At 47.0% G+C, this 288,358-nt stretch overlaps 2 protein-coding genes and 1 long non-coding RNA gene across 3 annotated transcripts; 1 reads left to right on the top strand and 2 right to left on the bottom strand.

Annotated features, from left to right (window-relative positions):
• Positions 1–65,270: 65,270 nt before the first annotated feature.
• Positions 65,271–68,419, bottom strand: LOC115469710. The gene is made up of 2 exons (XM_030202496.1): positions 66,367–68,419; positions 65,271–65,587 (listed from the first exon to the last, which is right to left on the bottom strand). The coding sequence occupies exons 1-2, from the start codon at positions 68,417–68,419 to the stop codon at positions 65,271–65,273; spliced, it is 2,370 nt and encodes a 789-aa protein (XP_030058356.1).
• A 4,315-nt stretch (positions 68,420–72,734) lies between these two features.
• Positions 72,735–260,932, bottom strand: LOC115469709 (disintegrin and metalloproteinase domain-containing protein 9-like). Its single transcript, XM_030202495.1, has 5 exons — positions 260,907–260,932; positions 260,426–260,591; positions 202,001–202,090; positions 171,219–171,414; positions 72,735–72,844 (listed from the first exon to the last, which is right to left on the bottom strand). Exons 1-5 carry the CDS (start codon positions 260,930–260,932, stop codon positions 72,735–72,737), a joined length of 588 nt encoding a protein of 195 aa, XP_030058355.1.
• A 1,540-nt stretch (positions 260,933–262,472) lies between these two features.
• On the top strand, positions 262,473–285,425 carry LOC115469300. The gene is made up of 3 exons (XR_003941986.1): positions 262,473–262,485; positions 268,767–268,774; positions 285,338–285,425. It is a non-coding gene; the product is annotated as an uncharacterized LOC115469300 (long non-coding RNA).
• The last annotated feature ends 2,933 nt before the right edge of the window (positions 285,426–288,358 follow it).

Below are 288,358 nucleotides of genomic sequence, written 5' to 3'. Positions count from 1 at the left end.
GAAGGAGTTCAGTGGCTCAAAAGGAGGTTTCATCAGCTGGGTGAGAATGACATTGAGATCCCATGACACTGTAGGAGGTTTGACAGGGGGCTTTGACAAAAGCAAACCTCTCATGAAGCGAACAACTAAAGGCTGTCCTGAGATTGGCTTACCTTCCACACGGTAATGGTATGCACTGATTGCACTAAGGTGAACCCTTACAGAGTTGGTCTTGAGACCAGACTCAGACAAGTGCAGAAGGTATTCAAGCAGGGTCTGTGTAGGACAAGAGCAAGGATCTAGGGCCTTGCTGTCACACCAGATGGCAAACCTCCTCCATAGAAAGAAGTAACTCCTCTTAGTGGAATCTTTCCTGGAAGCAAGCAAGATACGGGAGACACCCTCTGACAGACCCAAAGAGGCAAAGTCTACGCTCTCAACATCCAGGCCGTGAGAGCCAGAGACTGGAGGTTGGGATGCAGAAGCGCCCCTTCGTCCTGTGTGATGAGGGTCGGAAAACACTCCAATCTCCACGGTTCTTCGGAGGACAACTCCAGAAGAAGAGGGAACCAGATCTGACGCGGCCAAAAAGGAGCAATCAGAATCATGGTGCCTCGGTCTTGCTTGAGTTTCAACAAAGTCTTCCCCACTAGAGGTATGGAAGGATAAGCATACAGCAGACCCTCCCCCCAGTCCAGGAGGAAGGCATCCGATGCCAGTGTGCCGTGGGCCTGAAGCCTGGAACAGAACTGAGGGACTTTGTGGTTGGCTCGAGATGCAAAGAGATCTACCAAGGGGATGCCCCACACCTGGAAGATCTGGCGCACTACTCGGGAATTGAGCGACCACTCGTGAGGTTGCATAATCCTGCTCAACCTGTCGGCCAGACTGTTGTTTACACCTGCCAGATATGTGGCTTGGAGCACCATGCCGTGACGGCGAGCCCAGAGCCACATGCTGACGGCTTCCTGACACAGGGGGCGAGATCCGGTGCCCCCCTGCTTGTTGATGTAATACATGGCAACCTGGTTGTCTGTCTGAATTTGGATAATTTGGTGGGACAGCCGATCTCTGAAAGCCTTCAGAGCGTTCCAAACCGCTCGCAACTCCAGAAGATTGATCTGCAGATCGCGTTCCTGGACCAGCTTCCCTGGGTGTGAAGCCCATCGACATGAGCTCCCCACCCCAGGTGAGATGCATCCATAGTCAGCACTTTTTGTGGCTGAGGAATTTGGAAAGAACGTCCCAGAGTCAAATTGGACCAAATCGTCCACCAATACAGGGATTTGAGAAAACTCGTGGACAGGTCGATCACGTCTTCTAGATCCCCAGCAGCCTGAAACCACTGGGAAGCTAGGGTCCATTGAGCAGATCTCATGTGAAGGCGGGCCATGGGAGTCACATGAACTGTGGAGGCCATGTGGCCCAGCAATCTCAACATCTGCCGAGCTGTGATCTGCTGGGACGCTCGCACCCGCGAGACGAGGGACAACAAGTTGTTGGCTCTCGCCTCTGGGAGATAGGCACGAGCCGTCCGAGAATCCAGCAGAGCTCCTATGAATTCGAGTCTCTGCACTGGGAGAAGATGGGACTTTGGATAATTTATCACAAACCCCAGTAGCTCCAGGAGGCGAATAGTCATCTGCATGGACTGTAGAGCTCCTGCCTCGGATGTGTTCTTCACCAGCCAATCGTTGAGATATGGGAACACGTGTACCCCCAGCCTGCGAAGTGCCGCTGCTACTACAGCCAAGCACTTCGTGAACACTCTGGGTGCAGAGGTGAGCCCAAAGGGTAGCACACAGTACTGGAAGTGACGTGTGCCCAGCTGAAATTGCAGATACTGTCTGTGAGCTGGCAGTATCGGGATGTGCGTGTAGGCGTCCTTCAAGTCCAGAGAGCATAGCCAATCGTTTTCCTGAATCATGGGGAGAAGGGTGCCCAGGGAAAGCATCCTGAACTTTTCCTTGACCAGATATTTGTTCAGGGCCCTTAGGTCTAGGATGGGACGCATCCCCCCTGTTTTCTTTTCCACAAGGAAGTACCTGGAATAGAATCCCAGCCCTTCCTGCCCGGATGGCACGGGCTCGACCGCATTGGCGCAGAGAAGGGCGGAGAGTTCCTCTGCAAGTACCTGCTTGTGCTGGAAGCTGTAAGACTGAGCTCCCGGTGGACAATTTGGAGGTTTTGAGGCCAAATTGAGGGTGTATCCTTGCCGGACTATTTGAAGAACCCACTGATCGGAGGTTATGAGAGGCCACCTTTGGTGAAAAACTTTCAACCTCCCTCCGACCGGCAGATCGCCCGGCACTGACACTTGGATGTCGGCTATGCTCTGCTGGAGCCAGTCAAAAGCTCGTCCCTTGCTTTTGCTGGGGAGCCGAGGGGCCTTGCTGAGGCACACGCTGCTGACGAGAGCGCGCGCGCTGGGGCTTAGCCTGGGCCGCAGGCTGTCGAGAAGGAGGACTGTACCTACGCTTACCAGAAGAGTAGGGAACAGTCTTCCTTCCCCCATAAAACGTCTACCTGTGGAGGTAGAAGCTGAAGGCTGCCGGAGGGAGAACTTGTCGAAAGCGGTATCCCGCTGGTGGAGCTGCTCTACCACCTGTTCGACCTTCTCTCCAAAAATATTATCCGCACGGCAAGGCGAGTCCGCAATCCGCTGCTGGATCCTATTCTCCAGGTCGGAGGCACGCAGCCATGAGAGTCTGCGCATCACCACACCTTGAGCAGCGGCCCTGGACGCAACATCAAAGGTATCATATACCCCTCTGGCCAGGAATTTTCTGCACGCCTTCAGCTGCCTGACCATCTCCTGAAATGGCTTGGCTTGCTCAGGAGGGAGCTTGTCCACCAAGCCCGCCAACTGCCGCACATTGTTCCGCATGTGTATGCTCGTGTAGAGCTGGTAAGACTGAATTTTGGCCACGAGCATAGAGGAATGGTAGGCCTTCCTCCGAAAGGAGTCTAAGGTTCTAGAGTCTTTGCCCGGGGGTGCCGAAGCATGCTCCCTAGAACTCTTAGCCTTCTTTAGGGCCAAATCCACAACTCCAGAGTCGTGAGGCAAATGAGTGCGCATCAGCTCTGGGTCCCCATGGATCCGGTACTGGGACTTGATCTTCTTGGGAATGTGGGGATTACTTAGTGGCTTGGTCCAGTTCGCCAGCAATGTCTTTTTTAGGACATGATGCATGGGTCCTGTGGACGCTTCCTTAGGTGGAGAAGGATAGTCCAGGAGCTCAAACATTTCAGCCCTGGGCTCGTCCTCCACAACCACCGGGAAGGGGATGGCCGTAGACATCTCCCGGACAAAGGCCGCAAAAGACAGACTCTCGGGAGGAGAAAGCTGCCTTTCAGGGGAGGGAGTGGGATCAGAAGGAAGGCCATCAGACTCCTCGTCAGAGAAATATCTGATGTCCTCCTCCTCCTCCCACGAGGCCTCACCATCGGTATCAGACACAAGTTCACGAACCTGTGTCTGAAGCCGTGCCTGGCTCGACTTCGTGCAACCACGGCCACGGTGGGAGCATCGAGAGGTAGATTCCCTCGCCCGCACCGGCGAAGCTCCCTCCACCGACGTCATCGGGGAGCCTTCCTGGGAGGCGACCGCAGTCAGTACCGCAAGCGGCACCGATGTCGGAGACCTCACCCCGGGCAAGGGGCCAGCCGGCGCCTCACTCGACGGTACCGGAGGCGCAAGCACCCCCGGTACCGGAGGGGAAGGGCGCAACAGTTCTCCCAGGATCTCTGGGAGAACGGCCTGGAGACTCTCGTGCAGGGCGGCTGTGGAGAAAGACGTGGAAGCCGATGCAGGAGTCAAAGTCAGAGTCTGTTCCGGGCGTGGAGGCTGTTCCGGGCTGTCCAAGGTGGAGCGCATCGACACCTCCTGAACAGAGGGTGAGCGGTCCTCCCGGTGCCGATGCCTCCTGGGTGCCGACTCCCTCGGCGACCCAGAGCTCTCGGTACCGACGCGGGAAGGAGACCGTTGTCGATGCTTCTTTTACTTTTTCAAATGAAGCATGTCACCGGAGCTTCCCGGTACCGACGAGGAGGATGTAGAATCCCGCCGTCGCTTCCTCGGGGCCGAGGCCGAAGAAGGTCGGTCTCGGGGGGGCTGTACCGCAGGAGCCCTCAGGGTAGGGGGAGACCCACCCGAAGGCTCACCGCCACCAGCAGGGGAATGGACAGCCCTCACCTGCACTCCAGACGAAGCACCACCGTCCGATGACATCAGCACTAGTGGAGGTCCCGGTACCACTGACGCCGACGTAGCCTTCCGATGTCTCGGCCCCGACGATGCAGAGGGTTGATGCCTCGATGCAATCGAAACAGTCGCGGCCGAGGGCGGAGGTCTTGACGCTGTCGACGTCGACGCACTCGATACTCCCGGTGCCGATGCCGACGAAGAGCCCGAGAACAAAACGTTCCACTGGGCCAATCTCGCTACCTGAGTCCTTTTCTGTAAAAGGGCGCAAAGACTACAGGCCTGCGGGCGGTGCCCAGCCCCCAGACACTGAAGACACGATGCGTGCCTATCAGTGAGCGAGATTACGCGGGTGCACTGGGTGCACTTCTTGAAGCCGCTGGGAGACTTCGATGACATGGGCGGAAAAATCACGCCGGCGAAATCAAAACTCGTAATTGCGGTAAGGCACCAAAAAGAGGGGGAGAAAAAAACTCGACCCGAGGCCTCAAAGGGGCCTACCCCGAAAACGAAAGAAGACTTATCGGGGCCAAAAACTAGAAATACGGGGAAGGGAAAAAGACCGTAAGGTCCTTCTCTGAAATCCCTTTTTTTTTTTTTAGAGCGAAAAAGTCAAAAGACGCGCGAGGGTCAACTTAAGGGGCGCAAACGGCGCAAACACGACCGTACCGAGCGCGGACAAAAGAAGACTGACGAACACGAGCCAGTTCGGGCGGAAAGACGACCGCGCATGCGCGGTGCGCATGGGCGCGCGAGGACTAGCAAAGGCCTTTGCTAGTGAAGTTTCCGATTGGAGGGGCTGCTGTGGACGTCACCCATCAGTGAGAACAAGCAGCCTGCTTGTCCTCGGAGAATCAATGGTACTCAGTCATTTAGACTACTGCAACGCATTCTACGCTGGCTGCATAGAGAAAATAATCAAGAAACTTCAGACAGCACAGAACACTGCAGCTAGACTCATATTCGGTAAAACAAAATATGAAAATGCTAACCCCCTACGTGAAAAGCTACACTGGCTCCCTCTTAAAGAACGCATCACGTTCAAAATATATACTCTAGTTCATAAAATCATTCACGGAGACGCCCCAGCCTACATGTCAGAACTAATAGATTTGCCATCCAGGAATGCTAAAAAATCATCCCGCACATTCCTTAATCTTCACTTCCCCAACTGCAAAGGTCTAAAGTACAAACTAACGCATGCGTCAACCTTCTCCTACATGAGCACACAATTCTGGAACGCACTACCGTGCAACTTAAAAACGATCTATGACCTAACCAACTTCCGCAAACTACTGAAGACCCATCTCTTCAACAAGGCATACCAAAAAGATCAACAAATGTGACCTCCTCCTCATATATCCAGAATTGTCCTATAATATTTGCTTGTAATACTACTATCATGCTTTATCATTATCATGTTACCCAAGATTCTTCTGTAATACTAAATGTCTGTTTTTTTTATATATATATTTCCACTATCCATGATGTATTGTAAGCCACATTGAGCCTGCAAAGAAGTGGGAAATGTGGGATGCAAATGCAATAAATAAATAAATAAAAAATAATCAATTCATGAATAGCTCATATGGGGTGGTACAAAAAGGTGAAATAAAGCATGGTGGGGTTAAACAGCATGTTTGAAGGCATCAGGAACAGTCACAGTGGAAAGTGAAAGATTGAGGATATGACAAATAAAAGGGATGACAGTAGGAGAGATAGTGTTAAGTAGATGGGTGGGAATAGGATCAGAGGAATAGGTAGTTAGTTTTGAGGAGGAAAGACGATGTGTAGTTTCCTCTTCAGTGATTTCAGAAAAGGAAGAAAAGGGGGCAGGGGTTGGAGGGTTGAGAGAATGGACTAAGGGAAGGAGAGGTGGAGGTGACCTGGTTGAGAATTCAAGTTTAATCTTGTGAACCTTATCATGAAAGTACTCAGCCAGAGTCTGGGGGGAAAGTGAAGGGGGAGTTGGAGGTGAAGGCACTTTGAGAAGAGAGTTCAGTGTGGCAAACAGACATCGAGGGTTTGAGCCAAGAGAATTTGTCAACTGGATGTAATAATCCTGTTTGGCAAGTAAAAGAGCAGACTGGAAGGAGGTCAGCAAGAATTTGAAATGTATGAAGTCAGCATGGGCACGGGATTTCAGCCAAAGATGTTTGGCAGAGCGAGCACAGGAATGTAGGTAGCAGATTCTAGAGGTCAGCCAAGCTGGGGTTTGGTACGTTTTACAGAACGGGGAATAAGAGGAGCGAGAGTATCCAGAGCAGAGGACAGAATAGTATTATAGGAAGAGACAGCCTCATTGACAGACTTGGATAACGTGGAGGGGCATAATCGAATGCCCATCTCCATGGGCGTCTATGTCCGAAAACGGGTATGTGAAGAGGCGGGACAGACCGTATTATCGAAAAAGATTGGCGTCCATCTTTTTCGAAAATATGGTTTGGACGGACCAAATGCCATGGATTTGGTCCCTTCTGAGATGGGCGGGTTTTTTTTTTTTTTGCGATAATGGAAACTAAAAACGCCCCGCTCAGAAAAGTCCCAATCCAAGCCATTTGGTCGTGGGAGGGACAAATGTACAACATTACCATAGCTCTTAGGGGTGAAGGGGGCAACTACATGTGGGGACAGTGGGTTTTAGAGGCCTCCCATTTACCACTACAAGTGTTATGGGTGGGGGGGGGATGGGCCTGGGTCTGCCTGCCTGAAGTGCACTGCAGTACCCACTAAAAGTGCTCCAGGGACAGGACTTGTTGCTGCTGTATAACCTTGGCACACCAGTTGACACCTGAAGACTAATCTCACTGAAAACGTCCTTTATTTGAATAAGCACCTTTACTCACAGTTAACTGCAGATCAGAGGTTGTGCCCCACTGGCAACGAGTCTCGCTGGTACTGAGATTAGCAGTAGGTCCGAGCTGGCAAAATGGTGTACAATGCCCTCTTTCAGCAACATTCAAGGTAAGAACTAAGTGCTGTAACGTGGTTAACACATGAAAGGGATTTAAAAGTGTCTTACACAAATGGCCACTACCTCATGGACTACCGGAAACAAAACACGGCACACTGTGACCCAGTAAGCAGAGGGAAAAGCACCATGGGAGTAGAGCCTACCAACTACCAACATCGTGAGCATTTAACACAAGCTAGTGGAATCACAGAGCCCAATACCCTACACCCACCACAATGCATTGCTGATGTGACTCTGCAGTGCCCTTAACAGAAAAGGTGTCACACTCACCCGAGACCCATATCAGAACCAGGGAAAGGCTGTCAGAGGATAGAACACATTCTGCTGTCATGGAGGTGGGTACGGCATTTGAGGATGGCATACAGGCTGGGAAAAAAAAGTTTGTAAAGTGGGTTTTTGTTGGTGGGAGGGGGTTAGTGACCACTGGGGGAGTCAGGGGAGGTGATCCCCAATTCCCTCCGGTGGTCATCTGGTCAGTTGGGGCACTTTTTTGGGACTTGGACCTGAAAAAAAAGGGTCCAAATAAAGCAGACCAAATTCTCGTCAAAAATGCCCTTCTTGTTTCGATTATCAGCTAAAGACGCCTATCTCTCCTCGGCCGATAACCACGCCGATAACCACGCCCCAGTCCCGCCTTCACCACGCCTCCGACACGCAGCTTTACAGTCTTACAGACAACTGTCACGAGCCAAGCGAGAGTTACCCCATGGCTCCTTTGATCACCAAGTTTACCTTGATGCTATTGGTGTTCCTAGGGCGGTCCCTAATGAATTTAAAGCTAGAAATCAAATTGCTGCTGGTTTTGAATCACTGTTTCCTCAAGTTGGTATTAATAAAAATGTTGATTGGATCAACTACATTTACTATAACCAACAAAGATTTATCAATTACACAAGAGATGCAGTCAAAGGAATTGCAGAGCAACTGGACGCCACCAGCCGGATGGCTTGGGAAAATCGTTTAGCCTTGGATATGATTTTGGCTAAGGAAGGTGGTGTTTGCGTTATGATTGGATGAGGAGACTGTTGCACGTATATTCTAACAATACTGCCCCTGATGGAAGCATCACTAAAGCATTGAAGGGACTTACTTCTTTAGCTGATGAATTAGCTACAAATTCTGGTATTGATACTACATGGACTGGTTGGTTTGAATCTATCTTTGGTAAATGGAAAATGTAATACTGTCCATTTTAACTGCAATCATTGTTGTGATCTGTATTTTCATACTTTGTGGGTGTTGTATTATACCCTGTGCTAGAAGATTAGTTGAACGTGTTGTTGAATCAGCCATAAACAAAAGAGACCCTGTGGGACAATATGTAATGTATGAAATAATGGTTGCCTATAAGGCTCCACCATCTGCTGATGAACCAGATGATAAGGTGATCAAAACTTTCTCCACTAATCCGGTCACCAATCGCACTAAACAAATTGAGGGTAATGCTCTCTTAGATCCCAATGAAGAAACTCAGGAGACTACGGTGTAGTGTCTGTACCCTACATCTTGATGGTCATAATCATTACATTTTAAATAATTGTACTAACCTAATAAGCATAATGGGAAATTAATAACAGTACTAGTCTTGCTACATTTATATTAATCATGCGTTGCTTTTAAATTGTTCCTTCGGCCTTGTAAGTTACCCTAGCTACTTCAGCAATATGCACCCCTGTGTTCAGGAACACGACACAATGCACCTCATTGTAGTCTCACCTGAATCTACACATGTGAAGGCCCGGCTTCGCCTGCCTTCAAGGGGGGACTGTTAATATGGGGGGTTAGGTCTTATGCTGGACAAGGCCTGAGTCCCTATATGAAGCTGACATCGCTTGCCTGTCTGTGTGACAAGGCCTCAGGGTTAAAAGGCTTTTTGGAACAAGTTTGCACAAGCTTTGCATTTGCCAACACTGAAAGCAGAAGTTATGAAATGAACTCTGCTTAACACCTAAAAATGGTAAGTGCCTCTTTGAAATAATAGCATGATTAATAGGTACTGAGCATGACTGTTGAGAGCTGATAGATGTTGCTAGGGAAAACCAAAATGTTGCTTGCAGAATTAATGGACATTTTATCAGATAACAGTAAGAAGAATATGGAAGTGTAAACGTAAACGAAACTTGCGGTTAGGCTAAGCAAGCATAAATAACCTTGAATACATAAAAAAATGTGATGATTTATAACTAATTGTAATTAAGAATACAAAATACTAAGAACTCAGCAATAATAAATGGAAGGCCAGATGGTAAAAGAGAGAACTTGAAAGTGCCTCAAAACTATCAATTAGGGAAGTTTAAAGAGGTGGACCTAATGATGCGAATTGACGCGGCCTCCATAGACTTCAATGTAATAGAAAAGGTATATAAGATGGAGATAAATTGATTAGATTCAGAGATGTTCTACTGTGTATTCACTGTTAGAGACCTGTGTCATCTCTCTGAGAAAAAGGCCTGAAGCCTGTACTGAATGAATTTGCCTTGACTTGCTGTACCGTTCATATTGGTAAGCTAATAAAAGATACTTTTTCTCAGATAATTAGAAAAACAGCCTTCTGTCTCTGACTCTCTTTCTTTATAGAATATGATGTGAATTCTATGCACTACTGTGGTGGACACTGTTAGATAAAATAGAAAATATGTATTTATAACAGAGGGAGAGCAGAGATTATGGAGTCTGGGGTTTAAGCTCCCCAACAACAGATTCCAGAGAGGGTTTTCTTCACCATGCAGGAGACATGAAAAAAAGATTTATACAGCTCAACGGCCCAGCTGTCCTCTGAAGTTCTGTTTTTGTTTACTTGAAATTTCCTCTCTGCATTTGCAGTTACCTTAACTGAGAGGAAGGGGACAATGGGGGGGTCAGCCACCGATGACCAGCGTTTTGTCCCCTGTGCAGGAAGTGTGGGACCGCTGCACTACGAGCTGCCCACAGATGACTGGGTTGATGAGTCCTTTGATTAGCGCCGGCGAAGGAGCGTCGATGCTCTTGGACCTGGAAACAACTTCATCGCTCCCGAGTCATTTAACCACCATGTCCAAATGAGTGGAGGAGTGAGTTAGGAGTGTATGCTGAAACGGAAGTCGTTTACAGCTGAATCCGTGTCGGCGGTGCCACTCCTAAACCCGTAAGAACTATCAGCTTGGAGTTTTTGGCTCCCGTGGCGGTTACATTGAATATCATCTGGAAGGCGCTCCAGGACCTAACAGTGGTAGTAAATAATTTTGCTTCAGATATAATCTTATTAGTGAGCCACATGGATAATCGAATCAAATCCTTTGAGAATGAAAAATTGATACGGCAAATGAAGTTCTACAGGAGTAGGAAACGGTTAAGATTTTGAAAATGATAATAGACCAGAAAAATTTGAACAAAATGAATATTATTACAGATGATTAATATCAAGATTTTTGTTTTCCCAGAGTTCCGGGTATGACTCCTAAAGTTTTTTCCTCTGAAATGATTCTTCTTAGTGTGTTAGTTCTAGGGGAGTGAGGCCTGTAAAACTGGGATTACCTTAATCAGTGGGAATTGGATTAGAGATTCAAGTGTTTGTATTGTTAAATAATTTCTGGTTTTAAAAGAGAAAAAAAAATGAAATCAGGTGTATTATTTCTACTAATATTGGACAATAAGTATGTTTGCAACGAAATTAATTGACTAAACACCATCTTGGGTTTGAAGAAGCCAACCAGACAATCAATGTGGAATAATGATTCAGATAAATAATAACTGGGGATAATCAGGTTAATACCACGTTTTATTTGTTTACTGTTGTTTAATTGATCTCCTTGTCTTGTTTCACTCTCCCTATTTATTTTGTGGTCTAAGAAAGAGAAAGATTGTATATAATCCATTTATCTAGTTGAGATTGTTTTCCTCTAATATTGTATTAATATACAGTCATCTCTGTATTACTGTTTGCAAGTGACCCTTGTAAAATGAAAAATTATAAATAAATGATTTAAAAAAATTTATACAGAGGGGATATCCAAGTAGGACTATCAATAAAGCACATAAAAGAGCTGCTAACACTCATAGACAATGGCTTTTAGAACCCAAAGATAATAGGGCCACCACGACTGATACGGTTACTTGAGTACTGCCATGCTCTACAACAGTATCTCAAATTAAGAATATCATAAGGAAACATTTGCCGATGATGCAACTGCACGGTATTCCCACTGTACCTCGATTTGCAATCTAGGTGAGATGTTGAGATATAGAGGGCAATTGTGTGCTCCTGAAGAAGACAGAGGCCACAATAGATGCAATGCCTGCCTGTATTGCCGTTATGCATGGGTGACTAAATCCATTTTACATCCTGTCTCTAAACGTAAATTTGAATTGCTATATAAGACTGATTGTGAATCTGCACAAGTGGTCTTTGGCATCAAATGTCCATGTGAGAAATGGTACATTGGACAAACTAAAAGGAAGATTAAACAACGTATAGGTGAACATCTAAGTAACCTGCATACCCATAAGAAAGAAGCACCATTAGTAGGGCATTGGGATCAGATGGGACACCGTGAGGAAGATCTTTTATTTGTGGTATTATTCCAGTTCAAGTTACCACAACGAGGTAATGTCATCTCAAATCTTTTGAGAAAAGAAGCACAATACATCTACAGATGGCAAACCACACACCCCAAAGGTTTAAACAAGGCAATTGATTGGTGGGCGGTCACTCACATATGAGAGTGGATAATCAAGGTGGGAATATAAATAGCGAGTGCGCATGTACCAGCATTTTGCCGATTCGAGATGGGACTGCTGACTGATCATCACTCTGGAGTCTCCATGAATTGCAAGTAAAGAGTAGATTTAATGTAATACTAGTAGTCATAATAACTTATGATCGTACTATACAGTAGTGAACGATGGTTGTTATCATATTTTTATACTTAGATTTCGTTCTCCTGATGACGCCGTAGGGCGAAACATGCAAGCATGTTGAGAACGTTGAGAAGAGAACATTGAGTGAATGCACTGGTTAAGGGATACACCACAACAATATACTATAGCACCAGCAAGGAAAAAAGAAGAAAAAAATAAAGGAATAGATGGGCAGCCATTTTACCCGCTAGTACGCCTAGCACCTTGAAGTTAACACAGCAGATACAGAGGAGCTAAGTATTATATTCTATATTGTGGAATTGATCGCATTAGAGTTAAGGAAGAGTAACAGGACACTCACTATATACAGCAGTTTAAGTCCTTGCCGATAGGATAGCTCACTCTGTTAGGAAGGAAGGGAGGGACTGATAGTGCGATGATGGTGTTTATTAGTGTGATGGTATGAACTGTTGAATGGCTTAAAATTATGCACTAGATACTGAGCACTATAATGCATTATAGCACACTATTGTATAGGACACAAGGATTAGTGGGAGTATATATGATAGAAAGGTAACATATTGAGGTTTCTAACTTCCATATATAGTTAAAATTTAATGCCAAGAAGTGCAGAGTGATGCATTTGTGGTGTAGAAACCCAAAAGAGAGAAACCAGATAGGAGGGGAGAGATTAGTAAGCTTGACTCAGGAAAGAGACCTTGGTGTGTTGGTGTCAGAGCATATGAAGGTGAAGAAACAATGTAACAAGGCGACTGCTGTGGCCAGAAGGATGCTAGGCTGCGTAGAGAGGGGTATAACCAGCAGAAGAAAGGAGGTGATGATGCCCCTCTACAAGTCATTGGTGACGCCCCACTTGGAGTATTGTGTTCAGTTTTGGAGGCCGTATCTTGCTAAAGATGTAAATACGCTGGAAGTGGTGCAAAGAAAAGCGAAAATGGTATGGGATTTGCGTTGCAAACCGTACGAGGAGAGCCTTGCCAACCTGAACATGTATATCTTGGAGGAAAAGAGAAACAAGGGTGACATGATACAGATGTTCAAATATTTGAAAGGTATTAATCCGCAAACAAACCTTTTCCGGAGACGGGAAGGTGGTAGAACTAGAGGACATGAGTGGAGGTTGAAGGAGAGCAGGAGCAATGTCAGGAAATATTTTTTCACAGAAAGGGTGGTAGATACATGGAATGCCCTCCCACGGGAGGTGGTGGAGATGAAAACAGTAATGGAATTCAAACATGCATGGGATAAACGCAAAGGAATCCTGTTTAGAAGGAATGGATCTATGGAATCTTAGCGGAGACTGGGTGGTGACGCCAGTATTTGGAGAGTAAAACCGGTGTAGGGCAGACTTCTATGGTCTGTGCCCTGATCATGACTGAATAGATATGGATGGGCTGGATTATAAATTTTAAGGGGCTTCGACGTTAGCTTCTGAACTTTTAGTACAGGAACAGTGCTGGGCAGACTTTTACGGTCTGTGCCCTGAGAAAGGCAGGGACACAGGGACAAATCAAACTCAGGTATACATATAAAGTATTACATACCATGTAAAATGAGTTTATCTTGTTGGGCAGACTGGATGGACCGTTCAGGTCTTTATCTGCTGTCATTTACTATGTTAGTATGCTACTATGTCCCACATCGCTCCCTCCATTCCCGGCCCTGCCCGCGGCTCTCTCTTACATCCCCGGTGTATAATACCTTTTTAGAAGTATTCCGTGCTGCAGCAGCCTTACGGACACTGACTCCAGCCTGCACCAGGCCTTTTCCTCTTAATCATCCCACGCCTTCTGATTCAACTTTCTATTTTTGTAAGGGGGGGATGGGTCAGAGGGAAAGGCCAGAGGTAGCCTGTGAGTAAAGCTGCTGTTGGTGCTGCAGCAGCAGCACGGAAGACTTCTGAAAAGGTATTTATATCAAGGGAGTAAGAGAGAGCCAAAGGCAGGGCCAGGAGGGGAGGGATAGATGCTAGATGCTGGACTTTGCGGGGGGGGGGGGGGTAGCTACAGGGTGCCTCTCTTTTGGGCTCAGGCCCCTTTGACCCTTCCTTTGGGGAAGAGAGACACAAAAAGACGCTGGAAATGAGTGAATAAATAATGTACACTGTACCCATTTTTTAAATTTGAGTTTTTACAGTATGTTTTTCCTTTCTGTATTTGTTAATGAACAAATCAACAAAAATTTTTTTTTAATTTTTTAATTTATAAGAATCTTTATTGAGCATTGAATAACAATACAACTGTTCAGAAGTGCAAATATGACAGCACCAAGTAAGCAAAAGTACATCCACGCAAACATCATGATTCACATCTCAATAAGCTGCCTAAATACTTTTTCAATGCAGCTATAAGATCCAATCAGTATTCTTAATTTTTCCATTTACATATTCACCTCTCCCATTAAACTATCTTATCCAAATCAAATCTACCTAATTCACAAACTACCCCTCCCCCCAATCCCCCCCCCCTTCATCCATCGTTAGGCAACAGTAAGTAAGATAATGAAAGAAAGCAAAAAGAACAATGAAGTACATTGGTTACACCGTCCAATCATACAGGATAATGGTGAGTAAATGGTTCCCATATCTGTTCCCATATGGGCAGTTGTTTCTTTTTCACCGCTGTCAAGCGTTCCATCTCACATAAATACCTCACCTTAGCCACCCACCCACTCAGCGATGGAACTCCAGGCGTCTTCCAGCACCTCGCCATGTGTATGCGAGCCGCCTGTAAGACCGCCCTCACCAATTGGAATTGCATCTCATTACACCCCCCCCCCCCGGCTTCATTCCCAGGAGGAAGACCGCTGGATGCCACTGCACCAGGACTCCCAGCCAAACCTGCAATCTTGATTGTATAGCCCTCCAATATGCCTTTGCTTTAGAACATTTCCACCAAATATGTCCCATAGTACCTAGGTCACCACAACCCCTCCAACAGTTAGCGGAGACCTCAGGGAACATATGCTTTAGTCGTACTGGAGTCAAATACCAGCGATAAAAAACTTCAATCGCATTCTCTTTCACTGCCACTGATAGAGCTGACTTCATAAGCCCCTTCTCCAACCTCACCCATGTATTCTCTAATAAGGTAAACTCTAGTTCTTTCTCCCAATTCTGCCTATGCAACAAGTAAGGCTTGTGTCTTTGGCTCACGTAGCCATATAAAGAAGTGATCAACCCTTTAGTACTTCCCAATTTAACACACATCTCCTCCAAAGGATCAACCTCCCGTAGCAGGCATTGTTTATATTTCGGAGTATGCAAAAAATGTTGCAGTTGCAAATAGGCATACTTGTCCTTTACCCGTAACCTAAAATCGTCAACGAGCTTCTCATAGGGAACTAGCTCGTTATCTTCATACAACTGTCCCCACATCTCCAATCCCAACTCCGCCCAATTCTGAAAGGGCGTCACTCCTACCCCCGGCTCAAATAGTGGATTATCTGCTATTAGTGCAAGTCGTGAAAAATAGGGCTGACTTGCCGGGAAACAAAGATCCCAGTAGTAAAATGTGTTCTGAACGACAGGTGGAAAACACTCCACCCGTCCCCTGTGCTTACTAGGAAGCCACATTAGCTGTCCCAACCTACGTGAACCCACCAGAGATTGCTCAATATGAACCCACATCTTGTGACTCTCCCTTCGAAACCATTCTATGGCCGAGCGGGCCTGGGCAGCACAGTGATACCAATATAGATTAGGGACCCCCAACCCACCGTCTCGCCGACTTTTGTACAAGAAGTTTCTCGGCAGACACAGATGCTTCTGGTGCCATATAAAGCTGACTAGTTTGGCTTGTAGGTTAGATAGAAAAGATCTGGAAAGACGCAAAGGAAGTACTTGGAACAAGTACATTAACCTAGGGAGAACATTCATTTTTATGACCGCTATCCTCCCAAACCAAGATAGGCCAATAGAGTTCCAACAATCCAAATCACTCTGAATCACCTTCTGAATAGCCGGGTAATTAAGATCAAATAACTCAGACAAATTCCAGGGAATCTGAACCCCTAAATATCTAAGATCCCTTAATGCCCATTTAAATACGAAGGATGACCGCAGCGTTTCCAATAATCCTGAAGGCACACGCACTGCCATTCCTATAGATTTGCTGGCATTGAGCTTATACCCCGACACCCCCGAGTATACATCAATTTCCTTCATTAAGTTAGGAAGAGACACCAGCGGACGCGTCAACGAAAGGAGAACATCGTCGGCGAAGAGCGCAATTTTAAAGTCCTCACCCCCAACACTCACTCCAGTGATATCCACGTTCTCTCTAATTGCCGATGCCAAGGGTTCCATAGCCAGAGCAAAGAGAAGGGGTGATAACGGACACCCCTGTCTAGTGCCCCTTTCCAGGGAGAAACTCCTCGAGTAGCCCCCATTTATTTTAACGCAAGCTTTAGGAGAAGTATAGAATGATTTAATCCACAGTCGAAATACCGGTCCCATTCCAAATCTTTCCAAAACCTTATCGAGAAACCTCCAATGGACCCTGTCAAAGGCCTTTTCAGCATCTAGCCCCAACAGGACCATGGGGAGCCCTCTCTTTTGCAAAACATACAGTAAGTCCAGAGTTCGTCTTATATTATCCATAGCCTGTCTGCCCGCCACAAACCTCACCTGATCCGGATGAATCAGGCTAGGGAGCAATTTAGCTAGTCGATTGGCCATCACTTTCGCCAAAATTTTTACGTCCGTGTTTAAAATGGAGATCGGGCGGTACGACGCACATTCAGTGACATCTTTATCAGGCTTCGGGATAACTGCCAACCAGGCCTCCATCATGGACTGGGGCAAAGGTGCTCCTTCTCTCACCGAGTTAATAAGCTGCACCAAATATGGTGCCAGCTCTCCCGCAAAAGCCTTACAAAATTCGGAGGTGAATCAGTCTAATCCCGGGGCCTTGTTGTTCGGTAGCTCTTTAATGACCCCCAATACTTCATCTACTGTGACTGCGTCATCTAACTCCCTCCTCTGTTGTTCTGACAGGGCCGCCAGATCACGGGCTTTCAAATAGCTATCTATATTTGCGACCTGTACATTAGTGTCTCGCTTGTATAGCTTCTCGTAAAACTGAGCAAACCTATCTCGGATACTCGTGGATTTCCGTAATTGGTCTCCCCCTTCATCTCGAATCCGCAATATTTGCCTATCCACTCTAACCTTTCTGAGCTTAAATGCCAGCAAATGCCCAGGCTTATTGGTACTTTCATAATGTACTTGACGTAAACGATCGTGAACAAATTTCAAACTCTCTTCATGGAGCGCTGCTATCTCTAGACGAACCGCCTGTAGCTTCTGATAATCAGACGCCAAGCCAAATGCCTTATATTTACCCTCTAATTCTCCCAATCGCTCTGTACAGTTAGCCATACATGCCCTCTGAACCCGTGCTCGATGACTCGCACATTTCATAAAATATCCTCTGGAGACTGCCTTAAACGCATCCCACACTACAGCCAAAGGCGGGCCCGAGTCCACATTAATATCAAAATACTCTCTCAAGATGGGGACAAAGTCCCGAACAATCTCTGGTTCCTGCAGCAGGCAATTATTAAACGTCCATCTTCGATCTCGAGTCTCCTCCCTTAAATCCGGAAGAGTAGCCCAGACCGGAGTGTGGTCCGAGATTGTGATATGCCCTATGAGTGAATCCCCTCCACCCCCTGATAGCGCTTTATCCATAAAAATATAATCCAACCGTGAATGGGTCAGATGAGCCGGGGAGTAGAAAGTATAGTCCCTCTCTTTTGGGTGCCCTAGTCTCCACACATCACAAAGCCCCAGAGAGTCCACAAAGCCTCCCAAAGCTCGATATAGTCTGTGGTCTGCTGGGACAGGAGTAGCAGAGCGATCAAGTTTAGGTTGCATAGTAGCATTGAAGTCCCCAGCCACTATTAGCTTACCCTGCACAAAAGATTGCAGAGCTCGCTGAATACGATAAAAAAAAACTTCTTGATGCTCATTTGGTGCATAAATGCACACCAAAGTGTATTCCTCCTGTTCCAACAGTACATGTAAAAAGAGAAACCGACCTTCAGGATCTCTCTTAACATGCAAGAGCTGCACCTGAAGGTCCTTGTGAAACATAATAGCTACTCCCCGTTTTTTTGCACCCCGCGCATCAGAGGCAAAGTACACAATCGGGTATTGAGTGGAGGATAGCAAACCCTCATTTTTTCTCACAAAATGTGTTTCCTGCAAGAAAACAACCTGTGGGCCCACCATATTCAATTCCTTGAGTAGGGAATGTCTCTTGTATGGAGAGTTTAAACCTTTAATATTGTATGTTAAGAACTTACAGTCACCCATAATTATAATATTGTACACACCCATTGCAATGATGAAAGGCGGACCCTTCCCCTACCCCCCCTCCCATAACAAACCCCCCCTCGCCCTCCCCCTAAACACACCTCCAAACAGAAGAGCAATGCCCCCTGAGTGGGAATCCAGGAAGTTAGTCCCCACACCTATGACTGACTCAACTCTCCCCCCCCCCAAGACCCCTTGCCCCTTATAACTAGTAAACAATACATCCTTAATCAACCCCTTAAGGAAAATTAACAGTTCCCAACTTTGTACTAATCTACCATAGTCCTCAGGCTCATATCCAATTAACTCCCAATGCTAAAAGAAAGAAAAACAAAACAAAAAAAACACAGAACTCTGCATAAGGCTATAGAGCCCACGACAAATCCCTGCCAACCCGAACCCCTTTTACCCATATTATAGCATAACACTCAACCTGCCTTCTTCATATTTTCTCAAAGCACAGATCAATTACCAGAATAAACCCACTCAAGAGTCCAGTTCAAACTCCACTTTCCGAGTCTAGCGACTGTTGTGTCTTGGACGACTTCGTAGTGCGCTGCCATTTCTGGAGTCTCGCCTTTGTCGCTGGGGCCAACTCAGCACGCGGACTTGCCCCTTGCACCAGTCCCGCCGCTTGCAAAGGCTTCCATGCATCTGCTACCGATTGGACTTGATGTCTTTTCCCTTGAAGCGCAAAAATCAAAGAAAAGGAAAATCCCCAGCGGTATTGAATCTTCTCCTTTGACAGGACCTCAAGCACTGGTTTCACTAACTGACGTTGTTGCAAAGTAAATTGTGATATATCCTGATAGATGGTAACTCGAGAGCCATTGTAATCCAGGTCCTTAGATTGTCTTGCTTTGTTAAGAACTAATTCTTTATCTGCAAATCTTTGAAAACAAGCAATTATATCTCGTGGCTTGCCATCCTTCCGCTGACCCAGCGCACGGTGCACCCTTACCAGCTCCAATGGCGTATCACCAGGTGCCAGATCCAATAGGGAGGCACAAAGGGTACCAACGATCACTTTCACATCCTCGCTTGCCCCCCCCTCAGGCACTCCTCGAAAACGTTATTTCTTCTTCCTCTATTTTCCAAATCGTCGATTTTAAATTGCAGTTCAGTGCATTTTGAATCCAAGGTCTGCACATTTTTCCCCTGAACCTCCAACATTTCAGAGTGCTCATCCATTTTAAGTTCAATGTCCTCGACTCTCCCGCCTAACTTGCGGAGGTCCAAACTCAGCGTCGCAATGGTCTCCAAAATCTCATCTTTTGAGGACTGTATCGCTGCTTGGATGCCATTCAACATCTTGCGCATTTCAGTAGAGATTCCTTTTTTTGTAGGAGAGCGTCGCGCCTCGTCCATGGAGAGCGCGGAATCTGACTGCCGATCTCCCGGAGCTTCGCGTTGCTTCCTTCCGCCCTGCCATCTCGGTTTCGCTCAGAATTTGGAAGCAACAAAGCTGGGCGGCTCCCACACGTTTTCGCTAGGGTTTCAGCCCCGTTCACCAACTGCAACAAAAGATATCGCCACTTTCCAGGAGTCGTGGGGAGGAGAGCTCAAACTAAGCAGCCATAGCCTGCAGTGACGTCACTTCCTCCTAAATCAACAAAATTTGCCTGTTCATCTGTTTAGCTTTTCTGAATTTATATATTTTCAGATTTTTGTGTTTGGATTTATTCATAGTAGAGTATTACTAGTTTGGGCTGCAGCGTCCACACTCAATGTAAACTCTAAGTTTTGCAGTGACTCCTTTTTATTTTTTTTTCAGTCATTTTCCTCGTTTTATCATAATGTCCCCTTAGAAAGTTAAATGCTGGTGTAGCAGTTTTCTTTTGTGTCAAATTTGATCATATTAAGATCATTATTGCCAAGTGGCTCCAACACTGTTACCTCTTGCACAAAATCCTACATTCCACTAAGGCTTAAATCTAAAATATCAAATCAAATCAAAACAACACTTATATACCACTAAAATCCCCTCTTCTGGGTTCAGTGCGATTTATATAAATTAGATTACATTAGTTAATGGCATAAGACAAAACAGTTTCCAAAACAGAGGATCTCAAATCTCAAAAAGAACAGTCCTATATGTCAGAGAATACAGTACAGTAATGGTTGATCATATTGCTTCCTTTGGGAATAGATAGGACTTTAACTTTTTCCTAAAGCTATGATAACTCCTATCTGTTTTTATAATAATAGGAACGGAGTTCCATAGAGATGTTCCTGATATAGGGAAAAGAGAGCTAAATATCCTCTGAAACTGAATGCCCTTGTAAAACGGAGATGATAAGAACAGTTGTTCTTTTAGTCTATCAGAGCGAATCATACAAAATGATGATCAACAGCTCAGATGTGATGCCATATAGAATTTGAAAGATTATACAGGCAGCTCTAAACTTTATTCTATCAGCTATAAGAAGCCAGTGCAGTTTAACAAGACATGGAGGGGTATTTTCAATATGACAACTAAGTCCATCTTTGGACGTTTTGCTAAAAATGCCCAAACTTCAAGTGGGGAATATAGTAATTTTCAAAACAGAAAAGCATCTTTTTTTTTTTAATGACTATTTGCTAGATGTTTTTGTGCTCTGTGGAATTTATCTTTTTGGTCCATTTTTGAAAACAAAAAAAAACAAAAAACAAAACGTCCAAGTGAAAAATGCACAAAATCAAGCCATTGGGATGTAGGAAGAGCCAGTATTTTTAGTAGACTGGCCACACAGACATCCCAGGAGAGCAATGGGGCACCTTAGGGCGCACTGCAGTGGACTTCAAATAAAGGAACAAATCTCACCATTGCTCCCTTATCTTGTCTGCTGAGCCCCAAAAAACAACTACCCCTAACTGTACACCACTACAATAGCCCTTATGAGTAAAGGGGGACACCTATATGTGCTTACAGTGGGTTTCTGGTAAGTTATGGTGGACTCACAATTTCCACCACAAGTGTAACAGGTAGGGATAGGTATGGGCCTGAGTCCACCTGTTTTCAGTGAACTGCACCTACCACTAGCCTACTCCAAGGACCTGCATGATACTCTAATAGACCTTATAACATCTGAGGCTGGCATAGAGACTGGTAAGTAATATATTTTTTAAACTTTATTTATGCAAGTGAATAAGGATACAAGAACAGCAAAGAGTCAACCATCTTATCATTTATCATTTTGTCATTAACACCCATATTACACTTACTTAACCCCAAAGACTAGGATAAACCTACCCTCATCAAACCCTGCCCCCCCCCCAAATTTCTTCTCCTACCCCCCCCCCCCCCCATTCCACCCACTCCCTCCCTTGGAGGACATCAACCATTCAAAATTCTGCTATGGGCAGTCAGTGTTAAGGTGTCCCAGAAGGGGGACCAACATTGGAAAGGTTGTCCCCTCACTGTGAGGCCAAATCTCGAACATCTTTGCGCTCCATTGCGCTCAGGGAGATCATAAGGGACCGCCACTGTTGGATCAAAGTGCGGTCGGTGAGCAACCAGACCTTTAATATATTTTTTTTCCCCATCATTACTGCCCGCCTTAAGAAGGCTATCATCCCCGCCCTATGGTGTCCCCCTATGTGATAAACATCGAACAGCAATGCAGGGGAGGGTCGCCATTTAATTCTCCAGATCCTAGACACGTAGGCGCACAAGAATGTCCAAAATGCCAGGACCGGAGGGCAGAGCCAGAACATATGGCCTAGATGGGCCCCAGATCCCACACACCTCGGACAGTCATTACGGGGGCGCAGGGTAGCCCTGAAAGCTCTATGTGGTGAGACATACAGACGCATAATAAATTTATATTGTAGCTCCCTGATGTTAGCACTCCCAAAAGCCCCATAGCAAGTACGTAAACAAGTTTGCAGTATTTTATCCTGGATCCGGCAACCCAATTCCCCAGACCAGTTCTGCACTAGGACACCATAGCACATCTCAGGCAGTGCCTCTCTTAGTTGATTATGAAAGTATTTTAAGGAGACCGATAACTGAGCTTCCAGGTCATATAGCTCTACTAGTTGTTCCCATATTTTCAGTGACAAGGAGGCCCGTGGTAGTGAAGCATTGTAGTGGCATAGCTGTAAATAGGGAAGGAAGGCCTGAGGGGTCAGATGCTTGCTTACGCACAAATCCTGAAAGGTTTTACAGGTACCATCCTTATTTAATACTTGGAAGAGATAAATGGTCCCCTCCTCCCTCCACCCGCAGAAGACCGCTGAGGTCCTACTCACAGGGAAATCTGCGTTTCCCCCAATTGGCAGTAAAGGGGATACATGAGGGTCAAAGCTATAAAGTTTACAAATTCATCGCCATGCCCTCCGCAAAGGAAGGAAAAGAGGAGCAAAGTACAGCCTTGTGGGGGCACGACCAGCGGTTGCATGCAGCCAGTTACTAAAGTGGTATGGACTCAGCACCATATTCTCAGTAACCAGGAAAGAGAAAAAGGACGTGCCCCTAAACCAATCACTTAGATGTCTCATGCAGCCAGCCACTGAAAACACTTTAATACTTAAAGCACCGAGGCCACACTTACACACAGGGAGGTATGTCTGCAAGAAGGGGACCCGAGATCTCCATCCATTCCCAAAAAATTTCACCAATATCCGATGTAGCAGACGTTCATCTCGTCTCAGGAAAAAAAGTGACAGCACCTGAATAACATATAACCATTTGGAACTAATATCATATTGTATAAGGCCATCCTGCCCCACAGAGATACAGGAAAATGCTGCCACATCCCCAAAGAGAGTTGGGTGGAAGCCCACAGCGGAGCCAAATTAATATCATAGAGTTGTTTCAAATCTGCTGGGACCCTAATGCCTAGATATTTAAGATGACCGGCTGCTCACTTTAACGGAAAAGGTCCCCCCCCAGTCACTGAGGAGGGGATCGGTAAAGCCTCCGATTTTTGTAAGTTTAGTTTGAAGCCTGAATAGTATCCATATTCCATAATAGCATCCAGCACTGAGGCTAATGAACTCTGAGGGTTTGTGATTGTAAGCAATATATCATCTGCATATGCCAACACTTTAATGGAGAGCTGGGGTAACATGACTCCCGTGATCGCTGGGACTTTCATGATGATGCGGAGAAGGGGTTCTAAATATAATAAGAATAAGAGAGGGGACAGCAGGCATCCCTGTCAGGTTCCCCTACTCACCCGAAAGCTGGGGGAACATAAACCATTCACCAGCACCCTAGCCACTGGCCCTGTATATAAGGTGCCCACTGCTTGCAAAAACCACCCCTTCATCCCTTCATAGTGCAACACTTCGAAAAGATATTCCCAACATACACGATCAAAGGCTTTCTCAGGATCCACCCTAACCACTAGGAGTGGCCTAGTGGTTAGGGTGGTGGACTCTGGTCCTGGGGAACTGAGTTCGATTCCCACTTCAGGCACAGGCAGCTCCTTGTGACTCTGGGCAAGTCACTTAACTCTCCATTGCCCCAGGTACAAATAAGTACCTGCATATGTAAGCCGCATTGAGCCTGCCATGAGTGGGAAAGTGCAGGGTACAAATGTAACAAGAATAACAAGCAGTATCGGCTGTTGTGAGGCCTCACCCTGGGCCACTGCCAACAAAGCTCTGCAAACATTCGATCCCAGTTGACGCCCTCTAACAAATCCCACTTGATGTTCTCCCACTAAGTCTGGAATATGTGTAGCTAGCCTGTCTGCCAATATTCTTGCTAAGATTTTCACATCCACATTAAGCAGCGAGATTGGACGGTAAGCCCCAGGAGAGTCGGGGGATTTACCTGGCTTAGAAATAAGCACTATAAGCGCTTCATTAGCTTGAGCGGGAAACGTTCCCCCCGAAATTGCTTCCTCAAAACATAATGTAAGCGGAACACTCACGTGCTGTACCAGCATCTTGTAATATTCCGAAGAGAACCCGTCAATCCCTGGGGCAGTTCCCAATGTCAAAGATTTGATTATCTGTTGGACTTCTCGCGCGCGCAGTGGGGCACTTGAGTGCTAGCTTCTGGCGAGAGGGTTGGAAGGCCCGAATCTTCGAGGTAGTCTAACAGCGATGGGACACCCCGCTCCGCATCCGCAAGATATATCTGTGAAAAATAATCACAGAAATGTTTATTTATTTATTTATTTGTTGCATTTATACCCCGCTCTTTCCCACTCGGTAGCAGGCTCAGTGCGGCTTACATAGTATCACAGAAAGAACACAGCTGTAGCAATAGTAGAGGTATGATGTGGTTGTTAGAAAATAGGTTGAGATAGTTGAAATGGGCAGGGGATGTAGGGGTAGGAGAGGTCGGAGTGGTGTAGAGTGGGTTCATAGGTTAAGTCTGGTCATTTGGGTAGGCTTGCTTGAAGAGGTAAGTTTTCAGCAACTTCCGGAAGGGTAGATGGTCACTAACTGTTTGAATGGATCTAGGTAAGGCATTCCAGAGTTGGCTGCCTATAACGGAGAAGTTGGATGTGTAGTATGTTTTGTGCTTGAGACCTTTGCAGTTGAGAAGGTGTAGATTGAGATATGTTCGAGAGGATTGATCCGTTTCTAGCTGGTAGGTCAATCAGGTTGGTCATGTAGCTTGGATATTCTCTGTAGATAATCTTGTGAATCAGTGATTGGACTTTGAAGTTTATTCGTTCGTTGACAGGGAGCCAATGGAGTTTTTCACGAAGAGGTGTTGCACTTTCAAATCGTGATTTACCAAAAATGAGTCTGGCTGCCGTGTTTTGGGCGGTCTGGAGTTTTTTCAGGATTTGGGCCAATGAAAATGCTGTTGCAGTAGTCAATGTGGGTAAGTACAGTGGATTGTACCAAGTTGCAAAAAGTTTTTAGGGGGAGATATGGTTTTACTCATTTCAGCACCCACGTCATGTTGAACATCTTCTTCGTCATGGCTTTTGCGTGAGTTTCCAGACTTAGGTGATTGTCTAATGTTACTCCTAGGATTTTTAGGCTGTCGGATATGGGGATTGAGACATCACAAGTATCAGAATGTGACATCAATTGTCCACATATTGTTCCACAATTGGCATAATGATGTATTGTCCAGCCACAAATCCACCTCTGCATGAACTGAATGGATCAATCAAACATATCAAAATACTTCCAAGGTTCCAGGTGCGATCCAAAGTCACACTGTTGATCTTACAACTGAAATGCAAATCACAAAATTACTAGAGCCTGTTTTACACGAGTACCAAACCCAATACAGTCACTATAACATACCCCCCATGAATATATACCCACACAACATTATAATATTGTATAAATAAATATCAACAAATATCTTACAACTCTGTTTTAGCAAATGGGCAGAAACAAACTCACTCCAAGCCAGCATGCTGCATGGCAGGTCCACCAGAAGACGCCCACACATGTGCATGAGCTCATTAAGAAACTCCAAACTTCACCCCTCCTACAAACTCAACCAATCCACTTCTTTGTTTAGCCCATATGGTGTCACTGTATTCCATGAAAAAAATCAATCGCTGTTCCTTTCTAATAAGTATCAATGGAACATTGCCGCCTCGAGTCCCACTCAACTCATGAATATGTATGAGACAAATGTGCATCTACCACCTCCACTGTATGCAGACTTATCTCATGTATATTAATAGTGGATATCCTGAAAACCTGACAGACTGGGTGTATCATGAGGTCTGGTTTAGAACCTCTGCTCTATAATCTCTCTCTACTACTGAACTCTCCAATTTGTTGAACTAGTCTAAACTATCTGCTGGATGATCTAACCCAATAGCTCCAGATCTATCTTCACTATTAAATCCACAAGAAGGCCTTATTATCAGGAAAGAAGATAACTTCAGGCATCTTCAGTACCCCCCATACAAACTTTTGAAAAAGACTCATGATAAAGAAAAGATAACTGAGGAAATTTCAACAACTGCAAAATCAGAAATCATTCTATGCTTTCTCAATTTTCCCAACCATCAGATGGTAACACTTTTTTCCAATAAAAACAGAGCATTTGTACCAAGGATATATTGGCAGTCTACAGTTCAAGCACTTTAACCTTGTAAGAGTCTCTACATAAGAACATAAGAATAGTCATGCTGGGTCAGACCAATGGTCCATTTAGCCCAGTATCCTGTTTCCAACAGTAGCCAATCCAGGTCACATAGTAGCAAGATTCCATGCTACCAATCCACAGGGACAGCCAAATTTTAAGGGAGAGGAGTGGCCTAGTGGTTAGAGCAGTGCTCTTGCAATCCAGAGGTGGCCAGTTCAAATCCCACTGCTGCTACTTGTGATCCAAAATCCAAACAAATAAAGGGGGTGTCAGAGACATAGCAGGCATGGATATCCTTCTCACAGAAACATCACATTTTGGATGCCCTCACTACCATTGCAGGGACGGAGGCATAGCAAAGGACATCCTTCACCCATACGCTAAAAAAAAAAAAACTTTTTAAAGTTGTTTTTTTCGGGGTGGGAGGTGACCACTGGGGGAGTTAGAGGAAGTCATCCCCGATTTCCTCCGGCGGTCATCTGGTCAGTTTGAGCACCTTTTGAGGCTTGGTCGTGAAAAAAAATGGACCAAGTAAAGTCGGATCAAATGCTCGTCATGGACTCCTTTCTTTTTTCCATTATCGGCCGAGGACGGCCATCTCTTAAAGCACGCCTAGTCCCGCCTTCGATGCGCTGCCGATACGCTGCTGACACGCCCCCGGAAACTTTGGTCATCCCCGTGACGGAAAGCAGTTGATTGCACCCAAAATTGGCTTTCCATTATGCCGATTCGGGCGACCCTGAGAGGATGCCCATCTCCGATTTGTGTCGGAAGATGGGCGCCCTTCTCTTTCGAAATGCCCCTGATAGTGATGCGAAGGAGGTATCGGCAAGAGCAGCAAAATGTCATCCTTTTGTTGGTTTACTTTTATAAAGCAGGGAAGGGTTATTACAAATATTTTAATGCTTTCAGCTAGCAATTTCAACTATCAGAAACATTAAGAAATACAATTTATATGGACTGTTGAAGTCGAGATAAGATTTTGAAAGACCAGGAAAAATTGTCTGATACAAATAGCAGGAAACTGGTCAGATCTGCAAAACAGAATTCACAGATCACCACAAACGACCTATTGAAAAGTTTAGTTGATGCTGGAGTAGTTGCTATAGGTCACACAGTACAGCATTGCTTACACATCAAAGCTCTGTATGGGAGAGTTGTCAAAAAAAACTTTTCTATTATCTCTAAAGAAATCTTGATAAGCCTAAAAGTTTTAAATCAAAGTGCTTTAGACTGATGACATGGTGGTCGATATTCAGTGTGGTTTAATTGGGCAGGGAAAACTCCTGTCTGCTTAAAGACAAGCTCAGAATCCTGCTTCCAATATTACGTGGTACTTACCCAGGCAGTGCTGCTAAGTACTGGCTCTGACTGCTGCAGCACTGCCTGGTTAGTGCTAGAGAAATGCATGGGCAGAGTCAGGGAGGAGTTGGCAGTTATGCAGGCACCGACCAAATTCAGCAGAGGTGCCCACAGGGCTAAGTGGACAGATTGAAGAGCCCAAAAGGCACTCCTGTCTTTGCTATCTTAGCTATGCAGGTGCTGGCACTGAATATCGGCTGGCACTTTCAGAACTACCAAATTGACGACTGATCCAGGATATTCAATGCATGTGCCCAATTTGTTCTGAAATCTGCCCATGGCTATCAGGAGCTTAAAATCCACTGACCATTGTGGGTTCAATATTGAACTATGAAAACTGAACTATTCAGTCAAAACTATAAAAGACACGTTTGGAAAAAAAAAAAGAAAAGGGGAAAGTGTATGAAGAAAAGAAAACCTTGCCAACTGTTAAACACTAGCATGAATCTCTTATGCATGGTAGTTAGTAGTACAGGAAATTCTGTGCTTATAGAAGAAAGAATGTATTCAACATATCTTAGAAGCTAATGGTGTATAGTTAGTGAAGAAATTGAAGCTGAAATTAGAATTCTCCGAGGACAAGCAGGCTCTAATATTTTTACGTGTGGGTTGTCGTCCGCGACGGCCCAGACCGGAACTTTTCTTCAGAAAAACCTAGAAGTTTGTAGAATGCTCGGTCGCGCGGGCCCAAGCGCACCGTGCATGCGCGAGCTGCTTCCCGCCCGCAACACGAGCCTGACTAAAATCAGTTCTTTTTTATCCGCTTCGTGAAGGAGTTATGTCTGTACGCTGCTCCTCGTGTGTTCGGCCCAGGAGAATGTTTTTTGCGTTTATCGTGCCCTTTTTCCTCCCTTTTATAGATTTTTTTTTATTATTATTGAAGAAAACTAAGAGTTTTTCCTTTTATTTTCTTAGTTTTTTCTAATTTATTTTAAGGTTCCTTTCTTTTTGTCATGGCCACCTTCAGGCCACTCGGCCGCGTTCTTTTTTCCCTTTTTGTGCCTTTTTCTTTCGCACAATCGATTCGTTTGATTTCGCGGACTTTATTTTCCTGCCCATGTCATCGAAGACTCCCAGCGGCTTCAAACGCTGTATTCGCTGTAACCAGACCATCTCGAGTACCGACCCCCATGCATGGTGCCTCCAGTGTCTTGGGCCTGATCATCTTCCAGCTGCTTGTAAGCTGTGTAGATTGATGAAGAAAAGGACCCAGGTGGCTCAAGAGGCTCAGCGTGAGAAGCTTTTTCCAGATCGGTCTAGTCCTTCGACGTTGGCATTGACATCAGTACCGAGGTCGGCGGCATTGGCGTCGACGTCGAGGGAAGCAGCACCGAGAGTCCAGGTAATGGCTGCCGAGAGACCACTTTGAGCTGGCAGCAGCGAGGCATCAAGTGGGTCTCCACCCATCTCGAAGCCTACTGTTATGCAGGCCCTCCGGGACAGACCTTTGTCGGACCTGGCCCCGATGAGGCGTGAGGATTCTACGTCCTCCTCATCGATACCAAGGAGCGTCGATGACGGGCATCGAGCGAAGGCGAAGAAGCATCATCATTGATCTCCTTCTAGACATGGTACCGAAAGCTCCGGGGAGCTGAGGGAGTCGGCACCTGAGAAGCGTCGACGCCGGGAGGACCGCTCACCCTCCATTCAGGAGGTGCCGATGCATCGGTCGTCCGGCAGCCTGGTACCAGCTCTCGAACCCCCTCAGATTCTGGCACCGACTCCTGTACTGGCCCCCCCCGGTCTCTTCCGATGGCAGCTCTTGATGAGTGTCTTCGGGTCCCTCTTCCAGAGATTCAGGAAGGACTGCTTCATCCATCTGCCTTGGTGTCGGGGGTGCTTGCACCTCCCGTATCGACTGTGGAGACGGCATCTGAGCCATCACCTGTGTAGAGGTCCCCGCCCTCGGTACCGCTTGCGGTACCGGAACCGGCTACCACCCGGGTTGACTCCCCCTCGACGTCGGTGGAGGAAGCTTCGCCGGAGTCCAGGCAGGGGTTGACTTCTTGGCATCCCCCACGAGGACGTCGATCCTCGACGTCGAGACAGGTGCGGGTTTGGGCTGCTCTTAAGGAGATTCTGTCCGATACCGAAGAGGAGCACTCATGGGGAGAGGAGGAAGATCCCAGGTACTTTTCAGAGGAAGATTCCTGTGGGCTTCCTTCTGATCCTACTCTGCCTATTGAAGTCAGACTGTCTCCAAGAGAGAGTCTTACTTTTTCATCTTTTGTGAGGGAAATGTCTAAGGACATTCCATTCCCTATGGAGGCTGTGGATGAGCCCAGGGCTGAGATGCTCAAGGTCCTGGATTATCCTTCTCCACCTGCAGAGGTTGCAACAGCCCCCCTGCACAATACACTTAGGGAAGTGATGTTGCGGAATTGGTCTTGTCCTCTTTCTAATTTAGTTGTCAACAAGAAGTCCGAGTCCCAGTACAGAGTCCATGGAGAGCCTGTGATGGTGAAGGCCCAACTTCCTCACGATTCCATGGTGGTGGACTCTGCTCTCAGAAGAGCCAAGAGCACAGGCAGAGAGTCTAGGACCTTGGATTCTTTTGGGAGGCGTACGTATCAGGCCGGAATGCTTGCCGCCAAGATCCAAACATACCAGCTCTACACCAGCATTCACTTACGGAACTCGGTGAGGCAACTATCCAGTTTAGTTGAAGCTCTCCCTCCAGAGCTTGCTGAACCTTTTCACCAGGTGGTCAGACAGCAGAAGGTGTGTCGCAAATTCCTGGCCAGGGGAGCTTATGACACTTTTGATGCCGCATCCCGAGTAGCTGCTCAAGGTATAGTGATGCGCAGACTCTCATGGCTGCATGCCTCTGACCTGGATCAGAAGACCCAGCAGCTAATGGCGGATGTTCCTTGCCGGGGGATAATCTTTTTGGAGAGAAGGTTGAGGATATGGTCGATACCCTCAAGAAGCACCATGATGCAATGGATTCTCTTTCCTGCCAGACGCCTTCTGCTACTACTTCCTCCTCTAGGAGATTTTTTGGAGGGAGGAGGAGTGCTCCCTATTCCTATAATAGGTGTTTGTACACTCCTACCTCTCAACAGCCTGTTCAAGCTCGCTCTCAGCAGGCTCGCTCTCGTCAGCGGCATGCGCCTAAGGCCCCTCCGGCTCCCCAGCAAAAGCAAGGGACGGGCTTTAGACTGGCTCTAGTTGAGCACAGCTGCTATAAAAGTGTCTGTGCCAGACGATCTGCCAGTCGGAAGGAGGTAAAAATATTTTCACCAAAGGTGGACTCTCATAACCTCCAATCGGTGGGTTCTTCAAATAGTCCAGCTAGGATACTCCCTCAATTTGATCTCCACACCTCCAAATTGCCCACTGGGAGCTCAGTCCTTCAGCTCTCAGCACAGGCAGGTACTTGCAGAGGAACTCTCTCCGCCCCTCTCAGCGCCAATGCGGTCGAGCCCGTGCCTCCCAAGCAAGAAGGGCTGGGATTCTATTCCAGGTACTTCCTTATGCAAAAGAAAACAGGGGGGATGCGTCCCATCCTAGACCTAAGGGGCCTGAACAAGTAACTGGTCCGAGAAAAGTTCAGGATGCTTTCCCTGGGCACCCTTCTTCCTATGATTCAGGAAAACGATTGGCTATGCTCTCTGGACTTAAAGGATGCCTATACTCACATCTCGGTACTTCCAGCTCACAGGCAGTACCTTCGATTTCGCTTGGGAACTCAGCACTTTCAGTACTGCATACTACCCTTTGGTCTAGCATCTGCGCCCAGGGTCTTTAAAAAGTGCTGGGCAGTTGTCGCAGCATCACTACGCAGACTGGGAGTACATGTGTTCCCTTAGCTCGACGATTGGCTGGTGAAGAACACCTCAGAGGCGGGAGCTCTACGATCAATGCACTTGACTATTCAACTGCTGGAACTGTTGGGGTTTGACATAAATTATCCCGTCCCATCTTGTCCCGGTGCAAAAGTTGGAGTTCATCTTAGTGCGATTAGTACCTATCATCAACGTGTAGAAGGTCAGCCTATCTCTGGACAGCCTTTAGTTGTTCGCTTCATGAGAGGTTTGCTTATGTCAAAGCCCCCTGTCAAACCTTAACCAGTGTCATGGGATCTCAGCGTCGTTCTCACCCAGCTGATTAAAGCTCCTTTTGAGCCACTGAATTCCTGCCATCTGAAGTACTTGACCTGGAAAGTCATCTTCTTGGTGGCTGTTAATTCAGCTCGTAGAGTCAGTGATCTCCAAGCCCTGATAGTGCATGCACCTTATATCAAGTTTCATCATAACAGAGTAGTCCTCCGCACACACCCTAAGTTCTTGCCGAAGGTGGTATCGGAGTTCCATCTGAACCAGTCAATTGTCTTGCCAACATTTTTTTCCCCGTCCACACACCTGCCCTGGTGAGGACAAGTTGCACACCTTGAACTGTAAGCGAGCATTGGCCTTTTACGTTGAGCGAACAAAGCCCTATCGTAAGTCCACCCAGCTGTTTGTTTCTTTTAATCCCAACAGGATGGGAGTTGCCATTGGAAAACGCACCATCTCCAATTGGCTGGCAGATTGCATTTCCTTCACTTATGCCCAAGCTGGGCTGACTTTAGAGGGCCATGTCACGGCTCACAATGTTAGAGCCATGGCTGCGTCTGTGGCTCACTTCTATTGAAGAGATTTGCAAGGCTGCAACGTGGTCATCAGTCCACACATTCACATCTCACTACTGCCTCCAGCAGGATTCCTGATGCGACAGTCGGTTTGGGCAGTCAGTGCTGCAGAATCTGTTCGGGATTTAGAATCCAACTCCACCCTCCTAGGCCCATTTCTGTTCTGTTCCAGGCTATACTGTCACCTAGTTGATTTTGATTTCAGGTCAATCTATGTTCCGTCCTCGCCGTTGTGAGGCCCAATTGACCAATGTTCATTGTTTTGAGTGAGCCTGGGGGCTAGGGATACCCTACACGTAAGAATATTAAAGCCTGCTTGTCCTCAGAGAAAATGAAGATAATACCTGTAGCAGGTATTCTCCGAGGACAGCAGGCTCAATAACTGATTTTAGTCAGGCTCGTGTCGCGGGCGGGAAGCAGCTCACGCATGCGTGGTGTGCTTGGGCCCACGCGACCGAGCATTCTACAAACTTCTAGGTTTTTCTTAAGAAATGTTCCGGTCTCCTGGGCTGTCGCGGACGACGACGACGACCCACACATAAGAATATTGAGCCTGCTGTCCTCGGAGAATACCTGCTACAGGTATGTATCTTCATGTTATGCAACAACACAATTTATGTAGGTCTACCTGAGAGTCAGTTTAAGTGACTGCAATTAGTCTAGTATTCTGTAGCACATATTATATGAAGGGCTGAAAGCAAGAGATCATAGCCTTGCTTAAGGTCCTTGCATTGAATCCCAGCGAAGGTTCATATTAGATTTAAGATGTTAATGTTATATTATAAGGTGCTTTAAGGATTGGGTCCAGAGTACCTACAGGAGAGGCTTCAGAGGTATGTTCCCACACATGAACTACATTGACTCTGAAAGAAAAGCTGGTTCTGCACATGTGTGTGCAAATTCAGTTGTGTCAAATTCATAAGAGTTGGGACTTATTTATTTATTTTCGATATGATGTTATGGAATGAGTTACCAGAAACAGTGAGAGAGAGAATGGATTATTACAGTTCATATCTTGGGGGGGGGGGGGGGGGGGGGGAAGGGGGTGAAAACTTGGCTTTTTCAACACATTTTTGGAGGTTGTTCAGCTAAGCAGGATGGGTTGATGTTCTTCGCATAGTTGAGTTGAGAGGAGAGGGGTTTTTAAGATGGAGGGTTGTGAGAGTACTTGTTTTAGGTTGGGTAGGTCTTGGGATAAGTTTTATTGATTTTATGGTAGGGGTTAGTTGAGTGTGTATTAGCTTTAAGTATTTTTGCTTTATAATAAATTGCCTTGGATTGTTGTAGATAAAGAGATCCATAAATTGTTTAAATATATAGATTACTAGCCTTTGAGCCCGTAAAAACGGGCTATTATAGGAAGGGGGGGGGGTTGAAAGGCCCGCCCCCGCCGCCGAGTTCGCCGCTGCCCCTCCCCCTCCGAATTCGCCCCCACCCCCACCCCCACCGATCCGTCACCACCCACCTTCCACCCGGCCGGGCCCTCGCTCCGCTATTGAAACAGCGAGGGTCCGGGAACGCAGCACTGAGCTCTGCTGAGCTGCCGACGTTGGCCTTCGTTCTTCTTCTCTGCCTGTCCCGCCCTTGTGTGATGTAACGTCGTCGAGGGCGGGACAGAGGCAGAGAAGAAGAACGAAGGGCGATGTCGGCAGCTCAGCAGAGCTCAGTGCTGCGTTCCCGGACCCTCGCTGTTTCAATAGTGGAGCGAGGGCCTGACCGGGTAGAAGGTGGGTGGCGGGGGCGGCGGCGACTCGGGTGGGGGGAGCGTTAGACGGCGGTGTCCCTCCCTCAGAAATGCGCAGTACAGACCCTCTGTGTTCCGCCCCCCGTCATCACGTATTGACGCGGGGGCGGGGCAGAGAAGGTCTCTACTGCGCATTTGCGAGTGAGTACGGTCACTCGCCGTTTATATGTTTGATTGTTTCAGCATGACAACAATCTGAAATATATCTCAAATCGATCATAGAGAACCTAAATAAAAGAAGATTTTGGAATAGTCTTTTCAGTCCCTTAGAAATATATTATTGAAAATCTGTGGGAACATCTCAAATATACTGTGCATGCAAGGAGACCTAAGAATAGTTGTGAGCTTGAAGTGTTCTGGAAAGAACAATAGGAGAAAATTCCAAAAAAAGACTAGAAAGATTTTCAGTTGTCTACAGGTAGATGTAAATGAGGTGTTAATTATTATTATTATTATTATTACATTTGTATCCCACATTATCCCACCTTTTTGCAGGCTCAATATGGCTTACAATTCATCGTGGATACTGGAAATAGAAAAGAATGTGCATTTGGTTTTACAGCAAGTTTTGGGTACATGATGGTAAAATACATGATAGTGTTAAAGCCATAGACATTAGGTGCATAATAGTGTGAAAGAAGAAGACATTAAAGAACATTCCTGGATATCTTAAAGAAGGTAGAGTTACGCGTGTTGTTCTTTATGATATATTTTGTCGAAGAGATAAGTTTTCAGGAGTTTGCGGAAATTGGTCATTTCGTATGCCGATTTCAGGTTACGTGGCAGTGAGTTCCAGAGCTGTGTGCTTGTATAGGAAAAGGTTGATGCATGCATTGACTTGTATTTGAAGCCTTTACATTTGGGAGGATGAAGATTGAGGAATGTGCGGGAGGATTTTTTTGCATTTCTGGGTGGTAGTTCTATTAGGTCCGACTGTAGGCTGGGCGTCATCATGGATGATTTTATGGACCAAGGTACAGAGTTTTGAACGTGATGCGTTCTTTGAGTGGGAGCCAGTGTAGTTTTTCGCGAAGGGGTGTTGCGCTTTCGTATTTTGGTTTGCTGAATATAGTCTGGCTGCCGTGTTCTGGGCTGTTTGGAGTTTTTTGAGTATTTGCTCTTTGCAGCCGGCGTAGAGTGAATTACAATAGTCCAGATGACTAAGTACCAGTGATTGCACCAGGTATCGGAAGACATTCTTGGGGAAAATGGTTGACTCGTTTTAGTTTCCACATTGAATGGAACATCTTTTTAGTTATGTTTTTTGCATAGTTCTCAAGTGTTAGGTGTCGGTCAATGGTGACTCCAAGGATTTTTAGGGTGTCTGAGACTGGTAAACTTAGACTGAGGGGCTTATTCAGAAAGCTACCACAGACAGAAGCAAGTAGTTAATGAGCAGTTTATGTGCTCATTGCCTCCTGCCTAGCCACAGAATTTTTTATTGTTAATTTCATGGTAGAAGTCGCACACTGAGCCAGCTCTACCGTGTGGTTTTCTGCATCAGCCCCTAAAAGAATGTACAAACGTTTGCACCTGATACATTCACCTTTTTTTGTTATTTTTAATCCATTAAAATTGGTGTATAAATGGTAATTATTCATTAAAATTTGCATAAAGATAAGTTTAACTTTGTACTATGTGACAGATATATATCAGCTTCTGCTCACTTAAGGCCCTGTTTACTAAGCCGCCTACACGGTTAGCACATGCATCAATTGTAGGCACATTAAAAATGCTAACGTGCCTTAGTAAACAGGGCCCTTAGGGATTCAATGAAACATCAAATTTAACTAGAGGCATCTAAACTTTGTATACGCCTGTCAGGCCAATATTTAAATAGAATTATATATTCACTGGCAACTGATGAATGCATAAGTCTACTATCCATGCACTTTCAATGGCTATATGAATAGTACTGAGCCACAATCTCTCTATTCAGCCATAAACTATCCAAACATAAGAACATAAGAAGAGTCATTCTGGGTCAGACCGATGGTACATCTAGCCCAGTATCCTCAGGGCCGGTCTTAGCAAGTGCGGGGCCCTATGCAGACCAATTTGGTGGGGCCCCATCCTAGCCCCGCCCCACCCTAGCTCCACCCCAATGATAAGATTATTCCATTTTTAGAAAATTTTTTTATTTATGAAATTTCAAATAAAGACAAATGAAGCTAAACTTGTACAAAAAAACTGATTGAAATAATAAGCACAATGCTATCATGAAACCTCCCCTCCGCAGAAATTATTCAGTTCAAGTCCACTACAATTAGTAGATCCAATTCTCATAACAAAGGAGAATAAAGGAAAAATATTAAGAAAAGATCCAGTACTTTCAAATTCCCCTATTACTCTGTAACCCATCAAACCAGAGAGGCAAGTAGCCACATCAGTTACTAAAATAGTTTGAACTGATTGTACCTACTTTATATCAGATTTTGCTACTTCATGATTTCCATTCTCAGATTTTAGCTTAGTAATCTTTTCTTCCTGTGATTGCAGTCTAGCTTCCAAATGATTAATTCGAGTTGTCATATCATTAATTACTGGAAGCAGTGTTTTAGCTAAATCTGTTATTGTCATCCAATTTTTATCAGGAGAAATATCTGCAGATCTATATGAAAATAACCCAGATATGTTAGAAACAGCCTTTTCCAAGCCAGAAGATCTTACTTGCTCAGCTTCTCCAGCAACTAATGTTGTTGGGCCAAATTCCTCTCAGGGAGGCAGACATTTCCAACCCTTGCACCGTCCGCAAGCGTCGTTAGATGAGAGAGACACTTCTCTTGATCTCCTGCCTGCATGGAATCTGATTTCGATTTGGCATAAGTGCACAACTGTTGGCGTCAGCAATGATGGCTCAACTCACGTCCTCACCACCTCCGACCAGGCTCCAGCTTTTCCCCGCTCAGTGACTCTCGCCCTCGCGTCCGGAAACACGAAATACATCAGAAGGCGGGACATTGAGCGGGAAGCTGGAGCCTGGAGGTGAGCCGTCACGCTGCAACTGTCTGTCATCGCCGTCGGGGCCGTCGTTGCCTGGGCTGGCTCGCTGGCATCGCTCAGTTAGTCGCCGGGGTCCGGGAACTCGGGAGCTGACGGTGGGCTCCAGCGGGCCCAAGCAGGGGGTGGGCGCCGCGCCGGTGGTGGCGGAAGCAGAGCGGCTGAGCTGCGGGAATGGGGATCATCTGCGGCAACTAAGGCGAGCAGAGGCGGAGGTCGGAACGGAGGCATGAGCAAGGCAGAGTTGAGGCGTGCCGTGCGGGGCCCTATGCGGCCGCCCTTGGTCGCCTCTGCCTAAGACCGGCCCTGAGTATCCTGTAATTCAATTGAGTGTTCCCTAGTCTTTGTACTTTTTGAAAGAGTAAAAAATTGATTCATTTCTACCTATTCTACACCACTCAGGATTTTTTAGACCCCTATCATATCTCCCCTCAGATATCTCTTTTCCAAGTTGAAGAGCTCTAACCTCTTAAGTCTTTCCTCATATGAGAGGAGTTCCATCCCCCTTCATCATTCTGGCCACCCTTCTTTGAACCTTTCTAATTCTGCTATATCTTTTTTGAGATACGGCGACCAGCATTGCATGCAATACTCAAGGTGAGCTCGCACATAGAGACATAATATATTTATTTTATTTTCCTTCACTTTCCAAATAATTCTGCTTTTTCGGCCACCACTACACACTGGGCAGAAGATTTCAGTGTACTGTCTACAATATCATCTAGATCCTTTTATTGCGGGCTTACTCTTAAGGTGGATCATTGCATCAAGTAACTATAAAGCAAAGAAACTTACCTTGTAGCAGCGGGCTTTGACAAAGCAAACTCTCATGAAGCGAACAACTAAAGGGTGTCCAGAGATAGGCTTACCCTCTACCCGCCAATGATAAGAACTAATTGCACTGAGGTGAACCCTTATGGAGTTGGTCTTAAGACCAGACTCTGACAAGTGTAGAAGGTATTCAAGCAGAATCTGTATAGGACAAGAAAGAGGATCTAAGGCCTTGCTATCACACCAGACGGCAAACCTCCTCCATTTGAAAGAGTAACATCTCTTCATGGAATCTTTCCTGGAAGCAAGCAAGACTCGAGAGACATCCTCCAAAAGACCTAAAGAGGCGAATTCTAAGCTCTCAACATCCAGGCCGTGAGAGCCAGAGACTGGAGGTTGGGATGTAGAAGCAACCCCTCGTTCTGCGTGATGAGGGTTAGAAAACACTCCAATCTCCACAGTTCCTTGGAGGACAACTCCAGAAGAAGAGGGAACCAAATCTGGCGTGGCCAGAAGGGAGCAATCAGAATCATGGTTCAGCAAAGTCTTCCCTACAAGAGGTATGGGAGGATACGCATACAAAAGGCCTGTTCCCCAATGTCGTGGGCCTGAAGTGTGGAACAGAACTGAGGGACCTTGTGATTGATCTGAGTGGCAAAAAGATCCACCGAGGGGGTGCCCCACGCTTGGAAGACCTTGTGGGCTATGCATGTTCAGTGACCACTCGTGAGGTGGAAATTTCCCTGTTCAATCTGTTGGCTAGACTGTTGTTTACACCTGCCAGATAAGTAGCTTGGAGAACATGCAGTGACGGTTGTGCCCAAAGCCACATCTGAACACCTTCTTGACACAGAGGGTGAGATCTGGTGCCCCCCTGCTTGTTGGTGTAATACATTGCAACCTGATTGTCTGTTTGAATCAAGATGATTTGGTTGGACAGCGATCTCTGAAAGCCTTTAGAGTATTCAAGATTGCTCGCAATTCCAGGAGATTGCTCTGAAGACCTGCTTTCCGGAAGGACCAGGCTCCGTGAGTGTGAAGCCCGTCTACATGAGCTCCCCACCCTAGGAGGGATGCATCCCTCATCAGCACGTAGTGTGGCTGAAGAATTTGGATATGGTCGTCCATGGTCAAATTGGACCTGATCGTTCACCCACTGAAGAGAATTTTGAAAATCAGTGGAGAGTTGGATCACATCTTCCAGATCCCCCCGCAGCTTGATACCACTGGGAAGCTAGGGTCCATTGAGCTGATCTCATATGTAGACATGCCATGGGAGTTACAATGAACTGTGGAGGCCATGTGGCCCAAAAGTCTCAACACCTGCCGAGCTGTGATCCACTGAGATGTTCAAACCATGGACACCAGGGACAGAAGGTTGTCTGCCCTTGTTTTCAGGAAGATAAGCTTGAGCTGTCTTGTGTCCAGCAGTGCTCCATGAATTCCAATTTTTGGACAGGAGTGAGATGGGACTTTGAGTAATTTATTATGAACCCCAGGAGCTCCAGCACCTGAATTATCATTCGCATGGACTCCAGAGCACCCTCCTTCGAGGTACTCTTCACCAGCAATCGTCGAGATAAGGAAAACACATGCACTCCCAGTCTGCGTAGCGATGCTGCGACTACAATGCGACACTTTGTAAACACTCTGGGCGCAGAGGCCAGGCCCAAAGGGCAGTACACGGTACTGAAAGTTCTGTGTTCCCAGCTGAAATCGAAGATACTTCCTGTGAGCTGGAAGTATCAGGATGTGTGTGGTAAGCATCCTTTAAGTCCAGAGAGCATAGCCAATCGTTCTTCTGAATTATGGGAAGAAGAGTTCCAGGGAAACTATCCTGAACTTTGCTCAAACTAGAAATTTGTTCAGGGCCCTTAGGTCTAGATGAGGGACACCCCCCCCCCCCCCTGTTTTCTTCTGCACAAGGAAGTACCTGGAATAGAATCCCAGCCCTTCTTCCCATGGTGGAACGGGTTCGACCGCATGGGCCTTTAGAAGGGCGGAGAGTTCCTCTGCAAGTACCTGACTGTGCTGGGAGCTGTAAAAAATAGCTCCTGGTGGGCAATTTGGAGGTTTGGATTCCAGATTGAGGGTGTATCCTAACTGGACTATTTGAAGAACCCACCAGTTGGAGGTTATTTGGTGAAAAAAACATTAACCTCCCCCCAACCGGTAAGTTGTCCGGAACGGACACTTTTACCGCGGCTATGCTGAACAGGAGCCAGTCAAAAGCTCGTCCCTTGCTTTTGCTGGGAAGCAGCAGGGGCCTTAGGTGCAAGCTGTTGACAAGAACGAGTGTGCTGGGGCTGAGCCTGGGCAAGCTGTCGGGAAGCCGGAGTGTACCTACGCCTAGCATAGGTATAGGGAGCACTCCATCTTCCCCCAAAAATACCTCCTGGTTGAGGAGGTTGTATCAGAAGATGCCCAGCAGGAGAGAGAATCCAGTCTTCAAATCAGTCACCTTACTTTCTAATTCTTCCTGCTTTCTTACTCATCTATATGTTACAACTTTACCTTACCCTTCACTACCAATTATAAAGTTCTATTACGTATTGTGTAGTCATTGCAAGTAGTATACCATGGCATACTTTGTATTGTTACTTGAATACTTTTACTGCTGTAATTGCCTATTGCTCATGTTTGATCTATTCTTACTGTACACTGCCTAGAGTGAATTCCTTCAAAGAGGCGGTAAATAAATCCTAATAAGTAAATAAATAATAAATAAATAAATAAATAGCATCATTATGCTTCTTGATCTGGTCAACAAGATCCTCTACTTTTTCACCAAAAAGGTTATCCCCCTGGCAAGGTACATCCGCCATCCGCTGCTGGAACAAATGATCCAGGTCAGAGACACACAGCCATGAGAGTCTGCGCATCACTATACCTTGAGCAGAGATTCTGGATGCCACATCAAAAGAGTCGTAAGAGCCCCTGGCTAGGAATTTATGACATGCCTTCTGCTGCCTGACCACCTGGCAAAAAGGCTTGGCCTGCTCCGGAGGGAGGGCATCAACCAAGCTAAACAGTTGCCTCACCAAGTTCTGCAAATGGACGCTCGTGAAGAGCTGGTAAGATTGGATTCAGGCGGCGAGCATAGCGGCTTGATACGTCTTCCGCCCAAAAGAGTCCAATGTCCTAGCTTCTCTGCCTGGGGGGCCAAGGCATAGTCTCTAGTACTCTTGGCTCTCTTGAGGGCGGAGTCCACCACCATGGAATTGTGGGGTAACTGAGACCTCATCAACCCAGGTTCACCGTGGATCCGATACTGGGAATCAGCCTTTTTGGGCTCACGGGGCCAGACAGAGAGTACGACCAGTTCCACATAAGGACTTCCTTCAGTACCTTATGGAGCGGAGCCGTCACAGCCTCCCTAGGTGAGAAGGATAGTTCAGGACCTCGCGCATCTCAGCCCTGGGCTCATCCTCAACCTCCATTGTTAAAGGAATAGCCGTAGCCATTTCCTGGACAAAGATGTAAAGGACAGACTTTTGGGTGGAGATAGTCTCCTTTTCTGTGGAGGGAAAGGTTCAGAGGGAATCCCACAGGACTCGTCAGGAAGAAAAGTACCTGGGATCTTCCTCTGACTCCCACGAACGCTCCTCTTTAGTATCGGATAAGACCTCTCTCAGAGCACTCCGAGACTGAGCATGCCTCGATGCCGAGGATTGACCTCCTTGATGGCGATGTCGAGAGGCTGACGCCCGCCTCGACTGTGCCAAAGCTTCCTCCACTGATGTCAAAGGGAGTTGACCTGGGTGGCAGCCGACCCGATGCCGCAAGTGGCATCGAGGACGGGGACCTGAAGGGCCAGATGCCGCTTCAGCAGATGGTACGGAAGGCGCAAGCACCCCTGACACCGAAGCAGACTGGCGCAGCAGTCCTTCCGGAAGCTCGTCAAGAGCCACCATCAGAGATGGCTGCGGGGTTGGTGGAGCAACCGGTGGCAGAATCTGCCGAGGTTCAGGAGCAGGTATCGGGTTGCCAGGAGACCGATGCATCGGCACCTCTTATTTAGAGGGGGAGCGGTCCTCTCAGCGACGACCAAGCTTCTCGGGTGCCGAGTGCCTTGATGCCCTGCAGCTTCTGGCACGTGTGTAGAAGGAGATCGATGACGGTGCTTCTTCACCTTCGCTCGACGCCTGTCATCGAGAAGTTTTTGACCCTCGCAGCCGCTCCTCTAAGTTTTTTTTTCACCGTTCTTCTCATTTTATCATGGTCTCCTTTTTGAAAGTTAAACGCTAAAATATTGGATTTCCTGCGTATACTTACTCCAAAGCTAATATCAAATCTGATCATATTATGATCACTGTTATCAAGCGGCCCCATCACCATTACCTCCCGCACCAGATGATGCGATCCACTAAGGACAAGGTATAGAATTTTTCCTTCTCTTGTCGGCTCCTGTACCAGCTGCTCCATAAAGCAATCCTTGATTTTGTCAAGGAATTTTACCTCCCTAGCTTGCCCTGATGTTACATTTACTCAGTCAATATCGGGGTAATTGAAATCACCCAATATTATCGTGTTGCCCAGTTTGTTAGCCTCCCTAATTTCCGATAACATTGCTACATCCGTCTGTTCAACCTGGCCAGGTGGACGGTAGTACACTCCTATCACTATCCTTTTCGCCTTTACACATGGAATCCACTGGGATTCCAAGATGTGTTTTGTTTCCTGCAGAATTTTCAATCTATTTGATTCAAGGCCCTCCTTAACATACAATGCTACCCCTCCACCAATTCGATCCACCCTATCACTACGATATAATTAGTGCAATATATTCTAACTCTCCCATCTTATTTCTTAGGCTTCTGGCATTCGCAAATAGACATTTCAAACTATGTTTGTTGTTCCTATTTACATCATGCTCAGTACTTGACTGTATTAAATTGCAATTTTTTGTCTGATTTTTATTTTTATTTAAGACACCTTATCTACTATGGTCTCTTTTGCAGCCTCACTATTGAGGTACCCTCTCTCTCCCCTGTTTTGGTGATATCTTTAAAAGATACTTATTCCGAACCATGCGCTTTGAGCGACTGTCGGCCTTCCCCCAGTCTCTAGTTAATAGCTGCTTTCTCTCCTTTTTAAATGCCGATGCCAGCAGCCTGGTCCCACCCTGGTTAAAGTGGAGCCATCCTTTCGGAATAGGCTCCCGCTTCCCCAGAATTTGCCAGTTCCTAACAAACCTAAAACCCTCCTCCCTGCACCATCGTCTAATCCACACATTGAGACTCTGGAGCTCTGCCTGTCTCTTGGGCCCTGCGCGTGGAATGGGTAGCATTTCAGAAAATGCTATCCTAGAGGTTCTGGATTTGAGCTTTCTACCTAAGAGTCTAAATTTGGCTTCCAGAACCTCTCTTTCACATTTTCCTATGTCACTGGTACCCACATGTGTGCCTGGTGTGAAGGTGGCGGACCTTACGCGGCACCTAGACAAGATTATAGATAGTGCTGGGGAGGAACCGGCCGTCTTGGTACACGTGGGTACCAACAACGTAGGAAAATGTGGGAGAGACGTTCTGGAAGCTAAATTTAGGCTTTTAGGAAGAAAGCTCAAAGCCAGATCCTCTAGGGTAGCATTTTCTGAAATACTACCTGTTCCACGCACAAGGCCCAAGCGACAGGCAGAGATCCGGAGTCCCAACGCGTGGATGACACGATGGTGTGGGGAGGAGGGTTTTGGATTTGTTAGGAACTGGTCAGCATTCTGGGAAGGGAGAGCCTATTCCGATCTGATGGGCTTCACCTTAACCAGGGCGGGGACCAGGCTGCTGGTGTCAACTTTTAAAAAGGAAATAGAGCAGCTTTTAAACTAGAAACGGGGGAAGGCCAACAGTCGCTCAAAAGCGCATGGTTCGGAAGAAGATATCTTTTGAGGATATCACCCAGATAGGGAAAAAAGGGTTACTTGTGAGTAAGGACGACAAAGAAATCATAGAGGATCAGATAGACTTAAATAAAATTAATAATGACCAGACGGAAGACAACATATTAATAATGCCACATATTAAACGTAATAATAATCAGAACAACAAGCATACATTGAAATGTCTATACGCAAATGCCAGGAGCCTGAGGCATAAGATGGGAGAGCTGGAGTACATTGCGCACAATGAAAAACTGGATATCAAAGGCATCTCTGAGACCTGGTGGAAGGAAGATAACCAATGAGACACAGTCATACAGGGCTACAAATGATATCGCAGCGATAGGGTGGATAGGATTGGAGGAGGGGTAGCGCTGTATGTAAATGAGAACCTTGACTCAGATAGGCTGCAAATATTACAGGAGACAAAACCCCGACTGGAATCCTTGTGGATTAAAATTCCACGTGAAAAGTGAAAAGGGATGGTGATAGGAGTGTACTACTGTCCGCCTGGCCAAGACGAGCAGACGGACGCGGCAATGACAAGGGAAATTAGGGAAGCGAATAAAAAGGGCAATGTAATATTAATGGGTGACTTCAATTATCCGGATATAGACTGGGTGAATGAAACGTCGGTACACGCAAGGGAGGTGAAATTTCTTGATGAAATCAAGGACGGCTTCATGGAACAGCTGGTTCAGGAGCCGACGAGAGAAGGGAAAATACTAGACTTAATCATTAGTGGGGTTCATGATCTGGATCGGGGGGTAATGGTGCGAGGGCCGCTTGATAACAGTGGTCATAATATGATCGGTTTTGATATTGGCTACGAAGTAAGTGAACTCAGGAAATCAAATACACTAGCGTTTAACTTTAAAAAAGGAGACTACGATAAAATGAGGAGAATGGTGAAAAAAAGACTGAGGGGAGCGGCTGAAAGGGTAAAAAACTTGAATCAGGCGTGGATGCTGTTCAAAAACACCATCCTAGAAGTACAGGACAAATATATTCCGCGTATTAGAAAAAGAGGAAAAAAGACCAAACGTCAGCCGGCGTGGCTAAACGATAAGGTAAAGGAAGCTATTAGAGCCAAAAAACAATCCTTCAGAAAATGGAGAAGGGAACCGATGGAAGACAATAAGATAAAGCATAAGGAATGTCAAGCCAAATGCAAAAAGGAGATAAGGAGGGCTAAGGAGGACTTTGAAAAAAAGTTAGCGATAGAAGCGAAAACACATAGCAAAAAGTTTTTTAGGTATATTAAAAGCAGAAAGCCAGCTAAAGAATAGGTAGGGCCGCTGGACGACGGTGGTGTTAAAGGGGCGATCAGGAAAGACAAAGCTGTAGCGGAGAAATTAAATGAATTCTTTGCTTTGGTCTTCACCGAGGAGGATTTGGGAGGGATATCGGTGCCGGAAAAGGTATTTGAAGCGGATGAGTCGGAAAGACTAAATGATTTCTCTGTAAACTTGGAGGATGTAATGGGGCAGTTCTGCAAACTAAAAGTAGTAAATCGCCGGGTCTGGATGGTATTCATCCCAGAGTATTAATAGAGCTGAAAAATGAACTTGTGGAGCTGCTGTTAGTAAAGCGAATGCTACATACCTGTAGAAGGTATTCTCCGAGGACAGCAGGCTGATTGTTCTCACTGATGGGGTTGACGTCCTCGGCAGCCCCCTCCATCGGAAAGTTTACTAGCAAAGGCCTTTGCTAGTCCTCGCCGCCCATGCGCACCGCGCATGCGCGGCCGTCTTCCCGCCCGAAACCGGCTCGAGCCGGCCAGTCCAGTATGTAGCAAGACAATACACTCAAGGGAAGACTCAACTCCAAAGGGGAGGCGGGCGGGTTTGTGAGAACAATCAGCCTGCTGTCCTCGGAGAATACCTTCTACAGGTATGTAGCATTCGCTTTCTCCGAGGACAAGCAGGCTGCTTGTTCTCACTGATGGGGTATCCCTAGCCCCCAGGCTCACTCAAACAACAAACCAAGGTCAATTGGACCTCGCAACGGCGAGGACATAACTGAGATTGACCTAAAAAATTTACCAACTAACTGAGAGTGCAGCCTGGAACAGAACAAACAGGGCCCTCGGGGGGTGGAGTTGGATCCTAAAGCCCAAACAGGTTCTGAAGAACTGACTGCCCAAACCGACTGTCACGTCGGGTATCCTGCTGCAGGCAGTAATGAGATGTGAATGTGTGGACAGATGACCACGTCGCAGCTTTGCAAATTTCTTCAATAGAGGCTGACTTCAAGTGGGCTACCGACGCAGCCATGGCTCTAACATTATGAGCCGTGACATGACCCTCAAGAGCCAGCCCCGCCTGGGCGTAAGTGAAGGAAATGCAATCTGCTAGCCAATTGGATATGGTGCGTTTCCCTACAGCCACTCCCCTCCTATTGGGATCAAAAGAAACAAACAATTGGGCGGACTGTCTGTTGGGCTGTGTCCGCTCCAGGTAGAAGGCCAATGCTCTCTTGCAGTCCAATGTGTGCAGCTGACGTTCAGCAGGGCAGGAATGAGGACGGGGAAAGAATGTTGGCAAGACAATTGACTGGTTCAGATGGAACTCCGACACAACCTTTGGCAGGAACTTAGGGTGAGTGCGGAGGACTACTCTGTTGTGATGAAATTTGGTGTAAGGGGCCTGGGCTACCAGGGCCTGAAGCTCACTGACTCTACGAGCTGAAGTAACTGCCACCAAGAAAATGACCTTCCAGGTCAAGTACTTCAGATGGCAGGAATTCAGTGGCTCAAAAGGAGGTTTCATCAGCTGGGTGAGAACGACATTGAGATCCCATGACACTGTAGGAGGCTTGACAGGGGGCTTTGACAAAAGCAAACCTCTCATGAAGCGAACAACTAAAGGCTGTCCTGAGATCGGCTTACCTTCCACACGGTAATGGTATGCACTAATTGCACTAAGGTGAACCCTTACAGAGTTGGTCTTGAGACCAGACTCAGACAAGTGCAGAAGGTATTCAAGCAGGGTCTGTGTAGGACAAGAGCGAGGATCTAGGGCCTTGCTGTCACACCAGACGGCAAACCTCCTCCAATGGAAGAAGTAACTTCTCTTAGTGGAGTCTTTCCTGGAAGCAAGCAAGATGCGGGAGACACCCTCTGACAGACCCAAAGAGGCAAAGTCTACGCCTTCAACATCCAGGCCGTGAGAGCCAGAGACTGGAGGTTGGGATGCAGAAGCGCCCCCTCGTCCTGTGTGATGAGGGTCGGAAAACACTCCAATCTCCACGGTTCTTCGGAGGATAACTCCAGAAGAAGGGGGAACCAGATCTGACGCGGCCAAAAGGAGCAATCAGAATCATGGTGCCTCGGTCTTGCTTGAGTTTCAACAAAGTCTTCCCCACCAGAGGGATGGGAGGATAAGCATACAGCAGGCCCTCCCCCCAATCCAGGAGGAAGGCATCTGATGCTAGTCTGCCGGAGGTCTGAAGCCTGGAACAGAACTGAGGGACTTTGTGGTTGGCTCGAGATGCGAAGAGATCTACCAAGGGGGTGCCCCACACCTGGAAGATCTGCCGCACTACACGGGAATTGAGCGACCACTCGTGAGGTTGCATAATCCTGCTCAGCCTGTCGGCCAGACTGTTGTTTACGCCTGCCAGATATGTGGCTTGGAGCACCATGCCTTGACGGCGAGCCCAGAGCCACATGCTGACGGCTTCCTGACACAGGGGGCGAGATCCGGTGCCCCCCTGCTTGTTGACATAGTACATGGCAACCTGGTTGTCTGTCTGAATTTGGATAATTTGGTGGGACAGCCGATCTCTGAAAGCCTTCAGAGCGTTCCAAACCGCTCGCAACTCCAGAAGATTGATCTGTAGATCGCGTTCTTGGAGGGACCAACTTCCTTGGGTGTGAAGCCCATCGACATGAGCTCCCCATCCCAGGAGAGACGCATCCGTGGTCAGCACTTTTTGTGGCTGAGGAATTTGGAAGGGACGTCCCAGAGTCAAATTGGAGCAAATCGTCCACCAATACAGGGATTTGAGAAAACTCGTGGACAGGTGGATCACGTCCTCTAGACCCCCAGCGGCCTGATACCACTGGGAGGCTAGGGTCCATTGAGCAGATCTCATGTGAAGGCGAGCCATGGGAGTCACATGAACTGTGGAGGCCATGTGGCCCAGCAATCTCAACATCTGCCGAGCTGTGATCTGCTGGGACGCACGCACCCGCGAGACGAGGGACAACAAGTTGTTGGCTCTCGCCTCTGGAAGATAGGCGCGAGCCGTCCGAGAATCCAGCAGGGCTCCTATGAATTCGAGTTTCTGCACTGGGAGAAGATGGGACTTTGGGTAATTTATCACAAACCCAGTAGCTCCAGGAGGCGAATAGTCATCTGCATGGACTGCAGGGCTCCTGCCTCGGATGTGTTCTTCACCAGCCAATCGTCGAGATATGGGAACACGTGCACCCCCAGCCTGCGAAGTGCCGCTTCTACCACAGCTAGGCACTTTGTGAACACCCTGGGCGCAGAGGCGAGCCCAAAGGGTAGCACACAGTACTGGAAGTGGCGTGTGCCCAACTGAAATCGCAGATACTGTCTGTGAGCTGGCAGTATCGGGATGTGTGTGTAGGCATCCTTCAAGTCCAGAGAGCATAGCCAATCGTTTTGCTGAATCATGGGGAGAAGGGTGCCCAGGGAAAGCATCCTGAACTTTTCTTTTACGAGAAACTTGTTCAGGGCCCTTAGGTCTAGGATGGGACGCATCCCCCGTTTTCTTTTCCACAAGGAAGTACCTGGAATAGAATCCCAGCCCTTCTTGCCCGGATGGCACGGGCTCGACCGCATTGGCGCTGAGAAGGGCGGAGAGTTCCTCTACAAGTACCTGCTTGTGTTGGAAGCTGTAAGACTGAGCCCCCGGTGGACAATTTGGAGGTTTTGATGCCAAATTGAGGGTGTATCCCTGCCGGACTATTTGGAGAACCCACTGATCGGAGGTTATGAGAGGCCACCTTTGGTGAAAAGCTTTCAACCTCCCCCCGACCGGCAGGTCGCCCGGCACTGACACTTGGATGTCGGCTATGCTCTGCTGGAGCCAGTCAAAAGCTCGCCCCTTGCTTTTGCTGGGGAGCCGCGGGGCCTTGCTGAGGCGCACGCTGCTGACGAGAGCGAGCGCGCTGGGGCTTAGCCTGGGCCGCAGGCTGTCGGGAAGGAGGATTGTACCTACGCTTACAAGAAGCATAGGGGCCAGTCTTCCTTCCCCCGAAAATCTTCTACCTGTAGAGGTAGAGGCTGAAGGCTGCCGGCGGGAGAACTTGTCGAATGCGGTGTCCCGCTGGTGGAGAGACTCTACCACCTGCTCGACTTTTTCTCCAAAAATGTTGTCCGCACGGCAAGGCGATGTCCGCAATCCGCTGCTGGAGTCTATTCTCCAGGTCGGCGGCACGCAGCCATGAGAGCCTGCGCATCACCACACCTTGAGCAGCGGCCCTGGACGCAACATCAAAAGTGTCATAAACTCCTCTGGCCAGGAATTTTCTGCACGCCTTCAGCTGCCTGACCACCTCCTGAAAAGGCTTGGCTTGCTCAGGGGGAAGAGCATCAACCAAGCCCGCCAACTGCCGCACATTGTTCCGCATGTGTATGCTCGTGTAGAGCTGGTAAGACTGGATCTTGGCCACGAGCATAGAAGAATGGTAGGCCTTCCTCCCAAAGGAGTCTAAGGTTCTAGGGTCTTTGCCCGGGGGCGCCGAAGCATGCTCCCTAGAACTCTTAGCCTTCTTTAGGGCCAGATCCACAACTCCAGAGTCATGAGGCAACTGAGTGCGCATCAGCTCTGGGTTCCCATGGATCCGGTACTGGGACTCAATCTTCTTGGGAATGTGGGGATTACTTAGTGGCTTGGTCCAGTTCGCAAGCAATGTCTTTTTCAGGACATGGTGCAAGGGAACAGTGGACGCTTCCTTAGGTGGAGAAGGATAGTCCAGGAGCTCAAACATTTCAGCCCTGGGCTCGTCCTCCACAACCACCGGGAAGGGATGGCCGTAGACATCTCCCGGACAAAGGAAGCAAAAGACAGACTCTCGGGAGGAGAAAGCTGTCTCTCAGGAGAGGGAGTGGGATCAGAAGGAAGACCCTCAGACTCCTCGTCAGAGAAATATCTGGGGTCTTCCTCTTCCTCCCACGAGGCCTCACCCTCGGTGTCAGACACAAGTTCCCGAACCTGTGTCTGCAACCTCGCCCTGCTCGACTCGGTGGAACCCCGTCCACGGTGGGGGCGTCGAGAGGTAGACTCCCTCGCCCGCATCGGCGAAGCTCCCTCCGCCGACGTAGTCGGGGAGCCTTCCTGGGAGGTGGCCGCGGTCGGCACCGCACGCGGTACCGACGTCGGGGACCTCAACCTGGGCGATGGGCCAGCCGGCGCCACGCTCGACAGTACCGGAGGCGCAAGCACCGCCGGTACCGGAGGGGTAGGGCGCAACAGCTCTCCCAGAATCTCTGGGAGAACGGCCCGGAGGCTCTCGTTTAGAGCGGCTGCAGAGAAAGGCTGAGAGGCCGATGCAGGCGTCGACGTCAGAACCTGTTCCGGGCGAGGAGGCTGTTCCGGGCTGTCCAGAGTGGAGCGCATCGACACCTCCTGAACAGAGGGTGAGCGGTCCTCTCGGTGCCGATGCCTGCTGGGTGCCGAATCCCTCGGCGACCCAGAGCTCTCAGTGCCGACATGGGGAGGAGACCGGTGTCGATGCTTCTTCGACTTCTTCCGAAGCATGTCACCGGAGCTCCCCGGCACCGACGAGGAGGACGTAGAATCCATCCGTCGCTTCCTCGGGGCCGAGACCGAAGAGGGTCGATCCCGGGGGGGCTGTACCGCAGGAGCCCTCAGGGTAGGAGGAGACCCACCCGAAGGCTCACCGCCACCAGCAGGGGAATGGACAGCCCTCACCTGCGCTCCTGACGATGCACCTCCGTCCGACGACATCAGCAGACGAAGTCTCGGTACCACCGACGTCGATACAGTCGCCCGATGCCTCGGCGCCGATGCAGAGGTCCGATGCCTCGATGCAGTCGATGGAGCGGCAGCCAAGGAAGATGGTCCGGACGCTGACGACGTCGATGCACTCGATGCCTCCGGTGCTGATGCCGACGAAGAGCCCGAGAACAAAACGTTCCACTGGGCTAATCTCGCTACCTGAGTCCGCCTTTGTAACAGGGAACACAGACTGCAGTTCTGAGGGCGGTGCTGGGCCCCTAGACACTGAAGACACGCAGAGTGCCTATCAGTGAGCGAGATTACCCGGGCGCACTGGGTGCACTTCTTGAAGCCGCTGGAAGGCTTCGATGTCATGGGCGGAAAAATCACGCCGGCGAAATCAAAAGCCGAAATGGCGAAAATTGAAGCACCAAAATTTAGAGGGAGAAAAATCTCGACCGAGGCCAAAAGAGGCCTACCCCGACAACGAAAGAAAACTTACGAGGCAAAAACTAAGAAATACGGGAAGGGCAGAAAACCCGAAAGGGTCTTCCGGAACACTACCGGAGCGCTTCCCGAACTTTTTCCAAGGAAAAAAGGACAAAAACACGTCGAAAAGGACGCGCGAGATCGACTCTCTAGGGCACGAACGGCGTAACACTACCGTACCGAGTGCGGACGAAAGAAGACTGGCCGGCTCGAGCCGGTTTCGGGCGGGAAGACGGCCGCGCATGCGCGGTGCGCATGGGCGCGCGAGGACTAGCAAAGGCCTTTGCTAGTAAACTTTCCGATGGAGGGGGCTGCCGAGGACGTCAACCCATCAGTGAGAACAAGCAGCCTGCTTGTCCTCGGAGAATATGCAATTTATCCCTAAAATCAGGTGTGGTACCGGAAGATTGGAAGGTGGCCAATGTAACGCCGATTTTTAAAAAGGGTTCCAGAGGAGATCCGGGAAATTATAGACCGGTGAGTCTGACGTCGGTGCCAGGAAAAATGGTGGAGGCTATTATTAAGAATAAAATTACAGAGCACGTACAAAAGCATGGGCTGCTGAGACAAAGTCAGCACGGATTTAGTGAAGGGAAGTCTTGCCTCACAAATCTACTGCATTTTTTCGAGGGGGTGAACAAGCATGTGGACAAAGGGGAGCCGGTGGATATTGTATATCTAGATTTTCAGAAGGCGTTTGACAAAGTGCCTCATGAAAGACTCCAAAGGAAACTGGAGAGTCATGGGATCGGAGGCAGTGTATTATTATGGATTAAGAGCTGGTTAAAAGACAGGAAGCAGAGAGTAGGGTTGAATGGTCAGTATTCTCGATGGAGAAGGGTAGTTAGTGGGGTCCCTCAGGGGTCTGTGCTGGGACCGCTGCTTTTTAACATATTTATAAATGACCTTGAGATGGGAGTAAGTAGTGAGGTAATTAAATTCGCAGATGACACAAAGTTATCCAGGGTCGTCTCGTCGCGGGAGGAGTGTGAAAGATTACAAGAGGACCTCGTGAGACTGGGGGATTGGGCGTCCAAATGGCAGATGAAGTTCAACGTTGACAAGTGCAAAGTGATGCATGTGGGAAGGAGGAACCTGAATTATGGCTATGTCATGCAAGGTTCCGCTTTAGGAGTTACGGACCGAGAAAGGGATCTGGGAGTCATCGTGGATAGAACGTTGAAATCTTCCGCTCAATGTGCTGCGGCGGCTAAGAAGGTGAACAGAATGTTGAGTATTATTAGAAAAGGGATGGAAAACAAGCATGAGGATGTTATAATGCCGTTATATCGCTCCATGGTGCGACCGCACCTGGAGTATTGTGTTCAGTTCTGGTCGCCTCATGTCAAAAAAGATATAAAGGAATTGGAGAAGGTGCAGAGAAGGGCGACGAAAATGATAAAAGGGATGGGACGACTACCTTATGAGGAGAGGTTAAGACGGCTAGGACTCTTTAGCCTGGAGAAAGGCGGCTGAGGGGTGATATGATAGAGGTCTACAAAATAATGAGTGGGGTAGAGCGAACAGATGTGAAGCGTTTGTTTACGCTTTCTAACAATAATAGAACTAGGGGACACAAGATGAAATTAGAATGTGGTAGGTTTAAAACAAATTGGAGAAAGTTTTTCTTTACTCAGCGTGTGGTTAGACTCTGGAACTCATTGCCGGAGAAGATAGTGACGGCAGCTGGCCTTGCTGAGTTTAAAGGGGGTCTGGACAGATTCCTGAAGGAAAAGTCCATTGATCGTTATTACATTTTGGGTTTTTGCCAGGCTCTTGGGGCCTGGATTGGCCGCTGTCGGAGACAGAGTGCTGGGCTTGATGGACCTTTGGTCTTTTCCCAGCGTGGCAGTGCTTATGTACTTATGTACTTAAGACAGCCGGCTCCTCCCCAGCACTATCTAAAATCCTTTCTAAGTTGAGCAAGATATTTAGAAAATGGATCCTTGAAGAGTTATGGTAGAAAAATATCAATGTTGAATTAAGCACTGTATTTACCTCCTAATGATCCAACTAATATAAAATAAGTTTTGGGTAAAATGTTCATTATTGGATTTTGGTTGATACTTTCACAGCTATTGAATGTTTTTTTTAACCACTATATAGTTTGCTGTCTTTGGACTCTGTTTACTAAAATGTGCTAGTGTTTTTAGCAGACGTCTAAAATTAGCATTTTCTAAACGCTAGAGACAATTCCTATGGGTGTCTTCAGAACGTAGTGTGTGCTAAAAACACTAGGGTGCCCATAGCGCAGCTTAGTAAGCAGGGCCTTTTCTAAAATATCGACAGATGCAGTTAAAAAGCAAACATGAGATGAAAAAGATTTTAAATACGTCAAACATCTCAAAAAATATATAATAACTGAAATAAAATTATTTAGATGGTGGGATCATCATAACAGAGGTGTACAGTTCCATGAATCTGCTCCAAAACAAAACTACATTCTGTAAATATAATGAGCAGTCACAATCTTTAGAAAAACATAACTTCAAGTGCAAATTCTTTAAACGGAGTGGAGGAGTAGCCTAGTGGTTAGTGCAGTGGACTTTGATCTTGGGGAACTGAGTTCAATTGCCACTACAGCTACTTGTGACTCTGAGCAAGTCACTTAAACTTCCATTGCCCCTGGTACAAAATAAGTACCTGAATATATGAAAACCACTTTGAATGTAGTTGCAAAAACCTCAGAAAGGCAGTATATCAATTCCCTTTCCCTAAATTCTTATTCTTCCATCAAAAAAAATATTTTTAAGCAAAAGAAAGGCCAGATTTACTTAACTGAGCTGAAGCTGTTAGAAAACACCAACACATTCACTTTTTGAGTACTACTGTGTCAGGGGGAGTGTAGCTCTTTTACCAGTTTCACTTCCAATAATGCCACCCCCTGTACCACCTCTGACTTGCCTGCTTTTTGGGGGGCTGGCCAGAGCCAATATTCAGCAGCAGTGCTCGGTTAAGTGCCGCTGAATATTGGCGGTTGAGCGGCTCCAGGCATTTAAATGGGCAGGAGCCTCTCCTGCCTATTGAAATAGCTTTGAACATCAGCCAGATTGTATTTAAATGATAAAATGCACATTATTTCTGGAAAGTTGTCACATTTTGGTAATAGAGGGGGTCTTTTACTAACGGTTAGCTCGAGTTATCTGCAGCAGGCCCCATTTTATTCCAATGAGCCCTGCTGCAGATAACTCAGCTAATCTTTAGTAAAAGACCCCCCCGAGTGAAATATTTAAACCATGCAATAAAGGGTAAAAATTAGCCACCCACTAATTACCTTTTTTTCTCCACATTTTGCACCATTTGGCCTCAATCCAGCATCAGGCTTTACCATGTGACCATGATAATCCAGACCAAAACACCAAGCATTTTTAGCAGCATACTGAATTATAGAGGTATGACTGTCTGGGGAGCGTAATTTAGTTACATTTTCACACTTTGTTTGCCCACACATGACATCACTGAAAAATAAAAAAGAGAGAGAAAGGGCAGATACAATTTAAATTTCTTATTACAAATTCTTACTGTAGGTTAAACATTTTCAAAAACCCATTCTGTACTTGATATATACAGTCAATGACCTATGATCTAACCCTACTGGAACCTAAGCAAGCAATTTATTTAAAACATTTATAGCACGCCTATCACAGCCTTCCTAGGTGGTTAACAATAAAACATTCACAATAAAGAGAAAACACATAAACAATACAAAATCAAGGGGTCCTTCTACTAAAATGCATTAAGTTATGGGCTTAATGTGCTATAACACTGAATTTTAATGAGAGGCAAGCCCAAAACATTAACAAGGGGCAATCCCACATTTTTTTAATTGCAGGTCATGCGTCAGCATTTGGTTAGGAGACGCTGTGCTCTCACATTAACAGTACGTTAGCCAGTTAGCATACGGTAAGTATAATGCACTAGCTGGCTAATGCGTCCACACTCAATATGCAGTTTAACTTGTGGAAACTACAGCAAAACACCTTTAGCCTGTTTTCATGCATTAACAATGCGTTAAGGGGTCCTTTTATCAAATGGCGGTAAAAGGTGGCCCGCGGTAGCACTGAGGCCACTTTTTACCGCCATGGGTAAAAAGTAATTTTCTTTATAGGACCAGTACATGACCATGCACTAAAGAAACACATTGGCATGCAGCCATTTTCTGGGGGAGCCCTTACTGCTGGGTACCTGAGTGAGCCTGGTGGCAGGGCTGATTTCCTGTCTGCAAACCCAGTGGTAGCCCTACCACTGGGTTGTAAAAAGGCCCCTAAACTAAGACATCCAAAACTACTTATCAGTTGCAGATATTCTAGATGGATAGCAGGATATAAGTCCCTAAGGGGTCCTTTTACAAAGGTGCGCTGAAAAATGGCTTGCGGTAGTGTAGGCACGGGTTTTGGCCACACGCCAATCTATTTTTTAGTGCGCCTGTAAAAAAGACCCTTTTTTGCTGAAAATATATATGTGGCAAAATCAAAATTGCCATGCGTCCATTTTGGGTCTGAGACCTTACTGCCAGCCATTGACCTAGTGGTAAAGTTTCAAGCGGTAACCGGGCAGTAATGACCTATGTGCATCAAATGCCACTTGGCGCACGTCCAATATGCGCGGCCAAAAATAAAAATATTTTTCAGACACACATATCAGGCGCACGCTAAAAATGAGTTTCATCAGCATTGCCACATGGGAATCGCAAGTGTGGTTTGTCAAAAGAGGCCTTATGAGCATTTTCTATTAGGGACAGTAACTAGGTGTGGCACAGGTGGAGAGTGGGCCTGAAGAGCAAACTATAAGTAGTACGCAGTATATACCACGCACTAACTGGCTAAATAGGAGACACCAATTGCACTAATTGTGACCAGAGTACCATGAGGTAATGGACATTTTAATATGCAAACTGCAAAGGGCATTCTAGGCTTGCCCCAGTAGTTGATGTTAGATTTTGCACTTACAGCACATTCATTTTTTGTGCTAAAGACATGGTAACTACACAATCTAATGCTCTTTAGGTAAAAGGCCCCATAGATACTTTAGTGCAGTCAATCTTACTAGATAGAACCACTAATGTAATGTAGAAAAAGGGTATGTGTTTATAGATTACAAGCTTTTTGTGATATCAAAGATATATAGATACATGAATCAGGAAGGGGAGGATGCATCGAAAAATGCTTATTTAAATTGGAACAAAAATATATATATGAGCTTAATACTGTGACTCAATTTAAATGAAATCATGAACTGGTTCTCAGGGTTTTTTTGATAAGATAAATGGGTCGATATTCAGCTGAGGGGGGAGGGAAACAGCTCGCATAAGTGCTGCGGTTAGCACTGACTCCGGATTTTCTTTTTTTTCCCATTTGAAATATTTATTAAATATTTATTAAACCACAGCATCACCCCCCCCCCCCCCTCCAGTGAAGCATTAACCACTACAGTCCACATCTAATGCAATTACATTCCTGGATGGTGGAACCCCTCTCAAAGTCCATCAAGTCAGCAGTCACCAACATTATTACAAAGCATCACTAATACGGTATATACTTCCAACAAGAGAACCTATGTACATTACATCACCAGGTTATATGAATAAGTTCAGGTTAAAGGAATAAACAGGGCTGTTAATACAGCTGTATCTATGCCTTAGCAGAGATTGTTGGTCCAGATAACTGTTCAGAGGCATACCAGAGAAGTAAGGACTTCCAAGCTCTAACAAAGTTGCATTGCTGTCCACTTCTTCATCTTTTAATAGTTAAGATAATACGCCTACCATAGGCTAGGCTGCAGATATGCCACTGATGGAACCTTTTCTGTATTCCACATTCTTGCCACCTCTATCCCTCTTCTCAGTATTCCACATTCTTGCTACACAGGGAAAGAAAACACGTGTAATATCCAGAGATATTTGGCCTGGGTGGCACTGCAGAAGAAAAAATTGGGGGTGGAGGGGAATCTGAGCCTGAAAATTTTTGAAAAAAATTCTACACCACTGACCCCAAAAGATCAGAAGTTCACCAGATATGAAAAAAATATCTTATGCCTCTGCAGGATCTCAAACAAAATTCAGAGTGGCTGGCAGAAATACAGTGGAGTTTAATGGGAAAGAAATACCAGCGATATAGCAATTTAAGATCATTTTCAACAAAGTGAGCCGAGATAGAGAGTTTAAATGTATCATGATAAATGGCTTCCCACACCTTCGCAATGAGTCTCCCAAATCTCTCTCCCACTGAGTAATATGAGCTGCATTAAGTGATACAGACTCCATGAGCAAAGTATAAAGCTGCAAAATTAGCTTACATTGCTTAATTCCCAATTCCATCAATACTTCAAAAGTAGTCAAGGGGAGTCCAGCACCCCCCCCCCCCCTTGGTTGAGAGAGTAGAGCGTAAATGACATAATTGCAGCTAAAAATAAAAATAAAAATCTGTAGCTAGTATGTGATACTGCTGCCTTAAATTTTGGAAAGAGAGAAGAACCCCCACCCTCCCAAAATACAAATGCCTCACCATTAGTATGCCCCTCTGTTCCCAAGATTTCAGAAGCCTAATATCTCAAGAAGGAACATATAGGCATAAGGCAACAAGAGGTATCAATGCAGAAAATAATTTACCATTCAATAATTTTTGAAATCTTATGCCAAAACTTCAAATCTAATTGCAGAGAAGGGGGCAAATTCAGCTTGTGGAATATATAGCCCTCTGGTCACCAAATTAAGGGCCTCTTTTACTAAGTGTCAGTAAGCCCAATGTGGGCTTACTGTTCGCTAAATAGCCTGGCGGTACTTCCCACTTCTAGCATGCTGTCATATCCGGCAATACAAAATAAATTAATTTTTGTAACACCGGAGTGTACCCAGAGGTATCACTGCCCGGTCATCACTGGGTTAGAGTGGGAGCCCCTACTGCCACCTCAATGGGTGGCAGTAAGGGCTCCTCCAGTTGCACAGCAAGTGTTTTACTTGCTGCATAGCCATTTCCTACAGGAAAGAGAGACTTCTCTTTTACCGCTGAGGTAAAAGGGGGCCTTGCGCACGAAAAACATGTGCCGATGCTAGCGTAGGCCTCCTTTTTCCACAGCTTGGTAAAAGGGGCCCACAATTAGACCAATGAGTGTCTCACAGCAAGCATCTCTCTATACGAACCCATGCTTTTGGGGTGTGATTATACTACTCAGAGACCTCTCAGCTAGGATGCATAAAAATAGTTCTCAAAAGATGGAATCCCAATCCCACAACTTGGGATTTCACATGTATAACTCGATAACTCGATTAGTATATGTTCATAGCTTTCATCAAATTTGACAGATGCCACGCCCACTTCATTTTCAGCCAATCAGAAGTGAGGACATGCAGAAGCCATGCCCGCTCCCCGCCCCTTTTGATGTCACTGCCCAAACCACTCCTAAGCCATGCCCACGCCCTGCCCCTGGGGATGATGCTATCCGATATTATATATTGACCCTGCCCTAAACCCCCACCCCTTTTATATAACTGCACCCCTTGCCACACATTTGCGTAGCCCACCCAAACCCCAGCCCGTATTGGCATAGTCCCGCCCCCAAACCCCACACCTTTGGTGATGTCACAAGAAGTGCTGTCAAAGCCACGCCCCTTTTTCAAGATGGTGGCTTTGGCTGGATGGCTAAAGAGGGATGGGGTGTGTGTGTGTGTGTGTGTGTGTAAGGCTAGAGAGGAGGGGAGGAGAGGAGGGGGCTTGTGGGGGATGGCTAGCGACAAGGAGGGGGTATAAGGAGCATGAGCTACCAAGTCTTGAAGCTCACTGACTCTGCGAGCTGAAGTAACTGCCACCAAGAAAATGACCTTCCAGGTCAAGTACTTCAGATGGCAGGAATCCAGTGGCTCAAAAGGAGGTTTCATCAGCTGGGTGAGAATGACATTGAGATCCCATGACACTGTAGGAGGTGTATAATTATGGTACAGCCAGAGACCCCCCCCCCCCCCCCCCCCACTGGAATGGTGGCGGGCCCAGTCATAGAGCTCAGGCCATTACAGACCTTGGCTGAGTCAGAAATCTGATGGCTGACATAACTGGGAGCTTACTGGAAAAGTATGGCCTAGTTGTTAGCACAGATAGAGGTCTGATGGTAAAGCCAAGTGTAGTTGTCTGGCTTAGGAAAAGGCCTGAATGACTTAAATTGGAAAGTTAGGTCAAGGAAAAAATGAAACAAAATGGAAGATTAGAGACTTAAAATGGAAACTATCAGTTACAAAGTGGACTTTTCTCTAATCTAAGTTAGAAAAACAAGTTGAGAAATGAATGCGTCATGCCAGGTGCAAGGAAATGATTAAGAAAAAGGGGTGTCAACTTTGCAATTGGGCAAGATTGTGGTCAGCTAGCTTGGGATAAACAACTTAACATGGTAGCTTATGGGCCCCATTACTTAGAATGGAGCTATGAGAATATATAAGGTGGGTAGATTTTGGGCGTGCCAGAAGACCTTCTGACTTGCTACACGAAGTGCTGTCCGGCCGTCCACCTATCTGCTTGTATTCCTGATCCTACTGTGTTATTGTGGTAAGCTATAATAAAGGTAATTACCCTTGCTATCTGTCTTCTCTCCTTCTTAACTAATGACTAGCAGGATGCTTAACCTCCTGAGCCTAAATTAGTTATGGGTAGGACCCTTACACATCTACTGATATTCACGGATATCAGGAGTCAGATGAAAGAGGTCATGTTAGAGGAATATATTTTAAGCCTTCTGGGAGACTCCCCTCGTCCATTTGGACACAAGTCCATTGTGGGAGAGGAGCAATTCTTCCCGGGATAGAAAGGAAGAATGAAAACAGAGGTTTGATGGGGGGCTTTGACAAAAGCAAACCTCTCATGAAGCGAACAACTAAAGGCTGTCCTGAGATCACACTAAGATGAATCCTTACAGAGTTGGTCATGAGACCAGACTCAGACAAGTGTAAAAGGTACTCAAGCAGGGTCTGTGTAGGACAAGAACGAGGATCTAGGGCCTTGCTGTCACACCAAATGGTAAACCACCTCCATAAAAAGAAGTAACTCTTTTTAGTGGAATCTTTTCTGGAAGCAAGTAAGATTCGGGAGACACCCTCTGAAAGACCCAAGGAGGCAAAGTCTACGCTCTCAACATCCAGGCCGTGAGAGCCAGGGACTGGAGGTTGGGATGTAGAAGCGTCCCCTCGTTCTGAGTGATGAGGGTTGGAAAACACGCCAATCTCCATGGTTCTTCGGAGGACAGCTCCAGAAGAAGAGGGAACCAAATTTGACGGGGCCAGAAAGGCGCAATCAAAATCACGGTTCCGCAATCTCGCTTGAGTTTCAGTAAAGTCTTCCCCAGCAAAGGTATGGGACGATAAGCATACAGGTGGTCATCCCCCCAATGAAGGAGGAAGGCATCCAACGCTAGTCTGCTGTGGGCCTGAAGCCTGGAACAGAATTGAGGGACCTTGTGATTGATGTGAGTGGCAAAAAGATCTACCGAGGGGGTGCCCCACGCTTGGAAGATCTTGCGTACTACTCCCGAGTTGAGAGACCACTCGTGAGGTTGCATTATCCTGCTCAACCTGTCAGCCAGACTGTTGTTTACACCTGCCAGATACATGGCTTGGAGAAACATGCCATTCCGGCGAGCCCAAAGCCACATTCTGACAGCTTCCTGACACAGAGGGCGAGATCCTGTGTTCCCCTGCTTGTTTATGTAATACATGGCAACCTGGTTGTCTGTCTGAATTTGGATAATTTGATAGGACAGCCGATCCCGGAAAGCCTTTAGAGCGTTCCAGACCGCTTGTAACTCCAGAAGATTGATCTGAAATCATCTTTCCTGAAGGGACCAATATCCTTGGGTATGAAGTCCATCGACATAAGCTCCCCACCCCAGGAGAGATGCATCCGTAGTCAGCACTTTTTGCGGCTGAGGAATTTGAAAAGGACGTCCCAGGGTCAAATTGGATCGAACTGTCCACCAATGTAGGGATTCGAGAAAACTCATGGACAGGTGGATGACGTCCTCTAGATTCCCGGCAGATTGGTACCACTGGGAAGCTAGGGTCCATTGAGCTGATCTCATGTGGAGATGGGCCATGGGAGTCACATGAACTGTGGAGGCCATGTGGCCTAGCAATCTCAACATCTGCTGAGCTGTGATCTGCTGAGACGCCCACACCTGAGAGACAAGAGCCAGGAGATTGTCGGCTCTCATCTCTGGAAGGTAGGCACAAGCCGTCTGAGAATCCAGCAGAGCTCCTATGAATTCTAGTTTCTGTACTGGAAGAAGGTGGGAGTTTGGTTAATTTATCACAAACCCTAGTAGCTGCAGGAGTTGAATAGTCATCCACATTGACTGTAGGGCTCCTGCTTCTGAGGTGTTCTTCACCAGCCAATCGTCTAGATAGGGGAACACGTGTACTCCCAGCCTGCGGAGAGCCGCCGCTGCGACAGCCAGACATTTTGTGAATACTCTGGGCGCAGAGGCGAGGCCAAAGGGTAGCACACAGTACTGAGAGTGCCGCATTCCCAGACGGAATCGAAGATACTGTCTGTGAGCTGGCAGTATCGGAATGTGAGTATAAGCATCCTTTAAGTCCAGAGAGCATAGCCAATCGTTTTCCTGAATCATGGGAAGAAGGGTGCCCAGGGAAAGCATCCTGAACTTTTCTCGGACCAGACATTTGTTCAGGGCCCTTAGGTCTAGGATGGGACGCATTCCCCCTGTTTTCTTTTCCACAACGAAGTACCTGGAATAGAATCTCAGCCCTTCTTGCCCTGGTGGAACGGGCTCGACTGCATTGGCGCTGAGAAGGGCGGAGAGTTCCTCTGCAAGTACCTGCTTGTGTTGGAACCTGAAGGACTGAGCTCCCGGTGGGCAATTTGGAGGTTCTGAGATCAAATTGAGGGTGTATCCTAGCCAGACTATTTGAAGAACCCACTGGTCGGAGGTTATGAGAGGTCACCTTTGGTGAAAATATTTCAACCTCCCTCCGACCGGCAGATCGTCCGGTACGGACACTTTGATGTTGGCTATGCTCAACTGGAGCCATTAAAAAGCCCGTCCCTTGCTTTTGCTGGGGAGCTGCAGGGGCCTGCTGAGGCGCACGCTGTTGACAAGAACGAGCGCGCTGGGCTTAGCCTAAGCCAGCTGTGGGGAAGGTGGATTGTACCTGCGCTTATTAAAAGCGTAAGAAACATTCCTCTTTCCCCCAAAAAATCGTCTACCAGTTGAGGTAGATGCTGAAGGCACCCGGTGGGAGAGCTTGTCGAATGCGGTGTCCCGCTGGTGGAGCTGTTCTACCACCTGTTCGACCCGCTCACCAAAAATATTATCCCCCCGGCAAGGCGCATCCGCCACTCGCTTCTGGACTCTACTGTCTAGGTCAGTGGCATGCAGCCATGAGAGCCTGCGCATCACTATACCTTGAGCAGCGGCCCTGGATGCAACATCAAAAGTATCGCAAGCACCCCTGGACAGGAATTTACGACACGCCTTCAGCTGCCTGACCACCTCCTGAAAAGGCTTGGCTTGCTCAGAAGGGAGCTTGTCCACCAAGTCCGCCAACTGCCGCACATTATTCCGCATGTGAATGCTCGTGTAGAGCTGGTAAGACTGAATTTTGGACACGAGCATAGCAGAATGGTAGGCCTTCCGCCCAAAAGAATCCATAGTTCTAGACTCATGCCCAGGGGGCGCCAAGGCGTAATCCCTAGAACTCTTGGCCTTCTTAAGGGCCAAATCCACCACCCCAGAGTCATGAGGCAATTGGGTCTTCATTAACTCTGGGTCCCTGTGGATTCGGTACTGGGACTCAATTTTTGGGGGAATGTGGGGAGTAGTTAATGGCTTCACCCAGTTCGTCAATGTCTGCCTAAGGACATTATGAAGAGGAACTGTGGTGGATTCCATAGGTGGAGATGGATAGTCCAGGACCTCGAACATCTCAGCCCTGGGCTCATCCACAATCTCCACAGGGAAGGGAATGGCCGTAGACATTTCCCGGACAAATGGAGAGAATGAAAGACTCTCCGGGGGAGAAAGCTTTCTCTCAGGTGAGGGAGTAGGATCGGAAGGCAGACCACAGGACTCCTCATCCGAGAAATACCTGGTGTCCTGTTCCGCTGCCCATGAGTCCTCTCCATCGGTATCGGACATGAGTTGGTGAACCTCGGTCCGAAGCCGGGCCTGTCTCGACGCCGAGGAACGATGTCCTTTGTGGCGGTGTTGAGAGGAAGACCCCCGAGCCGCAGGTGACGAAGCTTCCTCCGGCGACGTTGGCGGGGAGTCAACCTGGGTGGTGGCTGATACCGGTGCCGCAAGTGGTACCGGGGTCGGAAACCTCACCACGGGCGACAAGCCAACCGCTGCCTCCCTCAACGGTACTGACGGCGCAAGCACCTGCGGTACTGGAACAGACGGTACCGATGGCGCAAGCACCGAAGGTACTGGAGATGGTCGCAGCAGCTCTCCCAGAATCTCTGCAGAGAAAGGCAAAGGAGCCAGTACAGGCGACGACGACAGAACCTGTCTGGGGCTCAGAGTCGGTACCGGGCTGTCCTGGGTAGAGCGCACAGACACCTCCTCGATGGAGGGTGAGCGATCCTCCCGGCGTTGGCGCTTTTCGGGTGCCGAAGTCCTTGGCGTCCTGGAGCTCTCGGTACTGTGGCGGGAAGGTGACCGATGGCCATGCACAAATGTGTCTGTCTGTGAGCGAGATTGTCCGGTTGCACGACGTGCACTTTTTAAAGCCGCTAGTAGGCTTCGCGGACATGGGCAGATAAATCACGCCGGCGAGGTCGAACGTGATGGTGTCGAATGAAAAGGACACCAAAAAAAAAGGAAAAAGGAAAAAAGGAGTCCCGCACGGGCGGCCCAAAATGGCCGCTGAAGAAAAAGAAAGAAAACTTACGGGAGCAAAGCTCTACGAAAATAAAGGAGAAATTCAACTTTAAAAAAAAAAAAAAAAAAGATCGCGGAAAGCGAAAAAAGCCGAAAAACCGGCGAAAAACTCACGGAAAGTTCGTAAAACCGCAGCGAGGGGTCTCTGGGGCAGAGAACAGCAGCGAAGCAGTGTCCCGAGCTGCGGAAAAAACAAGACTGAGGAGCACGCTCGCGTTCGGGCGGGACGACGGTCACGCATGTGCGATGCACACGGGAGCGCGAGGCTAGCAAACTCTTTGTTGCTAGAGAGAATTCCAGTTCTGGGGCTGCCGTCGACGTCACCCATCAGTGAGAACAAGCAGCCTGCTTGTCCTCGGAGAAATAATGTAATTTGTTATACAAAGTGTCAGTGTCTACAGTATTTAACAATCCCAACCCAGTACCAACAGTTCCTAAAATGGTATCATACCAAGCCCTCCGATACCATGTACAATGTGGCATCTTAGGGAAAGTGATGTTATACGTTAAGATCATGCGCTGATGCTTCATTGACTTATTTTTACAATTTTGTGGTAGACGCATTATGCGGAAAGATAACATACTCGGTTCCTGTTTCCAGAAAACATGCAAGAAGTCCATCCAGGTACTTCAGTTAGTAATTGGGGTGGCATTTGTGAACACCCATTCCCCAGTCTGATTTATCACTATTAAATCTTTCTTGCACATATTACAACCCTTTAAAAATAATAGCTTTTGTGTCCTGTTCCAATGAATCCATTGTTGATCTCGGAAGCCAGCTCGCTGTACACACCCCGTCCGGTGTGTATTATTCGAGATAGTCAAATTGAGGGTGACATTAGTTACCAACAACACATGACCCTGCACCTTCCACAGTGAACTATTGTCAACAGTAACATTTATAATAAGGCAGCTGGTAGTACAAGTGTCGTTATCTTGAGTCAGTGTCTTGTTCTCCGAATTCTTCCACCAATAGCGGACCACGTTCATTTGGTTGAGGATTTCCGTCGCCGGTGTCCGGGTATATACTAGTGGGTAACCACCCAAAAGGAGTATGACGGCGTACTACAAAGGATAAACAACAAGCATGTTATTCCCGCAAATAACAACAATCCATGGGAACATTATGCAACTGTGAATCACCAGGCTTAACAATGGCCATTGTGCCATCTTGTCCTCTGGCCACCACCTCAGCTGGCATAGAAGGCTGAGCTCCAGTAGGGTCCTTAACCCAAACCTTCTGTCAAAGTTGCAAATCAGTGGATCCAAAACCAGCCACTCCACGAGTAGTGGATCGTGCAAGTGGCAAAAGTTTTTGTGGTGTGGTGGTATTGATACTAATTATCACTACTTGAGCAATACGACCTCCTGGATTGATATTAAATACTTCTTCAGAACCATTATACAGTAGAACCTGTATCTCCCCTTGATAATCTGCATCAATGACACCACCAAGGACAGTTAAATCAAGCATAGCAAGACTAGAGCGGGAAGAAAGCTGACCATAACAATCATCAGGAATCTGCAATCCTAACCCAGTGTAAATGCGGGTAATAGAACCTGGAGAACAAGTATAGGAATACGGAGTACTAAGATCACAACCCGCCGCACCGCTGGAGTGACGGAGGAGGGGCGGGGTCTGTTCATGCAAAGGCCAATAGGCATATTGAGACACTGAGGCCATAGTGATGGTCAAATGTGGTGTGAGCATGCGCATCAAGGGGGTTTCATCAGGACCCACTGGACGGTTATTAAGGAGCTGTAGGGCATCATGGAGGTATGACATCCAGCCTTGTAAAGTACGAGTAGGTGTCAATTTGCGTATACTCTGCTTGAGAAAACCATTCATCCAGCTGACTGAGGATAATAAGGAATGTGATAAATCCATTCAATGTTATACTCAGTACAAAAACTGGTGAGCAATTTATTTTTAAAGCGAGTACCATTGTCTGACTGAACTTGCAATGGCACTCCATAGTAGCAAATGATGAGGTTCAATAAAACAACAGTATTCTGTGCAGTTGCCCTGCGACTGGGATGTACAACCAGGAAACCTGAAAAGGTATCAACAGCGACACAGACATATTGGCATCCTTTAGACAAAGGTAAAGGGCCAATGTAATCAATCTGCCAGATTTGACCAGGCAACTTTCCGCGGGCCAAATGATCTCGCACTGGATGGGGTACCGGACGTTTAGTCAAATGTTGGCAGATTGGACAATGTGCAATAATATCTTTAATGAGGGAAGTGGTGAGTGCTAACCCACGCTGTCATGCCCAATGCAGTGTGGCTTGTTCGCCCATATGTCCACTTTTTTGGTGTGCCCATTGCGCCAAACCTCTCTCTTGCGAATCCCCAGGAATAGGCGCAGAATCTGTTCCAGTGACGACATCGACAGGTGAAATCTTAGACAATTTGTCTGTCTGTTGGTTATAAAGATGATCAGAGGTTAAAGGAGAAACATGTGCATCAACATGAAAAACAGTAACCTTCGTATTGGAAAGCATATGTACAATCTCCTTCCAGAGTTCTGCACCCCATACTTGTTTTGAATAAATATTCCAATTATTTTGTTTCCAAATGGGCCACCAGGTAGTTAAGCCATTGGCTACTGCCCAGGAATCTGTACAAATATGGGCGTGAGATAGTTGCTGCTTAAGAACTAAATAAATAGCATAAAGTTCTGCATATTGGCTACTCTGTCCCTGCCCTGTAGCTTCTAGTATTTTACCCGAAAGTGGATGAAAGGCAACACTCCGCCAATGACGGACTGATCCGATATACTTGGCGGAGCCGTCAGTAAACCAGGCATGCCGCTTATTCTCATCTGAAAGCTCATCATATGGGCATCCCCATGGAATTCCGGAACCTGAAATAGGTAGAGGTACATAAGTTCCCTCTTCCGCTAAAGGGGCAGCCATGACTTTTTCATGCAACTGTGAGAGACCTGAAATACCAGTAGTGGCTCGGTCTTGTATGTACCATTTCCATTTTATAATGGAACTTTCCTGTGCATGACCAATACGATGTGTTTTTGGTGAACTACGTACCCACGTCATAATCGGTATTTCTGGCCGCATTTGAACTTCATGCCCTATGGTCAGTTGTTCTGTTTCCACTAATGCCCAATAACAAGCTAGTAATTGGCATTCAAAGGGAGTATATCGAGCAGCAGTATCGGGTAATTTCTTATTCCAAAAACCCAAAGGCACCCTTTGCCCATCCTGCTTCTGCCATAGACTCCAGTTGGCATATTCCCTGGTGACTGATACTTGCAGTTCCACCTCTACATTCCCCTTAATAGGCCAAAGACTCAGACTTTGCTGAACAACAGACCTGGCCTGTTCAAATACTTTCTGTTGCATCTCGCCCCATTCAAAATTATGTTTCTTCCTTGTTACTTGATATAGTGGGCTTAAGATCCGACCCAGATGGGGAATATGCTTACGCCAAAACCCAAGCAATCCAATAAACTGCTGAGTCTGTTGTTTAGTAGTGGGAACTTGAAATTCAACAATCTTTTGCCTTGCTTTCTCTGTTATTTCCTGTTTCCCCTGATTCCAATGAATCCCCAAAAATTTCACAGACTGGGAGGGACCCTGAATCTTATGAGGATTAATTTCCCATCCACAGTCTCGCATATGCTGCACCACCTGCTGCAGTGCGGTGGCCACTTCAGACTCAGAATCCCCCTGAACTAGAATATCATCAATATAATATGATGTCTGGATATTAACAGATAGTTTACAAGAGTCCAAATGTTGGGCTACTACACAATGACAGATAGTAGGACTATGTACCCACCCTTGTGGCAAACGAGTAAACGTGTATTGTCGCCCTTTCCATGTAACTGCAAATTGATCCCAATATTTCTTTTTCAAAGGAATAGTGAAAAACGCATTGGCAAGATCTATTACCGCGTACCAAGTACCCTTCCTTACCTGAATTGTTTCTATCAAGGTCACGATATCTGGGACCGCGGCATGCAAAGGTGGAGTCACTTTGTTCAACTCTCGATAGTCCACTGTCATGCGCCATGTCCCATCTGCTTTGCGGACTGGCCACATCGGGTTATTCCACTGTGTGGTAGTAGGAACCAAAACCCCTACTTCCAATAAATCTCCAATTGTGGCCTCTATCTCCTCCAACCCCCCTGGAATGCGATACTGCTTCATGGCTACACCCCGCGTGGCTGGGGGAATATCAATGGGCTCATCCACTACTTTCCCTACTAATACAGGTAGCATCTGTAAATTGTAAACTGAGAAGTAGCGTAAACGTTTGGGAACAAACCATGAACCCCCAAACTGATATACCCCGGTATCTAGTGTCATTTTGAGACCATACAAAATATCCATGCCAATGATAAATTCATTTACGGGGGTAATCATCACTTTCTACTTTTCAAGTCCCAAATCCCCTATTCGCATGCACAAGGTTGTTTCTACAGCCTCTAATATTTCCCCCCAATCCTACATTGGTACATCTTTTCCCCTTAAATTTGGAAGGATTACCCGAGATTATGGTTGCTTCAGCGCCAGTATCTACCAAAGCGCGTACCTGCTGAAAATTCCCAGGGCCCCATTGTATAGTAACTGACACATAGGGACGGGGGTCTTGACGCACCTTGGCAATTTCTAGTCAATCGCTATCATCATGTACCCGTTTTCTAAACGGGTTTGTCTCAATCTTAGGTGAAAATTCTTTTTTATGTAAAGTAAGTTCTTCACCTCTCGGTATAAATCCGAATAATCGGGAGGAGCAGATGGTATTAGGGGAGGGGCGATGGCCTGCTTTTCCTGTCCCTGACTTGTTTTAACTGCTCTCGCATTGTGGGGTTTGTGCCCCTTATCCAACCCTTTCTTCTGATACCGCTTCCAGAGTTGGGCTGTACTAATTCCATCAATTTCTTCCCGTGGAACCCCCACCTTGAGCAAGGCAGCAAACATATCTTTACGCGATACTCTTTCTATGTTTAGCTAACGGTTTATTTTTATTTAATCGTTGCTCAAACCGCTGCTCAGTGCTCTTTTGGGGACCCCAGTCTCCTAGATCTCCTAACTGTTCTATCTTTTGAATCACCTCTTCCACCGGGTTTCCTGTTTCATTTATCAGAAGAGTCAGGATAACATGTTTATAAGCGGGGGGGGGGGGGGGGGGGCTGTCTTGATCAATTTGGTGCGCATATTTACAGTTACAGGACTTGCATTCAGCGCATCCACTTGTCCTACAAATATACAAGTCTTCATAGCCTCCTCTTTTAACCTCTGCACACAATCTCGCAGGGTATACCAGAAACGGTCGTTTGGGGGCCACTCAGCTTCAGTTATATATTTACGGTTACACCCAACAGCTACCAATTCTAACAATGTAACCCCCTGTCCATCCTGTCTTTCGCTGTGTTCCCTAAACGCCTGTTGGACAGCAGAATCGTGACTAATGGTAATAAATCGACCACAGTCCATAGGGTCCAATTTTATCCCCTGTGCCCCTTGCTCATATAACCGCACACACCAAGTTAATAAATTTTCTTGTGGTTTTTGTTGGAATCTATCCTGAATATCAGCGATCTCGTGTTGTGTAAAATCTTCAATGGTATCTTTTCAGTGCTGTCCCTGAGCATCCAACTCTTGATGTACTCTGCTTGAATGTTGGGGTGAAAGATGGCAACTTCTCCCCTTGGATACTATCAGGAGCCCCCGTTGGGATCTGGACTGATTTATGCCCTGCAGCTAAGTACCCAAATACCTAAGCTGTTAAAATTTGTTTTCCTTGGGGGGTCTAAGAGATTCAGAAGTTGGAGGTTTGTGGACTAGGGTGTAGATTTTGAAGGTAATACGTTCTTTGATTGGAAGCCAGTGCAGTTTTTCTCGGAGGGGTTTGGCAATTTCGAATCGCGATTTACCAAATATCAGCCTAGCTGCTGTGTTTTGAGCAGTCTGGAGTTTCTTAGTGAGTTGTTCTTTGCATCCCGCAGAGATTCCGTTGCAGTAGTCTGCATGGCTTAGTACCATTGATTGTATTAGGTTATGAAATATTTCCCTCGGGAAGAAAGGTTTTACGCGTTTAAGTGTCCACATTGCGTGGAACATTTTCTTAGTTGTGGAGTTCACTTGGTTCTTGAGAGTGAGGTTGCGGTTGATTATAACACCAAGTATTTTCAGGCTGTCTGAGATAGGGAGGGTGTGTTCTGGGGTGATTAAGGTTGTGGGTTTGTACGTATTGTGTTGAGATGAGAGGATGAGGCAGTGTGTTTTTTCAGTGTTCAATTTCAATTGAAAAGAGTTTGCCCATGAGTCCATGGTGTTCTAGCCGAGTTTGATTTCGTTGTTGATTTCTGTTAGCTAAGGACTTGGCCAGTGGGATCATCATTATGTTGAAAAGTGTAGGTGATAGTGGTGATCCTTGAGGTACTCCACAATCTGCTTTTCAGGGTGGTGATATATTTAAGTTTGATTTCACTTGGTATGTTCTGGTGGTTAGAAAACCTTTGATCCAGCTAAGTATATTTCCACCAATTCCGAAGTAGTCTCTAAAGTCTTAGTAGTATATTGTGGTTTACCATGTTGAATGTGCTCGACATATCAAATTGGAGAAGTATGATTTTTACCTTTAAGCTATTTCCTGCTTGAATTTGGCCATGAGAGTAACTAGCATTGTTTCGGTACTGTGGAGAGGCGTGAATCCCGATTGTGATTCATGTAATATTGAGAACTTGTCCATGTAGTCGGTAATCTGTTTGGTCACCATGCTCTCCATCAGTTTAACTGCTAGTGGGATAGACGCAACTGGGTGGTAGTTGGAAAGTTCGGATGTTTTTTTTCTTGGTATCTTTTGGGATTGGGGTAAGCAGGATGTTGCCATATTCCTCAGGGAAAAGACCTTGTTGGAACATGTAGTTCAGGTGGGATATGAGGTCTGTTAGGAAGCGGTCAGGGGCGGATATTAGTAAGTAGCTGGGGCAGGTATCCAGTTTGCAGTGGGTGTTGGAGAACCTTTGATTGCCTGGGGGACTGTTTGATGGTGAGGGGCGTCGTGAAGTTGACCAAGTTCGGTCGGCTGGGTATTATCCAGGGTTTGGATCAGACTGGTGATGACATTTTCAGTATCAGTATTGTTATGATTACTGTTATCAAGAGGCCCCAGCACATTACCTCCTGCACCTAGATAATGCAGTCCATTAAGGATTAGGGCTAAAATAATCTTCTTCCTCTGTTGGTTCCTGAACCAGCTGCTCCACAAAGCAGTCCTTGATTTCATCAAGGAATTTACTCTCTAGGAGCCTGATGTTACATTTACCCAGTTGCTATCGGGGTAATTGAATTTTACTCATTTTTATTGTGTTTGCCCAGTTTGTTAGCCTCCCTAATTTCTGATAACATTCTACATTTGTCTGTTCATCCTGGCCAGGTGGACGGTAATACACTCCTATCACTATCCTGTTCCCCTGTACATATTGAATTTCAATCCATAGGGTTCCAAGATGTGTTTTCATGTCCTGTAGAATGTTTAGTCTATGCAATCTCAAGCCCTCCTTAACATATAATGTTCCCCTCCACCAATTCGATCTACTCTATCACTGCAATAGAATTTGTATCCTGGTATGGCAGTGTACCACTGGTTATCCTCCTTCCACCAGGTCAGAGATGCTATTATATCTATTTTTTTTCATTAGTGCAATATATTCTACTCTCTAACCACTACTTCATTAGGCTTCTGGCATTTGCTTATAAGACATTTAAACTATGTTTGTCTGTCCTGTTTACATCTTGCTCAGCAGTGACAGTTATAATGTGCAATCTTGAAAATCTGTCTGCTTTTTATTTAAAGGACAGTCTACCTATGGTCTGTATTGCAACCTCACTATCGAGATGCCTATCTTCACTGCTTTGGTGATATTTTTGAAATATATCTTATTCTGCAACTATGTGCTTTTGGAGCACACTGTCGGCCTTCCCCCAGTTTCTAGTTTAAAAGCTGCTCTATCTTCCTTTTTAAATGATGATGCCAGCAGCCTGGTCCCATCCTGGTTAAAGTGAAGCCCATTCTTTTGGAATAGGCTCCCCCTTCCCCAGACTGTTGCCCAGTTCCTAACAAATCTAAAATCATCCTCCTTGTACTATTGCCTCATCCATGCATTAAGACTCTAGAGCTGTGCCTGTCTCTTAGGCCCTGCGCATGGAATGAGGAACATTTCTGAAAATGCTACCTTGGAAGATCTGGATTTCAGTTTTCTACCTAGGAGCCTAAATAAGGCTTCCAGGACCTCCCTCCCATTCTTGTTATATTCCCAATCACTTATTTGCCTCTGGTCTTCATAGTAAGCAAGCCATGTGCCATTTTCTAATTCTCTCATTTGTAAATGCCCCTTCAGATGTCAAGATACTTCTTCCTTTTCTTCCTAGTCTAAGCTGTCACCTAGCCTAAGCCAACTTGAAGCTGCTTTATTTTGTTTTCTACCTACTCATTTAATACATTATTAAAGCATTTTTAAGGAACCCATATTGAAATAATGATGATAACAAATGTATTTGTACAAATGTATTAATATAGAAGATGTTCAATACTCTAATCAATGTATTTGCTCAGAACAGCTAATTTGCATGTAAGGCATTACCCTGATAGCTGCCAATTAGTATGTTTTTGTAGTATACTCAAAAGTCGCACACTAATAAGTACATTTCACATTTTTCAATTTATTTCAACTTACCTCTCATTACATTTCCTGAATTTTCTATTTTCATAACCACAGTTGCCAAACCTGTCACCAATGGTATTGCCTTGACTGAAACATGTTGGTGATGCACCTTTGGCTGCTGTAAAATAGAAAATGTGAAATTAGTAAACAGCAAAACAGAAAAAATACATAATTCTTTCTCCTGTCAAGGCCTTGGGGGGCTAAGGTTTCAGTTAAAAAATGAATACATAAACATTCTATATAATGAAATGAGGAGAAGTTTTGAAAGTTATAGCTCTAACAGAGACAGTGAGGAACAGAGTATAGATACTGGGTAAGAATGAATAAGGAGAGAGACTTGGCAGAGAAAAATATAAATAAGGAAGATAATTCAGTTTCTGGTTTTGTTTCAGAAACTTTTATGTGCATAAAAAACACACACTAAGGGGCTCATTTTCAAAACAGAAAAACATCCCAAAAATAGTATAGCAGACAGATGGACGTTTTTCTACCAGAAAAACGTCCAAAGCGTATAATCGAACAAAGGAAAAAAACCTGGACAAGACCAGTAATCTTTTATGAAAAAAGGTTCCCAGAGTGGGGTTTCGTGGGTGTCACATGGGTGGCCTTACGTGATCAACATCTCCAGCCCATAATGGATAGCAAAATGGTTTCCTAGAGGTGGGAAGAAAAATGTCCAGCATAGACCTGCTTTAAAAGCATCTATGGTGAGGACAAACTTGTGTTTAGCTCCATTTGTGATTTTGCTGAGTGGAGAGGTGGAAGTGGCCATTTGTGAGAAAGAATGTAGAGTTGCATTGTTACCTTTGTCTGTGTGCCCCAGTCTGAACCTTTTCACCTTTACATTTTCTGACTTAGCCTACACTTGTTAGCCCCCCTAGCCACACCCATCCCTTCCTCTGTATCTCATCCCATTTCTTCAACAAACCCTCACTGTCCTCAAACCCCCACACCACCCATTACACATCTTTACCTGTTTGTCCTCTGTTTCTCAGTATTCGTCTGTTTGTCCAATCTAAGTGTGTGACCTTGCTCTGTGCTGCTGCAGTGTGTGAGGACTGTTTGCTGGTACTGGGAGAGTGCTTTGTGCTGCAGCTGTGCGTGTCTGGATTGTTTTGTCGATGGTGGTAGAGTGAGTGTTTTAGGCAGCTAGTGTGTCTTTCACAACTGTGTGCTGGTGTGGGGGCTGCTGCTGGGTTTCAAGAGGTGCAGTAGGTGGAGGTGTGCACAGTGGTGTTTCTGGGGTCAGCGGGTTGCACCTGTGGTGGTGGGACAGTTATGGATTTGCTGAATGCTTTAGTGGCTCACACCTTGCTGGAGGTGGATGAGAGTTTGGAGTGGAGGACCTGGAGGAGATATCCCTATCAGAGAGTCTTCAGGCCCAACACCCACTTCCTGGACCTCACTGACCAGGAATGCCTGACTAGTTTCCATTTTGACAGGGCCACCATACAGCACCTCGGTCACCAGCTACAACCCCCCTCCTCCAGCCCAAGACATGCAGGAATAATTCCATACCTGTCCACCTGTAGGTCACTGCCTCCCTCGCCTTTCTAGCAACTGGCAGCTTCAAGTCAGTGCTAGCAGTCAATGCAGGCCTCACCCAGCCCACATCTCCAACTGCCTTGCACAGTTCCTCGATGTCTTCTTCACCCACACCTCTGATTATATTCCCTTCCCCACTACCGCCCCAGGCACTCCAGAATAAACATGGCTCAATTCTGTGCCATAGACTGCTTCCCCTTAGTCATAGGCATCATTGACTGGACACATGTGGCACTCAGACTCCCCCAGGCACGCAAGGAGACCTATAGAAAAAAATAAAAAATTATTTCATTCTATGAATATGCAGGTTGTGTGTGATGCCCAGGGAGAGATTGTGGATGTGTGTGCTCGTTACCTAGGGTCCACCCACGATGCCTATATTATCCAGCATTCAGGAATCAACTGCAGGTTTGACTGAGGGGAGATCACCAGTGGCTGGCTCCTAGGTAATCAGGACAGGGATTCTCAAACCCCATACTCCCCTCCCCCTCCTAACCTTAATCACACTCCCTCCATCTAGATGCCACAACCATTACTGCTTCTCCACAAGATCACCATACCAGTCAATAGACACCCATGTCTGTGATTCTGCTCCCCCCCCCCCCACAGGTAACAGATGCTACCCCCATAGTCCACCCCAAAATGAGACATAGGAAGAGTACAACAAGAGGCTTGAGAGCACCCACACTACTACTACTACTACTATTTAGCATTTCTATAGCGCTACAAAGCGTAAGCAGCCATCACCGAATGCACCTTTGGGCAGCTCAAGAACAGATTCAGATGTCTGGACAATTCCGGAAGGGAGCTCCTCTACAGCTCTAAAAAGGTGGCCGAAATATTCATGGCCTGCTGCATGCTGCATAACCTGGCTCTCTGAAGAAGACAGGCCCTGTCAGGGGAGGGACAGCAAACCATAGCAGCAGCTGCCAGACCCAGAGGATGAGGAGCACCCCCTCCCCCCTGAACAAAGAGCTGACCAGGGTGCACACCACCTGGGGGTCCACTCTAGACAAAGACTCATTCTCACCATTTTTCAGTAAACTTAAGTGTACAATTGATTTGTGTGCAACACCTCTAACATCACCCTCCACCACCCTCCCCCTACACATATTCCCTCCTCCAGCACACCCCATATCCTCCCTCCACACACACATCCCCCACCCCCTATAACCCACACCTACCCCTTCCCCCTACACATATACCCCCAACATCTACAGACACACACACTCACCCTCTTCCTCTGTACAGAACTCCTTCCCCCAGCACACCCCCACCCCTTCCCCCTGCACACATACCACCACCCCCTTCCTCTGCATACATCACCACAGCATGGCAATGAGGTGGCCTACAGCCTTCTCTCTCCCCCTCCCCTTCCTCCTCCCTTTCCCCATCCCCTCTGGGATCCACCTCTCCTCCCATCCATGAACTGCTAGTGATGGCCTGGGCCTAGCAGGAGCATAAAGGATATCTTAGACCTCCTTTGTGGAGCTCCCACGCTCCTCAGTGTCATCTTCTCTCAATCCTGCTGCCTCTGCTGTCCCTGAAAATCAGGCCACTTGGTTGGCCGGGTGTCTGCTCTGGCACAGGGGACAGCACCCAGCAAGGGAGCATGTGCTGCCTGTGAGGCACCTGGTCTCTAGTTTGTCCCACTGGCTTGGGTGCTATGCATCCCATCCTGGGACATTTCACAGGTGGTTGTGTTTCGGCAGCTGAGGCGGGACTGGTGACACTCACAGCTAGTATAGAGGGTAATGAGGCATGACTGGTGGCCTCACTGGTTGCAGATGGATGCTCTGATGCTTATGGTGTGGGCAGAGTGTATGACAAGGCAGCCATGTAATCCTGGAGATCCTGCTGGATCCCAGAAGCTGCTGCCAGTTATTCAGGGCTGCCTCTCAGATCTCCTCCTGCATGCTCTACAGCAGCTGTGCACATTCCCTCTGCACATCCACCCTGTCATGGCACTGCCGTGACCACCTCCATGAGTCCCGCTCCAGCCCTGACTCACCTCTTGACCCTTGCTGGAGGCAATGGGATTGGTTCTGCGACTCCCCTTGCAGCTTCTGCCTGATTGCAGGACAGTAGGACTGCCAGGAGGGTTCTCCAGCACACCAGGACATCAGCTGATGTTCTCCCTTCTTTAGGCATAAGCGCATGCTGTGGCCTGCTATTTAAAGGGCCAGTAGCGTGAGACCAACCCAGAAGCCACAGTGATATCATCAGCCGGGGCCCTATTTAGCGCATTACAGGATTCCCCACTACTGCCTTCACAGTGGGTTGTCCTGCTTGCCAGCCTTGTCTCAGTGTCCTGTCTCCAGTCAGCCTTGTCTCAGCATCCTGTCTTTAGTCCGATCTCAGCATCTTGTCTTCAATCCATCTTGTCTTTTCAGAGCCACTCCAGGTCCTGGCTCGGCCGGGGCTGCCTCCAAGGTCCCTTTTCAGGGCCACCCACTGAAATCTTCAACTTTAGAGTGACTCATTTGCTGTCTGTTGGGACCCTCCTGACCTTTGGGTTAGGAACTCGGTGACGGCCCAAGGGCTCACTATCCAGATCTGTGACAGATTGCAAAGGCCATGAGCTTAACTGTCACCAGCCATGCAACTCCTCCAGCTCTCCGGAGCAGTCTAGGATTTGACCCTAGTATGGACCACCTCCAGAGTCCTGTGGCTGATCAGGCCGCAGGTCCTTCACCCATGATAGCCAGCTCTGGACCAGCTCCAGTCATTACATAGTGATCCCATTGGCACCTCCTCCCTGCTCCCCCCCCCCCCCCCCCCACCCAGTACAATGGGAAACTGAAGACCTGCAGGGGTTTCCTCAACCATTGCCAAATAATCTTTGAGTTTCAGGTATGGGATTTCATCTCTGGCAGGGCCCGGGTGGTGTAACATACATAGTAACATAGTAAATGACGGCAGATAAAGACCTGTACTGTCCATCCAGTCTGCCCAATAAGATAAACTCATTTTATATGGTATGTGATACTTTATATGTATACCCGAGTTTGATTTGTCCTTGCCTTTCTCAGGTCACAGACCATAGAAGTCTGCCCAGTACTGTTCTTATACTAAGTTCTGAAGCTAACATCGAAGCCCCTTAAAATTTACACTCCAGCCCATCCTTATCTATTCAGTCACGATCAGGGCATAGACCATAGAAGTCTGCTCAGTTCCTGTTTTGTTTCCAATTACCGGCGTTGCCACCCAATCTCTGCTAAGATTCCACGGAACCATTCCTTCTAAACAGGATTCCTTTGTGTTTATCCCACGCTTGTTTGAATTCCATTACCGTTTTCATCTCCACCACCTCCCACGGGAGGGCATTCCACATATTCACCACCCTTTCCGTGAAAAAATACTTCCTGACATTAGTCCTGAGTCTGCCCCCCTTCAACCTCAATTCATGTCCTCTAGTTCTACCGCCTTCCCATCTCTGGAAAAGGTTTGTTTGTGGATTAATACCTTTCAAATATTTCAACGTCTGTATCATGTCTGTATCATGTCTGTATCATCTCACTTCTCTCAGGTCCAGCCCTTGCTTGGGCTTCTATCTGGCACCAAAACGACCTGGTACTAAACAACCTGAATGAGTTCCTGGGACATTTCTGAAGAATCTTTGAGGAACCAGGAAAGACGTCTTCTGCAACATCTGAACTGTTTAACCTGCGACAATGGTACCAAACATTGGTACCTTGTGAACATCCGATTTCAGGAACGGGATCAGGAGAGGCAGTCCTTTTGCAAAATGTTCCACCTAGAACCCAGTTTTCTATGTGTCCCCCATGCGCCTACTAAGACTTCTGCATCTGCCAACATTGGGGAACCAATGCAGGTGGACCGATCTTCCCTTTCAGACCAAGAAAAATAGAGATAGTGGTCCCAGTTCTGTGTCATTATTGTGGGGAGAAGGGTCACTGCGCTCTCAGATGCCCCCCAAAACTGGGAAACTATTGGGCCTAGCTCTGGCCAGAGAAACAGAGCTAGGCCTCTGTGTACAGATTTCTAACATGTAACTCCTGTTCCCCTAGAACTGGACCAGGCATCACCCACCACTGAGGCCTTAACTGATTTAGGAGCCAGAGGGAGTTTCATCGATGAAGTGCTTGTCTGACATGACAATATTCCAACTCAGGAACTCCCCAAGCCTATACCAGTCTCCTCATTATATGGGAACATACAGGGGCATATCAAGGCCAGAATGGTGCTTCTATGCCTGAGAATCAGAGTCCTTCACAGAGAAGCCATTTCCTTCTATGTGCTTCAGACAGTGGCTAATCCTCTTATTCTAGTAACATAGTAGATGATGGCAGATAAAGACCTGTACGGTCCATCCAGTCTGCCCAACAAGATAAACTCATATGTGGTACTTTATATGTATACCTGACCTTGATTTATCCTTGACATTTTCAAGGTATAAACCGTAGAAATCTGCCCAGTACTTGCCCCGCCTCTCAACCACCAGTGCTGCCACCCAATCTCCACTAAGCTTCTGAGGATCCATTCCTTCTGAATAGGATTCCTTTATGTTTCTCCCACACATTTTTGAATTCCATTACCGTTTTCATCTCCACCACCTCCCGTGGGAGGGCATTCCAAGTATCCACCACTCTCTCCATGAAAAAATATTTCCTGACATTTTTCTTGAGTCTGCCCCCCTTCAACCTCATTTCATGACCTCTAGTTCTACCACCTTCCCATCTCCAAAAAAGATTTGTTTGCGGATTAATACCTTTCAAATATTTGAACGTCTGTATCATATCACCCCTGTTTCTCCTTACTTCCAGGGTATACATTCTTTTACATCCTTAGCAAGATACGGCCTCCAAAACTGAACGCAATACTCCAAGTGGGGCCTCACCAATGACTTATACAGGGGCATCAACACCTCCTTTCTTCTGCTGGTCACACCTCTCTCTATATAGCCTAACATCCTTCTGGCTACGGCCACCACCTTGTCACACTGTTTCTTTGCCTTCAGATCCTCAGATACTATCACCCCAAGATCTCGCTCCCTGCCTGTACATATTTATTTATTTATTTGTTACATTTAGTACATAAGTACATAAGCACTGCCACACTGGGAAAAGACCAAAGGTCCATCAAGCCCAGCACTCTGTCTCCGACAGCGGCCAATCCAGGCCCCAAGAACTTGGTAAAAACCCCAAATGTAATAATGATCAATGGACTTTTCCTTCAGGAATCTGTCCAGACCCCCTTTAAACTCAGCAAGGCCAGCTGCCATCACTACCTTCACTACATTTGTATCCCACATTTTCCCACCTTTTGCAGGCTCAATGTGGCTTACATAATACCGTTAGGCGGTCGCCAATTCAGGTATGAACAAAATACAGAGTGAAGTTGTAGTAGGGTAGAGTTCATGTGTGACAAAAACATTTGGGGATCATAAAGAGGAGGTAGAGTTTAGTTACATCCAGTATGGTTTTGGCTTCATTGTGTTGCAGGGTTCAGGTATTTAGACTGGATCTTTAGGGTATGCCTTTTTGAACAGGTTGGTTTTTAGTGCTTTCCTGAAGTTTAAGTGGTCATAAGTTGTTTTCACGGCGCTTGGTAGTGCGTTCCATAGTTGCGTAGTTCCATAGGAGAAGCTGGATGCATAGGTTGTTTTATATTTGAGACCTTTGCAACTTGGGTAGTGGAGATTTAGGTAAGTTTGTGATGATCTTGTTGTGTTTCTGGTTGGTAGGTCTATGAGGTCTGTCATGTATCCCGGCGCTTCACCGTAGATTATTTTGTGTACCAAGGTGCAGATTTTGAACGCAATACGTTCTTTGATTGGGAGCCAATGCAATTTTTCTCGTAGGAGTTTGACGCTGTCGAATCTCGTTTTGCCAAATATGAGCCTGGCTGCTGAGTTTTGAGCAGTTTAGAGTTTCTTTATGATTTGTTCTTTGCATCCCGCATAGATTCCATTGCAATAGTCTAGATGGCTTAGTACCATGGATTGTACCAAGTTACAGAATATTTCCCTTGGGAAAAAAGGTTTCACACGTTTGAGTTTCCACATTGAGTGGAACATTTTCTTTGTTGTAGATTTTGCTTGGTTCCCTAACGTGAGGTTGCGGTCGATTGTAACTCCAAGAATTTTCAGGCTTTCTGAGATGGGGAGGGTGTAGTCAGGGGTGTTTATGTTGGTGGGCTTGTTCGTGCTGTATTGGGATGAGAGAATGAGACAGTGTGTTTTTTTCTGAATTAAGTTTGAGTTGAAATGCATTCGCCCATGAATTCATGATGTTCAAACTAAGTTTGATTTCATTGGTGATTTCTGTTATGTCGTGTTTGTAAGGGATGTATAGTGTGACATCGTCTGCGTAGAAAGGGTTGAGGCCTAGATTGGATAGGGACTTGGCTAGTGGGGTCATCATTAGGTTGAAAAGAGTACGTGATAGTGGTGATCCTTATGGTACTCCGCATTCTGCTTTCCATGGTGATGATATGTTTGAATTTGATTTTTCCTGGTATGTTCTGGTGGTTAGGAAGCCCTTGATCTAGTTAAGTACACTTCCACCAATCCCAAAGTATTCAAGGATGTTTAATAGTATTTTATGGTTAACCATGTCAAACGCACTTGACATGTCGAATTGTAGGAGAAGTACGCTTTTGCCTCTTGCAAGTTCTTGTTTAAATTTGGCTAGTAGGGTAATTAGTACTGTTTCTGTGCTGTGGATGGAGTGGAATCCCGATTGTGATTCATGTAGGATTGAGAATTTGTTTATGTAGTCCGTGGGTTGTTTGGTTACCAAGCTTTTCATCAGTTTGACTACCAGTGGGATAGAGGCTACTGGGCGGTAGTTGGTGATGTCGTTTGTTTTTTTCTTGTTGTCTTTTGGTATAGGGGTGAGTAGGATATTGCCATTATCCTTAGGGAAAAGACCATATCGAAGCATGTAGTTTAGGTGGGAAGTGAGGTCTGCTATGAAGCGGTGGGGAGCGGATTTTATTAGGTAGCTGGGGCAGGTATCCAGTTTACAGTGGGTCTTGGAGAACCTATTAATCGCTTGGGTGACTGTTTCTTCAGCGAGGGGAGCGAAGCTTGTCCAGCTTCTGTCCGCTGGGTATTCTCCTGGGATTGGGTCCATACCTTCAATGAAGCTTTCAAAGCCGGTGTTGTTCTGAGGTAGCATGTTGCATAGGTTTACAATTTTTTCATTGAAGTATTTGACAAGTTTGTCTGCAGATGGAGTGTCCGTATTGGTTGCGGTGACTGGGGTGGTGTCTATTAGTTTGTTCATGAGTTGGTACAGTTTTTTGTGTCTTTGTAGTCTGGTCTAATTTTGGTTTTGTAATACAACCTTTTGGCTTGTCTTATAGTGTATTTGTATTTTCTGTGAGTTTGTTTCCATGTGTTCAGTGCCTGTGCCTCATTTGTTTTTTTCCATGCTCGTTCAAGTTTCCTAGATTGTGTCTTTAGTTTTTTCAGTTCTTCGTTGTACCAAGGTATCGAGTTTTGCCTACGTGAGGTTCTTGTTTGTAAGGGTGCTATTTCGTCCAATATACTTTTGCATCTTTTATCCCAGTTGGAGAAATAGTATGTGGAGTCTGTTTGTGCTGTCCATTCATTATTGTATATTTGTTGCCAGAATCTTTCAGGGTCTATTTGGCCTCTTGTACTGTAGGTTGTGTGTTCTAATATACGGTATGATCCTTTTTTTCGCCATTGCAGGGATAGATTTAGTTTGTAGTGGTCTGACCATGGTGTGTTTGTCCATTTGATGTCTGACATTAGTAGTCTCTGGTCTGTAGACAGTTTGTGTGAGATAAGGTCGAGTGTGTGCCCTTTGACATGGGTTGCTTGAATGTGTGGCCATCTGAGGCCCCATAAGTGGAGGAATTCCTTGCACTCGCGTTGGTAGAGTTTGGGTCATCTAGGTAGAGGTTGATGTCTCCCAATACTATTATATTGGAGGTCATTACACAGGTGTCTGATATGAAGTCTATGAAGTGTGGTTGGCATTCGTCCCAATTTCCTGGTGGTCTATAGAACAGGATACAATTTAGGTGGTCAAGCAGGGCTGTGTGGTGGATTTTGATTGAGGCGATTTCAAGTTGGGGTGTAATGGACTCGGCAGTGGTTACAGTAGTGAATTGGGATCGATGGATTAGTGCTATGCCTCTGCCTCTCTTTTCCTTTCTGGTCCAGTGAGTGATTTTCTATCCTGGGGGGCATAAGTCTAGGATTATGGGGTCATTTTGATCATGGATCCAGGTTTCATTGATGAAAAGCAGATCGAGGTTGTCTGACATGATCCAGTCTGTTATTATCATATCAGAATCTCACCGCCTAATGCATACATCTCCCGTGGATTTCTACTCCCTAAGTGCATCACTTTGCATTTCTTCGCATTGAATTTTAATTGCCAAACCTTAGACCATTCTTCTAGCTTCTGCAGATCCTTTTTCATGTTTTTTAGTCCCTCCGGGGTGTCCAGTCTGTTACAAATCTTGGTATCATCCACAAAAAGGCAAACTTTATCTTCTAACCCTTCGGCAATGTCGCTCACAAATATATTGAACAGAATCGGCCCCGGCACTGATCCCTGAGGCACTCCACTACTTACCTTTCCCTCATCCTAGCAAATTCCATTAACCACCATCCTCTGGAGTCCTAATCCAGTTCACCACGTTGGGTCCTATCTTCAGCCTGTCAAGTTTATTCAAGAGCCTCCTGTGAGGAACCATGTCAAAGGCTTTGCTGAAATCCAAGTAGATTACATCTTTCGCTTGTCCTTGATTCAATTCCCTGATCACCCAGTCAAAGAATTCAATGAGATTCGTTTGGCACGATTTATCTTTGGTAAAACCATTTTGTCTTGGATCTTGCAACTTATTGGATTCCAGGAAATTCACTATCCTTTCCTTCAGCATCACTTCTATTACTTTTCCAATAACCGAAGTGAGGCTTACCGGCCTGTAGTTTCCAGCTTCTTCCCTATCACCACTTTTGTGAAGAGGGACCACATTCACTGTTCTCCAATCCCACGGAACCTTCCCCGTCTCCAAGGATTTATTAAATAAGTCTTTAAGAGGACCCACCAGAACCTGTCTGAGCTCCCTCAATATTCTGGGATGGATCCCGTCCAGTCCCATGGCTTTGTCCACCTTTAGATTTTCAAGTTGTTCATAAACACTCTCTTAAGTGAACGGTGCTGTCAGTTGCCCCATCGAGCTGCTACCTGGGAAGATGCCCCCAGAGGGAGGGTTAATCCACTGTCCATCCCTGAGACTCAAGCTATGTCGGACTACGTTGCAGACAACCTTCAGAGGAGTTTCATCCATCCCCCCACGTCCCCTGTCAGGGCTGGTTTCTTCTTTGTGGGGATAAAGGATGGCTCCCTGAGTCCTTGTATTGACTACCATGGATTGAATGCTATCATGGTCAAGAACAAGTACCTACTTCCCCTGATCACCGAGTTGTTCAACCACTTGCAAGGGGCACATATCTTTACCAAATTGGACCTCTGAGATGCCTACAACCTGATTCGTATCCATGAGGGTGACGAATGGAAGACCGCGTTCAACACCTGGGATGGCCACTAAGAATATTTTGTGATGCCGTTTGGTCTCTCTAATGCTCCAGTGGTCTTCTAAAACTTTGTAAATGACATCTTTGAACTGCTACAAAAGTGCATCCTCGTGTACTTAGACTCATATTTTCTAAGATGCTGACCCAGTACCAGAAGCAAGTTCAACAGGAGATCCAACTTTATGCCAAGCTGGAGAAGTGTGTCTTTGAGTGCAGTGGATTACTTTTCTTGGGATATATCATATCTAACCAGAAAATGGACCTGGCAAAGCTCTCTGCCATCTTGGATTGGCCTCCTCCCCAGGGTAGCACATGGTACCACAGTTCTTGGGGTTCATAAACTACTACCATCAGTTTAGCCAGAACTCTTCCTCCATCGCTGTCCTGACTGCCCTTACATCCTGGATTGGCCAAAGATGCTATAGTGGCTTTTGACCACTTAAAACGAGCCTTCACTACAGCTCCGATCCTCCATCATTCTGACCCAGAGAAACCCTTCTTCATGGAAGTCATTGTGTCTTCCATCAGAGTGGGTGCCATCCTTTCCCAACCTTGCATTAACAGCAAATTGCTACCTTGCACCTTCTTCTCTAAGTTCTTGCCCACTGAAAAGAATTATACCATTGGTGACCACAAATGTTTGGCCATCGTTAGCACTCAAGGAATGGTGTCATCTTCTGGAGGGGGCTAAACATCCATTTACAATGGATATGGACCACAAAACCTTATACCTACAGAAGGCTCATAGGCTCAACCCTTGCCAGACTCAATGGTCCTTATTCTTCTCCTGGTTTGACTTCTGTGTAGTCTTCCACCCTGCCAAGAAGAATATATGGGCAGATGCCCTCTCTCATTCACTGGAGGTGGACGAGGAGAGTCTGGATCATATTGGATCCTGCCAAGATCCAGGTTGCTGCTTCCATGCCCATTCCTCTAGGTAAGATGGTGGTACCCAAGCATCTCTGATACAAGGTACTGAAGTAGGGACAGGAGTCCAAGCTCGCAGGTCACCCAGGAGTTCAGAGAATGCTGGAACTTATATCTCGGGCCTACTGGTGGCCACAGTTGAAAAATGATGAATACAACTATGAGACTTCCTGCCCCCTCTATGCCCAGCACAAACCATCTTGTTTCCACCCATAGGGCTTTATGCAATGCAACCACTCCCAACACCCAAGACACTTTGGATGAACATAGCCATGGATTTCATTACAGATCTTCCCAAATCAAATGGCTTCACTACCTTATAGGTTGTTGTGGACCGGTTCTCTAAAATGGCCTGCTTCATTCCACTAGCTAGCTTGCCTTCCATGCCCATGCTGGTCTATCACTTCTGCCTGCACTGCCTGATAGAGTCTATTGTGTCTGATGGGGGAGTGCAGTTCATATCCAAATTCTGGTGGAACCTGTGTGGTGCTCTGCAAATCAAATAAAGCTTTTCTTTGGACTATCATCCTCAACTGAATGGCCAGACGGTCAACCAAAATTCTGAAGCCCTTCTTAAGGAGCTACGTATTGCCTCAACAGAATGACTGGTCACAACCACTGCCCTGTGCAGTGTTCTGCCACAACAACCATGTGAGTGAATCTTCGAGAGCTTCCTTTTCAAGGTAGCCTTTGGGTGGCAAGCAAATAAGAAGAGATGCCCTTTTCCCCAATTCCACCTGGAAGACCTCATCTGATAATCCACATAGAACCTAAGCCTGAAGACTCCATCAGCCAAGTTCTCCCCTTGATTTGTTGGGCTGTACCCATTATTTATTTATTTATTGCATTTGTATCCCACATTTTTCCACCTCTTTGCAGGCTCAATGTGGCTTACATCTTGAATAGTGGAAGGATATAAGAAAATAGACATTTAGTGTTACAAAGGGATATAAGAAAATAGACATTTGGTGTCACAAAGGGATCTTAGGCAATATGATAATGAAAAAACAATATAGTAACATGAAGCAAATATTGTAATACAGTTCTGAATATATGTGGAGGCGTTATATGTGTTCACACTGGTTAATCTTTGTGGTAAGCTTTGTTAAAGAGATGAGTCTTCAGCAATTTGCGGAAGTCCGTTAGTTCATAGATCGTTTTTAAGTTGCGCGGCAGTGCATTCCATATCTGTGTGCTCAAGTAGGTAAAGTTAGACGCGTACATTGTTTTATATTTTAGACCTTTGCAATTAGGGTAGTGCAGATTGAGGAATGTGCGGGATGATCCTTTGGCATTCCTGGGTGGTAGGTCTGACATGTAGGCTGGTGCATCTCCGTGAATGATTTTGTGGACTAAGGAGCATATTTTGAACGTGATGCGTTCCTTAAGTGGAAGCCAGTGTAGTTTAGGGTTTAGCCGAATATGTTTTGCCGAATATGAGTCTAGCTGCAGTGTTTTGTGCTGTCTGAAGTTTCTTGATTATTTGCTCTTTGCAGCCGGCGTAAAGTGCGTTGCAGTAGTCTAGGTGACTGAGCACCATTGATTGTACCAGGTTACGGAAGACGTTCCTTGGGAAGAAAGGTCTTACTCCTTTTAGTTTCCACATTGAGTAGAACATTTTTTTGGTTGTGTTTTTCGCGTGGCATTCGAGTGTTAGGTGTTGATCGATGGTAACTCCAAGAATTTTTAGGCTGTCCGAAATTGGAAGGTTCAGATTTGGTGTGTTAATGGCGGTGAATTTGTTCTTATCATGTTGAGAGGTGAGTATTAGACATTGGGTTTTTTCTGCATTGAGTTTCAGCCGAAATGCATCCGCCCATGAATGCATGATCTGGAGACTTTGGTTGATGTCACTGGAAATTTCCTTTAAATCTTGTTTAAATGGGATGTAGATCGTTACGTCGTCTGCGAATATGTATGGGTTGAGGTTTTGGTTTGGTAATAGTTTGGCTAAGGGTATCATCATTAGGTTGAATAGAGTTGGTGAGAGGGGGGATCCCTGTGGGACTCCACATTCTGGTATCCATGTGGCTGAGGTGATCGAATTAGATGTCACTTGATATGAACGTGTGGTTAGGAATCCCTTGAACCAATTGAGAACGTTACCTCCTATTCTGAAGTATTCAAGGAAGTGTAGTAGTATTCCATGATCAACCATGTCGAAGGCGCTTGACATATCAAATTGTAAAAGTAGTATGTTCTTTTCATTTGCGATCAGTTGTTTAAATTTATTCATAAGTGTAACTAGTACTGTTTCAGTGCTGTGGTTAGATCGAAATCCTGACTGGGAGTCTTGGAGTATTGAGAATCTATTTAGATAGTTTGTGAGTTGATTGGTCACTAGCCCTTCCATTAGTTTGGTTATTAAGGGAATGGATGCTACTGGCCAGTAGTTAGTTAGTTCACTGGCACTTTTCTTTACGTCTTTACGTCAACTGGGGCCGGTTACCTATCAGCTGAGATTATCCGCCACCTTGGGAGTCCATGGCACATTCCATGTGTCCCTTGTAAAACCTTTGATCCTAAGTCAGAAGGGCTGAGCATTGCCTACATTGATCCCCTTGGCCGTGGACCTGGACACCAAGTACAAAGTTCAGGGAGTCATAGATTCTTAGAGGGTGCGAGACAGGCTCTAGTATCTGATTTCCTGGAAAGGGCACAGTCCTGAAGAGAACTCCTGTGACCCAGTGAACCAGATCCATAGTCCTTTGCTCATACAAAGGTTTCATCACCTGTTTCCCCAAAATCCCAAACCCAGACCCTTTGAAGAAGGGGTGTTGTCATGGTGCTGCTGTGACCACCACCAGGACTCCCATTCTAGCCCCAACTCACCTCTTGAACCCTGGTGGGCACTAGGATTACTCCCCATGGACCTTCTGCCTTATCACGGGGTAGTGGGACTAATGGGAGGGTTCTCCGGCATGTCAGGATGTTGGCCAACTGCTGCTGTTCTCTCCCTCCTTATGTGTGAGCGTGCGCCGCGGCTGTCATTTAAAGGTCCAGCTGAGTGAGACCAAACCGGAAGCTAGATAGTGACATCATCAACCAGGGCCTCATTTAGCACAGCACAGGACTCCACAACGCTGCCTTCACAACAGATCATCCTGCTTGCTAGCCTTGTCCCAGAATCCTGTCTTCAGTCCAGCCTCACAGACACAAAAGAGAGGGTAAAACAGCATACAGCGAATGCTACATACCTGTAGAAGGTATTCTCCGAGGACAGCAGGCTGATTGTTCTCACTGATGGGTGACGTCCACAGCAGCCCCTCCAATCGGAACACTTTTCTAGCAAAGTCCTTTGCTAGTCCTCGCGCGCCGATGCGCACCGCGCATGCGCGGCCGTCTTCCCGCCCGAACCGGCTCGTGTTCGTCAGTCCCATATGTAGCAAAACAAAGCAAGGGAAGACACAACTCCAAAGGGGAGGCGGGCGGGTTTGTGAGAACAATCAGCCTGCTGTCCTCGGAGAATACCTTCTACAGGTATGTAGCATTCGCTTTCTCCGAGGACAAGCAGGCTGCTTGTTCTCACTGATGAGGTATCCCTAGCCCCCAGGCTCACTCAAAACAACAACCATGGTCAATTGGGCCTCGCAACGGTGAAGACATAACTGAGATTGACCTAACAACTTATCCAACTAACTGAGAGTGCAGCCTGGAACAGAATAAACATGGGCCTAGGGGGGTGGAGTTGGATTCTAAACCCCGAACAGATTCTGAAGCACTGACTGCCCGAACCGACTGTCGCGTCGGGTATCCTGCTGCAGGCAGTAATGAGATGTGAATGTGTGGACAGATGACCACGTCGCAGCTTTGCAAATCTCTTCAATAGTGGCTGACTTCAAGTGGGCTACCGACGCTGCCATGGCTCTAACATTATGAGCCGTGACATGACCCTCAAGAGCCAGCCCCGCCTGGGCGTAAATGAAGGAAATGCAATCTGCTAGCCAATTGGATATGGTGCGTTTCCCTACAGCCACTCCCCTCCTGTTGGGATCAAAAGAAACAAACAATTGGGCGGACTGTCTGTTGGGCTATGTCCGCTCCAGATAGAAGGCCAATGCTCTTTTGCAGTCCAATGTGTGCAGCTGACGTTCAGCAGGGCAGGAATGAGGACGGGGAAAGAATGTTGGCAAGACAATTGACTGGTTCAGATGGAACTCCGACACAACCTTTGGCAAGAACTTAGGGTGAGTGCGGAGGACTACTCTGTTATGATGAAATTTGGTGTAAGGGGCCTGGGCTACCAGGGCCTGAAGCTCACTGACTCTACGAGCTGAAGTAACTGCCAGCAAGAAAATGACCTTCCAGGTCAAGTACTTCAGATGGCAGGAATTCAGTGGCTCAAAAAGAGCTTTCATCAGCTGGGTGAGAACGACATTGAGATCCCATGACACTGTAGGAGGCTTGACAGGGGGCTTTGACAAAAGCAAACCTCTCATGAAGTGAACAACTAAAGGCTGTCCTGAGATCGGCTTACCTTCCACACGGTAATGGTATGCACTGATTGCACTAAGGTGAACCCTTACAGAGTTGGTCTTGAGACCAGACTCAGACAAGTGCAGAAGGTATTCAAGCAGGGTCTGTGTAGGACAAGAGCGAGGATCTAGGGCCTTGCTGTCACACCAGACGGCAAACCTCCTCCATAGAAAGAAGTAACTCCTCTTAGTGGAATCTTTCCTGGAAGCAAGCAAGATACGGGAGACACCCTCTGACAGACCCAAAGAGGCAAAGTCTACGCTCTCAACATCCAGGCCGTGAGAGCCAGATACCGGAGGTTGGGATGCAGAAGCGCCCCTTCGTCCTGTGTGATGAGGGTCGGAAAACACTCCAATCTCCACGGTTCTTCGGAGGACAACTCCAGAAGAAGAGGGAACCAGATCTGACGCGGCCAAAACGGAGCAATCAGAATCATGGTGCCTCGGTCTTGCTTGAGTTTCAACAAAGTCTTCCCCACCAGAGGTATGGGAGGATAAGCATACAGCAGACCTTCCCCCCAGTCCAGGAGGAAGGCATCCGATGCCAGTCTGCCGTGGGCCTGAAGCCTGGAACAGAACTGAGGGACTTTGTGGTTGGCTCGAGATGCGAAGAGATCCACCAAGGGGGTGCCCCACACCTGGAAGATCGGTCGCACTACCCTGGAATTGAGCGACCACTCGTGAGGTTGCATAATCCTGCTCAACCTGTTGGCCAGACTGTTGTTTACGCCTGCCAGATATGTGGCTTGGAGCACCATGCCGTGACGGCGAGCCCAGAGCCACATGCTGACGGCTTCCTGACACAGGGGGCGAGATCCGGTGCCCCCCTGCTTGTTGATGTAATACATGGCAACCTGGTTGTCTGTCTGAATTTGGATAATTTGGTGGGACAGCCGATCTCTGAAAGCCTTCAGAGCGTTCCAGACCGCTCGTTACTCCAGGAGATTGATCTGTAGATCGCGTTCCTGGAGGGACCAGCTTCCCTGAGTGTGAAGCCCATCGACATGAGCTCCCCACCCCAGGAGAGATGCATCCGTAGTCAGCACTTTTTGTGGCTGAGGAATTTGGAAAGGACGTCCCAGAGTCAAATTGGACCAAATCGTCCACCAATACAGGGATTTGAGAAAACTCGTGGACAAGTGGATCACGTCTTCTAGATCCCCAGAGGCCTGAAACCACTGGGAAGCTAGGGTCCATTGAGCAGATCTCATGTGAAGGCGGGCCATGGGAGTCACATGAACTGTGGAGGCCATGTGGCCCAGCAATCTCAACATCTGCCGAGCTGTGATCTGCTGGGACACTCGCACCCGTGAGACGAGGGACAACAAGTTGTTGGCTCTTGCCTCTGGGAGATAGGCACGAGCCGTCCGAGAATCCAGCAGAGCTCCTATGAATTCGAGTCTCTGTACTGGGAGAAGATGGGACTTTGGATAATTTATCACAAACCCCAGTAGCTCCAGGAGGCGAATAGTCATCTGCATGGACTGTAGAGCTCCTGCCTCGGATGTGTTCTTCACCAGTCAATCGTCGAGATATGGGAACACGTGTACCCCCAGCCTGCGAAGTGCCGCTGCTACTACAGCCAAGCACTTCGTGAACACTCTGAGCGCAGAGGCGAGCCCAAAGGGTAGCACACAGTAATGGAAGTGACGTGTGCCCAGCTGAAATCGCAGATACTGTCTGTGAGCTGGCAGTATCGGGATGTGAGTGTAGGCGTCCTTCAAGTCCAGAGAGCATAGCCAATCGTTTTCCTGAATCATGGGAAGAAGGGTGCCCAGGGAAAGCATCCTGAACTTTTCCTTGACCAGATATTTCTTCAGGGCCCTTAGGTCTAGGATGGGACGCATCCCCCCTGTTTTCTTTTCCACAAGGAAGTACCTGGAATAGAATCCCAGCCCTTCCTGCCCGGATGGCACGGGCTCGACCGCATTGGCACTGAGAAGGGCGGAGAGTTCCTCTGCAAGTACCTGCTTGTGTTGGAAGCTGTAAGACTGAGCTCCCGGTGGACAATTTACTGGATTTTGGCCACGAGCATAGAAGAATGGTAGGCCTTCCTCCCAAAGGAGTCTAAGGTTCTAGAGTTCTTGCCCGGGGGCGCCGAAGCATGCTCCCTAGAACTCTTAGCCTTCTTTAGGGCCAAATCCACAATTCCAGAGTCGTGAGGCAACTGAGTGCGCATCAGCTCTGGGTCCCCATGGATCTGGTACTGGGACTCGATCTTCTTGGGAATGTGGGGATTACTTAATGGCTTGGTCCAGTTCGCCAGCAATGTCTTTTTCAGGACATGATGCATGGGTACTGTGGACGCTTCCTTAGGTGGAGAAGGATAGTCCAAGAGCTCAAACATTTCAGCCCTGGGCTCGTCCTCCACAACCACAGGGAAGGGGATGGCCATAGACATCTCCCGGACAAAGGCCGCAAAAGACAGACTCTCGGGAGGAGAAAGCTGCCTTTCAGGGGAGGGAGTGGGATCAGAAGGCAGGCCATCAGACTCCTCGTCAGAGAAACATCTGATGTCCTCCTCCTCCTCCCACGAGGCCTCACCATCGGTATCAGAAACAAGTTCACGGACCTGTGTCTGAAGCCGTGCCCGGCTTGACTCTGTGGAACCACGGCCACGGTGTGAACGTCGAGAGGTAGACTCCCTCGCCCGCACCGGCGAAGCTCCCTCCGCCGACGTCGTCGGGGAGCCTTCCTGGGAGGCGACCGCAGTCGGTACCGCAAGCGGCACCGATGTCGGAGACCTCACCCCGGGCAAGGGGCCAGCCGGCGCCTCACTCGACGGTACCGGTGGCGCAAGCACCCCCAGTACCGGAGGGGAAGGGCGCAACAGCTCTCCCAGGATCTCTGGGAGGACGGCCCGGAGACTCTCGTGCAGAGCGGTTGTAGAGAAAGGCATGGAAGCCGATGCAGGTGTCGATGTCAGAGTCTGTTCCGGGCGTGGAGGCTGTTCCGGGCTGTCCAAAGTGGAGCGCATCGACACCTCCTGAACAGAGGGTGAGCGGTCCTCTCGGTGCCGATGCCTACTGGGTGCCGACTCCCTCGGCGACCCAGAGCTCTTGGTACCGACACGTGAAGGAGACCGGTGTCGATGCTTCTTTGACTTCTTCAAACGAAGCATGTCACCGGAGCTTCCCGGTACCGACGAGAAGGACGTAGAATCCAGCCGTCGCTTCCTCGGGGCCGAGGCCGAAGAAGGTCGGTCTCGGGGGGGGGGGGGGGGCTGTACGCAGGAGCCCTCAGGGTAGGGGGAGACCTACCCGAAGGCTCACCGCCACCAGCAGGGGAATGGACAGCCCTCACTTGCACTCCAGTCGAAGCACCACCGTCCGACCACATCAGCAGAAGTGGAGGTCCCGGTACCACCGACGCCGACGCAACCTTCCGATGTCTCAGTCCCGATGCAGAGGGTCGATGCCTCGATGCACCCGATGCAGTCGCGGCCTAGAGCGGAGGTCTTGACGCCGCCGACGTCGATGCACTCGATACTCCCGGTGCCGATGCCGACGAAGAGCCCGAGAACAAAACGTTCCACTGGGCCAATCTCGCTACCTGAGTCCTTTTCTGTAAAAGGGCGCAAAGACTACAGGCCTGTGGGCAGTGCCCAGCCCCCAGACACTGAAGACACGACGCGTGCCTGTCTGTGAGCGAGATTACCCGGGCGCACTGGGTGCACTTCTTGAAGCCGCTGGGAGACTTCAATGACATGGGCGGAAAAATCACGCCGGCGAAATCAAAACTCGTAATTGCGGTAAGGCACCAAAAAAGAGGGGAAGAAAAAAATTCGACCCGAGGCCTCAAAAGGGCCTACCCCGAAAACGAAAAGAAACGTAACGGGGCAAAAACTGGAAATACCGGAAGGGGAAAAAGACCGAAAAGGCCTTCTTCCGAAATACTTTTCCCTTTTTTTTTTAAAGCGAAAAAGCCAAAAAGACGTGCGAGGTCAACTTAAGGGGCGCGAACGGTGTAACACGACCGTACCGAGCGCGGACAAAAGAAGACTGACGAACACGAGCCGGTTCGGGCGGGAAGACGGCCGCGCATGCGCGGTGCGCATCGGCGCGCAAGGACTAGCAAAGGACTTTGCTAGAAAAGTGTTCCGATTGGAGGGGCTGCCGTGGACGTCACCCATCAGTTAGAACAAGCAGCCTGCTTGTCCTCGGAGAAAAAATAATACAGAAACAAAAAAGCAACACTGGGCCTTCATGATTGAGATGATCAAAGTCTCTTGTTTATTAATTGACGGATAGACCCGACACGGGCCGTGTTTCGGTGCACTGGCGCCTGCCTCAGGGGTCTAGACATAAAATAACGAAAAACAAACCAATATATATCATCATACAAATCATACATTCATATGTAGTGCACATATAAAATGAACTTATTACATATAGATACTTCACTTTAGACTTGCATGTGACATATGTATAACAAATAAATTAAAATTATACACCTAATAAGAAACATATGCATCCTAAAACATGTATATCTAAAAATATTGATAAGAATGTCTATTTGGTTTGAAACCACATAGCAAAGTAATAATAAATCAATTAGTTTAAACAATGAACACAATATATTTCAAAGACCGGTCAATATCCTAAAAAGTATATATAATTAAAAATCCATATCATTAAAAAATTCACATTATTAAAAAAATTGCATATTATTAAAATAGCCCTCTGTATTTCAACAGGAAACAAAATTGGCATTTCATAATTCAGTATATCACTATAATATACTACTGAATAAGGCACAGCTGAAATATTTACGAAAATTGATTAATTAGAAAAAGACTATATTTTATATTCTTCGAATTCCAAAGTTCTTACCAGCTAATCCTGATCAAAAATTTTTGTAGGTGGTACTGTCACAGTGTAGCACCTAACACGTGAAACACACATTGTAAGTATATATTTGGATGTCAAAAAATTATATTTAAAAAAAAAAAAAAAAAAAAAAAATATATATATATATATATATATATATATATATATATATATATCAACTAAAAACTTCCATCGTGGAGAGCAAACATACACCAGTATAGCAATTTCCATATGTCTTTCATACTTCAGCTACCAAACACATGAAAGATAGTAACCTTAAAATCATCAAAAAACAGAGCACATGGCGTGTGAACAGAATAATCTAAAGTGCTCCTGCTGGTAGGGCAAATATATTATCACAACTGCTTACTCAATGAACATCCCATCCCCAGCTTAACGTACTGATCCCATAATTCATCTAATTTTGCATAAAATCAACTGCTAAACTCGTGTCAGCCAACTTATCCAGGGTAAGAACCTTTTCAGAGAGGAGCATATGAAACATCAAAGCATTGTGCTGTACTTCCAGACCGCCCTTAAACGATCAATTAGTCATTCACCCATTATCATATACTTCACAAAGCATCTTTCCCTTTCAAAGCACAGGGCAGTGCACTGATGCTCTAAACCCAAAATAAATAAAAACTCACCTTTGATGTGGAATGGAGTCTCAATTACTCCAGAGCCTAATCAGCATGGACAATGTTGTCAGTCTAAAAGAACCGCCAAATAGTGGTGCATGTGCAATAGTACTTGCTTAAATCATGTAACTCAAGATGATCATTTACTGATGTCACAATGTGGCTAGGTCCTGGCTGCTGGATATAAATCCAAACATAGTGCATGCACAGTGTTGCCTATTTAAATCATTTATCTCACAGTGAGCATTAAAAATGCTAGATCGTAGTATATATGCAGTGTTGTCTGCTTAAATCACATACCAGAACACAAAGTGGCCAGATTCTAATTGTTAAGTAAATCAAATGAAGATATCTCACACTCAGAGATACATAAGGCATCTAAATGATAATCTTCTAGGAGGATATTAATACACATGCTGATTGATGACAAAGGAGTCCTTGTATTATGGGATACAACAAATTTCTTAATTGAGTACTTCTCGAGTTCAACATAAAAAGACATTGTAGATATAGAGTACCTATCCTGAATTGCTCTTATTGAGCATAGATACATCTTACATGCATGGTATAATACAGGAATAAATGTGTTACTGTACCTGTAATATAGATAAAACACCAATATCTAATTCCAAATTCTCATACCATTATGTACGCCAATCAAATTTACAGCATATATGTTTCCTTTTTTTTTAAAAATGCTCTTTGGATAATGATGTGACGTAACACAGAAGAGAAAGTCAATAGAAAAATAACATTAGAAAATAAAAAATAAAGAATAAAAAATATATATGATATAAAATATCAGAGAAACACTGATAAGTCCATCTCTGCATTCAGTCCAGCAGGGGATATTGTGTTAAGATCAAAAATTGTTCTTTGTTCCAACTGCAGCAAAGTCCTCTCTACATCACTTCCCCGCCAGGATGTCTTAATCAATTTAAATAAAAGAAAGCAAAGATCGCTAAAGGTGTGGGAACAATCAATGCAGTGTTGCATTAGTGGTGCCGTGATATTACGTCTTCTAATATTGTTCCTATGCTCAATCATCCTGACTTTGATCTTCCTAATGGTTTTACCCACATATATCAGTCCACAGGGGCATAGAATGAGATAGACCACACTTTCTGTGTTGCAGTCAGAGGCATGCTTTAGGGGATATGCTTTGCCTGTCTGAGGATGAATGAGCACTTGAATTCTTAGAGATGAGCTGCACACTGAGCATGCACCACAGGGTCCATGTCCAGTATAAGATGGTATTCTTAGTGGTGCAACAGGGAGCGCTGAGGGTGCTAGGATTTCCTTGATGTTTCAATCCCGTGTATGCGCCACAGTAAGCCACTTATTTTCAAAACATTGATGCCCCTCCAGAATATGCCAATGTCTGTGTAGAATCGTTTTAATATCCTTTGAAAGATTAGAAAATCTCATACTACATACAATATCCGGACTCCATCTTTCTTCGTTTCTTGTTAGCAGGTCATCCCTATTGGTGACCATTGCTCTTCTGACTCCTTTGTGGATACATTTCTCAGAGTACCCTCTCTCACAAACTCTTTGGGCCATGGGTGTCACTTGATTTTCAAAATCAGTGTAATCACTGCATAATTTTCTTAGTCTCAAAAATTGGGATACTGGGAGTTTTTCCATGAGATGTCTATTGTGATGACTCTGAAAATGAAGATAGTGATTCTTATCAGTTGTTTTTTTGTAAATGGTGGTGTTAAACCTGTAGGTATCTTACTTGATAAGGATATCCAAAAACGAGATCTCATTAGGGTTATGATGCATGGTAAATTTGAGATTTGGATCTAATCTATTGATCCAATCATGGAATTCCTCCAATCTCTCGATGGTACCTTTCCATAACACCAGAACATCGTCAATATATCTTTTCCAAAGATGCACTTCATCTTGGTATGGATGCGTTTCCAGATGTAGGTACTCAAAAAAGGCCACATATAGTATAGCAATATCGGGGGCCATACTTGCCCCCATCACAGTGCCTTTAATTTGTTTGAAGAATTTTCCTTGAAAGCTGAAGTAGTTCTCCTGTAATGCTATAGATGCCATCTGGACTATAAAAGCGGTGGGAACTCTGGTGTACTGGTCTCTATCATTAAGGACATCAGTAATGATTTGAAGAGCTTGTGGTTGAGGAATGTTAGTGTATAACGATTCAAGGTCAAAGGTGACAAGAATATCAGTCAAATCTCTATCAAATTCCTGCAGCAAGTTAATTGCATGTGCTGAGTCCCTAATGTATGATTTGATTGGTCTCAAGAAGGAGTCCACAAACATAGAGAGTGGTTCGAGAATAGAACCTATTCCCGATACTATAGATCTTCCTGGAGGATTCATTAACGTCTTGTAAATTTTGGGTAGAATATAGATGACTGGAATGCTTAACTGTGAGGAAGTCCTTCTCTTTCGGTGTAAGAAATCCTGCATCGAAGCCAAACTTGACCCAAAAGTTAATCTCCTTCCTCAATTCCTCCGTGGGGTCATCCTCCAATAGTTGGTAAAATTCCTCATTGGACAGCTGTCTATTAATCTCCGCAATGTAATCGATGGTGTTCATAATTACAATTCCTCCACCCTTGTCCGCAGGTTTGATGGTAATCTCGCAGTTGTTTCTTAGATTCTTGAGTGCCTTGTTTTCCTCCTTGGAGAGGTTATAAAACCTCCTGGTCTTCTTCTTTTCCAACTTGGCTATATCTCGTAGAACACATTGTTGAAAAGTCGAAATTAAAGGATCAGCGTCCTGTGTTCAGTCTAGCCTCTGTGCCTTGTCTCAGTCAGCCTTGTCTCAGCATTCTGTCTTCAGTCCAGCCTCAGCATCCTATCTCCAGTCAGCCTTGACTCAGTGTCCTGTCTCCAGTCAGCTTTGTCTCAGCATCCTGTCTTCAGTCCATCCTCAGCGTTCTGTCTCCAGTCAGCCTTGTCTCAGTGTCCTGTCTTCAGTCCAGTCTCAGCATCCTATCTTCAATCCAGCCTCAGCCAAGGGCTCTTTTCAGAGCCAATCCAGGTCCTGATTCTGCTGGGCCTGTCCGCAAGGGCTCTGTTCAGAGCCATTCCAGGTCACAGATTGGCTGGGCATGCTCCTGAGGGCAGGGCATGGGGGGGGGGGGGGGGAGATGCATCATGATCTCCACAGGCCTGAGGTTCACAGGGTCCACATCTGGTGCCTTTTCTCCAGCTTTGAGCTTCACATCACTCTTCAGCTGGTTGCTATTGTTTAGTGGCAGTCCTCCACATCTGCATTTGTGTGGTAAACCCCATTCAGCTTTGCTCATGTGCCCACCCATTCCCAGGTTTGAGGGGGGACCATTTGATATACTGATTGTTATTTCCCAAAAGGTGAACTCACCCTCACAATCCTCTGAATTCCAGCATCTTTTAAAGTTATCTCTGTCCTACCCCTCATATTCAGTAGGCCCAGAGGTGGGGCCCCTCACCCTCTACAGGGCCATCTGTATATTCCACAGAGAAACTTAATGAATTCTCTGTAAACCTGGAGGATGTAATGGGGCAGTCCTACAAACTGAAGAGTAGCAAATCTCCTGGATTGGATGGTATTCATCCCAGAGTACTGATAGAACTGAAAAATGAGCTTGCAGAGCTATTGTTAGAAATATGTAATTTATCCTTAAAATCGAGTGTGGTATCGGAAGAAATGGAGGGTGGCCAATGTAACGCCGATTTTTTAAAAAGGTTCCAGAGGAGATCCGGGAAATTATAGACCGGTAAGCCTGATGTCGGTGCCGGGCAAAATGGTAGAGACTACTATTAAGAACAAAATTACAGAGCATATTCAAAAGCATGGATTAATGAGACAAAGTCAACATGGATTTAGTGAAGGGAAATCTTGCCTCACCAATCTACTACATTTCTTTGAAGGGGTGAACAATCATGTGGATAAAGGTGAGCTGGTTGATATTGTGTATCTGGATTTTCAGAAGGCGTTTGACAAAGTACCTCATGAAAGACTCCAGAGGAAATTGGAGAGTCATGGGATAGGAGGTAGTGTTCTATTGTGGATTAAAACTGGTTAAAAGATAGAAAACAGAGAGTAAGGTTAAATGGTCAGTATTCTCAATGGAGAAGGGTAGTTAGTGGGGTTCCCCAGGGGTCTGTGCTGGGGCCACTGCTTTTTAACATATTTATAAATGACCTAGAGATGGGAGTAACTAGTGAGGTAATTAAATTTGCTGATGATACAAAGTTGTTAAATTGCGGGAGGATTGTAAAAAATTACAGAAGGACCTTACGAGACTGGGCGTCTAAATGGCTGATGACGTTTAATATGATCAAGTGCAAAGTGATGCATGTGGGAAAGAGGAACCCGAATTATAGCTACGTCATGCAAGGTTCCACATTAGGAGTCAGGGACCAAGAAAGGGATCTAGGTGTCGTCGTTGATGATACGTTGAACCTTCTGCTCAGTGTGCTGCCTGTGGCTAAGAAAGCAAATAGAATGTTAGGTATTATTAGGAAAGGATGGAAAACAAAAATGAGGAGTATAATGCCTTTGTATCGCTCCATGGTGCGACCGCACCTCGAATATTTGTTCAATTCTGGTCGCCGCTCTCAAAGAAGATATAGTGGAATTAGAAAGGTGCAGAGAAGGGCGATGAAATGATATAAGGCGGATGGACAACTTCCCTATGATGGAAAGGCTAAAGCAGCTAGGCTCTTCAGCTTGGAGAAAGGCAGCTGAGGGGAGATATGATAGAGGTGTCTATAAAATAATGAGTGGAGTTGAATGGGTAGATGTGAAGCGTCTGTTCACGCTTTCCAAAAATACAAGGACTAGGGGGCATGCGATGAAGCTACAATGTAGTAAAATTTAAAACGAATCAGAGAAAATTTTTCTTCACTCAACGTGTAATTAAACTCTGGAATTCGTTGCCAGAGAATGTGGTAAAGGCAGTTAGCTTAGCGGAGTTGAAAAAAAGGTTTGGATGGCTTCCTAAAGGAAAAGTCCATAGACCATTATTAAATGGACTAGGGGATAATCTACTATTCCTGGGATAAGCAGTATAAAATGTTTTGTACTTTTTTGGGATCTTGCCAGGTATTTGTGATCTGGATTGGCCACTGTTGGAAACAGGATGCTGGGCTTGATGGACCTTTGGTCTTTCCCAGTATGGCAATACTTATGTACTTATGAAGGAGATGTGGGCTCCTCCAGTAACAGTTCCTGCTCTTCTTCTCCTGCAGGCATCTCTTGCCTGGTGGCTACATTATTTCCCTGCCCTCTGGCCTGCTGAACACAGATAAAAGTCTAGTATCTCCTATGGGCAAGCTCATCTGCTGCTTACTACCTGACTAGTTGCTATTGTGAGAAAACAGACGTGTGTAACGTTCCTTTCCCTTCCTCAGGTATATATCCCCCATAGTGATATATAGTTGATTTCCCTTTCCTCCCCTCCAATGTCCACTGTTGCTATAAATATGTTAATGTGTGTATAGGATACAGCTGTTTGCACTTCTTCCAAAGCCCTCAGTTATGTTGGTTGTGGGTAGGAAAGCACGCAGAACAGAGAGTAAACTAGAATCTAGGACCTGCTTATGCACATTCTGTGGTTGGTACCAGATGGGTGGCTAGTGCAAGACAACATACATTTATTTTGAGCAGCTTTATGCAGGGTGTCAAAATTTATTTATTTATGCATTCTTGTATCTCACTATTATCCAAAAACAGTTTTGGTTTCAAAGTGGACTTACAATTTACTTTTTAGGTGAGAAATACAGTAGTTTTTTTTCTGCTTCCATAGAGAGGACTATGATAGTCTGTGTGTTTTGCTGCAGGGTGAAGGGGGGTTATGGCCATAGGCAGTTGGTGGCCCAACTGTTGGGGAGGCTAAAGGGGGTGGGGGTCAGGGGGTGGTGCCATTGGTGGGGTTTACATCCATAAAAGTCTGACAACACACAGAAAAAAAAGTAATAGTACAATAGTCACAAGTAATAGCTTTTTATTAAATGTAGATATTCGATATGTATCATATGGCAAGAATAAAGCGGCTGCTCAAACGTGTTCAAAACAGAATAATCCATTTGTTGTACATAAAACTGTATGCTTGCTACAAAACAGATTGAAGATGTGATTCCATATGCTCCAATGAAAGGAGGTTTAATTTACTTCATTTAATTTCAATATATTCCATCTTTTTAACACCAGCTTCCCAAGGCAAATTACAAAAGTTAAGATGAACCATAAGGAAAAGAGTATCCATTTGGCAATCTGCATTGTATACAGTGTATTTCTTTTTTTAGATTTTAGTGTAGAAAAATGAGCACAAAATACAGAGTTTATAATTGCTCTTTCTACCAGCTATAATAATGTTTAAAGCAGTTTTAGTGATTCAATTGTATTTCATGATATTAATATCCATACTGGGAAGCTTTCAAATAAATTAAAAAGCTGTCACAAGTACATAAGTACATAAATATTGCCATACTGGGACAGACTGAAGGTCCATCAAGCCCAGTATCATGTTTTAACAATGGCCAACTCCAGGTCACAAAGTACGTGGCAAGATCCCAAAACAATTACAATACATTTTATGCTGCTTACTAGAAATAAGCAGTGGATTTCCACAAGTCTATTTTAGTAATGGCTTATGGACTTTTCTTTTAGGAACTATCCAAACCTTTTTTAACCACACTAAATTAACTTTTTTTATCACATTCTCTGGCATCAAATTCCAAAGTTTAATTACACATTGAGTGAAGAATATTTTTCTCTGATTCGTTTTAAATGTACTACTTTGTAGCTTCATTGCGTGCCCCCTAGTCCTAGTTTTTTTGGACCAGTAAATAAGCGATTCACGTCTACTCATTCCACTCCACTCATTATTTTATATACTTTATTATATCTCCTCTCAGCCATCTTTTCTTCAAGCTGAAGATCCCTAGCCATTTCAGTCTTTTCTTCAATGGAAGTCATCCCATTTCGTCACCCTTCTCTGTGGTGATCAGAATTTGCACCACAGTATTCAAGGTGTGGTCACACCATGGAATGATACAAAGGCATTATAACATCCTTGTTTTTATTTTCCATCTCCTTTCCTCCATACTACCTAACATTCTATTGCTTTTTTTTGCTGCCCCTGTCCACTACCACTGAGCTAGAGGGTTTCAAAAGTATCGTCAACAAGGAATCCTAGATCCTTTTTCTGGTTGGTGACTCCTAACGTGAACCTTGCATCACGTAGCTGTAGTTCGGGTTCCTCTTTCCCACATGCATCACTTTGCACTTGCTCACATTAACATCTATCTGCCTTTTGGATGCCCAGTCTCCCAGTCTTGTAAGGTTGCCTTACAATTTTCACAATCCTCTTGCGATTTTAACAGCATCGAATAACTTTATGTCATCAGCAAATTAATTACCTCACTAGTTATTCTATATCTAGATTATTTATGTTTTCAAACAATTTTATTGATGGAACCACAGAATAACAGTAGTTTCCAGATGCAACCAAGATAATCAATAAGTTTGAATAATGACCAGAAAAGAAGTATACCACCAAAATTTTTTCCTTTTCCCCCCTCCCCCCCCCCCCCCCCACCCCCCCGACTAGGTTAATGATCACAACCAACTGTGAGCTCATGCCTTGTGAATGTGACAAGATGAGATTTCCCAACTGTATTACAACAAATTGATGTCGGAACTTCATTGCACACAATTTAAGTAAACAGTATTCCAAGAACTCTCTGAAATAAACCTGACTTGTGCAAAGGCAGAATCATCTATCTCTACTTATTATAATATCTGATTCACCCACCCACTCCACCCCCTACTCCCCGCCCCACCCTGATACACACCGTGGATCAGCAGTTCAAAATATAACTTCTCCTTTATGGGGTAGAGTAACCCAAAGTGGCTCCCATCTAGCCCAAAACCGAGTCCCTGGAACACTATCCCATTGCTTGACTCCACATCTGTCCACCCTCATCTGATGGAGCAATTGAGCCCTCCAAACTTGCAAGGAGGGGCCCAAAGGGGAAAGCCAGAACTTCAAAATAGAGTTAATCCCCCAAAATATGGCCACCCCAATAAATCCTTTAAGGCCCACAGGAGGGTCTGAGGTAAATGAGAAGCACTGAAAAAGGAGTAGTGGGTCCCAAACCAGCAAACAATTCCACATAGATTGTACCGCCCTTAATATTCCCCTCCAAAAATGGCTCACAGAAGGACAGGACCAGAACATATGTCAAAAGGTAGCCATCCCACTACCACATTTCAAACAAGCCCCGCACCCCCCAAGGTTTGCCCGCAATGCTCGTCTTGGGGATATATACAATCGCAACAAAAACCGATATAGCTTTTCTCTTTGAAAAATCGAGAGCCGTTGCGAATATAGGTTTTTTTTATATATGCTTGACACAGTTCCGAAGAAACCACACAACCAAGACGTTCGAACCAGCTCAAGGCTAGCCGAGCATAATCCAAACTCGGGCCGCCGTGTCTTTCAGCTGTTGATGGTGAAATTTTAACGGCACCGCCTGTTGCAAGCCCAATGAATATCCCTCAGTTAAGATATCTAAAACATCTTCTGTTAGGTCCGTCCACAGCAGAGAAAAGATGTAGTGCTGTAGTTGGAGGTAAGCAAAATATTGCCCAGAAGGGATCCCATATTGTTCTTGTAGGTCTGCTAGCGATCTAATGTGACCCTCTTCATTAACAACTTGAGCTAGATAGATAATACCCTTTTTTGCCCATGAGCCGAACACACTAGTACCCCAACCTGGAGGAAAGGCAGGATTGCGGCAGATAGAAAGCAAAGGGGTAGTCGTAGCTGAGATGTGATGTCTCCTGCATAAACAGCGCCAAGTGGCTCTCATTGAGGCTAGTAGTGGGTGGCGTCGAAAAGCGTCCTGTGAAGCCTCCCGTCCGGAATGAAGTAGCTGACTAAAGTGAACCCCAGGAAAAAGGGAGGTCTCTAATGATGTTAAGGAAAAATTCAGACGTCCCTCTGAAACCAATCGTTTACATGATGCATCGAACATGCGATCGTGAGGCACCGAATACTTAACAATCCCATCCCACCACTCTCTCTCCGGCGTAGTTACACGGCCAAGGGAAGTCTGGGCCGCCTACCTCTCCAAAGGTAAGATGGTATTAGCTGCCCTAAAATCTTCTCGTCACTCCTTGACAGAAATAGTGGGCAGTTGCTGGAACACATAGAGCCACTTGGGCACCAGAATCATATTAAAACAGCGCAATCCGCCCTAAAGTGATAAAGGCAAGTCCTGCCACAACATGAAGCTTACGTTGTCAGTTCAAGTAGGGGTCCCATGTTAGATGCGTACAAGGAAGATAAGTTCTAGTAATAAAGACACGCCAAATATTTTAAAGCTCCCTCTTCCCACCTGAGAGGAAACTGGCCTCTCCAAGAATGCTCCAAGTCGTCGTCCAAAGCAAGGCAACATGATTTTTGCAAGTTAAAGGAAAAACCTGATACAGTCCCATACTCATCTATGACCTCTAAAGCCTTACGTAGAGACTCCTGCGGTCGGAAAGGAGAAGCATAATATCATCCGCGTATGCCAAGGCTGCCACCATCTTCAGAATCCACCGAAACCTCCCGTACCCCAGGGGAAATATTCAGTAAGCGAATCAGAGGCTCCAAGGAAATATCAAAAAGGAAAGGGGATAGAGGACACCCTTGCCGAGTTCCCCTCCATACCTCGAATCTACCTGACCGGCACCCACTGACCGTTATTGTGCTTCCATCCCCGAATATAGCACCCGTATCACATCAAAACCCATTCTGGCAAGCCCACCCAATCAAGCACCTGAAATATACAACTCCAGTTCACCTGGTCAAAGGCTTTAGCCGTATCTAAGCTTACTAACTGCTCTGGCCATTGAGAGGAGAATTCTCCTGACATGCCAAACAGAATGTCGTTTGGGAATGAAACCCATCTGAGAGGGGCTGATCAAGTCCGCCATATACGGTAATAGCCTGTTATTCAGTAATCTTCGCTAGAAGTTTCATGTCTACATTGATCAGAGAAATAGGGCGGTACGACTCGGGGTCTTCCATCGATTTACCAGGTTTGAGTAGGAGAGATAGCAACGCAGTGTTCTTGTGAAACGGAAACTGACCCCCTGAATGACCGATTTGTGATATTCAAACAGATCCCCTCTCAGGGAAAATTGCATGATCTTATAGAACTCTCCCGAAAATCCATCCATTCCAGGTGCAGAATGAGAGTTCAACCTCTTCATCACTTGCAGTAGCTCTTTAAACTGCAACAGAGACCCAAGCTCCTCAATCACCAACTCCGTCAGCTTTCGCATCCCCGCCCAGACCAAAAAAATAATCTACGGCTGCACAAGTCGGTGCCCCCCTGATGCTATACAAATTATGCTGCAAAATTTGTATCACAGCATCAGGACGATTTGTGACCTTCCCATGACTATCTCGCAACACTGTGACAGCGCGGTTCCCTTCCCGTGATGTCCCCATCCTAGCAAAGAGACCCCCTGACCTATTCTTGAAACGATGAAACCGATATTTCTGATACATCAGCTGGCATTGCGTCTGCTCGTGTAGTAGGGATTTAACAGACACATGCAGTGAGGTATACACCTCCCTATTAGACTTTGAGGGAGAGCTCAGATAAACGCGCTTAGCCCTGCGCAAGCTCCGTTGCAAGTTCAGGATGCTACCGTTTACGCCTTTCTGTTACGTAAGAGATAATCTCCCCACGCAACACCGCCTTCGCGGTGCACCAAAAGAGTTGAGGATTTGGACGGTGCAGAGCGTTATGAAGCCATATAAGCCTCCCATTTATCTCGCAAAAAACGCCTGGAAGCCAGGGTCCTTGTCCAAATAACTCGGGAACCTCCAGTGCTATGTCGCGTTAAACCCACTCGGAGCCTCTACTTCTATCCATACCGGGGCATGGTCCAACACCAACACCTGCTCCACCTGAGCGCCCGTGGACCCAGGGGAAAAGGGAAGTAGACACCAGGATATAGTCTAACCGAGCCCAAGACTCATGAGCATGGGATCTATGGGAAAAGTCCCTCTCCCCCAGCTGCAGGAGCATCCAGGCATCACTAACGCCAAGGAAGCAGAAAAAAGCACTCAATTTTCCCTTGTCTGGTCCACCGGGGATCCCACTGCTCCTAGCCCCCGTACAGTCCACCTCAGGATCCATAAGGGTATTCATGTCTCTTGCAATGATTAGGTTGGCCCCTTGATATGGTAGTAGGGACTTCAATTGTAATGGTATCAGTTTATTACTGAAATATGTAGCATATTTGCTGGATTATATATACACCAATATATTTGTGTATCTTTTGAAGATATATGTTTGTGCAGCTTTTGGAGAATAGTTTCATTTCAAGCCCCTCTCTCTCCATTCCTTTTTCTGGGAACTTCTCAGAGCAGGAATCACAAACACTTAACAAACACAAAAGAGCTTCCTCTGCCCTCCCACCTAACAAAAGATGGACTAAGGTGAGCACCTGAATACCCCATTGAAAACAAAGAACTCAGAGGAAAAGCATAAACAGAACATTTGCCTGTCATCAGAGGTATACCTGCCCCTCCCATCATCTATCAGACAAATGGACGCCAGGACATCTGCAGAAAGAAGGACTTATAATGTGGTCATGTGAACAGACTACATTAACCATAATGCCTTGCAAAATATCCAGGACATGCACACACCATGCTTCTCTGCTAACATTATAAAAGGCCTGGAAACAGCCCAGCTCGCCCTCTTGGGACCTGCCTCCTCTTGGGACCTGCCTCTCTTGGGACCTGCCTCCTCTCGGGACCTGCCTCCTCTTGGGACCTGCTGCTCTCTTTGGGGTCTGCTGATGCCTTTCTCCTGAAACATGTACTCATCAATCAGCTGGACCACAGCATGCTTGTAACAAGGACTTGTAAGTTAACCTACCTGCTACTTTGTTCTATTTTATGCACAGATTACCTGTAAAGATTCCTCTTAAAACCTACCTCTCGTGTGCAATTGTATATTAAATCAACCTTTTTGAAGCTAAAAATACGGTCTCTTTGTGTTCTGAGTATACTTAATTTATTTAATTTATTGCAATTATCACCTTTGGTGATTGGTGGAGAAATCAATATAAATACAGCACCTGCTCTTAAATTATAAGCAGTGGCGAGTTGCTCTCGAGCTATTTTCCCCAAAATAAATAATTTCTTCCAACACAATAAATCGGGAAAAAGGTTTTTATCAAAAGGTGTTGGGGCATATACAGTTAGTAGGTACACTTTGCGCCCCAATAGCCACACCATGAGCAGTAAAAAAACGGTCCATCGGATCTCATAAAAGGACCTCCGAAGAATGGGCCAGCTTTTTATGAAACAATATTGCCACGCCACCCCTTCGAGCCCCAGAGGATGCAAAATAAACCTGGCCCACCCAAGTCTGCTTCAATTTACTATGCTCTATATCAGATAATCTTGTTTCTTGTAAACACACAATATCTGCTTGCAAACGCCCCAAATAAGACAAAATCTTTTGTCGCTTGATCAGGGAGATAATCCCTCCCACGTTCCAAGAAATTAATTTACAGGTGGACAGTCCCCCAGAGCCCCTGAGAAACCAAGCGACCCTTACAATTCCAGCCCCAGGGACCCAGCCCAATCCCCGGGACTTCAACAGTTTTCTCTACACATCAAACGCTCTGAAATCCCAAAATGCTGATCCACACAAAACCCACATACCACACAATTTTACAACCCCTCCCCTCTTCCCCACTCCACCGCCCCGCCCCCTCCACCAACCTTCCCCTAACCCTTCTCCCCAATCCAGCCCCAGTAACCCGGGCTATCCTCGACAGGACAACCCCCATCAAGGCAGAATCACTACGTGCAGAGATCCCCACTCATCCCCGCACCCCCCCCCCGCCTCCCAACTCAATATACCGTGTATAGATCACATGACCTCCATAGTTCAGAGTCCACAAGGCAAAGTTAGGCCCAAACAGCAATATTCCTTGGAAACCTCCATCCCTATCAAATAGGAAATTATGTGGGAAAATGTCAAGTAGGAGCCCCGGACCCCTTCAGTTCTAGGTTGATAAACTGCAGAGCCAGCTGATCAGATGTGAAGGGAACCCATTTTCCCTTGTGCTGCACCTTCAATGTGGCCGGGTATAACAACATGAACCTTATGTTCTTTTCCACCAGCGTTGCACAAATTGGATGAAATTTCCGCCTCCTCTCCTGAACGCTGGCCGAATAATCTTGGAATATTCAGACCTGGGCCCCCGCATATGCCAGGAACTCTCTTTTCAGCCGATACCCCTGCAAGATCTCTTCCTTGTGGATGTAATTGTGCACTTTGATGATGACTACTCTGGGTCGCTGACTGTTCTGCTGCAGCCTCCCGATCCTATGTGCTCTTTCGATGCAAAAGGGACCTCTGCTATCTGACAATGCAAATTCTTTTGGGAGCCATTCCTCAAGTACCCTTCTCCACCACCGCTAACTCCAGGCTCCGCTCATTCTGCCTCGCCTCACCCTATGCTTGGAATAAACTTCCTGAGCCCTTACGCCAAGCCCCCTCCCTACCCATCTTCCAATCTTTGCTCAAAGCCCACCTCTTCAATGTTGCTTTCGGCACCTAACCTTTATACCTTTCAGGAAATCTAGACTGCCCCAATTTGACTGCCCCTATTTGACTGACTGTACATTTATCCTTTAGATTGTAAGCTCCTTGAGCAGGGACTGTCCTTCTTTGTTAAATTATACAGCACTGCGTAACCCTAGTAGCGCTTTAGAAATGTCAAGTAGTAGTAGTAGTAGTAGTAGTAAGTATAGAACCCAGATTCTTATGTGGAATGTTTTTGGGAAGGCCCACCAATCTGAGGTTGCTGCGCCTGGCCCTGTTTTCTAGCTCATCCAACTTCTCTGCTTGGTTAGCTAACTTTTCTTTTAAACAGAGCAACTTTGGTTCCCAGCGCTGCCATGCGTCTTCTAAGTCTGAAACCCTTTTCTCCGCCTCCACGATGCGGCTCACGATATCAGCCAGCAGCCCATCTAGTTTCCCAAGCTGCCCCTTCAGCGAGGCAAATTGTGGCTCCAATGCCGCTCCTACAGCAGCTGTGAGCTGTGCCAATTGTCAGGCTGAAAACTCTGCCTCGCCGCACAGCGACGCGACTGCCATTTTGGAATCGCCGCCGATCACAGCCGTTTTTCCTTTCTCGAATTTAACACCCTTCCTTGTGGTTCTGGATGGCATGGATACAAGAAATTGTTCCATGCACTCTTCCCGATTCGTCAGCAGGTCAGGTGCCACGCTATGGAGGGTTTAATGAGTCCCGGAGGGCAGGAAAATGAGCGGGGACCTCGGAGCAGCACTGAAATGCATCTACCGCTCCTACCACATCACGTGATCTTTCATATCTATCTAGATTATTTATAAATAAGTTACAAAGCAGCAATCCCAACACAGACAACCTGCGGAACCCCCCTATCTACCCTTCTCCATTCAGAATACTGACCATTTAACCCTACTCTGTTTTCTATCCTTTAACCAGTTTTTAATCCATAATAGAATGCTACTTCCTATCCCTTGACTTTCCAATTTCCTCAGGAGTCTTACATGAGGTACATTGTCAAATGCCTTTTGAAAATCCAGATACACAATATTGACCAGCTATCTTTATCCATATGTTTGTTCACCCCTTCAAAGAAACGTATAGATTGGTGAGACAAGGTTTCCCTTGACTAAATTCATGTTGGCTTTGTATCATTAATCCATGCTTTTGAATAGCTCTGTAATTTTGTTCTTTATAATAGTCTCTACCATTTTGCCCAGCACCGACATCAGGCTCACTGGTCTGTAATTTCCCAGATCACCTCTGGAACCCTTTTTAGAAATCGGCATTACATCAGCCACCCTCCAATCTTCTTGTGCCATGCTTGATTTTAAAGATAAATTACATATTACTAACAACAGTTCTGCAAGTTCATTTTTCAATTCTATCAATACTCTGGGATGTATACCATCTGGTCCTGGTGATTTGCTACTCTTCATTTTGACAAATTGCCCCATTACATCTTCTAGGTTTACAGAGATTTGATTCTGACTCGTCAGCATTGAATACCATTTCTGGCATTGGTATCTCTCCCACATCTTTTATTTATTTATTTACTAGTAAAAAAGGCCTGTTTCTGAAAGAAATGAAATGGGCGCTAGCAAGGTTTTCCTCGGAGTGTGTATGTTTGAGAGAGTGTGTGTGAGAGTGTCTGTGTGAGAGAGAGAGTGAATGTGTGAGTGTGTGTGTGACAGAGAGAGAGTGAGACTGGGTGCAAGTGTGTCTGTGAGAGAGAGAGTGTGTGTGTGAGATTGAGAGTGTGTGCCAGGGGCATCCCCCCAGTTCCAGGGTCCCCCCTCCCTCCCTCCGAGTTCCAGGGTCGTCATCTCCTCCCTCCCTCCAAGTTCCAGGGTCATCCCCTCCCTCCGTTCCAGGGTCGTCCCCTCCCTCCGAGTTCCAGGGACCCCCTCCTTCCCTCCCTCCGAGTTTCAGGGTCCCTCCCTCCGAGTTTCAGGGTCCACCCCTCCCTCCCTCCAAGTTTCAGGGTCCCCCCTCCGTCCGAGTTTCAGGCTCCCTCCCAGTTCCAGGGTCCCCCCTCCCTCCCAGTTCCAGGGTCATCGTCCCTGCCTTCCAATTCCAGGCCCCCTCCTTACGAATTTTAAAAGTCATCTTCACTTACCTCGTTGGGGTTACGTCGGCCACCAGCAGCGGTAAAAGGCGTGCAGGCTCAGCCCTTCTCTCTTTCTCAGCTGTGGTCCCGCCCTCATTTCCTGTTTCCACAAGGGCGGGACCACAGCTGAGAGAGAGAAAAGGGCCGAGCCTTCACACGTTTTACCGCTGCTGCCGTCCGCCGTAACCCTGACTTGGTAAGTGAAGATGACTTTAAAAATCAGAGGGAGGGGGCCTGGAACTGGAAGGGAGGGAGGGACGAAAACACCCTCATGCGTGTGACGTCACGTGTGACGAACCAGGAAGTTTGCTAACATCAGGACAGGAGATGGATACAGCATGGTAAATCCCTTCATCTACGCTGATGATGTCACAATATTCCTCCCCTTCCAATCCAACCTTATAGAAATTTCGGAGAAAATAATCACTGCCATGAACATCCTAGCTTCCTGGGCCAACGCCTTCAAGATGAAATTGAACAAAGAAAAAACTCAGTGCCTAATCCTTTCATCACAACATTCTACTCTGCTCCCAACCACCCTGAACACCCCCAATGTTACAATCCCAATATCTGACAATCTAAAAATCCTAGGAGTAACATTAGACAAACACCTAACTTTAGAAACTCATGCAAAAGCCATGACGAAGAAGATGTTCAACATGATGTGGATTCTGAAAAGAGTTAAACCATTCCTCCCACAGAAAACGTTCCGCAATCTAGTACAATCCACAGTACTTAGCCATGCCGATTACTGCATCAGCATCTTCATCGGTTGCAAAGCCCAAATCATGAAAAAACTACAAAACGCCCAAAACACAGCAGCCAGACTCATTTTTGGCAAATCACGATTCGAAAGCGCAACACCACTTCGTGAAAAACTTCACTGGCTCCCTATCAAGGAAAGAATAAACTTCAAAACCCACACAACGATCCACAAGATCCTCAATGGTGAATCTCCAAGCTACATGTCCAATTTGATCGATCTTCCAGCCAGGAACTGGTCCAAATCTTCTCAAATAGATTGTAAGCTCTTTTGAGCAGGGACTGTCTTTCTTCATGGTCAATTGTAAAGTGCTGCGTATGACTGGTAGCGCTATATAAGTGATTTATAGTAGTAGTAATCTTCTCAACTGCAAAGGCCTCAAATACAAAACCTACTACGCATCCAACTTCTCTGTCATAGGCAGCCAACTCTGAAACGCCTTACCTAGACATATCTGAAAAACCAATGAACACCTACCCTTCCGAAAGCTGCTGAAGACTTACCTCTTCAAACAAGCCTACCCAAACGACCCAATTTAATCCTCGAGTGTAGTACCGGAAGACTGGAGGGTAGCCAATGTTACTCCGATTTTTAAGAAGGGTTCCAGAGGAGATCCAGGAAATTATAGACCGGTGAGTCTGATGTCGGTGCCGGGCAAGATGGTGGAGGCTATTATTAAGAATAAAATTGCAGAGCATATACAAAAACATGGACTGATGAGACAAAGTCAGCACAGATTTAGTGAAGGGAAGTCTTGCCTCACCAATCTAATGCATTTTTTTGAGGGGGTAAGCAAACATGTGGACAATGGGGAGCCGGTTGATATTGTATATCTGGATTTTCAGAAGGCGTTTGACAAAGTGCCGCACGAAAGACTCCTGAAGAAATTGCAGAGTCATGGATTAAGAACTGGTTGAAAGATAGGAAGCAGAGAGTAGGATTGCGTGGCCAGTATTCTCAGTGGAGGAGGGTAGTTAGTGGGGTCCCGCAGGGGTCTGTGCTGGGTCCGTTGCTTTTTAATGTATTTATAAATGACCTAGAGATGGGAATAACTAGTGAGGTAATTAAATTCGCCGATGACACAAAATTATTCAGGGTCGTCAAGTCGCAGGAGGAATGTGAACGATTACAGGAGGACCTTGCGAGACTGGGAGAATGGGCGTGCAAGTGGCAGATGAAGTTCAATGTTGACAAGTGCAAAGTGATGCATGTGGGTAAGAGGAACCCGAATTATAGCTACGTCTTGCAAGGTTCCGCGTTAGGAGTTACGGATCAAGAAAGGGATCTGGGTGTCGTCGTCGATGATACGCTGAAACCTTCTGCTCAGTGTGCTGCTGCGGCTAGGAAAGCGAATAGAATGTTGGGTGTTATTAGGAAGGGTATGGAGTCCAGGTGTGCGGATGTTATAATGCCGTTGTATCGCTCCATGGTGCGACCGCACCTGGAGTATTGTGTTCAGTACTGGTCTCCGTATCTCAAAAAAGATATAGTAGAATTGGAAAAGGTACAGCGAAGGGCGACAAAAATGATAGTGGGGATGGGACGACTTTCCTACGAAGAGAGGCTGAGAAGGCTAGGGCTTTTCAGCTTGGAGAAGAGACGGCTGAGGGGAGATATGATAGAAGTGTATAAAATAATGAGTGGAATGGATCGGGTGGATGTGAAGCGACTGTTCACGCTATCCAAAAATACTAGGACTAGAGGGCATGAGTTGAAGCTACAGTGTGGTAAATTTAAAACGAATCGGAGAAAATTTTTCTTCACCCAACGTGTAATTAGACTCTGGAATTCGTTGCCGGAGAACGTGGTACGGGCGGTTAGCTTGACGGAGTTTAAAAAGGGGTTAGATAGATTCCTAAAGGACAAGTCCATAGACCGCTATTAAATGGACTTGGAAAAATTCCGCATTTTTAGGTATAACTTGTCTGGAATGTTTTTACGTTTGGGGAGCGTGCTAGGTGCCCTTGACCTGGATTGGCCACTGTCGGTGACAGGATGCTGGGCTAGATGGACCTTTGGTCTTTCCCAGTATGGCACTACTTATGTACTTATGTACTTATGTACTTAACCTAGACCACACCACCAGTACTACCCACACTCCAATCCTTTCCCCACATCTTTTACTATTGTCCCACTCTATATAGCTATGCTATCTCTGTGATACATTGCACCATACTTTGTATTACCTCTGTGATACATTGTAACATACTTTGCACTGTCTTTGTGATACTTTGTAACATACTTTGTATTGTATCTGTGATACTTTGTACCATACTCTGTAGGCGAAAGAGCGGGGTATAAATGCTACAAATAAATAAATAAAAATTATCAAGAGGCCCCAGCACCATTACCTCCTGCACCAGATCATTCACTCCACTAAGGACTAGGTCTAGAATTGTTGGCTCCATAAAGCAGTCCTTGATTCTATCAGGGAATTTCACCTCTCTAGCATGCACTGATGTTACATTTATCCAATTTCAGAGTAATTGAAATCACCCATTATTATCGTCAGGGGCGGATTGACCATTCGGGCAACTGGGCAGTGCCTGAGGGCCAAGAGGCCCTGCCTGGATGGCCGCCGCTCTTCCCACTCCCACCCGATACCCCCCTGCTTCGGCCACCACTGCATAACTATTCATAGATACAGTATATCCGCTATAAACACCCCAGACTACACCCTTCCTGTTTCAGATAGCCTGAAAATTCTCGGAGTTACAATTGACCGAAATCTCACACTAGAAAGCCATGGAAAAAATACAACAAAGAAAATGTTCCACTCAATGTGGAAACTCAAAAGAGGTAAAACCTTTCTTCCCAAGGGAAATATTCCACAGCCTAGTACAATCAATGGTGCTAAGGCACCTAGATTACCGCAATGCAATCTATGCCGGATGCAAAGAACAAATCATTAAGAAACTCCAAACTGCCTAAAACATAGCAGCCAGATTCATATTTGGAAAAACGAAATTCGAAAGCGCCAAACCCCTAAGAGAAAAACTATACTGGCTCCCACTTAAAGAACATATTGCATTCAAAATCTGCACCCTGGTCCATAAAATCATTCACGGCGAGGCCCCGGTCTACATGTCAGACCTCATAGGCCAACCAGGAACACAAAAAGGTCAGCACACACATTCTTGTATCTCCACTACCCCAGCTGCAAAGGACTAAAATATAAATCAACATATGCACCCAGCTTCTCCTACATAAGCATGCAACTATGGAATGCACTACCATGCGTCATAAAAACAATGCACGACCTAACAAACTTCCAAAAATCACTAAAAACCAACCTGTTCAATAAGGCATACCATAATGATCCATCCAAAATACTAGACAACGAAACTTACACCACAACTGCACAAAACCGAACTCTCTATACCTGACTGCTTCATTTACTTTGTCACTAATGAACTTTAACGCAATACCACTTTATTTCTCATTCCAGAAATGAATTCTCTATACTTGACTCCTTATTTAATCTGTCACTTATGAACTTTAATGCAATACCACTTTGTATTTCTCATCCTGGAAATGGCGATCGCCATTACGGAATAATATAAGCCACATTGAACCTGCAAATAGGTGGGAAAATGTGGGATACAAATGCAACAAATAATAATTAAAAAAATAATAATTTGTTTATAAATCATACTCAGTGTATCATTTGGAGGGGCTGGTTATAGGGATACCCTAGCATACGTTATATTCATGCAGAGATTTGTTTTCTCCTGGTAAAGGGCCACTAAAACAGATATGATGTTATAAAAATCAGGTGCTCAACATTCAGAGTTTCTATTTATTTATTTAGTTACTTATTTATGACATTTATATCCCACATTAAACATGAATTAGGTCTGGGGTGGTCTTCCAGTTACGATTTCCGTGTAAATGCATGTTGATATTCAAGGAGAAAAAATAAATATTCTTCGAACCTGAACAACTGCGGTCCTTCCTTGATACGACGAGGAACCAGGCTTTAACCCAAACGCTGAGTCCTGAAAAAATTTAGGAACCGCTGCTTGTATACCTTTAACCTACTTATCGTTATGCTAACTTCCTTTGGCTTATATACCATCTTGAATCTACCATTTCTATTAGTGGACTATAATTCCATTTTCAAGGCAAATTTCTTTGTAATAATATTCTTCATATGTTTTTTTTTGATGCTTGAAATGGATGTATCTATTCAAAGAGGTGTATCTTTGTTTAATTTGAAATTAATAAAGACATTTAAACACAATAAAAAAAAACATGAATTAGGTTGACACCTGGGAGCATTTAAACACTTTTTTTTCCTGTGCCTAGATCAAAAGAGAAAGATGGTTTGTGGGAACTTGCTTCTTTTGTTTTGTTGGAATGCAGTGGTATATTATTCTAGAAAAGCACTTAATGTTGTTTATTACTACTATTTAAAAGAGAGAGATTGAATAATGAATGCAGAGTTACCTTCATTCAGAAGTCCAATCAGTCTAAATGTGCCAACATTTTCCAGGTCTGTGGTATATATTTATTTCTTTTTCAAGTCTGTTCGGTTGTAACAGATATGTTTTTTTTTGTGGGGTGGGGTTAATCTTTGTCTCTCACATGTGTGTTTGTATATAGATGAGTCTCAGGAATAATTATGGCTATGGGAAAGCAGCAGAAGAACAGTTGGAGCTGAATGACATTTATGTTCATACAAAGTTAATTATTTTCAGTGGAAATTAAATCTGTTCGCTGCTTGCTATGTGAATATTCCATCACTCTTTGATTATTGTTACCAAGTATTACTGTTATGACCTGGTGTTATGGCTGAGTATGTGTGAGCCCTTGTGCCCCGACTGAGCACAGCGAAGATGGAGTGACACCGCACTCGGTCAGGCAGCCAAACAACCCCTAGCTTCACCTGGGGAGTGACCGCCGTTCTCTGAGAGTTGAGCCCCCAGATGCAGGCAGCCACCAGGACTTCTGGAACCGGTGGGGTTGCACGACCACTGACCAGACAGGTGGGCAAACAAACACAGTCCAGGAGCCCGTAAACAGCAGAGTAGTGAGCCCGTAAACAGCAGAGTAGTCAGGGGACAGTCCAAGGTCTGGGCAGGCAGCAACACAGTAGAGTAGTCAGAAAACAATCCAAGGTCTGGGCAGGCAGCAACACAGCGGAGTAGTCAGGAACAAGCCAAGGTCAGGAACACTGGAACACAGGAAACGAAAACAAGGAGCACTGGCGTGGATCTCAAACACAATTGAGGCCGAAGCAACGAAGGACTGGAGGCAGGGCTTAGTGTAGGAATCAATCTCAAACATGTGCAGCTGATCCAAGATGGCTGCCCCCATCAGCAGAGAAGCCCAACGCCCAAACATGGGCTTCCTTCCTGCAGCCGGCCAACCCCAAGATGGCTGCCATACGCTGAGATGTCCATCCCAAGATGGCTGACCTATCCTGGAGAAACACCAACAAGATAGCCGGCTATCTCTGCCGGACCACGCCTCACCAGCGAATCGGCCGCGCAGGTCTGGAACTAGGTGAGGAACGTAACAATTACATATTTAGGGTATATGCCTTAAATCATAGATTATTTAAGATTTTACTTGTTTTGTACTGCTTTTGGACCTACTGCCTGTACATCTGTTCTGTTGTTTTATTGAGTGGAAACAGTCGAGTGGGCTTATAGGAAGGGAGGGGAGTACGGGAGGGGAAGGGTTCCTGAGGTTGTATGGCTATATGGAATTTACAGTAAAGAATACTGTCTATTTTAATATTATTTGTAAATTGGTTAGTACACTGTACTTTTGTACCAATAAAATGTATAATAAAATTATGTGTGTGTGTATATATATATATATATATATATATATATATATATATATATGTATATATATATATATATATATATATACACACAGTGTACAGTGGTGTGCTGGTATGGCCCCAGTCCACCTCTGTGCCCCCCCCCCCCCCAAATTGCAGGGCTGGCTATACCCGGGAGAGAGCCTGGGGAGGGGGGCAATGAATTACTCTCTCCAGGAAAAAAATGTAAATGCTCCCAGGTTCCAATCTAATTCATGTTTAATGTGGGATAAAATGCTATTAATAAGTAAATAGATAGATAGATAGAAAGATAGATAGATAGATAGATAGATAGAAACTCTGAATGTTGAGCACCTGATTCTCATAACATGATATCTGTTTTAGTGGCCCTTTACCAGGAGAAAAAAGAAATCTCTGCACTAATATAACACGTGCTAGGGTGTCCCTATAACCAGCTCCTCCAAATGACACACTGATTACAATTTATAACAAATTACTACTCTATTTATGAAACGTTATTCCGTTATTATACTTCCTTTGTGTACATCCGTATTCACAAGTCAGCATGTTAGAAAATGTAAGTGAGATTAAATACAAATTCACAATTTTTGTAATAGTATCCTCTCCACCCTAACCACCTACCTAACTATTCCAGACTTCCTCCCCACTCCCCCAGTCCCCTGAGTCGCAGGGTCCTGGCACATACCTGAACTGAAGCCACCCTGGTGGTATAGTGGATCCATCGGGGTAGGAAAGATCCCCAGTCTTTCCTGCCCACTGCCAGCACTGACTTTCTTGCTGCCATATCTTCTTTAAAATGGTTGCCGAGACTTTCAACGTTGGCCTTGCAAGACTTCACAGCGGAAGTCTCACGAGGCTGCCGCTGGAAGTATCGGCAGCCATTTTTAAAGAGCGATGCAGCTGCAGGAAGGGCAGTGCCGGCAGCAGGCAGGAAAGACTGGGATCTTTCCTGCCCAGAAGAATCCACTAGACCACCAGGGTGGCTGCCTTCAGGTATGTGCCAGGACCCTGCGGCTTGGACGAGGGAGAGCCCAACAGGGAGCAGGAGGGAGAGTGAGCCCTGCCTGAACAACCGGCTCACAAAATGTTAAAAAATTTAATAACCCTCTTTTGCGAGCCGATGCGAGCCAACTCCAGCACACCACTGTCTCTCTCTCTCTCTCTCTATATATATATATAAATTTTTTTTGAAGGGGAGAGAAAGAGCCTGTTGTTAAACTTTTACCAGCACACTACTGCATCTAACCCTCCTCCTGGACAACAAAAGAAAAAGCCTACAGCACTATGCCTCAACTGGACCATCCAAGGATATCAGAACCATAAATTACAATGTGCAAAACTACAATCTGTAAGTTGAAATTTTATTTTAATTACATAAGTACATAAGTACATAAGTAGTGCCATACTGGGAAAGACCAAAGGTCCATCTAGCCCAGCATCCTGTCACCGACAGTGGCCAATCCAGGTCAAGGGCACCTGGCACGCTCCCCAAACGTAAAAACATTCCAGACAAGTTATACCTAAAAATGAGGAATTTTTCCAGTCCATTTAATAGCGGTCTATGGACTTGTCCTTTAGGAATCTATCTAACCCCTTTTTAAACTCCGTCAAGCTAACCGCCCGTACCACGTTCTCCGGCAATGAATTCCAGAGTCTAATTACACGTTGGGTGAAGAAAAATTTTCTCCGATTCGTTTTAAATTTACCACACTGTAGCTTCAACTCATGCCCTCTAGTCCTAGTATTTTTGGATAGCGTGAACAGTCGCTTCACATCCACCCGATCCATTCCACTCATTATTTTATACACTTCTATCATATCTCCCCTCAGCCGTCTCTTCTCCAAGCTGAAAAGCCCTAGCCTTCTCAGCCTCTCTTCATAGGAAAGTCGTCCCATCCCCACTATCATTTTCGTCGCCCTTCGCTGTACCTTTTCCAATTCTACTATTTTAAGATTCTGATTCTGTGAAAACTAAAGTCCACCATCAACCCCCTCTGCATTAAATCTCCAAATAAATTCACAGAGAAGTGCAAAATACAGTCATTTGGTTCTCTATTACTGGAAACCTTTGATCTCCCAGGCCTGCTCTGAATTTCCAACTTTAAAAGGACTGTTCTCTCAGATCTATTGACTTAAAGCCTTTAATCCTATACTGTCAACTTTATAAGATTGGTGTTTCAGAGTCTTTTAGGACTGTAGTGCAACCCAGTGAAAGTTGACTAAGAAGAAAGAATTTGCTTTGGCCCAGAAAACCGAGACCTCTGGGATCCCAGTGGTGTGTGGAAGAGGAAACTATAATCTACACCAACCAAATAGTAAACAAAAATGCAAGAGTACCAACACCTAAATAGTATTTAGAAGATCACCTTACTGCCACACCAAAGCTACCCCCATCACCCCCAGACCACCCTTTGGAACTACAGGACTGGTGAATGCCAGATCAGCTGCTAAGAAATCCTCAGTGATCCAAGATGCCATCCATGAATAGCATCCTGACATTTTAGGAATAACTGAAACCTGGCTAGATGAAAGGGGGGAGGGGGAGTTTACCGCTGGATGAACTATGCCCAAGAGGTTTCAACATCCAACATCACCCAAGACCAGGAAGACAGGGTGGAAGAGTAGCAGTCCTGATTTGAGATACAATCAAACTGTGCAGAATCGCTATTCCCCAACTAAATGAATCAGAATCTCTTTAATCCAACTAGAAGAGAAACCAACCTGGTATGCCAAGCATCTTGTAACAAAACATCATCTGTGCAAGAACCCCATGATCTGATTACACAAGTGACCCTGAATTTCCCTAGGATGGTGATCATGGGAGATTTCAATTTACACATCGAAACCCCAGATACCACCATAACTATCATACTGGACATGATGACACCACTAGGATTCACACAGTTGATCAATTATCCAATCCATGAAAAGGGTCACATACTAGACTTGCCTGCTTATAATCAAAAGAGAAAAACGCCTATATTGCGACCCAAATCGGGAGATGGGCGTTTTTCTCCTGTGGGTGCCCAAATCGGTATAATCGAAAGCTGATTTTGGGCATTTCCAACTGCAATCCGTCGCGGAAATGGGTAAAGTTGATGGGGGGCATGTCAGAGGCGTGGTGAAGGCGGAACTAGGGCGTGGTTATCGGCCGAGGAGAGATGGGCGTCTTTAGCTGATAATCGGAAAAAAATGGCGTTTTTACCGTGATTTTGGGTCACTTTTTTTGGACCCTTTGTTTTCACGAACAAGTCCCAAAAAAGTGCCCCAACTGCCCAGATGACCACTGGAGGGAATCGGGGATGACCTCCCCGGACTCCCCCAGTGGTCACTAATCCCCTCCCACCAAAAAAAACCCACTTTAAAAACTTTTTTTCCAGCTTCTATGCCAGCCTCAAATGCCGTACCCACCTCCATGACAGCAGAATGTGTTCTATCCTGTGACAGCCTTTCCCTGGTTCTGATGTGGCTCTCGGGTGAGTGTGACACCTTTTCTGTTATGTGGGTGTAGGGTATTGGGCTCTGTGATTCCATTAGCTTGTGGCAAATGCTCACGATGTTGGTAGTTGGTAGGCTTACTCCCATGGTGCTTTTCCCCCTGCTTACTGGGTCAGAGTGTGCCCTGTTGTGTTTCCGGTAGTCCATGAGGTAGTGGCCATTTTTGTAAGCCAGTTTTAGATCCCTTTCATGTGTTCGCCACATTACAGAACTTAGTTCTTACCTTGAATGTGGCTGAAAGAGGGCATTGTACAGCATTCTGCCAGCTCGGACCTACTGCTCATCTCAGTACCAGGGAGACTCGTTGCCAGTGGGGCACAACCTCTGATCTGCAGTTAACTGTGAGTAAGCGTGCTTATTCCAATAAAGGACGTTTTTGGAGAGATTAGTCTTCAGGTGTCAACTGGTGTGCCAATGTTATAGAGCAGCAACAAGTCCTAGAGGCCTGCCTGTATGCAGGTCCCTGGAGCACTTTTAGTGGGTACCGCAGTGCACTTCAGCCAGGTGGACCCAGGCCCATCCCCCCCTACCTGTAACACTTGTGCTGGTAAATGGGAGCCCTCCAAAACCCACTGTACCCACATGTAGGTGCCCCCTTCACCCCTAAGAGCTATGGTAGTGTTGTACATTTGTGGGTAGTGGGTTTTGGGGGAGGGGGGTTGGGTGCTCAGCACCCGTGGTAAGGGAGCTATGCATGTGGGAGCTTTTTCTGAAGTCTACCGCACTGACCTCTAGGGTGCCCAGTTGGTGTCCTGGCATATCAGGGGGGCCAGTGTACTACGAATCCTGGCCCCTCCCATGACCAAATGGCTCGGATTAGGACATTTTTGAGCTGGGCGTTTTTAGTTTCCATTATCGTTAAAAAAAACAAACGCCCAGCTGAAAAACGTCCATTTTTTCAAAAATACGATCTGTCCCGCCTCTTCACGTACCCGTTTTCGGACATAGACGCCCATGGAGATAGGCGTTCGCGTTCGATTATGCCCCTCTTGGTATTCTAGAAAGGGGTTGATATCCCAGAATACCAGGATAGTTCTATTGAAATAAAACCATTTTAAAATTAAGCTTTCTCTAAGTGACCACCTGAAACAAATGACACCTCCCAGAGTTTGGGAGGAGATCAGAGACAAGAAAATGTTGACTGCTGATAATTACCTAGAGGCCTCGAACTATCCACATTTCAACAGGTTCATATTTGGAATACTCACTTAGCTAAGATCTTAGAGAAAACATGACCACTAAAAACAGGTGTTATGCCCCACTCACAAACGCTCACCTTGGTTTTCTCCAGAACTTCGGATGCTTAAGCATGAAGGATGGAAACTGGAAAGGAGATGGCATAAATCTCAACTGGATGAGGACAGGCTAAACTGTAGGGAACAGATGACAATGTGCTTAACAGCATCCAAAAAAACAATATTTCTCTCAATGCATTGAACAGACTGCCAATTTAACCAAGCACCCATTCAGCATAGTAAACAGCCTACTGCAACCCCCACAACAGAACCAGCCTAACTAGTCAAAATTGAACTGCATTGATTTAGCTGCATACTTTGTCAACAAACTTCAGTCTCCACCAGGATCTACAGGCAGTCCCACCCAATCTCCATCTGCTAACCAGGGGCATACAAACTCACCCCCTCCTGACACAGACATATGGGACTCTTTTAACCCAATAACAGAGGAGGGCCTTGACAAAATCCTGAGAGATCTTTGACCAACTACCTGCTCCCTCGACCCCTGCCAATAAAAGATAGTGCAGCAGGCAAGCAGAGGGCCTCATAGAAGGTGCCACAAAAATTGTGAACTCCTCTCTTTCTAATGGGCAACTAATAACAGCATTAAAGGGGGCAGTGGTACATCCTTTGCTACAGAAGAACAACCTTGACCAGGACAAAGTTGAACATTATCGGTCAGTATCTAACATACCATTTCTAGGAAATCTTAAAGAACAAACATTCTATGTTCAACTCATTGGATTAGCTAGAAGAGACAAACTGGCTAGATCCATGTCAATATGGATTCAGATCAAGTTATTAAAACAGGTCAAGCTCAAAACTTCTAGGTTTCAGCCCTGGCCATTTTAGCTTTGTTCCATTATGGAAGAAAAACATCCAATGTTAGGAATGCCCATATCCCACCTCCAACACACTCCTGACATGCCACTTGTGATTTGGATGCACTTCAGATGCATAGAAAAACGTCTTAAAATGGGTTTTGAAAATAGCAATCTGAACATTTTTGCTGCTTTTTAAAAAAATGTTTTATTTTTCAATTTTCAAAATATTATAATCACATTATAACAATGCAACTAAGGAAAAGCGAGGTTACTAACCTGTAGCAGGTATTCTCCGAGGACAGCAGGCTGATTGTTCTCACGATTGGGTGACGTCCAATGGCAGCCCCAGGATCGGAAGATCTTCCTAGCAACAAAGTTTGCTAGCTCTCGCGTGCACATACGCGAACCCCGCATGTGCGACCGTCTTCCCGCCTGTAGCGCGAGCGTGCTCCCCAGTCTAGTGAAAAGCCAAAAAACAAGGGAAGACACAATTCCAAAGGGGAAGTGGGCGGGTTTGTGAGAACAATCAGCCTGCTGTCCTCGGAGAATACCTGCTACAGGTTAGTAACCTCGCTTTCTCCGAGGACAAGCAGAAGGCTGCTTGTTCTCACAATTGGGGTATCCCTAGCCCTCAGGCTCACTCAAAACAACAAACATTGGTCAATTGGGCCTCGCAACGGCGAGGACATAACTGAGATTGACCTAAACAACAACAACAACTAATTGAGAGTGCAGCCTGGAACAGAATAAAAATGGGCCTAGGGGCATGGAGTTGGATTCTAAACCCCAAACAGATTCTGCAGCACCGAATGCCCGAACTGACTGTCGCGTTGGGTATCCTGCTGTAAGCAGTAATGAGATGTGAATGTGTGGACTGATGAACATGTCGCAGCCTTGCAAATCTCTTCAATAGTGGCTGACTTCAAGTGGGCCACTGACGCTGCCATGGCTCGAACACTATGAGCCATGACATGGCCCTCAAGAGTGAGCCCAGCTTGGGCATAAGTGAAGGAAATGCAATCTGCTAGCTAATTTGAGATGGTGCGTTTCCCGACAGCCACTCCCTTTCTACTGGGGTCAAAAGAAACAAACAATTGGGCAGACTGTCTGTGAGGGCTTGTCCGCTCCAGATAGAAGGCCAATGCTGTCTTGCAGTCCAATGTGTACAACCGACGTTCAGCAGAGCGGGTATGAGGGCGGGGAAAGAATGTTGGCAAGACAATTGACTGGTTAAGATGGAACTCCGACACCACCTTGGGCAAGAACTTAGGGTGAATGCGGAGGTCTACTCTGTTATGATTAAATTTGGTATAAGGAGCATGAGCTACCAAGGCTTGAAGCTCACTGACTCTATGAGCTGAAGTGACTGCCACCAAGAAAATGACCTTCCAGGTCAAGTACTTCAGATGGCAAGAATTCAGTGGCTCAAAAGGAGGTTTCATCAGCTGGGTGAGAACAACATTGAGATCCCATGACACTGTAGGAGGCTTGATAGGGGGCTTTGACAAAAGCAAACCTCTCATGAAGCGAACAACTAAAGGCTGTCCCGAGATAGGCTTACCCTCTACACGATAATGAAAAGCACTAATCGCACTAAGATGAACTCTTACAGAGTTGGTCTTAAGACCAGCCTCAGACAAGTGCAGAAGGTATTTAAGCAGGGCCTGTGTAGGACAAGAACGAGGATCTAGGGCCTGGCTGTCATACCAGACGGCAAACCTCTTCCATTTGAAAGCATAACACCTCTTCGTGGAATCTTTCCTGGAAGCAAGCAAGACTCAGGAGACACCCTCAGAAAGACCCAAGGAGGCAAAGTCTATGCCCTCAACATCCAGGCCATGAGAGCCAGAGACTGGAGGTTGGGATGCAGAAGCGCCCCCTCGTTCTGCGTAATGAGGGTTGGGAAACACTCCAATCTCCACGGTTCTTCGGAGGACAACTCCAGAAGAAGAGGGAACCAGAATGGAGCGATAGGAATCATGGTTCCACGATCCTACTTGAGTTTCAGCAAAGTCTTCCCTACCAAGGGTATGGGAGGATACGCATACAGGAGGCCCATCCCCCAATGAAGGAGAAAGGCATCCGACACTAGTCTGCCATGGGCCTGAAGTCTGAAACAAAACTGATGGACCTTGTGATTGGTCTGAGTGGCAAAAAGATCTACCAAGGGGGTGCTGCACGCTTGGAAGATCTTGCGGACAACTCTCGAGTTGAGGGACCACTCGTGCAGTTGCATTAACCTGCTCAACCTGTTGGCCAGACTGTTGTTTACGCCTGCCAGATACGTGGCTTGAAGAAACATGCCATGACGGCGAGCCCAAAGCCACATCTCGCTGGCTTCCTGACAGAAGGGGCGAGATCCGGTGCCCCCCTGCTTGTTGATGTAATACATGGCAACCTGATTGTCTGAATTTGGATAATTTGGTTGGATAGCCGATCTCTGAAAGCCTTTAGTGCGTTCCAGACCGCTCGTAACTCCAGGAGGTTGATCTGAAAACCCGTCTCCTGGAGGGACCAACATCCTTGGGTGTGGAGACCATCGACATGAGCCCCCCACCCCAGGAGAGATGCATCCGTAGTCAGCACATTTTGTGGCTGAGGAATTTGAAAGGGATGTCCCAAGGTCAAATTGGAGCAAATTGTCCACCAATGCAGGGATTTGAGAAAAACTGTGGACAACCGGATCACGACTTCTAGATCCCCCGCAGCTTGGTACCACTGGGAAGCTAGGGTCCATTGAGCAGATCTCATGTGGAGATGGCCATGGGAGTTACGTGAACTGTGGAGGCCATGAGGCTGAGCAATCTCAACATCTGCCGAGCTGTGATCTGCTGAGACTCTCGTACCCAGGAGACAAGGGACAGAAGATTGTCTGTCCTCGCTTTGGGGAGGTAGGCATGAGCAGTCTGGGAGTCTAGCAGAGCTCCTATGAATTCTAGTTTTTGCACTGGAAGAAGGTGGGACTTTGGATAATTTATCACAAACCCTAATAGCTCCAGAGTTGAATGTCATCTGCATGGACTGTAGAGCTCCTGCCTTCGAGGTGTTCTTCACCAGCCAATCATTGAGATAAGGGAACACATGCACTCCCAGTCTGCGCAAAGAGGCCGCCACTACTGCCAGGCATTTTGTGAACACTCTGGGCGCAGAGGCAAGACCAAAGGGTAGCACACAGTACTGAAAATGCTGTGCTCCCAGACGGAATTGAAGATACTGCCTGTGAGCTGGTAGTATCAGAATGTGAGTATAAGCATCCTTTAAGTCCAGAGAGCATAACCAATTGTTTTTCAGAATCATGGGAAGAAGGGTGCCCAGGGAAACCATCCTGAACTTTTCTCGGACCAGATATTTGCTCAGGGCCCTTAGGTCTAGGATGGGACGCATCCCCCCTGTTTTCTTTTCCACAAGAAAGTACCTGGAATAGAATTCTAGCCCTTCCTGCCCCGGTGGCACGGGCTCGACCGCATTGGCGCTGAGAAGGGCAGACAGTTCCTCTGCAAGTACCTGTTTGTGCTGGAAGCTGAAGGACTGAGCTCCCGGAGGACAATTTGGAGGATTTGAGATCAAATTGAGGGAGTATCCTAGCCGTACTATTTGGAGAACCCACCAGTCGGAGGTTACAAGAGGCCACCTTTGGTGAAAAAACTTTAACCTCCCTCCTACCGGCAGATCATCCGGCATGGACACTTTTATCTCGGCTATGCTCGCCTGGAGCCAGTCTAAAGCCCGTCCCTTGCTTTTGCTGGGGAGCTGCAGGGGCCTGTGGAAGCGCACGCTGTTGATGGGAACGAGCGCGCTGGTGCTTAGCCTGAGCAGGCTGGCAGGCAGGTGGATTGTACCTACGCTTATTATAAGCGTAGGGAGCATTCCTCCTTCCCTCATAAAAACGTCTACCTGTTGAGGTAGATGCTGAAGGCGTCCAGTGGGAGAGGTTGTCGAATGCGGTGTCCCGCTGGTAGAGCTGTTTTACCACCTGTTTGACCCGCTCACCAAAAACATTATCCCCCCGGCAAGGCGCATCCGCAATCCGCTGCTGGACTCTATTCTCCAGGTCAGAGGCACGCAGCCATGAGAGTCTGCGCATCACTATACCTTGAGCAGCGGCCTTGGACGCAACATCAAAAGTGTCATAAACACCCCTGGACAGGAATTTGCGACATGCCTTCAGCTGCCTGACCACCTCCTGAAAAGGCTTGGCCTGCTCCGACGGGAGCTTATCGACCAAGTCCGTGAGCTGCCTCACATTGTTCCGCTTGTGGATGCTCATGTAGAGCTGGTAGGATTGAATCTTGGACATGAGCATAGCAGAATGGTAGGCCTTCTTCCCAAAAGAGTCCAGAGTCCTAGACTCCCGCCCCGGGGGCGCCCGAGGCGTAATCCCTAGTACTCTTGAGAGCCAGATCCACAACTCCAGAGTCATGAGGCAACTGGGTCTTCATCAACTCTGGGTCCCAATGGATCCAATACTAGGACTCAATCTTTTTGGGAATAGTGGGATTACTTAAGGGTTTCATCCAGTTCACCATAAATGTCTGCTTCAGGACATTATGAAGGGGAACAGTGGACGACTCCTTAGATGGCGAAGGATAGTCCAGGATCTAGAACATCTCAGCCCTGGGCTCATCCCCAGTTACCACTGGGAAGGGAATGGCCGTAGACATTTCCTGGACAAATGACGAGAAAGACAGACTCTCAGGGGGAGACAGCTTTCTCTCTGGCGAAGGAGTGGGATCAGAAGGAGAAATATCTGGGGTCTTCCTCTGCCTCCCACGAGGCCTCACCTTCAGTATTGGACACAAGTTCACAAACTTCAGTCCGAAGCCAAGCCCGTTTCAACGCCGAGGAACTAGGTCCCCTATGGCAGTGCCGAGAAGAAGACTCCCGCGCCACCAGCGACGAAGCTCCCTCCAGCGACGTCGATGGGGAGTCAACCTGGGTGGCAGCAGTAGCCGATGCCGCAAGCGGTACTGGCGTCGCCATCCTCACCATGGGCGGGGAGCCAACTGCCGTATCTCTCGACGGTACCGGAGCAGATGGTCCCAGCAACCTTTCCAGGATCTCCGGAAGTATGGCTCTGAGGCGCTCGTCCAGAGCGGCTGTCAAGCAAAGCAGTGGGGCCGGTACCGGCGACGAAGTCAGAAGCTGCCTGGGGCACGGAGGCGGTACCGGGCTGTCCGGAGCAGAGCGCATTGACATCTCCTGTATGGAGGGTGAACGGTCCTCCCAACGTCGATGCTTCACGGGTACCGAATCCCTCGGTGTCCCGGAGCTCTCGGTACCATGATGGGAAGGTGACTGATGACGGTGCTTCTTCGCCTTCGCGCGAAGCACGTCAGCGATACCTCCCGGTACCGACGAGGAAGATGTGGAATCCAGACATCTTCTCGGGGCCGGGTCCGCGTGCACTTCTTGAAGCCGCTGGCTTGCTTCGAGGACATGGGCGGAAAAATCACGCCGGCGAGGTCAAATGCGATGATGCCGGGAAAAAAAGACACCAAAAGAAGGAAAAAACCCATACAGGCGGCGAAAAAAACCGCTCACGCCAAAGAAAGGAAACTTACAGGGAAACTCTAGAAAAGTTAAGGAAAACAAACAAACTACTTTTTTTTTTTTAAGAACACGAGAGTACTGAAGAACAAGCCGAATTCGGCGACAAAAACGAGGCGAAGAACGCAGCACGGGCCTCTCTGGGGCAGAGAACGACCGATACACAGCCGTTCCGAACTGTGGAAAAAGAGAGACTGGGGAGCATGCTCACACTACGGGTGGGAAGACGGTCGCGCATGTGCACGTGAGAGCTAGTAAACTTTGTTGCTAGGAAGATCTTCCGATCCTGGGGCTGCCGTCGGACGTCACCCAATCGTGAGAACAAGCAGCCTGCTTGTCCTCGGAGAATAAAGGAAAACTACAAAAAAAGAAAAATATATACCATAATATATCAGGAAAGCGTCATAATCATTAGTCCACAACTATTAAGTGACAGAGTGAAGACATTAAGAAATTAAAATAAAGGAAAAAAATAATTAATAGAATAAATGCCAATATCAGGAGCAATCCTCAGCTGGGATAACAATGCATCTAAAACTGGGGGATTTATGTCTGAACCTTCATTTCCTCTTTAGAAACCACAAATTCTAATAATTGCTTATGGTCAGTAAAGACGTGAATTATTTTGAAAGGTGAAACAGCAAGCACAAGGAAACCGAAGCAAAAAAACTTAAACCCAGAGTTTGCGCCCTAGAGCGCATTACAGTGGCGTAGCCAGAAGGCAATTTTTTGGGTGGGCCAACAGGTTGGATGGGTGGGCACTACAACTTTTTTGAAAGAGAAAATACATCACCCTGATGCACCCAAGCTCTGTCACTACTCCATTCCATGCTCGACCTCTACCTCACTCCCCATAACTTCAATGAGGGTTGCAGTGCAGGCTTCAGTGGTTGCTCAATTGAGAGCTAAGGGAAGTACAATAGATTGCACTTCAGCCCCATTAAGCCATGGTCCTCCAACACACATATGGTTTTGAAGCCAAACACATCCTGCATCCAGAGAACCTCCTGGCCCTCCACCAACAATGGATATAGAGCACAGCAAGGACATTTCCCCATAAAACTCATCATACAAAGAAATTTTGGTTTCTAATCTCAATAACAGACATATTATAAATTATTTTTTTTAAATCTATAAAACAAAAGTCACTCAGAACCCACAGCAAATTTACCATGCCAACACTAACTTCCAAAAACAAGGATGCTACCTATGAAAAGGAAGTGCCTTAAATATTATAGTGGAGCTCTAAAATACAAATACATTTATCAGGAAAGCTGAACAAGCCAAATTACTACAGAATGCTACATAGAAACTTCATGCTAACAGAATACCTCAGTCACACACAGAGAACACAAATGCCAAATACAGAATAAGTGACCACAAACTCTAGAAATAAAAATTAAACAGAAACCCCAAGCAACCAGACCTTGCATGTAGTACAAAATCAGAGAAGCAAGAAAGAAAGACATTGCCTCCTACGCAAAATATAAAGATGGCACATGCCAGGGATGGTTTTAGGGGTTGCAACTAGGGCAATTGTGCTTGGTTCCCTGGCCAGAGAAAGCCCGCCTGCTGGAAGCTGGGGTCCTTTCCTAGATTTCTGTCCTGGACCCCAGCCATGTTTAAAATCAACTCTGGCAAGATGTACATTCCAAATCCAACATATTATATTCACAACATTGAAAATAAAATAAGTTTTTGTACCATTTTGTTGTCTGGTCATTTTATTTTTCAAATCATTTTGGTCCCAGTCTCTGTCTGCTTCCCACTGTCTTCTCTTAACTCACTTGCCAGAGTCTCCTGTCTAGTTGACATTTCTTCTTTCACCATGTCCATCATCCATCTCTGTTTTCCTATATTTCCTTGTCCAGTATCTCCATTTTTCCTCATCCATCATTATTCCTCTGTGCACCTATGTACCCCATGCCCAGTATATCCCTTCTGTGTTCATATTCTCCCCCTTGTCTGGTATCTCTCCCCCCGTGTCCATATACCCCCCTCTCCAGTGTCCAGCATTGTATCTCTATTCCATATCCCCCTTCACTCCCCCCTTGTCAGGCATTGCCCTTCTGTGCCCATATGCCATCCCTATACAGCATCTCACATTTGTGTCCCTGTCCCCATGCTCCCACCTAATGCCCATCATCTCCCTTCTGTATCTGTACACCTCCCTATGTCCCCTTTCTCCCTCTCCTCTCTGATCCCACCCCAACCAGGTTCTCTTCCTCTCTCTTTCCTTCCCCTTATGCATCTGGCTCTTTCTCCCACTGTGGGTTCAGCATTTGACTCCCCCTTCCTTTATCCCCTTATCCTGCATCTGTCTCCCTTCCCTCTAACCCCTACCATAGGTCCAGCACCTTTCTCTCTTTGCTCCAGCCCTCCTTGCAGGTCCACATCTCTTTCCTTTCCCTTCAGCCATCCCTTGCATATCCAGCACCTCTCCTCCAGCCCCCCCCCCTACATGTCCAGCACTTCTCTCCCTTTCACCCAGCCCCCTACACATCCAGCACCTCTCCCCTTCACTTCAACCCTCTGAATATCCAGCATATCTCCCCTTTCCCTCCAACCCCCACTGCATATCCAGCTCCTCTCCCCTTCCCTTCAACCCCCCCTGCAAATCCAGCACCTCCAGTGGCGTAGGAAGGGGGCGGGGGGGGGGCGGTCCGCCCCGGGTGCACGCCGCTGGGGGGTGTCGGCTCCGCGCTGGTGCACTGCCCTCTCTGCCCCAGAACAGGTTACTTCCTGTTCCGGGACAGAGAGAGCAGTGAACCAGCGCGGAGCCGACACACCCCAGCAACGTGCAGTCGGGGCGGATCGGCCCTCCCGCCCGTCCCTCGCCGCAGGTATGTGCTCCGGGGGGGGGGGGAGGTATGCGCTCCAGCGGGAGGAGGGTGCACCGTGCTGCACCCGGGGGGGGGGGGGGGGTGCGCAGCGGCGACCCGCCCCGGGTGTCAGCTCCCCTCGCTACGGTTCTGAGCACCTCTCCCCTTCCCTCCAACCTCCACCCCTGCAAGTCCAGTACCTCTCTCCCTTCCACTCTCTCCAATCCCCTACCACTCGCAAGGCTAGCACCTTTCTCTTCCCTTCAGACGCTTCTCCTTGCAAGGCCAGCACCTCCACATCTTCCTTAACTCCCCCCCAAAAGTCCAGCACCTCTCCCTTCCCTTCAGCCCACTCCACTTGCAGCGCCAGCACCCCACTGTCTTCCTCACCCTCTCCCACCCCCACCACAGAGCTTGCATTTAACAATATCGGCGCTGCCTCCTCCTGCATCTAACAGTCTCTGTCTCCCACCCCAGCGGCAGCGCTTGCAATTTGCTGTGGCGCTGCCTAACAGCAACTCATAGACGTGGCGCCGACATCCTGCTCCGGGACCTTCCCTCTGCCACGTGCGTCCCACCCTGCATAAACAGGAAGCTGCATCAGCACGGCAGAGGGAAAGGCCCAGAGCAGGACATCGTGCCGCATCTGTGAGTTGCTGTCAGGCAGCGCCACAGCAAATTGCAAGCGCTGCCGCTGGGGTGGGAGACGGAGACTGTTAGGTGCAGGAGGAGGCAGCACCGATATTGTTAAATGCAAGCGCTGTGGCGGGGGTGGGAGAGGGTGAGGAGACACAGAGGTGTTGGGACTCTGGATGGGCCTGAGACCAAACTGGGCAGGCCTGGGCCCATCCAGGCCCGCCCGTAGCTACGCCCCTAGAGCGCAAGGCCAAGAATTCCTGGCACGTCCTCTGGGTATTCCTAGATAAATCAGAAAAAATTCTTATCTTTCACCCTATGAAATCACAATTCATGTATCGAAAATATAACTTCAGAGCAATATCTCTGTCCAGTTCCAAGGCAAAAGTCACCAGTAAAGTGGTACATTGAGTAACAAATTCCAAAGATGATGACTCCAGGAAATCTGTTAAATTAGCATTTTGATTATCTTCTCTTTGTTTGGCTTCAGGTATCATCAAGTTGTTAGCACTCACTAAAGGTGGCAATGTCTCAGAAGTTTTAAAACTTCTCTAAAGTATTTTCTAACCATTTCAACAGGAGCTATCAAAGGTGAGCGTTGAAAATTCAAAAATCTTAGTGTTCCAGATACTCCATCTTCCTACTGGTTAAATTATTATCTTTTATAGGGTCCCACATAATCCTTGTAATTCCAACATCTTATTTTCCAGTATAGTCACTTTATCTAGCTGCTGATCTAAAGCCTAAGAATGGGCAGCTCCTGTTCCTGTTACTACTCCAAACTCAGAAGAGAATATAGTAACCACTTGTGTTAAAGACGAATTTAGGACATTCACAGGGTCCCACAGACCGACTATAATCGGTCTAACCAGGAATGTCCACCTTTAATCCTGAAGTTCCTTCCCCTACATTAGGTTCTGTACTCACAGCTTGTTGTTGTAATCACTGCTGCAATGAGAAAGAGCCTGAAGTTACAACAGGGGAGGAGGTGAAAGCTGGCAAGCCCTCCTGTGGAATCCCAGATAAAGAAGCTCCTTCCTCAAGGTCCACCTTAATACCAGCTAACAGAGAGTTTCTGGGTTGCGGCGGGGCCGGCCTAGGAGCAGGGCAGGGCCAGTGTTGCCAGGTGGGCGGTTTTACCGCCCAATTGGGCGGTTTTCCGCGACCCGCCGCGGGAAATTTTTGCCCGCGGCGGGTTGCGGTTTTTTGGGCTGTTTTTGGCCTTCAGGGCGGTTTTTTCGGCCACGGGGGGGCGGGGTTAGTGACGTTTTTGGGTGGGGTTAATGACGTTTTGGGCGGGGTTAGTGACGTGGGAGGCGGGGCCGATGACGTGGGAGGCGGGGCCGATGACGGGGAGGCGGGGCCGATGACGTGGAGGCGGGGCCGATGACGTGGGAGGCGGGGCCGGTGACGTGGGAGGCGGGGCCGGTGACGGCGGGGGCGGGGTTGATGACAGCGGGGGCGGGGTTGATGACGCGGGGGTGGGGGTGTCAGGGGCGGGGTTTGTGTTTGGGCGGGTTTTGGGCTGTTTTTTGGGCTCCATTGGGCTGGAAAAAAATTTTCCACCTGGCAACCCTGGGCAGGGCTAAGAGAAACCCCACTTGCATCACTGCCGGCATTCACCAGCGCTGCTGAAGAAGAAAGTGATTGCGTGCATGCAGGAACGCTGAAAGATTCCAACGTTGCTTGCCTGAAAGGCTGGGGTCCACCTGGCAGTGGGAGCAACTGCTTAGTCTTCCCTCTCCTTTTCCCCATCATAAAATAGGTAAGGTGCCTGCTCAGAAAAGCTAAACGCGATCCCAGATGGAGCTCCTGCTTGAGCGTTCGTTCATGACACCATCTTGGCTCCTCCCTTTGTGCTGCTTTTTGGATGTTTTTCTGTTTCAAAAATGAGCCCGCTTCTCTAGGCCACAATGGTCAGATTCTGATAATCTTATCCACCAAGTCCCAACAGATGAAAAAGATATTTCTACTGCCCTGACAACAATAAACTCTGGAAAGCACCAGGCTCAAATGGATCCCATTGAATTTTATAAACTCTTCAAAAAATATATCACTCCTCACATTTCAAAATTGTTTAACTATTTAGAAATGGACATTTCATAGGATAATCATTTTGCTGACACCATTATTACTGTTATTCCAAATCCCAACAAAGACCCTCAATTAATATAAAGCTATAAACCCATCTCACTTTTAAATACAGACTATAAAATTTATGCCCAAATCTTGTTTAATAGATTATTTAAAATTATTGACAAAATAATCCACCCAAATAGGTAGGCTTTATGCCTGATCACCGTATTACTGACAACTCACACTTGTTCTTTCAGGTCTCTGAAATTGCTAAATACCTGCCCCACCCTGTCTTGACCTTATCCCCCAACATAAAGAAGAACTTTGATAGGGTGGAGTGGGCATATTTATTTCATACTAGTAAAAAAGGCCCGTTTCTGGCACAAATGAAACAGGCGCTAGCAAGGTTTTCCGCGGAGTGTGTATGTTTGAGAGAGTGTCTGTGAGAGTGACTGTGTGAGAGAGAGAGAGTGAATGTGCAAGTGTGTGTGTGTGACAGAGTGAGAGTGGGTGCGAGTGTGTCTGTGAAAGAGTGTGTGTATGTGAGAATGAGTGTGTGCGAGTGCGTATGTGAGACAGTGAGTGTCCTCCCCTCTCCCCCCTCTCAGGTCTCAGGACCCCCTCCCCTGTGGTCTGAGGACCCCCTTTCCCACCTCTCTTTGTGGTCTTATGGACCCCCCTTCCCCCCTCTCTGGTCTTAGGGACCCCCTTCCCCCACTCTCTGGTCTTAGGGACCCCCCTCTCCCCTCTGGTCTCAGGCCCCCCTTCCAGGTCTCTGGACCCCCAAGACACATGTTGTGTGTGTGTGTGAGATACACAGTATGTGTGTGTGTGTGTGTGTGTGAGTGTCACAGTGTGTGGGCACTCCCTGGCACATCAATTTCCCCTTTTCCCATCATGTTCCTCAACCTCATTGCATTATTATCCTTTTCCTTGTAGCTCCCCATCCTGTCTTCCATTATCTCATTACCTGCTCACCCTTTTCACTCAATGTCCAAGTCTCCATCTCCATCCTCCCAATCAATCACTGCTGTTCCCCCAATCCTCAATCTGCTTTCCCATTCTTTCCTTTCTCTGTCCCCATCCCAGGCTCCAGAGACAGTGTGTGTGAGTTTTCTTTTTGTGGGTTACCTTTTTTTGGCGCTACCGTTCAGAAGCGGCACCCGGTCTTCTTTTTTTCCACTGCCGTGTCTCCGCTACTGTTCAGCTGTCCAAGAGCAACGTTGATTGGTCCGTCGTGCGTCTTACATTTTGTTCCGTCACCTAGCAATGTTTCGGCAATGGTAGTCCTTCCTTATTTCTTGCAGGTCGTTCTCATGGGTCCGCGATGCGTATGACGTCACGTTTCGTCGAGCGTTGCGATTTGCTGAGTGTCAGTACTCCACCCTCGATGTCATCACGTTGTGACGCGAGGGCGGGGCAGACACTCATGGAGAAAAAGCGATCTACATAACTACACATTTAGAACGTTTGGAGACTTGACTTGCGGCTTCATTAGAACGTTGGAGGTGCGTTTTATATAGAGAGGTACTGCAATGGTTTGGGGCCTACTCTTCTTTTTTCAATAAAGTTAAGGTCTTGTATTCTAATCCCTCTGCCTGGATTTTAACAAAATATATGTTTTCTGAACCCATTTCTCTCAAAAGAGGAATGCATCAAGGTTGCCCATTATTTCCTTTCTTGTTTAACCTTACTCTTGAACCCCTCTTAATAGCCATCAGATTCAACTCACAAATTTCAGGAATTAAATATAAAGAACTAGAATTCAAAATTACAGTTTAACAGATTATCCTGCTTATTTTCGAAAGAGAAAAACGCCTATAGTGCAACCTAAATCGGGAGATAGACGTTTATCTCACAAAAACGATTAAATCAGTATAATGGAAACAAAACTTTAAGTGCGTCCGTTTCGCTCGTACGCTCAGATACAAATGCCCAAATAAGGGGCGTGTCGGGGGCGTGTTAAGGGCGGTGTTACGAGGTGGGCGTCTACAACGTATAACGGATAGCGAAATGACTTAGGGTGGGCGCGAACATGGGCGTCATTGCTTAGACCCAAAATAAAAGCGACCAGAGCAAGGGGGAAATCGTCTTTAGACCCAATAGCGATTGTGTGCAGTTGGAGAGTGGCGCGATCGGTGTTGAGAGAGCTGAATTGGTGGTTGCAGAGAAAGCTGAGTGTGTGGAGTACCTGTAACGTTCGTCTGTCTGCCCTAGTCGGAACGTTGTCACCCTCACCTGCCTCTTTTGTGTCTTACCTTTTGACCTTTCCCTACTCCTCCTCCTTGCTCTATTGGTCCCTTCCCCCTATCCCTCTCCATTCACTGTTCCCACGTGTATATTGTGTTGCCTGACTTCCCTTTGTCTCTGTGTTCCCTGTACTGTTTGGGGAGTGACTGGCCAGAGGGTGTGTTCAGAGTGAGATTCTGTGTGCTGCTGTTGTTTCAGTACTACTACTACTACTACTACTACTACTTAACATTTCTAGAGCGCTACTAGGGTTACGCAGCGCTGTACAAATTAACGAATAAGGACGGTCCCTGCTCAGAAGAGCTTACAATCTAAAGGACAAAATGTCAAGTTGGGGTAGATGAGATTTCCTGAGAAGAGATGTAGTGATTAGGTGCCGAATACTAATACTTGCACTGGTGGGGAAATGGATGCACTAAATTCACTGGTGGCTTCCATGTTAGAGGAACAGGCCACACACCGCAGGAGCTATTCACGGCCCCGAGTGTTCAGGCCCCGCACCACCTTCCTACAACTCACTGACCAGCAGTGTCTGACAAGGTTAAGGTTTGATAAGGCGACCATTGTGCAGCTTTGTGAGCAGCTGAAACCCCTCCTTCAGCCCCAGACCCATAGGAATAACCCCATCCCTGTCCACCTCAAAGTCACTGCCTCTCTCTCTGTCCTGGCTGGGCGTTTCCAATCCGTATTAGCTGCTAACACAGGGCTCACCCAGGCTTCTATTTCACACTGTCTCACCCAGTTCCTGGATGCCTTTCTAACTCACACCTCTCACTACATCACTCCCCCCCCCCCCCCCCAGGCCCTGCACAACAACATGGCCGCCTTGTATGCTGTTGCTAGATTCTCCTCGGTCATAGGTGTGATTCACTGCACACACGTCCCACTCAGGCCCCCCCGGCCACACGAAGCCACCTACAGAAACAGGAAGGCATTTCATTCGATGAACATGCAAGTTGTGTGTGATGCCCAGGGGGAGATATTAGACGTGTGTGCCAGGTACCCCGGTTCCACCCACGATGCCTACATCCTACAGCACTCGGGGATCTTCCGCAGGTTTGAGCGAGGGGAGTTCACCGGTGGATGGCTACTAGGTAAGTGCAACATGGATGTACACATACTATATCTCCTCCACTGGCCAACCCTCCGCCCTGCCTTCCTCCACCTCACTCCACAACCCACTATCCTAATCCCCTCCCCCCCCCTGTACCTGCTCCAAGCAATACACACTCATCTATTTCATTCTGCTTCTCTCCAAAGGTGACCGAGGCTACCCGCAGAGGACATGGCTCATGACCCCCGTGGTGCATCCACAACCAGGGGCAGAAGAAACCTACAACAGGAGGCATTGCAGCACCCGGGGGATCATTGAGCGAACCTTTGGCTTCTTGAAAAACCGGTTCCGCTGTCTGGACCGGTCTGGAGGAGAGTTGCTCTACAGTCCAGAAAAGGTGGCCAAGATCTTTGTGGCGTGCTGCATGCTGCACAATTTGGCCCAGCGCAGAGGACAGGCCCTCCCAGAGGAGCCACAGCTACCAGAGGAGGCCCCAGATGAGCAGGAAGAGGAGCCCCCTCCACCCCCAGCCCACAGAGCAGAGCTCACTGCTTACCAGCTTGGCGTCAGAGCCAGACAAAGACTCATAGAAACAAGTTTTGTGTGAAAGTAAGTGCACATTTATTTGTAATACTGACATAAGTGTTACCATCACATCACACCCACCACCACCACCACCCACCAATCCTCACCCTCCAGCATGTGCCATCACTTTCCCCGGCCCTTCCCCCGTCCCCTCTTACCCCTCCCACGGACTTCCTTTGCAGCTGGTGTTCCAGGGGAAGTCTGTTCAGACTCCTCCGATGGGCTACTCCCACTGTCCTCCTCCGTATCCACACAGCAGCCTGCGGCTTCGGCTGCGCTGTGGAAATCCGGCCACCTTGTTGGCTGTAGCCTGGCCACAGGACCCAGAATGGGAGCTGGTTTGGTGTGTGCTGCACTAGTGGCTGCGGAGGCGCCCGATCTCAAGGCCCACCTCTTAGCTGGTGGTGGTTGCTGCCCACTGGAGGAGGAAGTGGATGGCAGGTCTTGCTGCACCACTACCGGTAGAGTAGGTGCTGTGACCTGAGGGCGCAGGCCTTCAATGCTGTGCTGCAGCTGTTCCAGTTGCTGGAGCGACTCATGGTGGGCTTGGCGCTGCGCCTGGAGCAGTTCCTGGTGGGCTTGGCGCTGCGCCTGCAGTGCTTCCCGCTGCAGCTCTAATTTTTATTGCCGGTACTCCTCCAAGCCCACATTGTGCCGCAGCAAATCAGTGGCCAGCCGCAGGAGTTGCCTCCTTTGATTGGAGGGCCTCTGGCGAGGAGCTGGCCCCCTATATGCATCCTCCGCATCAGAAAACTCAACCGGTGGTGGAGGTGCCGCCTCTGCCGGTGGTGCTGGTGGATGTTGGGCCTCTAGTGCTGGTTCTGCTGCTGCAGGTGGTGGAGGTAGAGGCTGCACTGGTGCAGGTGGTGGTGTTAGAGGCTGGACTGCTGCTGCAGGTGGTGGCAGTAGAGGGTGCTCTGGTGCAGGTGGTAGAGGTAGAGGCTGCAATGGTGCAGGTGGTGGTGGTGGTGGTAGAGGCTGGACTGCTTCTGCAGGCGGTGGAGGTTGAGGCTGTCCTGCTGGTGTAGGCTTTTGTTGTGATTGGAGGCCACTAGGGCCAGCCTCATCAGAGTCATCACCTGTATAGCACAAGGGTGAGGAAGTGTGTTGAAGAAAATAACCCACTTTTGTCTTTCAGCATTCATCTACATAGCCCCACACTTGATGATACTGCAAAGAGATGGTGAGGAGGATTGGGTTTGAGACCCATGTGAACGACAGCCCCACAGGCAGCTGGGTACAGCTGGTGGACGGACAGCCAAGACAAGGACACCGCTCACAACTTTGTGGACCCGGACAAGCTGTTTGTTGTATATTAGTTAAAGTGAAGGACATTTGAGCGTGTCTTGTGTTACTACTGACTTGGTACACTGCCTAGAACTGTTTTATGACCCCGATTACAGGCTCCTTAAGTTGCATGCATGTGGCCCACACTAACTAGAGCACAAAGGTGACAGAAGGAAATAGGCACAGTTTGGTGATGATGGGAAAATAGGAGGGAGTAGGGAAGGAAGAGGCCCAAAGTTGTGCCACAGAGTAGAGTAGTAACCTACACACACCCATAGGATAGGAGCCAAGTGTAAAGTATTATTGGGGGGGGGGGGGGGGGCTAAGCCTAGTGCAAATAAGCCCTCCCTGGACACCTACATGATATTTCCTCAATATTGGGGGTGCTCAAACACCCACTGAGTCTGCTCCTATGACACACATTAATACTACCACTACTCAGACACCTTACACTGTAATTAAGCTGCACACACAGGACAAGTAAGAGGGAAGCCAATGACTACGGTAGGAATAGAGAGTAAGGGTACAGAGCAAGTGAGTAGGGGGTAGGAGGTGAGACACCATCATAAAGGTGGGCGTTTATTCCACATACTCCTCCCCCACCTCCCTCATCCCCCTGGCCCCAACTTGTATAACACAGTGTAGTGCAGCACAACAGATATCCCAACATCATAATGGACAACCTACCTGAGGCCTCAGGCTGGGCCGAGGTGTCAAGGGACCCGATCCCGTGGATGCCCTCCTGGGGTAGCAGGGCGTGGACCATCAGCTCCATGGGGGTGAGGTTGGCTGTGTCATGTGCTGCGGGATTGGCCCCAGCCTTCCTCCTCACATCCCTCCTCAGCTTGCGCCACTTGCGCTTACAGTCCTCCATGTCCTTGCACAGTGGAAGACCGCATTCACCCTGTCACGGACAGCCTCCCATTCCTGCTGCTTGGTGGTCGCAGCCAGTCTCTGCCCTGTGGGAGCAAACAGGTTGGTGTGCCGTTGCTGTATCTCCTGCACCAGGAGCTCCACCTCGGCATCTGAGAAATTACCCTTCCGGGTTGGGGGCTGGCGTGGCGGCATTGTACCAATGGGGTTTCGAAAATACAGAGTGGGCATTTATATCGTCGCCAGGAATGCCCATTTTGGATGGGGGATAGGCGTGTCTGATATGGACGCTGTAATTTCGATTATACACATAATTCCTAAACGTGCCCAGCTGAGATAGCGATTTGGAGCTCCTGATTTCGATAATGGGTAGATAACTATGGGGGCCTCCACCTGCCTTCCCCTTCTTGATTGCCATTTAAACCACCATTTTATGCGCTGGCAGTTCTGATTCACGTGAGTTCTCACGTGTTACCCACATTTATATTAAGGTTTGTGTTTGGCAAGGTATGCTTCGGGACACCTGTGTATTTTGGGGGGTTGTTATTTGTGGTTGCCCTCAGCCCACAACGCTTCCGTATCCATCCTTTGGCCCTCTTCCTGTCTCCCATTCTCTGTGCCTGGTTGTAGCAGGCAGTCTGTGGGAGCTAAGAAATTGCTACAATCGCTCCAAATCAGGCACCCCTCCCTCGGTAAGGGTCATTTCACTGAGGCAGATGTCCAGCTAATGTTCCAGAAGATAGAAACAGACGTTCATGGTAAGCTCTTATTTCTCTGCCACCTCTTCTCTTTCTGCTCATTATCAAGGAGAGTGCATTCACTGTATGTAGTCTGCAGTCATGTCTTAGCTTTCTTTTCTGCAGGTTCCTGTGCACTGGTTGGAGGCCATCAGCCCCGTACTGTGTGGTTCTGCCAGGTCCTCAATGCTGTGGGCCAGCTGTTGCAGCTGCTGTATTGGTTCCCGGTAGGTTCAATCCTTTGTTTGTGTGCTGAACCCCAGTCCCCATTTATGAAATGGCCACCCATCCTCACTTTTGATAGGAGAGGGAGGGGGAACTATATAGGCTAATCATGTTTTTAGCACAGTATTGAACACAGTCCTACAAACCTCCATAGTTCTAGAACAACAACATTTCTAACATGTAGGCTGTAAACTAGTTTCAAGGTGGCCACAGGTACTGCCTACTGAGCCCTTAAGACATGGTGAGGGAGAGAGTTTGTGGTTACAGGTCCAAACCCAAATTACCTGCAGGTAGCCACAACCTGATGGCTGCCGTGGCCTAGTGGTTAGATCACCAGCCTTGTAATCACAAGGGTGCCGGTTCTATTCCCACTCCTGCCCCTTGTGATCTACAGCGAGCCACTTAACCCTCCATTGGCTCAGGTACAAACTTACAGTCCTCCTGGGACAGGGAAAGACCTGTAATGTAGGTCACCTTGACCTCCTACTTAAAAAAGGTGTGAGCAAACACCAAATAATGAACACCATATTTATTTGTGCCCTTCTGTAACTCTTGTATTATATTGCAACTGTGATGCAGTAAGCCTCCATCTAATGGTTTTGCCATTGTTTTCCCTTTTCTCCTCAGCACTATATACCATTGCAGATGCATAGAATGTGAAAAGATGAGGCAGCTGTTTGTAGGTCCTTGGTGGGTCCCCCCACCATCAATTTGGTATGCTTGTGGGTAAGGGTGTCTGGTGATCACACTGAGGACACATCATGTATATGCTCCCTAGGGTTATGTGCAAGAGTGTACTTGGCAGATCACAAGTGCTAGACAACAAATCTATTATTAATGCCACTCTGTGCTGTGGGGCTGTATGGTAAGGGTGAGGGAGAGATGCTGGATGGCCATTTGTGTCCCTCAACAGTAAATAGCCATCCAGCCTCCGCGGCCCACCCCCCTGCACATAGGGCCATGGAGGTTGGAATGAACAGGTGGGCTTCTGTATGGGCACCATTATCACAGACATGCATCAGCTTTCTCATTCACACTTCACATTTCATGCAATGCATATTGTGGCCTCCTCTCACATCAACAGCACCATGTGGTTATATGTAATGCACAAGTTAAAATGTGAAAAATAATCTTTATGTACAGACCCCAACATATTCCCCCCACACCCACCCCTACAAATTCCCCCCCACACACAAAAATTCCCCCACACCCCTACATATCCCCCCAACCCCCCCTCCAACATTTCCTCCCCCCAACATACAAACACCCCACCCACCCACTGTCACCCCCTCCCCCACGTCTAGGACGGGTGGCCACGGCCTCTACTCAAGGCCCTCTGTAGCAGGGTAATGAGCAGCAGCAGGCCCTGCAGCTGCTCATTACCCTGCCGTATGAGTCGTAGCTCCTGCAGCACCTGGTTCTGGCCATCTACCAGGTGCTGCAGCACCTGGTTCTGGCCATCTACCAGGTGCTGCAGGAGGCACACAACAGTCGCAGGGCCAAGGGCTGGAGGTGGCCCAGGGGACCCAGATGATGGCCCAGGGGATGGAGGTGGCCCAGGCGATGGCGCTGCCTGAGGCGATGGAGGTGCCTCAGGGGATGGAGATGGCCGAGGGGAGGGAGATGGCTCAGATGGAGCTGCAGGTGGGGAGGGGTCCTCCTGAATGTCCTCATCAATGATGAGGACCCCCTCCTCCTCCTCCTCCAGGTGCCCCTCCTGGCCTGCCTCCTCCTCCTCCTGGCCTGGCTCCTCCTCCTGCAGGTGGCCCTCCTCGTCAGCCTGCTCCTCCTGCTGGTGATGGAGCCCTGTGTATGTAAACAGAGTATGGATGAGATGAGCACATGCAACATGGCTTGCATAGTGCTGTAGCTGGGTGACCTGAGCCAGGGGACGGGGGAAGGTGTGAGGAGGCGTGGCCTATACCCATGGGGGACTGAGATGCATCAGATGACATGACAGGGAACCCTGGAAGCTGCACTGACACAAAACACACAGGACATGTTGGCAGACCACACTCATTGGGGACCAGAATGTTTGCATTGTGAGATGCGACGAGGGTTTGGTGACCTGCTTTTGTTGTTTTAAGGGGGTGGGGTGGTGGAAAGGGTGTTTAGCACATTACTTTTATGTGAGGGAGGCCATGACATCCAGTAAAAGTAGGGCCTCAGGCAGGTCTACCAGGACACACTATCCACCCACCCCAGAAAGGGGGAGACTAAAGTGAGGCATGTCATCTCATTCATCTGGGGGGGGGGGGGGGGGGGGGATGGTCGTTGGAAGTTGCAGCCACAGTCATGGGAGGGCACCTGCAACCTGCATCCTTGATCTGGGACCAATAAATATGTTATTACTTATTAGTTAGCTATAAGTCACATATTGTACAGGACATTTGCATTAATCAATAAATATATTTACAAATCAGTACAGGTGTCCTGCTTTTGAATACTTACGGCGAGCCCTGAGGTGCCGTCGCACTGCCCAGATGAGCTCAGGCCTCTCACGCCTCACACGGCAGAACCTTCTCCGTAGGGACTCGAGGTCCCGGTGAACACCAAAGCATCTGTAAGATATAAGTTTGTAGAGCAGGAGTCAGGGGATGGCCCTTCTTGCCCTCTGCACACACATTCATTTGTTATTCAAATAGCAGAGAGAGGGTCAACACTGTTGGGGGGGGGGGGGGATCACCTCCATTGGTCCACATTCATAGAAGCCACCTTTGTACAATTTTTGGGGGTGCTACCCCCAGTGGAGATCACCCCTCCCTGGATCCATACAAGGCATTTATTCTATATTGGGTGTGCTCAAGCACCCACAGCAGCCACCGAGTTGGCTCCTATGCAGATGATGCCATAGAGGTGGCCATGAGGCCAGAAAGTACCGTTTGTATGCATTATAATTTATGCTTGTAAAACTACTTTATATGTGTTATCATTACCCTGTTATCAAGTATAGTATACGTTTAATTGGTATAATGTTTCCACTATTCCAATGTGTTGTAAGCCACATAGAGCCTGCAAAGAAGGGTGGGAAAATGTGGGTTTCACAGGCAAGAAATAATTAAATAAGGAAATACATTATTGTAGGGATGTGGGAATGGTCGTCCTTTCAAGAACATACATTTTATTAGTGATTGTGTATTTACCCATAGTACTCATTATCCTTGCATGCACACTCCAGTTACTGGCTACATTGATGAGGGAGGGAGCTGTTATATGAGTAAGTACAGGAGGGGGGGGGGGGGGCAAACACTTACCTCTCCAGCCTCTCCCTGATGCGGGACCAGGCTCTCATGGCCTGGAGCCTGGGGGGCAGGTGGTGGTGGGTGATGAAGAGCCTGTGCCGGTGCCTAAGGCATAGCCGCACCAGCAGCAGGCTCTCCTCCTCAGTGAAATTTGGCTCCCTCCTTAAATGCACCATTTTTTCACTGAGAATAGGTTTGGGAAAACAAGTGCCTTATATGGACGTCCTTGCGTGACGGACGTCGTTTCGTGCACAGCTCCATATATGGATGACCATCCCATATATGGCCCTATCAGCACGTGGACGCCGTCGAAAGCATAGATGTCTTTGACGTGCATGCCTGGTTGTTATGCATGCGGAACTTGCCTTATATAGGTGAGTATGAAGCACCCGACCCTTTTCACATATACACAATATGCATATAGCTGCATGTTCAGTAGGTACAGAGTATGCAGTTCCAGACATCCAGATAGGGCACATATGAGGAATATTCGGTGGAGCAGCATGATCTTTCTGTAGTTGACGCATATAAACGTTCCTCATATTTTCCCATACCTGGATGTCCAGAACAGCATGTACTGTACTTGCGGGACACCTATGTACATTCTTTTACACACTTTCTGATTTGGTCGTTTGCACCTGTGATAATCGAACGTGTTAGGGCGCCCAATTTAGTTACGCTTATGCGCTCCTCATTTGGTGGTTTTGCTACAGGGATAATCGATTATCGAAAAACGCCCATACTATTTTCCAATTATACATGCCTGATTTTTGACGTTTTCGTAAGGACGTCGTATTGCGTACTTGGACGCCCTTTCGATTATGCCCCTCTATGTCATTTTATCTCTCTCTAACCCCTCTGATTCCTTTCCCAACTGGTTTAAATTTATTTCTTCCTTCTCAATTTTCTTTGGATACAAAATCAATCAACAGAGAAAAACCATCTAAAAAGTGGTATAAAACAGCATTTGGATGTTTTTCACACAAAAACATCCAAATCAGTATTTTTGAAAACCATTTTCCAGAAGTTTTTCCACACTGTTTGCCTGTAGTGCATCCAAATATCAAGGGAGTGTGTCAGAGACATGTTAAGGGTGGGATTTGGGCGTTCCTGAGACCTGGACGTTTTTCAGTCATAATGGAACAAAACAAAAATGTCCACGACTAAAACTAAAACATTTTGAGCTAGACCTGTTTTTAGAACAAATAAGGCACAAAAAAGTGTCCCAAATAACCAGATAACCATTGGAAGAATAAAAGAATGACCCCCCTTACTACCCCAGTGGTCACTGGCTCCCTCCCACCCCCCAACGACGTAAAAGTAACAGTTTACACCAATCTCTATGGCAGCCTCAAATATTATAGCCAGTCCAATTAGAGCAGCAAACAGGTCCCTGGAGTAGCCTAGTGGCTGGTGCAGTGCACTGTGAAGAAGGGGACCCAGGCTCATAATCCACTCTATTACACTTGTGGTGGAAAGTGTCATCCCCCCCAAACCCACCAAAAACCTAATGTATCCACATATTGGTGACACCTGCAGTCATAAGGGCTATTATAGTGGTGTACAGTAGGTTTTTGGTGGTTTTGGAGGGCTCACTATATAATATAAGGGAGTAACAGTGAGATATGTACCTGGGACCTTCTATGTTCTATGAATTGGTTTTCAAGGGTGATGATGCAGAGGAACTGAAAGAAATCTCGGTGAACCAGGAAGAGCAAAATTGACAAATTAAAGAGTAGTAAATCACCTGGCCCGGATGGCATACATCCAAGGGTACTCATAGAACTCAAGCATGAAATTGCTGATCTGCTGTTAGTAATATGTAACCTGTCCTTAAAATCATCCATAGTACCTGAAGATTGGAGGGTGGCCAATGTGACGCCGGGGTGATCCAGGAAATTATAGACCAGTAAGCCTGACATCGGGGCTGAGCAAAACAGTGGAAACTATTATAAAGAATAAAATTACAGAACACGTAGCCAAACATGGTCTAATGGGATAGAGTCAGCATGGGTTCAGCCAAGGGTAGTCTTGCCTCACCAATTTGCTTCATTTCTTTGAAAGCGTGTCACACCTGTGAGGAATGATCCAGAGTAGTGAGCCCTTGGGCCGCTGCCGGAGACTGGCAGCAGCAGGTGAACCACCCAAAAAGGAAGCAACTAAACACAGAGAGGCTGGTACAAGATTCAGGATTCTCAAACAGACTTGGCTGGACAGAATTCTGGAATGGATTTGACTTGGCTAGACCAGGATGCAGGATTGGACTTGGCTTGGCTGGAGCCGGATGCTGGAACGGACTTGGCTTGGCTGGAAGCAAATGCTGGAACGGACTTGACTTGGCTGGAAACAGAATCTGGAATGGACTTGACTTGGCTGGAACCAAATGCTGGAATGGACTTGGCTTGGCTGGAGCCGAATGCTGGAACGGACTCAGGATACTGGAACAAGATTCAGGACACCTATTTGCACTCTCTTACCGATCAATAGTCCCACTTAATTACCCCTGCATCTGTTATGCCCCCTTCCTTGCCTATTCTTGTCTCTCACCATTTTCTCTTATTGTATTGTCATTTTTAATTCTCCTATGTAAGCCACATTGTGCCTGCATGTGTGGGAAAATGTGGGGTAGAAATGTACTATAAATAAATAAATACTGGAACAGGCTAGGCGGGACTGAGAGCTGAAAATAACCAGGGCAGCCACGAGCAGGAAGGGAACAGAAGCTAAAGACAAACCAGGGTAGATACAAGCAGGAGGGGAACTGAAGCTAGAAACAAACAAGACAAGAACTAGCAGGGCTAGAACTGCAACAAGCACTCACAGACGAAAGCTCATCTGAAGACCTCTGTTGCAAAGGCAAGTCTTAAAGTTCCCAGGTGCTTAATAAAGGAAATTACAGATGAGGTCACAGGTGAGGCTTGGCAGCAGAAACACCAGGGCAAGTCTGGAGTGCTGGAACATCAGGACTGGAATGAACTCTGGAACATGTCTGGGAAACAGGAAGAAGACAGTCCACATAGGGCCTGGTCACCCGGAGGCGAGGTGAGTGTAGGCACGGAATACAGTCACAATCGTGACAAAGCGTGAATAAACATGTGGATAAAGGTGAGCCAGTTGATGTAGTTTATCTAGATTTTCAGAAAACTTTTGATAAAGTTCCTCATGAAAGACTCCTGAGAAAATTAAAGAGTCATAGGATAGAAGGCAAGGTTCTGGTGTGCATTAGGAATTGGTTATTGGACAGAAAGCAGAGGAGAGGGTTAAATGGTCATTTCTCTCAGTGGAGGAAGATAAATAGTGGAGTGCCGCAGGGATCTGTACTGGGACCAGTACTATTTAACATGTTTATAAATGATATGGAAATCGGAACGGCAAGTCAAGTGATCAAATTTGCAGATGATACAAAATTATTCAAGGTTGTTAAAACACGTGCAGACTATGAAATACTGCAAGAAGACCTTCGGAAATTGGAAGACTGTGTGTCCAAATGGCAGATGAAATTTAATGTGGACAAATGTAAGGTGATGCACATTGGAAAGAATAATCCGAATCGTAGTTACCTGATGCTAGGGTCCACCTTCGGGGTCAGTGCTCAAGAAAAAGATCTGGGTGTAGTTGTAGATAATATGCTGAAATCTTCTGCTCAGCGTGCAGCGGTAGCCAAAATAGCAAATAGGATGCTAGGAGTTATTAGGAAAGTGATGGTGAATAAGACCAAAAACAATGCCTTTGTATCACTCCATGGTGCGTCCGCACCTTGAGTATTACGTTCAGTTCTGGTCGCCGTATCTCAAAAAAGATATAGCGGAATTAGAAAAGGTTCAAAGAAGAGCGACCAAAATGATAAAGAGGATGGAACTCCTCTCATATGAGAAAAGGCTAAAGAGGTTAGGGCTCTTCAGCTTGGAATGAGATATGATTGAGATCCACAAAATCCTGAGTAGAAGTAAATCAATTTTTTACTTGTTCCAAAAGTACAAAGACTAGGAGACACTTGAGGAAGTTACATGGAAATACTTTTAAAACAAATAGGAGGAAATATTTTTTCACTCAATAAATAGTTAAGTTCTGGAACTCTTTGCCAGAGGATGTGGTAACTGTGAATAGCATATCTGGGTTTAAAAAAAGGTTTGAACAAATTCCTGGAGGAAAAGTCCATAGTCTCCTATTGAGGCAGACAGGGAAGCAACTGCTTGCCCTGGGATTTGTGGTATTGCTACGATTTGGGTTTCTGCCAGGTACTTGTGACCTGGCTTGGTCACTGTTTGGAAAACAGGATACTGGGCAACATGGACAATTGGTCTGACCCAATTTGGCTACTCTTATATTCTTATGTTATGTTTTTATGTGAAGGCCACTGCAGTGTCCTTTAGGGTGCCCCACTGATCTTCTGGGATGTTTATGTGGCCAGTCTACTAAGAATGCTGGCTCCTTCTACATCCCAATGGCTTGATTATATGTTTTTCACTTGGACTTTTTTTCAAACATGAACCAAAAAGATAAATGCACAGAGCACAAAAAACATCTAACAAATAGCCATTTTCAAAACAAAATAGATGACGTTTTTCTGTTTCAAAAATGGCTATATTCCCCACTTGAATTTTGGATGTTTTGAGCAAAACATCCAAAGTTGAACTTAAATGTTATATCAAAAATGCCCCTCTGAATCTCTACCCTTAAATAGACACGCTTATCCAGATCTAGTTGAATCATTTAATTTGACATGGAGCGGCATAATCGAACGGCGCCGGCCAAATCAATGGCCGGCCATCTTCAGGGCCAGCTCCGCAAAGGGGCGGAGTAAACTGTATTTTCGAAATACGGTTGGGGCCAGCTAAATCGATCGCCGGGTTTAGAGCAGGATTGCCGGGTTTACATGAGATGGCTGGCTTTGTTTTCCAGCCATAATGGAAACCGGGCCCGGCCATCTCAAACCCGGCGAAATGCAAGCCATTTGGTCGTGGGAGGAGCCAGCATTTTTAGTGCACTGGTCCCCCTGACATGCCAGGACACCAACCGGGCACCCTAGGGGGCACTTCTAAATATTAAAAAAAAAACAAAAAAATAGGTGCCAGGAGTATATCTCCCTTACCTTGTGTGCTGAGCCCCCCAATCCCCCCTCCCCAAAACCCACTTGCCACAACTCTACACCATAGCCCTAAGGGGTGAAGGGGGGCACTTAGATGTGGGTACAGTGGGTTTGGGGGGTTTTTGGAGGGCTCAATATTTATCACCACAACTGTAACAGGTAGGGGGGGATGGGCCTGGGTCCACCTGCCTGAAGTGCACTGCACCCACTGAATACTGCTCCAGGGACGTGCATACTGCTGTCAAGGAGCTGGGTATGACATTTCAGGCTGGCATACAGGCTGGCAAAAATGTTTTATTTGATTTTTTTTGGTGGGAGGGGGTTGGTGACCACTGGGGGAGTGAGGGGAGGTGATCCCCGCTTCCCTCCAGTGGTCATCTGGTCAATTGGGGCACTTTTTTGAGACTTGGTCCTAAAACTAAATGGACCAAGTGCAGCCGGTGAAATGCTCGTTCGAACCGGCCACTTTTTTCCATTATAAGGCGAAGCCGGCCATCTCATACCCACGCCCATGCCCCCATCTCACCTTCACTACCCTACCAACATGCCCCCTTGAATGTTGGCCGGCGCCGCAACGAAAAAACAGCAGTCGGGGCCGGCCAAAATCGGCTTTCGATAATACCGATTTGGCCGGCGATCTCCCGATTTGTGTCGGAAGATCGCTGGCGATCACTTTCGAAAATGAGCTGGTTAGTCCTCTTCCAGAATCAGATACTTAGGTACTGACAAAATTCACATCATAAACTATTTGAAAGACTCGTCCACTCTTGGCATTTCCTAAACCTTTCTTGGTGGGGTAGGATGGAAACTGTAAGGATAATGATAGCCCCTAAAATAAATTTTGTCCTTAGCATGATCCCAGTATTGTTCCCTTCTTCCTTTCATAAACAGAACATTAACATCATAAGCGGTCGGTGACTCAGCTGTTTGGGGAGGCTAAAGTGGGTGGGGCTAGATGAAGTTATAGGGCGGGGCTAAGATCAGGGTATGGGACAGATGGAATAGAACAGAGTACGTTAAAATGCTTGCAGTGGGGGGAAACATCTATGTCAGCAGTAAAACGACAGTGGAGAACATTTGGACACTGCTAAGAATTAATCCTTCACTGTGTGGTTCTGGTGCAGCTCTATCAGCTGTCTCCCCAGTACCTCTGTAATATGCACACTGAATACAATCCAGGAATTATGTGCCAAAAAATGAATATAGTGAACCAAAAACAATACAACCTATTAAACAGGACAATACTTGCAGTATTCTGGAAATATATACAATTATTTAGCACAGATTTGTAAGCCCTCCAGAGATAGGACTGCATCTTAATATAACTCTCACTGAGCTACAATTGAAAAAGGCATGAACTAAATCCAAATCCAAAATCCAGTACCAGGCATACTGTGAAGTAATACAAAACCCAACAAAAAATCACTTAGGACCCATAAAGCAATTCTACTTTAACACTAACCTTCAGGAGTCATCGTAAATTGCAGTGGGCAGATTATCATCAATATACCTATTAGAAAGCTAAACAAGCTGGATTAGTACAGATCAGTCCTACACAGACACTCAATGCTAACAGAATACCCAGCCTTTTTCATACATGATCACAAGTAGACCCTAATCAAGTATAGAATAAGTAATCACAAACTAAAAATAGAAATATGTAGACAAAAATTAAACTGAACCCCCAAGAAGCCATACTCTGCATACAATGCAAAACTAAAGAAATAGAAACAGTGACACATCCCTTTGTACTGTGGAAAATCTAGACAGCAGATGTAAACTTCAAAAAACTAACACATTTCAACTGCTACCTTAAAATTTAGTAAATAAAACAAAACAAAAAAAAAATAAGGTGATATCTTCTTATTCAACTAACAACATTTTTGGCTAGTTTTCAGAGGCCAAAAACTCCTTCTTAAAGTCAGGTTGAGCATACTGTTATAGCAGTATACTGTCCTGACCTGGAGAATTAGGTTTTGGTCTCCGAAAGCAAGTCACAACAATGTACTTAGTCACCTTTTTTAATTTTTTTTATTTTATAACTATTTATTAACTTTTAAAGTGGACTAACATGGCTGCCACTTTACTTCATCCTAAATTAAAAATAAAATTATTTGTTCTACCTTTGCTGTTTGCCCATTTAATATTTCTAATTGTGTTGGTCCTGGTCTCTGGTTACTGCGTCCATGTTTTCTTTTAACTCGCTTTCCGTGGGTCTCCTGTCCATGTGTCATTTTTTTCTCTTCTTCTGTCTTCTTCACCTCTTCCATAACAACTATCATCAACACTAATCTGTTCCTTTCAGCTTTCTTCCATTTTTTTGTTACCTAGCCATTCAGATTTTATTCATATTTTCCAGTCTTCCATCTCCCTCTTTTTACTGCATCTGCCTACAGACTTTCATCTCTTTCCCTCACTCTGGCCCTCCGATTCTCCTTTCTCTTATTCCCCAGTCTTTCACTAGCTTTTTCCTCTCTCCCACTGCCATTCAGCATCTCCTCTCTCTCTCTACCTCTGCCATCTAGCATCTCCTCCTTTTCTGTATCTATCACCTACCATCCAGCATTTCTCTGTCTCTCCCACCACCACCATCCAGCATTGCATCTCCTCTCTCTACCCCTTTCATCCAGCAACTCCTCCCTTTCTGTTTCTATCACCTGCAATCCAGTATCTTCTCTTTCACTCTCCTACCACCATCTAGCATTACCTCTCATCTTTCTCTCCCATCTGCCATCCTGCATCCCCTCTCGTCTCTTTCTTTCTCACCCCCTCCCGCCAGCTAGCATCCCTTCTTGTCTCTCTGCCCCTACCACCATAGGCGCCCGGTATAAGAGGCTTGGGGAGGCTAAGCCTCCCCTGCTGCAGCAGGATGGATCAGCTGTTTCTCCCGGGAGTCCTGCTGCTCTGGGGGGTTTAAATTGTTGATTTACCAGCAGCAGCTGTAGTGAAAGCCCGTCTCTAGCCTTGTGTAACCAGTTGTAGAAATTGGTTTATGGTTTAATTTGTTTACCTTACTGCTAGGAGAGCAGGGGGGGTTAGCTGGAGGTGTCCTGGGTTGCCAGGGAGATATTTAACGAGGATGACTTCCTGCATGAGCAGTTCATACCAAAGAGACTTGCACTGACACCTGAGATTTTAAAAGTGCTAAAAATAAGTTTTAAAAGTATTTGTATTAAATCTAATTGCAGAATTTAGGTGCTAGGAAGTGGGATTGGTAAGCTATGTATTCAAATTTGCTCAATTCATATGCAAATTAGTCCGTTTTGGGGAGGTTCTCATTTGCATATTTATGGGTAACAATTGTTGGAAATGTTTACAGCCTTAATGTTAGGGCATGGCTCTGATCAAAAATGAGAAGTTTGATCCAAAAACGAAGGGTTTATCTAGTGTTTTTGACTAAAAATTCCCATTAGAGTGTCTGTATGTTAATCTGCATTCAAATAGAGCTCTCTGATTGGATGATCAGCTCCTGTTAGAATTCTGCCCGGGAACACAGAGAAGAGAGCAACTGACGATTTGGACTGAGAGAACATGCAGCTTTGAGCTCCGTGTGTAAGGATTGATAGAAAGAATTGAAATTATAAAAGAGTGCCTGATTATGTGGTAAATGAGAAAATATGAGTGAAAAGAGATTGGTGGAAATTTACAAGTTTGAGGTTTCTCTATTGAGAAAAGGATCTGAATATTTTACTTGTAAGCCTTCCCTTCGTTCCCGTCAGTGTCCCGTCTTCTTCTGACATCATTTCCTCTTTCCGTGAGGATGGGACACTGACTGGAAACAAAGGAAAGGCTAGAGACAGATGGCCTTTCATTGTGGCTGCTGCGACGGAGGCAGGGGAGTGAGGAGAATCGCTGGGTGGGTATGGATGGCTGGAGGGGGGCAGGGGAGAGGAGAGAATTGCTGGGTGGGTGTGGATGGCTGGAGGGGGGGCAGGAGAGAGGAGAGAATCGCTGGGTGGGTGTGGATGGCTGGAGGGGGGCAGGGGAGAGGAGAGAATCGCTGGGTGGGTGTGGATGGCTGGAGGGGGCGGGGGGGAGGAGAGAATCGCTGGGTGGGTGTGGATGGCTGGAGGGGGAAGGGGAGAGGAGAGAATCGCTGGGTGGGTGTGGATGGTTGGAGGGGGCAGGGGAGAGGAGAGAATCGCTGGGTGGGTATGGATGGCTGGAGGGGGGCAGGGGAGAGGAGAGTTGCTGGACATGGATGGAGGAGAGGGAAGGGAGAGAGAAGAAATGCTGGACATTGATGGAGGGGAGGGAAGAGTGAGGAAGGAGATGAGATGAGGGCAAAGGAAGAGAGAAAAACTGCACATGGATGAAGAAAATAGGCAGAAGCTGGATCCACTGGACAGTCAAGTCTGCGGAGGACCCAGCTTTTATTTTCAGATGTAGGACAAGAAATGAAGAAGAAGGGTGGAAAGTAAAGAAATAAATGGAAAGGAAGCCCTGGAAACGGAGTTAAGAGGACAGATAGCAGCAGAATCGGATACTGGGCCAGCATGATCAGAAAAACAAAGTCACCAGACAACAAAGGTAGAAAAGATCATTTTATTTTCATTATAGTGTTTGGAATATGTCCACTTTGAGAATCAGGTGCTCAACATTAAAAGTTTATATTTATTTACTTATTTATGGCATTTTAGCCCACATTAAACATGAATTAGGGTGTTTTGTGGCTCTACATGAGAATTGTGATGATATGATCCTTTGTTTCATATTGTTGACGGTCTGCATTTTCTGTGTGGGTGGTATATTGGTGTATTAGGTTCTGCCCAGTGTAATATTTATGGTACAGTAAGGTTCTGAGTGTGTTTTTGCACAAAGTTGTGCATAGTGTTTTGCAGTTGAGCGATTGTGGTTAGTATATGCTTTGAGCAACCACTTTATTCTTTGACATATGATACATATCTAATATCTAAATTTAATAAAAGGTATTAATTGTGACTTTTATTTTTATTTATTTATTTTTTTCTGTGTGTTATCAGACAATTATGGATTTAAGCTCCACCCCTGGCCCCACCCCTAACCCCGCCCCCTTTAGCTTCCCCAAACAGTTGGGCCACTGACCACCTATGCCTACCACCATAAAGTATCTCGTCTCTGTCTCTTTCCCTTACCCCCACCATCCAGCATTGCCCCTTCTCTCCCCCCATGCAGTATTGCTTCTGCTTCTCTCACCTCCTGTCTCTCCCTGAAACCAGCATCTCCTCTATGTTCCTTCACATACCCCATACCCGTCATCCAGCAGTGCCTGTCTGTCTTTCTCCCCCAGCATGAAGCAATGCCCATTGTCTCTCTCTCTGTCTCTCTCTCCTCTATTCCCAGTGGTGTGCTGGAGCTGGCTCGCACCGGCATGCAATAGCCGCTTGTTAAATTTTGCAAGATCTTGCAAGCCGGTTGTTCTCCAGGACGAGCCGGCTCCAGTGAACGATGTAAGCATGGCAGGAGGGCGCCACCACAGGCCATGCTTACCTCCCCTCCCGCTCCCATCCATGTTTTTTTATTACCTCCGTTGAAGCGCCGCATTATTTAAAGCCCTGCTACCCATCTCTAGCCTTCCCTGTTGGCTTTGTGATGAGTTCGTTCCCTTAGTCCCGCCAGCTCTGCAATTTTGGAGAGAGCGCAGAGGTGGACGGGGGGGGGGGGGGGCGCAGAGGTGGATGGGGGGGTGCAGTGGTGGACGGGGGGGGGGGGGGGGCGCCGAGGTGGACCGGGGAGAGAGCCTGTTGTTAAAAATTTACCAGCACACCACTGTCTACTCCCTACACCTGCCAACTTGCATCCCCTCTCTTGTCTCTTTCTTTCTCACCACCTGGTTCTTGTGGGATGGTTCTCCTGGACCGAGAAGCACACGACCCCATCAAGAGCAGCAGACAGGGAAGCACTAGGCGCAGGCATCCCCCGAACACAGCCATCTGCTCACACAGTGTGCACCAAAGAGGAGGAAAACTTTCAGCCGCTGTCACCGAACAAGTCTGGCAGAGCCAGCGGGCGGCGGGATGAGGCAGCAGAGAGCCAGGACTCAAGAATTCAAGGGGTGGGGGGTGCGCAGGCTGGGGGGGAGGCCTTTTGTAACTCTGCCAGCTGCCACCAGTTCCGCGCTAATAAGCAATGATAGAAGAGTGCAGGACCAGACACTACAGTGCTGCTAGCGCTTCCTGTGACAGTTCTGCCTCTTCCGATATAAACTTCCAGGACCAGCACAAGAAGCGCTAGCGGTGTTGCAGAGAGCCAGGTCCTACGCTCTTCTATCACTGTTTATGAGCGCGGCGGGTCCAGTAGCAGCAGTGCAATGTGAGGGAGCCATACTCAGTTGCAGAACAGGGGTGGATGGGAGGACAGAGGCAGTGGGTCCGACAGGCAGGGAAGGTCCCAAGCCTCTTATACGGGGCGCCTATGATTAACATCCTTTCTATGGAAATCTAGTCTCCCCCTAATTGTTTTAAAGATATTTAAATAACCAAAGAAAAAGCAGGGTTACTATTACCTGACATTATAACATATCACAACCAAGCTTGTAATTGGTTGGTAGCAGTTAGTCATTATACTCCACTTGGCTATCTCTGGAAAGATCTCTTTGCCTCCCTGTCCCAATTCACTTACTTATTACGATAATATGATTATACATAATAGTTAAAGCTGTTTACTGGAACTTGAATGGATTCTTGATACTCATAAAAATTATTTATGTTCATCTATATGGTTTAACCCACAAATTGAAATCAATAATTCCACAATCTACTGGAAAGACTGGGCGGACAAAGGAATATGGTCTTTAAAAGATATTTGTGATTGTGAAAATAAACTTGTAACTTTTGTAATCCTGAAGAAACAAGAAATATCCTCACATAATTTCTACAAATGGTTACAGCTATCTCACTGTTTGAGATCCAGTAATATTTTTTCGACATTGAAAGTCAATCTCTATTAACAAAAGCAACATCTTTACTTGCAGCAGGCTACACTGCCTCCTCCATTTACAAACTTTTATTTTCACCCACCTCTAAACAGATGGTTGGATTACATCGTGCATGGGAATCTGATGTGGGACTCCAGTTAACTGGTCTAAAACATTAGAACCTCTCTCCTCATCTTCCACCATGCAATCCATGTACTTTCTCTATCATAGAATTTTGGGGATTCCCCGCAAACTCTCATCAGTTGGCTTAGCCTTCACCAATTTGTGTTAGAACTGCAGTTCCTCAATTGGCACTATCCTACATATGCTATATAAATACAAGAATACTAACACCCATGGGCGTAGTTTTTTTAATTTGGGGGGGGGGCAAAGGGTGGGACATGGCATATTAGCATATTCATTTGTATATATATATATATATGTATATATATATACACACACACACAAATGAATATGCTAATATGGAAGAAGTAAGGAAGGGAGAAAGAGCTGGCTTTTTTGGGAATAACCATAATGAATATGCATGAGATATCTCATACATATACATTATGGTTATTCCAAAAAAAGCCAGCCCTTTCTCCCTTCCTTCCTTCCTTCCTTCCTTCTTTCCTCATTATCCAGAACTCCCTCTTCCTCTCCAGTATTTCCCCACCCCCTTTCCCATACCATGCCAGTGAAGACCTTAGAAATGCATAAGCTCTATATGTAGATCCTTCAAGAGGTGGTGTGTCATGATTTAGGCTCTACACCCTCTCTGATGTTTTGGTGCCACCTCAATAAGGCCAACACACAATCTCTCCACTGCAAAACACTGTACACAAATTTGTGCAAAAACCCACTCATAACCTTACCAAACCATAACAGCACTAATTCCAAGGACAGGACGAGCTACAACCTTATGCATGGAAAGGCAGCACTGTAATTACACTGGGCTCTAAAACACCAGTACACTACCTAATGAAAAAAAAAGGGCTGCAAATACTACACACTAGCAGAATACTGCACCTTGATCACACATTAAAAACACGTGACAACAGATATGACATAAGGAACTAGAAATAAAAAAATATGAAGGTAAAATACTGAATTGGAAAGTTACCTCAAGAAGTTAAACTCGGCATGCAGCAATACTAGAAAAATTGAAACTTACATGCAAAATATCACAGATGCAAATTTCCAAAAGCTGACATATTCCAATTAATAAATTCTGAATAAAATACTTTTTTCTACCTTTGTTGTCTGAGCATTTAGTTTTTCTATTCGCTTTGGTCCCAATGTCTTCTGTTCTATGAAGTGTCTTCTTTCCATTTGATATTTTTTCTCTCACCATGTCCACCATCCTCCTGTTTCCTTATGCGTCCTATCATCTGTAGCCCTGTCCCTATCCTTCCTCAAGTTTCAGTATCTGCCTTCAAAGTGTTCCGATCCTGCCCTTAAATTCAGCAGTTTCCTCTCCATCCATATCCAGCATTTCTCCTCACTTCCCTCTCCTCCATCCATCCATGTGCATCTACTTCCTCTGTCTTCCTTCCCCTCCATCCATGTCCAGCATTTCTCCTCTTTCCCTTCCCCTCCATCCGTGTGCATCTCCTTCCTTTGTCTTTCCTTCCCTTCATCCTTGTCCAACATTTCTCCTCTCTTCCCTGCTCTCCGCTCCATCCATGTCCAGCATTTCTCCTCTCTTCCCTGCCCTCCACCCATGTGCATCTCCTTCCTGACTTCCCTCCCCTCCATCCATCCATGTCCAGCAACTCTCCATTCTCCCCTGCCCTCTCCTCCATCCACCCATATCCAGCAAAATTCCTCTCTCCCCTGCCCCAATTCATCCATGCATGTCCAGCAATTCTCCTCTTCCCTGTCCTCCCGTCCCCTCCATCCATCCATCCGTGTCCAGCAACTCTCCATTCTTCCCTCCCTCTCCTCCATCCATCCATGTCCAGCAATTCTCCTCTCTCCTGCCCTCCATCCATCCATGTTCAGCAACTCTCCATTCTCCCCTGCCCTCTCCTTCATCCACCCATATCCAGCAAAATTCCTCTCTCCCCTGCCCCCATTCATCCATCCATGTCCAGCAGTTCTCCTCTCCCCTGCCATTCCCTCCATCCATCCATGTCCAGCAACTCTCCATTCTCCCCTGCCCTCTCCTCCATCCACCCATATCCAACAAATTTCCTCTCTCCCCTGCCCCCATTCATCCATCCATCCATGTCCAGCAATTCTCCTCTCTCCCCTGCCCTCCCCTCCATCCATCCATGTCCAGCAACTTTCCATTCTCCCCTGCCCTCTCCTCCATCCATCCATATCCAGCAAATTTTCTCTCTCCCCTGCCCCCTCCATCCATCCATCCACATCCAGCAAATTTCCTTTCTCCCCTGCCCCCTCCATCCATCTGTCCAGCTATTTCTTCTCTCCCCTTGCCCTCCTTTCCATGTCCAGCAATCTCTTCTCTCCCCCTGCCCTCCTCTCCTCTCCATGTCCAGCGATCTCTTCTCTCCCCTGCCCTTCCCTCCTTTCCATGCCCAGCGATCTGTTCTCTCCCCCCCTGCCCTCCCCTCCTCTCCATGTCCAGCGATCTCTTCTCTCCCCCTGCCCTCCTCTCCTCTCCATGTCCAGCGATCTCTTCTCTCCCCTGCCCTCCCCTCCTCTCCATGTCCAGTGATCTCTTCTTTCTCCCTGCCCTCCCCTCCTCTCCATGTCCAGCGATCTCTTCTCTCCCCCTGCCCTCCCCTCCCATCCATGTCCAGAGATTTTCCCTGCCCTCCCTCAGCTTCCCAACAGCCCTCCTCTCTATTCCTTTCCCCCCACCCCACCCCGGTGCGTTTAACCTTTTTATTTTTCAGTGGCAGCGATGGCAGTGAAGAAGAAAGCACTGTGGGCTCGTCTCCAGCTTCTCCCTTCCCTCATACAGTGTCCCGCCCTCAAGGAAACAGGAAATGCATCATCGCAGAAGGCGGGACACTGTGTGAGGGAAGGGAGAAGCTGGAGGCAAGCCTGCAGTGCTTTCTTCTTATCTGCCGTTGCTGTCACTGAAAATAAAAGGTTAAACGCGCCGGGGGGGGGGGGGTAGGAACGAAGAGGAGGGCTGTTGGTCGGGGAGCTGAGAGCTGAGGGTGGGACGGAGGGAGAGCTGCCTGCAGCATTGCGCCAGCCCTGCGTTTGGGGGGGGGCAATGCCCCCCTCGCCCCCCCAAACTATGCCCATGTTAATACCTCTTGGAAGAGTATTTGGTCCATCATAATTTTGATTTACAATCTGAAATATCTCCTTCAATAATTATCCTCAAATCCTTTTCTCCCCAAATCTCTCTTCCACACTCTCGTTTTTTTTATTTACAAAAGTTTCAATACATTCTACAAGAAAAATTCTTGAACAGAAAAGAACAATGTCACAAATTGATAAGGGTAAAACAATTATAATCATATTTAGTTTCTTATAAGTGACAATTGTATCTCAAGTCCACATAATGGGGGGAGGCAAGGCACAATTCAAGGAACCATACAAAAGAAATAGAGGAAGAACAACCCAGGATTTACAAACATTATGGAGTAGATATCACAGGAGCTGATAACAGAGTCTGTTTGGAGTCCAGAAAAAACACCAAATGATCTATTTCAAAGAAAACATATTTAACTGACTGTAATTTAATCACACATTTACATGGAAAGTTAAGCCAGAAGGTTTCCCCCCAACTGAAGAACACGTGAACGTAATTTCAAAAAAGATTGACGCCTTTTTTGAGTTTGTCTAGATACATCAGGAAAAACTCTAATTTTATGGTTCAAAAAGAGCTCTTGTCTATGACGAAAGAAAGTCTTTAGAATCCAATCACAATCTGGTTGTAGGACAAACTCTACTATTAAGGTAGCAGTTTGAACTCCAGTAGTTTCCTCTTCCATTGTCTGAATCAAATTTAACTCAGCAAATGGTAGCTCAGGGCTCACTGTTAGTAATTGACCAGAGGGTTTCTTAAAATAAGGCAAAAGATAATCAATTCTTGAAATCGGGGGATATACTTGCTCTGGTATTTTCAAAATTTCTGATAGATATTTCTTGAAGGTAATTAAAGGAGCAACAGCTGGTAATTTAGGAAACAATAAATTCTCTTTAATTAAAGTACCTTGTCCATTTGTAAGTTTATCAATATCAGACTTAGTTAATTGTTCAAAAGACTTTGTTGTTGTTGTTGTACCTTAGTTTCCAGTTCAGCAATTTTTTCAGGAAAAAACTGAGTAGACATCACCATCGTAGACATTTGTTTAGAAAAAGTGTTTTCCAAACTCACCAAAGCGTCCCAAATTGTCTCTAGGGTGATCACTTCTGGTTTTTTCAGCGGTAAAGATTTAAGTTGTTGCAGTGCCTTTACCTGGGCTTTTTCGCCACCCAAATCAATCACCGTTTCTGCTTGTAAATCCCCAACAGATGATTGAGCAACGCTGTCTTGCATTGCCAACTCGGTGCTCCATTGCCTTGGGCTGCCCCTGCTCCCAGAGCAAGTGACCCCTCCTTGGGTCTTGCTGATCCAGGATGCCCACACAGCAAGGATGCATGCATCATTGGGGGGCTCCGCATTTCAGGGCTGAAAGAGGTGTCAGCTTCAAGTGGGGGGAGCGGTTCGCCTCCCGCCGCTCCAACCCACAGCGAAGACATCTGCCCAGCTATTTTTCCTGGAATTGCAAAGCGGTTCATCAGTCCCACCAAGGAAACAGCATGAGCAGCAGGGTAAGCCCTCTGTTTTCCCCTTCTTTTAGGAATAAGGAAACGAAAGAGAAATAAGGGAAAATTTCAATGAAGCTAAGGTGGGATAGAGGAACAGCCTGCAACTGCTTCCTACTCAGACGCCACCTTGCCTCCCTTTATCTCTCTTCCACACTCTCAAAAGAAATTATTTGATATCCTGATTGCTATGGCCGTAGAACAGACACAGAAGACGTTCTGGCACTTTTAAATTAAGTGTGCATTTTTTTGTTTTGACACTGTGCCCTAAGAATATATTTCCATTGGGAGGTTTTTTGCCAATGATGAAAGCAATAATGCCATTATTTCATTACTTATGTTGCAGTGCTATTTTTTCTGGAGTCCGTTGAGGCGTTTTCCTCCCAGATTAAAAATTATTGATAAATACTCACTGAGGGGGAATGTATAATTATATTTGTTTTGAATAGATTATTTAAATCCTTGGTTTAATCCCAAGATATTTAGTTGATACTATTCCCGTAAAACACATTCTTAAATCGCTTGTCCCTGTCCAACCGCCAATATTCAGAGATACTAAACTGGGCAGAGTCGCTGAATATCACCTCTGACCAGCCCCCCCAAAAGTGGGCTGGTAAGGGGCAGGCCAGGGGCTGTTTTGGGGAGGAGCCAGGGCTTATGTGGGTGCCAGTGATATTCAGCCAAGGCTCACATAAGCTTAAGCGGGAGAATTTAGGACAGCTCAAAAGCTGTCCTAAATTCACCTGCTTATGTGGGCCCTGGCTGAGTATTGGGCTGGGACCTGCATAAGCTTTAAAAAAAAAAATTGAGTCCCACGACACATCCCCCACTCCCCCAGCCTGCAGCCACAAGCCACTCCCCCAAATACCCCGCCCCGACCTTCAACCCGCAACATCTCTGTAGTTCAGGTAGTCCCCTGGGCCTACTTTGATGGTTGCTGGGGGCAGGAGTTGTATATTATTATTACAGCTATGGGCTTTGGTTCAAGGTCTGAGACTTTGGTTCAGGATCTAAAATGAGGAAAAATCTTATAGGCCCATGACTAACTTGAACTTCAGTGTGATTGATCTGTTGTGACATTCAGAGGCAGCAGAATGAGAAACAGATGTGAGTGGGAAAAACAAACTAACATCATTTAGCAACATTGTGGTCACAGATGTTTTTGGAAAAACAGAACAAGATGGCTTCTCAGGAAGATGACTAATTAGTCTTCCAGTAAAAGCTAGTCTATTATTAGCATTTCCAGTAAATAATAACCAACTTATTATCATAGCCAATCAGTGTTAACTATCACATAAGCATAGATCAAATAAGGTGTAATTACTGTCATATTACCTGTATCCTGAATGGACATATAAAAATGAGTGTACTTCCTACTTCAATGGAGAGAGACAGCCACAGCTGGTACCTTTGAACCAGCCGAGCTGCTCTGAGTCTTTTATATCTACTAATTGGCTTTGGCATTAGAGACTCAGACCCAGAGAACACCTATGTGTAGCTGTGGTACTATCAAACATATAAATGGTGAGTGACCATACTCACCCGCAAATGCGCAGTAGAGACTTCCCTCTCTGTCCCGCCCCGCGTCAAAACGTGATGAAAGGGGCGGGACAGAGAGAGAAACTGTGCAAAGGGGAGGGAGGGAACCGCCGACGTCGCTACCGCTTCCCCTTCCCCCGAGGTCACCGCTACCGCTTCCCCCACCCAGAGTCGCCGCCGCCGCCCCCCCTCCACCCGGCCCGTTACGTCACACGAGGGCGGGACATAGGCAGAGAAGGAAGGCCGACGGGAGCTCTGCTGATCTGCGTGCTGCGTTTCGGCGACGTAAGTTCAATAGTGAAGAGAGGGCCCGGGCCGGGTGGAGGGGTGGCGGTGGCGGCAACTCCGGGGGGGGGGGGGGGGGACTGGTAGCGGCGACCTCGGCGGGGGGGGGGGGGGGGCCCTGCAGCGGCGAGGGGAGGGGGTCTTGGAAAAACCCCATACTAGCCCGTTTTAACGGGCTCAACGGCTAGTATTCCCATAACTAATTGGTTGTACACGTCACATGTATAATCTTTGGAGTCTCAGATATGGAGGTAATTTCATGTAGCAATATTCTGTACTCCCAGTGAGATATCACTGATCTGGTAATTGTACAAATACTTGATGAGGTATCTAATAAAGAGCAAACTGATGCAGCCTTGGGTGATTTATATACTCCTAGGTATTGGTGGGTGGAGTACTGTCTTGGGAGGGATAAATATACCCTAAAAATAAACAGAGTACAGCCCCGTCTCTCCTGCTCCTTGTGGTGCCTTCCCAAAATAGCTGCCACAACCTCTCATGGCAGCTCACAGTACTATATAAAGTACTGTGAGCTGCTGCGCAGCCATTTTGCAAAGGTGTCACAAGGAGCAGGAGCAAGGGGGTTCTGCTTATGCCCCCAATGACCACCACTGGACCACCAGGGATCAAGGTAGGGACCCACCTGAACCACAGAGGTGTTGGGGATTGGAAGCTGGGGACAGAGAATATTTTGAGAGAGAGGAGAGTGGCTTGTGGTCACAAGCTGGGGGGAAGGGGGATGTGTCAGGGGCTTGGGGGGGGGGCTTCAATTTATAAAAAAAAGCTTATGTGGGTCCCAACTCGCATGACCTCCGCTGCCCAGCCCACCCACATGTAGCCCCCAAATTTCAGTGCTGGTGCCCGGACATGGCCCAGCACTGAGTATTGGGGGCTAATTTAGCTGGAAACAGTAAGCATTTTTAAAAATGCTGACCATCGCCATCTGAATATTGGGGGGATATTGTTGCCTCTTCTATCACAGCCCCGCCATGAAGATACATCCATGAAAATGAATATGCATGATATGGAACAATACACATATATTTACCCACATAAGGTGGAGCAATTTTCAAAACATCCTTTTACACAGATAAATAGAGCAAAGTTATTCACCTATAGTAGGTGTTCTCTGATGATAGCAAGTCAAGTATTGTCGCATCTGGGTGACATCATCCGATGGACCCTGGTGTGGTGTGGACACTGTCTAGCAAGTTCAAGAATTTTCTAGCAGTGTCTCACTGCAAATGTGCTGGTGCCTTCTTGCCCAGTGTGAAAACGTGGGTCCCTCAGTCCTTGTAAAAAGTTATAGAATTTAACTCCAAGAGGAAGTGAGAGGGTATGTGAGAATACTTTGCCTGCTGTCCTCAGAAAACACCTGATACAGGTGAGTAGCTTTGCTTTCTCCAAGGATAAGCAGGTCATCACATTCTCACATCTGGGAATCCCTAGCTACCAGGCTCACTGAAAACAACAGTGCTAGGACAATAGGGGCTTGAAATGTTGAGGCCTGCTATTCAATCAACCAGAAACAATATGTGTACTAGTTATGAAGGTGCAGCCTGGAACAGAGGAAAACTGAGACTAGGGGGATGGAGTTGGATTCTAGATACCAAACAAATTCTGCAGGACTGTCTGGCCAAATCAACTGTCATGTCAGGTATCCTGCTCAAGACAGTAATGCTCAAGACAGTAATGAGATGTGAATGTGTAGACAGATGACCAAGTTGCAGCTTTGCAAATTTCCTCTATGGAGACAAACCTCAAGTGGGCTACCAATGTAGCCAAGGTTCTCACATTATGAGCCTGGACAAGACCGTCTAGAGTCAGCCCAGTCTGGGTATAAGGAGATGCAATTTGCTAGCCAATTGGAAAAAGTGCATTTGCCGATGGCTACCTCTTCTACGGTCTTCAGTCCACTCCAGATAGAAGGCTAAGGCTCGCTTGAAATACAAAGTATGCAGTACAATCTCATGAGGATGGGAATATGGTTTTGGGAAAATGTTGGAAGAATGATCGACTGATTAAGATGGAACTCCGACACTAACTTAGGAAGGAACTTAGAGTGTGTGCAGAGAACTACTCTACTTTGGTGAAACTTAGTGTAAGATGGGTCAGCTACTAGGGCCTGAAACTCATTGTCCCTGCAAGCTTAAGTGACTGCCAGTGGAAACACAACTTACCAAATCAAATACTTCAGACGACAGGAATCAAGCAGCCCAAAAGGAGCCTTCATCAGCTGGGTGTGGACAATGCTGAGATCCCATGACACAGTTAGAGGTTTGATCAGGGGGGTTTGTCAATAATCTTGCATGAAGTGAACAACTAGAGAATGTATAGAGATGGGCTTACCTCCCATATGGTGATGATAAGCACTAATTGCACTGAGATGAAGCTGGTTTTTAAACCAGACTCAGAGAGATGCCGTAGGAATTCAAGCAGTTTTTGTTTAGGACAAGTAAGAGGAACTAAGGCCTTGCCCCCACTCCAGACAGCAAACCTGCTCCTGTTAAATAAGTAACACCTCTTAGTGGAGTCTTTCCTAGAAGCCAGCAAGATATGGGAGACTCCTGCCGGCACATCCAAGGTTTCAAATTCTATGCTTGTAACATCCAAGCCATGAGGGTTGGAAAACAGTCCAATCTCCACATATCTTCAGTGGATAACTCCAGAAGAGGGAACTAGATCTGCCTTGGCCAGTAAGACATGATCAGGATCATAGTTCCTTGGTCTTGCTTGAGTTTCAGCACAGTCTTCTCTATGAGAGATATTGGAGGATATGAACACAGAAGGCTCTCTCCCAATGAGGGAGAAAGGCATCTGACGCTAGACTGCTGTGCAATCTGAGCCTGCAGCAGAACTGTGGGACCTTGTTGAGGTGAGTGGCAAAAATATCAACTTAGGGGGTGCTCCACTCTTGGAAGATCTTGCATGCTATGCCCATATTGAGAGACTATTCGTGCGGTTGCAAAATCCTGCTCATCTGTCTGCCAGGCAATTGTCTTTTCCTGGGAGGTATGTGGCTCGGAGGTCCATCCCACGAAGGAGGGCCCACTGCCACATCCCTACTGCTCCCTGATACAAGGTATAGGATTCCGTACCCCCCCCCCCCTCGCTTGTTTACATAAAACATTGAAACCTGGTTGTCTGTTTGGATAAGAATAATTTGGCTTTGCAGCCGATCTCTGAAAGCCTTTAGAGTGTTTCAAATAACCATGAGATCAAGAAAATTGATATGGAGATCTGTTTCCCGAGCCAACCAAGTCCCCTGGCTGTGAAGCCCATCTACATAGTAACATAGTAGACGATGGCAGAAAAAGACCTGCATGGTCCATCCAGTCTGCCCAACAAGATAAACTCATATGTGCTACTTTTTGTGTATACCCTACCTTGATTTGTACCTGTCCTCTTCAGGGCACAGACCGTATAAGTCTGCCCAGCACTATCCCTGCCTCCCAACCACTAGCCCTACTTCCCACCACCAGCTCCGGCACAGACCGTATAAGTCTGCCCAGCACTATCCCCGCCTCCCAACCACCAGTCCCGCCTCCCACCACCGGCTCTGGCACAGATCGTATAAGTCTGCCCAGCACTATCCCCGCCTCCAAACCACCAGCCCCGCCTATCCCCGCCTCCCAACCACCAGCCCCGCCTCCCACCACTGGCTCTGGCACAGACCATATAAGTCTGCCCAGCACTATCCCCACCTCCCAACCACCAGTCCTGCCTCCCACCGTATAAGTCTGCCCAGCACTATCCCCGCCTCCCAACCACCAGTCTCACCTCCCAACCACCGGCTCTGGCACAGACTGTATAAGTCTGCTCAGAACTATCCCCGGCTCCCAACCATCAGCCCCGCCTCCCACCACCAGCTCTGCCACCCAATCTCAGCTAAGCTCCTGAGGATCCATTCCTTCTGAACAGGATTCCTTTATGTTTATCCCACGCATGTTTGAATTCCGTTACTGTTTTCATTTCCACCACCTCCCGCGGGAGGGCATTCCAAGCATCCACTACTCTCTCCGTGAAAAAATAGTTCCTGACATTTTTCTTGAGTCTGCCCCCCTTCAATCTCATTTCATGTCCTCTCGTTCTACCGCCTTCGCATCTCTGGAAAAGGTTCGTTTGTGGATTAATACCTTTCAAATATTTGAACGTCTGTATCATATCACCCCTGTTTCTCCTTTCCTCCAGAGTATACATGTTTAGGTCAGCAAGTCTCTCCTCATACATCTTGTAACGCAAATCCCATATCATTCTCGTAGCTTTTCTTTGCATCGCTTCAATTCTTTTTACATCCTTAGCAAGATACAGCCTCCAAAACTGAACACAATACTCTAGGTGGGGCCTCACAAACGACTTATACAGGGGCATCAACACCTCCTTTCTTCTTCTGGTCACACCTCTCTCTATAGAGCCTAACAACCTTCTAGCTACGGCCACCGCCTTGTCACATGAGCTTCTCATCCTAGGTTCAATGCATCCGTTATTAGCACCTTCTGAGGACATGGAATTTGGAATGGTAATCCCACAGTCAAATTCGTCTGAATTGTCCACCAGAGAAAGGCATGAGTCAGTTCTGGAGGAATTTAGATGATATTCACTAGGTTCTTGGCCACCTGAGACCACTGGGAAGCTAGGGTCCACTGGGCCTCTCTCAAGTGGAGATGTGCCACGGGACTGACGTGCACTGTTGAGGCCATGTGGCCTATCAATCTCAACATTTGCCAAGCTGTGACCTGCTTTCTGCTTTGGACTTGCAGGGCAACTACTGATAAGGTCTCTGCTATTGTTTATAGATGAAAAGTCCGAGCCTGCAATGTGTGTAGCAGGGGTCCTATGTATTTCAATCACTGAACTGGGAAAAGGTGGGACTTGGGGTAGTTTTTGACAAACACTAGTGTCAAAAACCCAACACCTGGATAGTTAGGTGCATTGATTCTGACAGCCCCTCCTGTAATGTGCTCTTGACTAGCCAATTGACCAGGTAAGGAAACATTTACACTCCCAGCCCGCAAACACATGCTGCTACTACCGCTAGACATTTGGTGAAGAACCTGGGAGCTGACACAAGGCCAAATGGAAGTACGTTGTAATGACAGTGGTGTTTCCATACTCAAAATCTGAGATACTTCCTGTGACTGGGAAGTATTGAAATGTGGATACAGGTATTCTTTAAGTCCAGGGAGCATTGCCAATCACGTTTCTGAATTATGGGGAGAAAGGTGCCCATGGAAATCATCCTGAACTTTTCTTTGACCAAAAATCTATTCAGGGCCTTTAGATGAACATTGGGATAACCCCCCCCCCCCTATTTTTTGGGCACAAAAAAGTACCTGGAATAGAATCCCTTCCATTTTTTCCCCTGGTAGCATGGGTTCAACCTCATTGGCCTGGAGAAAAGCAGAGATTACCTCTACAAGTACCTGCTTGTTCTGGGAGCTGAATGACAATGCTCTGGGTGTGCAGTTTAGTGTCTTTGATGCCAATGCAGGGTGTAACTGAGACAGACTATTTGAAGAAACCACTGGTTAGAGGTTACAAGGAGTCACATGTGATAGAAAAAATTCAGCCCCCTCCCTACCGGTAGGCCATACGGGATAGCTACTTTGAGTGTGGCTATGCTCTCTTGGAACCAGTGAAAAGCTCATCCCTTGCTTCGACTGGGGCACCGGCTGGGGCTTCTGAGGATGGGGCTGGCAAGACTGAGAATGCTGGGCCTGGGGCTGTTGGGAAGAGTGGGAAGTTGACAGGAACCTACACCTTTGAGAGTAGTAGTAGGTTCATCGTCTAGAACCACTCAAAGACCTCAGTGAGGAAGAAGATGTGTCTATAGGGTACTGAACTAAGACTCAATTTCAGCAAACACATATGTTTATAACATCTCCACAAGCTGAAAATAAAGTTTCCACTCTCTTGTGTTTTTTTTCTTTTTTTCTATTCTTTTAATCTATAATTTGGAAGAAAAGACCTCAAAAGTCCCAGGTCAACAGCAAGTATAATATCTTCAGTGTCGGCTTTTGTCAGACTCTGTTCATATCATAGGTCATAAAATCCTCCCAAAATTTTTTTTTATAATTGTTATATTATATTCACTTATGTATACATCATACACTATCCACACAATGATTAGATAAAGAGATGCTTAGCTTCTCTAATTACCAATGGGGCTCTCCGTTTCACTTTTCAACAAGATTCTTCAAGGGGACTAAGTGCTCCAATCATTTTTTTGCTTTCACTCAATACTCAACATGGCGCCTACTGACTGCAAAAGCGAAACGGAGAGCCCCATTGGGCATTAGAGAAGCTACGTGTCTCCTTATCTAATCAATGTGTGGATAGTGTACGATGTATACATAAGTAAATATAACAATTATTTAAAAAATTTGGGGAGGTTTTTATGACCTATGATATGAATGGAGTCCGACAAAAGCCGACACTGAAGATATTGTACTTGCAGTCTATAGGGTACTGAGACAAAATTTAGATGGTGTCTGCATGTTTCTTTATGAGGTTGGCAACCTCTTCCACCTTACCTCCAAACAAGTTGTCACCCTAACAAGGAACATCTGCCAACCTCATCTGAACCACTGGTTCTAGGTCAGAGACATGCAGTCATGAGAATCTGGAAATTTCCACACCCATAGCGGAGAATCTGAACACTATATCAAAAGAGTCATATGAACCCCTGGCCAGATATTTCCTATGCTCCAGCTGCTTACTGGCCAACTGGTGAAGTTCTGAAACCTGCTCCTATGGAAGAGTATCCATAAGTGTACTGCAAACCAGAGACTGCAAGTAAAGGCTTGTGTAGAGCTGGTAAGACTGGATGCAGGCAACAAGCATCGACATCTGAAAAATCTTCCTCCCAAATGAGTCTAGTGTCCTGGCCTCTCTACCTGGAGGTGTCAAGGCAGAGTCCTGGAGCTCCTAGCTCAGATTCAAATAGTAGAGAATGGTATGTCAGCTATACCCTCTCAAATCCTGGAGCTTTTTGGAAACGGTACTACATATCCACATTCTTAGGTGTGACCTACACTGAAAGAGGAGATTCCCAGTTTTTCATTACTGCATCCTTAAGGATAGGGTGCATTGGTACATTGATCTCTTCCTTAAGAGGAGACTTGTAGTCCAGAACAGTAAACATCTCCATCCTGGGCTCTTCCTCCGTTTCCAACTTAAATGGTGAAACAGAGACCCTCAGGGGAAGCTTTTTATCTCTCTTGATGTTGCAAAGGATCAGAAGGTATCCTATAAGACTCATCCTCCTAGAAGTAATGTGGGTCCTCCTCTGAATCCCATGAGTGGTCCCATTCAGATTCTTTACCATACTCAGGTTGTACTGACTGAGTCTGTGACTGCCTGGACTCAGTGGATCTATGTCCATGCCCTGAAGAGCGTCGAGGTACAGCCCTACTCTGACTCCAGAGAAGCTTCCTCCCCTTAAGTCAAGAGTGGTACTGTATGTGTCGAGGTCAAGGTGCCAGTGTCAAGGATCTCTGCACCTGCATTGCAGCATTTGTGCCAGCTACTCCCTGAGCATGGTTTTGAACTGCTTATTGAAAGAAAGAATCGGCAAAGGCGGAGGATCTAGAAGAGAGGCAACCTGAGAAGGTGTTGGTGTCAGAGAACCTGGCTGCTGGGAAACTTGTGCACCAGCACATCTGCCAAGGAGGGGGAGCACTCCTCCCTGTGCTGGTAGTTCTTGGGTACCAGCAATGCTGATGCCCCAATGCTACTGGCACCAGACCGATGCTTATGCTTCTTGGGCTTCCCCCAATGCACAGCATCATGGTCCTTCAGTGCTGAAGACGATGATATCGAAACCGTACATGTCCTCGGTGTTAGAGGAGGAGTGGCCTAGTGGTTAGGGTAGTGGACTTTGGTCTTGAGGAACTGAGCTCAATTCCCACTTCAGGCACAGGCAGCTCCTTGTGACTCTGGGCAAGTCACTTAACCCTCCATTGCCCCATGTAAGCCGCATTGAGCCTGCCATGAGTGGGAAAGCGCGGGGTACAAATGTAACAAAAGAAAAAAAAAGATCTGATGCTGATCAGTCCCGGGGCCTACTAAGCACTCTATGTCGAAGGAGGATGCTGAAGTCTTGGCACTGAAGGTTGATGCCTTCCAGTGCCGATGTCAATATATCGGCCTTCGAGGAGCCAAAAAGGTTTTCCTGTTGAACCTGCCACGTCCTCTGTGTCCTAAGCTGCATTTGCAAACAGAGAGAACAAGAGTTAGGTTCATGGTCAGATCCAAGTCACCCGATGCACCAGTTGTGTGGGTCTGTTATGGAAATCACCTGATTGTATGGGGCACACTTTTTGAAGCCACTGGGTGTACTGGACAGTGAGAAAAAAATTGTGGCCAAATTAAACTCCTCAATTTTGAACAGGAAAAAAGGGAAGTGTTCAAAATTGAGGTTCGGGCTCTTGCCTAAAAGGGCCTAGAAATACGCAAAAAATAAAGGAAACATCAAGGGCCAAAAAACTGCAGAAATTGAAGAAAGGGTAAATTTAGAAGAAAAAATATCTGAAGGAACTTGAAAAACCCTCATGGGAAGACACAGGGAAAAAAAGTTCATATCGAACTGTGAGGAGAACACGAAGACGAATCCCCTGTTCTGCAGACTAAGGTACCAGCGCATGTGTAGTCAGTATCTGTACCAGGCTACGTCAGATGATGTCACCCAGATGTGAGAATACGACGGCCTGCTTGTCCTCCTTGGAGAACTATTTATATGGTTTTTGAAAATTGCCTGATATAAAATAAAAGGAGTACTAGTACTATAGAAATGTTTTAAACTTAGTATTACTTACTTTTGCCAAATAGTTGTCGACAATGTCTGTTAGGGTCATAACAAGTTTTATTATAACAGACAGACTGACCATCATTGCATGGTGTTCCATCTAGAGAATAGAAATCTGAAGGACAGGTGCCTGATACCCCACTGCAGTACTCAGTAAGATCACACTCACTTACTGGTATTCTGCAAGGACGGCCTTTCTTAATTAACTAAAAATAAACAAAAGTAAGAATAAATGACAGAGATCACATTAAAGAAATATAGTTATGTGAACAGCAATTCTATAACTAGGCCTTTGTGAATAGGCACCTCTTTGAACACGTATGTGCACAAAAAAGTAGCTCTTATGTGCACCCTTATAGAATAGCGCTTACAGTGCTAATGTGCATAAGTACTATGATACAAAACTGCAAGTTGGGAGTACACATGGGTGCAGCATGGGAGGGATTCCCAAATATACAAGTAACTTACAGAATACTGTAAGCTACATGCACTCTTCTCACATTTAGGAACCAACAGTTATGCCAAGTCTATGGCAACTGCAGGTGCCTAATTGTTAGGCACTGAGACCAGGTTATGCTAGTATTCTAGTTTGGGTGTCCAAATGCCACTATAGAATAGGCTCTCACCTCATGGCATCAGGGTGCCTTCAATGAGACACTTGCTTATAGAATTGCCCCTTTTGCAGGTATTTCTATAAAGTAAATGTAAATGTTTAGAATTTTCAAAAATACACAAAATAAGATGCAAACTCAATGCATCGACAAGCAAAACAAGTGGGTGCTGGATTGAACATTGTGGGTTGTAATGCCGGGAAGATGTCTACAGGAATTACCCCGTTTGCTGAGTTTGATGGTTTGGTGTGATTGGGTTGCACCATCCCATAAAACTAAGAGACTATTCCAAATATTTTTGGAGCTCTGGGTTTGTGATATTAAAAAGCATTTTCAGGATTGTTTTTTGGTAAAGTATGTGTCATGGCCCTACCATGACTCCGACAATGGGCCGCGTTGGAGTGGCAGCGTACAGCAGGATACTGGTTTATGCTGCCAGTGAGATGAGCTGTAGCAGTGTGGAGGACCTGCAAGAGGACCTGTGTCTTCTGCCGTCAGAGGCTTAGACTATTTTTTTTAACTCGGCCAGCCCCTGCCCTGATGCCCTTGCGTCAAAGCTGTTCAAGCCTGCTGTCTGACTGCTGAGGGTCCTCAAATGCTGCTCCTGCTCCTTACTGCTTGTGTGTAGGGGTTCCAGTATCATGCCTTGCTATTGTGTGTGAGGGTTCCAGTGCAGCATCTTGCTGCTTGTATGTGTGGGTTCCAGTATCATGCCTTGCTACTGTGTGTGAGGGTTCCAGAGCAGCATCTTGCTGCTTGTATGTGTGGGTTCCAGTATCATGCCTTGCTACTGTGTGTGAGGGTTCCAGTGCAGCATCTTGCTGCTTGTGTGTGTGGGTTCCAGTATCATGCCTTGCTACTGTGTGTGAGGGTTCCAGTGCAGCGTCTTGCTGCTTGTTTGTGGGGGTTCCAGTATCATGCCTTACTATTGTGTGTGTGGGTTCCAGTGCAGCATCTTGCTGCTTGTATGTGTGGGTTCCAGTATCATGCCTTGCTACTGTGAGGGTTCCAGTGCAGCATCTTGCTGCTTGTATGTGTGGGTTTCAGTATCATGCCTTGCTACTGTGAGGGTTCCAGTGCAGCGTCTTGCTGCTTGTATGTGTGGGTTCCAGTATCATGCCTTGCTACTGTGTGTGAGGGTTCCAGTGCAGCATCTTGCTGCTTGTATGTGTGGGTTCCAGTATCATGCTTTGCTACTGTGTGTGAGGGTTCCAGTGCAGTGTCTTGCTGCTTGTTTGTGGGGGTTCCAGTATCACGCCTTACTATTGTGTGTGTGGGTTCCAGTGCAGCATCTTGCTGCTTGTATGTGTGGGTTCCAGTATCATGCCTTGCTACTGTGTGTGAGGGTTCCAATGCAGCATCTTGCTGCTTGTATGTGTGGGTTCCAGTATCATGCCTTGCTACTGTGTGTGAGGGTTCCAGTGCAGCATCTTGCTGCTTGTGTGTGTGGGTTCCAGTATCATGCCTTGCTTGTGTGTGTGAGTTCCAGTATTATACCTTGCTTTCTCTGTGTGAGTTCCTGTGCAACGTCTTGCTGCTTGTGTGTGTGGGTTCCCGTCAACCTTACGCTTCTTGTGTGTGTGGGTTCCAGTAAGCCTTATGGCTGTAGTGTGTGAACGGATTCCAGTTCAAATCTTGCTTCCTTTGTGAACGGGTTCCAGTTCAAGCCTTGCTTTCTGTCACATCTGTGGTCATGACCCTTCTCAGACTCACCTTATTTCCGGCGGTCAGCTTCTGTGCTGGCTTCTGTTCTTCCTGAGTTAGTTCTGTCTCTGTGTGCTGGCTGCTTCCAGCATGGCTCTGATTACTCTACTATACTGCACCTGTGTGTTAAGCCTCTCTGTGCTTCAGTATGCTTTCTGCCTGTGTTTGGTTTGTGTTCCTCTTGCCCTCTGGTGGCCAGACCTGGTGGCTGCATGGATTGTCTGTGTGCTGTTTCCCATTCCAGACTTCAGCTCAGTCCAGTCCGGATCTTCCGGCCTGCCAGACTTGCTTGAGCCTGCACAGCACCCATAGCTGCCTGGTGATTGCTGCAGCTGAAGCTCAGCTGCTGCTGCTGGGCTTATTAGTCATCTGGAAACTCTCTGCTTTGCCTTTGCATCGCCTAAGGCCCTGGTATGTTGGGGTGCTGGTGCACTTCTGCCTAGTCCAGTTTATAGTCTGTAATTCTTGCCTGATTCTAGTTTAGTCTTTGTGTAGCTTCTTGTTCTGTATTGCTTGTGTCCCAGTCTTGTTTTTTGTTTGTATGTCTTTGTCTAGTTCTTGGTTGCTTGTGTTTCTTATTCAGTGGCTGCCTGGCAGCTTTCAGTTCTGTCTCGTGTCTATCTGTGTTTGTTCCCTGTTTCAGTGGCTGCTTGCAGCTTTCAGTTCTGTCCCTTGTCTGTCTGGGAGTCCTAGTCTAGTATTCTGCCTAGCCTTCCTGTGTGTTCTAGTCCCAGTGTATATCCTGCTGGTATCCAGTTCCGGCCCTGTCCGTCAAGTCCTGCCAGCCACCTGCACCCAGGGGCTCAACTCTGGGGAAGGGTAGCCAGGTGCAGGTGAAGTCTAGCTATCCCTATCAGAGTTCTGTCTTATCCCTGTGTGGGGTGGTTTTGCCTGCCACTGCCGCTCCTCGGCAGGGGCCCAAGGGCTCACGATCCTAGTTCCTGCTTTTGGAAAACCTGACACTTTCTTTGTGAATGGGGTCCTGTTCAAGCCTTGCTTCCTGAGTGAATGGGTTCCAGTTCAAGACTTGCTTCCCGTGTGAATAGGTTCAAGTTCAAGTCTTGCTTCCTGTGTGAGCGGATTCCAGTTGAAGCTCTGCTTTCTGTGTGACTGGGTCTCCTATACAACCTACCATGCTTTATCTTTGTCCTGCTGTCTGCAGCCGCTTCCAGCTCTGCCTGTGGGGATCCAGTCTCTGATAGGCTTACCCTACGACCAAAGAGCTCACTACCCTGAAATATAGCAGTGTGGGGTATGAAGCAAGTTGAATCTTTTTGAGAACTGGGTTGTTTTTTGTTTTTGTTTTTTTAACAGTGATTTTTCTTCCTATGGTGTGGGGTTTTTTTCACTGTTTGGGTTTTCCCTCAAATAATGAAACCAGTGATAAACTCATTTGATTGGGATGACAGCTGTTTGTTAGAGATGCCTGAGGTTTGAGATTTCTTTTATTTAATGTTAATAGGTTCCCGCAGTCATACTGCACACTTTATCAGGTTAGCAAACTTTATGTAGATGAATGTTTAGAATATTATCATATATATTCATATGTAAGCACATAAGCGTGTTTATGCCAAATGCATCATTTTGCAACTATCGTCCTAATTCTATAAAGTACACCAACTTTTAGCGTGGAAGTTAAGCACCAAAACGGGGGAGGGGGAAGGGTGTAAACCACAGTTAAGAACCTATTTTCTATAACTTGGCATCTAGTATCAAGTAGAGACCTGCACAGGAACGTGGTTCATGGGAATCCCGCAGGGGGGGATGGAAGCAGTTCTGCGGGGATTCCCGTGGGGATGGAAACAATTCCTGCGGGGTTCCCATGGAAGTTTAAGCTGCATCTGCGCCAGCCTCTCATCTACCGAGTACCAAATTCTTGGAGTGCTGTCTCCTCCTCCTCCTTGCTTTAACAGCACAAATACGGAAAGTCTTCCATTAAGGAAGTGGTATATGTCAGCATTCGTTGTCTAGGGATGGTCCCGGGTCCAGTTCACAGAGGCAGTGGATTCCCAAAGAATACACAATCCACACGAGTGCAGCCCCTGGACAATGACTGGACATCATTCAAACCAATGGACCCTAGCCTGTGCCAGCAGACGCCGTTTCATTTCCAGTGTGAACCTCATCAGTTTAAAGAGAGGGACAGCTCCTGCTGAACAATTCATCCTCCTGTACTCTGACGACCGAACTTTGTATTCACCCACTGTCTCACATAGGGTGTACTACCTTGGAGCTGGACACTTTTGTTTTAATCTGTTTTTTCCTCAAAATATTTCTTTTTCCATTGCTCCCCAAGTACATGACATCCGCCTCCCTAAGAACACTTTGCTGTACAGTTCGAACTATTTATAGAACAATACTTGGTGCAGTCATACACCGCTGGTTTCCATCACCATTAATGAGACAACATATTCTGCACCTCTAGTTACCAATGACTCTATTGACATTCCAGATTTTATTCCATACGGTGTACATCCACTCCCTCTGGGCATGGGAGAAGAGACTTTACACAAACTACTGAACTTTACTGAACTTCATGCCTACATGGACCATTTGAAAACAACCTCCACAGAAGTGAATCATACCATCCCCTATGAGAATGGACAAATTAGACAAATTGTTCAAAATTTGCTACAAGACTCCCATGTCTCAGCATGGGAATTATTCTTTGGATATTCACCTACTGCTGATCATGTCTTTAATGTTTTAATTCACCCTATCATTATTTTAACTGGTGTACAAATATTGCTATGCATTGGTATGATTTTCATGTGCTGTAAACTTAGACATATGTACAACTCTTTGCAAAGTTTAACCTATAAAATTCACTCACCCCTATAAGGCAGCTATAGACACACACACCACTACTTTCTTCCCAGCATTTACATTTTAATCTGGCATGGTAATTGTTTTTCTTTTTAACAGTCCCATCATCTACCTTGGAACCACTCTAGTCTGGCAAGTTAATTTGGGCTTTTTTTATACCGGGCATCCTGGGACCTATAGGCCTTAACATCCAAAATGCCTGCATCCCGCATGCACTGTCCATCCTCCAAGATGGGTAAGAGGTGGCATATTGGGTTATCCCCGCCCACTAGTGACTGCCCGACCTAAGGCATGAGGCTTGACTCATTAGGCATAAGGGGTCTCAAACATCTCACTATTGTGGAGATATGAATAAGCAGGACAGGGGACCTGCTAAGGCGCAATATAACTGGAGGTATGGGAACATGAACAGTCGTCACTACAGTGACAGACCAGGTATCCAGGTTTGCTTCCATCTTGCCTCCATGAGAAATAAAAAAGTGGTGGAGATGTTAGGATTGCTGGACATACTTAGATTAATATGAAACCAGCTTGACATACTTAGATTAATATTAAACCAGTTCTGACTTCTGAGAACTCCCCCCCCCTTCCTCAGGAATCACTAAGGATGGCAAAATGGACCAAATGGTGCTCAGCGGCCTGCTAGCCCTGTGTTTTCTTAATTACCCTAGCATACCTATGTCCTCTCTGGACATCTGGAAGCAGTGCTCTTGGTGAGAACAAAAGAAAGCCAGATAGATAGGCTCCAGAACTAGGGACTTCAAAGAGGAGAACCTGTGAAAATGGTCACCTTCCTGACTTCAGGAAGCAAACTGGAGTTTGTAAAGTAAAGAGCTGACAAAGGCTGGGAAGTAAAAAGAAGTTATTTGAGATATATAAAGCAGAGCACAGAGCTCTGCTGGCACTTCTCTCTCTGTCTTTCTCTATGCACACACCCATCTCCAGCCACCAGAGCCCCAGCTCTGGCCCCCCTTTCTTCCCCAGCTCTACCCCAAAGCTTTCTCTCCCAGAGCACATGGCTCTGCTTTCTTAGGCACTTCTCTCTCTTTCTTTTTCTCTGCACACCACCATCTTGAGCCCTACCTCAAGGCTTCCCTCTTTCACTGCATCCCCCCATTCTTACCTGTCTCCCTTGATTCCCCTCTAAGCCCACCTACAGACACAGCAATGGAATATTTACCTGTACTAAATGCTGTGATCCTATATATGCAAATACAATATACTTTCTATATATATCCAAACCTGTGTGGATTGTGTATTCTTTGGGAACTCACAGCCTCTGTGAACTGGACCTGACTGCCTCTACGAACCCACTGCCTCTGTGAACTGAACCTGGGACCATCCCTAGACAACGAATGCTGAGAGTAGAGACACAAATGAAGACAGAATTCAAAAAGGCATGGGAGGAACACAGAGGATCTCTAATTAGAAAATGGAAGTTATAAAAAACTAAACTTAAATGGCTGCATGTTATGGATGTGTTGTGATGCTTAGATGGCGACTCTGGCTGTGATGAACTAGGGCTGATATCAGTCAGACTTGTATTGTCTGTGTTTCATATATGGCAAACTGGTTTAGGATGGGCTGGAAAGGGCTTAGACAGCAACTTCAGTAGCTGGAACATGAAGACAGTGCTAGACAGACTTTTACAGTCTGTGTCCCACAAATGAGAAGACAAATAGACTGGAGTGGGCTTCGACGGCAATTTCAGCAGTTGGAACATAAAGATAGGGCCAGATAGAATTCTATGGCCTATGTCCCAGAAACACCAAAGAAAGACCGTAATCAAGTATATAACACACACTCGTTGATTTAATCATGAGCTATTGGGCAGACTATTGGGCAGACAGGATGGACCGTTCAGGCCTTTATTTGCGGTCACTTACTATGTTACTATTAATCCTCTTTGCTCCCGGGCTGATGCGCAGACCTCAGCACTGACACAGGCTCAAGCATCAGATGTCACCTGGTCTACTGGCGCCTGCCTAATGGTAAACCTCTCAGCATAGAGTGCCAGTGAATCAGAGACAAGTCTTACACGTGTGCACCAGAGTGTTCCAAGTTCCAAAGTCTGTTCCTTCCTTGCCTGCAGTGCTGTGCTCATATCCAGAGAAAGACCGGAGAGCTGACTGGAATTTTCTTTTATGTACCATTAAATTCTTGTGGGGATGGGTTAAATTCGTGTGGGGATGGGTAAGATTCCAGTGGGGATGGTAAGATTCCAGCAGGGATGGGTAAGATTTCTGTCCCTGTGCAACTCTCTAGTTTCAAGTTTATTAAAATTTTCGATCCCGCCTATAGGAAATTCCATCTAGGCGGTTTACAATCTGAAATGGAGAAGGGGTGGACAAATACAGACAAAACATATTAGACACATTAAGAAGGAGGGGAGAACGCCATTTAGAATATAACTGCAAAGAGGGTGTTACATGGAAAAGGCATGGGCGGATCATGGACATTCCAACTATTCAAGCATGCGCTTTAGTTAATACTGTCAGTTAGGTACCTAACTGTTGCATTTAGGTGCATCCATTTACATCTGCCATAGAGCAAGCATAAATGGTGGCGCCTAATAGCAAAGCGAAGATACATACCTGTAGCAGGTATTCTCCGAGGACAGCAGGCTGATTGTTCTCACAGATGGGTTGATGTCCACGGCGGCTCAGGAAAGGCAAATTTTCCACAGCAGTAATAGAAAAAAGTTTTGCCAGAGCCTTCGAGTGCACGGGGTGTGCGCACTGTGCATGTGCAGCCGTCTTTTTTTTTTTTTTTTTGGTTGTTACATTTGTACCCCGCGCTTTCCCACTCATGGCAGGCTCAATGTGGCTTACATGCGGCAATGGAGGGTTAAGTGACTTGCCCAGTCACAAAGAGCTGCCTGTGCCTGAAGTGGGAATCGAACTCAGTTCCTCAGTTCCCAGGACCAAAGTCCACCACCCTAACCACTAGGCCATTCCTCCACTTCCCGCCTGTCACTCAAAAGTCCCCGCTCAGTTATATCAAAAAGCAATAACAAGTAGAAGAACAACTCCAAAGGGGAGGTGGGCGGGTTTGTGAGAACAATCAGCCTGCTGTCCTCGGAGAATACCTGCTACAGGTTAATAACCTCGCTTTCTCTGAGGACAAGCAGGATGCTTGTTCTCACTGATGGGGTATCCCTAGCACCCAGGCTCACTCAAAACAACAAAGAAGGTCAATTGGGCCTCGCAATGGTGAGGACATAACTGAGATTGACCTAAAGCAGAAACAGCTAACTGAGAGTGCAGCCTGGAACAGAACAGAAATGGGCCTAGGGGGGTGGAGTTAGATTCTAAAACCCGAACAGATTCTGCAGCACCGACTGCCCAAACTGACTGTCACATCGCGTATCCTGCTGAAGGCAGTAGTGAGATGTGAATGTGTGGATTGATGACCAGTTCGCAGCCTTGCAAATCTCTTCTATAGTAGATGACTTCAAGTGGGTCACCGACGCTGCAATGCCTCTATGAGCCGTGACATGACCCTCAAGATTCAGCCCAGCTTGGGCATAAGTGAAGGAAATGCAATCTGCTAGCCACTTGGGAAATGGTGTGTTTCCCGACTGCGACTCCCCTTCTGTTGGGATCCAAAGAAACAAACATTTGGGCGGACTGTCTGAAGGGGCTTGTCCATTCCACGTGAAAGGCCAATGCTCTCTTGCAGTCCAAGGTGTGCAACTGATGTTCAGCAGGGCGGGTATGAGGACGTGGCAAGAATGTTGACAAGACAATTGACTGGTTCAGATGGAACTCCGACACCACTTTCGGCAAAAGATCATAGGGTGTGTGCGGAGGACTATTCTGTTGTAATGAAACTTGAGATAAGGAGCATGCACTACCAGGCTTGGAGCTCACTGACTCTATGAGCTGAAGTAACAACCACCAAGAAAATGACCTTCCAGGTCAAATACGTCAGATGGCAGGAATTCAGTGGCTCAAAAGGAGGCTTCATCAGCTGGGTGAGAATGACGTTGAGATCCCATGACACTGCTGGAAGTTTGACAGGGGGCTTTGACAAAAGCAAACCTCTAATGAAGCGAACAACTAAAGGCTGTCCATAGATAGGCTTTACCCTCTGCATGTTGATGATATGCACTAATTGCGCTAAGATGAACTCTTATGGAGTTGGTCTTGAGACCAGACTCTGACAACGTGTAGAAGGTATTCAAGCAGGGTCTGTGTTGGACAAGAACAAGGATCTAGGGCCTTGCTATCACACCAGATGGCAAACCATCCTCCATTTGAACAGTAACACTTCTTCGTGGAATCTTTTCTGGAAGCAAGCAAGACTCGGGAGACACCCTCTGAAAGACACAAGGAGGGTGAATTCTAAGCTCTCAACATCCAGGCTGAGAGCCGGAGACTGGAGGTTGGGATGTAGAAGCGACCCCTCGTTCTGAGAGATGAGGGTTGGAAAACACTCCAATCTCCACGGTTCTTTGGAGGACAGCTCCAGAAGAAGAGGGAAACCAAATCTGACGCAGCCACCAGGGAGCAATCAGAATCATGGTTCCGCGGTCTTGCTTGAGTTTCAGCAAAGTCTTTCCCACCAGAGGTATGGGAGGATATGCATACAGAAGGGCCTGTCCCCAGTGAAGGAGAAAAAGCATCTGACGATAGTCCTGTTGTGGGCCTGAAGTCTGGAACAGAACTGAGGGACCTTGTGATTGATCTGAGTGGCAAAAAGATCCACCGAGGGGGTGTCCCACTCTCGGAAGATCTTGCATATTACGCCCGAGTTGAGCGACCACTCGTGAGGTTGCATTACCTGCTCAATCTATCTGCCAGACTGTTGTTTACGCCTGCCAGATACGTGGCTTGGAGAAAGCATGCCGGAACGGCGTGCCCAAAGCCTTTAGAGCGTTCCAGAGTGCTCGCAACTCCAGGAGATTGATCAGGAAGACCTTTTTTCCTAGAGGGCCGAAACTCCTTGAGTGTCCAAGCCCAGTGACATGAGCTCCCCAGCTCAGGTAGGGATGCATCCGTGGTCAGCACTTTGTGTGGCTGAGGAATTTGAAAAGGGGACGTCCCAAGTCAAATTGTGATCGATTGTCCACCATGAAGAGAATTGTGAAAAGTCAGTGGGACAGCTGGATTGAATCCTCTAGCTCCCCTGCAGCTTGATACCACTGGGAAGCTAGGGGTCCATTGAGCTGATCACATGTGAAGACGGCCAGTGGTGTCCACATGGACTGTGGAGGCCATATGCCTAGAGTCCTCAACATCTGCCGAGCTGTGATCTGCTGAGACGCTCTGGCCATGGAAACTAGAGACAGAAGATTGCCTGCTCTCGCCTCTGGAAGATAGGCACGAGCCGTCATGTGAATCCAGCAGAGCTCCTATAAATTGCAGTTGCTGAACAGGAAAAGATGGGACTTGGGGTAATTTATAACAAAGCTGAGTAGCTCCAGCAGTTGAATAGTCATCTGCATGGACTGTAGAGCTCCTGCCTCTGAGGTGTTCTTCACCAGCCAATCATCGAGATAAGGGAATACATGCACTCCAGTCTGCGTAGCGACACTGCATCTACTGCCAAGGCATTTTGTAAAGACCCTGGGCGCAGATGCCAGACCAAAGGGCAGCACACAATACTGGAAGTGCTGCAATCCCAGACAGAATTGAAGATACCTCCTTTGAGCTGAAGTACGGGATGTGTGTATAAGCATCCGTTATATCCAGAGAGCATAGCTAATCGTTTTCCTGAATCATGGGAAGAAGGGTGCCCAGGGAAACCATCCTGACACTTTTCTCGGACTAGGAATTTGTTCAGGCCCTTAGGTCTAGGATGGGATGCATCCCCCCTGTTTTCTTTTCCACAAGAAAGTACCTGGAATAGAATCCCAGCCCTTCTTGCGCTGGTGGAACGGGCTCGACCGCATTGGCGCTGAGAAGGGCGGAGAGTTCCTCTGCAGTACCTGCCTGTGCTGGAAGCTGAAGGACTTAGCCTCCTGGTGGGCAATTTGGAGGTCTGGAGATCAATTGAGGGAGTATCCTAACCGGACTATTGAAGAACCCACCGGCAGGTTATAAGAGGCCACCTTTGGTGAAAAAATTTTAAACCTCCCCTGACCGGCAAGTGATCCAGCACGGACACCTTATATAGCGGGTATGCTTAGGCTGGAGCCAGTCAAAAAGCCTGTCCCTTGCTTTTGCTGGGGAGCCACAGGGGGCCTGCCTTGGCGCATGCTTTGACGAGAACGAGCGCGCTGGGGATGATCCTGAGAAGGCTGTCGAGATGGAGGATTGTACCTATGCTTGTTATAAGCATAGGGAGCATTCTTCCTTCCCTGGAAAAAATCGTCTACCTGATGAGGTAGTAGCAGAAGGCGCCCGGCGGGACAGATTGTCCATGAGCGGTTTCCCACTGCGTGATCTGATCAACCACTTGCTCGACCTCACCAAAATATTATCCCTCCACCCCCACCCCCCTGGCAAGGACATCCACAATCTGCTGCTGGACTCGATTGTCCAGGTCAGAGGCACACAGCCATGAGAGTCTGCACATCACTATACCTTGGGCAGCGATTCTGGATGTAACATCAAAAGAATCGTAAGCACCCCTGGACAGGAATTTTAAATGTACTATTTGTCAGCTTCATTAAGTGCAATATACCATAAACCATTACAATATTACATGGCTTTTTAATTATCTTAGCATGAGGGATTTTGTCAAAAGCTTTCTGAAATCTAGATATACTATCAGGCTCATTTTTGAAAGAGAAAACATCCAAAAATGTCTGCATTTGGACGTTTATCTTACAAAAACGTCCTAATCAGTATTTCAAAATCTCTTTTAGACGTTTTCTCTGAAGTCCGTCAGAATAACGTCTAAATCTCAGGGGGCGTGCCATGGGCATGTTCAAGGCAGGACTTGGTGTTCCTAAGACTTAGACAGCTTTCAGCCATAATGGAAGAAAACAAAAAACGCCCAAGACTAAAATTTAGATGTTTTTGAGCTAGACCTGTTTTTATAACAAATAGCTATAGTGGGAATTAAACCCACTTCCCCAGGATCAAAGTCTGCTGCACTAACTACTAGGCTACTTCTTTACTCCACATGAGGTGCCCCAAATGACCAGATGACCACTGGAGGGAATCAGGGATCACCTCCCCTTATTCCCCCAATGGTCACTATCCCTCCTCCCACCCCAAAACAATGTGATTAAAAATATTACTTGCCAGCCTCAGATGTTATACTCAGGTCCATTAGAATAGCATGCAAGTCCCTGGAGTAGTCTAGTAGTGGTGCAGTGTACTGCAGACAAGTGTTTCAGGCTTCTACCTCCCTCTACTTGTTACACTTGTGAAGGAAACTGAGAGACCCACCAAACCCACTGTAATCCACATATTGGTGCTCCCATTCACCTGTAAGGGCTATGGTAGTGGTGTACAGTTGGGGGTAGTGGGTTTTTGGGGGTGTCAGCTGAAAAGGTAAGGGAGCAATAGTGAGATGTGTACCTGGGAGCATTTTATAAGGTCCACTGCAGTGGCCCTATTGCTTTCCTGGGATGTCACTTTTCCACTTTCTACCTGATGCCAAGCTTTCCTATTTTTTAATAACATTTGAGCCTTGTGTCTATTGTTTATCATTAGATCTGGGCTTTGAATTCAGATCTATAGATGAAAAGGAGGTCTCATTACATATATCTAAATACCAGAGCGCTATTTTTCCATACTTCATAGCAAGAGTGTACATTCCTTAATTACCTGGTCCCAATGCAACTGAAGCTTTACCACCTCAGTGCATGTACAATAGTTTTCATCCCTGTGTGGATCCTCTGATGCTATGTGAGGCTTTCTTTCCAACCAAAGCTTTTACCACACTCAGGACATGTAAATGGTTTCACTCCTGTGTGTATTCTCTGGTGCATTGTGAGGTTTACCTTCTGAACAAAGCTTTTACCACACTCTATACATGCAAATGGTTTCTCTCCCGTGTGGACTTTCTGATGCACTTTGAGATTTACATTACAACCAAAGCTTTACCACACTTAAAACATGTGAATGGTTTCACTCTATTGTAGATTTTCTTGTGTATTTTGCACATTTTGCATTTGGATGGTTTTGTTTGAAAATGGATCAAAAAATAAACATCCAAATAACAAAATGTTTTTTCCAAACAGCATTTTCAAAAGGAAAAGGTAGGCTTTTTTTTTGTAGAAAATGACCTTTCCTGTTCTGATTTTGAAACATTTTACAAAAAACGTCCAAATTTAGACTTAGACGTCATACCCAAAAATGCCCCTTGTGCATTTGACTTGGCCAAAGTCACAAGGAGCAGCAGTGGGAATTGGAACCCATGTTGCCAGGCTCAAAGCCTGCTGCACTAAACCATTAGGTCATTCCTCTTCTGTTTTGGATGTTGTTGCGTTTGGACGTTTTTTTTGTTCGAAAATGGACCCCCCCCCCCCAATCACCAAGATATCCATAGCATTTTGAACACAAAAGATAGACGTCTATCTTATTTGAAAATGACTTTCTTTCCTGTTCAGAATGTGGATCTTTTTATAAACATCCAATTCTGACTAGATGTTCTATCAAAAATGCCCCTCCACGCCACTTACTGTAGAGCCCTATTCCCAACATAGGCCTGGATATTGCATCATATCCCCATCCATATTGCATAAACATTCAGAGCACCAGTTTATAACAAGGTGCTATGAACATTCCATGTTCCTTGGATGATGAAAGATCAAGGCTAAAGAAAGAGCAGCTGGGGCTATGCTATGGGAACAGATGTCCATGAGTGCATCAACGTCTAGGCAGGAAATGTAAACAATCAGTATCTAGAGCAGGATATAAAATTTGTCAAAAAGGCCCCTCCATTCCTCTCTCAGCCCCCCCACCCCAATGATGGCGGCAAAAGAGAGTTGCCTGCATAAACGCCCCATAAGAGGCCAGCCTGAAGTCCAACCCAAGCAACTCCTCCCCTCTTCCCCCATCACCTTACTCCATTCCAGTTGTCCAGGTCTGCTGGTAATTTCTCTCTCTCCCTTCATTCCTCCTCCCCCCAGTGAGTGCTAACATACTCTGATTGCTGGCCTGTAGCCACACTGCAGAAATAAACCAGGCTGCTTTAAGGCCTTCCCTGTAATGCGTCCCACCTACAAGAAACAGGAAGTGTATCAGAGGAGGCAGGGTACTTGGAGATTGTGCAGCTATGTCCTGCTGTAAGTGATTATTTCTTTTATTTCATGGTGAGTTTTATTTTACAAATATTTGGGGTTTAACTTATGTAGGGGTGTATTCAGTTGTGTAAAATGAATAACTAGTAAAACAGGCCCGTTTCTCACACAAATGAACGGGCTCTAGCAAGGTTATCATGTAATGGCGATTATGTTTTAAGGGAGAAAGGTTCTGTCATGATAGTTAATAATTGGAAGGGTGTATAATGAGTAATTATGCTCCAGGGGTATGAGATACGGATTGTTTTATCTATGTTTTCTTTGTTTTAATCTTTCTTTTTTGTGATTTTATTTATAGTATTTTTAAAAGATAAGAGTATGCATACTCCATCCATGTCCAGGCATTTATCCTCTCGTTCCCTGCCCTCAATTCATGTCAGCATTTCTCCTTCTTCCCTTCCCTCCATCCAGGTGCATCTCCTTCCTGACTTCCATCCCTCCATCCATCCATGTCCAGCAACTACTCCATTATCCCCTGCCCTCTCCTCCATCCACCCATATCCAGCAATTTCCTCTCTCCCCTGCCCCCCTCCATTCATCCATCCATGTTCAGGCAATTGGCCTCTCTCCCTTGCCCTCCCCTCCATCATGTCCAGGAACTCTCCATTCTCCCCTGCCCTCTCCTCCATCCACCCATATCCAGCAAATTTCCTCTCTCCCCTGCCCCCAATCATCCATCCATCCAGCAACTCTCATTCTCCCCTGCCCTCTCCTTCATCCATCCATATCCAGCAAATTTGCTCTCTCTCCCCTGCCCCCTCCATCCATCCATGTTCAGCAATTCTCTCTCTCTCCCCTGCCCTCCCCTCCTGTCCTGTCCAGCGATCTCTTCTCTCCCCCTGCCCTCCCCTCCTCTCCTGTCCAGCGATCTCTTCTCCCCCTGCCCTCCTCTCCAATTCCAGCCATCTCTTCTCTCCCCCTGCCCTCCCATCCCTGTCCAGCGATTCTCCCTGCCCTCCCTCAGCTCCCTGACAGCCCTCCTCTCTGGTCCCCTCCCCCCCCACGCGTTTAACCCTTTAGTTTCAGGCGCGACGGCAGTGAAGAGGACAACACAGCTTCTCCCTTCACTCACACAGTGTCCCGCCCTCGTGGAAACAGGAAATGCATCATCGCAGAAGGCGGGACACTTTGTAAGGGAAGGTAGAAGCTGGAGGCGAGCCCGCTGTGTTGTCCTCTTCACTGCTGTTGCTGCGCCTCAAAGTAAAAGGGTTAAACACGCGCGGGGGGGGGGGGGGGGAGGAAATGGAGAGGAGGGCTGTCGATTGGGGAGCTGAGGGCGGGAAGGAGTGTAGGGACCATCCCGAGAGCTTCCTGGCTGCAGCGCTGCTGTGCCAGGCAGCCCTGCATTTGGTGGGGGGGGGGGGGGGGGGCAGCAGCCAGGGGGAAAGTCACAGTTGGGCTGGGGGAGGCTTAGCCTCCTCAAGCCTCTATATGGGTGCCTATGACTGTCCTCACATCCCATCCATGTCCATCAATTCTCCTATGCCCTGCCCTGCCCTCCCCTTCCCTGCCTCCCCTCGATGTCCCGTGACTCTCTCCTCTTGACATCATCTTGCCTCCAGCGTTCCCCTTCCCCCTCATTGTTCCGCCCTCTGACATCATTACGTTTTGAGTGAGGTTGGGCAATGATTGGGAATGGATGTTACGAACCCAGGCATCCAGACGTAGAATGTTTCAGGTTGCAAATTATTATATAGTATTTTGGATATTGTATATATAGGTTAACAGCTCCTGAGGACGCCTTTATAGCGAAACACAAATTTAAGTCGGGCTGAAAAGTAATCTTGAAAAATGAAGAAATTAGTCTGATTTGGCTGTGACTGTGAACAGATTATAATTATTCATCATGGTGGAAGAATAGAAGAATAGAATTCAATTCAATATGGGTGATTCACCTGAATGATGAATAATTAGCGGACACACACCTAACACTCTCGGATGCAGTCCACATCCAGGAACTGAAATCAAGGGGGGGGGGGGGGGGAACAGCAGCTGCGTTAAGCCACTAATACAAGGAGATTTGAGAACTTGCGCCAATGGAGAGTCCCAATTAGGTTACTCTCATTTCCTTCTCCTCCACGCAGCCACCATCCCCTTACACCCAAAACAAAGCAGGAACCTATGATCTGCTCTATCCATGTTGTCGTTCTTTATTGTTGGTAGCAGTTTTAATTCATCTCACTTATATTTTCAAACACGCCAGCTTGTGCAGCTTACGGATGTACACAGAGGAAGGATCGGTTTCATCGGTAAGTGTAGTAATTTAATTTTAAATTTTAAATCATTGTGTCCTTTGGAGGGGCTGGTTATAGGGACTTCCCTGTATTCATGCAGAGATATTTTCACCTACTAAAGGGCCACCAAAACAAACATCGATGTTATAAAGATCAGGTGCTTACAATCAGACTTATTATAAGTACAATTAAAAAAAACAAACATCAGTTAGGTTGAAACATGGGAACCTTTAGCATCTTTTTTCCTGTGTCTACATCAAAAGAAAAAGATGGCATGTGGGAAACTTGCTCCTTTTGATTTGTGGAATGCAGTGGTGTATTATAAAAAATGCTCTTGCCTTATTTTATTACTATTATTTCACAGAGAGCTATTGAATAATGAGGGAAGGGCTTCCTTCATGCAGACGTTCTGCACAGAGTCAGTCTAAATGTGCCAACGTTGTCCAGTCCAGCACACTATTAGCCGCCAAGTTCATACAAAATTAATTATGTTCAGTGGAAAATTAATATGTTGGCTGAGGCTGCCTGCTATGTGAATATTGTTTCATTATTGCTACCAGGTATTACATAGTAAGGGCATTTGCTTTAAAACTTTGTTTTAATTCCTTTATACAGTCCTTACATGCTATTTTTTTTGTTGTTGTTCTGTTTGAATGATTTTTTAAAGAAAATAATGTCATGCAGCTCTTTTCTGCTTTATGGGTGAAGGAAGCAGTTTCATGGAAGGAATACTTATAAATTTCCTATCTGCCCTAAGATTGGTGAATTTCTGGCCCTTTGTCCCACAGGCTCAGGAACTGAGCTGGATTGCTTGGTGTCTTTGGTTCTTTGTCTATGGTTCTATGTTCTATGTCTAGTTCATACCTGCTTATTTTCGAACGAGAAGGCGGCCATCTTCCAACACAAATCGGAGAATGGCCGCCGTTCTCCCAATACTGTCCAAATCAGCATAATCGAAAGCCGATTTTGGCTGGCTTCAACTGCTTTCCGTCGTGGAGCCGTGAAAGTTCACAGGGGTGTGTTGGAGGTGTAGCGAAGGCGGGACGGGGGCGTGGTTAACATATGGCCGCTTCAGGCCATAATGGAAAAAAGATGGCCGGCCCTGACGAGCATTTGGCCGGTTTACTTGGTCCATTTATTTTTAGGACCAAGTCTCAAAAAGGTGTCCCAAATGACCAGATGGGCCACCGGAGGGAATGGGGATGACCTCCTCTTACTCCCCCAGTGGTCACCAACCCCCTCCCACCCACAAAAAAAAAAAAAAAAAAAAAAAATATATATATATATATATTTCTTTTTTTTTTTTTTTGCCAGCCTCTATACCAGCCTCAAATGTCATACTCAGCTCCATGACAGCACAGTGTGCAGGTCCCTAGAGCAGTTTAGTGGGTATTGCAGTGCACTTCAGGCAGGCGGTCCCAGGCCCATCCCTCCCCTACTGTTACACTTGTGGTGGTAAATGTGAGCCCATCCAAAACCCCCCAAAACCCACTGTACCCACAGTAGGTGCCCCCCTTCACCCATAAGGGCTATGGTAGTGTTGTACAGGTGTGGGGAGTGGGTTTGGGGGGGGGGGCTTAGCACCCAAAGGAAGGGAGCTATGTTCCTGGAGCAATTTGTGCAGGTCCACTGCAGTGCCCCCTAGGGTGCCCAGTTGGTGTCCTGGCATGTGAGGGGGACCAGTGCACTACAATACTGGCCCCTCCCATGACCAATGCCTTGGATTTGGCCGGATTTGAGTATGGCCGGCTTCGGTTTCCAATATGGGTGAAATCCGAGGCTGGCCATCACTAAGTCCGGTGATCTCAACATTTAGTTCGACCTAAATGTTGAGATTTGGCCGGCCCAACCGTATTATCAAAACAAAAAATGACTGGCCATCTTTTTCAATAATACGGTTGGCTCCGCCCCTTCACGGAGCCGGCCCCAGAGATGGCCGCCCCCGTTGATTATGCCCCTCTATGTTAGCTTTAGATCACTATTTTATGAAACATATATTGAATTTGATATTGTGTCCTATTTATTCATAAGGACCCTTGGTGGTGGGGTATGTTTTAAACTTAATTTTAATACTGAACAATAATTTTGTGGAGATAGTGTAGACATTTAGAGAAGTAGAGGCTGGTGCAGTTTAACCTGTCATCACAAATGCTTCTTTAATGTTTATTTCTGATCTGATGAAGAGGGCTACCTTCGAAAGCTAATCAAAAAAATGTATTGTTAGTCCAATAAAAAAGGTATCATCTTATTTCCATTCTAGGTTTTATTTTATTCTATTTCTATGGATTACCTTTGAATGCTTAAAAAGTTCAATTGTTTCTACCAGTTGTGTTACTCTGTCTGTTATAATATGAGCATGTTTTGAGGCTATGGGCCCCTATATTTCAGTTAAGCTCAACTGAATCGAATCCAAAAACCAATTCATATGAGCAAATCAAACTGAATCGAATAGAAAAACGTTTGAGTGAATCAGACAACTGTACTCCAGTCTATCCGAATCTGTCTTGTCATTTGTAGACATAGACCTTAAAAATCTGCCCAGCTTTGTCCTCGCATTCCAAATTACTGGAGTTTTTGTCAAAATCCTATCCAGCCCATCCTAAAACTGATTGCTATATGTGGGACCCAGACCTTACAAGCCAGCCCTGAACCGGCCTTAGTTTTTAGAGTCAGAGTTTCCATCTAAGCATCACTTGATATGCAAACACATATGCAGCCCTTTAAGTTTAGTTTTTTATAACATTCATTTTCTTATTAGAGGTCCTCTGTGTTCATCTCATGCCATTTTTGAATTCCGTCATCATTTTTTTCTCCACCACCTCCTTTGGGAGGGCATTCTAGGCATCAACCACTCTCGCCGTGAAAAACAATTTTCTGACATTACTCTTAAGTCTACCGCCCCAACCTCAATTCATGTCCTCTAGTTTTAAACCATTTCCCTTCTCTGGAAAATATTTGTTTCTATATTAATACTTTTAAGTATTTAAACATCTGTATCATATCTCACCTATCCCTCCTCGTGTCTACGGTATACATATTCAGAGCCTTCCAGTCTCTTCTCTTATGTCTTTTGGCGCAAGCCCCATATCATTTTTGTCACCTTCCTCTGGACTGTTTCAGCCTTCTTACATCTTTAGCAAGATACGGCTTTCCAAAACTGAACACTCCAAGTGGGGGCCTCAAAAATGACTTATACAGGGGCATCAACACCCGATTTCTTCTGCTGGTTAAACCTCTCTCTCTCTATACAGCCTAAGGGAAAAAAAGCCTATGAGCACTTACCGCCACCAATTTGTAGGCAGTAAGGGGCTCATGTGCTAAGTCCCACTCTCATTGGCACACTCCCAGACACGTCCTCTCCATGATAAAATAAAAATTTTAGTGTGCGATTAGTGCACAATTTAACACAGGCCACCACCTTGTCACATTGTTTTGCTGCCTTCAGATCCCTATCTCCCCAAGGTCTCTTTCCCTGTCTGTGCATATCAGCCTCTCACCTCCTAGCACATACACTTCCCTTGGATTTCTACTTCCTAAGTGCATCACTCTACACTTCTTTGCAAAGAATTTTAATTGCCAACTTTAGACCATTCTTCAGATCCTTTTCATGTTTTCCACTCCTTTTGGGGTGTCCACGCTGCTACAAATCTTGTATCATCCACAAAAAAGACACTGACCCTTCTAACCCTTTGGCAATGTCACTCACAATATATTGAACAGAATCATCCCAGCACCGACCCTTGAGGCACTCCACTACTCACCTTTCCTTCCTAAATTCCATTAACCACCATCCTCTGTCATCTGTCTGTCACCAGTTTCCAAATCCAGTTCATCACTTGGGTCCTAACTTCAGCCTATTTTATTCAGAGCCTCTATAAGGAACCGTGTCAAAGGCTTTGCTGAAATCTATGTAGATTATATATCGCATGTCCTCGATCCAATTCTCTGGTCACCCAGTCAAAGAATTCAATCAGATTTGTTTGGCATGATTTACCTTTGGCAAAGAATTAAAACCATGTTGTCTCGATCTTGTAACCTACTGTATTTCCAGGAAATTCACTATCACTTCCATTACTTTTCCAGTAACTGAAGTGATGTTTACTGGCCTGTAGTTTCCAGCTTCTTCTCTGTCACCACACCTATTGGATTCCGAGAAATTCACTATCTTTTCTTCAGCATCGCTCCCATTACTCTTCCAATAACCAAAGTGAAGCTTACCGGCCTATAGTTTGCAGCATCTTCTCTGTCACCACTTTTGTGAAGAGGGACCACGTCCAATCTTCTCAAATCTCACAGAACCTCTCCCATCTCCAAGGATTTATTAAACAAATGTTTAAGAGGACCTGCCAGAACCTTTCTGAGCTCCCGCAATATCCTGGATGGATCCCTTCTGGTCTCATGGCTTTGTCCACCTTCAAAGTTAGAAGTTGTTCATAAACACTTTCTTCTATGAACAGTGCTATATCCACTCCATTCTCATTATGTACCTTTGCCAACCGATCATAGTTCTTCTCCAGGATTTTCTTCCATGAACACAGAACAGAAGTATTTGTTTAGCATGTTCGCTTTTTCCTCATCATTCTTCACATAGCGGTTCACAGCATATTTCAGTCACACAATTCCATTTTTAGTCTTCTACCTTCCACTAATATTTCTGAAAAAATTCTAGTCCCCTCTCCTTACATTTCTAGACATTTGTTCTTTCACTGGTGCTTTCACCAGACGTATATCTCTCTTGGCTTCTTTCAGTTTCATCCAGTATTCCTCTCTATGCTCCTCTTCTTAAGTTTTTCTGTATTTCATTAATGCCACCTTTTTTGCCCTTATTTTCTCAACCACTTGCTTGGAGAACCATATTGGTTTTCTTTTTCTCTTACTTTTATTTACTCTCCTCACATAAAGGCTAGTGGCCTTATTTATAGCTCCTTTCAGCCTGGACCGCTGCCTTTCCACTTGTATGTCCTCTCAGCCCATTAGCTCTTTCTTCAGGTACTCCCCAATTTTACTGAAGTCAGCATGTTTGAAATCTAAGATTTTGAGATTTGAGTGGCTGCCCTCCCGTTATAATAAACCAAACCATTTGATGATCACATACTTTCCACATTTGTGAGCACCAGATCCAGCATCGCTGCTTCCCTCATGGGTTCTGTTACCATTTGTCTGAGCAGAGCACTTTCAAGGGCATCCATGATCTCTCTACTTCTTTCCGATTCCACAGATGGTACTTTCCAATATGCATCCGGCAGGTTGAAATCTTCCAGCAACAGCATCTCCCATTTCTTTCCCAACTTTTGGATATTTGTAACCAGTTCTTTATCTAATTCCTCCGATTGTGTCCGAGGTCTGTAGACAACACCCAAATGGACAGAGGTTCCATCTTCTTTTTTCAGATAATCCATATGCTTATTCCTTTCCCCAGGTCCCTTGCATTTCAGTCACTGTGATATTGTTTCTCACATACAAATCTACTGTTCTACTTTTTCGACCATTTGTATTCTTCCTAAATAGTTTCTAGCCCAATATGTTTGCATCCCATTCATAGGGATCATTGAACCATGTCTCCATGATAGCAACAATGTCTAAGACTGCCTCTAACATCAGGGCTTGCAGATCATGAACTTTGTTGCTTAGATTGCAAGCATTCGTGGTCATTGCTTTCTAGCTATATTTCAGTGGCAGTCTCATCTTTTGTTTAGTTTTTTGTTTAGTCTCACTTCCTGCTGTGTTGGTAAGAAGTGATTTGCTAAGATTGTTGTTTTCACTGCTATCTTTACTACTGTCACATCTTGTCTTTAGCTGGGGGTGACTACTGGAAGTGACCTGCCTCCATATGCCACCACCATCTTCTAGTTTAAATGCCTAGAAACATATTGTCTGAATTTCTCACCAAGGGTTCTTTTTCCTACCACAGTGAGATACAGCCCATCATTACAATATAGTCTTGTTTTTCCATGTATTGTCCCATTTCCCTATGTACGTAAAACCTTCTTGATGACACCATGTTATGTTCTTCATCACACCAAGACAGTTTATGTTTATTAACATGTTTGATATACTGCTATTTCTAATATAAAGGTCAAAGCGGTTTACAAGGAAAACAATGAAAACCATTGGAAGAAGGAAACACCAGGTGTTAGATAGTACTACTACTACTTATCATTTCTATAGTGCTACTAAACGCACTCAGCGCTGTACACTTGAACATGAAGAGACAGCCCCTGCTCAACAGAGCTTACTATCTAATTAGGACAGACAAACAGGACAAATAAGAGATAAAGGAATATTAAACCAGATACAGAATTTGACTAGGAGCCAGTGGAGTTGAATGACTAAGGGTGAAGCTGACTGTTTCACGGGCCTTACACAGGAAAAGTGCAGCAGTGTTCTGGAGTGTTTGGAGCCACCGTAACTGAGAGGCTGGGAGACCAGAGAGGGTTGCATTGCAGTAGTCCAGATGAGTTGGGGATAGCAGGCTGGGTGAGACCTGCATTGACTGCTAGCATTGACTGAAAAGTGCCAGTGGCAAGAAAGGCAAGGGAGGCAGTGACCTTAAGATGGACTACCACTGGATTATTCCTGCCTGTCCTGGCCTAGAGGAGGGGTTGTAGCTGCTGACAGAGGTTCTGTATGGCAGCCCTAATAAAGTGGCACCTAGTAAGGCATTGCTGGTCAGTGAAGTCCAGGAAACAGGTCCTGGGTCTAAATACTCAGTACTAGGGGTATCTCCTTCTGGGCCTTGCCTCCAAACTCTCATCCACATACAGCAAAGTGTCAGCCACAATAGCATTCAGCACATCCATACTTGATGTGCAGGTGTTCCACCACCACAGGTGCAGCCCACTAAGCCCAGTAACACCACTGTTCACTCCTCCACCTACTGCACCCAGTGAGACCCAGCACCAGTACCCAGCACTCACTCTCCCAGCACCAGCATACAGTCCTCAAACAAACTGGAACAACACAAGGCACAGTGACAAACTGGGAGTGGAAAAATAGAGGAACAATGTAAGACAGAAGACAAGCAGGTAGGGAGTTTGAATGGGAGGTGTGGGGGTTTGGGGACAGTGAAGGTTTGGTAGGATAGGGGATGAGATACAGAGCAAGGGATGGGTGTGGCTGGGGGACTTGCAGATGTGGCAAGAACTTGAGGAGGTGAGACACAGAAGAGCCAAGGCAGGAATGTGAGGGTCCAAAGGTTCAGACTGGGCTAACAAACAAGGGTAACACACCACTCAGCAACTCTCCACTCTCCATACATTTTTCTTTCTGCGAATACTGGACTTAAATGGGGTTTTTTGTTCGAGAAAGACGTCCATCTGCCCCTTATGCCATTTTTTGCATGTTTTTGTCTTTTGATTATGAGCCCCTATATGTCTGCAAACAAGAGTAAGAAGGTTTAATAATTCTGATACAAAGTGTGCCTCGAGGATATCAAAGTAGACGACATCGTATTAACAGGTATTTTACTCATTATTACCTCTATGTTATGTTTATTAATGCAGAACAATCTATTAACTATCTATTCTCTAATTATGAAGGTCTATATTTACATTTACAATCAGAGATATTGTATTGATTGTATTGAAATAGATTGAATTGAATGATTCCCCCCCCACCCCAATCTAAAGCAAACCCTAATAAACAAAAAAACTAAAAGCAGTAACCAGCATATTATAGCACAGTTCAAGCACTAAAAACTAAACACATAAAAGACTCGCAGTTTCCATCCAGTCTGTCCAACAAGGTGGCCAGAGCCATACATATCACTCTGTGCAGATTACCCTACTTCTTGATCAGATACTGACATCACAAACAAGGCAGGTGGCAATTTACCACAATGCTAATCACATATAGGCAGATATGTAGAAGTATGAATGAGAGTGTGTATTAATTAAAATAATTCTGGAGTATAATGATGTCTAATATTGTGATTTCCACAAAAATATGAGATACATGATTTGCTTTTATGTATAGTGTAATATCTTCTATATGACATTTAGCGAATGCTACATACCTGTAGAAGGTATTCTCCGAGGACAGCAGGCTGATTGTTCTCACTGATGGGTGACGTCCACGGCAGCCCCTCCAATCGGAATCTTCACTAGCAAAAGCCTTTGCTAGCCCTCATGCGCACCGCGCATGCGCGGCCGTCTTCCCGCCCGAAACCGGCTCGTGCCGGCCAGTCTCATATGTAGCAAGACAAAGACTAGGGAAGACACAACTCCAAAGGGGAGGCGGGCGGGTTTGTGAGAACAATCAGCCTGCTGTCCTCGGAGAATACCTTCTACAGGTATGTAGCATTCGCTTTCTCCGAGGACAAGCAGGCTGCTTGTTCTCACTGATGGGGTATCCCTAGCCCCCAGGCTCACTCAAAACAACAACCATGGTCAATTGGGCCTCGCAACGGCGAGGACATAACTGAGATTGACCTAAAAAAATTACCAACTAACTGAGAGTGCAGCCTGGAACAGAACAAACATGGGCCTAGGGGGGTGGAGTTGGATTCTAAACCCCGAACAGATTCTGAAGCACTGACTGTCCGAACCGACTGTCGCGTCGGGTATCCTGCTGCAGGCAGTAATGAGATGTGAATGTGTGGACAGATGACCACGTCGCAGCTTTGCAAATCTCTTCAATAGTGGCTGACTTCAAGTGGGCTACCGACGCTGCCATGGCTCTAACATTATGAGCCGTGACATGACCCTCAAGAGCCAGCCCAGCCTGGGCGTAAGTGAAGGAAATGCAATCTGCTAGCCAATTGGATATGGTGCGTTTTCCTACAGCCACTCCCCTCCTGTTGGGATCAAAAGAAACAAACAATTGGGCGGACTGTCTATTGGGCTGTGTCCGCTCCAGATAGAAGGCCAATGCTCTCTTGCAGTCCAATGTGTGCAGCTGACGTTCAGCAGGGCAGGAATGAGGACGGGGAAAGAATGTTGGCAAGACAATTGACTGGTTCAGATGGAACTCTGACACAACCTTTGGCAAGAACTTAGGGTGAGTGCGGAGGACTACTCTGTTATGATGAAATTTTGTGTAAGGGGCCTGGGCTACCAGGGCCTGAAGCTCACTGACTCTACGAGCTGAAGTAACTGCCAGCAAGAAAATGACCTTCCAGGTCAAGTACTTCAGATGGCAGGAATTCAGTGGCTCAAAAAGAGCTTTCATCAGCTGGGTGAGAACGACATTGAGATCCCATGACACTGTAGGAGGCTTGACAGGGGGCTTTGACAAAAGCAAACCTCTCATGAAGTGAACAACTAAAGGCTGTCCTGAGATCGGCTTACCTTCCACACGGTAATGGTATGCACTGATTGCACTAAGGTGAACCCTTACAGAGTTGGTCTTGAGACCAGACTCAGACAAGTGCAGAAGGTATTCAAGCAGGGTCTGTGTAGGACAAGAGCGAGGATCTAGGGCCTTGCTGTCACACCAGACGGCAAACCTCCTCCATAGAAAGAAGTAACTCCTCTTAGTGGAATCTTTCCTGGAAGCAAGCAAGATGCGGGAGACACCCTCTGACAGACCCAAAGAGGCAAAGTCTACGCTCTCAACATCCAGGCCGTGAGAGCCAGGGACCGGAGGTTGGGATGCAGAAGCGCCCCTTCGTCCTGCGTGATGAGGGTCAGAAAACACTCCAATCTCCACGGTTCTTCGGAGGACAACTCCAGAAGAAGAGGGAACCAGATCTGACGCGGCCAAAAAGGAGCAATCAGAATCATGGTGCCTCGGTCTTGCTTGAGTTTCAACAAAGTCTTCCCCACCAGAGGTATGGGAGGATAAGCATACAGCAGGCCCTCCCCCAATCCAGGAGGAAGGCATCCGATGCCAGTCTGCCGTGGGCCTGAAGCCTGGAACAGAACTGAGGGACTTTGTGGTTGGCTCGAGATGCGAAGAGATCTACCAAGGGGGTGCCCCACACCTGGAAGATCTGTCGCACTACACGGGAATTGAGCGACCACTCGTGAGGTTGCATAATCCTGCTCAACCTGTCGGCCAGACTGTTGCTTACGCCTGCCAGATATGTGGCTTGGAGCACCATGCCGTGACGGCGAGCCCAGAGCCACATGCTGACGGCTTCCTGACACAGGGGGCGAGATCCGGTGCCCCCCTGCTTGTTGACGTAGTACATGGCAACCTGGTTGTCTGTCTGAATTTGAATAATTTGGTGGGACAGCCGATCTCTGAAAGCCTTCAGAGCGTTCCAGATCGCTCGTAACTCCAGAAGATTGATCTGCAGATCGCGTTCCTGGAGGGACCAGCTTCCTTGGGTGTGAAGCCCATCGACATGAGCTCCCCATCCCAGGAGAGACGCATCCGTGGTCAGCACTTTTTGTGGCTGAGGAATTTGGAAAGGACGTCCCAGAGTCAAATTGGACCAAATCGTCCACCAATACAGGGATTTGAGAAAACTCGTGGACAGGTGGATCACGTCTTCTAGATCCCCAGCAGCCTGAAACCACTGGGAAGCTAGGGTCCATTGGGCAGATCTCATGTGAAGGCGGGCCATGGGAGTCACAGGAACTGTGGAGGCCATGTGGCCTAGCAATCTCAACATCTGCCGAGCTGTGATCTGCTGGGACGCTCGCACCCGCGAGACGAGGGACAACAAGTTGTTGGCTCTCGTCTCTGGGAGATAGGCGCGAGCCGTCCGGGAATCCAGCAGCGCTCCTATGAATTCGAGTTTCTGCACTGGGAGAAGATGGGACTTTGGATAATTTATCACAAACCCCAGTAGCTCCAGGAGGCGAATAGTCATCTGCATGGACCGCAGGGCTCCTGCCTCGGATGTGTTCTTCACCAGCCAATCGTCGAGATATGGGAGCACGTGCACCCCCAGCCTGCGAAGTGCCGCTGCGACTACAGCCAAGCACTTTGTGAACACCCTGGGCGCAGAGGCGAGCCCAAAGGGTAGCACACAGTACTGGAAGTGACGTGTGCCCAGCTGAAATCGCAGATACTGTCTGTGAGCTGGCAGTATCGGGATGTGTGTGTAGGCATCCTTCAAGTCCAGAGAGCATAGCCAATCGTTTTCCTGAATCATGGGAAGAAGGATGCCCAGGGAAAGCATCCTGAACTTTTCTTTGACCAGATATTTGTTCAGGGCCCTTAGGTCTAGGATGGGACGCATCCCCCCTGTTTTCTTTTCCACAAGGAAGTACCTGGAATAGAATCCCAGCCCTTCCTGCCCGGATGGCACGGGCTCGACCGCATTGGTGCTGAGAAGGGCGGAGAGTTCCTCTGCAAGTACCTGCTTGTGCTGGAAGCTGTAAGACTGAGCTCCCGGTGGACAATTTGGAGGTTTTGAGGCCAAATTGAGGGTGTATCCTTGCCGGACTATTTGAAGAACCCACTGGTCGGAGGTTATGAGAGGCCTACCTTTGGTGAAAAGCTTTCAACCTCCCTCCGACTGGCAGGTCGCCCGGCACTGACACTTGGATGTCGGCTATGCTCTGCTGGAGCCAGTCAAAAGCTCGTCCCTTGCTTTTGCTGGGGAGCTAAGGGGCCTTGCTGAGGCGCACGCTGCTGACGAGAGCGAGCGCGCTGGGGCTTAGCCTGGGCCGCAGGCTGTCGAGAAGGAGGATTGTACCTACGCTTACCAGAAGAGTAGGGAACAGTCTTCCTTCCCCCAAAAAATCTTCTACCTGTAGAGGTAGAGGCTGAAGGCTGCCGGCGGGAGAACTTGTCGAATGCGGTGTCCCGCTGGTGGAGCTGCTCTACCACCTGTTCGACTTTCTCTCCAAAAATATTATCTGCACGGCAAGGCGAGTCCGCAATCCGCTGCTGGATTCTATTCTCCAGGTCGGAGGCACGCAGCCATGAGAGTCTGCGCATCACCACACCTTGAGCAGCGGCCCTGGACGCAACATCAAAGGTGTCATACACCCCTCTGGCCAGGAATTTTCTGCACGCTTTCAGCTGCCTGACCACCTCCTGAAAAGGCTTGGCTTGCTCCGGGGGGAGCGCATCCACCAAGCCCGCCAACTGCTGCACATTGTTCCGCATATGGATGCTCGTGTAGAGCTGGTAGGACTGAATTTTGGCCACGAGCATAGAAGAATGGTAGGCCTTCCTCCCAAAGGAGTCCAAGGTTCTAGAGTCCTTGCCCGGGGGCGCCGAAGCATGCTCCCTAGAACTCTTGGCCTTCTTTAGGGCCAAATCCACAACTCCAGAGTCGTGAGGCAACTGAGTGCGCATCAGCTCTGGGTCCCCATGGATCCGGTACTGGAACTCAATCTTCTTGGGAATTTGGGGGTTAGTTAATGGCTTGGTCCAGTTCGCCAGCAATGTCTTTTTTAGGACATGATGCATGGGTACTGTGGACGCTTCCTTAGGTGGAGAAGGATAGTCCAAGAGCTCAAACATTTCGGCCCTGGGCTCGTCCTCCACAACCACCGGGAAGGGGATGGCCGTAGACATCTCCCGGACAAAGGAAGCGAAAGACAGACTCTCGGGAGGAGAAAGCTGTCTTTCAGGAGAGGGAGTGGGATCAGAGGGAAGACCCTCAGACTCCTCGTCAGAGAAATATCTGATGTCTCCCTCTTCTTCCCACGAGGCCTCACCCTCGGTGTCAGACACAAGTTCACGAACCTGTGTCTGCAACCGTGCCCGGCTCGACTCCGTGGAACCACGGCCATGGTGGGAGCGTCGAGAGGTAGACTCCCTCGCCCGCACCGGCGAAGCTCCCTCCGCCGACGTAGTCGGGGAGCCTTCCTGGGAGGCGACCGCAGTCGGTACCGCACGCGGCACCGACGCCAGAGACCTCACCCCGGGCGATGGACCTGCCGGCGCCACGCTCGACGGTACCGGTGGCGCAAGCACCCCCGGTACCGGAGGGGTAGGGCGCAACAGCTCTCCCAGGATCTCCGGTAGAACGGCCCGGAGGCTCTCGTTCAGAGCGGCTGCAGAAAAAGGCATGGAGGTCGATGCAGGCGTCGATGTCAGAGTTTGTTCCAGGCGTGGAGGCTGTTCCGGGCTGTCCAGAGTGGAGCGGTCCTCTCGGTGCCGATGCCTGCTGGGTGCCGACTCCCTCGGCGACCCAGAGCTCTCGGTGCCGACACGGGAAGGGGACCGGTGTCGATGCTTCTTCGATTTTTTGGAACGAAGCACGTCACCGGCGCTTCCCGGCACCGACGAGGAGGACGTAGAATCCAACCGTCTCTTCCTCGGGGCCGAGACCGAAGAGGGTCGGTCTCGGGGGGGCTGTACCGCAGGAGCCCTCAGGGTAGGGGGAGACCCACCCGAAGGCTCACCGCCACCAGCAGGGGAATGGATAGCCCTCACCTGCACTCCAGACGAAGCACCACCGTCCGACGACATCAGCAGACGAGGTCCCGGTACCACCGACGTCGATACAGTCGTCCGATGTCTCAGCGCCGATGCATAGGGTCGATGCCTCGATACACTCGATGCACTGGCGGCCGAGGATGAAGGTCTGGACGCTGAAGACGTCGATGCACTCAATACCCCTGGTGCCGATGCCGACGAAGAGCCCGAGAACAAAACGTTCCACTGGGCTAACCTCGCTACCTGAGTCCGCTTTTGTAAAAGGGAACACAGACTACAGGCCTGAGGGCGGTGCCCAGCCCCCAGACACTGAAGACACGACGCGTGCCTGTCAGTGAGCGAGATTACCCGGGCGCACTGGGTGCGCTTCTTGAAGCCGCTGGAAGGCTTCGATGTCATGGGCGGAAAAATCACGCCGGCGAGATCAAAACTCGAAATGGCGAAAATTGGCACCACAAAAATAGGGAGAAGAAAATTTCGACCGAGGCCTAACTAAGGCCTACCCCGACGACGAAAGAAAACTTACCGGGGCGAAAAGCTCGAAATACGGGAAGGGAAAAACCAAAAGGGGTCTTCCCGAAACACTTCTCAAACTTTCTCTGAAGAAACGAGTCAAAAACGACGCGCGAGGTCAACTTTCCGGGGCACGAACGGCGAAACACGACCGTACCGAGCGCGGACAAAAGAAGACTGGCCGGCACGAGCCGGTTTCGGGCGGGAAGACGGCCGCGCATGCGCGGTGCGCATCGGCGCGCGAGGGCTAGCAAAGGCTTTTGCTAGTGAAGATTCCGATTGGAGGGGCTGCCGTGGACGTCACCCATCAGTGAGAACAAGCAGCCTGCTTGTCCTCGGAGAAATATTGTTATACCCAGTTTAAATTTAATAAAAAGAAAATACATAAATAAACAATGAATCCTAGCTGTCTCACCTTACAGTCTTTGCAACATATTCCAGAACCGCATTGTGCATCTTTCTTCAGCATACATTCTGGACCACAGCACGGGTCTGCTTTACATTCCTATAAATGTACAACACACAGAATAAGTATAGACTAAGGTTTTTGCTGTAATAACAAATTATATAATGTTATTATATGCTTATATATGATGAAGTCTACTTTCTACTAACCTGAATCAAACCGATTTTCAATTTGATTCACTCAAGGGATGTATTATTTAAAGGACATATACTGCAAATCAAACTTTCAAAGAGCTTAATTCTAGAATATTTGTTCTTGTAACTTCTAACACTTGAGGATAAACTGGGATAGCGAAGGATACATACCTGTAGCAGGTGTTCTCTGAGGACAGCAGGATGATTGTTCTCACACTTGGGTCGAAGTCCACGGCGGCCCAGGAACTGGAAATTTTCCCTCAGCAAAATTTTAAAAAGTTTGCTAGAGCCATCTTCCCGCTTGTCACGTGAGCGTTCCGCTCAGTTAAATCAAGATCATCCCACAAATTTCTCGACCTGCACTTCCCCAGTTGTAAAGGACTAAAATACAAGCAGATGCATGCTACTACATTCTCGTACATGGGCATGCAATTATGGAATGCCTTGCCTACAGACCTGAGAACAATTGACGAAACAACTATCTTTCGCAAATCTCTGAAGACATATCTCTTCAACAAGGCATACAATGAGAACTAATAGTCACACTAATCCACCCGACAACCCACTCAGTTAAGATAGCACACCTACTATAACTACCTTAATCATTCCTTTCCTTCCTCTTTCTACCCTTATTTAACCTCTGCACAATATTAACTGTATCTGTCACCCTGTAATGACAATGTTAACAAAACTATGTAAGCCACATTGAGCCTGCAAATAGGTGGGATAATGTGGGATACAAATGCAATAAATAAATAAATAAAAAGCAACAACAAAAACTCCAAAGGGGAGGTGGGCGGGTTTGTGAGAACAATCAACCTGCTGTCCTCAGAGAACACCTGCTACAGGTATGTATCCTTCACTTTCTCCGAGGACAAGCAGGCTGCTTGTTCTCACACTTGGGGTATCCCTAGCATCCAGACGCAATCAAAACAATGAACATTGGTCAATTGGGCCCTGAAACGGTGAGGATGTAACAAAGATTGACTTAAAACCAGAACAAAACCAGAATAAAAATGGGCCTAGGGGGGTGAAGTTGGATTCTAAGCCACAAACAGATTCTGTAGCACCGACTGCCCAAACCGACTGTCACATTGGGTATCTTGCTGAAGGCAGTAGTGAGATGTGAATGTGTGGATTGAAGACCACATCGCAGCCTTGCAAATCTTTTCTATAGTGGCTGACTTCAAGTGAGCCACCGACGTAGCCATGGCTCTAACACTATAAACCGTGACATGACCCTCTAGAGTCAGCCCAGCTTGGGCAAAAGTGAAGGAAATGCAATCTGCTAGCGAATTGGAAATGGTGCGTTTCCCTACAGCGACTCCCCTTCTGTTGGGATCAAAAGAAACAAACATTTGGGCGGACTGTCTGAAGAGGCTTGTCCGCTCCATGTAAAAGGCCAATGCTCTCTTGCAGTCCAAGGTGTGCAACTGACGTTGAGCAGGGCTGGAATGAGGATGGGGAAAAATGTTGGAAAGACAATTGACTGGTTCAGATTGAACTCCACCACCTTCGGCAAAAACTTAGGTGCGTGCGGAGGACTACTCGGTTATGATGAGATAGGGTGCATGCACTACCAAGGCTTGAAGCTCACTGACCCTATGAGCTGAAGTAACAGCCACCAAGAAAACGACCTTCCAGGTCAAGTACTTCAGATGGCAGGAATTCAGTGGCTCAAAAGGAGCTTTCATCAGCTGGGTGAGAACGACGTTGAGATCCCATGACACTGGTGGAGGTTTGACAGGGGGCTTTGACAAAAGCAAACCTCTCATGAAGCGAACAACTAAAGGCTGTCCAGAGACAGGCTTACCTTCTACCTGTTGATGATAAGTACTAATTGCACTAAGGTGAACCCTTATGGAGTTGGTCTTGAGACCAGACTCTGACAAGTGTAGAAGGTATTCAAGCAGGGTCTTTGTAGGACAAGAGTAAGGATCTAGGGCCTAGCTGTCACACCAGACAGCAAACCTCCTCCATTTGAAAAAGTAACACCGCTTCGTGGAATCTTTCCTGGAAGCAAGCAAAACTCAGGAGACACCCTCAGAAAGACCCAAGGAAGCGAATTCTACGCTTTCAACATCCAGGCCGTGAGAGCCAGAGACTGGAGGTTGGGACGTAGAAGTGCCCCCTCGTTCTGAGTGATGAGGGTTGGAAAGCACTGAAGGGAATTGTGAAAATCGATGGACAGATGGATTACATCCTCTAGACTCCCCGCAGCTTGATACCACTGGGAAGCTAAAGTCCATTGAGCTGATCTCATGTAAAGACGCACCATGGGAGTCACATGAACTATGGAGGCCATATGGCCTAGAATTCTCAACATCTGCCGAGCTGTGATCCGTTGAGACGCTCTGGCCATGGAAACTAGAGACAGAAGATTGTCTGCTCTTGCCTCTGGAAGATAGGCACGAGCTGTCTGTGAGTCCAACAGAGCTCCTATAAGTTCCAGATTCTGGACAGGGAAGAGATGGGACTTGGGGTAATTTATAACAAACCCGAGTAGCTCCAGCAGTTGAATAGTCCTCTGCATGGACTGTTAAGCTCCTGCCTCTGAGGTGTTCTTCACCAGCTAATCGTCAAGATAAGGGAACACATGCACTCCCAGTCTGCATAGAGATGCTGCAACTACTGCCAGGCACTTTGTGAAGACTCTGGGCGCAGACGCCAGGCCAAAAGGCAGTACAAAGTACTGAAAATGCTGTGTTCCCAGCCAAAATCAAAGATACTTCCTGTGAGCTGGAAGTATCGAGATGTGTGTGTAAGCATCCTTTAAATCCAGAGAGCATAGCCAATCGTTTTCCTGAATCATGGGAAGAAGGCTGCCCAGGGAAACCATCCTGAACTTTTCTCAGACTAGGAATTTGTTCAGGGCCCTTAGGTCTAGGATGAGACGCTTCCCCCCTGTTTTCTTTTGCACAAGGAAGTACCTGAAATAGAATCCCAGCCTTTTTTGCCCTAGTGGAACGGGTTCGACCGCATTGGCCTTGAGAAGGGCGGACAGTTCATCTGCAAGTACTTGCCTGTGCTGGAAGCTGAAGGATTGAGCTCCTGGTGGGCTATTTGGAGGTCTGGATTTCAAATTGAGAGAGTATCCTAACCAGACTATTTGAAGAACCCACTGGTCAGAGGTTATGAGAGACCACCATTAGTGAAAAAATTTTAACCTCCCTCTGACTGGCAAGTCGTCCGGCATGGACACTTTTATTGCGGCTCTGCTCTGCTGGAGCCAGTCAAAAGCCCGTCCCTTGCTTTTGCTGGGGAGCTACAGGGGCCTGCCCTGGCGCACGCTGTTGATGAGAACGAGCCCGCTGGGGATGAGCCTGAGAAGACTGTTGAAAAGGGGGAGTGTACCTATGCTTATTAAAAGCGTAGGGAGCACTCTTCCTTCCCTGGAAAAAACGTCTACCTGATGAGGTAGAAGCAGAAGGCGCCCAGCGGGAGAGATTGTGCATAGCAGTTTCCCGCTGCGTGATCTGATCAACCACTTGCTCTACTTTCTCACCAAAAATATTATCCCCCCAGCAATCCACTGCTGGACCCTATTGTCCAGGTCAGAGGCATGTAGCCATGAGAGTCTGCGCATCACTATACCTTGGGCAACGGTTCTGGATGCAACATCAAAAGAATCGTAAGCATCCCTGGACAGGAATTTACGACACGCCTTCTGCTGCCTGACCACCTCCTGAAAAGGCCTGGACTGCTCCGGAGGGAGCTTATCAACCAAGCTCGCCAGTTGCTTCACCGTGTTCCTCAAGTGAATGCTCATGTAGAGCTGGTAGGATTGAATTTTGGCCACGAGCATAGAGGCCTGATACACCTTTCTCCCAAAAGAGTCCAGGGTTCTAGATTCTCTTCCCAGGGGCACCGAGGCAAAGTCTCTAGAACTCCTGGCTCTCTTGAGAGCGGAATCCACAACCATAGAGTCGTGAGTTAACTGCGACTTCAACAAGTCAGCTTCTCCATGAATCCTATATTGGGACTCAACCTTCTTGAGAATGGTGGGAATAGTTAATGGTTTCATCCAGTTCTGCATAAGTGTCTCTTTGAGCACATTATGCAAAGGAACCGTGGATGACTCCTTAGGTGGTGAAGGATAGTCAGTGGTGAAGGATAGTCAAGATAGACTGGCTGCACCGAGTACACTTCAAGTCGCTGGGAGTCCTTGATGACATCGACGGAAAAATAGCGGCGGCAAAGTCAAAGTCCGTGATTGTGCCTAAAAGAGGAGCACAAAAAAAGGGGAAAAATCGTACGTGCGGTTAAAAAGACCGCGACAAAACCGAAAGGAAACTTAAGGGCAAAGAGAAACAAAGAAATATAGGGAACTTCTTTTATCTTTTTTTTTTAATTGGTTAAGAACAAAAAAGAAAAAGAAAAGAAAACCCCGGGGGGTTCAGACGGCAAGACTCTTCTCCTGGGCCTGAGAGAGAGACCACAAAACACAGCCACTCTGTCGCGGAAAGAGCAGAAACTGAGCGGGAACACGCGACGAGCGGGAAGACGGCCATGCATGCGTGATTCGCACGCTAGAAGGCTCTAGCAAACTTTTTAAAATTTTGCTGAGGGAAAATTTCCGGTTCCTGGGTCACCGTCGACCCAAGTGGGAGAACAAGCAGCCTGCTTGTCCTCGGAGAAACATTTGTTTCTATATTAATATCTTTCACGTATTTAAACATCTGTATCATATCTCCTCTGTCTCTCCTTTCTTCTAGGGTATACATATTCAGGTCTTCCAGTCTCTTCTCATACATCTTTTGGCGAAAGGAGGGAAAGAGGAGGCTGCTTCTATCTCTGTTGCTGCATCCACCCAGTGTCCCCACATGGGTGCACAGTAGATGAGGGAGAAACTAGTCACTCTAGACTACAATAACCCTTTTCAAAGTAGGAGGCTGCACTTAGTTGGGGGGGAGGGAGAGATGTAGTGTACAGTAGAGTCTCAGATTACACAACTATTTGGTTATCTGATAATGGGTTGGTCCTGTTTACAATAAATAATTGAGACTCTACTATATAACGAAACATTTTTCATAATACTACCTTGGGGGCCATTCAGGCAGTGTTATTGTTGCTTTATCAATGCCTTGGAGTCTCCCTGCCCCAAGGGCTTACACTTTTATTTTGTACTGGAAGCAATGGATGGTTAAATGACTTTCCTAAGGCCACAAGGAGCAGCAGCAGGATTTGAACACTGGTTGTCAGTCTGCTGCTCTTACCATTATGCCTCTCCTTCACTGTTGATGGCTTGCAGTGCTGTTTCCTCTTACATATCTGGCCACCAAATTTCAAGCAGATCTAATTATTTGTTGGTGGCTCATCCTTAAAGGAAGACAGAATTCACATTTCTGAACATGCTGTCATCTGTATAGATGTTCCAGATTCCTCCAATTTGCCTGCTCATTATTCAGCTCAAATATAACTAACTAAAGCTATTTTCTACTAATAAAATGACTAATATCTATACAATTCTAGGTATAGTGAAGATACATACCTGTAGCAGGTATTCGAAGACAGCAGGCTGATTGTTCTCACATGTGGGTAGATGTCTGCGTCGGCTTGGGAACTGGCCATTTTGCAAGCAAAATATTAAAAAATCTTGCCAGAGTCTTCTGGCACGCATGCAGCGCACACCGTGCATGCGCGGATCAGCTTCCCGCCCGTCGCGTGAGTGTTCCCGCTCAGTTAAATCAAAAAGCAAATAATAAACAACACCAACTCCAAAGGGGAGGTGGGCAGGTTTGTGTGAACAATTAGCCTGCTGTCCTCAGAGAATACCTGCTACAGGTACGTATCTTCACTTTATCCGAGGATAAGCAGGCTGCTTATTCTCACAATTGGGGTATCCCTAGCAACCAGGCTCACTCAAAACAACAAACATTGGTCAATTGGGCCTAGCAACGGCGAGGACATAACATAGATTGACCTGAAACCATAAACAACTAACAGAGTGCAGCCTGGAACAGAACAAAAATGGGTCTAGGGGGATGGAGTTGGATTCTAAACCCTGAACAGATTCTGCAGCACCGACTGCTCAAACTGACTGTTGTGTCGGGTATCCTGCTGAAGGCAGTAGTGAGATGTGAATGTGTGGACTGAAGACCACGATGAAGCCTTGCAAATCTCTTCAATAGAGGCTGACTTTAAGTGAGCCACTGACACAGCCATGGCTCTAACATTATGAGCCGTGACATGCCCTCTAGAGTCAGCCCAGCTTGGGCATAAGCGAAGGAAATGCTAGCCAATTTGAGATAGTGCGTTTTCCGATGGTGACTCCCCTTCTGTTTGGATCAAAAGAAACAAACAACTGGGTGGACTGTCTAATGGGCTTTGTCCGCTCCACGTAAAAGGCCAATGCTCTCTTGCAGTCCAAGGTGTGCAAACTGCTTTTGCAAGGGCGGGTATGAGGACGAGGAAAGAATGTTGACAAGCCTATTGACTGGTTCAGATGGAACTTCGACACTACCTTCGGCAGGAACTTAGGGTGCATGTACTACCAAGGCCTGAAGCTCACTGACTCTATGAGCTGAAGTAACAGCCACCAAGAAAGCGACCTTCCAGGTCAAGTACTTCAGATGGCAGGAATTCAGTGGCTCAAAAGGAGCTTTCATCAGCTGGGTGAAAATGACGTTGAGATCCCATGACACTGGTGGAGTTTTGACAGGGGGCTTTGACGAAAGCAAACCTCTCATGAAGCGAACTACTAAAGGCTGCCCAGAGATAGGCCTACCCTCTACATGGCGATGATAAGCACTAATCACTAAGCACTAATCACACTAAGGTGAACTCTTACGGAGTTGGTCTTGAGACCAGACTCTGGCAAATGTAGAAGGTATTCAAGCAGGAGACTGGAGGTTGGGATGTAGAAGTGACCCCTCATTCTGAGTGATGAGGGTTGGAAAACAGTCCAATCTCCACGGTTCTTCGGAGGACAACTCCAGAAGAAGAGGGAACCAAACCTGACGCGGCCAGAAGGGTGCAACGAGGATCATGGTTCCGCAGTCTCGCTTGAGTTTCAGTAAAGTCTTCCCTACTAGAGGTATGGGAGGATATGCATATAGAAGGCCTGTCCCCCAATGTAGGAGAAAGGCATCTGATGCTAGTCTGTTGTGGGCCTGAAGCCTGGAACAGAACTGAGGGACCTTGTGATTGATCTGAGTGGCAAAAAGATCCGCTGAGGAGGTGCCCCATGCTCGGAAGATCTTGCAGATTACGCCCATATTCAGTGATCACTCATGAGGTTGCATTATCCTGCTCAGTCTGTCAGCCAGACTGTTGTTTACACCTGCCAGATAAGTGGCTTAGAGAAACATGCCGTAACGGCGTGCCCAAAGCCACATCTGGACGGCTTCCAGACACAGAGGGCAAGATCCGGTGCCCCCCTGCTTGTTGGTGTAGTATATGGCAACCTGATTGTCTGTATGAATTAATATTTCTTGGTTGGACAGCCGATCTCTGAAAGCCTTTAGCGCGTTCCAGATCACTCTTAATTCCAGGAGGTTGATCTGCAGACCTTTTTCCTGAAAGGACCAAGCTCCCTGAGTGTGGAGCCCATCTAAATGAGCTCCCCACCCCAATAGAGATGCATCTGCCATCAGCACTTTCTCTGGCTGAGGAACTTGGAATGGTCGCCCCAAGGTCAAATTGAATCGAATCGTCCACCACTGAAGAGAATTCCGAAAGCTGGTGGACAGTTGGACTACATCTTCTAGATCCCCCGCAGCTTGAAACCACTGGGAAGCTAGGGTCCATTGAGCTGATTTCATATGTAGCCATGCCATGCGCGTTACATGAACTATGGAGGCCATGTGCCCCAGAAGTCTCAACATCTGCCGAGCCGTGACCTGCTGAGACACTCGAACCATGGACACCAGGGACAGAAGGTTGTCCACCCTTGCCTTGGGAAGATAAGCTCGAGCTGTCTGAGTGTTCAACAGGGCTCCAATGAATTCCAATTTTTGGACTGGGGAGAGATGGGTCTTGGGATAATTTATGACGAAGGCCAGTAGCTCTAGCACCCGAATAGTCATTCGCATGGACTCCAGAGCACCCTCCTTCGAGGTGCTCTTCACCAGCCAATCGTCAAGATAAGGAAACACATGCACTCCCAGTCTGCTTAGCGATGCTGCGACTAAATCTAGGCATTTGGTAAACACTCTGGGCGCAGACGCCAGGCCAAAAGACAGTACACGGTACTGAAAGTGCTGTGCTCCTAGCCGAAATCGAAGATACTTCCTGTGAGCTGAAAGTATTGAGATGTGGGTGTAAGCATCCTGTAAGTCCAGAGAGCATAGCCAATTGTTTTCCTGAATCATGGGAAGAAGGGTGCCCAGGGAAACCATCCTGAATTTTTCTCGGACTAGAAATTTGTTCAGCCCCTTAAGTCTAGGATGGGACGCATCCCCCCTATTTTCTTTTGCACAAGGAAGTACCTGGAATAGAATCCCAGCCCTTCTTCCCCTGGTGGAACGGGTTGGACCGCTTGGGCTGTAGTAGGGCGCAGAGTTCCTCTACAAGTACCTGTTTGTGCTGGGAACTGTAAGAATGAGCTCCCGGTGGACAATTTGGAGGTTTGGATTCCTGATTGAGGGTGTACCCTGACCGGACTATTTGAAGAACCCACCGATCGAAGGTTATGAGAGGCCACCTTTGGCGAAAAAATATCAACCTCCCCCGACCGGCAAGTCATCCGGCACGGACACTTTTTCTGAGGCTATGCTGAACTGGAGCCAGTCAAAAGCCCATCCCTTGCTTTTGCTGGGGAGCCGCAGAGGCCTTAAGCGCACGCTGTTGACGAGAACAAGCGTGCTGGGACTGAGCCTGGACAGGCTGCCGAGAAGCAGGAGTGTACCTAAGCCTAGCATAGGAATAGGGAGCACTCCTCTTCCCTCAAAAAAACCTCCTAGATGAGGAGGTAGTAGCAGAAGACGCCCGGTGGGAGAGAGAATCCATAGCATCATTATGCTTTTTGAGCTGGTCAACCAGATCCTCTACTTTCTCACCAAAAAGGTTATCCCCCCCAGCAAGGAACATCCGCCATCTGCTGCTGGACCAAATGATCCAGGTCAGAGACACGCAGCTATGAGAGTCTGAACAACACTATACCATGGGCAGCGATCCTGGATGCTACATCAAAAGTGTTGAATGTACCCCTGGCCAGGAATTTTTGACACGCCTTCTGCTGCCTGACAACCTGGTGAAAAGGCTCAGCCTGCTCCGGAGGGAGCGCATCAACCAAGCTAGACAGTTACCTCACCGAGTTCCGCAAGTGGATGCTCGTGAAGAGCTGGTATGTGGAGTTTGGCAGCGAGCATAGCGGTCTGATGCGCCTTGCTCCCAAAAGAATCCAAGGTTCTAGATTCTCTGCCTGGGGGTACCGAGGCATAGTCCCTAGTACTCTTGGCTCCTTTGAGAGCGGAGTCCACCACCATGGATATCGGGATTCAGTTCTTTTTGGGATCACAGGGTTAGACAGAGGTAACGACCAGTTTCGCATAAGGACTTCCTTGAGTACATTATGCAAAGGAGCCGTTGCAGCCTCTCTAGGTGGAGAAGGATAATCTAGGACCTCGAGCATTTCAGCCCTGGGCTCATCCTCAACCTCCTTAGGGAAGGGAATAGCTGCAGCCATTTCCTGGACAAAGGAGGTAAAGGATAGACTCTCCGGTGGAGACAATCTCCTTTCTGGTGGAGGGGAAGGTTCAGAAGGAATCCCATAGGACTCATCAAATGAAAAGTACCTGTGATCCTCCTCTTCCTGCCACGAACGCTCATCTTCAGTATCGGACAAGACATCTCTGAGAGCAGTACGAAACTGAGCATGCCTCGACGCCGAGGAATGACATCCTCGATTGCGGTGCCCAGAAGTCGACGCCCATCTGGACTCCGGTGAAGCTTCTTCCACCGACGTTGAAGGAGAGTCGACCTGGGTGGCAGCCGACACCAATGCCGCAGGCGGCACCAAGGTCGGGGACCTCACCACAGGCAAAGGGCCAGATACCGCTGTAGCAGACGGTACGGAAGGCGCAAGCACTCCCGACACCGAAGCAGACTGGCGCAGTAACCCTTCCAGAAGCTCTGGAAGCAGGGCCCTGATGCGCTCGTCGAGATCCGCCGTCGGAGAAGGCTGCGGGGTCGGTATAGGAGCCGGTGGCACAATCTGTTGAGGCTTGGGAATAGGTATCGGGCTGCTAGACCGACGCATCGGCATCTCCTGAATAAAGGGAGAGTAATCCTCTCGACGAGGCCTCGAGATAGGTAGAGACCCACTCGATGCCTCACTGCTCTCAGCACGAGTCCCGGGCCTGCAAGTAGCGGGGAAAAACTCAACCGCACCTCACCACGGAGAAAAAATAACTGAGCGGGAACATTCACACGACGGGCAGGAAGTTGATCCGCGCATGTGCGGTGCACGCGCACCAGAAGACTCTGGCAAGATTTTTTAAATATTTTGCTTGCAAAATGGCCGGTTCTCGGGCCGACGCAGATGCGGAAGAGCTGAAAAAACTCAAAACACAAGTCAGAAAACTAGAACGCACATGGAATAAAAAGAAAGACGAACACACATTGAATGCCTGGAAATCACTCCGGAGGAAATACAAATATACCATTAAACAGACTAAAAGACTACACTATAAAACAATGATTGGACCAAACTACAAAGACACACACAAACTCTTCTACCTTGCAAACAAATTGCTAGACACCACACCAGTCACAAACAACAGCAAAAATACACCAGGGGTCGACGACCTCGCGAAACACTTCAAGGAAAAAATCATACAACTACGACTTAAAATACCCACCAGCCCTACTGAATACGCAACACTCCTAAACTGTCTAGACCCAGAAGACGGAATATACCCAGCAGACAGGATCTGGACCGAATTCGAATTACTATCAGAGGACCTCATCTCTAAAACGCTCAAAAGATTCACCAAATCCCAATGCAAACTAGATATCTGCCCAAACAACCTCATGAAATTAGCCCCTCAACAATTCATAATAGACCTAACTAACCACATGAATTTCATGCTACAAAACGGAATTTTTCCAAAAGAAAAAGGAAACATTTTACTCACCCCAATACCCAAGGACACAAAGAAAAACACAAGCGAAATAACTAACTACAGACCAGTAACATCTATACCACTAATAAGCAAAATAACCGAAGGGATGGTTACCAAACAACTCACAAACTACCTCACCAAGTTCTCCATACTACATGATTCCCAATCAGGATTCCGGTCAAATCACAGCACAGAAACAGTATTAATTACCCTAATGACCAAATTCAAACAAATGATTGCAACCGGCACCAATATACTCCTCTTACAATTTGACATGTCAAGTGCTTTTGATATGGTAGACCACGGAATCCTATTACACATTCTCAAATATTTTGGCATCGGAGGCAATGTCCTAAACTGGTTCAAGGGGTTCTTAACCTTACGCTCATATCAAGTCACATCAAACTCAACTACGTCTGCTACATGGACACCTGACTGTGGAGTACCGCAAGGATCCCCTCTCTCACCAACTATTTTCAACCTAATGATGACCCCCCCTGGCAAAACTTCAATCAAACCATAACCTTAACCCGTACATATATGCCGATGATGTAACGATATATATTCCATTCAAAAAAGACATAAATGAAATCTCTAACGAAATCAACCAAAGTCTACACATCATGAACACCTGCATTCCGACTGAAACTGAACGCAGAAAAAACTCAATGCCTCATACTTACCTCCCAATACAACACGAATAAATTTACCACCATCAACACACCTAAACTAAATCTGCCAATCTCAGAAACTTTAAAAATCCTTGGAGTCACTATTGACCGCAACCTAACACTCGAGACTCATGCAAACAACACAACCAAAAAAATGTTCTACTCCATGTGGAAACTGAAAAGAATAAGACCATTCTTTCCAAGATCTGTCTTCCGCAGTCTAGTACAATCACTCGTACTCAGTCACCTGGATTATTGCAACTCATTATACGCAGGATGCAAAGAACAAATACTGAGGAAACTACAAACAGCCCAGAATACAGCAGCCAGACTCATCTTCGGAAAACCAAAATACGAAAGTGCAAAACCCTTACGAGAGAAACTACACTGGCTACCACTCAAGGAACATATCACTTTCAAAGTATGCACCTTAGTCCACAAAATCATTCATGGTGAAGCCCCTGCATACATGTCAGATTTAATAGACCTGCCACCCAGAAACGCCAAAAGATCGTCCCGAACCTTCCTCAGTCTCCATTTCCCTAAATGCAAAAGCATAAAATACAAAGCACTGCATGGATCAACCTTCGCTTACATGAGCACACAATTCTGGAATGCACTGCCACGCAACCTGAAAACGATCTACGAGCTGACTGACTTCCGCAAACTACTGAAGACTTATCTATTTGAGAAAATCTACTGCAAGGATCAAAACACATGAAGTCTATACCCAATTACAGATACGCATCAATACAATATCTTCTGAACTCTCTTCCCCCGCATCATCACCACTCTTAAAACTCTATCCACAGATAAAATTGTTAGACCTTTATATTCCCTTGATATTGTCTTTCCCCCTCTCAATTCCCCTACCGTTACTTTCCACTGTTCTATCCCCATATGACATCCTGAATTTACTCTGTCTTCTCATAACTCTTCACAATGTAACCCATAATCTTACTGCAACTAATTGTATTACCATCACTCATAATGTATTGTAAGCCACACTGAGCCCGCAAATAGGTGGGAAAATGTGGGATACAAATGCAAATAAATAAAATAAATAAATTGACCCACATGTGAGAACAAGCAGCCTGTTTGTCCTCGGAGAAGCATGGAGTATAGCTCATGACTTCGGCTTCCTGTGGTACAACGATTAAGTACTCCCAACTAATTTCCAAACTGCTAGATGCTGTCTTGTTGCCTTTCTCTATTGCTATTAAATGTGATGCACACACTAATGCTTCAGACCCTAATTCTCGTAGCAATGCTCAAGTGGATGCATCCATCAAAGAGACCACATTATGGTCCCTTCCTCAGGCAATCTCGATGGATGCAGTTTTGGCATACATTCTACAAGAGGTTGTAGAACTACATATCTCTGCTCCAAATTCTGAGAAATGATTATGGAAATCATTCAAGGTCCTATACCAACTGCAGCAACTCCTGCAGCAGACTTAAACATAGATCCCCTACATTGATCACTTACTGTATTGAACAAACCCATTGCCTCAGTTCCATTTCAGCACATATGAAGGAGACGCAGATGACATTTCATAAAAACTTTCTCATCTGCTAGAGCCTGGTGACTGGGTCCTGATAGTTAGTCCATCTTTCACTGCTACATCCTCATAGCATGGCCTCATCGAAGAGCTGCTCACTACACCAACATCTGTAAATGTTGAGGCAAAAAAGACCTGGATCCATGCATCATACCCAAAAGGATCCAGTGCCCATGAATAACAGTGTGAATCATCATAAGAGCATAAACGTTGCCATAAACGAAGGTCCATGAAGCCCAGTATCCTGTTTCCAACAGTGGCAACTCAGGTCACAAGTGCCTGGCAAGATCCCAAAACAGTACAATACATTTTATGCTGCGTATCCTAGAAATAAGCAGTGGATTTTCCCCAAGGCCATGTTAATATCGGTTTATGGACATCTTTTAGGAAGTTATCCATACCTTTTTAAAACCCCGCTATGCTAACTGCTTTTACAACATTCTTTGGCAACGAATTCCAGAGTTTAATTACACGTTGAGTGAATTAATATTTTCTCTGATTTATTTTAAAATTACTACTTTGCAGCTTCATTGCATGCCCCCTAGTCCTAGTAATTTTGGAAAGAGTAAACAAGTGAATCATGACTACCCGTTCCACTCCACTCATTATTATATAGACCTTTATCATAGCTTCATTCAGCCATCTTTTCTCCAAGCTGAAGAGCCCTAGCCACTTTAGCCTTTCCTCATAGGGAAATCATTCCATCCTCTTTATCATTTTTGTCTGTTCTAATTCAGCTACATCTTTTTTGAGATGCGGTGACCAGAATTGCACACTATACTCAAGGTGCAGTTGCACCATTAAGCGACATAAAGGCATTATAGCATTCTCATTTTTGTTTTCCATTCCTTTCCTAATAATACCTAACATTCTATTTGCTTTCTTAGCTGCCACTACACACTGAGCGGAGGGTTTCAACGGATCATCAACAATGGCACCTAGATCCTTTTCCTGTTCAGTGACTCCTAATGGGGAGCCTTGCATCACGTAGCTATAGTTCAGGTTCCTCTTTCCCACATGCATCACTTTGCACTTGCTCACATTAAACTTCAACTGGCATTTGGATGCCCAGTTTTGCAGTCTCGTAAGGTCATCTTGCAATTTTTCATAATCCTTTTGTAATTTAACAACTTTGAATAACTTTGTGTTGTCAGCAAATTTAATTACCTCACTAGTATTCCCATCTCTAGATCATTTATAAATAAGTTAAAAAGTAGCAGTCCTAGTACAGACCCCTGCGGGACCCCACTGTCTACCCTTTTCCATTGGGAAAACTTACTGTTTACCCCTACTCTCTATTTTCTATCTGTTAACCAATTTTTAATCCACGATAGAACACTACCTCCTATCCCATGACTTTCCAATTTCCAATGGAGTCTTTCTTGAGGTAGTTTGTCAAATATCAACCGGCTCACCTTTACCCACATGTTTGTTCACCTCTTCAAAAAATACAGTAGATTGGTGAGGCAAGATCCCTTCACTAAATCCATATTGGCTTTGTGTTATTAATCCATGTTTTGTATATGCTCTGTAATTTTGTTCTTTATAATAGTCTCTACCATTTTAACCGGCACCAACATCAGTCTCACCGGTCTATAATTTCTGGGATCACCTCTAGAACCCTTTTTAAAAAATTGGCATTACATTGCCCAACCTCTACAGGCTCATAAGTAAATAACCAAAGTTTATTCCCCTTGTTACTACCTTTCAACAATGTTTTTTTAATTCTAAAGTTTTACCTAGTATGTATTATTTCACTACTTTGTACTGTTTATTACTCATGGAAGCCACATAGAACTGAATAACTGAATTCAGATAATGTGGAATACAAATATCAAATAAATAAATCAAAGCTAGGTTCTCATTGCAGAAGAGGTGCTGTGAGAGGGCTTCCAGAGAGAAGGAGAACTTCACTGGAACTAACAACAGTGACTGATTAAAGAGAAAAGTTGAAAAGGGCCCTACTGGCACACTGTGAGGGTGTTGTGTAGCTCAGGGGGGCAGGGGAAGACCTTTTTTTAATCTATAATTTTGGAATGATACATCAAAAAAATCTTGAAAACTGAAAAATTACTATCAGAAGTAAAAATAATCTACTAAATTAGACCCCATTAGTGGAGAACCCAATCCAAAAATACCAGAGGAAACTGGTCAAATAAGAAATATCAAAAAAGAAGAATAAAAGCAGTGTGTCATGTCTTATATCAAAACTGCTACAGTCAGGACTGCTGACTGTTTTCCTCCTGGCGGCTTGTTCGTTTGAATCTCATTCTCCTGATGACTACATGTAGAGAGCGGTGATCAATTATGGATCTATGTGTATACACTATTTTAATTTCACTACGAAGGCACAGCAATAGATAAATTAAATAAAAGAAAGAGTAGTAGAGGTTTGGGTACTAGTACAGCTGTCTATACTGTTAGCCCTGTCAGCCTTAGTGGTGTTTAGCATAAGATCAGGATTATGTTATGTGTAGGTAGGAAGGGAGGGCTGACGGTGCAATGATGCAGCATATGGTTGAAGAGAGTTACGCTTGACAGCTTTACTCTTGTACCCGGTTCTGAGCACTGTTCACATTTTATGAGGGTTTAGGATTGTAGTTATATACCACTTTGCTCTATAGTAGATAGGAAGTATTCATTTAATATTATAGAATTATATGTTAACAGGTTTCTAGTATTTGTTATTGCATATAGGTGTGAGAGACCTCATAATTAATATATTCCCAGTTTATTGTATGTATTATATTGTAAGCCACATTGAGCCTGCAAATGGGTGGGAAAATGTGGGATATAAATGCAGCAAATAAATAGATTAGTTAACAAGTCAATCAATGCTGATAATTGACCACTAACAAGCAATTATCAGGACTAATTGGACTTTATGTACACATCCCTCTACCCATATTCCAGAAAGTAATGCGCTAGTTTTCCAAGGCGCACAACCAAAAAAGGTGCATGATGAGGGGGCATGTCTAAAATATATGTGCACTGTTATAGAATCACATCTAACTGCGCATAAACTGACCGCAGATATGTAGGCCTGCTATTTTACCTTAGGAAACTTGGAGACTGGGCATCCAAATGGCAGATGAAATTTAATGTGGACAAATGCAAAGTGATGCACATTGGGAAGAATAATCCAAATCATAGTTACCTGATACTAGGGTCCACCTTAGAAGTCAGCACTCAAGATAAACATCTAGGTGTCATTAAAGACAATATGCTGAAATCTTCTGCCCAGTGAGCGATGGCAGACAAAAAAAGCAAACAGGATGCTAGGAATTATTAGGAAAAGGATGCAAATAAGACCAAGAATATTATAATGCCTCTGTATCTTTCCATGGTGCAACCTCACCTTGAGTATTGTGTTTAGTTCTGGCTGCTGTTTCTAAAAAATGATATAGCAGAATTAGAAAAGGTTCCAAGAAGAGCAACCAAATGATAAAGGGGATGGAACTCCTCCCATATGAGGAAAGGCTAAAGTGGTTAGGGCTCTTCAGCTTGGAAACGAGTCTATAAAATCCTGAGTGGTGTAAAACAGGTAAAAGTGAATCGATTTTTCACTCTTTCAAAAAATACAAAGACCAGGGGACACTCATTGAAATTACATGAGAATATTTCTAAAACAAATAGGAAGAAGTATTTTTTTCACTCAAAGAATAGATAAACTCTGGAACTTGTTGCCAGAGGATGCGGTAACAATGTTTAATGTATCTGGATTTTAAAAAGGTTTGGAAGAGAGATCATGCGATGAAGTGAGCAGCAGCGGGTGTGCTTTGCTGGAGCTCAGGGGCCTCCGCTAATCTGCCCACATCATCCTTGGAGTCTGATCTTTTGGATATATTTATCATGAGAATACGTGGAGATTTATATGGACAGATTTGTGATGCAGGATTTGGAGCAGATGGCTGCAAAAAAAAAAAAAATCAATGGAAAGCCAGAGATTGGGTTAAGGGGCTCGATGCAAAGGTGGCTGACCAATCTGCCTCCTCAGAGCCCATTCTTCCCAGCTCTTCAGTTGCTGAAATTACCAATGCCATGGTTGCCACTTTGGATCTGTGATTTGAGAAATTTTCTGACCAACTTGCACACTTCCATTAATTGTTCAAGGAAGTGTCACAGACAGCAGGAGAGCTCAAGTGTTGAGTGTCTGACCTGGAGGACATGGGCCTACAACAAGACAAAAACTTGCAGGCATTGCGCAAGCTGGTCAAGGATCAAGCCTTAAAAATTGATGACTTAGAGAACAGATCACAGTGTGACAATTTGAGATTCATCAGGTTTCTAGAAACTGTCTCGGATCAGCAGATACAGCAAGAGTTGGAGATTTGGCTAGCGTTTACCTTTCCTGCACTGCATGAGGCTAGGCCTGTTCACATTGAACGCACCCATTGGCTTGGCCATCAGTGAGAAGGAGAAGTGCGGCCATGAGTGGTTACTGTGAAATTCAATGATTGCTCAAAGAAGATGGATCTGCTCCAGTGTCACAAGCTCCAACGGGGAGAGATCAAGTATGTGGACACGCCCATCTGCATTTTCCAGGACTACTCATTGGCAGTCACAGAGAAGCAATGCTTGTTCTCCCCTCTCTGTGCCAAGATAATTGAAAAACAGCTCCGGTTTATGCTGATCTTTCTAGCCTTGCTGAAAGTTAATTATGAGGGCCAACATCTCTCTTTTGACTCTTCTGCAAAAGCAGCGGACTGGTTCAATCTTACATGTGCGGCTGAGAAGCACTTACCTAATCCCTAAGTTGGCGTTGAATCTGTTGTAGATTATTGGTGTCCTGCTTTATGTGGACTATATGCAGGTCCCTCTGTCTATGCCTAAATGGTCACCACATCTCAGAGTTGATGTTGTTTACCTGTGGATGTTTCCGTGACTGCAGTCTTTCCTCTGCTTCAATGTGCTATTGGACTTCCATATTGCTTTTTGTTATGTTTCTTTGTCTGGGCAATAGTGTGGGGCCCCACTACATAGAAGAAGTGATCCCTCATTTATGCGGGGAATGGTGAGCAGATGTTATCATGGGGGTTTACTGATGGTGGGGAGGGAGGGGCAGGGTGTGGGTTTTTTGGAAGTTTTTATTTTATTTCTCTGTGTATGTGATCTTCTGTTGCTATATTTGGTTGAATTGTGGGGTTTATGGTGAATGGATGTTGAGTCTACTGTGGGGACTGTATTGTTGTATTTCTTTTGGGGTACAGATATCGTGTTTTTCACCATCTCCTGTAAAGAAGGCTGAGCATCTTGGAGAACAAGAGTCACTGTTTTTCTATTGTTCTTGCTCTCTGTTTCTGACAATGACTATGGGTGATTCCCATGTGTGCATAACTTCCTGGAATGTCTCTGGTATCACTTCCCCTATTAAGTGTACCAAGATTTTAGCAGCACTGAGGCAGCGGAGTATTGATATATCTTGTTTACAAGAGACAAAATTAACTGATTCTGAGCATGCTAAATTGTGGTTGAGTTAGGGAGATTTGTTACTCATCCTCTTCCCTTAAGAATGCAGGTGTGATAGTGCTTTCAGCTGATATGTAAAGACGATTATGGTTGGCTTTTACTATTAAAAGTCCAGCTTCAGGGCAGTGAATTGTATCTCTTTGTTATTTATGCCCCTAATGTTTATGAGCATGTGTTTTTTAAGAAGATGGTGCACTGTGGCCTGGACAAGCTTTTGGTGCCTTTGTTGTTGGCAGGGGATTTCAATCGGGTATTAGATCTGGAACTTGATAGATCCTCCACCAAAGCGGCACCTGCTTGCCACATCGGTAAAGAGCTCCCTCACTTGTGCTCTTCTTTGGGGTTGGTCGACCCCTGGTGCCTGCTGCATCCATCTGAATGTGATTACACGTACTTGTCCAGGACACACAACACTTTTTCTCACATTGATTCATTCTGACCTCACAAGCTTTTTTTTACCTCTATCAACAGTGCAGAGATTGGTCCTATGACAGTGTCCAACCACTCACTCATTTGGGTGGATGTGGCGCTTGAAGGTATTTCCTCTGGAACCAGAGGGTGGCATTTCTCTTCCTAATTAACTTGTGCATTGAAAGAAACACTGTTGGTACACAGGTGGCTTAAAATTTGCTCACATATGAGCACACTGTTTTTCACAAATATAAATTCCATAGATTTGGAATAAGCCTGGAAAGCTGCTTGTGCAGTTAACTAAGCTCTGGCAGGGCTCTAGATATATCTTGCATCTGCAAACCCTGGATGGGAAAGTGCTTCACAAACAGCAAGATATGGCAGATTGCATAGTCCATCACTTTTCACAAGTTTACGTGACCCAAGTAGGGGGAGAAGGCCCTGATGTTTTTGATTACTTGGAAGATTCAGGTTTACACTGGCTCTTGTCTGCAGACTTGGCCCTTCTTAATGCCCCTATTCGTGCCAAGGAGATTCAACAAGCCATCAGGGCATGTCGGAATGCCACTGCACCTGGCCCAGATGGCTATACTCTGGAATTTTATAAAAAGATGGTCCCTCAGCTATGTGGCTCTCTTGCATCTATACCTCTGCAATGGATGAGAGCTCTTTCCCATTTAGAGCAGACGAGTCTCTCATAACATCAATTCAGAAGCTGGGAAAGCTTGATTGTTACCCAGAATCATACCGGCCTATTTCCTTGATCAACGTAGACATAAAAATATTTTCAAGGATGTTGGCAGACAGGCTTTCAGTTTGTCTGCCTTCTTTGGTCAGAGGATATCAGGTTGGTTTTGTTAAGGATCAGCAGTCAGTATTTAATATCTGAAAGTTGCTCTTGGGCGATGTCTCATGTGGTGGGACATTTTCGATATGACATCTAAGTTCGACTTTGGACGTTTTGCAAAAAACATTCCAATTCTTAATAGGAAAGAAGGTCATTTTCAAAAAAGAAAAATGTTTATCTGTTTTGAACATGGTTTTGTGATTTGAATGTTTTGTTTTTTGGTCCATTAAAAAAAAAAAAGCAATGCCTTATTCCCCTCCTGCGTTTTGTGGGAGGTATATAAAAGAGTACGTCCCTTCAGAATTGCTTTAGATGCAGTCCAAACAACTACCGGCCATACATCAACAGTATCATTATATTGTTGATATTCTAAACACTTAGTCCTCAGAAATATCCTAAAATCTGGATCATGATACAAATGAGGTGCCGGCTTCCAAGAGCGCCCCCTCACAGTGGAAGTGAATGTTAAGATAAGAGTCACTGCAGCATGATCAGAGACTTCCAGGCTGAAGAAGGTGACCACTTGGACCTGAGAAAAAGGCTATTAACCAGCAGGAAGTAATTCAACCTGGCATAGATTTTATGAACATGGGAGTAAAATGCAAAATCAGTATCAAAGGGATGGTATAATTTCCACACATCCAAGATATCTATATGTTGGGTCAAAAACTTAACTCCCTTTGCATCATAATCCTTCCCCTGTCACCTCGGGGGTTTACAGTCTATAAATGGATCCACTGTGATGTTAAAATCTCCCCCTACAATAAGTTTATAGTCCGGGTAGCCCACTAAGCAGAACAGAAGTTGGGAAAAGAACTTATGACTGTACACATTGGAAGCATAAATATTATAAAACAGCAAGCATACCTCCCTATAGCTCACCCAACAGGATGATTTTGAGGGGCAAAATGGAAAGATCGTCCAAGTACAAATTAGGGCGTTCTTACGATAACGTCCAAAAATAGACCTGTATAATGGAAAAATAGTGTGGGCGGTTTTCGATAATCGATTATCCCTGTAAGAAAACAATCAAATGACGAGCGCATAAGCGTGACTAAATTGGGCGCCCTAACACGGTCGACTATTGCAGGTGCAAACGACCAAATCACGTGGTGTGTAAAATAATGTACATAGGTGTATCGCAAGTACAGTACATGTTGTTCAGGCCATCCAGGTACGGAAATATATGACGAACGCATATATGTGTCAACTACAGACATATCATGCTGCTCCACCCATACATTCATCATATGTGCCCATCTGAATGTGCGGATCTGCATGCACTGTACACCTACTGAACATGCAGTAAATGTATATTGTGTATATGTGAAAAGGGTCGGGTGGGGTGCGTCATACTCATCTATAGAAGCCACGTTTCACACTCCTGCAGGCATGTGCACGTCAAAGACGTCTATGCTTACGAGGGCGTCCACGTGCTGATAGGGGCCATATATGGAATGGTCATCCATATATGGAGCTGTGCATGAAACGACGTCCCTCACGCAAGGTCGTCTATATAAGGCACTTCTTTTCCAACACGTGGAAAAATGGCACAACGAAGGGAACCCAACTTCGGGCAGGAGGAGAGCCTGATGCTGGTGCGGCTGTGTGTAAGGCACCGGCACAGGCTCTTCATTCAGCACCATCACCTGCCCCCCAGGCTGCAGGCCATGCGAGCCTGGTCCCGCATCCGGGAACGATTAGAAAGGTAAGGTTATGGCCCAACCCCCCTCCCCTCCTGTACCTACACAAATAACAGCTCCGTCATCAATGTTACCAGCAGTAACTGGAGTGTCCATGCAAGGATCATGAGTAATATAGGAACATGCACAATCACCAATAATTTGTATGTTATTGAAACGACCACCATTCCCACATCCCTACAAGAATGTATTTCGTTAGGTTAGGTATGTGACTATTCTATTAGTGTTATGTGACAATTTCGTTAGTTATGTGAAGGCCACATTTTCCAACCCCTCTTTGGAGCCTCCGAATAGTGGAAGCATGAGACCAATGAAACCTATACCATACTTTATAACATGGTCATGATAACACATATAAAGTAGTTTAACAAGCATACATTATAATGTATACAAACGGTACTGTCTGGCCTCATGCCCACCTCTCTGGCATCATCTGCATAGGAACCAACTCGGTGGCTGCTGTGGGTGCTTCACCACCCCACCCCCAATATCAAATATGTATGGAGGGAGGGGTCATCTCCACTGGGGGTTCCACCCCCCAAAATGGAAAAAAGGTGGCTCCTATGATTCACTACCAATGGAGGTGCCCCCCCCCCCAACACTGTAGACCCTCTCTCTCTGGTATGTGAATAGCAAATGAATGTGTGCAGAGGACAAAAAGGACCAACACCCCTGACCCCTGCTCTCCAAACTTATATCTTACAGACGCTTTGGAGTCCACCGGGACCTCGAGTCCCTGCGGAGGCGGTTCCGCAGGGTGAGGCGGGAGAGGCCCGACGTCATCCGGGCGGTGCGAAGGCACCTCAGGGCTCGCCGTAAGTATTCAAAAACAGGACACCTGTACAGATTACTACATACATTTCATGAATAAAGCAAATGTGTTGTACAATATCACTTCCCATGTGCCTAATAGCCACCTAGTAATACCATATCTGTCCCAGATCAAGGATGCAGGTTGCAGGGGTTCTCCCATGAGCGTGCTTGCAACGTCCGACCATCCCCCCGAGATGAATGAGATGATATGCCACACTTTACTATTCCCCTTACTGTGGTGGCTGATTAGTGTGTCCTGGTACAGTTGCCTGAGGCCCTACTTTTACTGCATGTTATGGCCTAACTCACATAAAAGAATTGTGCTCAACACCCTTCCCACTGCCCCCCCCCCCCCAATAACTCCTACAACAACTGCCCATCAACCCCTCGTTGCATCTCACAATGCAAACATGCTGGTCAGCAATGAATTTGGTATGGCAACATGTCCTGCGTGGTGTGTATCAGAGGAGGGTCCAGGGTTCTGTGTCATGTCATCTGATGCAGCTCATTCCCCATGGGCATAGGCTACGCCTTACCACACCCTGCCCCATCCCCTGCCTCACGCCACCCAGCTACTGCACTATGCAAGCCATGTTGTATGCACTGATCTCAATCACACTCCTTTTACATACACAGGGCTCCACCAGCAGGAAGCCGAGCGGGAAGATGAGGAGGGCCACCACCTCCAGGAGGAGGAGGAGGAGGAGGAGCAGGAGGAGCAGGAGGAGGGGCACATGGAGGAGGAGGAGGAGCAGCAGCCAGGCCAGGAGGCGGCCCACCAGGGAGAAGAGGAGGAGGAGGACTCGGAGGAGGGAGTCCTCATCATAGACATTCCTGAGGACCCCTCCCCACCTGCAGCTCCTTATGAGGGCTCTCCCTCCCCACCTGCAGCGCCATCGCCTGGCCCACCTCCATCCCCTGGGCCAGCTTCTGTGTCCCCTGGCCCACCTCCATCCCCTGGGCCAGCTTCTGTGTCCCCTGGCCCACCTCCATCCCCTGGGCCATCTTCCGTGTCCCCTGGGCCACCTCCAGCCTTTGGCCCGGCTACGGTAGTGCGCCTCCTGCAGCAGCTGGTAGATGGCCAGCACCAACTTATAGTTGGCCAGCAGCAACTTCTAGTTGGCCAGCAACAGCTGCTGCAGGAGGTGACAGCCCTACGGCAGGGCAATGAGCAGCTCCAGGGCCCACTAAGGGTACTGCTGGGGCTGCTCATTGCCCTGCTACAGAGGGCCTTACTAAGAGGGCGTGGCCACCCTTAATTTAAATAGGGGGGGGCCTGTTGGGGTTGTGTGTGGGGGGGAGGGAGGGAAATGTTGGGGTTGTGTGTGTGGGTGGAGGGAGGGAATTGTTGGGGTTGTGTGTGTGGGGGGAGGGAGGGAATTGTTGGGGTTGTGTGTGTGGGGGGAGGGAAATGTTGGGGTGTGTGGGGAGTTGTGGGGGGGAGGAGGGCATTGTTGGGGTTATTTTGTAGGGGTGGGGGTGGGGGGGGGAAATAAATGTTTGTTATAATATAACTATCAGGGTGTGTGTGTGTGTGCTTGTCTCCCTTGTGCATTACATATCACCAAATGGTGCTGTTGAGTTGAGAGGAAGGAGGCAGCAATATGCATAGCATTAAATGTGCTGTGTGAATGAGAAGGTGATGTATGTCTGAGAATGTTGGCCAGACAGAACGCCACCTGTTCATTCCAACCTGCATGGCTATATATGTGCAGGGGGGTTGGGCCGGGGAGGCTGGCTGGATATTTGTGTTCATCAATAAAAATGGCCAGCCAGCATCTCTCTCTCCCTTCCTCCCTCCCCTCCACCATACTGACCCACAATACAGAGTGCCATCAATAAGAGATGAATATTGTACCACGTGTGATCTGCCAGGTACACACTTCCACATAACTCCAGGTACCACATACACAGTGTTTGCTGTCTGATGGACACATATCTTTACCCACAAGCCACATTGGTGGGGTGGGGGGGGGGGCCCCAAGAAGGACCTACAAACAGCTGGCTCATATTTTCACATTGAATACATCAGCTATGGTATATAATGCTGAGGAGCAAAAGGGAAACAATGGGAAACCCAATAGATGGATGGTTACTTCATCACAGTTGCAATGTAATACTTGTGTTAGGGAAGGGCACAAATAAAAATGGTGCTCATTATTTGCAGGTGTGATCACACTTTCTCCAGTAGTGAACCAAGGTGTGTTACATTCAAGTATTCTGGGTTTGTGTCCAACTTTGTCTCTGAAGTGACTTGCCTTAGGTGGGATTTGAACCAGCAACCTTATGATTATAAGGCTGGTGCTCTAACCACTAGGCCACAGCAGCCACCAGGCTTTATCCACCACCAGTTACTTTGGGTTGGTACCTGTACACACACCCCTTTCCCTCACCACCACGTCATAGGCCTCAGTGGCACTACCTGTAGCCACCTCGATCATTTTGTCCAGGCTACCGATTAAAAACAATGTAATGTGCATGTTCCCTACCCTACTACCTATGGAGCAATTTAGGAAGGTGTTGCATAAAGTGCTATACACATCCATTGCATTAATCATTCTCCCCTCCCCCGCCTATGGACCTTGAGAATGGGTGGCCACTTCATAAATGGGGACTGGGGTACACCACATAAACGAGGAAGATGGAAGCTACCGGGAACCAATACAGCACCTCCAACAGCTGGCCCACACCACTGAGGACCTGCCAACCCCACAGTACAGTGCACAGGAACCTGGTGAAAACAGAGCTACCTAACATCGGACTCCAGACTACATACATACAGTGAATGCACACTCCTTGACTATGAGCACAAAGAGAAGAGGTGGGTGGCAGACAAACGAGAGCTTACCATGAACGTCTGTTTCAAGACTGTGTAGTGCGCCTTTTATCTTCTGGAACATTAGCTGCACATCTCCCTGATTGAAATGACCCTTACCGAGGGGTGCTTGATTTGGGGTGAGTGTAGCAAATTCGTGGCCCCCACACACTGCCTGCTACAACCAGGCAGAGAGAATGGGAGAAAGGAAGGGAGCATCAGGCGATGTGGAAGAGAGGAAACGGAAGGCGTGGTGGCTGAGGGCCAACAATAATTTCCCCCCCCCCTAAATACACAGGTGTACCCAAGCATGCTAAGTGAGGGTAAAACCCTGTAAATGATTATTACGAACAACCGGCAAGGTCTCAGTGCAGGAAATGGCAGGTAAAATGGCAATGAAGAAAGGGAAGGCAGGTGGAGACGCCCATACTTATCTACTCATAATCGAAACCATGTGTTCCTAATCGCTATCTGAGCTGGGCACGCTTAGGAATTATGTGTATAATTGAAAAAGTAGCGCCCAAATCAGAAACGCCTATTCCCCCGTCTCAATGGGCGTTCTTGGCGCCTATATAAACGCCCACTCCGTATTTTCGAAAACCCCATTGGTACAATGCCACCACGTATGCCGCCGACCCGGAAGGGTAATTTTCTCGAGGCAGAGGTGGAGCTCCTGGTACAAGAAATTGTACAGCGGCACCGGAGTCTGTTTGCTCCCACAGGGCAGAGGCTGGCAGCAACAGTAAAGCAGCGGGAATGGGAGGCAGTACGGGACAGCCTGAATGCTGTCTTCCATGCTGGGAGAGACGTGGAGGACTGCAAGAGGAAGTGGCGGAAGCTGAGGAGGGATGTTCGGAGGAAGGCAGGGGCCAATCCCCCAGGCAATGACACTGCCAACCTTACACCCATGGAGCTGATGGTGTACTCCCTCCTACCCCAGGAGGGCATCCACGGGATTGGCTCCATGGACACCTCGGGCCAGGCTGAGGACTCAGGTAGGTGTTTCATTATGCAGTTGGGGTATCTGTTGTGCTGCAGTACACTTGTGTTATAGAAGTTGGGGTGAGGGGGAGGGAGGTGAGGAGTGGGGGGCAGGAGGAGGGAGGTAGGTGGGGGTGGGGGGGGAGTATCTCTGGCTGTCTTTCTGTATATTAACAGGCCACCTTTATGATGCTGTTGTGACCTGGTAACCCCTACTCACTAGCTCTCTACCCTTACTCCCTATCCCTACCGTTGTCATTGGGTTTCCTCTTACTTGTCCTGTGTGCCCATATGTATAGAATTAATTGTAAGCTCTATTTGAGTAGTGGTAGTGGTCATGTGTATTATAGGAGCAAGCAGACAGGGTGGGTGCTGTGTGTGTGTGTGAGCACCCCCAATATTGAGGAAAGATCATGTAGCTGTGCAGGGAGGAGTGTTGGTCACTGGGCTTAGCACCCCCAATACTACTTTCCAGTTGGCTCCTATGGGTGTGTGTAGGTTACTACTGTGGCAGAACTCTGGGGGCCGTCCTTCCCTACTACTCCCTCCTATTTTCCCATTACCAAACTGTGCCTAGTTCCTCCTGTGACCTCTGTGCTCTACTGAGTGTGGGCCACATGCATTCAACTGAAGGAGCCTGTAATGGGGGTCATAAAGCAGTCCTATGCAGTTTAGCAAGTCAGTAGTAACACAACACATGCTGCAATGTTGTTCAATTTAACAATTATACAACTAACAGCTTGAGCACAACGTTGTGAGTGGTGTCCTTCTCTTGGCTGCTCATCCACCACCTCTACCCAGCTGCCTGCGGGCCTCTCTCTTTCGTACCCGTGTCAATTCCATTCCTCCTCACCATCTCTTTGCTGGGTCATCAGGTTGGGGGACATACCAATGTATATGAATGCTGAAAGACAAAAGTGGGTTATTTGCACCAACACTATTCCTCACTCTTGTGCTATACAGGTGAAGACTCAGAGGAGGCTGGCCCTAGTGGCCTGCAAGGCCAACGCCCTACACCATCCGTCCAGCCTCAACCTCCACAGCCTGCAGCACCAGCAGTCCAGCCTCCACCACCTGCACCAGCTGTGCATCCTCCGCGTCCACCACCACCTGCACCAGCTGTCCAGCCTCTACCACCACCAGCTGTCCAGCCTCTGCCACCACCACCACCACCTACACCAGCTGTCCAGCCTCTGCCACCACCACCACCACCTGCACCAGCAGAGGCCGCACCTCCAGCACCGGAGGACTTTGTTGAGGAGGAGGAGGGCCCAGCTCCCCGCCAGAGGCCATCCGGCCAAAGGAGGCAACTCCTGCGGCTGGCCACGGAGCTACTCCGCCACAACGTGCGCTTGGAGGAGTACCGCCAGCAGAAACTGGAGCTGCAGCGCCAAGCACTGGAGGCACAGCAGCGAGCACACCAGGAACTCCTCCAGGCGCACCGTGAAGGCCACCAGGAGGTGCTCCAGCAACTGAGACGGCTGGAGCAGAGCATCCAACACCTGCGCCCTCAGGGCACCGCGCCTACTCCAGCCCCCGTGCTGCTGGAGCAGCCCCTGCCATCAACATCTTCCTCCACTGACCACCAGCAACCACCAGCTAAGAGGTGGGCATTGCGCTCCTCAGCCTCCGCACCCACTCCTGCAGCACCCGCGCAATCTGCTCCCATTCTGGGTCCTGTGGCCAGACCACTAGAAGCAAGAAGGTGGCCCGATTTCCACGGTGCAGCCGAAGCCGCAGGCTGCCGTGGGGATAGGGAGGAGGACACTGGGAGCAGCAGCTCAGAAGAGACTTCCCATGCAGCACCAGCTGCAAAGGAAGGGCGTGGGAGGGGTAGGAGGGGACGGGGGAAGGGAAGGGGAAAATGATGGGACATGCTGTAGGGTGAGGGTTGGTGGGAGGGGGGTGGGTGTGGGAGGGGGGTGGTGGTGGTGGTGGTGACCAAACACATATGCACTGTATGTACAAAATAAATGTTCACTTACATTCACCTAAAACTTGTTTCAATGAGTCTTTGTCTTGCTCTTACGCCAAGCTGGTAGGCATTGAGCTCTGCTCTGTGGGCTGGGGGTGGAGGGGGCTCCTCTTCCAGCTCATCTGGGGCCTCTTCTGGTGGTGGCTGTGGCTCCTCTGGGAGAGGCTGTCCTCTGCGCTGGGCCAAATTGTGTAACATACAGCACGCCACAAAGATCTTGGCCACCTTTTCTGGACTGTAGAGCAGCTCTCCTCCAGACCGGTCCAGACAGCGGAAGCGGTTTTTCAATAAACCAAAGGTGCGCTCAATGATCCCCCGGGTGCTGCGATGTTTCCTGTTGTAGGTTTCTTCTGGCCCTGGTTGTGGGTGGATCAGGGGGGTCATAAGCCATGTCCTCTGCGGGTAGCCTCGGTCACCTTTGCAGAAAAGCAGAATGAGATAGATGAGTGTGTATCGCTTGGAGCAGGTACAGGGGGGGCGGGGGGATTTGGATAGTGGGTTGTGGTGGAGGAAGCCAGGGCGGAGGGTTGGCCAGTGGAGGAGGTCTAGTATGGGTGGTACATGCATGTTGCACTTACCTAGTAGCCATCCACCAATGAACTCCCCTCGCTCGAACCTGCGGAAGATGCCCGAGTGCTGTAGGATGTAGGCATCGTGGCTGGAGCCGGGGTACCTGGCACACACGTCTAATATCTCCCCCTGGGCATCACATACAACTTGCATGTTCATAGAATGAAATGCCTTCCTATTTCTGTAGGTGGCTTCGTGTGCCCGGGGTGGTCTGAGGGCTACGTGTGTGCAGTCTATCACACCGATGACCGAGGGGAATCTAGCAACAGCATAGAAGGCGGCCATGTTGTTGTGCAGGGCCTGGGGGGTGGTGGGGAAAGTGATGTAGTGTGAGGTGTGAGTCATGAAGGCATCCAGGAACTGGGTGAGACAGTGTGAAATAGAAGCCTGGGTGAGGCCTGTGTTAGCAGCTAATATGGATTGAAAACTGCCAGTGGCCAGGACAGAGAGAGCGGAAGTGATTTTGAGGTGGGCAGGGATGGGGTTATTCCTACATGTCTGGGGCTGAAGGAGGGGTGTCAGCTGCTCACACAGCTGACGAATGGTGGCCCTATCAAACCTGAACCTTGTTAGACACTGCTGGTCAGTGAGTTGTAGGAAGGTGGTGCGGGGCCTAAACACTCGGGGCCGTGAATACCTCCTGCGGTGGGTGGCCTCTTCGTGTAGCATGCATGCCACAAGTGCATTAAGTGCATCCATATCCCCACCACCAGTGCAAGTATTAGGACTAGTAGTCAAACAAACAGCAACACACACAGATCTGTCACTTCCAGCCACCACGCCCTCTGGCCACTCACTCGCCAAACAGTACAGGCACACAGAGACAAACGGAGGTCAGGGAATAGAGTATACACGTGGGAAGAGTGAATGGGGAGGGATAGGGGGAGGGGAAGGGGGCGATGGAGCAAAGGAGTAGGAGTAAGGAACAACGGTGAAAGGGTAAGACACAAAAAGAGGCAGGGCACACAGACGACCGTCACAGGTACTCAACACGCTCGGCTTTCTCTCTGCAACCACCACTTCAGCTCTTCCACCAACAATATCGCCACTCTCCAACTACACACAATCGCTAATGGGTCTAAAGACGCTTTCCCCCTTGCTCTGGTCGCTTTTATTTCGGGTCCATCATATTACGCCCATCTTCCCGCTCAACCAGAGCCATTTCGCTATTCGTTATACGTTGTACCCGTCCACGTCGTATCACCGCCCCTAACACGCCCCCGACACGCCTCTTATTTGGGCGTTTTTACGTCCACGTACGAGCGACACGGGCGCACTGAAACATTGCTTTCGATTATATGGATTTACTCGTTTTTGTGAGATTAACGTCCATCTCCCGATTTAGGTCGACTCTTGGGCGTTTTTTTCGTTCGATTATAAGCAGGTTAGTGATCTTCTTCATCTCATCTTGTAAATACCTGTGTACCTGGAAGGGTATCTGTTTGTGGTTGAAGATAGCCATGTCTCGCTGACAACCATTAAATAATACACCTCCCCCACCCACCCCTTCTCAGTTTTTCATGCTCCAAGCTGTTAAGATGAGTCTCCTGTAAGAAGACAATCTCAGTATGCAACTTTTTCAATTAGTTAAGTACTTTAATACGTTTGATGGGAGAGTTGAAACTGTCCACATTCAAAGTGACAAGCCACCCTGTAACACCACACTAAGAATAGCCCAGAACTACCCCATAACACAGGCTCTTTGGGGGACCTCCCAGCTGCCCTGCCCCCCCTAAGTAGTACACCTCCCCAAGTACGCAGACTCACTGCTTTTTCCCCCCTCCCAGCTTATCACACACTCCAGCATCAGCATACCCAGCAGGCAGGCTTTGTCCACAACATGCGCCCTCTAAAATAGGCAACCCACTAGTCTCCCCTCCTCTACCCCTGCAGTTCCCATCTGTACACACACTTTCACACTCATCCCTAACCCCCATTCATTCCCACACCCCTCCCCCTTTCCATTCCCCACAGCAGGTGCACTCCCTCTCTCCCATAGAGTGCCCATCTCAGGGGAGATCATCGCATGCCTCCATCCACATGTCGAGACCCCAGTGCCCCCCTAAAACTCACCCTTGGAACCACCCTTGGCAGCAATGCAAAAGTCCCAGTTCATAATGGCAATACATGTCCAGACAAAAAGGGGCCGTATGACAGAGTAATCTGGTGGGGCTGAACCCCCATCACCTCAGCGGTCTTAGTTCAGCGTTCCCTCCAAGCAGCGCCCAAGGCAGCCCAGACGGAAATGCAACAGGGGTCTGCCAGAACAGAAAGCAGACACACCCCTCATATATTCTGTTAGGGAAGTGTGTGGTAAATAGAGCTCAGAGGTTCCGCCCAGGAGACGCTAGTGCAAACCTCCAGGAGACGCTAGTACAAACCTCAGAGGCAATCTTTGGCCAGTTCTCACATGCAACATTTACACTGTTGGGTCCACTCACAGTGCACCACAGGGCTCCAATGGAGTCTGCTAACACAACAGCCCAGATCCCACATATAGAAGGGAGATTAAGCCAACATGTGTTCTCTTGACTGACCAAGATGCGATCAAGGTCAAGGAGCCCTCAACAGCAGTGGATAAATGGAGCCAAGTGAGCTAGAGAGGCCCCCATTATGCAGGCCTATTCAGACCCTCCATGAAGCTCCTGGCCTCCTTCACTGATTGTAGTAGAAAAAGATTTTCTGTTGTATCAAACATAGAACTTTGCAGGGTAGACCAAGGCAAATTGCAAACCCTTCTGGCAGAGGTGGTCCCTCTTCACAAAAGTGGTGATAGGGAAGAAGCTGGAAACTACAGGCCGGTAAGCCTCACTTCGGTTATTGGAAAAGTAATGGAAGCGATGCTGAAGAAAAGGATAGTGAATTTCCTGGAAGCCAATAAGTTGCAAGATCCAAGACAACATGGTTTTACCAAAGGGAAATCGTGCCAAACGAATCTCATTGAGTTCTTTGATTGGGTGACAGGAGAATTGAATCAGGGACGAGCTATGGACGTAATCTACTTAGATTTCAGCAAAGCTTTTGACATGGTTCCCCACAGGAGGCTCTTAAATAAACTGGATGGGCTGAAGATAGGACCCGAAGTGGTGAACTGGATTAGGAACTGGTTGACGGACAGACGCCAGAGGGGGTGGTGAATGGAATTCGCTCGGAGGAGGGAAAGGTGAGTAGTGGAGTGCCTCAGGGCTCGGTGCTGGGGCCGATTCTGTTCAATATATTTGTGAGTGACATTGCCGAAGGGTTAGAAGGTAAAGTTTGCCTATTTGCGGATGATACTAAGATCTGTAACAAAGTGGACACCCCGGAGGGAGTGGAAAACATGAAAAAGGATCTGAGGAAGCTAGAAGAATGGTCTAAGGTTTGGCAATTAAAATTCAATGCGAAGAAATGCAAAGTGATGCACTTAGGGAATAGAAATCCTCAGGAGACGTATGTGTTAGGCGGGGAGAGTCTGATAGGTATGGGCGGAGAGAGGGATTTTGGGTGATAGTATCTGAGGATTTGAAGGCGACAAAACAGTGTGACAAGGCGGTGGCCGTTGCTAGAAGGTTGTTAGGCTGTCTAGAGAGAGGTGTGACCAGCAGAAGAAAGGGGGGTGTTGATGCCCCTGTATAGGTCGTTGGTGAGGCCCCACCTGGAGTATTGTGTTGGAGGCCGTATCTTGTTAAGGATGTAAAAAGAATTGAAGCGGTGCAAAGAAAAGCTACGAGAATGGTATGGGATTTGCGTTACAAGACGTATGAGGAGAGACTTGCTGAACTAAACATGTATACTCTGGAGGAAAGGAGAAACAGGGGTGATATGATACAGACGTTCAAATATTTGAAAGGTATTAATCCGCAAATGAACCTTTTCCGGAGATGGGAAAATGGTAGAACGAGAGGACATGAAATGAGATTGAAGGGGGGCAGACTCAAGAAAAATGTCAGGAACTATTTTTTCACGGAGAGAGTAGTGGATGCTTGGAATGCCCTCCCGCGGGAGGTGGTGGAAATGAAAACAGTAACGGAATTCAAACATGCGTGGGATAAGCATAAAGGAATCTTGTGCCGAAGGAATGGATCCTCAGGAGCTTAATCAAGATCGGGAGGCGGGGCTGGTGGTTGGAAGGCGGGGATAGTGCTGGGCAGACTTATACGGTCTGTGCCAGAGCCGGTGGTGGGAAGCGGGACTGGTGGTTGGGAGGCGGGGATAGTGCTGGGCAGACTTGTACGGTCTGTGCCAGAGCCGGTGGTTGGGAGGCAGGGCTGGTGGTTGGGAGGCAAGGATAGTGCTGGGCAGACTTATACGGTCTGTGCCAGAGCCGGTAGTTGGGAGGCGGGGCTGGTGGTTGGGAGGCGGGGATAGTGCTGGGCAGACTTATACGGTCTGTGCCCTGAAGAGCACAGGTACAAATCAAAGTAAGGTATACACAAAAAGTAGCAAATATGAGTTATCTTGTTGGGCAGACTGGATGGACCGTGCAGCTCTTTTTCTGCCGTCATCTACTATGTTACTATGTTCTGGTGTAGTGCAATGAGGTGCCATAAGTTTCCTTTGCCTCACCACCTTGATGGAAAAATCATTGAAGAGTAGGAGTCTCGTGCCCTCATATTCCAACGGCCCTCCCTTCCTGTAGGCCCTTAGAATCTGCTCCTTCTCCTGCCAGTTGATGAAATGAGCTATCACCAGTCTTGGCCTGTGCTCTCCCGGTGCCCTGCTACCGATTCTGTGTGCGCACTTGCAGCAAAATTGTCCACCCAAGGGGCAAGGTCAATGTTTCTGGCAACCATTGACTAATGATGCAATAAAGAAGTTAATGAAATGAGCAATTGCCAGTCTTGGCCTGTGCTCTCTCTGTGCCCTGCTACTGATTCTATGTGCGCACTCACAGCAAAATTGTCCATCCAAGGGGCAAGGTCAATTTTTCCGGCAACCATTGGCTAATGATATAATAAAGATCTGTGTCTGTAACAATCTCCAGGAGCTCCACAAGCCTTAAGTTATTTCAGTGACTCCAGTTTTCTTGCTTCTGAATCTGATCCTAAAGGGCCTTTGTAGTTGGCTAAAGCTCCTCCACCTGATGAGTCAGATGGGCCTATCCTCTTACGCCGATACTCTGTGCTCCACCTCGGTAAGCCTTTGGCCCTGTGAATCATAGTGCTCTCGCAACACGTCCACCGCGGACTGGAGTTTAAGTCGGTCCTCTAGGGCAGTGTTTCCCAAGTCCGGTCCTAGAGCACCCCTTACCAGTCAGGTTTTCAGGATATCCACAAAGAATATGCATGAGCGTGATTTGCATGCGCTGCCTCCATTATATGCAAATCTCTTTCATGTATATTCATTGTGGATGTACTGAAAACCTGACCAGGAAGGGGTACTCCAGGACTAGACTTGGGAAACACTGCTGTAGGGCAGCCGCCACTGAGCATGAAATTTCCTGCACCCACTCCCCTGCCTGGATCATGAACATGGCTGAGTCTGCTGTGTTGGTAAGGCTGCTGCTGAACTTGTCAAGATGCGCCATTGGGATCTTTGGCGGCATTCTCTGTGCTGCCAACCTGGATCGCCGCTTTTCAGCCCAAATTGTTCTGCAGGAGTTCAACTTCAATTAGGACTGTAAGAAGGATGTGATCACCCGTGAAACGTGCCAAGTCTTTGGAAGTGCAGGGTCCTATTCCATTAAGGCTGAACCACTATACATTTTGCGCTGGTGCTCTCAATGCCTTCTGGGATGTGTAGTAGACATTTTCCCCACTCTTGTGACAAACCCTGGCTACTACCTTTAGTTTAGCTAGCTCCTCATGAACACAACTCTTCTGAAATTTGTTCAAGGCCTACCACACATCCTTTCTTATTAGCATTTGTGTTCTGTAGTCCTACTCCTGGCCATTCATCTGTGAACACAGCACAGAAATATTTGTTGAGCAATTCCGCTTTATCCTTATCAGCTTTTACGTATTGTTCCCCTTTATCTTTAAGCCTCACAATGCTACTTTTGCACTTCCTTCTATCACTTACTTATCTAAAGAATTTCTTGGCCCCAAATTTTACCTTATTGGCTTTTTCTTCTTCCATTTGCATCTTTGCTTGGCTGACTACTTTATCAGTTGCTCTTAGCTTTTCCAGGTATTGTAGCCTGCTGTCTTCTTTCTGTGATGCCTTGTAATTTATGAAAGCTAATCTCTTTTCTCTTACCTTTACAGCTAGTACTTTTTTATTTATTTATTTATTTATTTATTATTTATTCATTTAAACAATATTTACAAGAAACATCTTGCTTAGGAAAGTGTCATATAACTAGGAACTGTTATAAAAGGAAAATACTCTCAAAAATAAGCATATAAATCTATACACTTTCAAATTTATAAGACACTCAAGTCCATAATGGGAGATCCAAGATTTCAGGTAATCTAAGGGGAGAATTATAATATAGGAAAAAAAAAATTACTAGGTAAATCCTTCTCTGCTAAGAAATTATACATTATTCTTTAAAGCTTCTCCATTTTAACTGAGGCTACTAATGCTGACAGATATTCAGGTTCAGTAAATACATATTTCTTCCCCCCTAGCCTTACTATGCACTTACAGGGGTATCTTAAAAAGAAGACACCCCCCAAGTGCAGAATTTCTGGCTTAAGGAGTAAGAATTGTTTCCTCCGTCGACGTGTCTCCTTGGAGACATCAGGAAATAACAATATTTTGAGACCCAAAAAAGGGTTCTCTTTATTACGGAAAAAAAGGCGGAAGATCCAATTCTTATCAGGTAGTAGGGCGACAGTCGCTACCAAAGTAGCGGCTGTGACCAATTCAGAGTCAGAAGTCTCAAGCAAAAGAGAAACGTCTGTAGGTTTTTCTGTCTCTTGATTCAAGTTCCTTTCTGGGACATAATAAACTTGGGAAAAGGGTGGAAAGTCCTTTTCCTGAACATTCAAATTTTCACGGAAATAGCGTTTCAACATATCAAGAGGCAGAACATTTAGAATCTTAGGAAAGTTAACGAATCTCAGGTTATGATTTTTAATATAATTGTCAAAAACCTCTGTTTTCCTTCTGAGATTAGTTACATCTTTTACCATCAAAGTTTGTAACGTTTCCATCTTCATAACCCTTTGGTCAATTTTTTCCATTTTTTCATTTAAAACTTTAAACTCTTCCTCTTTTTTTTTCAGGTCACTTTCAATAGTCTTTACTCTTGGTAAAAACTCTTCAGTTTGCTTAAGAAAACATTGTCCCAGGTTGGACATTAAATCCCACAGAGTATCTAAAGTCACATTCTTTGGCTTGGCCACTAACTCTTTAGGAAGTTCAAACCTTACTGAAGACTGTAAATCTGTTGCACTTCGACCCTCAGTTTCTCTCTCCTCAATAAGTGGTGATGATATGGGCAAACTTCCCTCCATTCCTTCCCCCGATGGTGAAGACGCTTCTCCCCGAGGTTCTTCCGGGTCCCCTACTCCTTCCGAGGGAGACCCCGTCGGGTCAAAGAGGAAGGAACTGGCGCCAAGCGGTTGAGGAGGAGGAGTGCATGCAGCGGGGCTTAAAGTTGTTTCCAGTCCGGGGGAAGCCAATATCTCCCGTTCGCCGGCGTTCCCGATCGGAGGCGTTCCGCCTTCTTGTGTAAGTTCCCGTGGCCTCATAAATCGATCCAAAGGACCAGGTAACGGGGATAAATGCGGGGAAGCTCTGCCCACGATTTTCCCTCGACGTTTAGGCATCGTAGGAGCGAGGTCTAGGGCGTCCTAGCAGAGCGCAGCCATCTTGGATCCTACAGCTAGTACTTTTGAGAATTAAAGTGGCCTTCTTTTCCTTTTGTTTACTTTCCTAACAAAAATGTTTGTTGCCCCCAAACAGTATAAAATCTTTTTACTCTTTTGGGATCTTGCCAGATACTTGTGACCTACTGGGCTTGATGGACCTTCGGTCTGTCCTAGTATGGCAATGCTTACGCTCTTGTTTTGTTTCTTAGGGAAATTCTGGTGGCTCTGCAGTCTGACCTTTTCAATGCTTCTCTAGACTCAGGAGTAGTCCCGGAGGATTTGAGAAAGGCAGATGTGATTCCCTCTCCACAAAAGCGAAGGAAATGAGGCAGTTGAGAGCTACAGGCCAGTTAATTTTACCTCAGTGGTAAATAAATTAATGAAAAAGCTTTAAAACAGAGGATAGAGAGGTTTCTGGAATCAAATGGATTGCAGGACCCCCAAGGCAGCATAGTTTTACTAGAGGAAGGTCTTGTTAGACTAATCAGATTAACAAATTTGATTGGGTGACCAACCAGTTCGATTTAGGGGGAGCACTAGATGTGGTGTACTTAGATTTCAGTAAAGCTTTTAACACAGTCCCTCATAGGTGACTGATAAATAAATTGAGAGCCCTCAGTCTGGACCAAAAAGTAACAAACTGGGTTAGAAACTGGTTAAGTGGAAGAAGAAAGGGTAAATGGTTCACTCAGAGGAAAAGCGAAGATACATACCTGTAGCAGGTATTCTCCGAAGACAGCAGGCTCATTGTTCTTACTGATAGGTTGGCGTCCATGGCAGCCCAAGAACGGCAATTTTTCATAGCAAAAACAAAGTTTTCCAGAGCCTTCCAGCGTGCGGGGCACACGCACCGCGCATGCGTGGCCATCTTCCCGTCCTTTGCATGACAGTCCCGCTCAGTTAGATCAAAAAGCAATAGCAAGGAGAAGGACAACTCCAAAGGGGAGGTGGGCGGGTTTCTGAGAACAATCAGCCTGCTATCCTCAGAGAATACCTGCTACAGGTATGTATCTTCACTTTCTCTGAGGACAAGCAGGCTGCTTGTTCTCACTGATGGGGTATTCCTAGCACCCAGGTTCACTCAAAGCAACAAAGATGGTCAATTGGGCCTCGCAATGGCGAGGACATAACTGAGATTGACCTAAAGCAGAAACATCTAACTGGGAGTGCAGCCTGGAAGAGAATAAAAATGGGCCTAGTGGGGGTGGAGTTGGATTCTAAACCCCAAACAGATTCTGCAGCACCAACTGCCCAAATCCGCGTCGGGTATCCTGCTGAAGGCAGTAGTGAGATGTGAATGTGTGGATTGATGACCACATCGCAGCCTTGCAAATGTCTTCTATAGTGGCTGACTTGAAGTGGGCCACCGATGCTGCCATGGCTCTAACATTATGAGCTGTGACATGACCCTCAAGATTCAGCCTAGTTTGGGCATAAGTGAAGGAAATGCAATCTGCTAACCAAGTGGTGCGTTTCCCGACTGCGACTCCCCTTCTGTTGGATCAAAAGAAACAAAAATTTGGGCATACTGTCTGAAGGGGCTTGTCCGCTCCACGTACAAGCAGGGGCGTAGCCAGATAACAGATTTTGGGTGGGCCTAGGCAAGAAGTGGGTGGGCACTAAGTGTTCCCCTCTCCCCCCCAACCACCAAAAAAATATCTCAGCTGGCGGGAAAACGCTTCTTTCCACCTTGGCAGTCTGCAGCAGGCATGCCCTGAAAACTGAGAATGCACAGGTGCCGGTATTATGGAGAGTAGCGTTTTCATTACCATCAGGGGGAAGTCTTCAGCTGGTGGAGCTTGGGATCCCCACCAGATACCACTAAACGTGTGCTACTGTTGGGTGGGCCTGAACCCTAAATGGATGGGCCCTGGCCCACTCAAGCCCACCTGTGGCTACGCCACTGCGTGCGTACAAGGCCAATGCTCTCTTGCAGTCCAAGGTGTGCAACTGACATTCAGCAGGGTGGGTATGAGGACGGGGAAAGAATGTTGGCAAGACAATTGACTGGCTCAGATGGAACTCCGACACCACCTTTGGCAAGAACTTAGGGTGTGTGCGGAGAACTACTCTGTTGTGATGAAACTTAAGATAAGGAGCATGCACTACCAAGGCTTGGAGCTCACTGACTACGAGCCACCAAGAAAATGACCTTCCAGGTCAAGTACTTCAGATGGCAGGAATTCAGTGGCTCAAAAGGAGGCTTCATCAGCCTTTGATAGTAGACTAATTACCAATCATTTGGCGTTATAACAGGATACGCTGTTTTCATGCTGCTTAAGCTGGTTTTTTGTAAAGGAAACTCCTTTTATCCTTGTCCTGATATGCAATTTGTGACCGCTCTCATTTAAGAAAGATACAATTTAGCCCCTGACGCAGCCCTATTGTTGGGCGAAACATGGCCTGTGTCGGGCAATTGCCTCACATACAGTATCTTCAATAAAGTTTTTGGGATATTATACTGATCTGCTGGTTTGTTTTCCACGTTGGATTTTGCAGATCATCTGCCTTGTTGTTTTCTGGGTTGCAAGGGAATAGAAATCAAACAATAAATATGCATAAAAATTATGTAATACCATATATATTTTAAAACAAAAATACTATGCGAAGGTTCACATGTATGGAAAAGCGATACAAATAATCTTCACCCGAAAACATTATGTGTATAGGTTTAGCAGAATGTAACCGCTGGAGAAAATACCTGCTTGGGTGTAAATTAATTGGTTTGAAAATGTATGACAGAGAAAAATGGAATTCTCAGATAAGAAAATAATAGAATAACATATCTATTGGTATATTTTATTGTATTCATTCAATGTACTCCGGACTACCTTTGATATATAACTGTTATTTATTAAACATCATGTGTCCAAAATCCCTCGTTACAAACTTCGATATTCACAACTACTCACCAACCATCATTCAAACCTTGCATACCCTGTATATAATTATGTTTTAATTTGCACATCATATGTAGTACAGATCAAAAAACAAACTCCTTGCTCTCACATGATCCGTGATAAAGCGAAGTTACTTACCTGTAGCAGGTATTCTCCGAGGACAGCAGGCTGATTGTTCTCACATGTGGGTCGGCATCCACGGCGGCCCCAGGAACGGAAGATTTTCCAGTAAAATCCAGAAGCTTTGCGACAGTCCATAGGACACGGGGCGGATGCACCGCGCATGCGTGTCCATCTTCCCGCCTGCGCGCGTCCGTTCCCGCCTCAGTTATGTGAAAAGTAAACAAAGAATAACAACTCCAAAGGGGAGGGGAGGTGGGCGGGTTGCTGAGAACAATCAGCCTGCTGTCCTCGGAGAATACCTGCTACAGGTAAGTAACTTTGCTTTCTCCAAGGACAAGCAGACTGCTTGTTCTCACATGTGGGGTATCCCTAGCCCCCACGCTCACTCAAAACAACAAAGAAAGGTCAATTGGGCCTCGCTACGGTGAGGACATAACTGAGATTGACCTACAAAGCAACAGCTAACTGAAAGTGCAGCCTGGAACAGAACAAAAAATGGGCCTAGGGGGGTGGAGTTGGATTCTAGACCACAACAGATTCTGCAGCACCGACTGCCTGAACCGACTGTCGGGTCGGGTATCCTGCTGAAGGCAGTAATGAGATGTGAATGTGTGGACTGATGACCACGTCGCAGCCTTGCAAATCTCTTTGATAGTGGCTGACTTCAAGTGAGCCATTGACTCTACCATGGTAACACTATGAGCCGTGACATGACCCTCAAGATTCAGCCCAGTTTGGGCATAACTGAAGGAAATGCAATCTGCTAGCCAACTGGAAATGGTGCGTTTCCCGACTGCGACTCCCTTCCTGTTGGGAACAAAAGAAACAAACATTTGGGCGGACTGTCTGAAGGGGCTTGTCCGCTCCACATAGAAGGCCAATGCTCTCTTGCAGTCCAATGTATGCAACTGACGTTCAGCAGGGCAGGTATGAGGACAGGGAAAGAATGTTGGCAAGACAATTGACTGGTTCAGATACAATTGACTGGTTCAGATGGAACTCCGACACCACCTTTGGCAGGAACTTAGGGTGAGAATGTGGAGGACTACACTGTTATGATGAAATTTAGTATAAGGAACATGGGCTACCAAGGCTTGAAGCTCACTGACCCTATGAGCTGAAGTAACTGCTGCCCAGAAAATTACCTTCCAGGTCAAATACTTCAGATGGCAGGAATTCAGTGGCTCAAAAGGAGGCTTCATCAGCTGGGTGAGAACGACGTTGAGATCCCATGACACTGCTGGAGGTTTGACAGGGGGCTTTGACAAAAGCAAACCTCTCATCAGGGCCATGCCAACATTGTAAGCAAGGTAAGCACTGTAGGGGGGAGCCGACCTCTGGAGGGTGCCTGAGGTCTGCTCAGTTGCAAAATCTTTTACCTGAAGTTGTGATTCTCCTCTCTCCCCTGCCCTCCCCTCTTCATGTAGCAGTGCTCACTGAGGCAGGCAGGCTCTGCTGAAGTTGTTTGAAAGAATACAACTAGTGCTATATATGTATTTGGTGTGGGAAGAACTCCTTAGTCAGGGTGAGCTTGAACAACATTCAAATTAAAGAGAACAGGTTTGGAGGAGGTGTGCAAGTGAGACTGGGGAGAAATAAAAAATAAATAGTGTAATTGTTAAAATCTGTAAGTGGTTCAAAGTTTTCCTGAGCATGTACACCGAGAGGAGGGCATGATGACTGCAATGATGTGTGCATAATTATCAGGTAACCTGAGATATCTAGAGCTAAAAGCCATTTCATTGGCTGATGGTTCCAACAGTAGTTTCAAAGAAGTTTAGCTGACTGTTTAGTGTTTGAAGAGCTGGTAAGTGAAAATCTGATTGCTTTTTTTGTGTTTGTTTTTATATAAAACATTCTCCTTGGATAGGAAGATTAAAGAGTTTGTGATATATGAAAATACATTTTGCTTTAATGAAATTGCTAAACTTTAGAGTCAGTGCTAGCGATCATTTTCACGGTTAAAAATCATAAAAAATTATTTGCAATCAAGTATTTTGCAAGAAAGGCTTGTAAGCCTTGCCATGATTGCTATTGAGAATGATATATGTGCCCAGTTAGATATCAAAGATTTAATTACCAATTTCATGAACATGAAAGCACGAAAAGCTAAGTGGTTGTAAACCCTTTATTTGTTCAGCAATCCCACAAAGATGCACTTCATCTTTCAGCTCCTATTTCCTTTGCATCTTGTGCCACACGGAGGGGGGGGGGGCAACTGATAATCTGCAGGGGGGCGCCAGAGACCCTTGGCACAGCCCTGCCTCTCACGAAGCGAACAACTAAAGGCTGTCCAGAGATAGGCTTACCCTCTACACGATAATGAAAAGCGCTAATTGCACTAAGATGAACTCTTACAGAGTTGGTCTTGAGACCAGACTCTGACAAGCGTAGAAGATATTCAAGCAGGGTCTGTGTAGGACAAGAGCGAGGATCTAGGGCCTTGCTTTCACAACCAGACGGCAAACCTCCTCTATTTAAAAGAATAACACTTTTTTGTGGAATCTTTCCTGGTAGTAAGCAAGACACGGGAGATACCCTCAGGAAGACCCAAGGAAGCAAAGTCTACGCTTTCAACATCCAGGCCATGAGAGCCAGGGACTGGAGGTCGGGGTGCAGAAGCGCCCCCTCGTTCTGATTGATGAGGGTTAGAAAACACTCCAATCTCCACGGTTCTTCGGGGTACAATTCCAGAAGAAGAGGGAACCAAATCTGACAGGACCAAAAAGGCGTAATCAGAATCATGGTTCCGCGGTCTTGCTTGAGTTTCAGCAAAGTCTCTCCCACGAGAGGTATGGGAGGACACGCGTACAGAAGGCCCGTCCCCCAATGAAGGAGAAAGACATCTGACGCTAGTCTGTCGTGGGCCTGAAGTCTGGAACAGAACTGAGGGACCTTGTGATTGAGCTGAGTGGCAAAAAGATCCACTGAGGGGGTGCCCCACTCTCAGAAGATCTTGCGTACAACACCCAAGTTGAGCGACCACTCGTGAGGTTGCATTATCCTGCTCAATCTGTCAGCCAGACTGTTGTTTACGCCGGCCAGATACATGGCCTGGAGAAGCATGCCATGCTGGCGTGCCCAAAGCCACATCTGGACAGCCTCCCGACACAGGGGGCGAGATCCGGTGCCCCCCTGCTTGTTGACGTAGTATATGGCAACCTGGTTGTCCATCTGAATTTGAATAATTTGATTGGACAGCCAATCTCTGAAAGCCTTCAGCGCGTTCCAGATCGCTAGGAGCTCCAGGAGATTGATCTGAAGACCTGATTCCTGGAGGGACCAAGCTCCCTGAGTGTGAAGACCATCTACATGCGCTCCCCACCCCAGAAGAGATGCATCCGTGGTCAGCCCCTTTTGAGGCTGAGGAATCTGGAAGGGACGTCCCAGGGTCAAATTGGATTGAATTGTCCACCAATGAAGAGAATTGTGAAAATCGGTGGACAGCTGGATCGCATCCTCTAGACTCCCCGCAGCTTCATACCACTGGGAAGCTAGGGTTCATTGAGCAGATCTCATGTGCAGGCGTGCCATGAGTGTCACATGAACTGTGGAGGCCATATGGTCGAGAAGTCTCAACATCTGCCAAGCCGTGATCTGCTGAGATTCCCTGGCTGTGGAAACGAGAGACAGAAGGTTGTCTGCTCTCGTCTCGGGAAGATAGGCCCGAGCTGTCTGAGAGTCCAGCAGAGCTCCTATGAATTCTAGTCGTTGAACTGGAAGAAAGTGCGACTTTGGGTAATTGATGACAAACCCTAATAGCTCCAAGAGTCGAATAGTCATTTGCATGGACTGTAGAGCTCCTGCCTCTGAGGTGTTGTTCACTAGCCAATCGTTGAGATAAGGGAACACATGCACCCCCAGTCTGCCCCCCTGACACTGCAACTACCGCCAGGCATTTTGTAAACACCCTGGGCGCGGAGGCAAGCCCAAAGGACAGCACGCAATACTGAAAATGCTGTGTTCCCAGATGGAATCGCAGATACTTCCTGTGAGCTGGAAGTATCGGAATGTGAGTGTAAGCATCCTTTAAGTCCAGAGAGCATAGCAAATCGTTTTTCTGAATCATGGGAAGAAGGGTGCCCAGGGAAAGCATCCTGAACTTTTCTCGGACCAGATATTTGTTCAGGGCCCTTAGGTGTAGGATGGGACGCATTCCCCCTGTTTTCTTTTGCACAAGAAAGTACCTGGAATAGAATCCCAGCCCTTCTTGCCCTGGTGGAACGGGCTCGACCGCATTGGCGCTGAGAAGGGCGGAGAGTTCCTCTGCAAGTACCTGCCTGTGCTGGAAGCTGAAAGACTGAGCTCCTGGTGGACAATTTGGAGGTCTGGAGGTCAAATTGGAGTACCCCAACCGGACTATTTAAAGAACCCACCGATCGGAGGTTATGAGAGGCCACCTTTGGTGAAAGAATTTTAACCTCCCTCCAACCGGTAGATCGTCCAGCACAGGTACATTTATGGCGGCTATGCTCAGCTGGAGCCAGTCAAAAGCCTGTCCCCTGCTTTTGCTGGGGAGCTGCAGGGGCCTGTCTGGGCACACGCTGTTGACGTGAACGAGCGCGCTGGGGCTGAGCCTGAGAAGGCTGTCAAGCAGGTGGATTGTACCTACGCTTATTGTAAGCATAGGGAGCATTCCTCCTTCCCCTGAAAAATCGTCTACCTGTTGAGGTAGATGCTGAAGGCGCCCAGTGGGAGAGTTTGTCGAGGGCGGTTTCCCGCTTGTGGAGCTTCTCTACCACCTGCTCGACCTTCTTGCCAAAAATATTATCCCCCCCAGCAAGAAACATCCACAAGCCTCTGGTGGGTTCGATTGCCCAGGTCAGAGGCACGCAGCCATGAGAGTCTGCGCATCACTATGCCTTGGGCAGCGGATCTGGATGCAACATCAACGATGTCCTCGATGGCGATGTAGAGAGGTCGACTCCCATGCTGGTGGCGACAAAGCTCCCTCCATCGACGTCGACGGGGAGTCGACCTGGGTGGCAGCTGAGGCCGATGCCACAAGCGGTACTGGTGTCGGAGACCTCACCACAGGCCGTGAGCCAGCCGCCACTTCCGTCGTCTGTACTGGAGGCGCAAGCACCCCCAGTACCGGAACAGAGCGCTGCAGCAGCCCTTCCAGAAGTCCTGGAAGAATGGCGCTCAGATGCTCTCCTCCAAAGTCGCCGTCGAGGAAGGCTGAGAGGCCAGTGCAGGAGTCGACGTCAGAATCTGTAGAAGTCTGGGAGGCGGTACCGGGCTGTCTGGAGATCGATGCAGTGACACCTCTTGTATGGAGGGGGAGCGCTCCTCCCAGAGTTGACGCTTTCCGGGTGCCGAATCCTTCGATGCCCCAGAGCTCCCGGAGACTAGTGCCGATGCTTCTTAGCCTTCACTCGAAGCACATCACCGGTACTCCTCGGTACCGACGAGGAGGACGTGGAATCCACACGCCTCCTCGGGGTCAGGTCCGACATCGGTTGGTCCCGGTGGGCCTGCCCAACAGGAGCCTTCGAGACAGGTGGAGACCCACTCGATGGCTCACTGCTACCAGCTACAGGGGAAGATCGGACAGACATTACCTGTGCTCCCGATGTCGATGCCATCCCCGGTGCCAATGTCGATGCCATCCCCGGTGCCGATGTCGATGCCGAGGAATCAGTTGGAGCTCCAAAAAGACGGTCCCGAAGAGCTCTTCTCGATGCCTGTGTCCGCTTTTTCAAGCTAAGACACAACTTGCAAGCGTCTGGGCGATGGTCGGGCCCAAGGCATTGGATGCACCAGGAGTGCGGATCAGTGCCCGAAATCGACCGATGGCACCGAGCACACTTCTTGAAGCCGCTGGAAGGCTTTGATGACATGAGCGGAAAAAATCACGGCGGCGAAATCAAACGGCTTGATTGTGCCAAGTTAAGGACAGGAAGAAAAAAGGAAGACTGCGGATGGGTAGCCTAAGCCACCCGCAACAGAACAAAAGAAAACTTAACTAGGCAAAACACTAAGGAAAAAAAGGGGGGGGGGGGGGTTGTAATATAAACTGGAAAAAGAAAAAGAGGGGAAGAGGCGATGAAAACCAAGAAACAAGCGATAAGAACCGCCAAAATCGGCAAATTTTTTCCCTGAGGACCTGAGTGAGAGGGATCGCAAGCAGCCACTCTCCGCCGCAGAAAAGAAAAAACTGAGGCGGGAACGGACACGCGTAGGTGGGAAGACGGCCGCGCATGCGGACTATCACAACATTTCTGGATTTTACTGGAAAATCTTCCATTCCTGGGGCCACCGTGGACACCGACCCACATGTGAGAACAAGCAGCCTGCTTGTCCTTGGAGAAAGATCTATTATCTCATAACTTTATGAAGCAGAACTTCTATTCAAAGGCTTCATCTATAGTCCATAGTCCAGTATCATCACACTCTTAATGTGTTAGTCCAATGCTGTCCCACAAATGGTACGGGTATAATTCAACGTAAGAATAATGTTCTGCCCGTGGAAGGATATCGAAAAGATGCGTGCACAGTAACAATTAATTTACACCCAAGCAGGTATTTTCTCCAGCGGTTACATTCTGCTAAACCTATACACATAATGTTTTCGTGTGAAGATTATTTGTATCACTTTTCCATACATGTGAACCATCGCATTGTATTTTTGTTTTAAAATATATATGATATTACATATTTTTATGCATATTTATTGTTTGATTTCTATTCCCTTGCAACTCCATATTATAGTGTTATATATATCGCATTTTCAATTGTATCTGAATGTTTATGATTTTGTTCTTATATCTATGATATTTAATGCATGATGATTTCCATTATTATTATAATTTCCATGCATATTTATGTTTTTCTTTGCAACACCATATTTATAGTGTCTGATATTATGTGTTTTTACTTGTATATGAATGTTCATGATGCTGTTTCAATACCTATGATAGTGTTTGCATTATGATTTCTATTTTATGTATTTTTCTTTATAAAAGAATATTGATATCCTTTTCTTTGCACTATTCATGTTTTATATTTGTTTTTATAGACTCCTGAAGAAGGTGCCACGGCGCCGAAACACGGCTGTGTTGAGTCCACTTGTTGTAATAAACATATTTTTTAATTATACGTCTCCCCCATTGTTTGACAAGAGGCTATTTTCCCCACCCCCTCTTCTGTTTTCTTATGCAGAAGAAAGTACCTGGAATAGAATCCCAGCCCTTCGTGCCCTGGTGGAACGGGCTCGACCGCATTGGCGCTGAGAAGGGCGGACAGTTCCTCTGCAAGTACCTGCCTGTGCTGGGAGCTGAAGGACTGAGCTCCCGGTGGGCAATTTGGAGGTCTGGAGATCAAATTGAGGGAGTATCCTAACTGGACTATTTGAAGAACCCACCGACGGGAGGTTATAAGATGCCACCTCTGGTGAAAATATTTTAACCTCCCCCTGACCGGGAAGTCGTCCAGCACGGACACCTTTATAGTGGCTATGCTCAGCTGGAGCCAGTCAAAAGCCGTCCCTTGCTTTTGCTGGGGAGCCACAGGGGCCTGCCTTGGCGCACGCTGTTGACGAGAACGAGCACGCTGGAAATGAGCCTGAGAAGGCTGTCAAGAAGGAGGATTGTACCTACGCTTGTTATAAGCATAGGGAGCATCCTTCCTTCCCCGGAAAAATCGTCTTCCTGATGAGGTAGTAGCAGAAGGCGTCCAGCGGGAGAGATTGTCCATAGCGGTTTCCCGCTGAGTGATCTGATCGACCGCCTGCTCGACTTTCTCACCAAAAATATTATCCCCCACGGCAAGGGGCATCCGCAATCTGCTGCTGGACCCTATTGTCCAGGCCAGAGGCACGCAGCCATGAGAGTCTGCACATCACTATACCTTGGGCAGTGGATCCGGATGCAACATCAAAAGAATCGTAAGCATCCCTGGACAGGAATTTTCGACACGTCTTCTGCTGCCTGACCACCTCCTGATAAGGCCTGGCCTGCTCTGGAGGGAGCTTATCAACCAAGCTCGCCAGTTGCTTCACCGTGTTCCTCAAGTGAATGCTTGTGTAGAGCTGGTATGATTGAATTTTGGCCACGAGCATAGAGGCCTGATACGCCTTTCTCCCAAAAGAATCCAGGGTTCTAGATTCTCTTCCCGGGGGCGCCGAGGCAAAGTCTCTATTACTCCTGGCTCTCTTGAGAGCGGAATCCACAACCACAGAGTCGTGAGGTAACTGCGACTTCATCAGCTCAGGTTCTCCGTGAATCCGATATTGGGACTCAGCTTTCTTGGGAATGGTGAGATTAGATAACAGTTTCATCCAGTTCCGCATAAGTGTCTCCTTGAGCACATTATGCAGAGGAACCGTGGATGACTCCTTAGGTGGCGAAGGATAGTCAAGGACCTTGAGCATCTCAGTCATGGGCTCATCCTCAGATACCACAGGGAAGGGAATAGCCACAGACATTTCACGGACAAATGAAGAGAAAGAAAGACTCTCCGAGGAAGAAAGCTTTCTTTCTGGTGAAGGAGTAGGATCAGATGGAAGACCACAACACTCCTCAGAAGAGAAATACCTGGGATCCTCCCCTTCATCCCATGAGGCATCTTCATGGTATCGGACAAGAGTTCCTTAACTGCAGTCTGAAACTGGGCCCGTTCGACGCCGAGGAACCATGTCCTCAATGGCGATGTCGAGAAGTCGACTCCCATGCCGGCGGCGATGAAGCTCCCTCCAGCGATGTCAACGGGGAGTCGACCTGGGTGGCAGCCGACGCCGAAGTCGCAAGCGACACCGGCGTTGGAGACCTCACCACAGGCATAGAGCCAGCTGCCGCTTTCATCGACGGTACGGAGGGCGCAAGCACCCCCAGTACCGGAGCAGACTGACGCAGCAACCCCTCCAGAAGACCTGGAAGAATGGCTCGGATGTGCTCGTCCAGAGTCGCTGTCGAGCAAGGCTACGGGGTCGGTGCAGGAATCAGCGTCAGAATCTGTGGAGGTCGAGGAGGCGGTACTGGGCTGCCTGGAGACCGACGCACTGACACCTCTTGAATGGAGGGTGAGCGGTCCTCCCAGCGTCGGCGCTTCACGGGTGCCGAATCCTTCGACGCCCCAGAGCTCCCGGTACCGTGCCTGGAAGGAGATCAATGATGATGCTTCTTCGCCTTCGCTCAATGCACGTCACCGATACTTCTCGGTACCGACGAGGAGGAAGTGGAATTGACACGCCTCCTTGGGGTCAGGTCCGAGAGTGGTTGGTCCCGGTGGGCCTGCACAGCAGGAGACTTCGAGGCAGGTGGAAACCCACTCGACAACTCACTGCTCCCAGCGTGTGGTGGTCTCCGGACAGCCATTACCTGTGCTCCTGAAGTCGATGCCATCTTCGGTGCCGATATCGATGCTGCCGACCTCGGTACCGCTGTTGACGCCAAAGAACCGGTCAAAGCTCCAAAAAGACGGTCCTGAAGAGCTTTTCTCGACGCTTGTGTCTGCCGTTTAAGGCTAAGACACAACTTACATGCGTCTGGGCGATGGTCGGGCCCAAGGCACTGAAGACACAATGCGTGGGGATCGGTACCTGAGATCGACCGGTTGCACCAAGTAAACTTCTTGAAGCCGCTTGGAGTTCTCGATGACATGGACGGAAAAATAGCGGCGGCGAAGTTAAAATTTGCGATGGTGCCAAAAGAAGGGCACAAAAATGAGAAAGCGCGTACGCGCGGCCTAAGAGGACCGCAACAATATTGAAAGAAAACTTAAAGGGCTAAACTAAGAAATAAGGGATTTTTTTTTTTTTAGTTTCGTAGGCAGGACAAAATAAAGAGAAAAGAAAGACAAAAGAGGGAGAAAACAATCCCAAAAAATTGCAAGAAAAAAATGAAGACTCTTTCTCTGGGCCTGAGACCGACAAAGCAGATACTCTCCACCGCGGAAAAAGAAAAACTGAGTGGGATTCTCGCGCGACAGGCGGGAAGATGGCCATGCATGCACGGTGCGCGCACCCTGCACACTGGAAGGCTCTGGAAAACTTTGTTTTTGCTATGAAAAATTGCCGTTCCTGGGCCGCTGTGGACGCCGACCCATCAGTGAGAACAAGCAGCCTGCTTGTCCTCGGAGAAAGGATGTTACAAGTAGTGTACCACAGGAATCGATCCTTGGCCCGGCTCTTTTTAACATCTTTGTGAGTGATATTGCGAAGGGCTGTCGGGTAAGATTTGCCTCTTTTTGGATGATACAGAACTCTGTAATAGGGTACATAAGGACATAGGAATAGCCATACTGGGTCTGACTATGATCCATCTAGCCCAGTATCCAAAAGTGGCCAATCCAGGTTACAAGTACCTAGTAGAAACTCCAATCGTAGCAACATTCCATGCTACCAATCCCAGGGCAAGTAGGAGCTTCCCCATGTCTGTCTTAATAGCAGACTATGGACTTTTCCTCCAAGAACTTGTCCAAACGTCTTTTAAACCCAGATATGCTACCTGTTGTTACCACATCCTCCAGTAGATAATCCTGATGGTGTAAATAGCATGAAGAGGTATCTAGCAAAGCTAGAAGAATGGTCCAGAAATTGGCAGCTAAGATTTAATGCTAAAAAAATGCAGGGGTCATGCACTTGGGTTACAGAAACCCAAGGGAGCAGTACCATTTTGGAGGAGAAGTAAGTACTTCTGTGCTTGAAAGAAGAATGAGACTTAGGGGTGATTCTTTCTGATGATCTTAAGGTGGCCAAACAGGTAGAAAGAGCAATAGCAAAAGCCAGAAGGATGCTTGGGTGCATAGGAAGAGGAATGGCCAGCAGGAAAAAAGGAGGTGATAGTGTCTCTGTATCTGGTGAGACCCAATTTAAAGTACTGTGTGCAGTTCTGGAGACTGCACATTCAAAAAGATATTACCAGGATGGAGTCAGTACAGAGGGTGGCTACTAAAATGGTCAGTGGTCTTCATCACCAAGCATATAGAGACAGACTCATTGAATGCAGTATGTGTACTTTAGAAGAAAGATGAGAGAGAGAGGAGATATGACTGAGACATTTAAATATCTCCATGGCATAAATGCGTAGGATACCACTACTAAATAGGCGGAAAAAGAAAAATATACCTGAAGGGGAATAATAAATACAAAATACATCACCACCATCAAATAAAAACTTCCCAGACAGTAATATTTATAGCAAATTCAAAAATATTAATTTTTTTAAAAATGTATAGAAAAGTGCTCATATGTTGTCAAGAGGACTATCACAGACCCACTGGTCTTACACTTTGTCCAATGGCATATAATCATAACATATTTTCATATTTTTATGCCATCAGTGCCAGATTTTTGTTATGAAACAATCTAAGTACTAAATGTAGCTTCCTCATCCCAGAAGGTCCTGCAAGCTCTACTGTTACCTGTGGCCGAATACCTCGAGCCTGCAGTTCACCTCTGAGCTCGGAGACAATTAAACTAACCTTGCCTCCAAAGTCCTAGAGACCATGGAAGGGAAAGAAAACTAAAAGGATTTTAAGACCCAGTAACCAGACAGATGGTAAGTACAAGTTACTAGTTGTTTATTTAAACCCAATTTGGGGTATGGAAAAAATGATGTTCTTAATACATTAGGTTCTTTTGTAACATAAAAATACATTTATATATAAACTAATAGCATAATTTTTTCTTACAGGTGCTGCAGTAGAACAACAACAGTGAAACCAACAGACAAGTATTAACCAAAGTATCTTATTTGTTCTCTTTCAATCTATAAATCTCTTTTTATATTGTGTGTCTCAAGAATCAATTATTTTGAATTACTTTGTCTTTTAGGTGTGAACATCCAGATTCAGTCTCTACAACAGGTAAGTCAGATTAAACTGTGACCTTTCAGTGTTCTTTTGCATAGGAGTGAAGACTTATCTTTGACCCTTCTTGGAGCTTATTTGTTCTTCCCCCTTGTATGTTGGCGCTCAGGATCTTCTCTTTCAGTACAGGAACCTACTGCCTCACCCTTTAAATAAAATCAACAAAAAAAAACCTTCCTTCCTAACAGCAGGAACAGCACTAGCTGGGATTCAGGGATAACTGTGGCTAGCTATCTAACAAAATAAATAATTATTGTATAACCTTAAATAGTTTCTCTGTTCTTGTACTGAGTTCCCTAACTAAGGAAGGGCACTCTTCATTGGATCTTGCAGTCACACAGCTCTCAGCGTCTTTGTCTCTCCAAATTCATGCAATATTCCACTCTAGTGCACCAGCATGTGAAAACACATACTGCAAGCCCAACCTTAAGCTTGGAGACCAGTTTTCCTAGTGGCTTAACTGGGATTAATCCACTTGCATAAACCTGTCTTACACAACCTTGCACAGGGTCTCTCCACCCACAGTCTTAACTGTAAAACTTTTAAACAGCACACAAACAAAATAAAACAGTTTAGTTCTTTCTTTCTCTTGTTCAAATCCAACACATTTCACCTTCAGCACACTTCACCTACATCCAGTGTTTCAGCACTAAACACTGGCAGAGAAATTCCCTTTCAGATACTTAAACAGTATATAAAAAAACATCAGATTTAGAACTTTCTTTCTATGCTCAAATCCAACACTTTTCACCTTCAACTCTCTTCACCTGCATCCAGGAATTGAAAGCTCAAAGAAAAACTTACTTTCACACATTTTTTTGCCTAGAAATCCTGTCATGCACTCAGAGCTCTCCCAAACACATCTTTCCTCTTCAGTGTCTTCAGCCCCTCCTCCCCTTCCTGGCAAGCTGTTGCCAAGGGACACTGGGTCTCTGAATCACCAGCTGACCTCTGCTGGCCAATGCCTCATGGACACTAGTTAACATTTTTTCACAATTTCCATTTTATAAAATAACTTTCCATAGGAAATAATAGAAAAGCTATACTTTTAGACAAAAACCCATAACATTTCTATACAATCAGATCAAAATATCTTACAATCATTGGTGCCAAACTATATATACAGTGTATTTTTTATGTTTAAACACACATTTAAATACATTTACAGACTTTTATCCAACACTCAGAGCATTGGGGCAAGCCGCAGACAGCACAGCTCCATGCAGGAAGTCCAGAACTGCTTCTGGAGTCACAGCACTGACCACCACCAATTTCTGGGAGCCCAGGTAAAACTAAAAAATAAAAATAACCCACCGGGTTACATAAATTTATTACTTTTTAATGGGGACATTTGAAGATGTGCGATGATTATATGCCGTTGGATGGAGTGTAAGACCAGTGGGTCTGTGATAGTTCTTTTGACAACATACGAGCACTTTTCAATAATTGTTTTTTAAAAATCATAGTTTTGAATTTGCTATAAATATTACTGTGTGGGAAGTTTTTTTCTTGTGGTGATAAATGCATAAGAGGCAGGTTTCTTTTAACTAAAAGGAAGCTCTGGAACAAGAGGGCATAAGACGAAGTTGAAGGGGGATAAACTCAAAAGTAATCTAAGGAAATACTTCTTTACGGAAAGGGTGGTGGATGTTTGGAACAACCTCCTGGTGGAGGTGGTAGAGACGAGGACTGTATATGAATCCAAGAAAGCATGGGACAGGCATCTGGGATCTCATAGGGGGAGGAAGAGACAAAGAATGATATGGATGGGCAGACTGGATGGGCCATATGGCCTTTATTTGCCATCATTTTCTATGTTTCTTTCTTTCTATATAAAAACTCTAAGAAACCCAGGGCTTTTTTTGAGGGGGTACTGAGTACCGGCACCTTTTCCATTGTCTGCTAAAATTGACATATGGTCCTACTACTACTACTACTACTTATTACTACTTATTTCTAAAGCGCTACTAGACATATGCAGCGCTGTACACTTGAACATGAAGAGACAGTCCCTGCTCGACAGAGCTTACAATCTAATTAGGACCATAGCCGCTGAGAGGGGGGGCAGGGGGGGGGACAAAATTCCCTGGGCCCGGGTCTCCAAGAGGGGCCCAGCGCCGCAGTCCCACCCGCCCTCCGTCGTCAACCATCTGCCACCAGGCAGGGCCCCCTACATTGAAATCACAGCGCCTCTCTCCTCCGTGTGAAAGCGCTGCAGGCAGCAGGGCAGCAGATCGCCTCCCTTCGGGCCTCCTTCCTTCCCTGTGTCCCGCCCTCGTCTGACGTAACTTCCGCAAGAGCGGGACACAAGGAGGGTAGGAGGGTCGAAGGGAGGCGATCTGCTGCCCTGCTGCCTGCAGCGCTTTCACACAGAGGTGAGAGGCGCTGTGATTTCAATACAGGAGGCCCGGTGTCAGACGGAGGGGGGCGGGTGGAGGGTGGGAGCGGCCTTGCCCTGGGCCCTGCCCAGTCTCTCGGCAGCCCTGATTAGGACAAACAGGACAAACGAGATAAGGGAATATTAAAGTAAGGATGATAAAATTAGGGTTCTGAACAAGTGCATAAAGGTTAGGAGTTAAAAGCAGCAGCAAAAAGATGGGCTTTTAGCTTAGATTTGATTTTATTCTGTATTTTATTTAATGTTTGTAAGCCACATTGTGGCTGCATGAGTGGGAAAATGTGGGATATAAGTGAACAATAAATAAGAGAGATTTACCCAGTGAACAGAGTTCCCGGGGAGGAATGTAAGGAGAGATGAGAGTGGAGAGGTACTGAGGAGCTGCAGAGTGAATGCACTTATAGGTCAATAAGAGGAGTTTGAACTGTATGCGGAAACGGATAGGAAGCCAGTGAAGTGACTTGAGGAGAGGGCTAATATGAGCATAACGATACTGGAGGAATATTGAAGAGAAGAGAAGAGAGATGGCTAAGTGGGAGACCTATGAGAAGCAAGTTGCAATAGTCTAAGCGAGAGGTGATAAGAGTGTGGATGAGGGTTCTGGTAGTGTGCTCAGAAAGGAAAGGGCGAATTTTGGTGATATTATAGAGAAAGAAACGACAGGTTTTAGCAGTCTGCTGAATATGTGCAGAGAAGGAGAGGGAGAAGTCGAAGATGACCCCAAGGTTACGAGCTGATGAGACAGGAAGGATGAGAGTGTTATCCACAGAAATAGAGAATGGGGGAGGAGGAGAGGTTGGTTTAGGGGGAAAGATAAGAAGCTCAATCTTGCTCATGTTTAGTTTCAGATGGCGCTGAGACATCCAGGCAGCAATGTCAGACAGGCAGGCTAATAATTTGGCCTGGATTTTGGCTGAGATTTCTGGTGTGGAGAGGTAGCTCTGGGAGTCATCAGCGTAAAAATGATACTGAAAATCACGGGATGAGATCAGAGTACCAAGGGAAGACATATAGAAGGAGAAAAGAAGAGGTCCCAGGCCAGATCCCTGAGGTACACCACTGACAGTGGGATAGAAATAAAGGAGGATCCACTAGAGTATACACTAAAGGTACACTGGGAGAGATAAGAAGAAAACCAGGAAAGAACAGAGCCCTGAAATCCAAGTGAGGACAGTGTATCAAGGAGTAGGCTGTGATCAACAGTGTCAAAAGCAGCAGATAGATCGAGAAGGATGAGGATAGAATAGAGACCTTTGGATCTGGCCAGGGAACAGATCATTGGAGACTTTAGCAAGCGCTGTTTCAGTTGAATGAAGGGGGCGAAAGCCAGATTGAAGTGGATCAAGAATAGCTTGAGATGAAAGAAAGTCAAGGCAACGGCAGTGAACAGCACGTTCAAGTATCTTGGATAGGAAAGGGAGGAGGGAGATGGGGCGATAGTTGGAAGGACAGGTAGGGTCCAATGAAGGTTTTTTAAGGAGTGGTGTGACTACGGCATGTTTGAAGGCATCAGGAACAGTCGCAATGGACAGTGAAAGATTGAAGATATGACAAATAAAAGGGATGACAGTAGAAGAGATAGTGTTAAGTAGATGGGTGGGAATAGGATCAGAGGAATAGGTAGTTAGTTTTGAGGAGGAAATAAGATGTGTAGTTTCCTCTTCAGTGATTTCAGAAAAGGAAGAAAAGGAGGCAGGGGTTGGAGGGTCGAGAGAATGGACTAAGGGAAGGAGAGGTGGAGGTAACCTGGTTGAGAAATCAAGTTTAATCTTGTGAACCTTATCATGAAAGTACTCAGCCAGAGTCTGGGGGGAAAGTAAAGGGGGGGTTGGAGGCGAAGGCACTGAGAGAGAGTTCAGTGTGGTAAAGAGACGTCGAGGGTTTGAGCAAAGAGAATTTGTCAACTGGATGTAATAGTCCTGTTTGGCAAGTAAAAGAGCAGACTGGAAGGTGGTCAGCAAGAATTTGAAATGTATGAAGTCAGCATGGGCACGGGATTTCAGCCAAAGGTGTTCGGCAGAGCGGGCACAGGAACGTAGGTAGCGGATTCTAGAGGTCAACCAAGGCTGGGGTTTGGTACGCTTTATAGGATGGGGAATGGGAGGAGCAAGAGTATCCAGAACAGAGGAGAGAATAGTATTATAGGAAGAGACAGCCTCATTGACAGACTTGGATAACATAGTGGTAGAGAAGAGATTTGAAACACTGGAGGACACAGTAGAAGGGTCAATAGCCTGAAGATTCCTAAATGTATTGGTTAAGATTGGATGGGACTGGGGAGGAGGGTGTTGTGTGAAAGTTATCAGATGATGGTCAGAGAGGGGAAGAGTTGAGGCACAGAAACTGGAGAGTGAGCAGTTTGAGAAGAGGATAAGATCAAGACAGTGGCCATTCCGGTGAGTGGGGGCAGTGGAGCATAGTTGAAGATTGAAAGAGGATGTTAAAGCAAGAAACTGAGAAGCATAAGAGTCAGAGGGATCATTAGCATGAATGTTAAAATCCCCAAGAATGAGGGAAGGAGATGAAGGTTCAAGAAAGAAGGAAAGCCAGGCATCAAAGTCAGTGAGAAAGGGACTTATCAGGGGGTCGATAAATGACTGCTACTCGGAGAGACAGAGGAGCAAATAGACGGATGGAGTGGACTTTGAAGGAAAAAAAACAGTGAGACTGAGGTGGAAGAAGAGGTTGAAATCTATAAGAGGGTGAAAGTAGTAGCCCTACACCACCTCCGCGGCCAACCGGGCGAGGGGTATGGGAGAAAAGAACCTCCATGGCATAGGGCCACAACTGAAGCAGAGTCTTCAGGGTAAAGCCAAGTTTCAGTTAGGGCAAGCAGATGGAGAGTAAGAGAGATAAAGAGGTCATGGATGTAGGAAAGATTGTTACAGACAGAGCGGGCATTCCACAGAGCGCAAGAGAAAGGCAGGGAAGAAGGGGAGAGGAGAGGAACAGAAATTAGATGGGAGATATCACGGTGTGATTTGCACAAATAGGATGAGAGCTGATGTGGAGGGCCAGGATTGGGATTAATGTCCCCAGCGGAGAGCAGCAGAAGGCAGTGGCGTTCCTAGGGTGGCTGACACCTGGAGCGGATCGCCGATGCGCCCCCCCCCCGCAAAAGGACACCCCCCCCGGGTGCATTTTTACTTGCTGGGGGGGGGTGCCGCGCGCCTGTCTGCTTCGCTCGTTCCATGCTCCCTCTGCCCCGGAACAGGAAGTAACCTGTTCCGGGGCAGAGGGAGCACAGAACGAGCAGAGCAGACAGGCACGTGGCACCCCCCCCCCTCAGCGGCTTGCACCCGGGGCGGACCGCACCCACCGCCCCCCCCCCCTAGGAACGCCACTGGCAGAAGGAGCAAGAGAGTACGGAGAAGAGTAGGAGAGGTATGACGACAGCGACGAAGGTGAGATGCACTCAGATAGAAAGGAGATGGATGAATGGAAGGAAGGAAATGTTGAAGGTTGAGAGCTGAGAAAAAGGAAGAGGAAAAAAGAGATGGAGAGATGATGAATACAGAGGGTGGACAATGTGTTCCTGCAGTGTACAGTGGTTTCAGATGGAGAAATACTACTACTAAACATTTCTAGCGCTACTAGGGTTACGCAGCGCTGTACAAATTAACAAAAAAGGACAGTCCCTGCTCAATGGAGGAAATAGATTAGGAAGGGACAGTACCAAGAAGAAAAAGTGTACTGGAGCCATAAGCAGTAACTGGGAGAAAAATAAATGTAAAGAGAAAATGCCCCGGCGCGCGGCACCTAGAGCAGAGGCCCTGAGTGGATCGGAGTGGACCTGGGAGTCACCCCAGAGAAGGCAGTAAAGGATGTGCAGATGAGCTACAAGTCCTCCACAGCACCTGAAAGGCAGCCAGTGGTAGAGCTGGGCACCTCTCAGCTGAGGAAAGGCTTACCAGGGGTTAGGCCGAAGCCAGCATTCCTCCCCCTGAGGGTCGCCTGATCCTCATATTTTAATGAAAGAGCTCAGGCTCTAAAAACCAATTCTGCCTTGTCACAGATTCTGTGACTGGTTGCAGGGGGCCTGGCTATTGTGAGATGGGTCCCTCAGTGATCACCCTACCCCTGAAGGGTGGCCTGGCATTTGAGTACCGGCACCTTTTTTGCTAGAAAAAAACGCACTGAATAAACCAATATAAATAATTCATAAAGCAACAAAATAAAGATTTTAAAGTTGATGGATCAGCAATAAATGCTTTAAAAAAAAATTACATAACAAAGACAGACAGTAATATAACAGGATCATGTATAATGCAGAAAAATATCAATGTGTTTGGGGGCATTTTCTTGTTTCAAGAGGAAAACACTTACTAGCCATCCACCTTGACCACTTACCACTTTTTCAGAATAATATTAAAGCAAGCTACTAACCTCGGCATTGCCACAGTCGCACTGCTCAGCAGGGTCCACTAACTTATTGCCACATAAGCTAAAGATTATATCTGGTGATGGATAGTTCAGTAGACAGTCTGCCGAACCAGAAGAAATTAGACGAGCATAACGATCGATGCTGCAATCACTAAATTTTGTTGCTGCACTGTTAGAACAAAAAAAAATTATACACTGCTTTTGTAACCCAGTTCTTAACTACAAAATTATAATATAAAATATGGAATGATTGAATAGCTGGAATGACTGAATACTGAAATACTTTTAGGTCAATAGGAAAATATTGATTACATAGAGCCTGTATGTATGTATCTATCTATATATATCTATATCTATATAGCGAAAGCTACATACCTGTAGAAGGTATTCTCCGAGGACAGCAGGCTGATTGTTCTCACTGATGGGTGACGTCGACGGTAGCCCCAGAACCGGAATTCTCCCTAGCAACAAAGAGTTTGCTAGCCTCGCGCTCCCGTGTTCATCGCGCATGCGCAACCGTCTTCCCGCCCGAACGCGCGCGTGCTCCTCAGTCCAGTTAAAAGCAAAGAAAGGGAAGACACAACTCCTAAGGGGAGGTGGACGGGATTGTGAGAACAATCAGCCTGCTGTCCTCGGAGAATACCTTCTACAGGTATGTAGCTTTCGCTTTCTCCGAGGACAAGCAGGCTGATTGTTCTCACTGATGAGGTATCCCTAGCCCCCAGGCTCACTCAAAACAACAAACATTGGTCAATTGGGCCTCGCAATGGCGAGGACATAACTGAGATTGACCTAACTTATCCAACTAACTAAGAGTGCAACCTGGAACAGAACAAAAATGGGCCTGGGGGGAGGGAGTTGGATTCTAAACCCCAAACAGATTCTGCAGCACAGACTGCCCAAACCGACTGTCGCGTCGGGTATCCTGCTGTAGGCAGTAATGAGATGTGAATGTGTGGACAGATGACCACATCGCAGCTTTGCAAATCTCCTCAATAGTGGCTGACTTCAAGTGGGCCACTGACGCAGCCATGGCTCGAACATTATGAGCCGTGACATGACCCTCAAGAGTCAGCCCAGCCTGGGCATAAGTGAAGGAAATGCAATCTGCTAGCCAATTGGATATGGTGCGTTTCCCTACAGCTACTCCCCTCTTGTTGGGATCAAAAGAAACAAACATTTGGGCGGACTGTGTGGGGCTGTGTCCGCTCCAGATAGCAGGCCAATGCTCTCTTGCAGTCCAATGTATGCAGTTGACGTTCAGCAGGGTGAGTATGAGGACGGGGAAAGAATGTTGGCAAAACAATTGACTGGTTAAGATGGAACTCTAACACCACCTTCGGCAAGAACTTAGGGTGAGTGCGGAGGACTACTCTGTTATGATGAAACTTGGTATAAGGAGCATGAGCTACCAAGGCTTGAAGCTCACTGACTCTGCGAGCTGAAGTAACTGCCACCAAGAAAATGACCTTCCAGGTCAAGTACTTCAGATGGCAGGAATCCAGTGGCTCAAAAGGAGGTTTCATCAGCTGGGTGGGAACGACATTGAAATCCCATGACACTGTAGGAGGTTTGATGGGGGGGCTTTGACAAAAGCAAACCTCTCATGAAGCGAACAACTAGGCTGTCCTGAGATCGGCTTACCTTCCACACGGTAATGGTATGCACTAATCGCACTAAGATGAACCCTTACAGAGTTGGTCTTGAGACCAGACTCAGACAAGTGTAGAAGGTACTCAAGCAGGGTCTGTGTAGGACAAGAACGAGGATCTAGGGCCTTGATGTCACACCAAACGGTAAACCTCCTCCATAAAAAGAAGTAACTCTTTTTAGTGGAATCTTTTCTGGAAGCAAGTAAGATTCAGGAGACACCCTCTGAAAGACCCAAGGAGGCAAAGTCTACGCTCTCAACATCCAGGCCGTGAGAGCCAGGGACTGGAGGTTGGGATGCAGAAGCGCCCCCTCGTTCTGAGTTATGAGGGTTGGAAAACATTCCAATCTCCATGGTTCTTCGGAGGACAGCTCCAGAAGAAGAGGGAACCAAATCTGACGGGGCCAGAAAGGTGCAATCAAAATCATGGTTCCGCAATCTCGCTTGAGTCTCAGTAAAGTCTTCCCCACCAAAGGTATGGGAGGATACGCATTCAGGAGGCCCTCCCCCCAATGAAGGAGGAAGGCAACCAATGCTAGTCTGCCATGGGCCTGAAGCCTGGAACAGAATTGAGGGACCTTATGATTGATGTGAGTGGCAAAAAGATCTACCGAGGGGGTGCCCCACGCTTGGAAGATCTTGTGTACTACTCCCGAGTTGAGAGACCACTCGTGAGGTTGCATTATCCTGCTCAACCTGTCGGCCAGACTGTTGTTTACGCCTGCCAGATACGTGGCCTGAAGAAACATGGCATTCCGGCCAGCCCAAAGCCACATTCTGACGGCTTCCTGACACAGAGGGCAAGATCCTGTGCCCCCCTGCTTGTTGATGTAATACATGGCAACCTGCTTGCCTGTCTGAATTTGGATAATTTGATAGGACAGCCGATCCTGGAAAGCCTTTAGAGTGTTCCAGACCGCTTGTAACTCCAGAAGATTGATTTGAAATCGTCTTTCCTGAAGGGAACAATATCCTTGGGTGTGAAGTCCATCGACATGAGCTCCCCACCCCAGGAGAGACGCATCCGTAGTCAGCACGTTTTGCGGCTGAGGAATTTGAAAAGGACGTCCCAGGGTCAAATTGGATCGAATTGTCCACCAATGTAGGGATTCGAGAAAACTCGTGGACAGGTGGATGACGTCCACTAGATTCCCGGCAGCTTGGTACCACTGGAAAGCTAGGGTCCATTGAGCTGATCTCATGTGAAGACGGGCCATGGAAGTCACACGAACTGTGGAGGCCATGTGGCCTAGCAATCTCAACATCTGCCGAGCTGTGATCTGCTGAGATGCCCGCACCTGAGAGACGAGAGCCAGGAGATTGTCGGCTCTCGTCTCTGGAAGGTAGGCACAAGCCGTCTGAGAATCCAGCAGAGCTCCTATGAATTCTAGTTTCTGTACTGGAAGAAGGTGGGACTTTGGATAATTTATCACAAACCCTAGTAGCTGCAGGAGTTGAATAGTCATCTGCATTGACTATAGGGCTCCTGCTTCTGAGGTGCTCTTCACCAGCCAATCGTCTAGATAGGGGAACACGTGCACTCCCAGCCTGCGGAGAGTCGCTGCTGCGACAGCCAGGCATTTTGTGAATACTCTAGGCGCAGAGGCAAGACCGAAGGGTAGCACACAGTACTGAAAGTGCCACGTTCCCAGACGGAATCGAAGATACTGTCTATGAGCTGGCAGTATCGGAATGTGAGTATAAGCATCCTTTAAGTCCAGAGAGCATAGCCAATCATTTTCCTGAATCATGGGAAGAAGGATGCCCAGGGAAAGCATCCTGAACTTTTCTCGGACCAGATATTTGTTCAGGGCCCTTAGGTCTAGGATGTGACGCATCCCCCCTGTTTTCTTTTCCACAAGGAAGTACCTGGAATAGAATCCCAGTCCTTCTTGCCCTGGTGGAACGGGCTCGACCGCATTGGCGCTGAGAAGGGCGGAGAGTTCCTCTGCATGTACCTGCTTGTGTTGGAAGCTGAAGGACTGAGCTCCCGGTGGGCAATTTGGAGGTTTTGAGATCAATTGAGGGCGTATCCTAGCCGGACTATTTGAAGAACCCACTGGTCAGAGGTTATGAGAGGCCACCTTTGGTGAAAAAATTTCAACCTCCCTCCGACCGGCAGATCGTCCGTTACGGACACTTTGATGTCAGCTATGTTCAACTGGAGCCAGTCAAAAGCCCATCCCTTGCTTTTGCTGGGGAGCTGCAGGGGCCTGCTGAGGCGCACGCTGTTGATGAGAACAAGCGCGCTGGGGTTTAGCCTGAGCCGGCTGTCGGGAAGGTGGATTGTACCTACGCTTATTAAAAGCATAGGAAACATTCCTCTTTCCCCCCCAAAAATCCTCTACCAGTTGAGATAGATGCTGAAGGTGCCTGGTGGGAGAGCTTGTCGAATGCGGTGTGGAGCTGTTCTACCACCTGTTCGACCTGCTCACCGAAAATATTATCCCCCCGGCAAGGCGCATCCGCCACTCGCTTCTGGACTCTACTGTCTAGGTCAGTGGCACGCAACCATGACAGCCTGTGCATCACTATACCTTGATCAGCTGCCCTGGATGCAACATCAAAAGTATCGTAAGCACCCCTGGACAGGAATATACGACATGCCTTCAGCTGCCTGACCACCTCCTGAAAAGGCTTGGCTTGTTCAGAAGGGAGCTTGTCCACCAAGTCTGCCAACTGCCGCATATTATTCCACATGTGAATGCTCGTGTAGAGCTGGTAAGACTGAATTTTGGACACGAGCATAGCAGAATGGTAGGCCTTCCGCCCAAAAGAATCCATAGTTCTAGACTCACGCCCAGGGGGCGCCGAGGCGTAATCCCTAGAACTCTTGGCCTTCTTAAGGGCCAAATCCACCACCCCAGAGTCAAGAGGCAATTGGGTCTTCATTAACTCTGGGTCCCCGTGGATTCGGTACTGGGACTCAATTTTTTGGGGAATGTGGGGAGTAGTTAATGGCTTCACCCAGTTCGTCAACAATGTCTGCCTAAGGACATTATGAAGAGGAACTGTGGTGGATTCCTTAGATGGAGATGGATAGTCCAGGACCTCGAACATTTCAGCCCTGGGCTCATCCACCGTCTCCACAGGGAAGGGAATGGCCGTAGACATTTCCCGGACAAATGGAGAGAATGAAAGACTCTCTGGGGGAGAAAGCTTTCTCTCAGGTGAGGGAGTAGGATCGGAAGGCAGACCACAGGACTCCTCATCCGAGAAATACCTGGTGTCCTGTTCCGCTGCCCAAGAGTCCTCTCCATTGGTATCGGACATGAGTTGGTGAACCTGGGTCCGAAGCTGGACCTGTCTCGACGCCGAGGAACGATGTCCTTCGTGGCGGTGTCGAGAGGAAGACCCTGAGTGGCAGGCGACGAAGCTTCCTCCAGCGACGTCGGCGGGGAGTCAACCTGGGTGGTGGCCGATACCGGTGCTGCAAGCGGTACCAGGGTCGGAGACCTCACCACGGGCTACGAGCCAACCGCTGCCTCCCTCAATGGTACTGGCGGCGCAAGCACCTGCGGTACCGGAACAGACGGTACCGACGGCGCAAGCACCGAAGGTACCGGAGATGGTCGCAGCAGCTCTCCCAGAATCTCTGGGAGTACAGCCCAGAGTCTCTCGTTTAGAGTAGCTGCAGAGAAAGGCAAAGGAGCCCGTACAAGCGACGTCGACAGAACCTGTCTGGGGCTCGGAGTCGGTGCCGGGCTCTCCTGGGTAGAGCGCACTGACACCTCCTGGATGGAAGGTGAGTGATCCTCCTGGCGTTGGCGCTTTTCGGGTGCCGAAGTCCTTGGCATCCCGGAGCTCTCGGTACCGTGGCGGGAAGGTGACCGATGGTGATGCTTCTTAGCCTTCACCCAAAGCACGCCAACGGTACCCTCCGGTACCGAAGAGGAAGACGTGGAATCCACATGCCTCCTCATGGCCGGGTCCGAAGAAGGTCGATCCTGGGGGGGCCTGTAGAACAGGAGTCCTCGATGCAGGTGGAGACCCGCTCGATGGCTCACTGCCACCAGCATGGGACCTATGGACAGCCCTTACCTGCACTCCGGACGTCGATGCAGTCTCTGGTACAGACATCGATACCGGCGATGACTTCGATACCGCCGACTCCGTCGATACCAAAGGACCGGACCTGGCTCCTAACAAAATGTTCCACTGAGCCAATCTCTCCGCCTGAGTCCTCTTTTTCAGTTGGAGGCACAAAGTACAGGTGTTGGGACGATGATCAGCTCCCAAACACTGAAGACACGAAACGTGTCTGTCAGTGAGCAAGATTGTCCGGTTGCACGACGTGCACTTTTTAAAGCCGCTGGTAGGCTTCGCAGACATGGGCGGAAAAATCACGCCGGCGAGGTCGAACACGATGGTGTCGAATGAAAAGGACACCAAAAAAAAAAGGAAAAAGGAAAAAAAAGGGTCCCGCACAGGCGGCCCAAAATGGCCGCCGAAGAAAAAGAAAGAAAACTTACGGGAGCAAAGTTCTACAAAAATAAAGGAGAAACTCAACTTTTTTTTTTTTCAAAAGAAGATAGCGGAAAGCGAAAAAAGCTGAAAAACTGGCGAAAAACTCACAGAAAGTTCGTAAAAACGCAGCGAGGGGTCTCTGGGGCAGAGAACAGCAGCGAAGCAGTGTCCCAAGCCGCGGAAAAAAAAAGGCTGAGGAACATGCTCATGTTCGGGCGGGAAGACGGTCGCGCATGCGCGATGCGCACGGGACCACGAGGCTAGCAAACTCTTTGTTGCTAGGGAGAATTCCGGTTCTGGGGCTGCCATCGACGTCACCAATCAGTGAGAACAAGCAGCCTGCTTGTCCTCGGAGAAATATCTATATATAGAGATAGATAGATCGATATAGATATGTCACAGATCCTCTACTACTACTACTACTATTTAGCATTTCTATAGCGCTACAAGGCATACGCAGCGCTGTACAAACATAGAAGAAAGACAGTCCCTGCTCAAAGAGCTTACAATCTAATAGACAAAAAATAAATAAAGTAAGCAAATCAAATCAATTAATGTGAACGGGAAGGAAGAGAGGAGGGTAGGTGGAGGCGAGTGGTTACAAGTGGTTACGAGTCAAAAGCAATGTTAAAGAGGTGGGTTTTCAGTCTAGATTTAAAGGTGGCCAAGGATGGGGCAAGACGTAGGGGCTCAGGAAGTTTATTCCAGGCGTAGGGTGCAGCGAGATAGAAGGCGCGAAGTCTGGAGTTGGCAGTAGTGGAGAAGGGAACAGATAAGAAGGATTTATCCATGGAGCGGAGTGCACGGGAAGGGGTGTAGGGAAGGACGAGTGTGGAGAGATACTGGGGAGCAGCAGAGTGAATACATTTATAGGTTAGTAGAAGAAGTTTGAACAGGATGCGAAAACGGATAGGGAGCCAGTGAAGGGTCTTGAGGAGAGGGGTAGTATGAGTAAAGCGACCCTGGCGGAAGATGAGACGGGCAGCAGAGTTTTGAACCGACTGGAGAGGGGAGAGGTGACTAAGTGGGAGGCCAGCAAGAAGCAGATTGCAGTAGTCTAAACGAGAGGTGACAAGGGTGTGGATGAGGGTTTTGGTAGAGTGCTCGGAAAGAAAGGGGCGGATTTTACGGATGTTGTAAAGAAAGAAACGACAGGTCTTGGCGGTCTGCTGGATATGAGCAGAGAAGGAGAGAGAAGAGTCAAAGATGACCCCAAGGTTTCGAGCTGAGGAGACAGGGAGAATGAGAGAGCCATCAACAGAAATAGAAAACGGGGGGAGCGGGGAGGTGGGTTTGGGGGGGAAAATGAGAAGCTCGGTTTTGGTCATATTTAATTTCAGGTGGCGTTGAGACATCCAGGCAGCAATGTCAGACAAGCACGCTGAAACTTTGGTTTGGATGCAAGGTGAGATATCAGGGGTAGAAAGGTAGATTTGGGAGTCATCAGCATAGAGGTGGTAGGAAAAGCCATGGGATGAGATTAATGAACCAAGGGAAGAAGTGTAGATAGAAAAGAGGAGGGGACCAAGAACAGAACCCTGAGGTACACCGACAGGCAGAGGGATAGAAGTAGAAGAGGATCCACCAGAGTGAACACTAAAGGTGCGGAGGGAGAGGTAGGAAGAGAACCAGGAAAGGACAGAGCCCTGGAATCCAAGTGAGGACAGGGTATCGAGAAGTATGCTGTGATCGACAGTGTCAAAAGCAGCGGAAAGATCAAGAAGAATGAGGATGGAATATTGACCTCTGGATTTAGCCAGTAATAGGTCATTGGAGACTTTAGTAAGCGCAGTTTCAGTTGAGTGGAGAGGGCGAAAACCAGATTGTAATGGGTCAAGAATAGCATGTGAGGAGAGAAAATCAAGGCAGCGGCGGTGAACAGCACGCTCAAGTAATTTGGAGAGAAAAGGAAGGAGGGAGATGGGTCGGTAATTAGAGGGACAAGTAGGGTCAAGTGAAGGCTTCTTAAGGAGAGGTGTGACCACAGCATGTTTAAAGGAAGCAGGGACAGTCGCAGTGGAAAGTGAGAGGTTGAGAATGTGACAGATAAAAGGAATAAGAGTAGGAGAGATGGCATTAAGAAGGTGGGTGGGAATGGGATCAGAGGAACAGGTGGTACATTTTGAGGAAGAAAGGAGAAGTGTAGTTTCCTCAATAGTAACTTCAGGAAAGGAGGAAGGGAATGAGGGGAAGGAGAGAGAGGGGAACGGACTAGTGGAGGGAGAGCTGGTGAGGTAGAGAAAGCAAGGTTTATCTTTTGAACCTTGTTGTGAAAGAATTCAGCAAGGGTCTGAGGAGATAATGAAGGGGGAGTTGGGGGAGGGGGCACCTTGAGGAGAGAGTTCAATGTGGTGAAGAGAAGTCGAGGATTAGAGCCAAGAGAGTTGGTCAGTTGGATATAATAATCCTGTTTGGCACGTAAAAGAGCAGATTGGAAGGAGGTCAGCATGAACTTAAAGTGTAAGAAATCAGCAAGGGCCCGAGATTTCCGCCAGAGGCGTTCGGCGGAGCGGGTACAGGAACGTAGGTAGCGGATATTAGAAGTCAGCCAAGGTTGGGGTTTTGTACGCCTTACAGGGCGGGTCATCAAAGGTGCAAGAGTGTCTAAGGCAGAGGATAGAGTATTGTTGTAAGAAGAAACAGCCTCGTTGACAGACGTGGATGGTGCCACAGTAGAGAGGAGGTTTGAAACATGGGAGGATAGAGATGAAGGGTCAATGTCGTGAAGATTCCTAGATAAATTAGATAGGATAGGACGGGACTGGGAGGGAGGAGATTTAAGTGTGAAAGTTATAAGATGGTGATCAGAGAGGGGAAGATCGGAGGCAAGGAAACTAGAGGGTGAACAGTTGGAGGAGAAGATGAGATCAAGACAGTGACCATTTTGATGAGTGGGGGAGGTGGAGCATAGTTGGAGATTAAAGGACGACGTTAAAGCGAGTAACTTGGAAATATAAGAGTTGGAAGGATCATTAGCAGGAATATTAAAGTCACCAAGGATGAGAGAGGGGGAGGAAGGATCATGGAAGAAGGCAAGCCAGGCATCAAAGTCACTGAGAAAGGATGAAAGGGACTTATCAGGGGGACGATAAATGACCGCTATTCGAAGAGGCAGAGGAGAGAAAAGGCGGATAGAGTGGACTTCAAAGGAGGAAAAACAGTGAGATTGAGGTGGAAGAAGGGGTTGAAATCTGGAGGAGGGAGAGAGAAGTAGTCCAACACCGCCCCCACGGCCAGCAGAGCGAGGAGTATGTGAAAATAGATAACCGCCATGGCACAGGGCTGCGACTGAAGCAGAGTCATCAGGGCAGAGCCAGGTTTCTGTTATGGCGAGCAGATGGAGGTGACGTGTGTGTGTATATCTCTCTATATAAAGCACACCTCCAACGTTCTAATGAAGCCGGAAGCCAGAAGCCGGAAGTAGTGTGTAGTTGTGTAGATCGCTGTTTGCCCATGAGTGTCTGCCCCGCCCTCGCGTCAAAACGTCATGACGTCAAGGGAGGGTAAAACAACGTTACCAACACGAAACCTTCAAAGAAACCACGGAGTCAGCTTCAGCACGTTGGAGCTGCTTAAAGTTTGGCACGCTGGGTGGTTGCAGGGGGAGGCAGGGGCAGTGGCGTAGCAAGGGCGGGGCGGTGGGGGCGGTCCGCCCCGGGTGTCAGCTGGTGGGGGGTGCTCCGCTCCTGCTGCTCCCACCCTACCTTTAAAAACAAATCTGCAATTGAAGCGGCGTGGCAGGCAGCGCCTCGCGTCTGCCCTGCTTGTAAAAGAAGCAGATCTCTCCTCCTCGTCGTCGGGCCTTCCCTCACTGGGTTCCGCCCTCTTCTGAGGTAACTTCCTATTTCCGCGAGGGCGTGGCGGGACCCAGTGAGGGAAGGCCCGACGAGGAGGAGGAGAGATCTGCTTCTTTTACGAGCAGGACAGACGCGAGGCGCTGCCTGCCATGCCGCTTCAATCGCAGATTTGTTTTTAAAGGCAGGGTGGTGGCAGGAGAAGAGGGCTGTCATCTGGTACGCGAAGCAGAGCGGGTCGGGGTGGGACTCAGATGGGAGAAGTGGATGGGAAGAGAAGGGGTTCTCAGATGGGAGAAGGGGGTGGGGAGGAGAGGGGGTTCTCAGATGGGAGAAGGGGTTCAGAGAAGGGGGTCTCAGATGGGGGAAGGGGACTGGGTTGGGGAGGGGGTGGGGTTCTCAGATGGGAGAAGGGGGCTGTAACTGGGGTCTGAGAAGGGGCCATGCCTGGGGCTGGTGGGAAAATGGGGCATGCCTGGGTCAGGTGGGAGAATGGGTCTGGGGCTGAAAAGGGGGGCCCTAATGCAAGGCATGTGGATGAAGGTGGCTGGAACTGGGGGCTGAAAAGGAGGGTAGGTGGGATAAGGGGGCTAGTACTGGGACTGGGGGCTGAAACTGGGGACTGGGGGCTAAAAAGGAGACAGGGAGAAGTGGCTGGGGCTGAAGCTCGGGACTGGTGAGAGAATAGTGCTGGGGTTGAAACTGGGGGCTGAAAAGAGGACAGGGAGAAGTGGCTGGGGGCTGAAGCTCGGGACTGGTGGGATAGTGGGGCTGGAACTGGGGGCTGAAAAAAAAGGGGCAGAGAGAGGGGCAGATCCTGGATGGAAGGGGAAGCGAGAGGGAGGGCAGACCCTGGATGGATGAGAGAGGGAGGGCAAATGGTGGATTGAAGGGGCAGAGAGAAAGGGCAGACAGTGGATGGAAGGGGGAGAGAGAGAGGGCAGACAGGGGCAGATGGTGGATGGAAGGGGCAGAGATAGAGGGCAGATGTAGATGGAACGGGCAGGGAGAGAGGGCAGACATTGGATGGAGGGGACAGCAGAGAGGGCAGACACTGGATGGCAGAGAGAGAACAAAAACAGATGCTGGATGGAAGGAAGACAGTGAAAAGAAGATGATGAAAGCAGAAACCATAGACAACAAACTGTAAATAAAATATTTTTTTTTATTTTTTTGCTTTAGGATAAAGTAGTATTGTAGCTGTGTTAATAAATGTTTATAATAGAACATGTAAACAAGGTAATCTTTTTATTGGACTAATTTTAATACATTTTGGCTAACTTTCAGAGAAAACCCCCTTCCTCAGGTCAGGATAGGATACTGTAACAGCACTATACTGTATTGACCTGAGGAAGGATGTTTTGGCCTCTGAAAGCTAAATGTATTAGTCCAATAAAATGGTATTATTTTATTTTCTATATTTCTTTTATTTCTATTTGTTAATTTGTAAAGTGGTGATTGGTACTTGTTAGTTTTTTCAAATTTACATCTGCTGTCTTTATATTTTGCACAGTACTAGGGGACATTTTCTGTTTCTGTGGTGTTGCATTGTATGCAGAGTCTGGCATCTTGGGGGTTCAGTTTAATTTTTGTCTAAATAGAAAGTTTATTATTACTTATTCTATAGTGGATTAGGGTGTATCTGTGTTTGTGAAAAAGACATGGCTTTCAGTTGGCATTGACTGTGCAGGATCGATGATCTGTAGTATTCTGTCTGGTTTCGTTTTACAGTAGGTGAATTGATGTTCTAGTGCTCACTGTAGTGTTTAAGATGCTTTCCTTTTCCTTGTGTGATTTGTAGAAATGACTGCTTGTGGTGTGGTAGAATTGCTCTATAGGTCCTGAGTGTTTTGTATTCTCGGCTTGCCTAGTACTAGATTTTGGAGGGGGGTGTTAAAAAATGACCGGCCCTGGGTGTCAACTACCCTAGCTACGCAACTGGGCAGGGGAGCACAGCAGAATCACTGGGTGGCTGCAGGGGGGGGGGGGGGCATGGAAGACAGCAGAATCGCTGGATGGATGCGGGGGGGGGGGGGGGCAGGGGAGAGAGCAGAATCGCTGGGTGGCTGCAGGGGGGGCAGGGGAGCAGAGCAGAATCGCTGGGTGGCTGCAGGGGGGGCAGGGGAGACAGCACAAACGCTGGGTGGCTGCAGAAGGGGCAGGGGAGCAGAGCAGAATCGCTGGGTGCCTGCAGGGGGGCAGGGAAGAGAGCTGAATCGCTGGGTCACTGAAGGGGGGGCAGGGGAGAGAGCGGAATCGCTGGGAGACTGGAGGGTGGGCCAAGGGAATAGCTGGGTGGATGGAGGGGGGCTGGGGAGATGAGAATCACTGGCTGGCTGGATGGGGGGGCCAGGGGAGACAAGAGAATCACTGGGTGACTGGAGGGAGGCAGAGGAGAGAGGACAATCACACACACTCTCTCTCTCTCACACACACACACTCGCACACAGTCTCACACACACAAACTCGCATAATGCTGCCAACCACGCAGGGGGGGGGGGGAGAGGCAGGGAGTCCTGAGACCGCAAGGGGGGAGGGGGTCCTCAGACCCGAGAAGGGGGAGGGGGTCCTGAGACCACACAGGGAGGGGGTAGGTATCTCTGTCACACACACACACTCTCTCACGGTCAGTGTCTTTCTCTCTCTCACAGAGTCTCTCATACTATGACTCACACTTTATCACATACACTATGTGTCACACAGTCGGTCTCACACACACTCTCGGTCTCACATACTCGCTCTACTACACTCTCGGACTCACAGAGAGTCTGTGTATTGCACACATACTCTCTCACAATCTGTCTCACACACACTCTCTCTCACACACACTGTATCTGTGTAAAACACATTCTCTCTCACAGTCACTGTGTCTTACATACGCACTCGCACACACTCTCTGTCTCACACACACACTCGCACCCTCACTCACTCTCTCTCTGTCACACACACACACTCGCACATTCACTCTCACACTCACACACACTCCCAGGAAAACCTTGCTAGCGCCCGTTTCATTTGTGTCAGAAACGGGCCTTATTTACTAGTATATATATAATATCCATTTTCAGATAGTATTACAAAAATGAGTGTGACCTGCATCATGTGTACACTTGGGCAGTATTTTTACCCTTTCAACTTAAAAACTTCTGTGTATATCTAGAAGTCTCTGCATCCCACAGATCTATCATAACTAGAAAAAGGTTTACTAAAAGAGCAACAGGAAAGGTGAGTGTGAGTAGTGTGGTTCAGTGTGTTGCAGCTGTGGGATAATGACAATTATAGGTAAGCAATTATATTTTCTCCATTAACAGGTAAAAACAATGAGTCAAACTTGAGGTAATAAGGTGCCAATGTACTACATTGTATTAATGATAATACAGTACTAACATGTGTTAATGCTTCTTTAGTATTAACACATGGGTATGTTGGTCTGAATAAACATTAACATGAAGGTAAATTAGCTTTGCGTTAAATAGTTTTTGTTATTGAATTGTATTACACTGAAATCAAACTATACCATCACATTTTTCAAAGGTGACAGTGACCTTTGATAGAACCTAAAAGCAAAGAACAATAGGAATTTTAAAAAGCAGAACTAACAACAATGCTGGCTATTACACAGGGTCCCCATCCGGTGGCTTTTTTCTAGCTTTGCACCTCATGTTTCTCTTTAGCTGGCTCCCTCTCTATTTGTGTGGTAATCCCCATTGAAACCTTGCTCATGTGCCCATCCATTCCCAGGGTTGGTAGGAGGGGAATATTGTATGTATTGATTGTCATGTCCTGAACCGTGAACTCACCTGTACAATCCTCAAAGTCCTGCATTTTTTTTAACCTTCTCCCTCTACAGGCCTATCTGCATACCCGGGGGGGGGGGGGGGGGGCTCATCCTTTAACAGTTCCTGCTCTTCATCTCCTGCAGACAGCATCAATCTGGTGCCTATCAGTGTTGCCAGGTGGGCGGTTTTACCGCCCAATTGGGCGGTTTTTCGCGACCCGCCGCGGGAAATTTTTGCCCGCGGCGGGTTGCGGTTTTTTGGGCTGTTTTTTGGGCTTCAGGGCGGTTTTTTGTGCGGCTTTTTCGGCCACGGGGGGCGGGGTTAGTGACGTTTTTGGGCGGGGTTAGTGACGTAGGAGGCGGGGCCAGTGACGTAGGAGGCGGGGCCGATGACGGGGGAGGCGGGGCCGATGACGGGCGAGGCGGGGCCGGTGACGGGCGAGGCGGGGCCGGTGACGGCGGGGGCGGGGTTGGTGACGGCGGGGGCGGGGTGATGACGCGGGGGTGGGAGTGTCAGGGGCGGGGTTTGAGTTTGGGCGGGTTTTGGGCGGTTTTTGTGCTGGATTGGGTGGGAAAAAAATTTTCCACCTGGCAACACTGGTGCCTATACTATTCCCCTGGCCTGTGGCCAGCTGAACCCTGATTAAAGGTTAGTTTTGGGTTACCATATGGCTCCAATCTGTCCTCCTTTTTCAGGAGCCATATGGTAACCCTAGGTTAGTTGCTCCTGTGTTCAAGCTCCCCTGCTGTGTAATACCAGACAGGTAGCAATTGTGATAAAGTGAAGATACTTACTTGTAGCAGGTATTCTCCAAGGACAGCAGACTGATTGTTCTCAGAAGTGGGTCGACGTCCACGTCGGCCCAGGAACCGGCAAATTTTTGCAAGCAAAACATTTTTAGAAAAACTTTGCCACAGTCTTCAGTCGCGTGTGCAGCGCACACTGATTTCCCGCCCGTCGCGCGAGCGCATCCCTTCAGTTAAATCAAAAAGCATATTGTAAGGAGGAGGTAGAAGGAAGGCAGAGAAGAGCTGATAGTGACAGTAAGCGAGGAAAGGAGAAAAACCCTCAGAGGGGAAAAGGGAGTAGGAGACTGATGAAAAGGGAAGAGAACTACAGAGCCCAGCAACACTTGCAAGGGAGGAGGGAACAAGAGAAACAGTACCACAACTCCCAGCAGGTAGTAGAGTCAGGGGGTGATTGGGAGATGGAGGATAATCAGGGGGAGGAGCAGCACCTGGGAGAGAGGGTGGGGGAAGACTCCATGGAGTGGGAGGAGATTGAACTAGGGGAGGAAAGCGAAAGGAAAGAGGTTGGTGAGGAGCAAATGGAGTTCTTTTGCTCAGGACAAAAAGAGGTGGAAAAGGAAGAGACTGCAGAGAGAGAGAAGCCAGAGATTTGGGGCTGCTAAGTGACAATGCCTAGATGCGGTCTGGCTTCATGGAACTGTGGGAATTAATTACCTGAAGGAGGTCAGTCTGAACATTTGTGGGAGGTTGTCAGAGTGTTGGTGCCTGGCAAATGAGGGTGGTGAAAATGCCTCCAACTCCTAGGCAGTAGAAGAAAGGAGAGGAGGAATAGACTGATCCACAGGTTTATCCCAAGTTGTTAGCGAGTTCTAAGACTGAACTGTTCTGAACTGTTGTTGATTGCTGTGTGTTGGAGAAGTGAAGCAAGGTGCACAGAGGCCAGCAGCTGTAGTACAGTGGACATACTGTTTTCCCGCTGGTACCGCTGTGGAATAAAGTACTCTGCAGAATAAATATAATACTGTGAATAATTACTTTTTTGCAAGTGAGCAGAAGCAGTTCCTCGTAGGAGGTGGATTAGCCCCAATTGTGTGGGTGAAGGCGGACAGCACGGAGAGGTGTTAAGTCGAGACCAGACAGCACGGAGAGGTGTTGAGTGGAGAGTGGACAGCACGGAGAGGTGTCGGATCGAGAGCAGACAGCACGGAGAGGTGTCGGATCGAGAGCAGACAGCACGGAGAGATGCAGGCTGACAATATAAAGAAACAATTAACTCCAAGGAGAGGTGGGCGGCTTTGTGAGAACAATCAGCCTGCTGTCCTCGGAGAATACCTGCTACAGGTATGCATCTTCACTTTCTCCAAGGACAAGCAGGCTGCTTGTTCTCACTGATGGTGTATCCCTAGCACCCAGGCTCACTCAAAACAACAAAGAAGGTCAATTGGGCCTCGCAATGGTGAGGACATAACTGAGATTGACCTAACGCAGAAACATCTAACTGAGAGTGCAGCCTGGAACAGAATAAAAATGGGCCTAGGGGGGTGGAGTTGGATTCTAAGCCCTGAACAGATTCTTTGCTTTCTCCGAGGACAAGCAGGCTACTTATTCTCACAAGTGGGATATCCCTAGCATTCAAGCTCACCCAAAACAATGAACATTGGTCAATTGGGTCTCGCAACAGCAAGGACATAACGTAGATTAACCTGAGACTATATACAGCTAGCTGGGGGTGCAGCCTGGAACAGAACAAAAATGGGCCTAGGGGGGTGGAGTTGGATTCTAAACCCCGAACACATTCTGCAGCACTGACTGCCCAAACTGACTGTCAAATTGGGTATCCTGCTAAAGGCAGTAGTGAGATGTGAATGTGTGGACCGATGACCACATTGCAACCTTGCAAATCTCTTCAATAGAGGCTGACTTTAACTGAGCCACCGACGCAGCCATAGCCCTAACATTATGAGCCGTGACATGGCCTTCCAGAGTCAGCCCAGCTTGGGCATAAGTGAAGGAAATGCAATCTGCTAGCCAATTGGAGATTGTGCGTTTTCCGATGGTGACTCCCCTCCTGTTGGGATCAAAAGAAACAAAACTGGGCGGACTGTCTGAAGTGTTCGTCCCCTCCATGTAATAGGCCAATGCTCTCTTGCAGTCCAAGGTGTGCAAACTGCTTTCGCCAGGGTGGGTATGAGGACGGGGAAAAAATGTTGGCAAGACAACTGACTGGTTCAGATGGAACTCCGACACCACCTTAGCCAGGAACTTATGGTGCGTGCGGAGGACTACTCTGTTATGATGAAACTTATTATAAGATGCATGCACCACTAAGGCCTGAAGCTCACTGACCCTACGAGCTGAAGTAACAGCCACCAAGAAAACAACCTTCCAGGTCAAGTACTTCAGATGGCAGGAATTCAGTGGCTCAAAAGGAGCTTTCATCAGCTGGGTGAGAACGATGTTGAGATCCCATGACACAGGTGGAGGTTTGACAGGTGGCTTTGACAAAAGCAAACCTCTAATAAAGCGAACAACTAAAGGTTGGCAAGAGATAGGCTTACCCTCTACACGCCGATGATAAGCACTAATTGCACTGAGGTGAACGCTTACAGAATTGGTCTTGAGACCAGACCCTGACAAGTGTAGAAGGTATTTAAGCAGGGTCTGTGTAGGACAAGAAAGAGGATCTAGGGCCTTGCTGTCACACCAGACGGCAAACCTCCTCCATTTGAAAGAATAACACCTCTTTGTGGAATCTTTCCTGGAAGCAAGCAAGACTTGGGAGACACCCTCAGAAAGACCCAAGGAGGCGAATTCTATGCTCTCAACATCCAGGCTGTGAGAGCCATAGACTGGAGGTTGGGATGTAGAAGCGACCCCTCGTTCTGAGTGATGAGGGTCAGAAAACACTCCAATCTCCACGGTTCTTCGGAGGACAACTTCAGAAGAAGAGGGAACCAAATCTGGCGAGGCCAAAAATGAGCAATCGGAATCATGGTTCCAAGGTCTTGCTCGAGTTTCAGCAAAGTCTTCCCGACTAGAGGTATGGGAGGATATGCATACAGAAGGCCTGTTCCCCAATGAAGGAGAAAGGCATCTGACCGATGTCGATGTTGAAGGACTGGACCGAGCCCAAAAAGTTTTTCTTGTTGACCTCTCGAGTTGCTTGAGTCCGCTTCTTCATGCGAAGACACAGACTAGAAGCGACTGGGCTATGTTCGGGCCAAAGGCACTGGATATACAAGGCGTGGGTATCGGTACCTGAGATGGTCCAGTTGCACTGAGTACAACGTTTGAAGCCGCTGGGTGTCCTCGATGACATGGAAGGAAAAACGGCTTTGGCAAAATCAAAAGACGCGATTGTGCCTACTAAAAGAAGAAAGGGAAAAACCCAACTGCGCGACCTAAGGCCGTGTGCGTCGAAAAACAAAGAAAACTTAAAAAGATGGCCAAAAGCTAAGAAACTATGGGAGTTTTTTTAAAAAGGAAAATAATGAAAAAATAAAGAAAAAGTATGTAAAAGATTCTTTCCTGGGCCTTACGAGGAGAGCAGGAGAAAAAAACCTGTCACCTCATCGCAGAGAAGAAAAAACTGAAGAGGCACACTTGCGCAACGGGTGGGAACTAGTCCGCGCATGCGCGGTGTGCGCTGCACACACACCAGAAGACTTTGGCAAAGTTTTGATATATTTTGCTTTAAAAATTTGCCGCTTCCTGGGCCGATGCAGACGTCGACCCACTTGTGAGAACAAGCAGCTTGCTTGTCCTCAGAGAATGTATATTTCAGAGAGACCCAAGGAAGCGAATTCTACGCCCTCAACATCCAGGCCGTAAGAGCCAGAGACTGGAGGTTGGGATGCAGAAGCGACCCCTCGTTCTGAGTTATGAGGGTTGGAAAACACTCCAATCTCCATGGTTCTTCGGAGGACAACTCCAGAAGAAGCGGGAACCAAATTTAACACGGCCAGAAATGAGCAATCAGAATCATGGTTCCGCGGTCTTGCTTGAGTTTCAGCAAAGTCTTCCCCACCAAAGGTATGGAAGGATATGCATACAGAAGACCTGCTCCCCAATGAAGGAGAAAGGCATCTGACGCTAGTCTGTCATGGGCCTGAAGCCTGGAACAGAACTGAGGGACCTTGTGATTGATCTGAGTGACAAAAAGATCCACCGAGGGGGTGCCCCACTCTCGGAAGATCTTGCGTACAACGCCCGAGTTGAGCGACCACTCGTGAGGTTGCATAATCCTTCTCAATCTGTCAGCCAGACTGTTGTTTATGCCTGCCAGATACATGGCTTGGAGAAACATGCTGACATGATTGTGACTGTTTTCCTTGGCTGTGCTCGCCTCGCCCTCTGGTGGCTGGAGCCGGTGGCTGCCGTGGACTGTCTTGCTGTCTCCCTATACATTCCAGACTTTCTTTCCGGTCCGGTCCAGATATTCTAGCCTTCCAGACTTGGTTTGAAGTTTGGCAGCTAGCCTCACCCTTAGCTGCCTTGAGATTGCTGCAGCTGAGTCTCAGCTGCTGATGGGCTTTATTTCTGCTTTGCCTTTGCAACGCCAAAGGTCCAGGTTGATGTTTGTGCAGTTAGCATTTCTGCCTTGTCTTGCCTTGTTTCTTAGTTAGTGTTCCTAGTCTGTGTTTCTTGTCTGTTTGAGTCTCCTGAATCCTGTCTTGAATCCAGCCCTGATTGCTCCTTCCCTGTCTGATTTTGGCTTCCTTTCCCTTTTGTTTGTGAACCTTGTATTCTTGTCTGTTTGAGACCCTGTATCTTGAATCTTGTTCTAGCCAACCTTGTGTATGGATTTCTGTCTGTTTGAGACCCTGTATTTTGAATCTGGTTCCAGCCAAGCTTGTGTATGTATCCCTGTCTATTTGAGACCCTGTATCTTGAATCCTATTCTAGCCAAGCTTGTGTATGTAATTCTGTCTGTTGGAGACCCTGTATCTTGAACCTTGTCTAGTCTAGCTTGTTTCTCCTTTCGGTCCAGTAAGTCCTGCCGGCTGCCTGCACCTAGGGGCTCAATGCCTAAGGAGTGGTGGTCAATCGCAGGTGAAGTCCTGTTCCAGTCATGCTAGTTCCTGAACCCTGCTTGTGTTTCCTGATTCTGGTCCCTGCCAAGCCAGTCCATTCTACTCCAGTCCTGTTGGTCCAGTCCTGGTTGGAGGGTTTTGCCTGCTGCTGCCGCTCCTCGTCACGATTCCAGACTATCCTTGAGAACCTGACACATGCCATGATGGCGAGCCCAAAGCCACATCTGGACGGCTTCCCGACACAGGGGGCGAGATCTGGTGCCCCCCTGCTTGTTTATGTAGTACATGGCAACCTGACTGTCTGTCTGAATTTGGATAATTTGATTGGACAGCCGATCTCTGAAAGCCTTTAGAGTGTTCCAGACCGCTCGCAACTCCAGGAGATTGATCTGCAGACCTGTTTCCTTGAGGGACCAAAGTCCTTGAGTGTGAAGCCCATCGACATGGGCTCCCCACCCTAGGAGGGATGCATCCGTTGTCAGCACTTTTTGTGGCTAAAGAATTTGAAAAGGACGTCCCAAAGTCAGATTGGATTGAATTGTCCACCATTGAAGGGAATTGTGAAAATCAGTGGAAATCTGGATCACATCCTCTAGATTCCCTGCAGCTTGCTATCACTGGGAGGCTAGGGTCCATTGAGGGGCCATGGGTGTCACATGGACCGTGGAGGCCATATGGCCTAAAAATCTAACATCTGCTGAACTGTGATCCGCTGAGACGACCTGGCCATGTAAACTAAAGACAGAAGATTGTCTGCTCTCATCTCAGGGAGATAGCCATGAGCCATCTGTGAGTCTAGCAGAGCTCCTATAAATTCCAAATTTTGAACTGGGAGAAGATGGGACTTTGGGTAATTTATAACAAATCCAAGTAGCTCCAGGAGTTCAATAGTCATCTGCATTGACTGTAGAGCTCCTGCCTCTGAGGTATTCTTCACCAGCCAATCATCGAGATAAGGGAACACATGCATTCCCAGACTGCGTAGCAACGCTACAACTACTGCCAGGCATTTTGTAAAGACCCTGGACGCAGACGCCAGACCAAAGGGCAGCACACAATAATGGAAGTGTTGCGTTTCCAGATGGAATCGAAGATACTTCCTGTGAGCTGGAAGTATTGGGATGTGAGTATAAGCATCCTTTAAGTCCAGAGAGCATAGCCAATCGTTCTGCTGAATCATGGGAAGAAGGGTGCCCAGGGAAACCATCCTGAACTTTTCTCGGACAAAGAATTTGTTCAGGGCCCTTAGGTCTTGGATGGGACGCATCCCCCCTTTTTTCTTTTGCACAAGGAAGTACCTGGAATAGAATCCCAGTCCTTCTTGCCCTGGTGGAACGGGCTCGACCGCATTGGCGCTGAGAAGGGCGGAGAATTCCTCTGCCAGTACCTGCCTGTGCTGCAAGCTGAAGGATTGAGCTCCCGGTGGGCAATTTGGAGGTCTGGAGATCAAATTGAGGGAGTATCCTAACCGGACTATTTGAAGAACCCACCGATCGGAGGTTATGAGAGGCCACCTTTGGTGAAAAAATTTTAACCTCCCTTCGACCGGGAGGTCACCCGGCACGGATACTTTTATGCAGTGCTTTTTTTGTAGAAAAAAAGGTGCCGGTACTCATTATGGGCGGGGTCACCACATATGACTCCACCCCTATGATAGCCACACCCACATTAACCACACCCCCTATACCAGCCATGGCGCATATAAACAGACATCATTGAAAATATTACAGTACTATAGGAGAAAAAATAACGTGATTTTTTTTCATTATAAATAATCTCTGTAAGCTCTTACAGCTCCAGTATACCCAGTGCAAAATAAGACAGCCAATGTAAATTCTCAAATTGGACATATTACAAACACTAAAATGAAAATAAAATGATTTTTTTCTACCTTTGTTGTCTGGTGACTGTTTTTCTTTCCATATTGGTCCCAGTCTGTGATTCTCCTTTCCTTTGTTTTCGCTTAACTCTTCTGTGCCATTTGTCATTTTTGTCTCCTTTTTCTTTGCTTTCTTCAATATTTTTCAGGCTCTCTCTCTGTCCAGATTTAATTCATTCTTACTATCCACTCTTTAATTTCCTTCATCTACCTGTGGCTTTTCATCTTTTCCTCACCCTTGTTCTCCCGATGCCCCTTCCTCTTATTCTCCAGTCTTTCTCTATTCCCCTTTTCCATCCAGCAGCTCTGCTTTCTCTCCCCATCCTTCCAGTGTCTCCCCTATTTCTTTCTGCATTCTTCCATCCAGCGTCTTCCCTCTTTCTCTCCCTATCCTTCCGTTTTCCCTCTCTCTCTCCCCATCCTTCCATCTGTTTTCCCTCTCTCTCTCCCCATCCTTTCATCTGTTTCCCCCCTCTCTCTCCCCATCCTTCCATCTGTTTTCCCTCTCTCTTTCTCCATCCTTCCATCTGTTTTTCCCTCTCTCCCCAATCCTTCCATCTGTGTTTTTCCCTCTCTCTCCCCATCTTTCCATCTGTGTTTTTCCCTCTCTCTCCCCATCCTTCCATCTGTTTTTCCCCTCTCTCCCCAATCCTTCCATCTGTTTCCCCCTCTCTCTCCCCAATCCTTCTCTCTGTTGTTTTCCCTCTCTCTCTCTCCCCATCCTTCCATCTGTTTTCCCCTCTCTCCCCAATCCTTCCATCTGTTTTTCCCCTCTCTCCCCAATCCTTCCATCTGTTTTTCCCTCTCTCTCCCCAATCCTTCCATCTGTTTTTCCCTCTCTCTCCCCATCCTTCCATCTGTTTTTCCCTCTCTCTCCCCATCCTTCCATCTGTTTTTCCCTCTCTCTCCCCATCCTTCCATCTGTTTTTCCCTCTCTCTCCCCATCCTTCCATGTGTTGTTTTCCCTCTCTCTCCCCATCCTTCCATCTATTGTTTTCCCTCTTTCTCCCCAATCCTTCCCTCTGTTGTTTTCCCTCTTTCCCCCCAATCCTTCCCTCTGTTGGTTTCCCTCTTTCTCTCTCTCCCCCCAATCCTTCCCTCTGTTGTTTTCCCTCTCTCTCTCCCCCCAATCCTTCCCTCTGTTGTTTTCCCTCTTTCTCTCTCTCCCCAATCCTTCCCTCTGTTGGTTTCCCTCTTTCTCTCTCTCCCCCTCCCAATCCTTCCCTCTGTTGGTTTCCCTCTTTCTCTCTCTCCCCAATCCTTCCATCTGTTTTCCCCTCTCTCTCCCCAATCCTTCCCTCTGTTGTTTTCCCTCTTTCTCTCTCTCCCCAATCCTTCCCTCTGTTTTCCCTCTTTCTCTCTCTCCCCAATCCTTCCCTCTGTTGTTTTCCCTCTTTCTCTCTCTCCCCAATCCTTCCCTCTGTTGTTTTCCCTCTTTCTCTCTCTCCCCAATCCTTCCCTCTGTTGGTTTCCCTCTTTCTCTCTCTCCCCCCAATCCTTCCCTCTGTTGGTTTCCCTCTCCCTGCCAAGTTTCCCGCGAACGGCGCGAAGTCGTGACGCACGCGGCACCAGCCCCTATTTCCGGCCGCTGCTGCTTCTCCTGTTGAGCAGCAGCGGCCGCTACACAAAGAAAAAGAAGATTAAAAAAAATTTGAAACCTGGCTGAAACGCGGCACCCCGGCACTGTAGACAGCCATTAGGCATTGGCTGTTGCCCCGCAGCCGCTCCTCCTCTTGCCTCTACGTCACTGCGTTCCTCCGGGGTCTTCCTCCAGGGGCAGTGACGTAGAGGTAAGAGGAGGAGCGGCTGCGGTGCAACAGCCAATGCCTAATGGCTGTCTACAGTGCCGGGGTGCCGCGTTTCAGCCAGGTTTGAAGTTTTTTTTTAATCTTTCTTTGTGTAGCGGCCGCTGCTGCTCAACAGGAGAAGCAGCAGCGGCCGGAAATGGGGGCTGGCACTGCGTCCGTCACGGGGCGGGGGGAGCAAAAAAAAAAGGTGCCGGTACGCCGTACCGTTGCGTACCGGCACAAAAAAAAGCACTGCTTTTATGGCGGCTATGCTCAGCTGGAGCCAGTCAAAAGCCCGTCCCTTGCTTTTGCTGGGGAGCCACAGGGGCCTGCCTTGGCACACGCTGTTGACGCGAACGAAGCACGCTGGGAATGAGCCTGAGAAGGCTGTCGAGATGGAGGATTGTACCTACGCTTATTATAAGCATAGGGAGCATTCTTCCTTCCCCGGAAAAATCGTCTACCTGATGAGGTAGTAGCAGAAGGCGCCCGGCGGGAGAGATTGTCCATAGCGGTTTCCCGCTGAGTGATCTGATCGACCACCTGCTCGACTTTCTCACCAAAAATATTATCCCCCACGGCAAGGGGCATCCGCAATCTGCTGCTGGACCCTATTGTCCAGGCCAGAGGCACGCAGCCATGAGAGTCTGCACATCACTATACCTTGGGCAGCGGATTTGGATGTAACATCAAAAGAATCGTAAGCATCCCTGGACAGGAATTTACGACACGCCTTCTGCTGCCTGACCACCTCCTGAAAAGGCCTGGCCTGCTCTGGAGGGAGCTGATCAACCAAAGCCGCCAGTTGCTTCACCGTGTCCCTCAAGTAAATGCTCGTGTAGAACTGGTAAGACTGAATTTTGGCCACGAGCATAGAAGACTAGTAGGCCTTCCTCCCAAAAGAGTCTAGAGTTCTAGATTCTCTCCCTGGGGGCGCCAAGGCAAAATCCCTAGAACTCCTGGCTCTCTTGAGAGCAGAATCCACAACCATAGAGTCGTGAGGTAACTGCGACTTCATCAGCTCAGGTTCTCTGTGAATCCGATATTGGGACTCAGCTTTCTTAGGAATGGTGGGATTACTTAGTGGTTTCATCCAGTTCTGCATAGGAGTCTCCCTGAGCACATTATTCAAAGGAATGGTAGATGACTCCTTAGGCGGCGACAGATAGTCAAGGACCTCGAGCATCTCAGTCCTGGGCTCATCCTCAGTTACCACAGGGAAGGGAATGACCACAGACATTTCCCAGACAAATGAAGAGAAAGAAAGACTCTCCGGGGCAGAAAGCTTCCTTTCTGGTGAAGGAGTGGGATCAGAGGGAAGACCACAAGACTCCTCAAAAGAGAAATACCTGGGATCTTGCTCTTCATCCCATGAGGCATCCTCATCAGTATCAGACAAGAGTTCCTTAACTGCAGTCCGAAACCGGGCCCGTCTCGACGCTGAGGAACCCTGTCCTCGATGGCGATGTCGAGAAGTCGACTCCCTTGCCGGCGGCGATGAAGCTCCCTCCAGCGATGTCGATGGGGAGTCGACCTGGGTGGCAGCCAAGAACGATGCCACAGGCGGTACCGGCATCGGAGACCTCACCACAGGCGATGAGCCAGCTGCCGCTTCCATCGACGGTACCAGGGGTACAAGCACCCTCGGCACCGGAGCAGACTGACACAGCAGCCCTTCCAGAAAACCTGGAAGAATGGCTCAGATGCGCTCGTCTAGAGTTGCTGTCGAGAAAGGCTGCGGGGTCGGTGCAGGAATCGGTGTCAGAACCCGTGGAGGTTTAGGAGGCGGTGCCGGGCTGCCCGAAGACTGACACACTGACACCTCTTGAATGGAGGGTGAGTGCTCCTCCCGGCATCGGAGCTTCACGTGTGCCGAATCCTTCGACGCCCTGGAGCTCCTGGTACCGTGCCTGGAAGGAGACCGATGACGATGCTTCTTAGCCTTCGCTCGAAGCACGTCATCGATGCTCGTCGGTACCGACGAGGAGGACGTGGAATCCACAAGCCTCCTCAGGGTTGGGTCCGAGAGTGGTCGGTCCAGGGGGGCCTGCACAGCAGGAGTCTTTGAGGCAGGTGGAGACCCACTCGACGTCTCCCTGCTCCCAGCATGTGATGGTTTCCGGACAGCCATTACCTGCACTCCTGATGTCGATGCCTTCCCCAGTGCCAACATCGACGCCGCCGACCTCAGTACCGCTGTCGACGTCGAGGAACTGGACGAAGTTCCGAAAAGTCGATCCTGAAGAGCTTGTCTCGATGCCTGTGTCTGCTTTTCAAGCTAAGACACAACTTACATGCATCTGGGCGGTGGTCAGGCCCAAGGCACTGGAGACACCAAGCGTGGGGGTTGGTACCTGAGATTGCCCAGTTGCACCGAGTACACTTCTTGAAGCTGCTGGGAGTCCTCGATGACATGGACGGAAAAATAGAGGCGGCGAAGTCAAAATCCTCGATTGTGTCAATTATAAAGACACAAAAAGGGAAAACCCGTACGCGCAGCCAAAGAGGGCTGCGATGAAACCGAAAGAAAACTTAAAAGGGCAAAAACTAAGGTTTTGTAAGGGACTTTTTTTTTTTTTTTTAGTTTTACAAACAGGGTACAGGACTGAAAAATGTGAGGTTCTCAGGTTCAGAGCCTGCGGGGACGGGCTCTGGAGCAAACATGAGCCCTTGGGCTGCTGACGAGGAGCGACAGCAGCAGGCAAAACCCATCAACCAACACTGGGCTAGCACACCGGCACAGGCAAGGACTGCAGGCGCCACCTAGCGAGCTGGAACACATGGACTGGAACCCTCTGGACTGAAGGACACCGGACTGGTCCGCACAGGTCTGGAACACACTGGACCGGAACCCACTGGACTGGAACACACCGGACCGGAACACACCGAACTGGTCCACACTGGACTGGAACACCCTGGACTGGAGTACACTGGACTGGAGTACCCCGGACTGGTCCACACTGCTTCACCTGCACTTAGCCACTGTCCCCCAGGAGTTGAGCCCCTGGGTTCAAGCGGCCGGCAGGGCTTACCGGATACAGGATAACACAGGGACTGGGATACTCAGCTACTCAGAAGTGTTCCTACAGTGTAACCAGACTGAAGTGCTCCTAAGCACCTAACCACAGATGTGCTCCTAAGCACTAAACTAACAGAAGTGATCCTAAGCACTACACTAACAGAAATGCTCCTAAGCACTAAACTAACAGAAGTGCTCCTAAGCACTACACCAACAGAAGAGCTCCTAAGCACTACACTAACAAAAGTGCTCCTAAGCACTAAACTAACAAAAGTGCTCCTAAGCACTCTACTAACACAGGTGCTCCTAAGCACCAAGCTACAACAGTAGTGCTCCACAGCACTAAACTAACAAAGGTGAAGCAGGGGAGCCACAAGGAGAAAGTAGGAAAGCTAAACACATAAACTAACAAAGGTGCTCCTAAGCACCAAGCTACAGCAGTGCTCCACAGCACTAAACTGACAACGGAATACTTAAGCACCAAACTACATCAGTGCTCCACAGCACTAAACTAACAAAGGTGCACCTAAGCACTAACAGAAGTGCTCCTAACAACACCAAAACCAGAAGTACTTCTCACAGCAAACAGAAGTGCTTCTAACAGCACCAAAAGGGAAAGCAGGGGAGCCACAAGAAAAAAGCAGGGAAGCTAAATACATAAGTCAAAAGTGCACACTGCACCAACACTAACCTGGACCTAAAGCAAAACGTTGCAAAGGCAGCAAGTTCCCAGGTAGCTAATAAGCCCATCACAGCTGAGCTCAGCTGCAGCAATCACAAGGCAACTACGGGTGAGGCTAGCTGCCAACCTTCCACACAAGACTGGAAGGCTATCTGGACCGGAATGAAAAGAGTCTGGAAAGTCTATAGCAGCCACCGGTTCTGGCCACCAGAGGGCGAGAGGAGTACAACCCAAGGGAAAAAAAGTCACGAATGTGACAAAAAAATTAAAGAAGGAGGGAGAAAAACGCGCAAAGAAGACAGTGAAGGCTTGTTCACTGGTGAAGAGAGAGAATGAAAAACAGCCTCTCTCTACCGCTGAAAAAACAAGACTAAGCGGGACTCTCGCGCAGCGGGCGGGAAGATGGCCACGCCCGCGTGCTCAAAGGCTCTAGCAAACCTTTTGTTGCTAGGAGATTTCCGTTCCTGGGGCTGCCGTGGACGTCACCCAGTCTTGAGAACAAGCAGCATGCTTGTCCTCGGAGAATGTGTGATATAAATGTACAGCCACAAAACAACCTTTTAGGGAGGATAATGTTCACAATGAGCTCGTTTTATTATCGACCAGATAGAGATAAAAGTTTTCAGTTTTGGCACAGTATAAGTCATCACAAGAACAAAATATAAGAAAACCAATGGACTGCATTAGAGGCATATAGCCCATTTAGTTATGTTTATACAAAAGAGATTTGCATGAAACAAAATATTTATTTTGATTTTGATTTATAAAACCACTTGCACCTGAAACATGTTCAAAACAGAATAATCCATTTGTGTATCTAACATGCCAAATTCTACAAAACAGATGAAGATTTCCATGTGCCCCAATTTTATTTCCATTTAATTTCAGTTTCAATATATTTCATCTTTATAACACCAGGCTTACCAAGGCAGATTACAGCAGTTAAGATGAATCCATCAGGAAACGGGATATCCTCACAGAAATTTTTGCCATCTGTATTGTATAGAACAGTGTAGAAAAATAAGCAAAAAATAAACTCGGTGTTGTGTGCTTATTTTTCTACACTTGTATACAATACAGATGGCAAAATTTTTAA

This window comes from Microcaecilia unicolor, chromosome 4 (assembly GCF_901765095.1).
Source record: "Microcaecilia unicolor chromosome 4, aMicUni1.1, whole genome shotgun sequence".
NCBI lineage: Eukaryota > Metazoa > Chordata > Amphibia > Gymnophiona > Siphonopidae > Microcaecilia > Microcaecilia unicolor.
This window is presented reverse-complemented; position numbering and strand designations above follow the sequence as displayed.

Bases quoted from the DNA above. Each gene is read 5' to 3' on its own strand.
- LOC115469710 (XM_030202496.1), bottom strand. From the start codon at position 68,419: ATGATTACCCCCGTAAATGAATTTATCATTGGCATGGATATTTTGTAT. The intron at 65,588-66,366 runs GTTTGGCGCAAT...CTTGTTCTCCAG, and splicing joins TGGGGATTCGCAAGAGAGAG to GTTCTATTACCCGCATTTAC.
- LOC115469709 (XM_030202495.1), bottom strand. From the start codon at position 260,932: ATGCGCGATGAACACGGGAGCGCGAG. The intron at 260,592-260,906 runs GCTAGCAAACTC...TTGTTCTAACAG, and splicing joins GATGAACACGGGAGCGCGAG to TGCAGCAACAAAATTTAGTG. The intron at 171,415-202,000 runs GTGAGACAGCTA...GTTTATTTTTAG, and splicing joins TATGTTGCAAAGACTGTAAG to TTAATTAAGAAAGGCCGTCC.